This window comes from Leopardus geoffroyi, chromosome E2 (assembly GCF_018350155.1).
Source record: "Leopardus geoffroyi isolate Oge1 chromosome E2, O.geoffroyi_Oge1_pat1.0, whole genome shotgun sequence".
Taxonomy (NCBI): domain Eukaryota; kingdom Metazoa; phylum Chordata; class Mammalia; order Carnivora; family Felidae; genus Leopardus; species Leopardus geoffroyi.
This window is the reverse complement of record NC_059335.1, coordinates 3238803-3474162: the sequence shown is the minus strand read 5'-3', so window position 1 is coordinate 3474162 and position 235360 is coordinate 3238803. Positions and strand designations below refer to the sequence as shown.

General features: G+C 58.4%; 18 protein-coding genes and 5 long non-coding RNA genes across 71 annotated transcripts; 8 read left to right on the top strand and 15 right to left on the bottom strand.

Moving 5' to 3' along the window:
- Positions 1 to 430: 430 nt before the first annotated feature.
- On the top strand, positions 431 to 13604 carry EPS8L1 (EPS8 like 1). Of its 4 annotated transcripts, none has more exons than XM_045441502.1 (20): positions 431 to 538; positions 3858 to 3960; positions 5137 to 5177; positions 5582 to 5640; positions 6224 to 6385; positions 6671 to 6820; positions 7323 to 7405; positions 7785 to 8046; positions 8305 to 8431; positions 8600 to 8688; positions 8784 to 8858; positions 8963 to 9111; positions 9680 to 9821; positions 9928 to 9956; positions 11780 to 11906; positions 12001 to 12114; positions 12279 to 12378; positions 12558 to 12732; positions 13077 to 13209; positions 13291 to 13604. In XM_045441502.1, exons 2-20 carry the CDS (start codon positions 3944 to 3946, stop codon positions 13375 to 13377), a joined length of 2121 nt encoding a protein of 706 aa, XP_045297458.1. In that variant the 5' UTR covers positions 431 to 538; positions 3858 to 3943; the 3' UTR covers positions 13378 to 13604. The 4 variants fall into 4 exon arrangements, with proteins under 4 accessions (XP_045297458.1, XP_045297459.1, XP_045297457.1 ...); XM_045441503.1 differs by having other exon boundaries at positions 468 to 538; positions 3903 to 3960; XM_045441501.1 differs by lacking the exon at positions 431 to 538 and adding an exon at positions 571 to 672 and having other exon boundaries at positions 3903 to 3960.
- A 2233-nt stretch (positions 13605 to 15837) lies between these two features.
- On the bottom strand, positions 15838 to 37603 carry PPP1R12C (protein phosphatase 1 regulatory subunit 12C). Of its 7 annotated transcripts, none has more exons than XM_045441495.1 (22): positions 37219 to 37600; positions 33411 to 33541; positions 33201 to 33319; positions 27520 to 27679; positions 24359 to 24503; positions 24189 to 24263; positions 22920 to 22993; positions 22717 to 22844; positions 20209 to 20282; positions 19794 to 19952; positions 19644 to 19711; positions 18960 to 19094; positions 18639 to 18729; positions 17953 to 18027; positions 17814 to 17874; positions 17569 to 17654; positions 17427 to 17467; positions 17256 to 17343; positions 16991 to 17095; positions 16771 to 16821; positions 16568 to 16618; positions 15838 to 16478 (listed from the first exon to the last, which is right to left on the bottom strand). In XM_045441495.1, the coding sequence occupies exons 1-22, from the start codon at positions 37537 to 37539 to the stop codon at positions 16392 to 16394; spliced, it is 2325 nt and encodes a 774-aa protein (XP_045297451.1). In that variant the 5' UTR covers positions 37540 to 37600; the 3' UTR covers positions 15838 to 16391. The 7 variants fall into 7 exon arrangements, 6 of the variants coding, with proteins under 6 accessions (XP_045297451.1, XP_045297452.1, XP_045297448.1 ...); XM_045441496.1 differs by having other exon boundaries at positions 17569 to 17651; XM_045441492.1 differs by having other exon boundaries at positions 16991 to 17467; positions 17569 to 17651; positions 37219 to 37603.
- Positions 37604 to 44905: 7302 nt separating this feature from the next.
- On the bottom strand, positions 44906 to 58516 carry TNNT1 (troponin T1, slow skeletal type). 3 transcript variants are annotated; one of them, XM_045441489.1, is made up of 14 exons: positions 58437 to 58516; positions 56193 to 56234; positions 56072 to 56085; positions 55866 to 55895; positions 55592 to 55624; positions 54830 to 54851; positions 52387 to 52447; positions 51990 to 52106; positions 51710 to 51787; positions 49844 to 49957; positions 49145 to 49254; positions 46491 to 46581; positions 45747 to 45787; positions 44906 to 45030 (listed from the first exon to the last, which is right to left on the bottom strand). In XM_045441489.1, the coding sequence occupies exons 2-14, from the start codon at positions 56222 to 56224 to the stop codon at positions 44985 to 44987; spliced, it is 789 nt and encodes a 262-aa protein (XP_045297445.1). In that variant the 5' UTR covers positions 56225 to 56234; positions 58437 to 58516; the 3' UTR covers positions 44906 to 44984. The 3 variants fall into 3 exon arrangements, with proteins under 3 accessions (XP_045297445.1, XP_045297446.1, XP_045297447.1); XM_045441490.1 differs by lacking the exon at positions 55592 to 55624; XM_045441491.1 differs by lacking the exon at positions 55592 to 55624 and having other exon boundaries at positions 54830 to 54853; positions 55871 to 55895.
- A 1288-nt stretch (positions 58517 to 59804) lies between these two features.
- Positions 59805 to 70261, bottom strand: TNNI3 (troponin I3, cardiac type). Of its 3 annotated transcripts, none has more exons than XM_045441486.1 (20): positions 70163 to 70261; positions 69962 to 70050; positions 69465 to 69649; positions 69238 to 69331; positions 67104 to 67261; positions 66649 to 66831; positions 66241 to 66366; positions 66012 to 66134; positions 65681 to 65810; positions 64796 to 64907; positions 64558 to 64632; positions 64215 to 64473; positions 62998 to 63149; positions 62724 to 62733; positions 62492 to 62578; positions 62044 to 62085; positions 61636 to 61767; positions 61144 to 61233; positions 60417 to 60593; positions 59805 to 59960 (listed from the first exon to the last, which is right to left on the bottom strand). In XM_045441486.1, the coding sequence occupies exons 2-20, from the start codon at positions 70044 to 70046 to the stop codon at positions 59877 to 59879; spliced, it is 2304 nt and encodes a 767-aa protein (XP_045297442.1). In that variant the 5' UTR covers positions 70047 to 70050; positions 70163 to 70261; the 3' UTR covers positions 59805 to 59876. The 3 variants fall into 3 exon arrangements, with proteins under 3 accessions (XP_045297442.1, XP_045297443.1, XP_045297444.1); XM_045441487.1 differs by having other exon boundaries at positions 69507 to 69649; positions 70163 to 70246; XM_045441488.1 differs by lacking the exons at positions 64215 to 64473; positions 64558 to 64632; positions 64796 to 64907; ... (7 more) ...; positions 69962 to 70050; positions 70163 to 70261 and adding an exon at positions 65998 to 66003.
- Positions 62560 to 63966, top strand: LOC123578581. Its single transcript, XR_006702419.1, has 2 exons — positions 62560 to 62912; positions 63538 to 63966. It is a non-coding gene; the product is annotated as an uncharacterized LOC123578581 (long non-coding RNA).
- A 3907-nt stretch (positions 70262 to 74168) lies between the features above and the next one.
- On the bottom strand, positions 74169 to 80966 carry SYT5 (synaptotagmin 5). 2 transcript variants are annotated; one of them, XM_045441481.1, is made up of 9 exons: positions 80797 to 80966; positions 79633 to 79756; positions 78904 to 79076; positions 77188 to 77307; positions 76907 to 77074; positions 76371 to 76538; positions 75978 to 76092; positions 75575 to 75708; positions 74169 to 74771 (listed from the first exon to the last, which is right to left on the bottom strand). In XM_045441481.1, exons 2-9 carry the CDS (start codon positions 79709 to 79711, stop codon positions 74571 to 74573), a joined length of 1158 nt encoding a protein of 385 aa, XP_045297437.1. In that variant the 5' UTR covers positions 79712 to 79756; positions 80797 to 80966; the 3' UTR covers positions 74169 to 74570. The 2 variants fall into 2 exon arrangements, with proteins under 2 accessions (XP_045297437.1, XP_045297436.1); XM_045441480.1 differs by having other exon boundaries at positions 75978 to 76095; positions 80797 to 80965.
- Positions 80967 to 81531: 565 nt separating this feature from the next.
- PTPRH (protein tyrosine phosphatase receptor type H) lies at positions 81532 to 103406 on the bottom strand. Of its 4 annotated transcripts, XM_045441474.1 has the most exons (19): positions 100732 to 103406; positions 98747 to 98940; positions 98514 to 98622; positions 96915 to 96948; positions 96431 to 96697; positions 93522 to 93776; positions 92105 to 92374; positions 90858 to 91157; positions 90244 to 90510; positions 88350 to 88428; positions 88176 to 88223; positions 85467 to 85557; positions 85004 to 85094; positions 84644 to 84720; positions 84416 to 84550; positions 84076 to 84198; positions 83699 to 83859; positions 82216 to 82351; positions 81532 to 82108 (listed from the first exon to the last, which is right to left on the bottom strand). In XM_045441474.1, the coding sequence occupies exons 3-19, from the start codon at positions 98562 to 98564 to the stop codon at positions 81998 to 82000; spliced, it is 2496 nt and encodes an 831-aa protein (XP_045297430.1). In that variant the 5' UTR covers positions 98565 to 98622; positions 98747 to 98940; positions 100732 to 103406; the 3' UTR covers positions 81532 to 81997. The 4 variants fall into 4 exon arrangements, with proteins under 4 accessions (XP_045297430.1, XP_045297431.1, XP_045297429.1 ...); XM_045441475.1 differs by lacking the exon at positions 100732 to 103406 and having other exon boundaries at positions 98747 to 99098; XM_045441473.1 differs by lacking the exons at positions 96915 to 96948; positions 98747 to 98940; positions 100732 to 103406 and having other exon boundaries at positions 98514 to 98704.
- A 4508-nt stretch (positions 103407 to 107914) lies between these two features.
- TMEM86B (transmembrane protein 86B) lies at positions 107915 to 110112 on the bottom strand. 2 transcript variants are annotated; one of them, XM_045441482.1, is made up of 3 exons: positions 109828 to 110112; positions 109335 to 109581; positions 107915 to 108789 (listed from the first exon to the last, which is right to left on the bottom strand). In XM_045441482.1, exons 1-3 carry the CDS (start codon positions 109876 to 109878, stop codon positions 108407 to 108409), a joined length of 681 nt encoding a protein of 226 aa, XP_045297438.1. In that variant the 5' UTR covers positions 109879 to 110112; the 3' UTR covers positions 107915 to 108406. The 2 variants fall into 2 exon arrangements, with proteins under 2 accessions (XP_045297438.1, XP_045297439.1); XM_045441483.1 differs by having other exon boundaries at positions 109335 to 109578.
- A 942-nt stretch (positions 110113 to 111054) lies between these two features.
- On the bottom strand, positions 111055 to 132262 carry PPP6R1 (protein phosphatase 6 regulatory subunit 1). Of its 4 annotated transcripts, none has more exons than XM_045441472.1 (24): positions 131725 to 132262; positions 123018 to 123250; positions 122561 to 122747; positions 122309 to 122446; positions 122151 to 122216; positions 120745 to 120857; positions 120546 to 120659; positions 120006 to 120168; positions 119769 to 119921; positions 119513 to 119647; positions 119118 to 119182; positions 118911 to 119026; positions 118739 to 118824; positions 118493 to 118582; positions 118311 to 118408; positions 116252 to 116309; positions 115976 to 116157; positions 113247 to 113371; positions 113003 to 113150; positions 112834 to 112904; positions 112650 to 112731; positions 112165 to 112275; positions 112012 to 112083; positions 111055 to 111901 (listed from the first exon to the last, which is right to left on the bottom strand). In XM_045441472.1, exons 2-24 carry the CDS (start codon positions 123242 to 123244, stop codon positions 111898 to 111900), a joined length of 2604 nt encoding a protein of 867 aa, XP_045297428.1. In that variant the 5' UTR covers positions 123245 to 123250; positions 131725 to 132262; the 3' UTR covers positions 111055 to 111897. The 4 variants fall into 4 exon arrangements, with proteins under 4 accessions (XP_045297428.1, XP_045297427.1, XP_045297425.1 ...); XM_045441471.1 differs by lacking the exon at positions 131725 to 132262 and adding an exon at positions 129862 to 130667; XM_045441469.1 differs by lacking the exon at positions 131725 to 132262 and having other exon boundaries at positions 112005 to 112083.
- A 537-nt stretch (positions 132263 to 132799) lies between these two features.
- LOC123578578 lies at positions 132800 to 144132 on the top strand. Its single transcript, XR_006702418.1, has 3 exons — positions 132800 to 132811; positions 143813 to 143829; positions 144040 to 144132. It is a non-coding gene; the product is annotated as an uncharacterized LOC123578578 (long non-coding RNA).
- HSPBP1 (HSPA (Hsp70) binding protein 1) lies at positions 135311 to 149414 on the bottom strand. Of its 3 annotated transcripts, none has more exons than XM_045441479.1 (8): positions 149199 to 149414; positions 148550 to 148847; positions 146608 to 146812; positions 143026 to 143250; positions 139805 to 139960; positions 139598 to 139694; positions 138943 to 139054; positions 135311 to 135618 (listed from the first exon to the last, which is right to left on the bottom strand). In XM_045441479.1, exons 2-8 carry the CDS (start codon positions 148751 to 148753, stop codon positions 135544 to 135546), a joined length of 1074 nt encoding a protein of 357 aa, XP_045297435.1. In that variant the 5' UTR covers positions 148754 to 148847; positions 149199 to 149414; the 3' UTR covers positions 135311 to 135543. The 3 variants fall into 3 exon arrangements, with proteins under 3 accessions (XP_045297435.1, XP_045297434.1, XP_045297433.1); XM_045441478.1 differs by having other exon boundaries at positions 148550 to 148844; positions 149199 to 149413; XM_045441477.1 differs by lacking the exon at positions 149199 to 149414 and having other exon boundaries at positions 148550 to 148903.
- On the top strand, positions 144670 to 145148 carry LOC123578577 (60S ribosomal protein L17-like). Its single transcript, XM_045441484.1, has one exon. It carries the CDS (start codon positions 144670 to 144672, stop codon positions 145108 to 145110), a length of 441 nt encoding a protein of 146 aa, XP_045297440.1. The 3' UTR covers positions 145111 to 145148.
- A 3724-nt stretch (positions 149415 to 153138) lies between the features above and the next one.
- On the top strand, positions 153139 to 172810 carry BRSK1 (BR serine/threonine kinase 1). Of its 2 annotated transcripts, XM_045441453.1 has the most exons (19): positions 153139 to 153630; positions 155852 to 155946; positions 156042 to 156127; positions 157990 to 158130; positions 162089 to 162205; positions 162286 to 162319; positions 162400 to 162468; positions 165795 to 165941; positions 166305 to 166336; positions 166535 to 166705; positions 167230 to 167327; positions 167538 to 167697; positions 167925 to 167985; positions 168438 to 168807; positions 169254 to 169302; positions 169394 to 169517; positions 170075 to 170273; positions 171391 to 171480; positions 172216 to 172810. In XM_045441453.1, the coding sequence occupies exons 1-19, from the start codon at positions 153495 to 153497 to the stop codon at positions 172371 to 172373; spliced, it is 2337 nt and encodes a 778-aa protein (XP_045297409.1). In that variant the 5' UTR covers positions 153139 to 153494; the 3' UTR covers positions 172374 to 172810. The 2 variants fall into 2 exon arrangements, with proteins under 2 accessions (XP_045297409.1, XP_045297410.1); XM_045441454.1 differs by lacking the exon at positions 153139 to 153630 and having other exon boundaries at positions 156042 to 156131.
- TMEM150B (transmembrane protein 150B) lies at positions 171101 to 182592 on the bottom strand. Of its 11 annotated transcripts, none has more exons than XM_045441466.1 (9): positions 181576 to 182592; positions 179634 to 179769; positions 179231 to 179373; positions 178380 to 178439; positions 178212 to 178254; positions 177862 to 178032; positions 175749 to 175932; positions 172946 to 173203; positions 171101 to 172830 (listed from the first exon to the last, which is right to left on the bottom strand). In XM_045441466.1, the coding sequence occupies exons 1-8, from the start codon at positions 181689 to 181691 to the stop codon at positions 173007 to 173009; spliced, it is 1050 nt and encodes a 349-aa protein (XP_045297422.1). In that variant the 5' UTR covers positions 181692 to 182592; the 3' UTR covers positions 171101 to 172830; positions 172946 to 173006. The 11 variants fall into 11 exon arrangements, with proteins under 11 accessions (XP_045297422.1, XP_045297423.1, XP_045297415.1 ...); XM_045441467.1 differs by having other exon boundaries at positions 179231 to 179378; positions 181576 to 181775; XM_045441459.1 differs by lacking the exon at positions 181576 to 182592 and adding an exon at positions 180323 to 180801 and having other exon boundaries at positions 178380 to 178425; positions 179231 to 179378.
- Positions 177810 to 205704, top strand: KMT5C (lysine methyltransferase 5C). Of its 4 annotated transcripts, XR_006702408.1 has the most exons (12): positions 177810 to 177924; positions 181606 to 181775; positions 198575 to 198813; positions 198968 to 199133; positions 199523 to 199632; positions 200458 to 200621; positions 200747 to 200766; positions 202622 to 202758; positions 203372 to 203547; positions 203713 to 204855; positions 204929 to 205306; positions 205484 to 205704. XR_006702408.1 is itself a non-coding variant. In XM_045441455.1 (10 exons), exons 2-10 carry the CDS (start codon positions 181698 to 181700, stop codon positions 204210 to 204212), a joined length of 1590 nt encoding a protein of 529 aa, XP_045297411.1. In that variant the 5' UTR covers positions 177810 to 177924; positions 181606 to 181697; the 3' UTR covers positions 204213 to 204916. The 4 variants fall into 4 exon arrangements, 3 of the variants coding, with proteins under 3 accessions (XP_045297411.1, XP_045297412.1, XP_045297413.1); XM_045441455.1 differs by lacking the exons at positions 204929 to 205306; positions 205484 to 205704 and having other exon boundaries at positions 203713 to 204916; XM_045441456.1 differs by lacking the exons at positions 177810 to 177924; positions 181606 to 181775; positions 204929 to 205306; positions 205484 to 205704 and adding an exon at positions 196877 to 196999 and having other exon boundaries at positions 203713 to 204916.
- On the top strand, positions 183269 to 184444 carry LOC123578569. The gene is made up of 2 exons (XR_006702416.1): positions 183269 to 183678; positions 183917 to 184444. It is a non-coding gene; the product is annotated as an uncharacterized LOC123578569 (long non-coding RNA).
- On the bottom strand, positions 204869 to 208681 carry LOC123578568. Of its 5 annotated transcripts, none has more exons than XR_006702413.1 (5): positions 208126 to 208681; positions 207194 to 207360; positions 205462 to 207103; positions 205305 to 205361; positions 204869 to 205227 (listed from the first exon to the last, which is right to left on the bottom strand). It is a non-coding gene; the product is annotated as an uncharacterized LOC123578568 (long non-coding RNA). The 5 variants fall into 5 exon arrangements; XR_006702414.1 differs by having other exon boundaries at positions 204869 to 205190; XR_006702412.1 differs by having other exon boundaries at positions 204869 to 205361; positions 205462 to 205676; positions 206319 to 207103.
- A 533-nt stretch (positions 208682 to 209214) lies between these two features.
- Positions 209215 to 210519, bottom strand: LOC123578562 (cytochrome c oxidase subunit 6B2). Of its 3 annotated transcripts, none has more exons than XM_045441450.1 (4): positions 210418 to 210519; positions 210171 to 210303; positions 209504 to 209652; positions 209215 to 209381 (listed from the first exon to the last, which is right to left on the bottom strand). In XM_045441450.1, exons 2-4 carry the CDS (start codon positions 210283 to 210285, stop codon positions 209328 to 209330), a joined length of 318 nt encoding a protein of 105 aa, XP_045297406.1. In that variant the 5' UTR covers positions 210286 to 210303; positions 210418 to 210519; the 3' UTR covers positions 209215 to 209327. The 3 variants fall into 3 exon arrangements, with proteins under 3 accessions (XP_045297406.1, XP_045297408.1, XP_045297407.1); XM_045441452.1 differs by having other exon boundaries at positions 209504 to 209604; XM_045441451.1 differs by having other exon boundaries at positions 210171 to 210330; positions 210418 to 210504.
- A 139-nt stretch (positions 210520 to 210658) lies between these two features.
- On the bottom strand, positions 210659 to 217833 carry GARIN5B (golgi associated RAB2 interactor family member 5B). 3 transcript variants are annotated; one of them, XM_045441446.1, is made up of 11 exons: positions 217623 to 217833; positions 217251 to 217405; positions 216850 to 217108; positions 216095 to 216119; positions 215869 to 215933; positions 215675 to 215778; positions 215530 to 215582; positions 215369 to 215445; positions 213411 to 215143; positions 210980 to 211067; positions 210659 to 210887 (listed from the first exon to the last, which is right to left on the bottom strand). In XM_045441446.1, the coding sequence occupies exons 1-10, from the start codon at positions 217770 to 217772 to the stop codon at positions 211040 to 211042; spliced, it is 2649 nt and encodes an 882-aa protein (XP_045297402.1). In that variant the 5' UTR covers positions 217773 to 217833; the 3' UTR covers positions 210659 to 210887; positions 210980 to 211039. The 3 variants fall into 3 exon arrangements, with proteins under 3 accessions (XP_045297402.1, XP_045297401.1, XP_045297403.1); XM_045441445.1 differs by lacking the exon at positions 210659 to 210887 and adding an exon at positions 212774 to 212894 and having other exon boundaries at positions 210979 to 211067; XM_045441447.1 differs by lacking the exon at positions 210659 to 210887 and adding an exon at positions 212774 to 212894 and having other exon boundaries at positions 210979 to 211067; positions 217645 to 217828.
- A 1363-nt stretch (positions 217834 to 219196) lies between these two features.
- IL11 (interleukin 11) lies at positions 219197 to 222789 on the bottom strand. Of its 2 annotated transcripts, XM_045441449.1 has the most exons (5): positions 222630 to 222789; positions 221311 to 221483; positions 221053 to 221139; positions 220761 to 220922; positions 219197 to 220000 (listed from the first exon to the last, which is right to left on the bottom strand). In XM_045441449.1, exons 1-5 carry the CDS (start codon positions 222634 to 222636, stop codon positions 219830 to 219832), a joined length of 600 nt encoding a protein of 199 aa, XP_045297405.1. In that variant the 5' UTR covers positions 222637 to 222789; the 3' UTR covers positions 219197 to 219829. The 2 variants fall into 2 exon arrangements, with proteins under 2 accessions (XP_045297405.1, XP_045297404.1); XM_045441448.1 differs by having other exon boundaries at positions 221053 to 221483.
- Positions 222790 to 225312: 2523 nt separating this feature from the next.
- LOC123578557 lies at positions 225313 to 227394 on the bottom strand. Of its 3 annotated transcripts, XR_006702405.1 has the most exons (4): positions 227286 to 227380; positions 226819 to 226950; positions 225848 to 225941; positions 225313 to 225575 (listed from the first exon to the last, which is right to left on the bottom strand). It is a non-coding gene; the product is annotated as an uncharacterized LOC123578557 (long non-coding RNA). The 3 variants fall into 3 exon arrangements; XR_006702403.1 differs by lacking the exon at positions 226819 to 226950 and having other exon boundaries at positions 227286 to 227394; XR_006702404.1 differs by lacking the exon at positions 227286 to 227380 and having other exon boundaries at positions 226819 to 227012.
- Positions 227395 to 227564: 170 nt separating this feature from the next.
- Positions 227565 to 229723, top strand: TMEM190 (transmembrane protein 190). The gene is made up of 5 exons (XM_045441441.1): positions 227565 to 227674; positions 227768 to 227803; positions 229054 to 229179; positions 229267 to 229351; positions 229439 to 229723. The coding sequence occupies exons 1-5, from the start codon at positions 227617 to 227619 to the stop codon at positions 229677 to 229679; spliced, it is 546 nt and encodes a 181-aa protein (XP_045297397.1). The 5' UTR covers positions 227565 to 227616; the 3' UTR covers positions 229680 to 229723.
- A 780-nt stretch (positions 229724 to 230503) lies between these two features.
- TMEM238 (transmembrane protein 238) lies at positions 230504 to 234311 on the bottom strand. The gene is made up of 2 exons (XM_045441442.1): positions 233608 to 234311; positions 230504 to 230634 (listed from the first exon to the last, which is right to left on the bottom strand). The coding sequence occupies exon 1, from the start codon at positions 234146 to 234148 to the stop codon at positions 233615 to 233617; it is 534 nt and encodes a 177-aa protein (XP_045297398.1). The 5' UTR covers positions 234149 to 234311; the 3' UTR covers positions 230504 to 230634; positions 233608 to 233614.
- Positions 234312 to 235360: the final 1049 nt, after the last annotated feature.

The window sequence follows — 235360 nt, the reverse complement described above, 5'->3', positions numbered from 1 at the left end:
AGGTATGGCTTGGGTAGCAAGGGGAAGTTCTCTAAAGGAGATTTCAAGCCTCAGGAGCTCGTTAACGTCAGTGAAGTATTTGGGGCTGGGCCGGGCGCCGAGTGGGTTTGAGTCTCACCAGAGGGGGTTACTGGGGGGAGTTTCTAGGGGAAGAGGCCAAGGGAGGGGTGGGGGCCCACGGCTCCGCGGAGGCAGGAACCCTGAACAGGAGGTGGGCCCAGGGCAGGCACAGACCCCAGCCCCGGGTTCGAATCCCAGCCCTTCCACACTGACCGCCCCTCTCTGAACCGCCAGCAGGTGAAATCCGAGCTCTGCCCTCCCACAGGCGGCAGGAGAATCGGAAAGGGTATTGGAGGCAGAGCCCTCGGTTCTGAGGTTCTGACGTGTGAACGGGTGTGACCTCAGATGACTGTTGTTGTCCCTGTTCTAGGGTTGTTATGACAGAGCCGGTCCCAGTTCCTGGCTCCCCGGAGGCCGGGCCTGTCCCCCCCCACCCCAGCCCGGGTCCCTCCGCCAGCCCCGCCCAGGTGTGTGCCAGGTGAGTGCTCAGGTATGCGGAGGCGGGGTGGCCGGCGGGAGCAGGAAGGACGGGGCCGTTGGGAACCCAGAGGAGAGCAGAGAGCCAGCTGGGCCCCTCGTGGCAGCCACTGCCTGGCAGAGCCTGCCCGGCAGGTGAGGAGGGGGCCTAGCCGGGAGGGGCTGGAGGTGGGGACTCCTGCGTCTGGGGGGGGGGGGCAGGAGCAGGGGGCCAGGACTCCAAAGCCCTTCGGTCCTGACAAGGTAAGGGACCGGCCCCGTAGCCCGAGGTCATAGTGGCTGAGGAAACGCATGAACGGGTCTGGCTCGAGGAGGAGACTTGGAATCAAAATCCTTTGGTCCTTACAGTCGAGAAGCTCTAAGCCTGAGCCCCTGGGCCCCTAAGGAGATCAGGCTGGGAGACAGGATCACTGGAGAGAGGAAGGAAAATGGGGTACACATAGATTAGGGAGCCGAACACATGCATCCCTGACAGATTTGGGGGGGGCAGGGTACTAGGTGTGAGGGAGGAGGGTCTGGGGGTCTGGACTCCAGGGTCTGAGGGAAGAGGGGCTGGGGGCCTGGGCTCCTGGGTCTGAGGGAGAAGGGGGCTGGGGGCCGAGACTCTGGGTCTGAGGGAGAAGGGGGCTGGGGGCCGAGACTCTGGGTCTGAGGGAGGAGGGACTGGGGTCAGGACTCCTGGGTCTGAGGGAGGAGGGGCTGGGGCCAGGACACCTGGGTCTGAGGGAGGAGGGGCTGGGGGCAGGACTCCTGGGTCTGAGGGAGGAGGGGGCTGGGGGCCCAGACTCTGGGTCTGAGGGAGGAGGGACTGGGGTCAGGACTCCTGGGTCTGAGGGAGGAGGGGCTGGGGCCAGGACACCTGGGTCTGAGGGAGGAGGGGGCTGGGGGCCCAGACTCTGGGTCTGAGGGAGGAGGGGCTGGGGTCAAGACTCCTGGGTCTGAGGGAGGAGGGGGCTGGGGGCCCAACTCTGGGTCTGAGGGAGGAGGGGGCTGGGGGTCTGGACTCCTGGGTCTGAGGGAGGAGGGGCTGGGAGCCAGGACTCCTGGGTTTGAGAGAGAAGGGGGCTGGGGGCCGAGACTCTGGGTCTGAGGGAGAAGGGGGCTGGGGGCCGAGACTCTGGGTCTGAGGGAGGAGGGGGCTGGGGGCCCAGACTCTGGGTCTGAGGGAGGAGGGGGCTGGGGGTCTGGACTCCTGGGTCTGAGGGAGGAGGGGCTGGGAGCCAGGACTCCTGGGTTTGAGGGAGAAGGGGGCTGGGGGCCGAGACTCTGGGTCTGAGGGAGGAGGGGCTGGGGGCAGGACTCCTGGGTCTGAGGGAGGAGGGGGCTGGGGGCCCAGACTCTGGGTCTGAGGGAGGAGGGACTGGGGTCAGGACTCCTGGGTCTGAGGGAGGAGGGGCTGGGGCCAGGACACCTGGGTCTGAGGGAGGAGGGGGCTGGGGGCCCAGACTCTGGGTCTGAGGGAGGAGGGGCTGGGGTCAAGACTCCTGGGTCTGAGGGAGGAGGGGGCTGGGGGCCCAACTCTGGGTCTGAGGGAGGAGGGGGCTGGGGGTCTGGACTCCTGGGTCTGAGGGAGGAGGGGCTGGGAGCCAGGACTCCTGGGTTTGAGGGAGAAGGGGGCTGGGGGCCGAGACTCTGGGTCTGAGGGAGAAGGGGGCTGGGGGCCGAGACTCTGGGTCTGAGGGAGGAGGGACTGGGGTCAGGACTCCTGGGTCTGAGGGAGGAGGGGGCTGGGGGTCTGGACTCCTGGGTCTGAGGGAGGAGGGGCTGGGAGCCAGGACTCCTGGGTTTGAGGGAGAAGGGGGCTGGGGGCCGAGACTCTGGGTCTGAGGGAGGAGGGACTGGGGTCAGGACTCCTGGGTCTGAGGGAGGAGGGGCTGGGGCCAGGACACCTGGGTCTGAGGGAGGAGGGGGCTGGGGGCCCAGACTCTGGGTCTGAGGGAGGAGGGGCTGGGGGCCAGGACTCCTGGGTCTGAGGGAGGAGGGGGCTGGGGGCCCAGACTCTGGGTCTGAGGGAGGAGGGGGCTGGGGGCCCAACTCTGGGTCTGAGGGAGGAGGGGGCTGGGGGTCTGGACTCCTGGGTCTGAGGGAGGAGGGGCTGGGAGCCAGGACTCCTGGGTTTGAGGGAGAAGGGGGCTGGGGGCCGAGACTCTGGGTCTGAGGGAGAAGGGGGCTGGGGGCCGAGACTCTGGGTCTGAGGGAGGAGGGACTGGGGTCAGGACTCCTGGGTCTGAGGGAGGAGGGGGCTGGGGGTCTGGACTCCTGGGTCTGAGGGAGGAGGGGCTGGGAGCCAGGACTCCTGGGTTTGAGGGAGAAGGGGGCTGGGGGCCGAGACTCTGGGTCTGAGGGAGGAGGGACTGGGGTCAGGACTCCTGGGTCTGAGGGAGGAGGGGCTGGGGCCAGGACACCTGGGTCTGAGGGAGGAGGGGGCTGGGGGCCCAGACTCTGGGTCTGAGGGAGGAGGGGCTGGGGGCCAGGACTCCTGGGTCTGAGGGAGGAGGGGGCTGGGGGCCCAGACTCTGGGTCTGAGGGAGGAGGGGGCTGGGGGCCCAACTCTGGGTCTGAGGGAGGAGGGGGCTGGGGGTCTGGACTCCTGGGTCTGAGGGAGGAGGGGCTGGGAGCCAGGACTCCTGGGTTTGAGGGAGAAGGGGGCTGGGGGCCGAGACTCTGGGTCTGAGGGAGGAGGGACTGGGGTCAGGACTCCTGGGTCTGAGGGAGGAGGGGCTGGGGCCAGGACACCTGGGTCTGAGGGAGGAGGGGGCTGGGGGCCCAGACTCTGGGTCTGAGGGAGGAGGGGCTGGGGGCAGGACTCCTGGGTCTGAGGGAGGAGGGGCTGGGGCCAGGACACCTGGGTCTGAGGGAGGAGGGGCTGGGAGCCAGGACTCCTGGGTTTGAGGGAGAAGGGGGCTGGGGGCCGAGACTCTGGGTCTGAGGGAGAAGGGGGCTGGGGGCCGAGACTCTGGGTCTGAGGGAGGAGGGACTGGGGTCAGGACTCCTGGGTCTGAGGGAGGAGGGACTGGGGTCAGGACTCCTGGGTCTGAGGGAGGAGGGGCTGGGGCCAGGACACCTGGGTCTGAGGGAGGAGGGGCTGGGGGCCCAGACTCTGGGTCTGAGGGAGGAGGGGCTGGGGGCAGGACTCCTGGGTCTGAGGGAGGAGGGGCTGGGAGCCAGGACTCCTGGGTTTGAGGGAGAAGGGGGCTGGGGGCCGAGACTCTGGGTCTGAGGGAGGAGGGACTGGGGTCAGGACTCCTGGGTCTGAGGGAGAAGGCCACTGGGAGCCTGGACCTCTGGGTCTGAAGGAGGTGGTTGGGCCAAAATCCTAGGTACTGCAGGCCAGGTCAGGCCCTCACTTCTTTGCTGGCTCCCAGGGCATCTCCAGGTGGCAGGAGCCCCCCCCATTCTCCACACCATGAGCACCGCCACAGGGTAAGTGTCCCCAGCCCCCTCCGGCCACCCTCTTACCCACGCCCCCATGTAGCGTGGACAGCAGCCCAGGCCTGGACAGCCCCCTTCCCTGCTCGGCCTATAGTTACAGCCCCTGGCCCAGAGCAGACCCGCCCGGGTTCAAACCCAGCTGCCAACACTCAGGAGGTGTGACCCCAGCCCAAGAACCTCACCTCTTGGAGGCTCCGTTCCTCCTCCGTGAAACAGGGACAATTTTGAGCGCTTGACAGGAAAATGAAGGTAACAGGACTTAGCAGATCATCTGACCAAGAGTAGGTTCTCAACTCATGGCAACTGCTGTTGCCGTTATCTTGTTATTAAATATTGACCTTTTGCCGAAAAAATCCGGGCTGCTTGTAACAAAGGCGCAAGTCTCCTGGAGTGAGCAGGGAAAACAACAAAGGGAGACCCATGGGACTAGCGGCATGGGAGATAGGCGGTAGTGAGCTCTCCAGCACAGAGGTAATCAAACTGTGGGGCGATCTGACCAACAGAACAGGACGAGGAGCAGAGCTTTGACTTGAAAGTGTTCCTCGTTCGTGCTGAGCTCTGAGCTTCCGTTACTTCTGTGCGCTTCTTGGAGAAGGTGACCTAGGAGGAGGAGGAGGTCAGGGGCAGGACAGAAGGATCAGGCTGGGAAGAGCCTGGCCCAGGGGGACGGAGAAGATAAGTCTGTCTACCGCAAATACTAATGCTGTTGTAAAAACGCCCATTTATTGAGCAACTACTGTGGGCTGCCCTTTGCATCGTGAAAAGTAACCGTCACTGAGGCCGTGAGGGCCCTCCACTCTGAGCGAATCCACCCACAGCTGTACCAGACGGAGGCTACAGACGGACTCACTCCTATCTCAGAAAGGGACACCGAGGCAGGAGAGATGAAGTCTCCCACCCAGGGTCCTGGGGCAAGGCGGTAGTTGACAGGGCGTTCAAAGCCAGGTCTGCGTGACCGCGAAGACCACACTCTCCACCACCTCCCGGCACCACTCCCGGCCTTACCCGCCTGAAACCGAGCTCTGGCCCTGCCCTCCCCTGCTCAGAACCCTCCTTGGTTCCCCATTGCTCTCACAATGAAGTCTTTCCCGCTCTGCTTGGCATTCAAAACCCCCATGATCTGTTCCCAATTCGCACGGCCCCTCTCACCCTTTTCTCCCAAACCAGCCCAGAAGCTGCCCCCAAACCAAGTGCCAAGTCTATCTATGGTGAGTTGGGGAGCCAGAAAACCCCAGGCTGAAACTGGGTCTGAGGGAGGAAGGGGTGGAGGGTCTGGACTCCTGGGTCTGAGGGAGGAGGGGCTGGGGCTCTGGCCTCCTGGGTCGGGGGGGGGGGGGGGGGGGGGGGGCTGGGGTCAGTACTGCGTGGTCTGAGGGAGGAGGTGGGTGCGGAATCAGGATCCCTTGGTCTGAGAGACGAGGGGCTGGAGGTCTGGAGTCCCAGGTCTGAGGGAGGAGGGGCTGGGGAGTCAGGATCCATGGGTCTGAGGGAGGAGGGGCTGTGGGGGGTCGGGATCCCTGCCTCCCGGGGAGGAGGGGCTGGGTCTTCTGGGTCTGAGGGAGGAGGGGCCAGGGGCTGGGGCTTCTGGGTTTATCCTCCTCCTCCCCCACAGAGCAGAGGAAGCGTTATTCCACTGTGGTTCTGGCAGACGTTTCCCAGTATCCAGTCAACGTGAGTCTGGGGTCTGCATTGCCGCGGGGAGCCTTAGGGGAGGAAAGGCAGGCAGGCCTGGGAAGATGGTGGTGTCGAAGGCGGTCGGGCCTCCACACAGAAAGAAGCTGCAAGCTCAGTTGGCCCATCTGCAAGGCGGGGCTGCTTGTGCCCGCCTGCCCTCAGCGGTGGGAATCGGCAGAGGCAGTCAGTTCCACTTGAATCTGCCAAGGTCCTCCTCCGGACCGGCTGTTAGGCCGGACAGGCAGGCCCCAGGGACAAATGCTACGTCAACCTGTGTGCGTAGGGGCCAAAGTGTGCCAAGGGCTCTCTTGGAGGCAGAGGTGCTCAGAAGGGACTAGATCCAATCCCTGCCTTCAAGAAGTCTCCAGTCTCGCTGGCAAGACACACGCAGGCGCCAGTCGCTCCGATGAAAACAAAACAAAGGGCTCCATAGGTGGAGCCGGTGACGGGGTGACGGGACGCTTTCTGGAGGAGGTGTGGTTACTGTCAGGCTGGAAGGCGGGGGCAGGGGATTCTGAGCCCACCTGGCGCCCTCCTGGGGCCCTCCTGGGACTCCCTGCTTTCTCCGCACCCCTGCCAGCACCTGGTGACGTTCTGCCTGGGCGAGGAGGATGGCGTGCACACCGTGGAGGATGCCTCGCGGAGGCTGGCGGTCATGGACAACCAGGGCCGTGTCTGGGCCCAAGAGATGCTGCTGCGCGTGTCTCCGGATCGGGTCACGCTGCTTGACCCCATGTCCAAGGTGTCAGGGGACACGTGGGTGGAAGGGGCAGAGGCATGGAGAGCTTGACTCTAGGGACGTCCGAGTGTGACTCTTGGCCCCCATGCGTCCTTCCTCTGGGAACTTGGGCAAGAGCTCTCTGTCCTTCGTTTTTGGAGCGTCACTGGCCTCCTCTGTTAAATCAGAGGTGTGATACTGCAGCCCCGCAGGGTCGCCTGGGCCGTGCTGGGGTCCCAGCTGGCACTGCTGTCACCATTTGGGATCCTCGGATCCGAGCCTCCGTTTACCCGCCGTCCCGCCCCGCAGGAGGAGCTGGAGTCGTACCCGCTGGGTGCCATCGTGCGCTGCGACGTGGTGACGCTGCCTGGCCGGAGTCGCTCGCTGCTGCTGCTGGTGTGCCAGGAGCCGGAGCGCACGCAGCCCGACGTGCACTTCTTCCAGGGCTTGCGTCTCGGGGTGAGCGGGCCCGGGTCCGGGGAGCCACCTCACGCAGGGCTGGGACCCTGCGGATGCCAGGGGGCGGAGCCGGAAGTAGGAGGAATCCAGAGCTGGGGCGGGGCCTCTGCGCGGGGCGGGCCTGGGCCAGTGGAGGGGGCGTGGCCCGGAGAGAGGAGCTGGAAGGGATGGGGGGTTTGAGGGCAGGTGGGACCGGGACCGAAGCTAAGGGCCGGGACAGAACCTGACAGCACCTGGGGGAGGGTGGATGGGAGCAGCCAGAACTCGGGGCGAGTATGGCCTAGGGGCGGGAAACCCCAGCACCCCGGCTCCGGGATTGGGGACGTGGCTTAGGGCAGGGGAAGAAGCAGGGTGGGTTCAGAGCGCGGGCGGGCGTGGGCACCGCGTGTGGGCGCCGACGTGGAGGGACTCCGGCACCCAGCCAAGGAATCGACTGAACCGGACCGCGGTTGGGACGAGGGGTAGGTGGGGTGGAGGCCTGGCCTGACAGCATGATTGGCAGGCGGAGCTGATCCGAGAGGACATCCAGGGGGCTCTACACGACTACCGGTCCGGCCGCGGGGAGCGCAGGCCCGCGGCGCTCAGGTAAGAAAGAGGGCTGGGCGGGGAGCGAGGGGAGAAGCGAGGACGGGTGGGGTCTCAGTCTCCGCATCCGACAAATGGGCTGCCACCGCTCGCCCACGAGAGAACGAGTTTGGAAGCCTGTCGAACAGAGCGTGGTTCGGGGCTTGCCAACCCCCCGCAGACACGTGTACCCCCTCTCCAAGAGTACTTTTCCTAGTGCTGGTCCTCCGTTTCTCCTCCCTCAGGCCTCAGTTTCCCTCCGCACAGGTGCTCGCCCCTCCCCTTGTCTCCAATTTCTCCGCGCCACCCGCAGCCTGGGTTTGACTCGGTTCTGGGCCCCGCTGTCTCCCCCGCCCTGGCCCCGGGTGGACCCAGGCTCTTTCCCCTCGTCCCTCCGCAGGGCTACGCAAGAGGAGCTGCAGCGCCGCCCGTCGCCGGCCGCCGAGACCCCTCCCCCGCAGCGCCGCCCGTCAATCCGCGCGGTCATCGGCACGGTGGAGGCGGGCCGGGGGCAACCCCAGGCGGAGCCCATCCCGGAGGCGGAGGAGTCGCTGAGGCCGCGGCCTGGCCTGGCGGGGACCTCAGGCAGCGCTGCCCCGGCCTCCCCTGACCTGGGGCCCCGCGGCCTGGACCTGGCCAGTCTGCAGGCGGAGCGGGAAGTGGTGCGTGGGGCGGGGCTAGGGCGTGGGGGCGGACCGGCTGTGGATGTGTCCCGCCTCCCGGGAGGGGGGGTGGTGTCAGACTTCTGGGGGTGTGGCCGGCGGTGACCGATCTAGGGGGACAGGGACAGGCATCCGAGGGCTCGGCCTGGCCTGGGAGGATGTCAGGGTGCTCGGCCTAAGTAAGGGCTTTGCCTGGGGTGATGAGGGGCCTGGACTCCGCATCCCCGAGTCCCACGCGTCCCCTGTTCTGTCCCCCAGGACATCCTGAACCACGTGTTCGACGACGTGGAGAGTTTCGTATCGAAGCTGCAGAAGTCTGCGGAGGCGGCCCGGGTGCTGGAGCACAGGGAGCGCGGCCGCAGGACCCGGCGCCGGGCGCCTGGGGGTGAGGGGCGCCCCCCGCCCCCCAGTGGGATCCGGAGCATCCAGTCCATCCGAAATACCTTCCCTCTCCCTATGGCCTCCCCCTGCCCCCTGTCCCTACCCCCCGCCCAGGTTTGATGCCCCATCACCGGGGATCCCACTGGGCCCCTGCCTCCCCCTCCCCCTGCAGAGGGTCTCCTGACGCTGCGGGCCAAGCCGCCCTCCGAGGCCGAGTACACGGACGTGCTTCAGAAAATCAAGTACGCCTTCAGCCTGCTGGTGAGAACGGGTCCAGCCTGGGCCAGCGGGGGGTCAGGGGCACGGCGAGCCTGCCGCGTCCGAGCTCTGAACCCGGCACCTGCCCCGTCCCTCAGGCCCGGCTGCGTGGCAACATCGCCAACCCCTCGTCCCCCGAGCTGCTGCACTTCCTGTTCGGACCCCTGCAGTTGGTGAGGCACCCCATCCTTAGGTACCCCCTGCGGCAGGAGGAATCGGGGTTCCACTTCCGGAGGGGGGGGAGGTGATGGCGTGCTCACTCCTGCGCCCCCGGCAGATTGTGGACACATCGGGAGGCCCCCAATTCGCAAGTGGAGTGCGGCGGCCGCACCTGACGTCCGAGGCGGTGGCGCTGCTGCGGGACAACCTCACCCCACGGGAAAATGCGCTCTGGACCTCTCTGGGGGACGCGTGGACCCGCCCGGGGTGAGGGGCGCCGTGACGGAGGGGCGGGGCCGGCAGGGAAGGGTAGTTGCTGGGCTTAGCTAGAGGTTGACCAAAGCAATCGAATGAACCCAGGACCTATGCCGGGACCCGGCTGGAGGAAAGGCCAGAAACTCCTGTGAAGGAGAGGCCTAAGACTGACCAAAAGACCGGGCTTGGAGGAGTGGGGTGGGCTGTACCGGAGGGCTACGGCTTCGGGAAGGACTAGCCTGTAGGTTGGGGAAGGGGGTAAGAGCAGAGCCGGAGGAGACTTGGGGGAAAAGAGGCGGGATGTGCTTAGAATCAGAAGGAAGATTCAGAGGCTGGGCGCAGCGTTAGAGTGGAATCCGTGAGTTTGCAGATACAGTTGATGCCGGGGGCGGGGCTTGGGCAGGGCTTAGGTGCAGGGGAGGGACTTCGATGCCGGGGAGAGGCTTGGGGCGGGGGCGGGGCTGGGCAAAAGGGGGCCAGGTAGGATAGAGCCGAGCCGACAGGAGGGGGAAACCTTACTGAGGTTAATAGGGCTGGAGGCCACCCCAGGAGCCCTGAGCCCCGAGCCCCTCGGCCACAGGCTGGAGCTGCCCCCAGAGGAAGGATCCCCGTACAGCCCTGAGTTCTCCAGCGGCTGGGAGCCCCCGGCCACTGACCCGCAGGGCCGCGCCTGGGGGGACCCAGTCGAGAAACAGCAGCAGCACGAGCGGCGGCGCCGGCAGGTGAGCACCGGACACCCACCCCCGCCTCCCCTGCCCAGGTGACACAGCGGGGCCGGGACCGGGCAGTCTGGCCCTACCTGAGCTGCTGCTCTCCTCTCCCCCGCAGCAAAGTGCCCCCCAGGTCGCTGTCAATGGGTGAGTGCCGCCCCAAGGTGGGACAGGTGGGGTCGAGGAGGGGTGCGCCCTGGGGGCTCCTGGCACTGACTCCGTTCCTTTTTTCCCTCTTTCCTTCTGTCTTCCCGGCTCATCACAGGTGGGTGAGGTGGTGAGGAGGGAGAGGGGCCCGGGCGGGGAGGGAGGGGGCGCAGATCCCAGGGCCGGAGGGAGGAGGGGGTTGGAAGTGGGTAAAGTCTGAGAGGCTGGGAGAAGGCAGTAACTTTCCAGGGCCTGGGGAGCTCCCTGTCTGGGTCCTTAAGAGGATAGAGCCCAAGGTGTCGGAGGCAGAGACTGGGGAATTGGGCCTTTGGGGTTGGCAGAAGAGCCCGACTGTGGTGCTTGGGGCCTTGGAGACCCAGCCAAGCCCTGGGCCTTCAAGGGTCATGGGGCACGTTTCTGGGAAAGTTGGGAAGTGGTGGTATTTCCGGGCCCCTGAAAGAGGTGAAGACGGAGGCTGGACCCTCACTCTCCCAAGGCTCTAAAGCCCTTGTCTCATTTCCTGCTGGAAGTGTTATACTGAGAGCCTTTAAGGGTTAAAAAGTTGGGGAAATTGAAGTTTGAGACCTGGACTCCTGAGTCTCTGGGGGAGGAAATATCGGGGGGGGGGGGGCTGAGTTCATGATTCCAAAAAGCAATGGGGGCACAGACTCTAGGGTCCTGGGGAATAAGGGGCATAGATGACCCAGGACTCCAGGGTCCTCGCGCAAGTCGGGGGGCAGATGTGAGGAAGCTTCATGGGATAAGAAGAAGGCAAAGCTGCAGGAGCAGAAGGGGAGTCTGGGTGAGGGCCCCGGCAGAGGGTCTCAGCAGGGACAGCGTGCTGGGAGCTGCCAGCCCCACACAGGGGGCGCCGCGGCCCTGAAGACCCCCCCCCCTCCTTTGCACAGGTAGGCCTGATCCGGGCTGAGGTCCTTCTTCCTGGGGCATCGGAGCCCAAACCTTGCTCCCTGCCACCCCAGCTGCCTGGTCTTGCAGAACTCCCCCCTGCTTCTGACTCTTGGGCTTGATATCCCCAGCTTTCAACTTCCCTTCTCTGAGCCTCCCTTCTTTGCAGGGAGAATGAGAATAATCCCTTCCTGGAAGAGAGAGAAGTCTATGAGGTTATACAGGCTAGCAGTTAAGAGCTCAAGGCCCTGGTAGAGCTCAGGTTCACATCCAGCTGCGTGCCCAGGAGACCAGAATTACTCAGGGCATGGACTGCGGGGCCAGGGTGGCAACGCCTCTTTCTTGCTCTGTGACCTTTACCTCATCGTGCCACCTCGTGTCCCTGTTCTCCGACTTCCTCACCTGTAAAATAGCTGATGACAGGGTCTGCAGTGGGGGAGAGGGGTTCCAAATTCGTGGTTACACCAAGGGTTGTGTTAAAAATCAGATTAGCCAATCTATGTAAGAGACTGAGCAGAGTCTGGCACCTAGTCAGTGCTATATAACCACTGTTTGTATCCTAACTATGGGCTACCCAAAGCATGAGCCCGTTACGTATCGGTGCTTAGTAAACAGCTGGCTCTAGCTGTGTGATCTGGGGCAAGTGATTTTTCTCCCCCTGAGCCTTAGATGTCCTCATCTGTAAAAGGGAGGTGATGTCACTGCCCATAGTTTGTGCGGCAGTACGGTGGCCGGGCACATAAGGAGCGAACTGCATTCAAGTTGTTACTCCGATTTCAAATCTCTATTAACAGTATTAACCTGGCCCCCTGCGTTGACCTCTGCTTGGCTCTAACCCCAGCTCACACCAACTCCCTACTGCCCAGAGCAGGGAGACTGGCTGCCTCCTTATCCCCAACCTGTGTTGTTCTCCACAGTCACCAAGACCCTGAGCCAGAGGCTGAGTCCCAGCTGGAGCCTGAGGGAAAGTGGGTCCTATGTAACTATGACTTCCAGGCCCGCAACAGCAGTGAGCTCTCTGTCCAGCAGCGGGATGTGTTGGAGGTTAGAGGGGTGGGGGGTGGGGCCAAGGGACGGCAGGGGGCCCAGCTGTAGCTGCAGACACAGGCTGTGAACCGTCCTCTCCTACCCCCCTCAGGTCCTGGATGACCAGCGTAAGTGGTGGAAGGTTCGGGACCAGCGAGGGCAGGAGGGATATGTACCGTATAATATCCTGACACCCCACCCGGGGCCTCGGGCAAGCCGCAGCCTGGTGAGTCTGGGCAGATTCCTGGGGACGATCAGGTGTCAAGGGCACTGACAGAGGAAGTAGCTAGAGGTGGGGGTGGGGGGATGCAGAAATTTACCTCCAAAAGGTGGAGGAGCTGGGACTAGGTCCTCTCTTTCATCCAAGTGCTCCTCTGGCTCCCTCTCCAGGAGAATAGCACTCCTCCTCCCCCGCGGGCCCCGGCTCCTGCCTCCTCTCGCCCCACCTGGGACAGCTGTGATAGCCTCAACTTGGACCCCCTCGAGAAGGGTGAGTGGTGCAGGCACCTTCGGGAAGCCGTCCTTGTCCTCGCTTTCCAGTCAGGGGAACCAAGGTTCGGAAAGACCAAACGGACTCCGAGCCCATCACGAGGACGCTGGAGGTCTCCCTTCCGGCCCCAGGACCCTTCGTCCTGAGTCCGCCGTCTCTCCCGGTTTCCCCGCCTGCAGAGAAATTCTCCCAGATGCTGTGTGTCAACGAAGAGCTGCAGGCGCGCTTGGCCCAGGGCCGCACAGGCCCCAGCCGCGCAGCCCCGGGTCCCCGCGCCCCGGAGCCGCAGCTCAGCCCGCACTCGGACGCCTCGGAGGTCCGCGCCTGGCTGCAGGCCAAGGGATTTAGCGCTGGGTGAGTGACTGGGGTCGGCCGGGGCGCCAGAGGCGTGGTCGCAAGAGGGGGAGCCTTGGGAGTGGCCTAAAGCGAGGGTCGCTCTGGTGGCAGTGAACTGCAGTGTGACTGGCACGTTACTGCGGGCTTGGATTGGGGTCTCCGGGCGCGCCTGCCTCCGCGGGAAAGCTGGGCACACGCGCCCCGCCCCCTCCCACAGCGCACTGTGATTAGGCGGCGGGAGCCTTCAGCTCAGAGCAAGAATGCTGTTGCGATTGGACAAACGCCGGGACAGAAGTGACGTGATTGGCGGGGCTGAAAGGCTTGGCGCTGTGATTGGCTGACGGGCCTGACCGCTCCCCCAGGACCGTGGACGCGCTGGGCGTGCTGACCGGCGCGCAGCTTTTCTCACTGCAGAAGGAGGAGCTGCGAGCAGTGAGCCCGGAGGAAGGGGCGCGCGTGTACAGCCAGGTCACCGTGCAGCGTGCGCTGCTGGAGGTGAGCGGGCGCCCCCGGGCCGACCCGGGAGGGCACCCAGGGCTCGGAGACCAGGTGTCTGATTTCCACGCCGCCCTCCAGGACAAAGAGAAAGTGTCAGAGTTGGAGGCAGTGATGGAGAAGCAAAAGAAGAAGGTGGAAGGCGACATGGAAACGGAGGTTATCTGACCCTTCCCGGCTCCTCTGCTCAGTTTTTCGAGGAAGCCCCGTGGCAGAACGGACTCTGCAGACTGCTGCCACCCATGGAAGTAGACCCCTCCCGAAGGCCCCAGACCTGTTCCGGTGGAGCCTCCTGAGCGAGCGGACTGGCCGTGAGTGGGAGGGAAGGGCCAGACTCGGGGTCCCCGCGCATTGGGATATGCTGCCCAGTCTATAAACAGCCTCCTTGTAGCAGACATTTTCAAACTGCTGTCCCTTCTCTACCGGGCCACGAGGGGTCCAAGAGCCTCTCTCACCCCCACTACAGCCTCAGGAGGACAAGGAATCTGCAGGTCCCCACCTTTTCTGGTTTCTTTCTCTGAATCCCTCTCCTCCCTTCCCAACCCCCCCCCCCACGTCCCCACCCGACACGCTTTCTCACCTCTCAGCCACCAGTCTGTCCTCTAGTTCACTCCAGAGGGACCTTCTGAACGGCCAATATCCCAGGCTTCCCTTGCTCAAACTCCTTTCCTGACTCCCCACGGCCCTCTTAGCCCTAGAGCCGAGCATCTGAGGTTTGATCCCTACCCACTCTCCTCATCCCCCCATGCCCTCCTCCAAATGCTCCCAAGCTCCCTCAAACACCGGGGGTCCTGCGCTTGCTTTCTGCGGGCTGGAAGGGATCTTCCGCTTGGTGAACAGCTTTCCTGGCCCAGCTCCAATACCCACTTCAGGGAAGCCTGCCCCATCCCTGGCATCCATGTCACTTTGTCCCCCTCTAAGTGCCAGGGACCCAGCCACAAAGTGGCTGCCTCCTGAATATGCCACAGGCCTCCTGGTCACCCTTCTCCTGGGAGCGGACATCCTCAACGGAGGCTGTCCCCTTGTTCCCTCTGACCGGCAGTAACTTCCTCACGTCCAGACAGCAAGCAAGGCTGGTTCAAGACTGGTTTTCTCTCATCCCACCTTCATTCAGACGGGTTGTCCCCCGAGCTTTAAGAACAAGTCCCTTTCCTCCTCCTGTGGCCCCAGAATGCCCACCTCTACCCCTGGAGCTGAGTGTCTTCCTCAGCCACACTCTGCCTTCCAAAATCAGATGAGACCAGACACAGCGGGGGCAGGCAGGAGCTCCGACCCTGGCCCCACTTTGCCCGCCTCATGCCTCACGCCTCTCCTGCCTCCCCCAGATCCAGGCTCCAGCTCGGCAGCTGCGGGCCTGGGGCTGCTCACACTCCCAGCTCCCCTCTGCCTGCCTCCAGGCTTCTATGTGCTTCCCACCCTGACCCCCTCGGCCCCAGTGGGTGTGTAAATGTCCTCTAACCTCCTGCCTCCTCTCCCAGCCCTGGTTTCTGACAGAAACCGGGGACGCGAGTGGCATCCCCAGCCTGCGTGCCCCACATTCCCACGGCACCCACGGCCTGCCGGCCAGGGCCACACAACCCCTCATCAGGAGCGAGGCAGGCCTGAGCCCTATCCCAACACCAGCCAACCTGTCAGGACGTGCAGGCTGCCGTCGCCTCCTCCACTCCCACAGTCTCACCGTGGCTCACCAGCTCTAGCCACCCTCCCTTCCAGCACTTATGGCAGCAGCCCCATAAGCTGCTCTCCCTCCTTCTGTCCCTCACTGCCCTCCCCCGGACTGTTGTCAACGCAGCTGCCAAAGGGACCCGTGAAAACCTAGGTCCCACCTCAGTTCAAGTCCTTCCCAGGGCTGGCCGTTACGGTTCCACCCTCATGCCCTACTATCTCTGACCACACTGCACCCCACAGACCTTGTACCTGCTGCCCTCTTCATCCACAAAACTCTTCCTTTAAATGCCTACACGGCTCACTCCTTGACGCCTTCAGGTATCTTCCTGTGCCAGCTTTTCGATGGGGCCTGCACAGAAGACCCCCCGGGTATGTTCTCCTGTGCACACACCCCTGCCGCCCCGTACTCCTGGGTACACACACACCCCTGCCGCCCTGTGCCCTTCCCCTGCTTCTCCATAGCACCACCGCCTGGGATGCTTCTTCCATTGTTGCCTGCCTCTTGCCTCACCTCCTCCACTGTGCCCGGTCTTTCCCGTTTCATTCGCTACTGTATCACCAACAGCCAGGACGGGGCCCGGAAAGAACGACAATGCCCCGTCCTCCTACTCAGCACCAGCCAACTGTTACCATGCAGGGCTGAAAAGTTCATACTATCACATTCCTATTTCTCCAGAAAAGTCAAAACCGTAGGTTTTTCTTCTCATGAATTACCCCCAATTTTAAATGTCGGCAATTCAACTTTGTGTCAAAAACTCGGCTGGTTGAGACCCAAGCTCCCAGGCTCCCTTGTGACCGGGTCAGCCCTGGTGTGGGGCCACTGCCCCAGCCGGCCACTCCTGGAACCCCTTCCCAGCCAGTGAGCACTCACCGACCCATCGTTCATGATCCTGTGGTCTGGCCACTGACGAGGGAGGAACACAGAAGTGGTGCCCCACCTCGAGCCGGGGACACGGTCACTGAGTGGCAACTTCACGACTTTTATTTGTGGTGCCTGTGCTTTGTCTCGAAAATATCTTCTCCCCCTGCCCCTGACAGTGGGCGGGGCGGGGGCAGCAAAAAATAGAGATCCCTCCCTATTGCACACGGGCCCTATACAGAGGCCCACCTGGCCCAGGCTGGCGGGACTCTTGGCACATTCTCGGATCCCTGTTCAGGAGCGGGAGGGGTGACTGGGGTGGCATCACACGTGAGGGGGGGGACCTCCGGGTGGCCACTCCGGTCCTGGCACTTCCTGGTCCGCGGTTCCTCCGTGGTCCCAACCTCCGGTCCCGGGCCCCCCTCAACCACGTCCCCCTACCTGGCTCGGCCTCTGACCTCCATCCTGGCCTCGGGTGGCCCCCCTCGGCTCCTGGGGATTCTGCTCCCCTCCCAGTCTGGAGGCCCCGAAGGGAGGCTATGGCTTCTCAGAGACCCCCTGGGAGCCCTGTCACTCGTGCTCACACAGGGGAAGGGGTGCGTGTGGCAGAAGCAGCTGTATAAATACGGGTACGGGGAAAGGTCCTCCGCCAGAGTCACTTAGAAAGTTTGCTGATGACGCGGATCAGGGCTGCGTTCTCATCCTTGAGCCTCTGGTTGTCAGCCCGGAGGTCGGACAGGGCCTGGGGGATGGGATGGGGAGGTCAGCTGGGTGGCCCCGGGTCACCCGGGGTCTGCCTAGAACCCGTCCACGGCGCCCCCTTAGGCTCACCTTCAGCTCCTCCTCCAGCTCGGCCGCCTTCCTCTCCAGGGCCCTGCGCTCCTGGCATAAACAGGAGGGGTGAGGCCCAGGGCCTGGGGGCGGGGGAGGACTAGGGGTCAAGTAAGGCTGAGAAGGGTGGGGAGAGGGCAGAGGAACCTCTTCAGACCCACATGGGACACCTACACGGCCCCACCCCAGCTGCCCCTACTCACGAATCTCTCCAGCTCCAGGAGGGCAGGCCTCTCTGCAAAGCGCTCCTGCCTCTGGGGACAAGAGAGCCCAAGGCTCAGAGAAGTGGCCAAGCCACAAAGACCAGGACTGGGACCCCAGCCTGGGAAGGGGGCGGCAGTCCAGCCTCCCAGCCGGCCCCCCCTTCCCGGGGCAGGCCCGTCGGGGCCACTGCGACCCGGCTCCCAGGTCGGGGCATCTCACCTGCGTGGCGCGCTCCAACTCCACCTTGAGCTGCGCCAGGCGGAGCGTGGTCTCGGTCAGGGCCTCGCGAAGCCGCTCGTTCTCGCTGCGCAGCTCTGCGTACAGCTGGGGGGAACCGGACAGGGAGCGCAGGTCAGTCCTGCCGGCCCACGTGGGGAAGGGTGGAGAGCAGGGATACACAAGCAGAACCACAGATAGAGAGCTGCAGGGCAGGTGGATAAAGGCCGACCGCGGGGGCAGATTGAGGGTGGGTGGTGTCGCAAACCTTCCTGAAGCCTCCATCGGGCTCGTCCGATTCTGGCTGGGAGTCACGCTGCCGCTGACTGCGAGGTGAAGGGCCGCCCTCGGAAGTGCTGGGGTGGAGGCAGGCAGGGCGTCAGCGGGGCTCCCTGTGGCCCTACAGAAGAGCCCAGACCCTTCCCTGCCCACCCTGTACCTGGACTCTGGGCTGCGGTCGGCCGGCTCCGCCTCCTCCCCCTGCGGGCGGAGGTGGGGTTCAGCCTGATGCCGGGAAGGGAGTCTGGCCCACCACCCTGCCTCCAAGGCCCACCCGTAGCCCAGCTCGCCCCGCCCCTCACCTCCGCAGGCCCCCTCCACTCTTTGCCGACTTTGCGGTGCTCCCTGGTGGCCTGTGGTCCCTGACCCTGCCCGTCAGGCGCCTCTGCTGGGGGGGAGGGGCAGGAATCAGCCCAGAAACCTGGGGAGCGGCCCCTCTCTGCGGTGTCAGGGTCCCTAGGCCCGACCCCTTGGGAAAACAGACTGCAGCGGGAGAGAGGGGGAGGCCAGGGGGCAGGAGGTCGACCTCCCAGAAACCAGACCTCACCTCTCAAGGCAGGGCCATCAGAGTTCTCCACCCCCGGGACTCGGGGCCTCCGAGAGGGGTCCTGTCCAAGAAGGGCAGGGAGGTCAGAGGGCAAGGGCATCTTGGACCACCCACCACCTGGTCACCTGACCCCTCTCACCAGGCACGATTTCTCTGGCTCTGGGGTCTTCCCTGCTGCCTTCTCTGCTTCCTTCAGGTCGGTGAGAGTCACACCCTGGGAGAGCGAGCGCGGTCAGGGGTCCCAGAGGTCAGGGCCCAGGCCGCCCAGGATGCAAGTGTAGGCCCCCAGCCCCTCCTCTCTCAAACCCAGGAGTCCTGGCCCCCAGCCCTTCCTCCCTCAGACCCAGGAGTCCTGCCCCCAGCCCCCTCCTCCCTCAGACCCAGGAGTCCAGACCCCCAGCCCCCTCCTCCCTCAGACCCAGAAGTCCTGCCCCCAGCCCCTCCTCCCTCAGACCCAGGAGTCCTGGCCCCCAGGCCTTCCTCCCTCAGACCCAGGAGTTCTGGCCCCCAGCCCTTCCTCCCTCAGACCCAGGAGTCCAGACCCCCAACCCCCTCCTCCCTCAGACCCAGAAGTCCTGCCCCCAGCCCCTCCTCCCTCAGACCTGGAGGAGTCCACTCCCCCAGCCCCTCCTCCCTCAGACCCAGGAGTTCTGGCCCCCAGGACCTCCTCCCTCAGACCCAGGAGTTCTGGCCCCCAGGACCTCCTCCCTCAGACCCAGAAGTCCTGCCCCCAGCCCCTCCTCCCTCAGACCTGGAGGAGCCCAGGCCCCCAGCTTCTCCTCCCTCAGACCCGGAGGAGCCCAGCCCCCCCGCCCACCCCCACACCTGTGTGGACCTCCGAGACTGACGCATGAGCCGAGAGCGAGCCTTCCGCTGAGATTCAGACTCCTCATCCCGCACAGGCATCTGGTAGGACCTGAGTGAAAGGTTCCCAACCTCAGTAAGGGTTCCTTTGGGTCCTGTTCCCGTCCCACGGCTAACACTTTTCAGGGAAGGGAAGTTCTGCCAGAGAACATCAACTCCCAGCAGACCCTGGGACAACCTCCCCCTTGGGAGTGCTGCCCGAGGCCCTGGGGCCTCCTGGGCAACGCAGTGTCTCCCTGCTGGAGAGAAAAGAGGCTTCCCCCCCCCCCCCAGCCTCTTTACCTCCGCCGGTCCCGGGAGTCGGCTGGGGGCGCCGTGGGGGCCGCAGGGATATTTGGCTTCACTGGGGATTCGGGCCCCGGAATTCTGGAGGGAGGAGTGGGGTCATCCGAGGGAGGACGCCTGGAGATCTCAGACCTGGAAAGTCATTCATTCAGCAAATATCGTTGCTCAAGTTACGCGGCAGGTGCTGGATATGCCACACTGAGCAACAAAAAGAATGATCTCTGCCCCAGTGAGTCAAATGTGTGCGGCAGAGACGCAGAACCAACAAGCGCGAGAGGAGCCCATCACAGAACAGGCCAGAAGGCTAAAGTGCTTGGGAGGAAAGCGCGAGCCTGACAGCAGGTGGGAGGGTGTGCGTGTCCGGACACGGCGGCAGCATGGTCGCAAGGTCTGAGCGGGCCTCACAGACAAGGTGACACTCATACACAGACCCGGGGAAGGGAGGAAGCAAGCCGGGGTGGGGGTGGTGCAGAGCAAAGGCCCTGGGGCAGCAGTGTGACTGTGTCAAAAGGGACGGGGTGGGAGGTGGGGACAGAGGCAACAGGAGGCCACCGCGACCGTGGAAGCTTAGCTGTGAGCTTTTATTTGACGGCAAAAGCACTTGCTCGGGATCAAGCTGACAAGGTTGGGACCCGACCTGCCTCCCACCCGGAAAGACCCAGGCCCCTGGCTGGCACTCACAGGGCACAGGGCTCCGGCACCTTACGGGAGGGGGTAGGCGTAACTCTGGCGAGGCGGGGCTCCTCAGCCTGTGGGAAGAGAAGACCAGAGGAGGACATTCCCCTCACCGAGGCGGGCCTGGCCCCGGCCCCCGCCCCTCACCCCACTCACCTGCGGGGAGGTCCCTTCCAGCCGAGAGGACGAGGCTGAGCGCTGCAACCCAGCCCCAGGGGTGCCCTCGGCCCCCCGCCTGTCTGTGGGACCCAGGGCACCAGAGCTTCCTGTCTTCTGGAGGCCAAAGCGCCTGGAGAAGGGGGCCTCTTCTGGGGGCTGGAGAAGAGAACGGTCTCAGGGAGAAAGGATCCTTCTCGGCCACTTCAAGTGTTGCCCCCAGAAGGACCACAACAAACCACTATTCCCATCAGCCCCCTGGGCAGATGCAGCCAAAAAAAAAGCAATCAGTTGTTCTGGAAGATTCTGGAAACTGTCATCTTCACCTTACATACCCTGAAAAGAGGTCTACAGATTCATGACATCTCTCCCCTCCCTCCCCAAATAGTATGACCTCTAGAGCATCCAAACTCACCATGGGGCTCGGAGGGCTAGCGGGTGGTGGAGAAGACACTCCGTTGAGAGTTCTGGATTCTGTGGAGGGTGGCTCTACAATGCGGGAAAACGGAGATGCCAGGTACCTCTCAGAACCAGCCCCTCCTCCCTCAGGCCCAGGGATCCAGATCTCCCAGCCCCTCCTCCCTCAGACCCAGGAGTCCAGACCTCCCAGCCCCTCTTCCCTCAGACCCATGAGTCGTGGCCCCCAGCCCTTCCTCCCTCAGACCCAGGAGTCCAAGCCCCAGCCCCCTCCTCCCTCAGACCCAGGAGACCTGAACCCCAGCCCCCTCTTCCCTCAGACCCAGGAGTCCATACCCCCAGCCCCTCCTCCCTCAGACCCAGGAGTCCAGCCCCCAGCCCCCTCCTCCCTCAGACCCAGGAGACCTGAACCCCAGCCCCCTCTTCCCTCAGACCCAGGAGTCCATACCCCCAGCCCCTCCTCCCTCAGACCCAGGAGTCCAGACTCCCAGCCCCCTCCTCCCTCAGACCCAGGAGTCCAGCCCCCAGCCCCTCCTCCCTCAGACCCAGGAGTCCTGGCCCCCAGCCCCTCCTCCCTCAGACCCAGGAGTCCAAGCCCCAGCCCCCTCCTCCCTCAGGCCCAGGAGTCCAGGCCCCAGCCCCCTCCTCCCTCAGGCCCAGGAGTCCAGACCCCCAGCCCCTCCTCCCTCAGACCCAGGAGTCCAGACCTCCCAGCCCCTCTTCCCTCAGACCCAGGAGTCGTGGCCCCCAGCCCTTCCTCCCTCAGACCCAGGAGTCCAGACTCCCAGCTCCCTCCTCTCTCAGACCCAGGAGTCCAAGCCCCAGCCCCCTCCTCCCTCAGACCCAGGAGACCTGAACCCCAGCCCCCTCTTCCCTCAGACCCAGGAGTCCATACCCCCAGCCCCTCCTCCCTCAGACCCAGGAGTCCAGACTCCCAGCCCCCTCCTCCATCAGTCCCAGAAATCAGGCCCCCAGCCCCCTCCTCCTTCAGACCCAGGAGTCCTGGCCCTCAGCACCTCCTCCCTCAGACCCAGGAGTCCTGGCCCCCAGCCCCTCCTCCCTCAGACCCAGGAGTCCAGACCCCCAGCCTTTCCTCCCTCAGACCCAGGGGCCCTGCCCCCAGCCCCCTCCTCCCTCAGACCCAGGAGTCCTGCCCCCAGCCCCCTCCTCCCTCAGACCCAGGAGTCCTGCCCCCAGCCCCCTCCTCCCTCAGACCCAGGAGTCCAGACCCCCAGCCTTTCCTCCCTCAGACCCAGGGGCCCTGCCCCCCAGCCCCTACCTCCCTCAGACCCAGGAGTCCTGCCCCCAGCCCCCTCCTCCCTCAGACCCAGGAGCCCTGGCCCCCAGCCCCTCCTCCCTCAGACCCAGGAGTCCTGCCCCCAGCCCCCTCCTCCCTCAGACCCAGGAGTCCAGACCCCCAGCCTTTCCTCCCTCAGACCCAGGGGCCCTGGCCCTCAGCACCTCCTCCCTCAGACCCAGGATCCTGAACCCCAGCCCCCTCCTCCCTCAGACCCAGGAGTCCTGAACCCCAGCCCCCTCCTCCCTCAGACCCAGGAGTCCTGCCCCCCAGCCCCTACCTCCCTCAGACCCAGGAGTCCAAGCCCCAGCCCCCCCTCCCTCAGACCCAGGAGTCCAGACCCCCAGCCCCTCCTCCCTCAGACCCAGGAGTCCAAGCCCCAGCCCCCTCCTCCCTCAGACCCAGGAGTCCAGACTCCCAGCCCCCTCCTCCATCAGTCCCAGGAATCAGGCCCCCAGCCCCCTCCTCCTTCAGACCCAGGAGTCCTGGCCCTCAGCACCTCCTCCCTCAGACCCAGGAGTCCAGACCCCCAGCCTTTCCTCCCTCAGACCCAGGGGCCCTGCCCCCAGCCCCCTCCTCCCTCAGACCCAGGAGTCCTGCCCCCAGCCCCCTCCTCCCTCAGACCCAGGAGTCCAGACCCCCAGCCTTTCCTCCCTCAGACCCAGGAATCCAGACCCCCAGCCCCCTCCTCCCTCAGACCCAGGAGTCCAGACTCCCAGCCCCCTCCTCCTTCAGTCCCAGGAATCAGGCCCCCAGCCCCCTCCTCCTTCAGACCCAGGAGTCCTGGCCCTCAGCACCTCCTCCCTCAGACCCAGGAGTCCTGAACCCCAGCCCCCTCCTCCCTCAGACCCAGGAGTCCTGCCCCCAGCCCCCTCCTCCCTCAGACCCAGGAGTCCAGACCCCCAGCCTTTCCTCCCTCAGACCCAGGGGCCCTGGCCCTCAGCACCTCCTCCCTCAGACCCAGGATCCTGAACCCCAGCCCCCTCCTCCCTCAGACCCAGGAGTCCTGAACCCCAGCCCCCTCCTCCCTCAGACCCAGGAGTCCTGCCCCCCAGCCCCTACCTCCCTCAGACCCAGGAGTCCAAGCCCCAGCCCCCCCTCCCTCAGACCCAGGAGTCCAGACCCCCAGCCCCTCCTCCCTCAGACCCAGGAGTCCAGACCCCCCCAGCCCTCCTTCATAGATCCAGAAACCCAGACCCTGCCCCGTACCTGTGGGGCCTTCTTCTCCCTCATCCTCGTCATGTATGGGGGGCCCCCCTGCCCCCCCAGGCCGGCGTTCCTTGGACAGATCTTGGAGGGAAATCTTCTCTCGGCTGCTCAGACGACACACGGAGCTCCTGGTGGGAAGGGGAGGGCATGGGGTTCCAGTCCCTGGGACCCTCCACCTGCCCACCCGGGCGCCTGTCCACTACCTTCGGTGCTTGCCGCCGGAAGGCACCTGGGGCTCCTGGCTTCTGCTCTGAGAAGCTTCCTTTTGGTTCCGCAGCTGCAAGGGGACAAAGGAGGGGACGGAGGAGGCTGCTGGGAGGGCCCCACGCGGCCGGCGGCCCCCACGTCCAGGGCCGGCCCGCACGGCTGTGCAGGTCTGGGTGGAGGAGGCGCCACCTACGGGGAGGGCCGCTCCCGGCGGACACGGGGGATCTGCGGGCCCCTGCACACGGCTGTGTGGCGTCTGGGTCCTCCTCACGGCTGCCTCCCGGCCTCCCCGCTCCGGTGTCCTCCCCTCCCAGGGTGCACCGCTCACCGGGGACACCGTCATCCCTGCCACCTCCCTAGGGCGGCCCGCCCAGCCTTGGCACAGAGGTTCTTCCACCAGGCGAGCCCGTCATCCCCGCCCCTCCTGAGAGGTAGGGCCCCCTTCCCCCGCACCCATCCCTGTGCTGACCCTGCCCCACCCTCCACGAAGCCCACGGCGGCCCCACTACCCTCACCCTCACACTGCTCCTCAGCCTAGCGTTCAAGGCCCTTCGGGTGGGCCCCCCCCCGGCCCAAGGCCTCCCTGCCTCACACTCCCCTCCGGGCCCCACCCGTTTTCCCACCCCCTAGCCTTTGCACGTGCTGTGCCCTCAAACCCGAGCGCGTGCCCTGGGTCTGAGAAGCTGTCCGCCAAGCCAGAACCATGACCTTTCCTCTCAACGTCACCACGACCGACCTTGAAACAGAGGGATCTGTGTCCATCTACCCCCCCACTCACTGGAAGCTCCAGGCAGAGCGCCTGGCCCCCAGGAGGCCTCAGGAGAGGCTTCATGCTCCCAGTCGGCTTACAGTCCGCCAAGCAGGGTTCCAAAGTTCTCGTGCAGTAACACGTATACTCCTAGCATAGCAGATACTCCGCGTGACTCCTCATAAAGGTGCACACACCGTTAGCCCCACATTACAGGTGAGGAAACTGAGGCCCAGAGAGGTTAAGCGACCAGCCCGAGCTCACAGAGCAAACGCATGCCAGAGCCGGGATTCAGAGCCCAGAGCCCATGCCGTCCAGCCCTTCACCCTGCCTTTTTCCAGCAACAAGGCCTGGCCCGGCGCTGGCTGGGCGGCATTCCGGGGCTGATGAGGCCCAGCCTCCTCCTGACTCCTCTTCCTGACTCTGACTGTCGCCAGCTGGGCGGGAGCAGGTCCCCTGCCAGGGGGCACTGGGGTAGCAGGGAGCCAACGGGCAGGAGGGAGCCCCCGAGACTCACATCCTCCTGCTTCCGGGCCAGTTCCTCCAACAGACTCAGCACCTCCTCGTCAGCCAGGTCACAGGGACGTTGGCCCTGGCGGCGGAGGAAGAGAAGGGGCAGAGGATGATGGAGGGGAGGGGGCCTCCCGCCCCTCAGCCCCACCGGCCCGCGAGCAGCCCGGCCCTCACCGCGTGGGTCAGCGAGTCCATGCCTCCACCGTGCTCGGCCAGCAGGCGGCAGGCGTCCTCCACACCCCAGTGGGCCGCGGCGTGCAGGGGGGTCCAGCCGTCCCCGTCCCGGAGCTCTGGGTCGTAGCCGGCCTGAAGGAGCAGCCTGGGTGCAGGGAGGCTCGGAGTCAAGGACCGAGATGCGGGTTCTGCCCAAGGCTGCCGTCGTCGGCTGGCCGCGCTGGGGCCCGGCCGGGACAGGCAGGTGGCGAGGGCCTCTTCGTGGAGCCCCTCCCCCGGCCCAGTGGGTGGCTTCAGGAACCCTGCCCCTTGTACCGGGCAACTCTCTTGACTATCACCCCCGGGTATGGGACACACAGCCCCAGAGCCTGTGAAAGGGCTGAGGCCCCAGAAGAGGCAGCCCTGGGGCAGTGATGTTCTAGGAACCCGCCAGCTCAGGGAGGTGGCCCTCAGCCGAGGCGATGCTGCCCGCCAGGCGACATCTGGCAGTGTCTGGAGACGGTCCGGGTGGTCACAGCTGAGGGGTGGGTGCCAGGGATGTTCTTAACACCCTACGGCGCGGAGAACGGCCCCACGGCAAAGACTGATGTGGTCCAAAACCCCGCTAGTGGTGAGGCCGAGGAGCCCCGGCTTGGAGGACGAGCACAGGATCTGGGGGGCAGGCAGGGTTAGAAGCCCAGGCGGGTCCCGCACGGTGCAGCTGGCGGCACACAGCCTGCCTCTGCAGGACTGGCATCGGGTTCCGTGCCCGTGGGAACAAGCGAATACGAGGTGGGAGGTGGACAGAGTTCATGAGACTTTTCAAATAGAAGGGCCTCTGTGGGGCCCTGCTGACCTCGTCACTCACTCCCCAGAGCTCACTCGCTGCAGCCACCTGGGCGCCTGCACACGGTCCCCAGGGGTCCCCAGGCCGGAGCTCATGCAGCCCCCCTCCCACTCCTCCCACCGCCCTCTTTACGCCTTTCTAGGCCCACGGTTCTCAACTAGGGGGGGCACCTGGCCATGTCTGCACATGTTTGGTCGTCCTGAGTTGGGGAGGGGGGGAGGGGGCGCTCCTGGCCTCCAGGCGAGAGCCCAGGGATACTGCTCAGCGCCTTACAACGAACGGGCACACCCCTCCCCGGTCACCAGTGTGCCCTCAGGCCCACGTCACGTGGTCTGCTGCCCTGGTCACTTGTCTGCCTCCCCGGCGAGGCCGGGGGCTGCACGTGGGCCCAGACACGTCTCGTGTGCCAGCCTCCCCGGACCTAAAAGACGGCCCGGCCTTCGGCAGGTGCTCGGTAAGTAAGTGCCGAGCGCCACTTCTCTGGGCCTCTACCCTGCCCTTCGTCGGTGATGAGGGGAACGTCGGTCACATCCTCCTACAAACGCAGCCGTCCTGACGGCGGTGATAAAATGGGAGTCGCTGAGCCTTCCCGCGGCCAAAGCACTTCGTTCCTGTGCCAGACAGCGAGCCGCCCCCAGACCCCGACTTTCCCCCCACTTAGTAACCATGCCCAACTCTCAGCTGGACACGCTGTCACCTGGCTCAAGAGGGATCTCCCGGGCTCCCTGGCGGGAGCCCCAGGCAGACAAGTAGCTGGGATGGTGGAAATGCCAAGAAAATGCCAGGTGGTCTGGCAAATGGGACATCAAGGTTCAGTGTGCGGGTCACTTCAGGATTGTTCTTTTAAAAGGAGTAAACGGGGGCGTCTGGGTGGCTCAGTTAAGCGTCCGACTCTTGATTTCAGCCCAGGTCAGGACCTCACAGTCCGTGAGCTCAACAGTGCAGAGCCTGCTTGGGATTCTCCCTCTTTCTCCCTCTCTCTCAAAATAATGAACTTTAAAAAATAATCAAGTAAAAATAAAGGGAATCAACATTTGCTCCTTTTGTCCTCTCCTCCTCCGGGCTGTGTGGGATGCAGATGCAACGGCAGGAGGCGAAGCAGCCATCTGAGACTCAGCGGTGGAAGCCACGGGCAGAAGAGGACAGGGCTGGGCACATGACTGGGCCTGACCATTTACATCCCAGGCCCCTTGCCACTGGGATTAGCTCTGGGATGGGCAGGTGCCCAAGGCGGCCCAGTGAGCATCAGGCCAGGACTTTTGCTACAAGAATGGGGGACGAGGCATTCTACTTTCACAGCAGGCAAGCAACTAGGCCATGAGCCTGGAGCCACTAGGGGCCGTCTCTAGCACCTCACTGGAAAACCTGCCTAAAAACCCAACACAGAGGTGAGCAGAGCTGAGGGATTCATCTCTACTCCACTTCCAACTGAAAATAAAGGATAAATCAAAGAGAGAAGACTCAGAGAGGAGAGAATCTGAGGATGAGAATGGGAACCAACCACCCCCACATAAGAGGGTGAGGCAGCCAAACATGGACGGCAGCAAGGGAACACATGCTGTAGCGATTTAAAATACATATGCACTAGATAACCTGGCCTTCAAATACAGAAATAAACACCGCGGGCACTACAAGGATAAACAGGCAAAATCCACAAGCATCGTAGGAAATTTCAGGGGCACCCGGCTGGCCCACTCAGTGGAGCATGTGACTCTTGAACTCAGGGGTTGCAAATTCAAGCCCTGCGTTGGGTGTAGAAATTACTTACACATAAAATCTTAACAACAAAAACAAAAAAAAAAAAGTACGTCTCTCGCAGTAACTGACAGAGTAGACAGAGAGAAAAAAACCCACTAAGAACACAGGAGGCGGAAAGAGCGTGACTACAAAGGTGATCTGATAACCTCCACGGAACGCTGCACTTCACAGCATGGTTCTTTTCCAGCTGACACATACCGGGGTATAAAGCAAACCTCAGAGAATTCCGAAAATCTGATGGAAGCATATGGATTCTCTGACCACAGTGCCATCAAGGCAGGAAATGGGCATCGAAACAATGACTGGAAAAATCCCACGCGTCTGAAATTAAGGACATCCTTCTAAATAATCCAGAGGCCAAAGAAGAGAGATTACAAGCCGGAAAATGTTTTCAACTTACGGACACGAAAAGCCTACACATCGGGACTCGTTGACACGGCAAAGGCTGTATTTAGAGACAAATACTCCGTCCACATACATAAATTAAAAAACCCACAGGAAGGTGGAAGACAGCGAGAAGGAACAGATCAGCCCAGCACAAAGAGCAGGGAAGAGTGGGGACACCAGCCCCGCTCACCTCATCACTTCGATGTAGCCCTTAGCGGCTGCCACGTGCAGGGCAGAGGCCCCCGTGCGGGGGTGCCGGGCCTCGGGCATCGCGCCCCCGTTCAGCCAGCATCTCGTGTCACGAAGAAGCAGTTCCTCCTCGGCCCGTTTGGCCGCCTCCACGTCCACACCTGGGAAGATGAGAAGGGGCAGTGGTAGGACTCACACCCGGAGCCCCAGGAGGCACGGGGTCCCCCTCGTTCCACATGCTCCTCCGGGACTCAGGGGACCCGGACTTCCCAACGGGGCCTCCGAGGCACTGCTGGGAGAACGGGGATTGCAGGCCCTTCTCCCATTTCAACCTAAGTATCACCTTTATCGTTACTCTTAAGTATAAACCCAGCACCTGATTACGTCAAACCCTCCCTAGCACCACCAGTAAAATCCTGAGCCCACGTCTTCACGCACTCTGTTGGGACCCTTTCTATCACCCTGAGTAGGATAAACCAGGCAAAGGGCCACCAGACCAAGGGGCCGCATTACTGGGGCAACAGCCTCTCTCGTAGCCAGGTGCGGATCCCTGTTCACAGCTGTGCCGTCACCTAGAGCAATCAGAAGAGAGCCAAGCACACGGCCTCGTCGGTCAGTTTCTGTACATCTTTCAGTTTCCTGCAAAGCTGTTCTGCATTTGGGATGCAAAGGGCAAGTTAGGACTTCACGTGTAAGTGGATTCTGGATCAGAACAGGCAACCTTGGGGGCGCCTGGGTGGCGCAGTCGGTTAAGCGTCCGACTTCAGCCAGGTCACGATCTCGCGGTCCGGGAGTTCGAGCCCCGCGTCAGGCTCTGGGCTGATGGCTCAGAGCCTGGAGCCTGTTTCCGATTCTGTGTCTCCCTCTCTCTCTGCCCCTCCCCCGTTCATGTTCTGTCTCTCTCTGTCCCCAAAAAAAAAAATAAACGTTGAAAAAAAAAAAATTTAAAAAAAAAAAAAAAAGAACAGGCAACCTTGCTGAGGCTGTATTAGTATCTGGTGACCATCACCGAGAATCTGTATGTTGCCTGCGCCCTATTGAGACAGGAGTCAGAAAGGGCCTCTTCCAGCCAACGTTCGATCTCTCTCCTGGAAAGCTTATTGGGGTCTGTTGCTGTTCCAACTCTGAGATTTCTCACACCAAAGCGCTGGCTTGGAGCTGAGCTGTCCTGCCCCATAGCTGTCGGCCACGTGCAGCTACTGAGCGCCTGAACTGTAGCTGCTCCAAACCGAAACGTGTCATGAACACAAATACACGCTGGATTTCGATGTGTGGGCAGGAAAAAGTGGGCGGCACGGGGTGCCTGGGTGGCTCAGTCGGCTGAGCGCCCAACTCTTGATGTCAGCTCAGGTCATGATCTCACGGTTCGTGAATCCGAGCCCCAGCTGGGGCTCTGTGCTGACAGAGTGGAGCCTGCCTGGATTCTCTCTCCCCCTCTCTCTCTCTGCCCCTCCCCCACGTGAGTGCACTCTCTCTCCCTCAAAATTAATAAACTTAAAATACAAAAAGCGCACAGCAACCCATGAATGGTTTTCTCTATGTTGATTAACGTTGACACGATAATGTCTTGGGCACACTCAGTTAAGTAAAATACGTGACTAAGTTAATTTCACCTGCTTCTTCTTACTGTTTTAAGCGCACCCACTTAAAAATTTTCCATTACGCTGTGGCTTACACTGGCTTTCTGCTGGGCAGCACGGGCAACGGACCCCCATGGAGCCACCACTTGGGCTTAAAAACTTAAAACACGACAGAGGCCGCAAAAACCCCCTGTGTGCCCCCCACCAATCTCATCTTGCTTTCGTGACGCTGCGTCCTGGTGCACCCTCACCACACACACACACACACACACACACACACACACACACACACACACACGGGAAAGTCTGCCCTGAGCCTGCCCCGGGGGTCCCAGAGGGCAAGCCGCCCGGAACCGGCTGCGCATCTGCGCCACCGGCTGGCACCGGGGGAACGCGCGACTAAACTCCAACGGGATCACCTCTGGCTGTCGTCTGGCAGCTGTCCAAGGAATGTTTGGCTGGTCGGAGCCCACCTGGTGGGCCCGGCTTGGGGCGGAGAGGCCGGGACAGTGCTGGGGACTCAGGGACACCCTCCCCCCCACCCCCGCACACAACTTCCTTAAAGGGAATCACCTTCAATCCTACTACAGATGCCTGTGCCTTCCTTAGGCAGCGAAGGGTGGGGTTTGCTGACCTTTTTCCAACCACTGCTGGTGTCCTCTGGCATGGTCACACACATCCTTCTGCACTCTGCTTTTTGCCGAGATTTGCGTTTGTTGATGGAGCTCTCCATCAGGGTTGGCAAACCTGTCTGGTTTTTGCCTTTTGTTCTACTGATGGTAAAACACAATACCTCATACCCATTAAGCAGGCATTCCCTGTACCTCCCTCCCCAGCCCCTGGCAACCATCAGTCTACTTCCTGTCATTAAGCTTTGCCTGTTCCGGAAGGCCCCCTGTGTTTGTGAATAAAGCTTTATTGGAACGCGGCCACGCCCACCACGGACACAGGGCCCCTGGCTGTGCTGGGGAGGGCGGTCGGTCGCAGGGGCCCCGACCCCCGGCCGGCTGCAGCGTGACAGCACCTCCCACAAAGTCTCGTCCTTCACAGAAGCTGCCACCCCACTTACAGATTAGTGATTTACCCAACCTCCTCTGCTGGAGGCCCCAGCCTCTCCCGCTGCCAACAACCGCCCCCGCCCCCATGAAGATTCCTGTCCAAGGGCGGGAGGGCCTCCGTCCGGTGGCCTAGCAGCAGAACCGCTAGATGCCCCCTTCCCGCCCAGTTCTGTGTCCCTGCGGCCCGTCCTGCAGCTGGGCTGACGGCAGCTCTACAGCGCGGATGGGTGGCCACATCGCCTGGCCTAACCACCCATCCTTCTCGCCCCAGCTAGGGCTGGCTCAGGCGGAGGGTAGCGCTCAGGTGGCTGAGGAAATCTAGTCCTAGATCAGCCGAAGAATCAGCCAGCACTGTTAGCAGCGGCACTTCATACCCGGTTGAGAGAATCTGCCTGAGAATGAAGTCCGTGCAGGGGCGCCTGGGGGGCTCAGGTCATGACCTCATAGCTCAAGGGGTTCGAACCCCACGTAGGGCTCTGTACTGACATCTGAGAGTCTGAAGCCTGCTTTGGATTCTGTCTCCCTCGCTGCTCCTCCCCCACTCATGCTCTGTCTCTCAAAAATAAATACAAATTAAAAAAAAAAAAGAAAGAAAAGAATGAAGTCAATGCAAAGTTCAGTACAGTGATATTTTCGAGTTGGTGCCCCTGGATCAAACCATGCCTGAAGTCTGTGCAATTCCTGGACTTCGGTTACATGGCCCATAAATTGCCTTTTCGTTTTAAACTGTGGTAAAAATACACATCAAATTTACCATCTTAACCCCTTTTAACTGCAGTTCTGTGGCATTAAGTATATTCACGTTGCCATGCGGCCTCCACCACCATCCGTCTCCAGAACACTCTTCATCTTGCACAACTGAAACCCCGTCCCCGTCAAACAGCATCGCCCCGCTTCCCCCTCCCCAGCCCCTGCGCCCACCACTCTACCTCCTGCCTCTATGAATTTGACCATTTTAGTCCCGTTCCTCATAGAGTTAGAATCACACAGCGTTTGTACACTTTGTGCCAGACTCTCTCACTGAGCGTACTGTCCTCAGGGTTCGCTCACACTGAAGCACGTGTCCGAACCTCTTGCCTTTTTAAGGCTGAATAGTAGTATTCCATCGTAGCACATGCCGCACGCTGTTCATCCATTTCTCGGCTGGTGGACACTTGGGCTGCTTCCACCTTTGTGCCACTGTGAGAAACGGCCGCTTCAAGCACGCTGCACAAACCGCCTCTCGGGCTGGGCCCTGAGCCCGGCTGCAACAGGTTCCCACAGAAGCGGCCCGCCAAGCCTCACCCGACAGCCGACTTTTTAATCACGAAGGGAGGCGGACTCCACGGTAGAGCCACCTGGCCAGTGCCCCTCCGCGAAGTTCAAGGCTAACAGCAACAGGGCAGGCAGACAGACAGCACCTGTCTCCCGAACAACGCACTAAGAAGTTCCTGCCACGAACGCAGACCTGAATCTCCTGGAGAAGCGGCAGGCGGGTCCAGGCCAAGGGACACGCTGTGTACAGAAGGCAGGGTGAGGAGGGCAAGGGGAGACCAAGGGCAGGGCAGGGCCACAGGAGGCGCAGAGGGGAGGCTACAATGGGCCACAGGTAACAGCGCAGCACCAAGGCCAAGGTCCCGATGCCCACAGAGGAGTAACAACGTGACATCCTGTGTCCTTGTTCTAGGAGACACAGGCTCCCACGTCAGGGCAGGGTTACAGAGTCTGCTTCGTGTTCTTGAGATGGCTGGGAACAGAGAGGGAGGCAGCTGGGGAGGGAGAAAGAAGAGGAAGGGAGGGGGTGGGGGAAGAGTGCTATTTATGTATAGTGGGGGGAGGGGGGAGGCAGGACGAATGCAGATGGGCCAAAATGTTCAAAACTGACGAATCTATATCGTATGACCCCATTTATACAAAGCGTTCCAAAATGTGTAGGGACAGGAAGCGGATGAAAGGTGTCTCAGGGCTGAGTGGGAGTGGGGTGCCAGTTGAGGGCTCCCGGTTTCTTTGGTACGACCGAAGCCCTCTGAGGCCATGTGGTGAGGCAGGCACAACACTGTGAAACGCTAAGAAACCAGCGGACCACACGCTTTCGAAGAGAACCGAACGGGCTACGAATCGCATCTCCACAAAGCTGCTAAAACCACCGGCCAAGCTCAGGGAGGGTCACGTGGCCGCCCCCCTAAGGCTGTCCCAACCTCTGTCCACGTCTGAAGTTTTTCAGGGTGAGAAGTCAGAGAGGAGAGAAGCAGCTCAGCTCTGCCTTAGTGCCCGCCCCCCACGTTGGCCGTGACCCCAGACGTCCACCCGCACGCGGCTCTCTGACCTTACCAGCAGTCAGCCTGCCCAAGCCAAGCCTGGGGATCCGGGCGTCACCTTCCACACCCCAGGGCCTGCTCTTCAGCAGCCTCGCTGAACGAGCCACGGGGCCTCCAGACCCCCAGGCCCTGTGCCCACACCTTTTCGGCGGCTCCCTCGCTGAACCCGGACCAGCACCCCACGGCCCGTGCCCTCCAGGTCAGTCAGGCCACAGCCTTCCTCGCACACCCCACGCATCAGCTGGTTCTAGGTGGCTGCTTTGGGGAGTACGTTTGGACACGAGCTCCTCTGAGAACTTGCTAGAAGCAATACACGTTCTCCCTAGAAATACGAACATGGCCACACACAGAGTTTCGGGGGTCCTGGGCCCCATGTTGAGGACCCTGCGGTTCAGTGACCGTGCACGCGGGGAGAACAGTCCCCCTCAGGGAACACTTCTGAGAGAACAATCTCACCTGAGAGACCCCTGGACAAGCCCCCGCATCTCATTTCCTCACTCACTCCTGGGGTAAAATGACAATTTGGGTCAACGTCAGGTTGGGCTCTTATCCGTGCCCAGCGGTGGCACATGCACTTTACACGATCGCTCAATGTTCCAAGCGACCCGAGGACGGGGACCCGCGTGCCCACCTCACAGGTAAGGAACCCGAAGCAGACAGGGTCAGAGAACCCTGGGAAAAGCAGGGCTGGCCTCCGAGCCCCAGCAGTCTGTTCCCCGTGCCCGCAGGAAGCACCCAGGCACCCACCTCGGTAGGCAATCTCCGCCTTCAGCAGCCCCTCCATGGCGTCCGACTCGGCCAAGTCCAGGGGCAAGTCCCCATCGCTGTTGACGGCGGCAATGTCAGCCCCGTGGCTCAGGAGGTACCTGGGGGTGGCGGTGGAGGGGTGGGGAGGTCAGGGCTGCGGGGTCTGAGCTCCGGTCCCCCTGCGATCCCCCTTACCCTCCCCCGCCTCACCTGGCGATGTCCAGGTAACCACAGGAGGCGGCCACATGCAGGGGCGTCCAGCCCTCGTTGTCTGCCTGGTTCACCGTGGCGCCCTGCTCCACCAGGAAGCGCACCACCTCCAGGTTCTCGTCAATGCAGGCCTGGGGCGCAGGGGACACGGCCGTCAGCCCTCACCTCACCCAGGCACCGCACGCCCAGCAAGGCAGGACTCCCGAGGGGCCGTGAGACAGACCCCGGGAGCACGGAGTCAGACGTTCAAGAGAAAAAACCAGATGACCCTGGGACAGACCCCAGAAGGCAGCAGCCCTGCTCCTGGAGGCCCATTCAGCTACCCAGCTATTTAAGACCTCTTGGCTTCCCAAAGGTTAGGTCAGCCGGGCATCTGCAGCTCAGTGGAGCCCATGAGAAGGGGACACCCAGATCCTTGCAAGTACGAATTGGATAAAGGGAGGGGGCTTTCCTCCAGCGTGGGAAGTCCTGGATGTTAGATACGATGTACCCCAGTCATCACCAACAGGACGAGGCTTCCAGTGACGAAGACCTCCTCCCTCAGACCATGGAGTTCTGAGCCCCCTGCCTTCTTCCCTTAGACCCTAGAGGCCAGGCCCCCAGCCCCCTCCTCCCTCAGACCCAGGGATCCAGGCTCCCAGCCCCTCCTCCCTCAGGCCCAGGAACCAGATCCCCAGCCCCCTCCAACCTCAGGCCAAGCAGATGCTCCCCAGGATGCTGACCATGGCCCTGACTCCCACCCTGAGGGGACTGGCCTGGCCCCTGGGGCCCAAAGCTGTGCACGGGGTACTGTGCCAAGGGATCTCCACCTGGGAAGACCTTCCCTAATCCTCCTGCTGTCAAGGCTCTGTACTGCAGAGGAAGAAATCCATCTCAAGGAGACAGCAGCCCTTGCCTGAATAGGGACAGCAAGGGGACAGAGAAGGGATTTAGCCCAGGGCACATGAAAACCCGGGTGGGCACTGGGACCTGAGCAGGGTCCAGGCAAGGGGTGGGCCTGGCTTCCTGGGTCCCTGGGCTAAATTAACTCCCCAATTCCCTCACCTCTCCAAAACCCAGCCATCTGGAGAAGGGGGGAGGCAGTGAGGGCCAAGAGCATGAAGTCATGGAAACTCAGGCTGCGGGGGGGGGGGGGGGGCACACGTGCCCTGGGAACGGGATGAACTGGGCTTGGTTTATTTCCACCCAGTTGTCATGGTGATGGGGGGGGGTCGAGGAGGGAGATGGGCCTTTCCCTTTCAAGGACCTGGCCGGGCACAGGAATCCATGTGAAAGATGCCCGAGGCCTGGGCACCAGGGATCCAGGAATCCAGACAACAGCAACCTCCCCCACCAGGAGTCCAAGCCGCTCCCTCCACCCAGACTTAGTCCCCGCTTCCACCCTCCCTATTCAGATCTAAGAACTGTGGCTCCTAGTCCCTCCTATGCCAGACCCCAGACCTAGCTGCTAATTCACAAGGCAATTTTGACAAGCGGGGGCAATATACCAGCTTTATCATGGGGTTAACAAGCCCACCTGAGGTAGGTGCCGGGGTGTGAGAACTCCTGGGCACACACAAGGGCAGGGGGCTGTCGCCTGGGGACCCACTCCAGGGAGGACTCAGAAAGGAAACCACAGCCCCAGGACGCACCCAGACAAGGTGACCAACTGTCCCAGTTTGTTTGGGACGGGGGCTGCCTGAGACCTGGGACTTTCACTGCTAAAACCAGGCCAGTCTAGAGCAAACCACCCTGCGTTGGTCACCCCACAACAGACCTGACCCAAACCCCAGGTCGCCCGCCTGCTGGCCATGTGACCTGAGGCAGGAACTTCCCCTCTCTGAACCTCCAAAGCCCTAATCCTTCAGGCTTCCTGCAAAGCCCCAGAAAGTGGGTTTACCAAGGGCTTGCCTGAGTGGGAAAGGGATTTCGCCTGAAAAGGCAGCCTGATAGGCAAGGCCTAAGGGGATGCCAAAGAAGGGGGCTCAGCCTGGAGAGCAGGGCCAAGAGCCCCTGAGGAAAAGTCCAGGAGAGCCCAGGCCTGGACGGTGGCAGAGGAAGGGCAACAGAAGCCTGAGGCCCCTCTCCCCTGGGCTTGCCCAGTACTCTGACACCTTACAAGGCTCAGGGAAGCAGGCCCCTCCTCTGCGTGGTAGAAAGCAACCTCGCTAGCACCAGGGACGCTGTAGGGGACAGGCCTGGGGGTCAGAGAAGAGAAAAAGAGGACAGGTAGCAGTTAGACCAGGCAGCAGCCCTCCAGCTGAATGCCTGTGCTGCATCCTGAAGGGTTTTCCACATATCTGACCTCCCTCCTTCATCAGAGCCCTGCCACGGAGGGACCGACTACTAGCCCTGTTGTACAGATGAGGAAACTGAGGCACAGAGAGAAAGGACGCTAACTTGAGGCAACAATGCTAAGGAACTGCGATTTGAACCCAGGACCATACTGACTTTCCTGAACTGCTCCTCTCCTCTTCCTGGGAGACCTGAGAAGTGGGCCTCTTCAAACATCCCTGCCTCCCCAGTCAAGCTTTCCACAGGGTCTTTTCTGGTTCCATCAATGACCAAACTCTATGGGTTCTGGCGGGAGGAGAGGGCTGAGGACTGGATCAGTATCAGGAGACAAGGAGGGAGATGGTCTCAGGGATGAAACAGAGGGTGATGGTCCTATCCCTGGTGGTCCCACTGTGGGAGGATAGATAAATGCATCCAGAACCAAAGAGGGTCCTGTGGCATAAGGTGGTCCTGGTTCTGGGACACACAAACACTGGAGGAGACAATCAGGGAGTCCTGGAAAGGCATGGGGGCCAGGTTATGGACGGAGACCAGCAGGGCCGTAGCACCCTTGGGAAGCTGACATACTTAGAGCCAGACAGATCACACAGTCTCTAGGAGAGAAGCTGCCAGATGCCCAGGAGAAGGCATCCGGGCAGAGAGAGCAAGATGACCAAGGATAGAGAGGCAGGTGCGTTGAGGCCCCCCAGGAAAAGGGCAAGGTTACAGGCACAGCCCAGGGAAGGGGCGGGAGGCAGAGAAGGTGCCTGGAGAAGGAGAAACGTCCCTGACACGAGGCCTACGGTGGAGAAAAGAGGAGGCACAGCCTCCAGAAAGAGAATGAAGACGGTCTGCGGGTGGAGACAGCAGGAGGTGCCCCAGACAAGGAAACGAGGTGGTACAAAGCCTAGAAAAACCTGAGCCAAGAAAGAGCATCCTTATACAGCAACAGATGGTACTGCCTAAGGGCGAGAAGGACTAATCGGAAAGCAGCAGCACGGAAGATATGCCCCTAGCCAAACAGGTAGTCCGGGCCAGGGGCCAGGGGAGGAAGCCCCACAGGCGCAGGCGCGTGCCTGCACAGGACGAGGCTTGCTGCTCAGCGAAAGCGACACCTGCCTGGAAAGGGGAAACAGTGGGCTGGAGGACGTAGAAGTATTGCTAGAAGTGCACAGCCTCGGGAAAGGTGGCAGCATTAGATGGCACAGGAGAGGAGACACAGAGACTACTGAAGGGTGCTCAGGGTCGGGAGAAGGCAGCGCGAAGTGACAACGACCGGGACCAGTGGCATGGACCAGACCGAGGCCGTCAGCAGCGGCTCGGGTCCAGACTGAGGGCGGCGCAGGGCGGCAGAGACCAGGGCCGGTTGAAGAAGCTCAAGACTGGAAACAGGGAGTTGCAGGTGGGTGGCAAGGGCCAGGGGGTCGGAGAGGGCAGCAGCACAGAACGGCGCGCACCGAGACTGACGACCGTGAGTGACTCAGGGCCCGGAGGACGCTGGAGGAGGCTCGGACCCTGGGCGGACCAGGTCCGGGGAGGGGCCGGGGGCGCTGACCTGGTGCAGGGCGCTGATGCCGTCGGCGTTGGTGGAATCGAGCACCGCGCGGGCGGGCGGCGGGGCGGCGGGGTCGAGCTCGGCGCCGGGGCCGGGGTCCGCGGCGCGCAACATCAGGCGCGCCTCGTCCAGGTCGCCGCCCGCGCAGGCCGCCAGGAACTCGGCGGCGCGCTCGAAGCGCACGGTGCGGGCGCGCCGCTCCCCGGGGCCCGGCTCGGCGCCCGCCCGCGCCCCCCACTGCCGCAGCTGCTCCCGCCGCCGCTCGCGGGCCGCGGCCGCCGCTGCCCCGGGGCCCGCCCCCGGGCCGTCCTCGCCCGACATCGCGCCGCCCGCCCGCCGGTAAGCGAGCGAGCGACCGCCGAGCGCCTAGCCCCGAGCCGCCGCCGCCACCGCCGCCACCGCCGCCACCGCCGCCCGCCCGCCGGGGGCCGCCGGGAACTGCCGCTGGCCCCGAGCCGCCCAAGGATCTGCCTGCCCCCGCCCGGCGCGTCGACGTCACACGCCGCCCCGGGGCGCGCTGGGAAATGGAGTCCGTGAGCCGAAGTTGCTAATGGCAACCTTAGGGCCTCGCTCAGCCCCGAGGCACGCTGGGAAGTCCGCAGCTCCCGGGCCGCTGATGTAGGGGAGGGTCCCCGGAGCGCCGGGAAGCGGGGTCTCCGGGCTGGAGGCGCGCCCCGGGGTGTGCTGGGAAACGCAGGGACCAGTGGCACGGGGCCCGGGAGTCGGAAAAGATATAACGCTCATTTTCCCAGCTAATTCTTTGTGGGCTCTTTGGTCTGCTTGCTTCAACTAGAAATAGGAAGACAAGGACGTTTGTCTTCTGTCCGCAGTCCTTACGCCCAGCGCCCAGAATGGAGCCTAATAGAACGCGACCGGAGATAGTTTCTGCATGAATGAATTACCATTAATTCATTAATTCCCGACCAGCACGCCCCGCAACCCAGAACTCCCGCGGGACAATTCTGCCTCCCTGGGTAACCGCCCAGGTCATGCAGGGAGATAAAATCTGTAGCCAGAGGTCACGGCCTTCGGTCCACAGCCCTAGCGCACGCCGCAGCCCTAGCGTAGTCCTCAGGGCCAGGCCTCTAGTGACACGGTGGGTCCTAGGCAGAGCCCCAAACATCGCCAATGACCAGGCTCCAGGGGAAGAGAAGCCCAAAGTCCCTTACAGTAACCCCTGGATTACATCCGGGAAAGGAGCCCAAGGGGCGGGGTCCACAAGGACGCCCGTCCTTCTCGCGCTCGCACGGTGGGAAATGTAGTCCAGGCTCTACATCCTCGCATGTCATGCTGGGATTTGTAGTCCTGGGTGAGGCGTTCCACGTAGCACTTTCAAAGCAAGAAATAATCTTCACCTTAAGTGTCCTGTACCTAAATCCTGGATGGGAAAGATGCAGACACTTCGAGATCGGAAGAAAGACCCGCACAAATCGTACAGAAAGGTGCTGAAATCTGGATAGATTTTTTCCCAAGGGATGTTGGAGTTGCCCACCCACTCCAAAGTCCTCGGCCCTGTAGGAAGACATAAACTACAAATCCCATGAGGTCTGCGGAACGCTGGCGGTAGAAATAAAGGGAATAGGTGTCCCGGTGGTTCTTGGGATGTGTAGTCCCTCAACTCGCACGCTTCCCACAGTTGTACACACCCATCCTCCTTCTGCAGGGGGCTTAAAAGACAAGCAGTAAATCAGCCCTGCAGTTGTTACGTGTGGGTGTGTATGTGTGTGTCTCAGTGCCTGTGCACAACTGTGACACATTATAGCCTTGTGTTTTTGCGATCCTGTGTGTGCCAAGGGACATGCTGTTTATAAGGACTCGTGTGTATTATGTCTGTAAGTGTTCATATAAATATGCCTGTAAAGTTTTGTGACTGCGATTGTTTCTCTGGGGTATCTGCTCAACCCACACAACGAGGTGTGAGACGTGTTCCCACCATCAGCTCAATTAGCAATCTTTACACTGTCTGTTGTATTTAGGCTCCAGCCTCTATTTTAAAATTCTCTTCTGCTGCAATGGTGAAGAATTCCAGCTCTGATCTAGGCAATCATGGGTTTGACACTTGTTTCTGCCCACTTCCCAGCTGCGGGGTCTGGGGCTAATCTCTGCCTCCTGGGGTTGTTGAGTGTGTACACGTGATATCTGGTAGGTATCAGACGTTGGCTGTGTCTACCTTCATAGGCACTCGTTGAAGTTCTCTTCTTCCCTTTGCTTTTCGGTGGTGAAGGTTTTTTCACTCCCCAGGCCTGCTGTTGGCTCTCAAGGCTAACACTGGAATTGAAATGCTTAACCTTAGAAGTACAGGCCCCCCTCCCTGCCGGTGAAAATAACATCAGCAAAATAAGAAGAAGATGTTCCCTGCAATGGCAGAAAAAACAGACGCTGGTCTGCGTCATAAAGATGGTCCAGATAAAGGAATAAACTAAAGTATCAGGTTTACTCTGCTGTCCAGTGTGAAAACAGGGCTAAGCATTTATGATATTTTAAAACTGTCCTTGGCAGAGTTATTTGCACAGAGGAAACTTTTAAATTTAAGGGAGAAATGTGTGTGAAAGATACTGCGTAGCTGACCTTCTTGTGACTATCAGCACATCTCCTGGGCCCTCAAACTCACACCAACAGGAAGGAGGCTTTGTATTTGTTAACCATGCCAAGAATGGTGTTCTCCCAAATATCATCCTCAGATGTGGGCACGGGGAGAAGCCCTTCCCTTGCAGGGAGTGTCGGGGGCCAAAATGAGTACAGAGGAGGGATTTTGCCCCAATGTGTAGAACCATGTTTTCCGGATCTGGTAACATATGATCTCTTTTCCTACCCGATGACTTCCATGTGCTTGATTCTCTTTCTCCTCTTTTCCTCATGGGAATGTTTGTCTCTATTGTTATTATTACAATTCCCTGCGCCTTCCCCATTGCGGATTTGTTAGGGAGGGAGGAACTGTGTATGCGGTTTACGGGATGTCAAACCAGTGGGAGGCACACCCAAGCCTGACTGAAGGGGCTGGTCTGACCCCAAGAACCCGACCTGACCACCAAGACCCTGGGCTTTGGTCCTTGGGGAGTGGCTCAGTGTGTTCCATGTCCAGGATCTGTATGTGGGGGTTGGGTAGTCAGAGGAGTACAGCATGTCAGAGACAGCTAATTGCCTGCCCATAACTCTGTCTCCTCCTCAAAAATAGAGCACTGGTTGGGGCGCCTGGGTGGCTCAGTTAAGCGTCCAAGTTTGGCTCAGGTCATGATCTCACGATTCGTGGGTTCAAGCCCCACATTGGGCTCTGTGCTGAGAGCTCAGAGCCTGGAGCCTGCTTCGGATTCTGTCTCCCTCTCTCTCTCTCTCTCTGCCCCTCCCCTGCTCACGCATTGGCTGTCTCTTTCTCAAAACTAAATAAACATTAAAAAAAAAAAAAAAAAAAACAGAACACTGGTTTTATTTGAAGTAGCAAAACACCCAGCTAGCTAAAGGGCAAGCCAGAGACCCAACCTTCTTTGCAATTAGGAGAGGCCAATAAGATGGGATTGAACATTGCTGGGTGGGGCTTCCAGAAAGGCTCTAGAAAGGGTTTTGGTTAGCTGAGAGGTGCACCTTTCTGGCCCTCAGCTTTCTGCTGTCTTCCCTTCCTGGAAGCGGATGTAACAGCTAGAGCTCCAGAAATCATGCTGTGACCACAGTGTGACCTCGTGGACGGAAGCAGAGCAGAAAAGCAGAAGGAGTCTCAATTCTTGATGGCACTTTGGACCTGCCTTTCCTGCCCAGGACTGCCTACCTCCTTCCCTTAGACCGTGTGTGAGGAAAGCAAACCCCCAATTCACCAGAACCAGTGTTATTTTGTGTCTCCCTTACCAGCAGCCAAACATAACTCCTAAATGACATTGTTGGCGTAGTGCTGGCATTATGATGGGAAGGGATCTGAGTCAAGTGCAGAAATGTGAAGAGGCATTCACAGGATGACCATGAAATAAACAAAATTCTGGGAGCACGAGATTAGGCTGAAACGCATGAAAAAAAACCACATATGTCCCTCCTTAGAGACCTCCAGGGGCGCCTGGGTGGCTCAGTCGGTTAAGTATCCGACCAGCTTAGGTCATGATCTCATGGTTCGTGGGTTCGAGCTCCACGTCAGGCTCTGTGCTGACAGCTCAGAGCCTGGAGCCTGCTTTGGATTCTGTGTGTGTGTGTGTCTCAAAAATAAACATTAAAAAAAAGTATATAGAAAGACAATTATTTTAAAAAGAGAGAGAGAGACCTCCATAAGAGACCACATGGAGAGAGGTCCCAGCCACCCCAAACGGGGCCACCCTAAGCCAACCATTCCCCCTGAGCCAGCAGAAGACCGTGGATGCACAAGCAAAAATCCCAGACAAGAGGCGTGCCTCTGTGGCCCAGTTGGTTAAGCGTCCAGCTCTTGATTTTGACTCACGTCATGATCTCACGGTTTGTGAGTTCGAGCCTGTCAGGCTCTGTATTGACAGTGGGGAGCCTGCTTGGAATTCTCTCTCTCCCTCTCTCTCTCTGACCCTCCCCTGCTCACACACTCTCTCAATCTCAATATAGAGAAATAAACTTAAAAAATTAAAAAAAAAAAAAAAGCCCAGACAAGATCAGCCATGCCCAGAAGAACTGCCCAGCTGAGCCCAGCACAAACTGCCAACCTCATAAGCTAAATGAAAGGTTTCCAAGGAGCGCCAGTCAGATGTGAGGTGGTTATTCTGCACAAGCAAACGGATACAGGCAGGCAGCTTCCAAGAGGCCCTCGAGTCCGCTGATTGAAAGCTGCGTGCTGTGTGGATAAAGTGGTTTCACTAATGCACCATGTGGGGGAGGGTAGAGACTTAGATGTCCCGTATTATTCGTTTTCCCCTTCTTTCACATCGTAATAGAACTGCTGATTCAAAAAAAAAAAATTGGTAATGTCTATTTATTTTTGAAAGAAAGAGAGAGGGAGGGAGGGAGACAGAGTGCAAGTGGGGGAGGGGAAGAGAGAGGGAGACACAGAATCCGAAGCAGGCTCCAGGCTCTGGGCTGTCAGCACAGAGCCTGATGCGGGGCTCGAACTCACAAACTGTGAGATCATGACCTGAGTTGAAGTCAGACGCTTAACCAACTGAACCACCCAGGCGCCCCTAGAACTGCTGATTTGTTTTTAAGTTTATTTATTTTGAGAGAGAGAGTACAAGTGGAGGAGGGCCAGAGAGAGAGGGAGAGAGAATCCCAAGCAGGCTCTGCAGTGACAGCAGGGAGCCTGATGCAGGGCTCGAGCTCATGAACCTTGAGATCATGACCTGAGCCGAAACCAAGAGTCAGATGCCTAACCGACAGAGCCCCCCAGGCACCCCTGGAACTGCTGATTTTAAGTTGGGCTTAACATGGGGCGCCTGGGTGGCGCAGTCGGTTAAGCGTCCGACTTCAGCCAGGTCACGATCTCACGGTCCGTGAGTTCGAGCCCCGCGTCGGGCTCTGGGCTGATGGCTCAGAGCCTGGAGCCTGTTTCCGATTCTGTGTCTCCCTCTCTCTCTGCCCCTCCCCCGTTCATGCTCTGTCTCTCTCTGTCCCAAAAATAAATAAACGTTGAAAAAAAATTTTTTTTAAGTTGGGCTTAACAGTCCAGTGAGGACAAGCAAACAGCTACAGACGGCAACAGAGCTAAGTTCTGCCAGGAGGAAAGAATGGGCGGGGACATGTCTGTCTCCTGCTTTGCCCTCCATGGCTGTCTGGAACCAGAACTGGGGGAGCCATCACAAGGTCCCCGTCGACTCAAGCCCCCAGGACGAAAAGCCATAGGCCCTGGGGGGGGCTTAAACAGAAACCATTCACTTCTCACCGTTCTGGAGGCTGGAAGTCTGGGTCAGGGTGACTGTGCAGTCGAGTTCTGGTGACAGCTTGTCACCTTCGTGCTGTGTCCTCAGATGGTGGGGAGACAGTGCTCTGGTCTCTTCGAGTACTCACAAGGACACTAATCCCATGACAGGACCTCCACCCTCATGACCTCATGGAAACTTGGTTACCTAAAGACCCCACCTTCCACAAACCATCACACTGGGGATTAGGGCTTCAACCCACGGATTTTATGGGGACATATCAGCTATGTGTGCGGGATCAGCCATCTCCCCCAAGCCACTGATATTTGGGATTCGGGGGCCCAGAACCCAGGCCCCTCTGTGCTCAGGAATGTGTGCCCATCCTAAAGGTCACAAAGGTGGGCACTGCTTTGTCACTAAGAGCGGATCCCTCTCCAGTGAGCAACTTGAAAATTGTTTTGTTTGGGTTGGTTTTGCATTTCAAAATTCAGATATAGATCCGTTAAGCGTCCGACTCTTGATTTCAGCTCAGGTCATGATCTCATGGTTTGTGAGTTCGAGCCCCGTGTTGGGCTCTGCGCTGACAGTGTGGAGCCTGCTTGGGGTTCTTTCTCTCTGTCTCTCTGTCTCTCTGCCCCTCCCCTGTTCAGTCTCTCTCTCTCTCAAAATAAGGAAACTTAAGCAAACATAATGAATAAAGTAAATATAAGTAAATAAGGAAAATAAGGAAACTTAAAAAAAACTTTAAAAAAACATAAAAATAGGGGTGTCTGGGTGGCTCAGTTGGTTAAGCGACCAATTTCAGCTCAGGTCGTGATGTCGCAGTTCATGGGTTCAAGCCCCGCGTCTGGCTCCGTGCTGACAGCTCAGAGCCTGGGGCCTGCTTCGGATTCTGTGTCTCCCTCTCTCTCTGCCCCTCCCCTGCTCATGCTCTGTCTCTCAGCAATAAATAAATGTTAAAAAAAAAAAAAAAAAAAAGAAAGAAAATTAAAAAAATAAAATGTACAGTTCAGGAAGTGCCTGGCTGGCTCTGTCAGTGGAGGGTGTGACCCTTGACCTCAGGGTTGTGGGCTCAAGCCCCACGTCGGGCTCTCTGCAGGCGGCACAGAGCCTGCTTTGGATCCTCTGTCTCTCTCTTTCTGCCTCTCCCCTGCTCATGCTCTCAAAAATAAATAAATATTTTTAAAAATCATAAAAATAAAAAAATAGAAATAAATGTTTTTTTTTTTTTTAAATTGTATAGCTCAGGGGCTTTTTATATTCACAAGCTGGTGTGTGATACCATCACCACTAAGGCATTTCTACCCCCCCTCCCCCTCCCCCTCCCTCCCCGCCCCCGGAGAATCACGACTCCCCTCCCCCAGCCCCTGTAACCCACTCATCTACTTCCTGCCTCCGTGGATTTGCCCTCTGCACAAGTCATACAAATGAAATCACACAACCTGTGGCCTCTTGTGTCTGGCTTCCTTCACCCAGCGTCCCGTTTCTGAGACTGGTCCACACTGCAGCCGGTGTCAGGACCTCCTCCCGGTTTATGGCTGAATAAGACGCCTTAGCATGCATTCCTCGGTTGCTGGACGTTTGCATGTGTCTCCACCTTCTGGCTGTTGTAATGTTGCTGCCGACATTTGTGCACAGTGTGTGTGTGTGTGTGTGTGTGTGTGTGTGTACGGACATAGGTTTTCAGTTCCCTCGGGCAGACCCCTGGGAGTAGAATGACTGGGTCATCCGTTAACCATGTTTAGCCTCTCCGGGACCTGCCAGAGTGGTTCCCACACGCTGTGTGACATTCCCACCAGCAGGGGGGAGGCTCCACCTTGACACCTCGCCCTATGGAGTAAGTCAAGGGGACCGGACAGGCTGGCTGCGGGGTAATAATGATATAACTCGGTAAGTGTCTGTAAGCGGAGCATTTATTTCAAACCGCAGAGACGGGACAGGTCCTCCCAGGGCTCTGGCTCCAGCCCCAGGGCCTCACTTCCAGCGGCCTCCAACACGGCCCTTCCCTGCCCCCTTCCGGCTGTAGGAGAAGAGAGAGGGGGTGTCAGGCAGGACGGGCTCCCCCAGTGTCTGAGGTGGGCCCTGCCCCCAATTCAGGACGGCCCTCCCCCCCCCCCAAAAAAAAAAAATCCGGCTCTCCCTGCCCAGAGGAAGGGGCAGGCAAATGCGGCTTGATGGCATAAGGCCGGCTCCCCCCGACCTGAGGGAATTGATGTCCGTGGGTGCGCTCAGGGTGTCCCTGTGGAAGCTGATAAATGTTTAGCAGGACGGGCTGGGGGAAGGGAGGGACGGGTGAGTGAGCGTGGGTAGCACGCAAGATGGGTCAAGGCTGGCGGGAAGGACGCAGACGGTGGGAGGCATGGAGAGAGGAACCGAGAGCCGGAGAAAAGGAGGCTAGGGACGCGGAAATAGTCACGGCCGTTACAGCGGTTACAGGCACTCAGGGCGGGCCGCCCTGGGCACCGCAGGTTTTGATCGGCTTCCCCGCCTCCCCCCCACCACGGGCCGGGAGCACCGACCCCTGCCCCTGCGACAGCCCGGTGCGCTCCAGCCATCGTCCACCCTCCCTGGGGGCAAGATCGCCTGCCCCACTTGACAACCCGGAGAAGGACACACAGAGAGAAAGGGACAGATGACGAGAGGGGGTCGAGGGACTGGAGGGGAGCCACAGGGAAGGAAAGAGGAACCCCAGGGTCGGAGCAGGGGCGTGGGGCTCAGCGGCCCAGGCACACTTACAACTTCTGGGCGTGGCTGATGCGGTTGTACAGCACATTGATCTGCAAGGGGAGAGAGGGGGATGATGGGGCGGGGGGCACGCCCGCCCACCACGCCCGCCCACCCCTGCTCCGCGCCAGACACGCACGCACGCCCCTGCCCTGCATGGGACAGGCACCCATGCACGCTTGCACGCCCCTGCCCTGCACCAAACACGCCCACCCGCCCCTGACCTGCGCCAGACACGCACGCATGCACGCACGCACGCAAGCCCCTGCCCTACACCAGACTGCCCCTGCCGGGCGCCAGACACTCACGCACGCCCCTGCCCTACGCGGGACACGCCAGATACGCATGTACGCCTGCCCACCCCTGCCGTGCACCAGACACGCCCACTCACCCCTGCCCTGCGCCAGACACGCACTCATGCACGCACGCACGCCCCTGCCCTGCGCGCGACAGGCACGCATGCACGCATGCACGCCCCTGCCCTACACCAGACCGCCCCTGCCGTGCGCCAGACACGCACGCACGCCCCTGCCCTTCGCGGGACACGCATGCATGCACGCACACACGCCCCTGTCCTGCGTGGGACACGCCAGACACGCATGTACGCCTGCCCACCCCTGCCCTGCACCAGACACGCCCACCCGCCACTGCCCTGCGCCGGACACACACGCACACAGACCCCTGCCCTGCGTGGGACATGCACGCACGCATGCCCACCCCTGCCCTGCGCTGCCCTCCGTGGGACACGGGTCTCACCTCATACTTCTGCTGCTTCAGCTTCGCCATAAGGTCAAACTTCTCGGACTCCAGCTGGTGGATCCAGTCCGACAGCTCCTGGGCCTTCTCCCTGGCAGGGGCAGAAGGGCTGTCACGCACCGGGCCAGCCCACAGCCCAGAGAGAACGGTCCAAAGCCACACGGCCAGTCTCCTCTGAGTTGGGCATTATTGGTACCATTTTGTTAAGAGGTGTGGCCAAAATATTCAAAGTGAACAGAAGAAAGGGGTTTTTAAGTCTCTGCCCCGTCTCCACATCCAAAAGTCATTTCCGTAAGGGAGAATAATGTCATGGTCAGGAACTCGGGCTCTGGAATCAGGAAGCCCCGGTTCAAATCCCCTCTCTGCTATCTTCTGGCAAGAGTGATTCCCTAGGATCCTATTTCCCTCTCCATAAAATGTACACAAAAATCTGTGGCTGCCTGCTCTATATCTCTTCTCCCTTTCTTCCTTAGACACAACCTTTGGCAACAGGTCCAGTTAAAAAGCTACTCTCCCAAATCTCCCTGTGCGTGAGGGTGGGGGTGACCAGTGGGGTGAAGGCAGTCATTAGGCACGGCTTCCGAGCAAGCCTTTTGTGGCTCCTTCCTTGCGACTTCTTCCTGCTGCTTGGATGTGTTGGCTGGAGCTCCAGCAGCCACATTGGACTATGAGGTGATTTTGAGGATGGAAATATGGGGCTAAATGTGGCAGAGCAGAAAAACAGGAGTCTGGGTCTCCAGTGATTTTGTAGAGGTCCCATACCAGCTATGGACTACCCTAGTGTCAGATTGCTTCTCTGTGACAAAATCAGCCCCTGTATTTTAGGCTGCTATGGACAGATCTCTTTACTAGAGGCCAAACTTATCCTTTTTTTTTTTTTTAAGTTTATTTATTTACTTTGAGAGACAGAGCGCACACGAGAGAGAGAGAGAGAGAGAGAGAGAGAGAGAGAGAGAGAGGATCCCAAGCAGACTCTGCACTGTGAGCCCAGAGCCTGAGGTGCGGCTCAAACCCATGAACTGTGAGTTCATGACCTGAGCTGAAATCAAGAATTGAATGCTTCGGGGACTGTGCTGACAGCTCAGAGCCTGGAGCCTGCTTCGGATCATGTGTCTCCCTCCCTGCCCCTCCCCTGCTCGTGCTCTGTCTCTCTCTGTCTCTCTCTGCCTCTCTCTCTCTCTCTCTCTCTCTCTTAAACATAAATAAACATTAAAAAAAACAACAAAAAACAATTGAACATTCAACCGACTGAGCCACTCAGGCCCTGAGGCCAAGCATATTCTTAACTGACAAAAATCTGCAATAAAGCTAGTGTCACTATTCATTTGATCATTACTAGCCTTCCTGGTTTTCTCTCACTAGCTACTGCCCTCTGCTCTGGGGCATGTTTTTATCTAAAAAAATTGTATACACCCTCAAGACCTTTATTTGACGAATACAGTTGAGATAACAGGGCCTAAATATTAGTGGGCCCCAATGACGAGTGGCTGTGTGCTGGTGGACAGGGGAAGAAGAGGACAAGAGGGAAAAATGAACACCAACTACGTGTTATTTTATGCCCTGTGATAACGTGCTCAGAAGGCAGGGCACATGGTGAGCTGCGGGCCGGAGCCATTCAAACGCCTCCCAGAGCTGACCCCGCGAGCCGTGTCCTCATGCTGGTAGTCTGAAATCCGCACGGTGAGAGTAGTTACGTCGCAGAAATGGGCAAATGCTATAATCTGGAGTCTCTGCCCCCGGAGACCCAGCTGTTAACCAGCTACCATCACCCCATTTTATACCACAGCGAGCCCAGGGTTCAAATCCCAGCTCTCAAGCTTGTACGCTGTGCAGCCCTGGAAAGCTTACTTAACCTCTCTGTGCCTCAGGTCCCTCATCTTTAACTTGAGGGCAATGATAGGATCTACCTCACAGGGTCATGAGCCCTGCAGCCATCCCCTTCACTATCATCGCCTCACCGACCTTTCCCAGGCGGACCAGGTAGGCTGTGTCCTCCTATCCTCATTTCTACCAGTAAGGAAAGTGAGGCTCAGAGAAATTACCTAACGTGCCTAAGATCACTCAGCAGTGAGCGGTGGAGCGGGCACTGAGCGCCAGACCCCATCACTGTGCAGCCTCCGGGGTGGGGGGGTTCCTGGCGGTATGAGCCACGTCCCAGGCTAGAGTACATCAAAGGACAAATGACGCCCCAGGAGGAAAAGTCCTCCGCAGCCTTCCCTCTGACGGCTTATCATGAGGTGTGGGCTGTCCGTGAACGGGAGGTGAAGGGGGAGGTAGGGTCTGGTGGGGCAGAGACGTGGCTGGAAAGTTCTCACCGGCACATCTGGCTTCGATTCAGAGAAAAGATGGGGCCTTCCTAAGTTTCCACAGGACATCAATGAGTCAACATAATCTCCTAAATTTGGGGCAGTTATTTCGTCTGGCCTTATTACCTCCCAGGCTCCACAGGTCACGGTACCCACAAAAAGTGGGTCCTATACCAGTGACATGTTTCACAGGGAAGACAGCAAGGGGCCCAGAGAGGGGGAGACACTTGCCCGAAAGTCACACAGCACGAGGGCTCAGACCCGGGCTTCTGCCCTCCCAGAGCTGGTCCCCTTATCTGCCTGTCTTACAACAAGCCCATCCCACGCGGAGGCCCCCAGGACACCCACCGGAGTTGGTCTTCTCCCATGTGGTCGATGTTCAGAGGCTTTTTACGCTCAGACAGGATGCGGAGTTTCATCTCCCGGCCTGTCTGGCGCTTACCACGCTTTTGTTCTGCCTGAGGGTACAGAAGGGGAGGTACTCAACTGTGGGACAGATCAGAACACAGGGGGCTGAGCTCCTCGCCACCTGTCCCTACACCCAGGAATCCGGGCCCCTGGCCCCTCGTCCCTCAGACCCAGAAGTCCTGCCCCCAGCCCCTCCTCCCTCAGACCCAGAAGTCCAGACCTCCACCCCCCTCCTCCCTCAGACCCAGGAGCCCAGGCCCCCAGCCCCTCCTCCCTCACACCCAGGAGCCCAGGCCCCCAGCCCCTCCTCCCTCCTCCCTCAGACAAGGAGTCCAGGCCCCCAGCCCCTCCTCCCTCCTCCCTCACACCCAGGAGCCCAGACCCCCAGCCCCTCCTCCCTCAGACCAGGCCTCAGGTCCCCAGCCCCTCCTCCCTCAGACCCAGGAGTCCTGGCCCCCAGCCCCCTCCTCCCTCAGACCCAGGAGTCCAGGCCCCCAGCCCCCACATCCCTCGGACCCAAAAATCTGGGCCCCCAGCCTCCTCCTCCCTCAGACCTCCCCTATCAGGAACCAGAAGTCTAGGCCCCCAGCCCCTCCTCCCTGGGAATGTAGACTTTAGGTCCCAGGGGACTCAACTCACCTTGACCAGGTAACCCCCAAAATGGGCTCCCATGTTGGATAGAACCTTCTTCTTTTTGGCATCATCCTCCGCCCGCTTCTTGGCCTCTTCTTCCTCCTTCCGCATTTTCTCCTCCTAAGGGAAGAAAGGGGTTAACCCCAAGGCCACCCTCTGGGGGGAGGGGTCTGAGATTCTTCCGGTGGGGGAGGGGGGGGCTCAGGTGTGAGCTGCTGGAAGCAGCAATCAACCAGACCCAAGGCACAGGACAAAGTCAAGGTCAGGAAAGGCAAAAATGCAGGCATTCTGCTCCTGGCCCTTCCAGGCCGGCTGTGTGACCACCTGTGAGTCCCTTTCCTCTCTGGTCCTTAATATCCCTCAAGCGAGAATTAAAATGCAAGGGATGTGCCTGCTTGTTTTCTACATTCCTGAAGCCTGAAGGCCGATGGTGAGCGTTGCTGTGTGGCCTCAGTGCAGATACTCACCCTCTCTGGGCCCTCATCTCCCTTATTCTCAGGAGACAAGAATGTCTCAGAGGATGAAGGAGGGTAACTGGTGGCGGGGCGGGGGGGCTTGGGGCACTAGAAGGGGCTGAATGGCCTCAAGCCTGAGGAAGGGGTTCTGGCACGTCTAGTGACGGCATCCCCACGTTTCAGAAAGCCTGCGCCGCATGCCCCAGAAACGGTGGCTTGCAGACCAACCCCTCTGCCCCCTGGAAGTGCTGGTGACGTGGGCACGATGGGTTTTTGCAGGCCCCACCTGAGTCAGTTTCCTCCTGCTGCTGTCATTGGCAAACTGAGGGGCTTAAACCAGCAAAAGCTTATCATCTTACAGCTCTGCGGGTCAGAAGTCTGAAATGGGTCTCACGGGCTAAAACCAAGGAGTGAAGAGGGCCGGTTCCTTCTGGGGGCTCCCGGGGAGAATCTACTCCCTTGCCCTTGCTTCTAGGCACCGCATGCAACCCTTGGCTCCTGGCCCCTTCCTCCCTCTGCAAAGCTAGCAGGACGGTGTCTTCAAGTATCTCTGACTCTGACCCTACGGTCTCCCTGTTGTAAGGACCTTTGTGATAACACGAGGCCGATCTGGATAATCCAGAATCATCTCCCACCTCAGCGTCCTTAACTCGATCGCACCTGCAAAGTCCCTTTTGCCATGCCAGGTACCATATTCACAGACTCTGGGAATTGGGACGTGAACATCTTTGGGAGACCAGTATCTTGCCGACCATGTCAGTGTACTACCAATCTTTGCAAGTGGTTCAGGCGGGCCACTCCTTGATTCCAAGTCAGGTCGTGCCTCCAAGGCCCTACACCAACGGGAATATTCTAACCAGTGGCCTACAACTAGCCAGCAATTTGCTCCAAGATGGACAGGTGACCAGTCTGAACGCACCCCAGGATCATGCAGAAGACAGACTAAAGAGTTCGAGCCCAAGTAGCTGGTGGTCACTTGTCACCCCTGCCTGAGAACGGGGTGTCCAGTAGGGTGACCAACAACTCCGTTCGCCTTGGTCTGATGGGATACAGGATTTTCAGGGCGCCGACCAGGAACGTCCCAGGCAAACCCAGGATGAGCTCACCACCCGCAATGTCCATAGAAAGGTGAGCCCGGGGGATGGGAAGAGAAGAGCTGGGAGAGTTTGCTTAAGTTCCTTGAACCAGCCATACCTGAAGCAAGTCACACTCTACACTTGTTTAGTTACGTGAGCCAATAAAATTCTCTTTCTGCTGAACCCAGTTTGGACTGGGGTTTCTGCCCCTTCCAACCGACAGATCCTTGAATAACACAGCACAAGGGCTCTCTCAGGACCGCAGACAACATCATGACTGGGAAATGAAGCAACCAGCTGAGGAAGTACATTTGGTCTCCCAGGGGAGGGGAGGCACCCACCGCCAGCTTAGCCTGACGCTCGCGCTCCTTCTCGGTTCTGAAGCGCTGTTGTTCAGCTCTCTCTGCCCGGCGCCGCTCCTGGAGGAGAGAGAAAAATGAGGGGGTGTAGGAACCCCACCCCTCTCCCCCTGCAAAGGAGGTCAAGAGCAGAGATGAGCTAGTTCGCGTGCGACCACCGACTTAGGCAAGCGCCCAAAGATTCGGCCTCGGGCCTGCCCTGGACCCCAAGGAAGGCCCCGGGGGAGGGAGGGGTTCGCCGCACCCCAGTCGCCCCACTCACAATGCGCTCTTTCAGCGCTATGAGCTCCTCTTCCTCCTTCTTCCGCTGCTCAAAATGCACGTCGATGAGCGTCTGCAGCTCCAGCAGATCCTTCTCCATGCGCTTCCGGTGGATGTCCTACGGCACGGAGGGTGCGGGCCCCCCGTCATTCCCGGGCAGGGCAGGGCAGGAGGCACCCGCCCGCGGGCACCTCTGAGCGACGTCGGGGTTGGGGCCCCCTGCCGGCCGGGACGGGCTTGGACAGTCTAGAGAACCAGGGGCGCTTTCGCGATGTTTCCAGCAGGTGGCACTAGCGGCCCACTCGGTTCTTTAGGCGGCCTCCCAAAGGGAGCGGGACCCGGCGGCTCTTCCTAATTTGCACAAAAGCGCCCTGGGGACCGGATGTCCAGGTACTTACATCGAAGTCCACACGTTCTCCTTCTGGGATCTTCGGGGGAATCAGCGGAGGGACCACAGGCCTGTGGGGCGGAAAGTGGGGGAAAACTGGGGCTCCCGGGCTGCGCCGACCAGCAGGTGGCAGCCACCGGCCACAGGCGGTTCGGAGCACCAGGCAGGTGGCTGGCTCGTCCGAATCCAGATTCCGTGGGCTTGCCAGTGAAATTTCCAAAACTTGCCTCCAGCAAACGCATGTAAAATAGTTCACTAATAATGTTTCCTACCGATTACATGTTCAAATGATGAAATTTCAGATATAATGGGTTGAATTAAGAAAATGCTGTTAAGGGGCGCCTGGGTGGCGCAGTCGGTTAAGCGTCCGACTTCAGCCAGGTCACGATCTCGCGGTCCGTGAGTTCGAGCCCCGCGTCGGGCTCTGGGCTGATGGCTCAGAGCCTGGAGCCTGTTTCCGATTCTGTGTCTCCCTCTCTCTCTGCCCCTCCCCTGTTCATGCTCTGTCTCTCTCTGTCCCAAAAATAAATAAAAACGTGGAAGAAAAAAAAAAATTAAAAAAAAGAAATGCTGTTAAGATGAATTTTACCCGTTTTGTGTTACTTTTTAAAACGTGGCTTGTAAAAAATATATAGTTACAGACGCGGCTTGCGTTGTATTCGTACAGGGCGGTGCATTGGGGGCGGAGCGTGGTCAGCCCTCCATCCGGCTTTAATCGGAATTCTCTCCTCTGTTTTATTTTTTTTTTTAATGTTTTTATTTATTTTTGAGACAGAGAGACAGAGCATGAGCAGGGGAGGGGCAGAGAGGGAGGGGGGCACAGAATCCGAAGCAGGCTCCAGGCTGTCAGCACAGAGCCCGACGCGGGGCTCGAACTCAGGAGTGTTCTATCATGACCTGAGCTGAAGTCGGACGCTTAACCGACTGAGCCACCCAGGCGCCCCTCTCCTCTGGTTTTTAAGACAGCACGTTCACCTGATTTCTTCCCGCTCCTCTGAAGGGAGCTCTTCTGAGAGCTTTGCCCTTTTATTCATCCATGGGACACTCTCATGACCCGTGTCCCTCACTCCCGTGGCTTTGATTATCATTAATTATGGGGGATTCACCGACTCCGTCTCCAGCCTGGACTCACTTCTAAGTCCCAGACTCAGGTTAACAGGAGCCTCCTGAACATTTCCCGCTTTCTCACATGTCACGCCCTTGCTGAACTCATCGACTTCCCCAAGACTGAGTGGGGTTCCCAGCCCAGACCCCAGACCGTGGTCCTTTCCTCCTCCCTCCCTTCGCCCCAATGGCAAGTCCTGACCCCTTTGCCTGGCAATCTCCCCAGTCTGTTCCCTCCTTTCCACCCCTGGCCCCCTGCCCCAGCTCAGGCCTCAGTCCCTCTCACCAGAACCTTCCTGCCAGCCTCCTCCTGGCCTCCCAGTCTCCAGCTGTCCACCTTCGGTTCCTCGTCTTTCGTGACTTTAGAGGGGCATTTCTAACACCCAGATCTCATCCTTAAGACAAAGTCCAAGCAACTCAGCATTCAAAGCCCTTCTCCATCCGGCCCCAGTCAACTCCTCCAGCAACTTCTCTCCTCCCTCACAGACACACTTCATGCTTCCCTGGCTACACCATGTGCCTTTGTACCCCTGGGCCTTTCATATGCTGTTCCCTCTGCCTGCAATGCCCTTGCCCTGAGGCCTTCCCTCCTCCTGAAGCACACCTACGATCTCTTGCTCCCCCTTACTCTCTCACTCAGGTCTGTCTCCTCTACTCAAAACCCCTCCAGGACTCCCCAGGGCCCCCCCGGCCTTCAGGGCCCCGCCCCTTCTTGCCCTCCACACTCCAGCCACAATGGAATTGGTGTCACTGCCCAAACCAACCCAGAGAACTCTGCTTCTAAGTTATTTCTTATGCTTGCGTTGCTGCCTCCTTGTGTCTCCAAGCTTGGGCCCCGATGTCACTTCCTCCAGGACCCTCTGCCCCATGAGCTCTCATGGCCTCCACAGATCTGCCTCGTTGGGAACCTCATCATCAGAATGAACTGTGTCTGCGTCGGTTCCCTGAAAGCCGGGCCTAGATCCAGCCGCCACACCCTGCAGGCTTTCTCACCTACAATACCCCTCCGGCCTCCTTCAGCTAGTGAACTCTTCATCCCTCAGGACTGAGGCATCACCTCCCCTGGGAAGCCTTCCCTGACTACCTAGGGCAAACATAGGGCCCTCTTCTGTGCTACCATCACTGTAATGGGGTCTGTTTCCCCAACAGAGCAGACAGGGTCTGACTTGCCCAACACCACGGGAAGGTCTCTGGAACGTGTGCTGAAAGAAGGAAGCCCTGTCCTTTCCCGTTTCAATTGCCCCAGCTCCTTTCCTGCTTCCCCCCCCCCCCACCCTATCTCTGGTGGGGCACACGTTAAGGAGGATAAGATTGGGACGCCCCCCACCTCCACCCTCCTAGGATCTCACCTTGGTTTGGGCCGCTCCTCTTCTAATGGGGAAACACAAAGAGATAATTAACAAGAGTTCATAGGGGCGGGCCTGACACGCCCAGAGAGGGAACACCCCCCTCCAAGCTATGGCCCCCAGGAGCAGCTCTAGGGGAGAGGCATGAGTGGGGGGCAAGAGGGGGGAAGGAAATCAGGGTGGCCGTAAAGGAGGAAGAGGGTCACACGCATCAGATATACATTCAGAACTGGTGTGGGGATCCCCCCCCCCCACAGGGGTCCAAACCCCCAGACCTTCCTCCTATCACCTCCTATCACCTGCTCAGCTCCCTCCCCCGCACCCCCTCCCCCGCATTAAGACCTAGCACTGCAGGGTGTCCCCAGCCCCTCCCCCTTGGGGACACAGGAATCCCGGACTCCCAGTAATAGCCCTTTCTGCAACTCGGGCCCCAACCTTTGAATGTATATGGAGGAAAAAAAATAACAGACAGGGTCGGGGGCGAAGATGGGCGGGAGGGGGAGGGTGCCTGTCCGCAAACATCCAACCCTTCTACAAGTATTCCTCCAGGTTGGGGAAGAAGGCTTGGGTGTCGGTCCCTTTAAGAAGGAAGGGAAAGGGTTAAAGCCTCAGCGAGGCCATTTCCCTTCGTGGACACCAGAGGGCGCGCGAGCTCTCCGGGGCTTAAAGGACCGGGCCTGGGCGGGTTATGGGGGGCGCAGGGGTTCCTCGCGGGGGTCAGGGCCCGAGGAAATCGGTCTCGGCAAGCGAAGCAGCCGCGGTTACCTCGCTCTGCCACCGGCTCCGGCTCCTCGGCGGCTGGGAGGAGGCAGGGGGGAGGGGGAGAGGGGAGAAGCGAGGATGGGGGAGCGAGGGGGAGCGGCCACGCCGGGGAGTGGGGGGCAGAGAGGAAAGAGAGGGGAGAGGCTGTTAAAGGACCTGAAGCCGGGGCGGTCGGGAGCCCCGTCCCCGCCGGCCTCTGCCCTGCCCAGCGCCCCCTCCCCACCCGGCCCCGCGGGGCAGCCCTCGAGGCTGCAGCCCCGCGGAGTCCAGGCCTCACCTTCCTCCTCCTCCTCCTCCGCAGCCTCCTCTGCAGGTAGGGGTGGGGGCAGAGAAAGCAGGGTTAGGAGCCCTCGGGGCCCGCGCAAGGCCCCGGAACCCCGGAAGGTGGGCGTGGGGGCGGTGGGTGACCCCGCCTGTCCTCTCGCCTCCCACCTCCCGCCTGCGTGTCCCCAGGCCACCAAGGCCGGCCCACTCCCCACTCACCTTCGGGCTGCTCCCTGAGGGCAGGGATGGGAGGAAAGAGCGAGAGGGACGGTTAGACGTCTTGCAAGTGGGAGAATGTTCCCACATCTCCACGCCCCCAGCCCTCCCGCCTGCCACTCACTCCTCATATTCCTGCTCCTCGGTGTCAGACATCCTGTGTGACCTGAGGACCAGAAAACGTGGCAGTGAGCTGGGGCCCCGATGGAGGAGGGGCTGAGGGACTGGACTCCTGGTCTGAGGGAGGAGGGTCTGGGGTTCAGGACTCCCGGGTCTGAGGGAGGAGGGGGCTGGGGGCCTGGACTTTCGGTTCTGAGGGAGGAGGGTCTGGGGGCCTGGACTCCTGGGTCTGAGGGAGGAGGGGTTTGGGGCCTGGGGCCTGGTCTGAGGGTGGAGGGGCTGGGGCTCAGGACTCCTGGGTCTGAGGGAGGAGGGGCTGGGGGCCTGGACTCCTGGGTCTGAGGGAGGAGGGGTTTGGGGCCTGGGGCCTGGTCTGAGGGAGGAGGGACTGGGGGTCAGGACTCCTAGGTCTGAGGGAGGAGGGGCTGGGGTTCAGGACTCCTGGGTCTGAGGGAGGAGGGGGCTGGGGGCCTGGACTTTCGGTTCTGAGGGAGGAGGGTCTGGGGGCCTGGACTCCTGGGTCTGAGGGAGGAGGGGTTTGGGGCCTGGGGCCTGGTCTGAGGGAGGAGGGACTGGGGGTCAGGACTCCTAGGTCTGAGGGAGGAGGGGGCTGGGGCCCTGGACTCCTGGGTCTGAGGGAGTAGGGGCTGGGGGTCTGGACTCCTGGGTCTGAGGGAGGAGGAGCTAAGGGGTCTGGATTCCTGGGTCTGAGGGTGGAGGGGCTGGGGCTCAGGACTCCTGGGTCTGAGGGAGGAGGGGCTGGGGGCCTGGACTCCTGGGTCTTAGGGAGGAAAGGCTGGGATCTGGACTCCTGGGTCTGAGGGAGGAGGGGCTTGGGGCCTGGGGCCTGGTCTGAGGGAGGAGGTCCTGGGGGTCCGGACTCCTAGGTCTGAGGGAGGAGGGAGGAGGAGGACTTCCAGGTTGAGGGAAGAGATCCTGGGGGTCAGGACTCCTAGGTCTGAGGGAAGAGGGGCTGGGGGGCAGTACTCCTGTGGGGGCCTGGACTCCTGGGTCTGAAGGAGGTGGGGCTGGGGGCCTGGACTATTGGGTCTGAGGGAGGAGGGGACTGGGGGCCTGGGTCTGAGGGAGGAGGGGCTGGGTGTAGCTGGGCTCTTAGGTCTGATGGAAGAGGGGCAGAGGGGTGGCAGGGGGCCTGGACTCTTGGGTCTGAGGGAAGAGAAGCTGGGGGCCAGGACCCCTGGGTCTGAGGAAGGAGGGGCCGGGGGCCCTGACGGGGAAATGGCTTTGGGCGGTGTGGTCAGGCACAGCCCCAAAGCCACCACTCCTGCCCCTCCACCACCACAGCTGTCCTCTTTTGTCTTATGACATGTCCATGGGAACCCGATCTGAGCTGGGATTAGGAGAAGGTATTTGGGAAGGGACTGTGGCCTGAAGACAATAGCTGTCCCACCTCCAAAGGCTATTTCGGGGGGATGTCGTAGATGGTGAAATAGAGGACATTTCCTAAGAAGGGATTCAAGGGGGGAGGCTCCTGGGAGACTTAGTCACACCCGCTCCCTCCCACCCCTCCCCCTCCCCTCTGGCTGGTTCCCTTCCCACCTGTCCCCTCCTTTCCCCACTGCCCACAGCCTAGGAGGAGGCAGGACGGGACAAGAGCAGCCCCGTCCACAGACCTCATCCTGACCCCTACAGGGACACCACCCCAACTTTGAGGTCCTCCAGGCTCCACAGTACCCAGGTTAAGAGCATCCCTAAATCCTGATACCCGCAGATCCTGAGACCCCAATTTACGACGTCCCTGGTTTCTGGGGACACGCGAGTCCTCATGTCTCCAGATTCCGAGACCCCAATACTTGAGACCCCAGACTGTGGGCTCAGACTTCCTCAGATCCTGACGCCTGAGGTCTTAACACCTAAGTTCTGAAGCCTCAGCATCCTGAGACCCCCGATTCCTGAATCCCCAGGGTCTGAGGCCCCCAGTCCTGACATTCAGATTGTCTAATATCCAAGCCCAGATACCCCCCAATTTCTGAGATTCCCTCAGACTCAGACCTCCCAGGTCTGAAGGTGTGCTCCTCTGGGACGCCCCAATCTCGGCACCCCCGGACTCTGTAATGCCCAAATCCTAATACCTCCATTCTAGGTCCCCATAAGGGCTGAGCTTCCCAAATTCTCAAGCCTTTATTTGGTGCCCCCTCCACCTCCGTGGCTCCTCTCCACACCCCTCCCGTTTCCCTCCCGTCCCCTCCTCCAAGTACAAAGTCCCTGGAGACAGCAGGACCGTTACCTAAGGCTGAGTCTGCAGGAGCGGAGAACGGCGGGGCAGAGCCTGGCTGACCGAGCCGAAGCACCCCTGGGTTTATAGCTGAGGCTCAGCCCCGCCTCCCAGGGGACAGGGAGGGGGAGGAATTCCTTTCTCCAACTGGGAGTCCCAGCTCTGGGGCGGCCCTGCCCCCACTCCGGCTCCACATTTAGGATCCTGGCTCCTCCCGGCTGCTTGGGGACCCCTCCACCCCATCAGCACCGCCCTGATCCCAGGCTGGGTCAGGTGACCCCGACCTCTGGGCTCCCCACCTCCCGTACAGCACGCTGCATTCTCTGCTTTGGAGTCCCTGGGCTCAGCACACAGTAGGTCCTTGGAGAATAGTTATTGACAAAAGGGGGACCGTGGGGCGCTTTCTCCCTTGTGGTTTCTGTCTCTGGGCCTCCACCTCTCTGACACTGTCTGCCTCTCCTTTGTCCCTGTGACTCTCCGCCTGTGGGTCTGTCTTTCCCTCTGTCTCTGTCCATCTCTCGGTCTCCCCCTCCCCACCCCCACCCCTTTGTCTGCCACCAGGATTCCACCCCGGTGACAACAGGCGCTAAAGCGGGGAAGCAGGTGTGGGTGGGGGGAGGGGAGAGGGTGTGGTGTCGGGCCCCCACCACCTCACACTCCCCCACCTCCATCTGACACTGATCTGTTTTGGTGTTCCTCCCCCCCTCCTTTCCCTGCCAAGCCGTGACCTTGAACTCTAGGGGAGCCAGCCCCGAGGGCGGGATTCCTCACCCCTCCTGCCTCCCGGAGTCTCTGTCTCTCACTGTCTGCCATCTCTGTTTCTATTTCTGTGACTTTCTCGGAGGGGTGGGGAGGGTCTCTTTGGGTCTGTTCCAGGCTCTCCCTGGAGCTCTCTGCGTCTCTGTGGTTTTCACTCGGCACGTCTCCCCATGCATTTCTGCGGGTGTCTCGGCCACTCTGCGCCTCTCGGTATCTGTCTGTTGGTGTCTGTCTGTGACCCCGTTTCTGTCTCTGTCTGGCTCTGGATCCATGTCTGTGTCTTTCTAGCTCTTCCCGGGGGGTCTGTGTCTCTGCCCTTCCCCCTACTTGGGTCCCTCTTTTTGTCTCTTTCCATGGCCTCTGTGTTTCGTTGTGTACATCTGCCTCTCCATTTCCCCTTTCTTTGCAGATCTCTCTAGGAATGGCTGTCTTGTCTCCCTCTCTTTGGGTCTCTGGCTCTCTCTGGGCCTTGGTCGGGGCATCTCCGTGCACCCCCATTCTCACTCCCAGAGGAGCTGCGAATGCCCGCACGGCCCCTGGCCCTGCTCCTGCTGTGTGGTGTGGCTTCTCCGTCTCCCTCACACCAAAGCCCCCGCCCCGGTAGCAGACGCGCAGCCACTCTTAGCTCAGAGAGAAGCTTTATTCCTCAGGGACGCCTTCTGCCTTCAGGGCCAGGGCGGCGGGGCAGCCAGCTCAGCCCTCAAACTTTTTCTTGCGGCCCTCCATGCCGCTCAGCGCGTCGATGTTTTTCCGCCAGTCTCCCACCTCCCGGTTTTCCTGGAGGAGTGGGTTCAGAGGTGAGGGGCTCCCAAGTATCCTCCGCCCACCCTCCAGCCTCTCCTTGGGATGTCCAGCCCGGGATCTGGCTCTGGAACACTCCTTGTCCCCTCAGGCAGTCCGTTCAAACCCCCCCCCCCCCATCCTGTCTCCCTCAGGCACTTCTGGCCTCCTGGCTTGCTTGTTACTTCCTATTATACCCTATGGCTTCCCTTCTTGTCTCCCGCATGCTCTATTCTTCTCTCTATTCCTCTCTAGTGGGGACTTCCTGTTGTAGACCTCAGGCGCATTTTGACTCCTTGCCACTTCCTTTCTCCACAGTGCCTGTTGAGGCTCCCTGGCCAGATTCTTCTCCCCATAACCCAAGTACCACCTGTCCTGAGCTTAGGCCCCAGGAGTGCTCCCCCGACACCCTCTCCTCTGAGCACCCCCTTTCCTGGCCCTAGCCGCACTCACCTTCTCTGTGTCCTCCTTCTTCACCTGCTTGAGGTGGGCCCGCAGGTCTAAGGACTCCTTAGCCCTAGTGCCCAGCAGTGCCTGCATCATGGCATCTGCAGAGATCCTCACTCTCCGCAGGGTGGGCCGCTTAAACTTGCCCCGAAGGTCAAAGATCTTCTGGGTCAGATCTGCGATCTGGGGGCAGCCATAAGGGGAGTGGAGACTTGCCCTCCTCCGGTCCCCCCTCCCCCAGCCCCACTCCTGCACCCTACACCTCCCTCCTATCTCCCTCCAGGCCTCATCCAGGCTCTCCCTCCCTCAGCTCCCACTGCCTTCAGGAAAACATCCAAGCTCCTCATCCAGGAACCGTCAGCCCTCTCGGATCTGCCCAGCCTCATCTCTGAATAACACTGACACTTCCTGGCCCAGCTGCACGCATCCCACAAAATTCCCTGTGCCATGCGTGAGCTCGCTCATCAACCCTCCGCGCTCCGGCGACACATTTCCGAGAACACGTCTTCTGTTTTCCCACCTCCTGGCTGCTGTAGGCTGTTCCCTCTGCCTGGAACAGCCTTCCCTAACCGCTTTATACTCATTCTTCTGCTCCTGTCTGCCAGGCCCACAGAGCTGACCCGGGTCTCTCGGTGTCTGCCACCACAAGCAGCTGCAAGAGATCAGGCTGAGACCACAGCCCCAGGCACCACACCCTACCCTGGAAGGAAGGAGACTGCCCAATGCCTCCCACCTCTGTGATGTTCTTGGTGACTTTTGCCTCCACGTCGTATCTCTCTTCATCCACTTTGTCCACGCGGGCGTGGAGTTGTCGGCACAAGTCCTGGTCAAGGAATGTGGTGTATGTGGTGGTGCTGGTGGGGGCGGGGGGGGGTGTCCCGATTCCTGCATCTGAGGGAGGAGGGGCAGGGGGCCTGGACATCTGATCCTGCAGGAGTAGTTTGAAGTCCGACTCTGGAGCGGTTGGAACAAAGGGTGCTAGGAGCCAGGGGTCCCGAGAATCTGACGGAATCAGGGCTGGAGAAATCAACCTCTGGCTTTTGGGACTTGTAGGCAGCTGCGGGCCGTATTTCTGAACTCCTGAGGGGAAGGATTGGGAGACTGGACCCCAAGGTCCCGAGCAGAAGTGGGGGATAGTGACTAGACCTGTGAGTCGTCGCAAGGATGCAGGACGGGACACTAGGAACCTCGGATCCCGGGCCGGGCCGGAGTCCCCGAGGAGTACCTGCAGCTCCGCGAAGCCCAGCCCGGCCAACTCCAGAGGCTGGCACCGCGTGCTCAGAGCGCGCCCCTTCTCTCCGCGCCGCTCCTCCGCCTCCCGCTCAAGCTCCTGCTTCGCGATCTGCAGCATCAGGGTCTGCGGAGGGGAGGCCGGGGACCGCAGCCCGTCCGGGGCAGCTCATGAGGGCCGTGCGGTGCCGGAAAAGCTGCGCCGGCCAAGTTGGCCCACCGGTCCCCAGCTAGGACGGTCTTCTGGAGACACGCCCCTCCGGGGCCTGTCCATCATTCCAAGGCCCCGCCCCCTCGTGGGGCTACCCACCACACGGCCACGCCCACCCATACAAGCACGACTCTCCAGCCCTGCCCGCCCCCCGTGAAGACACCGAGGCGCCCTCTCCAGGCCTATCCTCACCTTCAGCTGCAGTTTCCTCGAGGCGGAAATCTTGGACTTTTTCTGCCGGGGTGAGACGGAGCAAGGAGCAATCAAGGCGGGGAGGCGAAGACGGGCGGTGAGAGGGGCCTCACGGCCGCTCCCTCAAGCCCCGCCCAGATTCGGCCCGCCTCCAACGCCTGCCCTGAATCTACCGGAGGCCACGCCCCTTAGTCCCCTCCACCAATCCGGACTTCTGACTGATTAGGCACCGCCCCCCACGCCCTAAGCAATCGCAGTTCCCATGGGCAACGGAACTCCGCCCGTACGCAGCTTTCACCAATCCGAGCCAGGCCCTCGGCAAAACTCCGCCCCCGAGGTGCCCCATCAGTCTTGGCTCCGCCCACTACCGGAGCCCCGCCCGTCCTTCCCCAAGTTCAGACAGCCTCCGCGGACTCTTGAGCCCAGACTCGTGGAGCTCGGTGCTCACCTTGGCGTGCGGCTCCGTGGCGTACGCACGGTAGTTAGCGGAGGACCGGCGTCGGACCGGGGCCGGCGCGGGAGGCGGGCAGCCCGCCTGCGGTTGGGGGAACGGAGCCGCGTCACCGCCGGATTCCCCAGCCCCCCTGCACAAGGTCTCCTGGGGCTGCAGCCTCCCGCCCCAGGTCCCGCCCTGCTGCGCCCTCCCTTGCCGGGCGCCTCCCGCCCGCGTCTGCTCTCACCGCATCGTCGCTGCAGGAGGAAGAGAGACCGGGAGCGAGGGGTTAACATGGGCCTGTGTCCTGTCCTGCCAGCCCAACAGCTCCCCCGTCCTCGGGTCCTAGGAGGTCTGATTCCCAAACTTCCGTCGTGCAGACACCCGGGAGTCCTGTCTCCACCTCCCCTCTCAGGCCGTGTGCCCAGCCTCGCAGGTCTCAACCTCTCAGGACCCCGGGAGATCGCCCCACCTCTCGCCGCCTCGGACCTTGGGATTCCGGGTTACCAGGCTACACTCACTTGTCCGCCATGCTGAGACTCAGGCCAGGGCTTGCAGGAGGCAGAGAAGGGGCAAGAGGCGCTTGGAGGGTCAGTAAGGGGGCGTCCGGGGTGACCTTGAAGGCCCCCGGGACTTTGGTCTTCTCCGGCCTGCCCAAGCTTCCCGGAGGACACTGAGATAAAGGGCGAGAACTGAGACTAAATATACTGCTGCCGCCTCCTCCCCCTGCCCAGGATGCGAGATAACTGGGGCGCGTGAGGGGTGGGGTGGGCCATGCTCCAGCTGGATCACCCTTCCACCTTGGCGGCCTGGGGATCCAGCCCCCTCCTCCTTCCGACCTAGGAGTCCAGGCCCCCAGCCCCTCCTCCCTCAGACCCAGGAGTCCAGGCCCCCAGCCCCTCCTCCCTCAGACCCAGGAGTCCAGGCCCCCAGCCCCTTCCTTCCTCAGACCCAGGAGTCTGGGCTCCACCTCCACGCTAAAGTGCAGTCTCCATGAGAGCTATGGTCAGTTTCACTGCCCCAAACCTCTTAGCCACTCAATAAATTTTGATTTATTTCAGGATCCAGGTGTGGCCCAGACTCTCGCAGGCAACAGCACAGAGAAACCCACTTCTAGTTTACTTGGAACTAGGTCTCCTCTCTTGACCACCCTAGGCCCTCCCCTTCCCCAGCCCTGGAGACAAGACTGAGGACAGGAAAGCTACACGGGCACACGGAGAAGAGGACCCCGCTCTCTTTACTTGGACCATGTGGGTGCTGACTAGCCCTGGAGAGCAGACCACCCCAAACCCCAGTTAAAACAGGACCTCTGGCGACAAGGGGACCACACGGAGGGCCTGAGCCTCAGGGCCAGATCGCCAGGCTGTGTGTAGAGGCTCAGGAATGGGATGGAGAACTCTGAGAGAACCATCTAGAATTCTAAGAACAGACTATAGCATCCCAGGAATGTAATCTGAAATTCTAGCAACACCTCTGAAGCTGATTGAGAATGTTGAGAGTGTAACTGAGTATTCTACAGGCGGGCTCTACTTCCGGGACCTGACTAGAGGTCAGAGATGGGGGGCTGGGTATCTGGCAGTCGGGGCAGACTCTCTGGTTTTGGGGTCTGACTCCCTGTGGGCGGAGCCTGAACCTCTGAGAGTGAAGCCCGAGACTCTGAGGGGAGTTTGAGGCGCTCAGAGGGTGGGGTCTTGCCTTCCGAAGGCTGGGTCAGGCCCTCCGGGGGCGGGTTCCTTGCCTCAAGGGGCGGGACCAGGGCGTCAGGGGGCCGAGTCGCGGATTGTACGGAGGGCGGGACCAGGGCGCCAGGGGGCGGAGTCGTGGATTGCACAGCGGCGTGGCTGCGGAGGCAAGCAGAGTCCCCGGACTTGTAGAAGCGTGCGAAGGTCTCGGAGGGCCTGTCCTGGTTCTGCGGGGTGAATCCAGCCGCCTGAGCTAGCTCCCCGACCCGGGCGGAAAACCCCTGCAGCTGCTCTTGCCGCAGGTCTACCAGGTACCTGCAACCAGGAAGTGGTGTGTTAGGGGTCCTGGCTGACGGCCGTCAGCCTGGACGTTCCCCGCCCTGTCCTCTGCTGACTCACCGGGCTAATTCCACGATCAGGTGTCCTCCGGGAGCCACGCAAGCCCCGAGGTCAGGGCTGAGAAGATGCACCATCCTGGGCAGAGAAAAGGGGAGGACTGAGGCTCAGACTTGCAGGTCCCGAGGGAAAAGTGGGGCTGGGGGATCCGCCCACTGATTGAGGACGGTCTGGGGGCCAAGATTCCTGGGCCTAAGGGAGGAGATGCTGGGGGAGAGAAGTCCGGGAACCTCCCTCTTACCCACAGGCCACGTAGAGAAGCTGGAACCGTCCCTCGTAGCAGCTCTTGTGGTGAAGGGTTTGGGCAGAGCCGAGAGGCAGGAAGTGAACGGTGAATTCCGGGGAAGGGGCAGCTGGGGAAGACTCGCAGAGTTAGACAACAGACAAAGCTTGGAGATAACACTCTTTGCTTGTCTTGAAGCCCTTCCTCACAAGTGGGTTCCTGGAAAATTCTGGGAAAGTCAGCCCGGCAGGTAGAGAGACCCATCTTACAGACTAGGCAAGTGAGACTCAAAAGAGGGCAAGAGTGGGTGGCCCTTCCTGGTGCCACAGGACATCCAGGAAGAACCAGGTTGGGGGATGGTTACAAGGAGGCAGACCGGAATTGAGGTGTGGGGGGGGTGCTGGGACACAGCACCTTGTTAGAATGTTCTCGTCTCTTAGTCTTCTGCAGGTAGGATTAGAATTCTATCAGAATGGGCAAACCATAAGAGACTCTTAAATGCAGAGAACAAACTGAGGGTTGATGGGGGGAGGGGGAGAGGGGAAAGTGGGTGATGGGCATTGAGGAGGGCACTTGTTGGGATGAGCACTGGGTATTGTATGGAAGTCAAATCGACAATAAATTATATTTAAAGAAAATAATTCTATCTGAATGACAATAATGGTGTTAGGATTTAGGAAAGGGAGAGAAATACAAAGAGAGAAGAGAAAAATCGACAACCACAGGTACAAGAGACCATTTGTCCAGGCATTGGAGGCCATATCAGTACACACTCTGGGCTCGAAATCCCTGGAACCCGAAGCCCAGGATGGGGGTCCGGGTCCCACTCCTCCCCGGAGGATGATGTGCCCACTGTGTCACCCAACTCGCATTTCAAGAGGGTGAGCTGACTGGCACGCTTACCGCGCTCTGGGCTTCCAGGGCCCTCGCCATGCACCTGCTCAGGGCTTCCGTGGTTGGCTGTCGGGCGCCCCCAGGCGGCCACCTCTCGGAACAGCTCCGTCACGTTGTGCTGGGTGATCTCACTCGCGGTCTGGGGAGAGAAGGGGCGCGGCCAGGGTGACCCGGCAGGGCCTAGAGTACAGCACCCCTCCCCCAACGCCCAGCGCGAGCATGCGGTGACGGATGGGATGCGGGTTAGTTTGGATTTCCAGACTGGGCTGAGAAAGTATGGGGGGGGGGGGGCGGGGCCTCGAAAACCCTCTCCCAGAACCCAGCACCTCCAGGCGCCCACCTTGACTGGCTGTCCGTTGCTGGTCCGCAGGAGGTTCTCATCGTCCGCTTCGATGCCAAAGGCCACGAATGGTCCCGTGGCAATGTCCCCCCAGTACCCGCGCGCTGCGACACGCTCCCCGTGCTTGAGAAAGCAAGGAGCGAAGAGGCAGGTAGGGTCAACGTCCAAGACCCCGGTTCCTATGTCCCCCAAAAGAAGGATCGGCCAGGGCAGGGAGGTAGACACTCACATGGCTCAGGAGGCGGCCAGACGCAAGGGTCCGGTTGGGCACGTGGTAGGCGCTGGAGTCTCTGAGTTCAAAGGCGACGCCTGTGTCCCTCCAACGCCGGAACTCGCGAGTGTGGATGACTCGGGCCTGGGTAGAGAGAGGAATGAACAGAAGCCTAAATAAATCTGGCATATGGCTCCCCAGCGTCCTCCCTCGGACCCAGGAGTCCAGGCCCCCAGACCCTCTTCCCTCAGAGACCAGACTGCCAGTCCCTCCTCCCTCGGACCCAGGAGTCCGGCCTCTCAGCCCCTCCTCCCTCAGACCCAGGAATCAGGCCCCCAGCCCTTCCTCCCCCGGACCCGGGAATCAGCCCCTCCTCCCTCAGACCCAGAAGTCCAGGCCCCCAGCCCCTCCTCCCAGGCCCCTCACCCCGCGGTCGTGCAGCTTCATGTGCAAATCCCAGTCGCTGACACCGCGCCGGGCGTCGTAACGGGAGCCCAGGTAGTGACGCAGCCTGGAGTCCCAGAGGCGGCTCATGGGGAAGACCTCAGGACCCTTCTCCCCGCCGGCCCAGAAGCGGAACACAGCCTCCAGCGCGTCGCGCTCGCGGAACTGCACGGCCAGCACGCGTGGGGAGAGAGCGATGGAGAGGCGGCTGCAGCGAGAGCGCTTCCTCCCGCTTTACCCTCCCTGCCATCCCGGGGCGTGGGAATGAGTCTCCCATTTCTCAGACGAAGAAACCGAAGTTCTGAGAGTACCCCCCTAGCGCACATCCCGCAGTGGGCGCCGGGGAGCTGGGGTTCGACCTCCATTTACGAAAACCCCTTTGGATCGCCCAAGTGCATTGTTCCCGTGGCCGTCCGGATCCTGGGCGGTGACGCCACCTTGAGGGCGCTCAGGCTGAGCCAGGGCAGCTGCTCCGCCAGGCGGTGGGGCTCCGGGACCAGGCGCGCCAGGCGGTCGGCCTGCGCGCGCACGAAGGCGGCCACCTGGGGGCGCAGCAACGCGTTCCCCCACACCTCCAGGAAGGTCTCGCTCCTCTCTGGGGAAAGGTGGGGCTGGATTAGCGGGGACAGCAGAGGAGTGAACCCAGAAATGAGACCCGTGTGGGTGACGCATACCTTCTGTAGGGCAATCTCATTATTTTATAGTCACACGTGCCTAAGGGACACTGGCAGACCCCCCCCTCCCCCATCCATCCCTCAAACGGGAAGAATTACTTAGACCTAATCTGGGTCTCCTAGTCTTCCCCGCCCTCCAGGTGAGCCCAGTCCTGAATTTCATATTTAAATTTTCCTCCCCTTAAAGAAGAAAAGGTTATATATAGAGATGGAAGTGGAGATTTATGCATGTGAAAATACCATAGCGTCAAATTGTTCCATTTTAGTAGGAATCTTTTTCTTTTAAGGTTTTTATTTGTTTATTTTTTTTTAATTTTTTTTTCAACGTTTATTTATTTTTTTTTGGGACAGAGAGAGACAGAGCATGAACGGGGGAGGGGCAGAGAGACAGGGAGACACAGAATCGGAAACAGGCTCCAGGCTCTGAGCCATCAGCCCAGAGCCCGACGCGGGGCTCGAACTCACGGACCGCGAGATCGTGACCTGGCTGAAGTCGGACGCTTAACCGACTGCGCCACCCAGGCGCCCCTTTTATTTGTTTATTTTTGAGAGAGCGAGCGTGGGAGGGGCAGAGGAAGAGAGAATCTTAAGCAGGATTCACAGCCGGCGCAGAGCCCGACACAGGGTTCCATCTCACGACCAGGAGGTCATGACCTGAGCCAAAATCAAGAGTCAGAGGCTTAACCGACTCAGCCACCCAGGCGCCCCTAGTGAGGAATCTTATAAGAGAACTGTATGCTACTTTAGTTGGACACACATATACATCCATATCAATGCATCTGTATCAATATATGAATTGTTTAAGAATCTTATAATAGAGAACTATATACCTTAAGTTAGATTAGATTGGTTCTAGTTCCAGAACCTTCTACAAGGTGCATTGTGAAATGTGTGCACTGTATTCTGAAGGCTCTGGGCTGTTAGCGACACATCCAGAAGTATGACAACAAAGTCTATATGACAAGCCAGGAGATATACATTTTTTTTTTAAATCCTCACAAGAATTCTATGGGGAAAGAATTTCTAGGATCCTCATTGCATCAGTGTAGAAACTGAGGCCCAGAAAGGGGCAGACTAGCCCCAGGCCACTCAGGAAATAGAGCTGGGATTTTTTTTTTAATAATTTTTTTCTATGTTTATTTTTTAGAGGGAGAGACAGCGTGTGAGCAGGGGAGGGGCAGAGAGAGAGGGAGACACAGAATCCAAAGCAGGCTCCAGGCTCTGAGGTGTCAGTACAGAGCCAGATGTGGGGCTTGAACCCACGGACTGTGAGATCATGATCTGAGCCGAAGTTGGACACTTAACCGACTGAGCCACCCAGGTGCCCCTGGAGCTGGGATTTGAACAGACTGTCTCAGTCCAGACTTTGCTCTAGGCACTAAGTCGAAGTCGTTGTTACTGAGAAATTATCCTTTCTGCCTCCCCACCCAAATCCTCCTCTCCCCTTCAATCTCACTTCCAAGGCTCCCTCCTCCAGGCAGACTCTCTGGGATTCATGTCTCTAACTGAGAAGACTCAGGCCCATGGGAGGCTCTGGCTGAGCTCAGCCAAACCTTCCCCACATCTGGGAGACTCACTACCTGTTAAGAAGTCCTTTGATCTCTTTTGGACTTCTCCTGTGGTAGGAGGGTTTCAATGGTTATCCTGTGTCATGCACCATACAGAGAGTTTATGCGGATTTTCTCCCGGAATTCTTTCAATGGCTCTAGGAGGTTGTATATTTAGCCCCATTGTACAGGTGGGTAAAGCTGAGGCTCTGAGACTATCAAATGAATGAGTGAGTAATGGAACAGGCAGCTGTGACCCAAAGGTGTAATTGCACCATTGAAATGCCAGAATCCCTGCGGGGTGGGGGAGAGCTGCTGGGGGCCAGAATGTCTGGGTCCTTGTAACTGACCTTGCAGCCCCATCTTCTCAGGTTCCTCCAAGGCTAGGCTGAAGATCAGCATGTGTCGGGCTACAGCTTCCAGATTATTCTCAAGCACATAGAACTGGAAAGACAGGGTGAAATGATTCCCTGGCTCCTAGGATACCCAGGAGTGGGAGCCGCCATCCTCGTCCCTCCACAGGACCCAGACATCCTGTACACTGGCTTCCTTCAAACACAGGAGTCTGGGCACTCACCTTCATTCTCCTGTCGCCACCCACCCCACAATCCCGGCTCACATGTAACCTCCTGCGAGGCCAGAGAGCTGCCCGGGCCAGAGTCCGAAGCAGGTGCCGCCCATCCACGGATCCCACCAGCAGTACATCTAGCTCGGGGGTCGTGTGCTCTGTATCCTCCCGCAAATCTGGGTCCACAGGAGGACCTAGTAAGATGACACAGGCTCGGGTTGGAGGCCTGGAGAGCCTCCCCCTGCAGCCGCCCCAGAACGATGGACTACAACTCCCAGCAGGACTCGCACGCCTGGCCTAGGTTCCCGAGGGAGCTGTGCCTCTAAGCATTCTGGGAACCGTAGTCCGCAAAGGCCGTTTGGGACGCCCAGTGAAAGGCGGCGCCGCCGTTGGAGCCTCAGAGAACGTTTGCGCGCCGCCTGCCGGGCTGGGAAGGCAGCCGCCGGGTCAGATGTGGTCCTTGGGGGGGTGGGGGTGGGGGTGGGGGGTGGGGGGGAGGGACTCACTCTCAGCCTGCAGGTCCAGCGCTGGGGACAAGCCCCACCAGGACACGGAGCCGAAGCCTGTGCCAGAGCCTGCCGGTGTGGTCATCGCCCTGCAGGACAGACATCCTGGGAGTCCTCAAACATCGTCCCTGCCTCACCCACCCATTCCCCTGTCACCGCCCCTCATTTCTCGTCCCTCTCCTCCATGTGACATCCCCTCACCTCTATCCTTTCAAAGACTCCGGGTCACCCCCTCCCTCCCTGCTCGGTGCTGCGCTGCTGCAGTTCTGCACCCACTACACACAACTACCTCTCGCCCCCTTCCTTTTCGACCAATCACCCAATGAGAGTACGCGGGTTGGTACCGGCGCGATCAACTGACCAATGAGAGTGAGCGGGACCGGCCCGCTGCGAACTTTTGGCCAATGGGAGCGCTTGCGGGAGCGGAAGGCGTATGGACGCGGTTGTCATGACGACGGCGCTGGAGGAGAAGGGGCGGGGCAAGAGAGGCTGGGGCGGGGCCAGGAGAGGCTGGGGCGGGGCCTGGGGCGATCCACACATCTGGGATGGGGGAGGTCTAGGCAGATTCGAATTGACACAGAACAGGAATGGAATCTTGATTAATTCGAATTAAAGTGAGGCGGCCTAGACCTCTGTGTCCCCTGTCCCTTTCTCCTCGTGGTTCTACCATCCAGGGCTTCTCAACAGGCGGGACACAGCAAAGTGCTTGGTCTAGCTAGTGCTGGCCCCTGGTTGTTCAAGTTTCAGGATATGTGTTACATACAATCATTACTAATTACTAAAACTAAATTCCAGTTAAATGCATTACATTACAATAAAGGTAATACAGGGGCCCCTGGATGGATCAGTGGGTTAAGCATCTGACTTCAGCTCAGGTCGTGATATCACCGTTTGTGAATTCAAGCCCCACATCTGGCTATTGGCACAGAGACTGCTTCAGATCCTCTGTCTGTCCCCTTCTCTCTCTCCCCTCCCTGGCTCATGCTCTCTCTCTCTCTCTCTCTCTCTCTCTCTCTCTCTCAAAAATAAATACACATTAAAAACCTTCTAAAAACAAATAAGAATTTTATATTTTATCCATCGTGGATTTCTTTTTTTGGATTAATTTTAATCTTTCAAAAATATTGTATTAAAATGCTATTTATCTTGATTGCTGATGGTTTTGTTTTGTCAGCTTCGTCTTAGATTTGGGAACCTTCATCCTGATCCTGGGAAATACTATATTACTGCATGATGGCATGCTAATAGGCCTCTCTTCTCGGCTTCGTATTCAGTGACTTCACATCGGTAGCTTGAAATCAGCCGTGGTGGGAGTATTTACACCATGGAAATAGGCAGACTACACAGCAGGGCTTCATAAAGTTGGTAACAGCACACCATGGGAGGCACACCAAGTCTTCTCTGGCCTCCACGTCTGAATCCTTTGCGTATTTCCCTCTGCTACACCAATTCCCTCCTCCCTGACCCCCAAAATGTCCAACTCCAGCACGGGATCTTTCTCTGAGTTCTCTCTTGCCTTCCCTTCCCAGCAGAATGGCCACAGCAGTCTATACCCTGTGACTCCCAGTACTTTATATTCAGGGAACCCAATGGCAGGATGCTGGAGAATATGGCTTTGGGTGTCAGACATGCCTGTCTTTACATCTTGCCATCACCTGCTGGCTGAGAGACCTCGACCAGGTGACTTAACCTGCCTTTGAGTTCCACAAGGGCAGGACATGAGTGAGGCAGGTCTCCAGACCAGCCCCAGCACCCAGCACGGTGTGCAACACCCAAGGAGCCTGGCTCTCCAGCTCCATGACCTGAGGTAAGTCGGTCATCCTTTCTGTGCCTCAGTTTTCTGCTCTGTAAATTGGGAATGGTAACATGCAGCTGGCTGTGGTGTCAGGGATTGAAGGGGGTCCACCTGCCATCCAAGGACAGTTCTGGGCACTAGGGAGTGAAGCTGGGTCTCAGCAGTCCCTGCGGGACTCACTGGCCTCCTGGCTCTTTTGAGAACATACCAAGCCTGCTCTTGCCCCAGGGCCTTTGCAACTTAGGATTCCTTCTGCCTGGGATTCTCTTCCCCTTCATCTTTATTTTATTGTGGTAAAGTACACCCAACATAAAGTTGAATGACACTTAGGATATTCACAATACTGTGCAACCATCACCACTCTCCAGCTCCAGAACTTTCTCATCACCCTGTGCTCATTAACCAGTCTCTCCCCATTTCTCCATCTCCCTAGTCCCTGCAAACCACGAATCTACTCCCCCCCCCCACCTTTGGATTTGCCTCTTCTGGATATTTTACACAGATGGAATCATACACCAAGTGGCCCTTTGTGTCTGACTTCTTTCACTTACAATCACGCTCTCAAGGTGCATTAAGCTGTAGCGTGAATCAGCATAAAAACTCCTTATGACTGAATAGTATTCCATTATACGTCCCCCTCATCTTTGCGAGCCTCATTCCTTCTTGTCGTTCACAACACAGCCCAAACATTACCTCTTCAGGAAAGCTGTCCCTGACTGCCCTTTCTAAATCATCTCGGCCCTCACTAGCTTACTGCCCACACGGATCACCATTTGTAATGATTTTGTTCTTCTCATTTGTCGGCTTTCTTGTTGAGACGTGGAACCAGGGACTCTAACTCAGAGCAGATTCGATCCCAGGACTTAGAGACAGACTTTCTGGCTGTATGATCCTCAGAGGTCATGCTACTTCTCTGAAGCCCAGTTTCCTTATTTGTCGACTGGGAATAATCATCACGTCCATTTCATGTGATGGCTGTGAGGATTATTGTTAGCAGCAGTAGCAGTAATAGTGATAATAGTAATGCATAATGTTGTTTTCATTAAGATGTCCCCTAACTCACTCACACATACGAAATTATTGCATTTTTTAAAGAAATTTGTTAAATCGCTTAACGGGGCATCTGGGTGGCTCAGTCAGTTAGGCGTCTGACTTTGGCTCAGTTCATGATCTCACAGCTTGTGAGTTCGAGCCCCATGTCGGGCTCTGTACTGACAGCTCAGAGCCTGGAGCCTGCTTTGGATTCTGTGTCTCCCTCTCTCTCTGCCTCTCCCCCACTCGTGTTCTCTCTCTCTCTCAAAAATAAATAAAAACATTTAAAAAGAGAAAAAAGGAGAAATTTGTTAAATCGCATGGACATCACAACCTGTGTAACATCAGATTTCCCTTTTCCCATTGGCTATCAGGAAGCTCAGTGCAAGTTAGTACTCTGCCTTTTCTTTAGTATATGGGGGAATCTTTTGCCTCATTCTCCACTTAACCTGCTGGTCAGAGAGCTTTCTTACCAGGACACCTGGGTGGCTCAGTTGGTTGAACATCCAACTTTGGCTCAGGTCATGATCTTGGGGTTCGTGGGTTCGAGCCCCACGTCAGCCTCTGTGCTGACAGTTCAGAGCCTGGAGCCTGCTTTGGATTCTGTGTCTCCCTCTCCGTCTGCCTCCCCCCACCCCAACTGCTCGAACTCTGTCTCTGCGTCTCTCAAACATAAATAAACATTAAAGAGAGAGAGAAAGAGAGAGAGAGCTTTCTTACCAAATTGCATGGACCTCTGTCTGCCACCTGAAATCCTGTCCAGGATAAGAGGAGGGAGAAGCCAATGTAACGATCATCTTTCCTAGACACAGATCAGGAGGCAGACTTTGTTGAAGGAAGACGGGTGTAGTTGGAGGCATTGGCTTTCCCTGTGTAACTCTGTCCTTTCTGCCCGTCGCTGGGAACTTCATTCCCAGACTCTGCATCTCTACTTTGTTTCCTTGATGAGAGTAAGTCGTTTGGAGGTAAAGTCTGGATTTGCATCAACTCGGGGTTCCCAGCGTCCAACAGAAGCTGCCACACTGAAGACATCATGAAAAATAGAATGGATAAACAATGGAAGAAGAAAAGGAAGGGAGGGAAATATGGGCATGGAAATCTATCTAAGTCATGGGTGAGGGAGCGGATTAAATTCATGAGCAAGTAAGTGATTCATGGACTCCTCACAACGAGCATAAAGTAGGTGTTGTCATTACCACAATTTTTTCAGGTGAGGAAATTGAGGCTTGGAGGGCTAAGTGGTGGATGGTGGGTGGGTGGGCCCGTTTCCCTCAGTGTGTTTCCAGGATGGGCAGCCCTATCCTTGCCCTTGTGCGATCCCACCCTCTTGCCAGCCCTGCCCCTGCCCAGCCCCCATCGGCGAGCATCAGGTCAAGCCACCAAAGTTGCTGAGTATTTATTTGGTCCTGGAGCAGTGCAGGAATCCGACTAGGGACAGGAGCGGGTGATCCTGTGCAGGAAGAGGGGCACTTGGGAGCGAAGGGGGTAGGAGGCTGGGTCACTGATTGTCAAAGCAGAGCGTGGGACCCTGGGGGTGGGGGAGACCAGATGGCTCCCCTCCCCCAGGGGTCCCTGGGGCTTCTGGGTATGTGCTTGGTGGGAGAGTTGGCAATTACCACGACTGGTATGATGGGGGATGGGACGGCAGGACTGTGTCAGGTTGGGCGGAGTGGGGGTGGTGAGCGGTCAGAGAAGGCTTAAAGGCAGACCCGGGCCTGGCTTTGGCCAGGAGTCTGAGGTCAGGGGCCGAGTCCGGGCTTGGCAAGGGGCTGGCGTTGGGGATCAGGGTGCAGGCAGCGGCCTCGCTCGGTCGGGGGGCCGCAGGGAGTGCCACTGGGCAATGGGCCGCCGGGGGCTGGCCAGCATGTCTGCCCAGTGCCGCAGGCCGGCTCCCCCTGCCGCCGCCCCTACCGCCACCCTCCCGATGGCCTCGTTCTTGCCCAGCTTGTCATAGTCCAGCACGGTCAGCTCCACCTGGACCTTCTGCACACAGGAAGGGCAAGGGGAAGAGAGAGGAGAGTTCAGGAAGGAGGCTTGGCGGGGCGGACCTGGGGTACCATTGCTCAGGAGACCCTCTCCCTAGCAACCAGAGTTCCGGGGGGACTTGTTAGCGCCCTGGGCTAAGACTTCTCAGGGGACTCAGACGGGAGATGTGGTGGGAGGTGAGGGGGTGGACAGCCTCTGTTCGAGTGATGGTCTGGGTGCTTTCTTCCTCTGGAATCAGCTTTCAAAGGAGATAAACCCTAAGTACCTCCTCAGGAAACAGCCTCCTAAGGGGGACAGACCTGGAGGGCTCTTAAATGCGTGCAGTGGCCAGGCCTGGGTCCCGCTAAAGAGTGCTGTGGGGATATCTCTTTTTCTTAGTACCCATTCCTCCTGAGGGGGCGGGGCATCCTGGTCTTGCTTGGGGGCGGGGCATCCTGGTCTTGCTTGGGGGTGGAGCATCCTGGTCCTCCTTGGGGGCGGGGCATCCTGTTGCTTGGGGGCGGGGCATCCTGGACTTAGTTGGGGGCGGGGCATCCTGGTCTTGCTTGGGGGTGGAGCATCCTGGTCCTCCTTGGGGGCGGGGCATCCTGTTGCTTGGGGGCGGGGCATCCTGGTCTTGTTTGGGGTTGGGGCACCCTGACCCTCATAGGAGGAAACTGAGACTGGGAACACAACCTCAGGCCCCCAGGACCTGGAAGTTGCTAAGGAGTCTCCCTTCCCCTAGCAATAGGGGTTTCTAATGGCCCGGGACCCTGGGGGAAGGGCTGTTCTGACAGAGGCTTTGGGCAGTCTGAGCTCACCTGCACCTGGTCACAGGGCACCTCAAAACTGAAGGCCTCATTGTAATAGGGGTTCAGAGTGTTCTTCTTGATGGTCGTTTTCTTCTTCCGCACCTTTTTGCCGCCTTGAAGCAGGTGGACCTTGACATATGGATCTGGGGAGAGCAAGGAGTCTTACAGCCCCACTGTCAAGTCCAGGGGATCGTGTTAAGGGGGCATGAGAGTCCGGAACAGCACACCCTCTGCGCACCTCTCACGCCTCTCTGTCTCTCTCTCTTTCTCTGACCAAAGCAAATTTATATCCTCCAATGCAGTCTTGGCCTCCCCCTCCCCCAAGGGACCCTCAGGACCCAGAAAACAGCCAGATCCTGTGCTACTGAGACTCCGCGCCACCACCGAGATCATTTCCTTGCTTCCCACACACCGGAGAGCCCCCCTACGTCCATCTTCTTCAGGTTCTTAGCCTCCAGGACGATGACGGTGAGTTTCCCGGCCGTAGGGACATAGCGGAGGGAGAAGCAGATGTCACCTAGTTTCTCCTGCTAAAAGACAGAGGAGGACCCATCGCCGGAGCCCCTGCTTCCCATCCGTCCCCTCTCGGACCTTTCTTCCCTCCCCCTCCCCTTAGAGTGGAGTTAAGACCACAGAGGCACAACCCAAGGAGTGGAGAGGTTGTACCAGGAGAGCCCCCCCGGGTCTAGCCCTTTGCGGCAGGTGCAATGGCTAGAGCCCCGAAGGTCCAAGAAGCCTGTGATCTGATTGGCCCGGGCTCGCAGTGGGCGGGCCCAGCCGTGGGGGCGTGGCCACGCCTGCTCACCTCCTCCCGAGGAGCTGCCTGCAGCTCTCGCCAGGCCAGCACCGGCCGCCCCAAGTCGACGGAACTCATGGGGATCCGCACCTCCCCAATGGCATCGTTGCGGGAGAAGCGGTCGAAGTCGTACACCGCCATGACCAGTACCCTGCCCCCCAGCTCCACGTAGGGGACCTAGGTGAGGAGGCCACAGAGAAAAGAGCACAGGGTGGAGAGTAGAAAGTCAGACAGACAGGAAGTGGGGCGCAACACATCCAGGTAGAACACGGCGGGGGGTGGGGGGGGGGGCGGGCAGCAAGGGTTCAAGGGGACCGGTGTGGGGAAGTCTGTGGAACCCAAATGGGACAGCCCAAGGACCCAAGGCACAGCCCAGGGGTCAGCAGTGCCCCACAAGGGCAACCCAGGGTCCAGTGTCACAGTCTCCAGAGCTGGTGGCTGCCAACAGGAAGAGCTGAAGCGGTCGGTCCCCAGGATTCCAGGTACGGGGGTGGGGTGGGGGGGCGCAGGTTGCCAAGCCGGGGGCACGGAGGCCAGGAGCTCACCTTGAACGCAAAGTTCTCCCCAAAGTGTGGGTTGAGCGTCTGCCGATGCACCTTGGTCTCATGCCGCCGCCGCTTGTCTGGCAGCAGGTAGACCCGCACATAGGGGTCGGAGGAGCCGCCCAGGTCCAAGGCCGCCAGGCCCTCGGCTTGCAGGATGCCCACCAGCAGCTGAAAAGTGACGAGGAGGCTCTAGTCTTAGCCTCCTTTTTGGCGCCTCCTCTGAGAAGGCGCTAGAACCCTCGGACCCTCCCCTCCACGCCATGCCCCTCCCCCACACCCACCTGTCCACTCTGGAAATCGTAATCGAGTGAGTACTGCAGTCGTCCTAGCTCGTGCTTCTCTGCCACCTGCGACCCTGGCCCAGACGGTGCTGGCTCCAGCTCCTCCACTTCCGGCTGCACCTTAGGGAGCCGGGGGCAAGGGCAGGTGAACTCTTCCCCCTGACAGTGGGATCCTCCACGCCCAGAAGCCAAGGGAGACTCACAGAACCCTCAGGCTACACCTGAGCACTTGCAGGGCAAGCGGAATCGGTGTTTGATTAGTGATGTCTGGCAGAGGCAGGGAACCGTAAAGGCGTGATTCATGATGTCTGCTATGGGGCAGAACAGACATGGGGACACGTGCAGTGCGTCGTGTCTAGACTAGAAGAACAAGCACTCCTAGTGCCTCACTGCCTCCAAGAAGGACGCAGAAGGTTCTACTTCACACGCTAAAGGAATATTGGGGTTGCTGTCCAACTTGACGTGTTGACTAGTGATGTTGCCACAGAAAAACATGGAGGAGAAATAGTATATTTAGCCTGTCCTGGCCATTCTGAACTGGAACAAGACTTCTTAGCCTAAGCCATCAATTTTCAAAATTCAGTGTGAATCAGAACTCTCCTGAGAAATCCCACTTCAGAGGTTCTGATTCAGCAAGTCCGGTGCAAGATCCAGAACTTGTGTTTCCACAAGTACCTGAGGTGATTCTGATGTAGATGGTCTTTGGGCGTCATTGGCTTAAGGGATAGGGACGGAGGGGTGGAGGCTGGCTCCCAGGACTCTAAAGGTCATGCTTCATGGGTGATAATTATAACAGATAACAGCCATTTGTTGACAAGGGAGGAGGGGAAACACGAGTTACAGACCACAAACTTGAGGCTCACAGAAGGACGGTGAATTTCCCTAGGTCACAGAGCTGGGGAATGGTTCCTCTCGGTTGGAAACCTAGGACAGCCTGGCTCCCAGGTGAGCATCATTTCACTGTGCACTCAGAGGCCTAATGCTCAGACCCTCACACCTGTTACCTTTCATTTTCGCTCCAAGGGCCTCTTTCAACTCATGTTTCTTTCATTCTCTCGAGACAGCCACACCAGCCTCCTCCCTGGCCTCCTTGCCTCAACTGTGTCCTCCACATGGGTTCCGGAGGAGTCATTCCAACACCCACGTGACCCTGTTCCTCGCCTGCTCACAAATCTTCCGTGGCTCCCAATTGCCCTCGTGACATGGATACTACTGAGCTCTTCAGACACTCACTCTGGAGTGCAGTATATTTACACTCTATGCTCCAGCACAGAGTGAAAAATGACTCGTGGTTCCTCAAAAATGCCTCGGAATCTGGATTCCAGGACTCAGCACCCGCTGTTCCTTCTCTCTGTTCTTGGCTAACTCTGTGTGTTCCTTGGGTCTCAGCGCAGAAGATGCCTCTACTGGGAAGCTTCCTTGGACTCTCTGGGTTATCAGGTGGTTTTTCTGCACTCCGGTATGCTCTGTGCTGCCCCTGATATGGCACATAACACCCTGAATTGTGAATGTCTGTGTGAGTGTCTGACTTCCCCACCAGGCTGGTTCTCATGAACAGTGACCGGCCCCGGCCCATCTCCAGGTCCCCAGCGTCCCGGTTAGGGCTAAACACACAGGGTACATGAGTGAATAAGATGGGCACAGGAGGGGGGAGAGCACAGACTGAGGCTGGGGGTGCAGGGAGAGGCAGGGCTGAGGGGCTGGGCCAGGCCACACCTTGTCTATGTAACTCCGTCCCAGCTCCTTCACTTCCTGAAGGTGGACCTGGGCTTGGGCCTGAATCTTCTTGCCAGACCGCCTCCGACAACGCTTGCGGTAGAGGCAGAAACAGCAGCTGAAGACGAGCAGGGCTGAGACCAGAACGATTGTGGCCAGGGCCCAGGGGGGTACTGCAGAGGGCATGGAGACAACACTCAGTGAGGCCCTAGGAAGCAAGCTGGCTGATTCAGTCCGGGTTACATGTACAAGCCTTGATCCTGGCCAGGTTTTCCCTCCAGCCATTTCCATTCCATTTTATTCCCGTGTTTTCCTTCCAACTGATCTCACCTATAAAGCGATTTGATGCCCTTATTCTAGGCTGACACCGTCCAGATTTTCTTGCCTGTTAACTGCACCTTCTCTTCCACCCCCTTTCTAATTTCTGCTCGACCCACTGACGCATTTAGAAGCCATTCCCCTCCCTGGCTTCAGTTTCCCTATCTTTGAAAGAAGGGAGAGGTGGGCCTTCCAATCCACAATCCAAGATCCCATTCCATTCCACACTTTCTGATCTGGTTCTCGATTTTCTTGCAAACCTGTCCCTCTTCCGTTTCACTCGAAGTCCAGAATTCCAACTACAATACCACCCGGATTTTCCAGTCCGCCAACCGAGGACACCCGTCCGAATCCCGCCCCTGAGAATCCTAGCCGGGCTTTCCCTCCACTCTGGCCCCGAGTCTCGCTCACCAGGGCCCAGGCCGATGCGACTCGAGTCCGGAGGCGTGTCGGGCGCTGGAGGCCCTGGGGTTGGGGGCTCCGGGAACATGGCGGCGGGGTCTCACGGTCCTTTCTGTGGAGGTACCCAAGAGCCCTAGCCCCCCACGCCCACCCCGTGCATTCATTGACGCTTCCGAACAACGAAGAACTCCAACTCCCATCGGCACCCTGGGCGACCAGCGGCATAGGAATCGGCCAGCAGCCGCGAGGCATGCTGGGGTTGTAGTGTCGGCCTCTCAGCGATGGAGGGCGGGCGCTGGCGTGGGCTCGAGGACCTAGTTCCATCCCAAAGGGATGCCCCCGCCCTCCAAGGCCCCCGAGGAATCCCGCCGACTTCTACCCCTTCGGTGCCAGACTCCACCGGCGTGAACCGGAAGTGGGCGAAGGCGGGCGTGGGAACCGGAGACCTGGGTTGTCCCGAGCACCGGGTGGCTCGGCTCGGGCGGGGCGGGAGCAATGCTGGTTGCCCCTGGCAACGAGCTGTTGCCGAGACAACAGGCGGGGCTGACGTACAGATGCGGAATCCAGGCGCGGCCAGCTCGCTCTTCGCGCGGTCAGGACCCCAGCCCCGGACCCCCAGCCCCGGACCCCAGGCGGAGCGAGCTTGGGGAGACGGCAGCCTCGGCCGTCGCTCCCCGCGCCCACGGCTGGCTCCTCCCTCCACATCTGGCCCTGCGAGCCTCTCTCGCTCCTGCCGGGGGCTACCTGCTGCCACCGCCGGGGGTGGGGTGGGCTGGGGGCGCACATCTTCTCGGCCTGTGTCTCCCGCGCATCCCGAGCTCTGTCTTCACACCTGTCCTCATGACCGTCTCTGCCTCCACACCTCTCCCTCCACTCCCGATTTCTGTCCATTCCCCCACCGGCCCCTCGCTGCCCCCCTATCTGCGTCTCTCTTGCCCTCGGCCTGTGGTCTGGTCTGTGTCCCGGGCTCTCCCACCCTCCCCCCTGCCTGCTTCTCCCTCCCCTCTGCTCTTTGTTTCCACACCTGTCTCTAAATCGCAGTCTCCCCGTTTCAGCCTCCAGCCCTCCCACTCCTGTCGGGCCCTCCCTAGTGTCCCCCCACGCCACATGCCCTGTCTCTCTAGGGATGAGGATGAGCAGGGGCCTTAAGGAGGGGGTCCCAGAGGCTCCTACCTGCTCAGCGGCTGGACCGGACCCTCCCGGGAGACGCCCAGGCGCTGGCCCCGCCCGGACCCCGCCCCCGCACGCGGGCGGGTGGCGCTGTCCTGGGTGCTGATCACTGAGCCCGGTGGGGCGGGGGCGCGGCAGAGCTGTGTGTGTGTGTGTGTGTGTGTGTGTGTGTGTGCACGCGCGTGCGTATTAGGTCTCGGGTAGATGGAGAGCCCGTCCCTCCCCTTGTCCCGCCCCCAGCCAGGAGCCACCAGGGTGCCCAGGGATATTCACCCTGGTCCCAGTGGATTTTCTGCTTTCTTGTCCAACTGTCTGGCATCTAGGCCCCCTCTGTCCACCCCCACCCCCACCAGGATACCCTGTCCTAGGACCCCAGAGACTGTCTCGGGAGACCCAAGTACCCAAGTAGTCAGGTATCCAGACACAAGACTCAGCGTGAAAGTCTCCAGTGAATCCGCCCCAGACATCACCCCACCCTCTAGGATCTCCTAGCACCAGGCCCAGGAAGCAAGCCCCTATGCTCCTGGCTTCAGGAACCGGACAGACGCTGGAACACAGTGTGGACCTCCAGCCCTCTCTAAGAGACTCAACCATCCAAGCACATTTTTTTTTGGGTGCAAAATTATGGGTCTCGCTTCTTCCCTAGGACATTTACCTCAGTGCTTAAACATCAGGAATCCAGCCCCACTCCCACCCCAATATTATTTCCAGACCCAGAAATCCACTATAGCAAGCATCTCTGGGGGAGAATAATGATTTAATAAATTATGGGATAGAAGAAAAAGATATGTACACGCAGTGGGGTGCAGGGAAATCTCAGATCCTAGAAGACAGATTTGGTTTCTGGAATAAAAAATGGGATGGATCCTGTCTGCCTTTGCACCAGGGGTAGCTAGAGTTCCAGACGCGAACTTCTTCCTTCCCCAGAATCCAGCAGCCTAGGCCTCCAGCCTCCTCCTCCCTCGAAGAACTAGGAAAGCCTAGCTCCCATCCCTCCTCCTCCAAGGGACCAGGAATCCAGGATACCCACTCCCACCTCCCTCTGTCCTCCAGGGAAACAGTTTAGACACCCAGGCCTCCCCTCCTCCTGCAAGACTCAGGTGTCTGGGACCCCAGCCCTCTGCTCTCCCAGGGCTCCAGGAATCTGGGCTCAAGTGGAGATCCAGAGTCTGAGTCTCCACTGGGGTCTCAACTCTCTTGTGGCTTAGACATTCTCATACAGCGGGTTCTCATACGAAGCCCCTTTCTCTGCTGGGGCTAGGAGTGACTGCTGGAGACCCCGCAGGATGCACTGGTGCAGGAACACGTACTGGGCCTGGGGAGGAGCACGGGGTAGGGGGTGAGGGGTGCCCTTCTGAGCCTGGGCCTGCTTTCCCCCCAGGCTCCACCCCCACCCCCCTGTGCCCTCGGGAACCCCATCACCTCAGTCTGTAGCATGAGAGGCCTGCTCTCCCTCATCTTCCGCACGTAGCTGAAGGCTCCCACAAAACGCTCACGCTCCAGCTGCCGCAGCAGGACGTCCAGGGCAATGAAGGTGCCTGTGCGGCCCACGCCAGCACTAGGCAGGAACAAGAAGGGGTCAGGCCACAGGAAGGGGGAGTCTTGGCTGATTGGAGGGATATATTTTTGGAGCATCCGGGATCAGAGTTTTTTATTCGGCAAGATAGCATTCTGGGGGGATACCGTGTAAGCGGTAAAAGCCACTGTGTGTGACTCTGCCTGGAGCTCCTGTCTGCCTGGCCCTGCCTCCAATGCCCTATGCGCCCTTGTCACTTTTCCCAAGCCTGAGAAGTAGGAGCTAACAGCACACCCATTTTACAGATGGAGAAATGGAGGCTGAGAGCAGTGAGGTCGCTTGTCTGTCCCAGGTCACTCTGGAGCTCACACACGAGAAAAAGGAACTCCCAAGCTGACCATTCCAAAACATTTTTTAGACATAAACCCATTTTAAAGTAAACAGTTCAGTGCCATTTAGTACATTCGCGACGTTGTGTGACCACCACATCTAATTAGTTCCCAGACACTTTCGTCCTCCCAGAAGGAGACCCTGTACCCGCTAAGCAGTCGCTCCCCACTCTCCGCTCTCCCCAGCCCCTGGTGACCATCAATCTGGCTCTGTGGGCTTACCTATTCTGGACATCTCCCATAAACGGGATCCCACTACATGTGACCTGTCGTGTCTGTCTCATTTCCCTCAGCACCGTGTTATCAAGGTTCTTCCACGTGGTGGAATGAACCAGTGCTTCAATCCTTTTTCCAGTTCAAATCAACCGTCTTAACCATTCCGCAGGAGTCTCTTCTGTGCTTGGGGGAGGGGATGCCCCCCTGCTGGGGACACCTCCAGGGGGTGCTATCCTGGGACGGGGCGGCAGCAGAGAATGTAAGAGTGCCACCACAGGCATCAGCTTGACCCCTTACGCCTTGAGCCCAAGACGTACGCTTTCTGACTGGGTTTCCCCAGCTCTGTAATGGGGAGGAAACCCTTTTGGTCATGAGGTGGCCCTGGGGACCAGCAAGACCGTGACTGCGGAGTTCCCATCACGTCGCGGGTGGTACGTGCTCCCTGAATGCAACGGTCACTGTAACCAGAGCCCCCATTTCAGAGGCTGTCGGCCACTCTGGAGCAAGCCCCTTGTCGTCCCCCGCCTCCCCCCCGCCCATAACCTCCTCTACAGTCTTCAGTATGGACGACAGGGGAGTGATGGGCGGGATGAGGTTCCCGGCGTGCACTGGAGGTGTTTCAAATGTTTCTCAAAACCTTTGACTGTTTCTCTCTCCTGCCCCTCACCCCTTCCTCCCTTCTCTCCACCGACGCATTCCCCTCCTCCTCTCTTCCATCTCCTGTAGAAGGTTCTGGTTCCTGAAACCGGCAGGGGCCGTTCTCTTAGAGCCAGCGGGTCCTCACCTGCAGTGCACAATGGGGAGGCCTCCCTCCACGGTCTGGTCCAGCCACTGCCGGACCATCTTCCGGAAGGCCAGCAAGGGGTCTGGGGAGTGGGGGACGCCGTGGTCTGGCCAGGTCATGTAGTGGAACTGACGTACACGTAGTGTCTTCTGCTCTTGGATCTAGAGAGAGGGAGGGGAGGCTGGGGAGGGAGCGCTCAGCACCCCAGGGTGGGCTGGTTTCTGACTGGTGGGGGGCATCCCTGGACACACTGTGGTCCCCTGAGACAGTGACGGAAGTTTAGGCTTCCGGAGGGGTTCTGAGGAGTCAACTGCCCAGATAGTTCTGGGGGAGGGAGCGAGGGTCGGGGTGGGGCTGGCAGGGTGGAGCAGACTTACGTGCCGGACCCTCAGGTCTCGTACTGTCCAGTTCTCCAGCACCTTCTCACCCTCCAGGGCCACTTGTAGGTGCCCATATGTGCATGGCTGGGCGTCTAGAGGCCAGTAGTACTCACACTTCACCTGGGGAACGACTGAGAGGTCAGAGAACCTGTCCTGATGCCCGTCTACACCGGGGCTCTTGTACTCAGTGCTGGTGTAGATTCATCCCAGCCAGGAGGACCCCTCCTTCTCAAGGCCACTGGGTTATACGGACCAATGGATGGGCTGAGGGTACTGGAGGAGGTTGGGGTCACATGGGAGGCCAAGGCTCAACACCTAGACCCTGCGGATCCCTCACCCGGCCGGACTCCACACAGTTGGTCAGCATGACCAGGGTGCGGCTCTGCTGCTCCCACACCAGGCGCCAGAAGTCAGCCACCGTCTGGGGCAGGGGGCCCTGGGCTGCAATGAACTCGCGGGGGCCCCAGAGACCCTGATGGGAGAAAACAGGCAAGTCACAACCCCCTCCGGTCCTTCTCTGCTCAGCTTTGCTCAACGGCCTCCCGGTTCGCAGCCACAACCTTACAGGTATGAAGCTGGCGTTGATGTAGTCGGAGCCTGGCTCCTCCTGGTGGGGCTTCAGGGACACCCGGGACCAGTCGTCTAGAGGAAGAGGCCAGCATTAGTGAAGCAGAGACAGGCATGGGAGACCCAGGAAGGTATGGAGACAAGACTGAGACCCAGGGACAGAGGTCACGCTGAGGGCACACAGGCTCTGGGAGCCCTAAGAAGGGTGGATTGACCTCAGCAGGGAGGAATGGGCCGGGTGCCCCCCTCACAGGGGGTAAGAGCTTTGTGTCCCATAGGGAATAAGGGAAGGGGCCAGGGATGGGGTATTGACAAAGTCACGGCCAGGGGTAAAGTCAGCAGAGGCCTTAAGACTCACAGGGCAGCACATTTCGGTAACGGTTCTTGGCACTGTTTTCGAGAGCTGAGGCCACCATTTGAGACTGCTTGGTGCCCTCCAGAGCCAATCGCTGCGGGCAGAGGCGGGGGGGGGGGAGCATGGACACTGGAGTCTCTCCATCTTCCCCGGAGGACACCCCCGTTCAGCACCGCCCCACTCACCCCCGCGCCCTGGAATTCTGTAGCACCCACAGAAACGTGTACCATCACCCCGCAGGGCATTGGGGAGGCTTGGGGGACAGTGGGGACCAGAGAGGTAGGCGACAGAAGACACAACACGGGGAAACCAACGTGTTTCTTTAGGGCTGACCCGAGGGCCCGTAACGGTGTCACAGGCAAAAACATAATTGTGCCTGAATTTTTTTTGCATAAGCAAAGAAAGGTGTGGCGAGGCCTGGGGTGGACACGTGGGGCTCAGCTCAGCCCCTCGCTTGTCACCACACCTGGTACTCCATTGTGAAGCCGCCATTGGCATCCTTCTCGTTCTTCCTCACGTGGGCAGCAAAGTCTTGTGCCGGGATGTTCTCCAGGAGGCTGTGGGAAAAGGGCAGAGTTTAACTTCCCTTGGCCCTGTGATCTTGGGATAAAAGAAAGGGCTTTTTTTTTTTAAGTTTATTTTTATCTATTTTGAGAGGCAGAGAGCAAGCGGGGGAGGGGCAGAGAGAGAGACAGAAGCCCAAGCAGGCTCTGAGCTGTCAGCAGAGTCCGCCGTGGGGCTTGAACTCACAAACCGTGAGATCATGACCTGAGCTGAAGTCACTGAGCCACCCAGACACCCCTGGGCCTTTTTTTTTTGGGGGGGGGTCGCTCTTTATTTCTTTTGACCCCCTTCTCCCGACTCAACTACCCTCCACCCTCTGCCTCGGGCAACCAATATCTGTTCTCAGGTTCTATCAATTCAGTGTTTTAAATTTTTTTCAAATATGGGGCACTTGGGTAGCTCAGTCAGTTAAGCATCAGACTTAACTTCGTCAGACTTGATTTCGGCTCAGGTCACGATCTCCCAGTTCAGGAGATCGAGCCCCGCTGACAGTACAGAGCCTGCTTGGGATTCTCTCTCTCACCCCTCCCTCTCTGCCCCTGCCCTGCTCACTCTGTGTGTCTCTTTCAAAATAAATAAATAAAAATTTTTTTTCAACGTTTATTTATTTTTGGGACAGAGAGAGACACAGCATGAACGGGGGAGGGGCAGAGAGAGAGGGAGACACAGAATCGGAAACAGGCTCCAGGCACTGAGCCATCAGCCCAGAGCCCGACGCGGGGCTCGAACTCACGGACCGCGAGATCGTGACCTGGCTGACGTCGGACGCTTAACCGACTGCGCCACCCAGGCGCCCCTAAAAAATTTTTTTTAAAAAGTCTTTGACCTCACACAGCTCCAGCTCCTTCTTGCTCGTCCTCTTGTAAGACAGCTTTATAAACACTGTCTTGACCCAGTTCGGAGGCCGGGGGCTAGAGGCCAGTCCGGCGCCCTTCTTGAGCAGTGGTCAAGCCCACACACCCACCACCTCGTGCATGTGGCTCTCACACGCTGAGTCACTATGCACCTGCCCTCAGCCCTCAGGGCCGGGTGCCTGACAACCAGAGGCAGCCCTTACACCCCGGAGCTCGCCCAAATCATTGCACTGGCCTCGAGCTACCCATTCCTTCCCACGGAAACCATAACTAAGGCTCTTGCCCACCATTGTCCCCACCTCCCTTGCCTCCCGACTGAGCCTGTGTGACTTACTGAGGACTCTTGGGATCTGTTGCCTTTATCACACCTAAGCAACAACAAAGCCTGTTAACACAGCCCGTTCACGTTTAAACTGCTCACACACACCAGTTTTCTCTGCTTCTTTTCTCCACATCACCAATGCCTGGTGTCTGCAGCACCACTCCACAGGGGAGTGACCCCTTTCCCCAAAGTCCCCCTATCCTATTTGCCTCCTTATCTCCAATTCTTTTTTTTTTTTTAATTTTTTTCATGTTTATTTATTTTTGAGAGAAAGAGACAGAGCATGAGTGGGGGAGGAGCAGAGTGAGAGGGAGACACAGAATCGGAAGCAGGCTCCAGGCTCCGAGCTGTCAGCACAGAGTCCGACGCGGGGCTCGAACCCTCGAACTGGGAGATCATGACCTGAGCCGAAGTCGGACGGACGCTCAACCCACTGAGGCAACCAGGTGCCCCTCCTTATCTCCAATTCTAAGGGCCGCCTCTCAGTCCATCCTTGGAGGGATGGCTCAGCAGCATTTAGTTCTGCTCCTGTCTTCTTCCTGGACCCCCTTCCCCCACGTGACACTCTGGTGCCACTCTGCTCAGTCGCCGAGATACCCAACATTCTCTAAATGCTCCAAGCATGCTCCTGCCCCAGGGCCTTTGCACCTGCTGGTCCCTCGTCCTGGAACGCCATTTCCCAAGATGTGCCCATGAGTCTGTGCACAAATGACTTCCTCTTAGTCATCTTCTTGGTGTGGCTTTACCTGGACAATTTTCTACAATTTTCTCTAATTTTAACACCCTATCTAAAATATTCTTCTACCTTTTCTGGGGCGCCTGGGTGGCTCAGGAGGTTAAGTGTCCAACTCTTGCTTTCAGCTCAGGTCACGATCTCACGGTTGGGAGATGGAACCCCACGTTGGGCTCTGTGCTGGGCACGAAACCTGCTTAGGATTCTCTCTCTCACTCTCGCTCTCTCGCTCTCTCTGCCCCTCCCCCGCTTGCACTCTCTCTCAAAAACAAAAGGAAAAAAATAAGAAAATAAAATAGGCTTCTACCTTTTCTATCACCCCTTCTTGCCCTACTGCCTCTAATACAACCTCTATTATCTTGTTTATTAATGGTTTTTTGTGCTCGAATGTAAGCTTCACGAAGGCAGGAATCTTTATTTCTCTCACGGTGTCCTCTGTGCCTAGAACAGTGCCTGACACATGATGCACGTGCTGAGTGAATCTTTTGTTGGATGCACATAATCCCAGAGCTGGAGTTGGTTCCAGAGCCCCTGGCCCAGGCTGGAGGGGGGTGATGAAAGGCTTGCGATCCTTGGGGCAGAGAGCATTGCGTGTCGGGGTTCGCTGAGCCCACCCATTAACCTATCCGGTGACCAGCAAGCACCCCTCGATTTGACCTGACAGTGTTTCTTCCAGACACTTCTCCAACACTTTCTGCTTACCTGGAGCCCAGAACCTTGGGTGCCGGTTTCCTCTGGCTCTTCTTGTGCCTGGGAAAGAGACATTGGAACAGAAGGCTTGGGGGGGGGGGTCAGGCCGGAACAGGGATCCTCACCCTCTCCCTGCCACCCCGTCCCCACCCGAAGATGGTCAGTCAGCCCTGTGACGAGTCCCACCTCTTCTTCAGGAAGAAAATCAGCAGGCCCACCAGGATGAGAAACAGGACCACACCGACGATGGCTCCGGCGATGACCCCTGGGTTAGGAAGTACGGGGACTGTTGGAGTCAGCCTCTTCCACTGGCAACCTATCTCTCCTACCTCTGTCCTCACCCAGACTGTGACCGGAGGGCCGACAGGGCAGATGCGAGGGCAGAGAAAGGAGAGGAGAAGGCCTCTGGATAGAGCCCCACCTCCCACCCAACTTTCCCGAGGAGCCTGGTCCAAAGATATCATTTGCTCAGGTAACCTGGCTGCCAGAGTGCCTCTTCCCCTCCTTGGCCCAGATTAATGATTCTCGGCGTGGGCGATTCTGTCACCGATGTCTGGGGACATTCTGGGTTGGCACCATGGGAGTGGTGTTGCACTGGCATCCAGCAGGCGGGGGTCAGGGGCACTGCTCAACATCCTACAATGTACAGGACGGCCCCCACAGCAAAGAACGATCCATCCCCAAATGTCAGTAGGGTCAAGATTGAGAAACCACATTGACGGCATTGATGCCTCCCGCCAGAACAGAGGCTCGTGTTTTCAGAGGTTCTGTTTGCTAGCAGAAGGGCACCCCTGCAGTGGTGGTGCCTACGGTCTTGGCCCCAGGCTCTAATGGGCACAGATCCCTCAGGGTCTGTCCTTAGACACCTGGTCTTGGAGCAGACTCCAGCCCACAGCCTGCCTCCATCAGCTGTCTTGGCCCCAGGATGCAGCTTCCCAACAGCCTTGGTTACGAGGACCTGTCAACAGGCTCTAGAAGGGTCTCACACAGCCCATTCCCCTAATGGACCTGGTCCCCATGAATTAGACACGGGCATCTTTCCTCTCCCTTCCAGAGACCCTCTTTGCTGCTAAGCAAGAGACGTTCCTGGGCAGCAGGAACCAGAGAAGCCCAGTTGGGCATCTATCTATCATTGCCCCAACCTGCCATCTCTCTCCAGATAAGAGACGCAATCTTATAAGAGGTCCTGATTCATAGAAGGTGACAGATGGGGCCCAGTGAAGCTTATGGCCACCATCAAAGGTATATGATCAGAGTTTTACTAAGTATGAGGTCCAAACCTCTCCCAAATATGCCACCGATGAGTGGAAAATGGTGCAGTCGTGTTGGGGAAAAAAAGTTTGGCACTTCTCCAGAAGATAAACACAGAGTTAAGTACTTGATCCCACAACTCCATTCCTGGGGATATACCCAAGAGAAAGAAAGTTCCTTTCTGCACAGGAATGGGTACATGAATGTCCATAGCACCATTACTCGTAATAGCCAAAGAGTGGAGACCACCCAACGGACCCATCCACAGACGAACGGATAAACGAAATGTGGTCTCTGCATACAGTGGAATATTATTTAACAATAAAAGGCAATGAAGCACCGATACATGCTACAACATTGATGGACCTTAGAAATGGCACAGCAGGTGAGAGAAGCTGGCCACCAAAGACTGATGACATACATCACAGAAGGATGATGATATTTTTAGGAGACGTCCAAAACAAGCAAATCTATAGAGACAGAAGATAAATTTGAGATTACCGAGGCCAGGTTGGTGGGGAAGTGAGGGAATTAGGGGCTGATGGTGTAAGGAGGTGATTTTTCTTTAGTGAGTAATGAAAATAGTGTAAGAGTGATGGGTTGGCCAAGTCCTGTGGGTGTAGCGAAGCCATTAGCTGTACACTGTCAGTGGGTGAATTGTATGGTATGTGAATTATATCTCAAGAAAGCGGTTTTGAAGAATGCAGCAAAGAAAGCAAACAGGGAAACACAAAGGACCCCTTGTGTAGGTAAGGCTCCTTCACAACAGAGCCCGATGGGATCTAGAGAGCCTTTCACCGTAGCTCTGTCCCCGTGGGGATCTGCTCACCTGCATTCTCCGTGTGGCAGGTCACAGGGGCAGACGGGGCCCTCATTCCATCCCAGATGGTGGTGACGGTGGCTGGGTAAGACTGAGCTGGCTGGAGATCCCACACAGACACGCCCCTCCCACAGGACGATCCATTCTGGCAGTCCCGCTGTCCACCCACCTGCAACTCAAAGGCCTCGTAGCCTCCCACGGGGCAGGACCAGGTCAAGATGACCCCGTGCCCCCCAGAGGTGCTGATGCAGGAGGTGATGGTGACTGGGCTCGGGGCTGGGTGGAGGGGACAGGAGGAGTCAGTAGGAGCCATACAGGGTGCCTTTCCATCTCCCCACCCTACCCCCACTTCCCGCCGCTGGTGCCAATTCTCCGAGAACTAGCACATCCTTTCCCTCCCAAAACCAAAACACCTCTCTTCCAGCTCTCATTTTCTGTCCTCCCCCAATGGACACGCAACAGATCCCTTCGGACTACCACTCCCATGAGCCCTTGGGCTCTCTGTATCACTGCAGCTTAGCAAGGCATGACCCCATGGCCTGATGGGATTTGGAGTCCACTCCCCTCCCATCGCCCCAAGGTCCAACCTCAGCTCCCACAAGGTAGAAGGGGGCCCATCTCACCTGTGGATGCAAGGAGGCTCTGCCCATAACCGGTCACGTTGTTCCTGTCTGCCCACACGCTGAAGGTGTACAGAGTCCCGGGTTCCAGGGTCTGCACCTCATACCAACTGTCATTGGTCCTGCCTGTGTGGTTGGTCTGATGTCCCTGGGGGTCTTGCTGTCCCTGGGGATGTCCCTTAGGGGTCCACTGGACCCAGTACGTGTAGAGCTGAGAGTGAGGGTCTGTGGGGACCTTCCACCGCAGCATGATTGAGTTGCTCGTCTGGTTTTCCTTGTGTAGATCCATGACTGTGTTGGGAGCTGAGGAGGGAGGACAGGAGGTCAAGGGGGCGGGTGTATCCTCAAGGACCCTCCCGCCTGAGCCTGCCCACCTCCCCTGACCCCTCAGTCACCAGACGAGTCCACTTCCTAAGAAGAGTGAACCGCAGAAAAGAGGCCAGGTGGGGACCAGGATCACCGGGGCCCTCTCTGTCCTGAGTCTATCTCCCTGGGTCCTACGCATCACCTTTCTCAGGTGAGCAGACCGAGGCAGGGTCCTTCCTTACTTCTGGGCCCTTCTTTCTTTCTTTTTTTTTTTTTTCTTTTTTTTTTTTAACGTTTTATTTATTTTTGAGACAGAGAGAGACAGAGCATGAACGGGGCAGGGGCAGAGAGAGAGGGAGACACAGAATCAGAAGCAGGCTCCAGGCTCTGAGCCATCAGGCCAGAGCCCGACGCGGGGCTCGAACTCACGGACCGCGAGATCGTGACCTGAGCTGAAGTCGGACGCTTAACGGACTGAGCCACCCAGGCGCCCCCGGGCCCTTCTTTCTTGACAGAGCTGTTGTCTTTAGTCTTCTTAGCCCAAATAGCCGAAGACTAAACAGTTCCAGGACCCATGCACACACAGTGAACCTAGTTCCTGGGGGTAATTTTGGTTCCTGTCACACTTGGAACCCTTCACATATAGGCTGAGAGCTGGATTGCTTGGGGTTCAGCTAGTATACTGGGATGAGCTATGCCCTTCTGTCTTCTGGCTTTGTTGGTTCCTGAGGGGTGGTGCTGGATGGTCAGGGGCTCTCTTCATCCCCAAAGACAGACCTCGCAATTAGAAAGTTCTGACTGCAGAGGACGGACTCTTCCTAGAAGGCAGACTTACAAGCTCAAGGTTCTATGAGGCTACATGGGGTCACCAAAGTCTCCCCAACCCTCTCTCTCTCTCCCATCCCAATAGTACTGGCTCTGTCTAGAACCAGCGCGAGTCTCACCAGTGGCTCCAGTGAGTGTCAGGTTGTCACTGCTGACCTCATTCCTCTCTGCCCAGACGGTGATGATGTACAAGCTCCCAGCTTCCAGTTCTGTTAGTATGATCCCGGTATCTGTGGTGTTCCGGATGCTAATGGCGCTGGTGCTCTCCTTGACCCATGAGACCCCGTAGGTGTAGAGAGGATGATCTGGGTCCGGGGGAGCTGTCCAGCTCAAGGTGATGGAGCTGTTGGTCTGCTTCTGCACACTGAGGCTCGTCACTGCGTTGGGGACTGGCAGAAGGAACAGAGGGTCAGAATATCCTCTCCCTGGTCCACGAGAATCCAAAACACACGGACGGACCTCCTCCTGGGGCAGCCAGCCTTGTTAAAGAGCATTTCTAGACAGGGAACCTGGGGGTAGGGACGGGACACCTGCAGCCTTATGCTCAGCCGCAGACTCCCAGACAGGCCCGTCCCCAGAAAAGGCCACCTCTCTCCTGTGGACTCAGGATTGGGGCATGGCTCGGCGAGGCTGTAAAGACGGTGGCTGCATCCCAGAACCCAAAGGTGGTGCCATCTTTGCTGGTTCTTCAGCTCTCACCAAAAGAGAGAGTGGGCATTGGTGTTTGTCATCGGGCGACTTACTGGGGTTCTTGTCTGGAACCAGCACAGAATTCATTCTTTTCTGCCCACACAGAGAGGATTTATACAAGGTCCCAGTTTTGAGTCCCTCTACCTTGAAACTGAAGGTTTGGATAAGTGTTGGGTCTCAATTCTGTCTCCCTCTCCAGTTCGCTGGACCCAATAAATGTAGTCCCAAAGGCCAGGGCCCAGGGGGCACCTCCCAATCTGAGTCATGGAGTTGGTGGCCTGAGCTTCCATTCTCAAGACCGTGATACAGTTGGGAACCAGGAGAAGAAGAGTCAGAGGGTCAGAGTGTCCACATTCCATGGTACCTAATGTCCCCACAGTTGAGGCAACGTGCCTGTGCTCCCTACACAGTCCTGGTGGCTAAGGAGAGACACCCCCTAGTCTTAATGTCTGTATTCTAGAGGGTCCCAGACCCTGACTGATCCCAGCTCAGAACCTGTGATGTTCTTTCTTCAACTCCTGGTCAATGTGACCCAAAGAGATGCTCAAAAATAAATAAATGTTTTTTATTTTTTTTTTAATTTTTGTAACGTTTATTTATTTTTGAGACAGAGAGAGACAGAGTATGAATGGGGGAGGGTCAGAGAGAGAGAGGGAGACACAGAATCTGAAACAGGCTCCAGGCTCTGAGCTGTCAGCACAGAGCCCGACGCGGGGCTCGAACTCACAGACCGCGAGATCATGACCTGAGCGAAGTCGGCCGCTCAACCGACTGAGCCACCCAGGCGCCCCTAAATAAACGTTTTTTAAAGGGGAGAGAGAGAGAAATGCAGCAGGTGGCACTCACCTGTGGTGGCGTTGCAAATTCTCGTGGGGCTGGGGACTCCATTTTTCTCTGCCCACACGGCAAACCCATACAAGGACCCGGCTTGCAGTCCGCCCGCCACGAAGCTGGTGTTGGTTGTGTTCTGCGTCTCACTCCCAGTCCACTGGATGCAGTAGACATAGTTCTGAAAGTCAGGGTCACCTGGCTCCTCCCAGATCAGGGTGACGGAGCTGGTCGTCTGAGCCTCTACCTTCAAGTTCCTGACGGGATAGGGGTCTGAAAAATTAGGGAAAGGGGTCCGGTGTCAGCAAGGAAGCAGATCAGGGGTACAGGCAGTGGACATTTTTAGCCCTCAGAGTCTCCAGTCCTGCCTCGACTACTGGGCCCGGGAGAGGTAAGGCGTGTGGTCTAGACCAGCGCTTCTCCAACTTCAGTGTGCGTACATAACACTGGGGATCTCGTTAAGATTCGGGTTCTCGTTCGGTGGGTCTGAGATGAGACCCAGACTCTGCATCTCCAGCCGGTTCTCGGCACACGCCGGCACTGCCCACCCGAGGACCAGAGTTTGAGTAGCAAGGGTCTAGACCAGCAGTTTCCAACAGAATTGCTGCAAAGATGGAAATGCTCTCCCAAGGCCCAGTATAAGAGACACTATCCCAGGGGGATACGGAGGGGGACTGGGACCCCCTCATCTGAGCTCTTGAGCACATAAAACATGAAACTGGAGGGGCGCCTGGGTGGCGCAGTCGGTTAAGCGTCCGACTTCAGCCAGGTCACGATCTCGCGGTCCGTGAGTTCGAGCCCCGCGTCGGGCTCTGGGCTGACGGCTCAGAGCCTGGAGCCTGTTTCCGATTCTGTGTCTCCCTCTCTCTCTCTGACCCTCCCCCGTTCATGCTCTGTCTCTCTCTGTCTCAAAAATAAATAAACGTTAAAAAAAAAATTAAGGGGCGCCTGGGTGGCGCAGTCGGTTAAGCGTCCGACTTCAGCCAGGTCACGATCTCGCGGTCCGTGAGTTCGAGCCCCGCGTCGGGCTCTGGGCTGACGGCTCAGAGCCTGGAGCCTGTTTCCGATTCTGTGTCTCCCTCTCTCTCTCTGACCCTCCCCCGTTCATGCTCTGTCTCTCTCTGTCTCAAAAATAAATAAACGTTAAAAAAAAATTAAGGGGCGCCTGGGTGGCGCAGTCGGTTAAGCGTCCGACTTTAGCCAGGTCACGATCTCGCGGTCCGTGAGTTCGAGCCCCGCGTCGGGCTCTGGGCTGATGGCTCAGAGCCTGGAGCCTGTTTCCGATTCTGTGTCTCCCTCTCTCTCTGCCCCTCCCCCGTTCGTGCTCTGTCTCTCTCTGTCCCAAAAATAAACGTTGAAAAAAAAAATTAAAAAAAAAAAATTAAATAGCCCCACGGAGGTGACGGGGGGAGGGGCTGCCATATTGGCCAGAGCGGCTCTAGAGCGAGGAAACTGTCCACGTCAGGATGATGGAGCTGACGATCGGAGTTTGCATTGTCAAGACCAGACACGGTTGAGAACCAGAAGAAGAGTCAGAGGGTCAGGGTGTCCACGTTCCATGGTGCACACAGGGAGGCCAGATGTGTCGGCGATCCTGTGGGTTCTCAACCATCTCCTACCACCCTCCTCAAGCAGAAGGGAACGAAACAGGGGGCGGGACCTGAGGAACCTTCGAGGGTCTTCCTGGAGCCAGGAACCTTGTTCTTCTCTGCCCAAACAGAAAATTCACATGAGGACAGTGACTGAAGTCCTGCCCCACTCCCCACTTTGTAACTGGTGACGGTCCCGTTTTGGGTCTCACTTTTGTCACTGTCTCCATGCCACTGGACCCAGTCAGTAGGTGCATCTCTGAGGCTCTGGGTCCTTGGGGACCTCCCGGTGCAGGGTGATAGAGCTGTTGGTCCAAGTCTCCCCCCTCAGGTTTCTCACAGGGCTGGGGGGCTGAAAGCTGGGACTGCGCGGGGTCGGGAGGGGTCCAAAGCTCTGTGTGACCGCTGAGCCCTTGCAATGCACCTGCTCCTGATCCAACAATGTGCTATCGGTGCAAAATACGCACTGTGCTTTGAGGAGCGGGTATGAAGTTAAGAAAATATCTTGGGGCGCCTGGGGGGCTCAGTCGGTTGAGCGTCCGACTTCGGCTCAGGTCATGATCTCACGGTTCTGGAGTTCAAGCCCTGCATCAGGCTCTGTGCTGACAGCTCAGAGCCTGGAGCCTGCTTCCGATTCTGTATCTCCCTCTCTCTCTGCCCCTCCTCAACTCGTTCTGTCTCTCTCTCTCTCTCTCTCTCTCTCTCAAGAAATAAACATTTAAAAAATGTAAACTATCTTCTGGTTCTTTTATATGTCGATTACATTTCAAAATGATAATATTGATAACATTTGGGGGCACGTGGCTGACTCAGTCAGCAGAGCACACGACTCTTGATCTCAGGGGTGTGGGTTCGAGTCCCAGGTTGCTCGTGGAGCCTGCTTTTGAAAATGGATAAGCCTGGGTGACTCAGTCAGTTAAGCATCTGACTCTTGATTTTGGCTCAGGTCATGATCTCATGGTTCGTGGGCTCGAGCCCCATGTCGATCTCTGTACTGACAGGAGGCTTCTTGGGATTCTCTTTCTCTCTCTCTCTCTCTGCCCCTCCCCCACTTGAGTTCGAGCTCCATGTCAGGCTCTGTGCTGACAGCTCAGAGCCTGGAGCTGCTTCGGATTCTGTGTCTCCTTCTCTCTCTGCCCCTCTATTGCTCATGCTCTGTCTCTCTCTCTCTCTTTCAATAAACAAACAAACATTAAAGTGGTTGATCAAAAACTTAAATTTACACATTTGGCTTCCGTTCAATTTCTCTTGGGCGACAGAACCTGCCATGTCCTTGTCGCTGCCGGCCACCTTTTGGGAAAAGCAGAAGTCGAGAACATGGCCATGACTGCCTCTCACCTGTGCTGGTTTGCAGAGTCAGCTTGGAGCTGTTGGTCTCATCCTGCTGCACCCACACAGAAGACTCATGCGGAGACCTGGGCCCAAGTCCGTCCACCGTGAAACTGGTGTCGGTCATGCGTGGGGCCTCAGTTCCGCCATCCCGTCCGGTCCACAGGCCCCAGGGGATGTGGTGCCTCCGGTCCAGGCCACGGGGCGTCCGCCACTGCAGGGTGATGGAGCTGGGGGTCCGGGCCTCCGCAGTCAGGTTCCTGCCCGGGCTGGGGGCTGAGGATCAGGAAGGAGGGCCCGGTGTGAGCACAGGAGGTCAGTACTGGGCCTTCCACGATGCCCAGCGCTTGCCTGAGTCCAGAAAGGACCGTTTCCTTGAGTGCCGGCCATGGATCACCGTGCCCTCCGTGAGACCACCTCCCCACACCAGAGCTCACACGGGTTTGGGTGCAACCTCTCCGTGTGGGCGGTAGACTCAGCAGGGGTCACTCACCAGCCGCCCTGGCCCCTGTCCAGCTGCACAGGCCCTGGGAGAACACAGAGGGGAGAGTCAGACTCTGAGCCTCGTCTCCCTTGACCCAGGGGAGACTGCAGGGCTGGTGGCAGGGGGGAGGGGGGAGGAGGGATCTGGCCAGCCACCCTCCTGTCCTCTGCCCTAACCCAAGTCACTGGGGCCTGAGGGAGAGGAGGGACACAGCCAGCTGTCTCCTCCCCCGAGGCTCTGCTCTAACAAAGGTCACTGCAACATCCATCTGTCTTTTCTTGGTGTGTGTGTGTGCTGCAGCCGGGAGTGTGGCAGGGGCGGGGCTCCAGGGACCCAGGAGCTAGGGTTGGCTCCACTGATAAGGCCAGGGGATAATGGTTACACATTCAGAAAAATATGGCTCTGGAAGACGAGGGGCAGGAAGTTAATCAGCAAAGTGGTAATGGGGGAAGATACTGAGGTTGGGGACCAGGAGCCAGACACCTGGTCTGAGGGAGGAGGGGCCGGGGGCCTGGACTCCTGGGTCTGAGGGAGGAGGGGCTAGGGGTCTGGACTCCTGGGTCTGAAGGAGGAGGCCTGGGGCCGGGACTCCTGGGTCTGAGGGAGGAGGGGCTGGGGGTCTGGACTCCTGGGTCTGAGGGAGGAGGCCTGGGGCCGGGACTCCTGGGTCTGAGGGAGGAGGCCTGGGGCTGGGACTCCTGGGTCTGAGGGAGGAGGGGGCCGGGGGCCTGCACTCCTGGGTCTGAGGGAGGAGGGGCTGGAGCCTGGACCTATGGGTCTGAGGGAGGAGGGGCTGGGGGCCAGGACTCCTGGGTCTGAGGGAGGAGGGGGCTGGGAGCAGGACTCCTGGGTCTGAGGGAGGAGGGGCTGGGGGCCTGGACTCCTGGGTCTGAGGGAGGAGGGCCTGGGGCTGGGACCCCTGGGTCTGAGGGAGGAGGCCTGGGGCTGGGACCCCTGGGTCTGAGGGAGGAGGGGGCCGGGGGCCTGCACTCCTGGGTCTGAGGGAGGAGGGGCTGGGGGTCTGGACTCCTGGGTCTGAGGGAGGAGGGGCTGGGGGCCAGGACTCCTGGGTCTGAGGGAGGAGGCCTGGGGTTGGGACTCCTGGGTCTGAGGGAGGAGGGGCTGGGGGTCTGGACTCCAGGATCTGAGGGAGGAGGGGGCTGGGAGCAGGACTCCTGGGTCTGAGGGAGGAGGGGCTGGGGGTCTGGACTCCTGGGTCTGAGGGAGGAGGGCCTGGGGCTGGGACCCCTGGGTCTGAGGGAGGAGGCGCTGGAGGTCTGGACTCCTGGGTCTGAGGGAGGAGGCCTGGGGCCGGGACTCCTGGGTCTGAGGGAGGAGGGTCTGGGGGTCTGGACCCCTGGGTCTGAGGGAGGAGGGCCTGGGGCTGGGACCCCTGGGTCTGAGGGAGGAGGGTCTGGGGCCCAGACTCCTGGGTCTTTGAGGGCACGCCTGAGTCTTGCCAGAAAGCACAGTTCACTCTCACAGTGGACGGCAGTATCTGAGAGCCCAGGTGTGAGCTCACTGACAAGCCGGAAGCCTGCTTCCTTCTCCGGGAAGCTCCTACCCCCTCTGGACCCCAGCTCCCCACCCCTGTCTGGGAGCACTCACCAGCAGCACCAGGCTCCCCCAGGCCCTGAGGCTCCCTCCGGTCCCCATCATGTCTCCAGACACTGCCGAGGGACCCAGGTGTCCCAGCCCTGACCTTCCACCTGCTGGACTTTAAACGCGAGAATTTCCCCTTTCTGAGTCTCATGGTGGTGAAGCCACGGGCCAGGGTGGGAAGGGAGGAGGAGGAAGTGGAGGCTCCCGGCCCCGCCCCACCCCTCAGCTCTGGTCCTCACCTCTGCGCACTCCTGCGCTCAGGCCCCGCCTCTCGGGGGCCCGGGGTCTCCCCTCCCGCGTCCCCTCACACTGCCCCACCCAAATCGCCTGGGTCAGGGGCCGCTTCCCCGCCGCCGCCGCCATGAATGCACAGAGCAGGTCCTGAATGGTCAGGCCGGAGTCAGGCCTGGGAAAGAGACAGCTCCAGCTCCATCTGTCAAGGGGCAGAGGAGGCTGGGTCCAAAGCCCTGTCCTGCGGTGGGCTCTGTGCATTGACTCAGGCCCCGTCACCTCTCCCTGCCTCCACAGCACAGCGGCCCTCACGGTGTGAGCCCTGTTCATTATCACTCCTGTCTGCCTATCACATATGACATGGCATATGGGCCCCCCGCCCCCCCCCACCCCCCGCCAGGTGCACCCTCCTCCTGTCCTCCAACCATCTCCCTCCTCCCCTTCCCTGGGGATGCAGTCAGAGATGGACCACACTGGGTTGGACAGGGTCAGGACCCTGTGCTATTTCCGTCACAGGCCAAACTGTTAGTGTTTGCTTATTTGCCTCGCCCGCCCCGTTTGACCTTGACCAAGTGGCTTAGACTCGCAGTGACTCAGATTCCCCAGCTGTAAAAACGTGAATACAACTGCTTATCGATATACTGTGGGTAAGAAATGACTGCGTACATATAAAATCTTAGAATGATGGCCGGCCCTTTTAAAACGCTTGATAAATCATAGCCACATTTATTTATTTGTAATGGTTGTTCGTTTATTTATTTTGAGGGAGTGCAAGTGAGCAGGGGAGGGGCAGAGACGAAAATCCCAAGTAGGCTCCACACTGTCAGTGCAGAGCCCGACACAGGGCCTGAACCCACAACCGTGAGATTGTGACCTGAGCCAAGATGGAGTTGGATGCTTAACCAACTGAGCCCCCCAGGCGCCCCGATTTTTGGGTCATCCCTAAGACCTCCAGAGTCCAGAAGGGCTTTTCAGGGCATTTTGGTTGACTTACTGATTCTGTTCATTCCTACCACCAACCACCTGTGTGACCTTACCAGCCTCCTCCAGAGCGAAGGACCCGAGAGCAAGAACAATACAGAAGTCACACTATCCTTGATGACCTTGCCTCAGAAGGCACACACCATCATTTTCAGCACATCCTCCTCAGGATGCCGGTCAGCCCCTTTCATGTGGGAGAGGACCGCACAAGAATGTGGAAGCCAGAAGCATGGACCCCTGGGGCCATCTTGGATGCAGGCAGCGCCCCCATCATGTGCACACGTAGTAATGCGTTGGCCGTTTTTACCACTTTCTGTAACATGAATCCCCGTTTGTCAAGCACATGGGATAAAGTGGGAAGCAGGGAGAGGCACTTACCACTTTACTGCTGGCTCTGGGAGCATCTCGGTGCTTCGACACCATCCCTGCCCCAGAGGAGGAAGAGGGGGCTCAATTCTGTGCCCCAGGCATTTCATCAGCCTGTTTCTTTTAGGATGAGTCTTCTGTCCAAGGTGTCCCCAGGGTACCCAGGGCATTTGCACCTACCCTATTTCTAAAGACAATGATCTTGACAGTGGGGTTCAGCTACCCATTCATTCCAGGTCCCTGTCTCCGTGGGGCTCTGCTCACCTGCGTTCTCCCTGTGGCAGGTCAGAGGCAGACGGGGCCCTTATTCCATCCCAGACGGTCATGACCATTGCCCGGTAAGACTGAGCTGGCCAGAGATCCCACATGGACAGGCCCCTCCCACAGGAAGATCTGTCCTGGGGGGTCTAGCCAATGTTATTCTTCCCAAAACCAAAATACCTCTTTAGCCTTCATTTTCTGGCCTCCCCCAATGGACACGCAACAGATCCCTTCGGACTACCACTCCCATGAGCCCTTGGGCTCTCTGTATCACTGCAGCTTAGCAAGGCATGACCCCATGGCCTGATGGGATTTGGAGTCCACTCTTCCCATTGCCCCCGGACCCCACCTCAGCTCCCACCAGGTAGAAGGGGGCCCATCTCACCTGTGGATGCAAGGAGGCTCTGCCCATAACCGGTCACGTTGTTCCTGTCTGCCCACACGCTGAAGGTGTACAGAGTCCCGGGTTCCAGGGTCTGCACCTCATACCAACTGTCACTGGTCCTGCCTGTGTGGCTGACGTGATGTCCCTGGGGATCTTGCTGTCCCTGGAGATGTCCTCCAGGGTTTCACTGGACCCAGTACATGTAGAGCGGAGAGTGGGGGACTGTGGGGACCTTTCACCGCAGTTCCCTTGTGCAAATTCGTGACCGTGTTGGGGGCAGGCAAGCGGGAGTGCGGTTCCTGGAAACATCTCCCTCACCTGCTCTCTGCCCCAGAGCACCTGTAGGTATCCTTACTCGGTGAAGGGGTACGTGTCTCAGCCTCCCAGGCCCCCTTCCTCCAGTGGAGCGTCCGTGATGTTGGGTCTCCCACCTGTCACATCCTCCTAGCCCAGGGGACCCAGTAGGTGGAGGGTGAATGGAGTCTTTGGGGTGAGGCCAAAGTCCGAAGCTGGCTGAGTCTGGAGACCAGAAACTTGGACGTGGATACTTTAGGGTATGTCTTGTCTTCTAAAGCTCTCTCAGAGGTAGATTGGGAATGTGTGGTGATTGCCCAGCCCTGTTGCTAAGGAGGGACACTCCCTAGCAACAGGGCTCCATCCCTTGAGCTCAAATGAACTGTCCAGATCCTCGAAAAGAGGCCCAGAGCAGCCCCTTCCTACCAGCCCAGAAGTGCCAAATCCCGAACGGTTGTGTGTCTCACCTGTGGGCAGGTCAAAGACTTGGGTATCACTACAGACTCCACGCCTTCTCTCCTGGACGGTGAAGGTGTACCAGGCCCTCCTTTCCAGTCCCCCCACCATGACCCATGTCCCTGAGATGTTCAGGATCTCACTGGCGAAACCTGGCTCACAGCACTGGACCCCGTAGGTGTAGGGTGGATGGTCAGGGCCCAGAGGAGCTGTCCACATCAGGATGACAGAGCTCATGGTGTGGTCCTGTATCCCCCGGTCTGTCACCAGATTGGGCACTAAGAGATGGAACACGGTCCGCATTTCCAAATCCCTGAGTACCTGCACCACACCGGGACAGACCTGGGTGCTGAGGACGTTGTTCTCTAGAACGAGGGCCCAGAAGCTAGAAGCCTAGGATGGGATGTCAGTCTGGGGCCCTCCGCCCCTGATCTGTGAGTCAGGAGGCCCCACGGACATCATTTCCTGTTCTCCTCGTTAGAGCCGGATGACCACATCTCACCCGTGGACACGCTGCCTACGTGTCTCAACAAGGTCATGGGAGTGTCGGCTCCCACAGTACTCTGCTAGAGCACTGTCTTCACTAACTACCTCCTACTGTTGCCTCAAAGCTGGAAGTGGTCTTTGCTAATCCTCAACTCGGTGACTGTTGTGGGTCGAATTGTGTTGTGTCCCTCAAAAAGATATGTCCACATCCTAACCCCTGGTGCCTGTGAATGGGACCTTATTTGGAAGCAGGGTTTTTGCAGATGTAACCAAGGTAAGATGAGTTTGCACGGATTACGACGAGCCCTGAATGCAATGACTGGTGTCCTTAGAAGGAGAGAGAAATTTGGACACAAACAGCAAGAATATACCCTGGGAGGCTGGAGGCGGAGATCGACGTGATGTGTCTTCAGACCAAGGCAAGCCGAAGGTCACCAGCTGGAAGAGGCAAGAAAAGATTCTTGAGGCTCCAAACAGAGTGTGACCAACACCTCGATTTCAGAATTCCAGCTTCCAGAACTGTTGCTTTAAGCTCTCCCCTGGTGGCACTTTCTTATGCCAGCCCCAGGCAACAAATGCAACGACCTTACTTTTACTCTTTGGTAGCGTCATCCCTAGGGAGGGTCATTTGTCCCCTGTAGACGTGCAGAGGGTCTCCCTGGAGCTGCTCACTCTGTCCTGTTCACACGAAGAATTCCTACAAAGTTGGGGTTCACGTGCATCCACAACAAGCCAGGGTCTCTGAGGTGCTGTGAGGACCACCTGGGATGCTCTCCTTAGACAGCTGGATCCCATAGAAGTATATCTGAGGGCCTGGACCCTCAGAGACCTCCCTTCTCGGGGTGATGGAGCTGGAGTCTGAGCCTCCACCCTTAGGCTTCTGACTGGGATGGAGCCTGCAAAGGGGAAGATAGGCCTGTTAGGAGAAGGCATCAGACGGTCCCCTGCCCCTTCATCCACCCCAAGCTCATCCACAAATCCCAGAAAGCACAGTTCCCATCAGTTCTGCAAGGACCCTCCCTGAGTCATCCGGAAGGAACCCCCAGGGGGCTCAAGGGCGTGGTAGTCCAAGCTCTTCTGTCAAGAGTGTGTGTGGAGGGGTGAGGGGTCATCAGTGAGGTTTGGGGACAACTCCCCACCAACCACATGGACGTACACAGAATAATCCACATTTTGCTTATTCATTCATGCGCTGACGGATACGTGGGCGGCTCTCGCCTCTCAGATATTGTGAACAACACCGCTTTGAACCTGGGTGTGCAAATATCCCTTCGAGACCCCGCTTTCAATTATTTCGGGCATAGATCCAGAAGCGGGATTGCTCGATCGTATGGTAACTCTATGTTAAATTATTTTAGGAACTGCCATGCTGTCTCCCACGGTGGCTGAAGCATTCTACATTCGCACCCATGGTGCCCGGGGTGTCTCCTATGCTCACCAACACTTCTTTTTTTTTTTTTTTTTTAATTTTTTTTTCAACGTTTATTTATTTTTGGGACAGAGAGAGACAGAGCATGAACGGGGGAGGGGCAGAGAGAGAGGGAGACACAGAATCGGAAACAGGCTCCAGGCTCCGAGCCATCAGCCCAGAGCCCGACGCGGGGCTCGAACTCACGGACCGCGAGATCGTGACCTGGCTGAAGTCGGACGCCCAACCGACTGCGCCACCCAGGCGCCCCAACACTTCTGCGTTTCTTCTTTGGTGGTTGCCATCCTAACGGGCGTGAGGTGGTCTTGATTTGCATTTCCTTAGCGACCAGTGATATGAAGCATCTTTTCACGTGTGGCTCATTCACTTTTTCTCTCTGTTATTATTAACACATTTCTCTGCCAGCGTAGGTCTAGCTTCTGTATACTTAACATGAGCAAGCCTCCTGCATGTGATCTGTTCCCCTTTCTGCTACCACCTCCTCACCCCTGCGAAGACCCGTGTGGCCTGCTCAATCTCTCTGACTCTGCACAGGAAGCTGCCCGCCGTGAGAACGCCCTCCTCGCCCTGCCTGAACTCTGACCCTCACGATGAACCGCCGCCGGGGATGCCTGCACTGCTCAGTCCCGCCAAATGGCTTCGGGACTGAAATGTCTCAAGAGGGAAGGAAGAGGGACAGGAAGAAGAAGAAGGAAGAAAAATATCTTTGGTGGGGTGTTTTGTTGATGAACAAAGGTCTAAATTTTTTTTTAAACATTTTAGTTTGAAATTATTAGAGACTCCCAGGAAGTTGCAAAAAATAGTACAAAAGGTCCTGTGTGAACTTTGTCCCACTTTCCCCAGTGGTAACATCTTACACACACATAATTCAATATCGAAAGCAGGAAACTGGGGGGCCTGGGTGGTTCAGTTGCTTCAGCGTCCGACTCTTGATTTCGGCTCGGGGTGATGATCTCACGGTTTGTGATTTCCAGCCCTGCGTCGGGCTCTGTGCTGACAACTTGGGACTCTCTCTCTCTCAAAATAAATAAATAAAACATGGGGAAAAAAGTAATTTCTAAAAAATAAACAGCAGCCTGCCAGGCCGGCGAACACCTGGAGGTGTGGAGAGAAGGCACGGAACCCCCACGTCCTTTCCGCGTACCTGGCATCTCTCCCGTGAGCCATATCCCTTTGGCCCCAAATCTGTGATCTGGTAAGTGAAACGCTTTCCTGAGTTCTGGGAGCTGCTCTGTTGAGCACGCTAATCAAACCCAGGGAGGTGGTCTCAGGAACCTCTGATCTATATAGCAGATGGTCAGAAGCCCAGGTGACCGCCTGGGTCCGAATCGGCCTCCGGGAGGGGCGGGGCTTTCCCGTGGGGCCTGGCCCTCCACTCTGGGCTGAGACTGTCTCCAGGTAGCCAGCGTCGGAATGGACTTGAACTGTGGGACTCCAGTGGGTGTCAGGGACTTTTGCTTGGTGGTGTGGGGGGACCCTCACACTGGAATTGCATAGAATCCTAATTACTTGTCCTTGTGGAACCCTGGAAAGGACCCAAGTCCCAAAGGATCGGTAACACGTTTAAAGATGAATTATGCTGGTGGTTGCCTTGGGCCGGAGGGGGTAAGTGGTCGGGGAGGTGACTGCTGGAAGGCACAGGTCTCTTTTTGGGGTGATGAAGGCTCCCAAATGGATTGTGGTGATGGTTGCACAACTCTGTGAATGTATCATGAACCATTCATGTGCGCACTTTTTTTTTCTTTTCTTCCAATGCCCAACGTGAGGCTTGAACTCATGACCCCAAGATCAAGAGTCACACACTCTACTGACTGAGCCAGCCAGGCGCCCATAACCTGCACACTCTAAATGGGCAGTTGGATGGTAAATGACGGGCGTCTCAATAAAGCCATGACCGGGGCGCCTGGGTGGCGCAGTCGGTTAAACGTCCGACTTCAGCCAGGTCACGATCTCACGGTCCGTGAGTTCGAGCCCCGCGTCAGGCTCTGGGCTGATGGCTCAGAGCCTGGAGCCTGCTTACGATTCTGTGTCTCCCTCTCTCTCTGACCCTCCCCCGTTCATGCTCTGTCTCTCTCTGTCCCAAAAATAAATAAACGTTGAAAAAAAAAAATTAAAAAAAAAAAATAAAAAAAATAAAAAAAAATAAAGCCATGACCACATTTTTTGCTGGAATTGAATAGAAACGACTTCAAACAGGACATGGTCACAGCACAGTGATGACAATCAACGATACTGTATCCTAAAAGTTCACAGTTGTTAGGAAACCAGATCTACTTGTCCCCACCGCACGCACCCATGGACATACACACTGTTGCACAGACACGATGTTGTCTGTAGGCACATTTCAATAAAAAAAAATTTTGAAGGGGTGTCTGGGTGGCTCGGTCCTTTGGGAGCCTTTTTTTTTTTTTTTTTTAAACGTTTATTTATTTTTGCAAGAGAGAACGCTAGTTGGGGAGGGGCAGAGAGAGAGAGGGAGACACGAATCTGAAGCAGGCTCCAGGCTCCGAGCTGTCAGCACAGAGCCTGATGCGGGGCTCGAGCTCACCAACCGCGAGATCATGACCTGAGCTGAAGTCGGACACTTAACCGACTGAGCCACCCGGGTGCCCCGGAAGCCCAACTCTTGATCTCGGCTCAGGTCGTGATCTCACGCAGTTTGTGAGTTCGAGCCCTGAGTTGGACTCTGTCCTGACAGCACGGAGTCGGCTTGGGATTCTCTCTCTCTGCCTCGCCCCTGCTCATGCTCTCTCTCTCAAACATTTAAAACATTTTTGAAGATACTCTTTAGACAGATAGAGGCGGGAAATTTCCCTCCTCAGCACTTTCCACAGGGGCGGGAGATTGTTCTGGGGATGCTGTAATGGGGGGAGCAGAGAGAGGGTCTTCACTTTACCTCCGTGCTCTGATGGCTGACAGAGCACCCAGGACCTGGGCAGCGTGACCGTGACCCGCAAGTAGGCCTGAGGCAGGGGCTTAAGGGAGGTACCACAGGCCCACAGGCCTCTGAGGTTGGGAAGGGCCAGTCACAGCCCCCAGATCACTCGCCCCTGACCGGGTTGCCCCCCAGCATGCATGACTTATCTGGCAGGGGGTGAGTGGGGACCCTGGCCTGAAGGTGGGGCAGATTGGAAAAATAGGGCTGGGCCCAGAGAACACAAAAATGCTGTTTCGAAGGGACACGTGCACCCCCATGTTTATAGCAGCACTATCGACAACAGCCAAAGTATGGAAAGAGCCCCAATGTCCATCGATGGATGAATGGATAAAGAAGGTGTGGTGTCTATATACAATGGATTATTACCCGGCGATCAAAAAGAATGAAGTCTTGCCATTTGCAACTACGTGGATGGAACCGGAGGGTATGATGCTTCGCGAAATACGTCAGAGAAAGACAAAAACCATAGGACTTCACTCATATGAGGACTTTTAAGATACGAGCAAAGGGGGGAGAAAAGAGACAAATGACGAAGCAGACTCCTAACTCCATTAAGAGAACACACTGGTGGTCACCAGGGGTGGGGGGATGGGGCAAACAGGTGACGGGGATTAACGCGTGCACCTGTGAGGAGCACCAGGTGCTGTGTGGGAGTGCGGAACGACTATATCGCACACTGGAAACCAATACCGCACTGTAGGTAACTAACTGGAATTTAAATAGAAACTTCAGGGGTGCCTGGGTGGCTCAGTCAGTTGAGCGTCTGACTTCGGTTCAGGTCATGATCTCACGGTCTGTGAGTTCGAGCCCCACGTCGGGCTCTGTGCTGACAGCTCAGAGCCTGGAGCCTGCTTCGGATTCTGTGTTCCCCCCTCTCTCTGACCCTCCCCCACTCATGCTCTGTCTCTGTCTCAAAAATAAATAAATATTAAAAAAAATAATAAAAACTTAAAATAGGGAGGGGCCCTGGGGGTCCCCCAAAGCACAGCGTGGATGTAGAAGTCTCCCCACTGCTGTTAAGAGTCCCTCAACACGCAATGGAGAGCACACACTTCATTGACATAACACGCGTCGCACGCGTCGCACGTGCTGGTGTTGGAGGTCACTCCCTGGGGTCTCCTTCTTTGACCTCCTGAGGCCCCTCCCCCAGGCGTCACCTGGGTCTGGAACTCCCCGAGGGGCGGACCGGACGCACTTTGACCCTGGCGCACTGGGGGGGATTCCACGTCTCATAAGCCCAGCCACCAGGCCCGCGTGAGGTTAGCGTCACTACATCGGACCCCTAAAAATGTGTCACGCGGGCTCCACCTCACGGTGAGAGTTTTTACCCCAAGAATGATAATTAAAAAGAAAGATTCAGGGGCGCCTGGGTGGCGCAGTCGGTTAAGCGTCTAACTTCAGCCAGGTCACGATCTCGCGGTCCGTGAGTTCGAGCCCCGCGTCGGGCTCTGGGCTGATGGCTCGGAGCCTGGAGCCTGTTTCCGATTCTGTGTCTCCCTCTCTCTCTGCCCCTCCCCCGTTCATGCTCTGTCTCTCTCTGTCCCAAAAATAAATAAAAAAAAAAAAAAAAAAAAGAAAGATTCAGCGCACAACACTGTGAATGTATTTAATGTCACTGAATCGTACATTCAAAAACGGTTAAGACGGTATGTTTGTTAACGAAAGAAAAAGAGAAAGGACCGTTTGTTGTCGTTGTGGGCAGCCCTCCCCCGGTGCCCCTCCCCAAAGACTAGAGATGGCGCCATCCCAGCGGGCACTTCACTTCTGGACACAAACTAGGGCCAGAGGGAAGGGGGCAGGTGGACATGGGAGGCAGGTGGCAGGCAGGCGGGCCCCCCCAACGCGGGTGTGGTTGAGGGGTCTGGCATCCAGAATCAGGCCAGAGGGAAGGCGGCAGGAACTTGGTGGTACGGGGGATTCTCACGTGTCTCTGGGTGGACCGGCCCCTGCAGACAGGAGTCCAGGAGCCTGGCTGCTGTCCCCCAGGGGTTTCTCTGGCCAGGCCGGTCAGTCTGGAGGCCCAGGGCCTCGAGGGAGGGGAGGGGGCCGATACCTGCTCGTGCGAGCCGTGGTCAGCGGGACTTGAGCCTGGGGCTCTGGAAGGCGGACAGGGCAATGAGGAGCTGGGCGGCGTAGTAGGTGGTCATGACCACCAGGCGGGCGTGGGGCAGGGAATGCACGAAGGCGTCCCAGGCCAGCACCGAATCCGAGAGTGTGAAGAGCAGGGCCCCCCAGCGGGCGCTCCCGCCCTTGGCCAGGCCGCGCCACAGCATGCACGTCAGGACCAGGGAGTAGGTCGCCAACATGGGGACCATGCCAGGGGGGAGGTGCAGCAGCACGAGGCCGTTGTACAGGAAGAAGGCCGGGACGATGGGCAGCAGGAGGCCCGGCCGCAGGGGAGTGAGGCCGAGGGCCCAGAGGTAGAGCAGGTGAGCCACGGTGAAGGCCGTCACGCCTGGAGGAGACAGGGGGGGTGGTGCCTGGTGGGCCCGCTTCCCCACGTGGCCACCTTGAACTGCAGAGCCTGAGGGAAGGCCCGCCCCAGGTGCCAGCATCCACCCTGGCCCCAGCACCCGTCTGCCGGGGTTCCGGTGCCCGCCTCCTCGGTGCAGGCCTCCCTTCTCCCCGAGCACCAGAGTGACCTTAAAACACGCTGCATTCCATCCTCACTCCGCTTAGAACTGTCCGCTGACTCCCCACCTTGCTCTGCTCCCCACTTGGCCCCGCCTGCCCACCCACCCGTTTTGACTCGCCAGCAGCTTTCCACCCCAGGGCCTTTGCACTTGCTGGTCCCTCCGGCCCATCCTTCCTCAGATGGCTCCGGCACCCTCTTCAAGACGTTACCTTCTTGGTGAGGCCGTCCTGGACCAGCTAAGGCTGCAACACGTGCAGCCCCTTTGTTTCCCTCCACACAACGCACACCTCCTCAGGGAACGCTGCCCGGCCCCCTCAGGGGAACGAGAGCTCCGCGAGGGCAGGGGCCTGTGCCCGTGGGCTCACCATAGAGGAAGGCCTCAGGCCAGATGAGGCAGGCGTCCCCCACGGCAGAGCACAGGAGGGCCCCCTGCAGGAGCGCCCTGTAGCCCCGGTCCGAGTGCGCCGCCCGCAGGAACACCACCAGGCACAGGACGGGCAGGCACTTGACAAGGGCGCTGATCCAGGACGGCTGGTCTTCAGGGATCCAGAGGAGGAAGTAGATGGCACAGGTGAGAAGGAACGGGCTCAGCCCCCTGCACAGGTGCAGCTGCTTTGGGGGACAAGGGAGTCACTGAGCCCAACCCGGGCCGGGGCTCGGGTGTGGGGGCTTTCCACTCTGCCCCCCCCTCCCCGCCCCGAACCCAGCCACACCGTTGTGGGGGCTGCTCAGGGACCGGGACGTCCCACCTCACAGATCCCAGCCTCCCCGAGAGGGCCAGGACCCCCCAGTTCCTCCACGCTGCTCAGGTCCCCTGGTGCCCAGGCCAGACCCCCTCCCACACCCGCCATCTCTCACTTGGACTGAGAAGCAAGGCTTTTGGGACAGACCCTCTTCCCAGGCGTCCATGTCGGCCTATGACCCCCCAGACTGGTGCGTATGTGGGCACAGGCGGCTTTGGGGGTGGAGGGGACAGCGTGTGGTTACACGTTAACCCGAGGAGCGTCCTGTGGACTCTGGGACTGATAACAGGGCTCAGGGAGATGCTTCCCCCGCCCTGGGGATGGCCCCACCTGGCACCGCCGATAAGGTGCCGGTCAGGACCCAGGGGTCCCTCCTCCCCCACAGCACCCTGTCCTCACCCGCTAGACCTGCCTTCTGCGCAACCCCCTACCTGCCTCCTCCCCACCCCCGGCCCGAGTGTGGTCGTTAAGTGCCCTTCACATCCTCCCCATGCCCAACCAGTCAGGAAGCACAGGGCAGGATTCCGACACCCTCCCCTATGCCCAGGACTCCCTGCGCCTCAGCAGGGGAGCGGAGCCCCATCACCCCATCTCGGGAGGCAGGACCACGTTGGATGGAAACTCCCTCTGCACCTGCCCACCCAGTGTCCCCCAAAAGACTGCCTGGGGGTCCCCCCTGTACTCCGGCCTCCCTGCCACACGCGGTCCTCGGCTCCCGCTCAGGACCCCGAAGCCCTCCCCGTGCCCTGGACGGCCCCCCACGCCAGCCTCCTTGCACCCTCCTGAAGGAGCGAACACCAGTGTCGGGTTGGGTAAGGTCATCACTGCCGAGCTGGTCTGCGGCTTTGGAAGTCATCGGAACAAAGGCTCCTGTGCACGTCAGCAAGTGCACCTGGCCCGTCCCTCACTTCTAGTTCAGAAGGCATGAACTACTAGGCCCACCTATCTTGGCTGGCTGGCCACCTCGGACGCCCTCTGCGCCACTGCAGGAGCTGAGGCTCAGGGGCTTCTGCAAGGCCACCCAGCCGTGTCGCTCCCCCGCCCACCGCTGCCAAGGCCAGGGATAGACCTGCCACCTGCGTGTGGAGCCAGGAGCTGGGACACACAGAGACCCCAGGACAGGGGACCTTGTGGGGACCGGGTCCCAGACAGGGCTGGGCAGGGCTCTGCCCCTCTGCCCCAGGCATTCCTCCTGCGCTGAGCCCGAGTGACCCCACCCTCTGCAGAGCAAGGAGGTCCAGGAGCCTAACTGCGCTCTGCGGGCCACACCTGGGGTCGCGAGGCCACAGTGCAAGGACAGCTCGGGCTGCCCCTCCCCGAGTCCCAGAACTCAAGGTCTCAGTGGGAATCTTAAACTGTATTTATTTATTTATATTTGCAATATGAAATAGAAGCTGGGCACGAACACACGCACACTCACGCCAGCCTGGGGAGGGGGAGCTGGGACAAGGTCACTTGGCAGCTGGGCTGGACCCCAGACCCTCGGGCATGGGAAGGGGACCCCAGCCAGACCCCTGCCGACCCCCCGCCCCGGGGTCCATGGGAGGTGTGGAAGTCTCAGTGAGTGCATCAGGGCCCCACAGGAATGTCCCCGAAGAGACCCCCTCAGATGGGGACTGCCAGCTCCTACAGAGGCAGCAGGGCCGGGCAGGGGTCCTCTAGCCCCCAGCCCGGGTCAAAGTGCAGGGTCCAGGGCAAGGGTCTGGGCAAAGGCACGGCCCCCACTCGGGCCCTCCCCCGAGGCGGACCTGAGCCGAGTGTGGGTGTGGGCATCTGCACCGGAGGCTGGGGGCGTGGTGGTGGGGGGGGCAATGTCCTCGGGATGGGATGAAGGTCCAACCCGCTGTCCCGCCCGCCTGGCCTCCTCCTGGCTCTCCACCCACCCACTCTCTCTATATAATATATAATATAGGTCTCTCTCTCTCTCCTTTCTCTCTACTCGACTCTGTATCTTTATTCTAGGAGACAAAACTCCATAATTTCTTTTCTCAGTGCAAATGGGGGTGGGTAGGGGCCTGTCTCCCTGGCACCAGGCTCCTGGGAGTCCAGAGGAGAGAACGTGGGGGCAGATGGGGGGGAGGGGGTGATGGGGCAACAGGGCCATCGTGGGACCCGCCCTGCCCCCACTTGGGCGGGGTCCACGTGGAGTACGGAGAATTCAGCCGCCACCACCAGGACCAGGCAGTTACCTGGGAACCAAGAGGGAGACCCAGGTGAGCAGCCCGCTGCCCCCACCCCCACAGCCCCCCGCCTGCCCAGCCCCAGCCCAGCTGCTCCCCAGCCAGCCCTCACCACTCACTGGGAGCCCAGGGATGCTGGCCCTCCCGGGGCAGAGCCGCTGGACATCGGAGGTGGTGTAAGGGCCTGGGCACTGTCAGAGGACACAGATGTAGGAAGGTCAGTGCCTCCCCCACGTGACCCCGGCTGCCCTGGGAGGCCGCACCACACTCACCTCTGGCTTTGGGGGAGCCCTGAGGGCTCTGGGCTCTTCTCCCCCTCTGTGGTCTGGGGGTGCTGGCAGGCCGCGGGGGCTGGGACGGAGGTAGCAGGGTCTCTGGTTGCACTGTGTGTAGAGGGTGGATCATCAGTGGGGCTCCCATCACCAATACCCTGTGGACCCTCCCACCCCTAAGAGGTGCACAGCCCAGGGTGGACCCTCCCATCAGAGACCCCTGGGAGCCACCAGGCAGGAGGAGATCCAGATAGCTCTGCACACCGCCTGCCTGCTTCTGGGAGCCTTCCCAGCCCTGGGGCCCTGGGCTCCAGGGTCCTCTGTGGCATCCACACGTGGGCGCAGGCACAGCAGCGGACCCTCAGTCGCCACGAGGCCCCGAGGCAGCAGTGCAGACCTGGGGGGTCCTCTGAGGGCCATTTGGAGCAACTCCAGGGCAGGACCAACCTAGGGGCCAGGCTCCACCTGTCTCCCGAGCCGCTCACCTGTTCAAGGAGCTGGGAGTGGAGCGTGTCCCTCTGAGGGTGGCCTGGAGGTCCCCGAAGCTGACCAAGGCCTGGCAGGGGGCTGTGCGGAGAGAGGCCAGGAGACCTGAGCTCAGCGAGGTCGGGCATGAGCAAGGCCAGGGGACAATGGGGTGGGCGGTGGGGCTGGGCAGGCGACGCTCACCCGAGGGCTCCGCTACTGTGCTGCCGTCTGTGGCTTCCTGAGGTGCTGAGGGGGACGCGGGGTCCTGAGACCTGGGGGGAGGGCAAGGTGGGGGGAGCAGCTCAAGGGCCAGCTGGAGTCAGCGCTCCAGCCCAGGGGCCCAGGGACTGGGTACCCGCTGCGGCCTTACCTGAGCTGCAAGGCGGAGAGGTCCCGGGGAGCGCCGAGGGGCCCCTGTGGGGCAAGGAGACCAGAGCTCGGCTCCTTCTCCCCAGAGTCTCGGGAGCCGGTCGGGGTGTCTGTAGGCACTGGGTCAAAGGTGGCTGGCCAGCTGGGGCCTGGGCAGGGGGAGGGAGGAGGGAGGGGTGAGCATGGCAGGCGGACACCCCACGTGCGCCCCGGCATGCCCCACCCTGCGTGTCGTGTTCACCCACCTGGAGGCTGGGGGCCAGGGCCGGGGTGACAGGGGGGCCCGGTCCTCCCACCGGCCACTCGGCTGTCACCATCATCCTCGTCCTCCTCGTCGTCCTCATCCTCGCTGTCTGTGCTGCCTCCACTCCTGCCCGGAAACCACTGGTCAGTGGCTATGCTGAGACATAGCCAGGTGTCCTGACTACTCAGGGACGACAGAAGGGATGGACGAGTGGGGGCAGCAGGGAAGCCACAGCACAGGCAGGTCAGGGCCTTCCGGGGCCCACGGGGTGAGAAGATGCCAAAGCCCATCCTTAACGTGAACAGCTTCCCGGCCCCCACCCCTGACCTGACACTCTCCCTCCAACCACACACTCGGGGCGGCTGCTCCAAAACTGTGCTCTAAGTATCGACTGACACACGACCCCAGCCCGGGGGACAGCCCGACTGGCCTATGTGTCGCCAACTGGGGAATGGTTAAGAAATGACATGGCTCCTAAGATGCCGAATGCACCATGGTGTGAATGGTTACCGACTGGAAAGGGACCCATCTGCACGCAGCTGAGAGTAAACGCAGACATTCAGCAAAGAGAGAGCAGAAGGGAGCTTCCAGAGTTGGGGGCGGCGGTGGGGGGGGGGGGGGGGGGGGCGGCAGCGCATCTCCTAAACCCACAAGGACCATCACACAAGGTGGAGGAAGCCCAGATGCTCCCCAAGGCCAGGAGCAAGACCGGGGCTGCTCTCCACTTCTGCTCAGGACCATACTGGAGGCCAAGGAGGCAAAACAACGAATTAAGAGGCATCCGGATCAGAAAAGGAGGAGTAAAGCTCTAACTGCAGATGACGTGACTGTGTTCAGACGACCCCAAGGAATCCGCTAAGACTGTTAGAGCGAGTGCCGCAGAACACAACGTCGACGTACAAAAATCCACTCTATTTCTGTACACTTGTGACAATCTCAAAATTCCACTTATGTAACATATGTAGGGATAAATTTAACACAGGAAGCATGAAACTTATACCCTACAAAAGACCCAAATAGAAAAAAGACGTTCCGTGTTCACGGACTGGAGGATGGGATGGGGCTCGCAGGGCACAACCTGAGCTGACCTACAGGTTCCAGGCTGGCTTCAGTTGTTGAAATTAACAAGCTGATGCTAAAATTCACACCGAATCCCAAGGGACCCTGAATAGGCCACAGAGTCTTGAAATACAACCACAAACTTGCAGTCCTCACGCTTCTTGATTTCAAAATACGACACGACAGTAATCAAAACAGGGACGGGGCGCCTGGGTGACTCAGTCAGTTGAGGGTCTGACTCTTGATTTCAGCTCAGGTCATGATCTCACCGTTATGGGACTGAGCCCCACATCAGGCTCTGAGATGAGCATAAAGCCTGCTTAAGATTCTCTGTCCCCCTCTATCCCTCTCCTCTGCTCATATGTTCTCTCTTTCTCTCACTAAAATAACAAAAGAAATTAGGGGGTGGTGCCTGGGTGGCTCAGTCAGTTAAGCGTTCAACTTCAGCTCAGGTCATGATCTCACGGTTCGTAGGTTCAAGCCCTGCATCCGGCTCTGTGCTGACACCTCAGAGCCTGGAGCCTACTTGGGATTCTGTGTCTCCCTCTCTCTCTGCCCCTCCCCTCCTCACACTCTGACTCTCTCTCTCAAAAATAAACAAGCCTTAAAAAATTTTTTTTAATGAAAACAAAAAAAAGTTTAAAGACAAGGAGGTCTTGGCATAAGGACCAATGGACCAAAGAGGCCAGTAATAAACCCACACATACAGTCAAATGATGTGTGACAAGGGCACCGGGTCCATTCAGTGGGGACAGGGCAGTCTCTTCGACAAGAGGTGCTGGGAAGACATTCACACAGAGAGAAGAGGAAGCTGGACCCCCACTTCACACCATACACACACAGCTCGCCACGGGATCAAAAACCTAACTGTAAGACTCTTGGAAGAGAACATGGGGTGAGTCATGACTGGGGTGTTCAAGGACACACACAAGTACACACCAGCCCGGCCAGTAACACAACAGCACACCCAGCAGATGAAAAGTGAAACACAACCACAGCCATGGTGGGGAGGGGGGATGTGTGTGTGTGTGTGTGTGTGTGTGTGAAGACCTCACAAGTAGGAGGAGGAGGCAAAATCTATAGGGCAGGAAGTCAGGACAGTGCCACCTTCAGGGGGCACAGTGGCACGGGGATGGCTCCACTCCCTCATCCGGGTGCTGGCAAAGGGGTGTCTGTGGGGCCGTGCACGAAAAAGTTAAAACTACACAGTGTAATCCTCAAACCAGAAACCACAGGGACAAAGGCCCTGAGCACCTGTTCACAAGGCACGAATCTGGGGTGTGCAGAGAGCTGGTCACAGCCTGTACGGGAGACACCATCACCGCCTCTCCTGTACTGGAGCGAAGGCATACCAATGCCACGTCGGTGGCTCTGTGGGGACACCCGAACGAGAGCGACCATGGGGAGAACAGAGCGGAGAGACAGATTCGCCTGCATCAAAACATTCCTCAAGGACCCACCTCTCTCCGGCCACACACGAGCCACTGCCCTATTCCCTCTGTAGCCGACCTCAGCTTAGCTGGGTTTCTGGCATTCAAAACCGAAGTGCCCCACCTAACACACACCACGTTCTCACGCTTCTCATCCACATTAGCGGGCGAAAACCACATCTCGGGGGCCCGACCGCCCCGCGTGCCGGGCTCCCGGCTGCAGGAGGCGGAGAGGACTCACCGCACACCCGGGGGCTGGCCCAGACGGGCTCCCCTGGCCAGCTGGCGGCCCTGCCAGGCACCATCCTCCTCATCAGATTCCCCGGAGCCCTGGCCCTCCTCCTCGTCCTCGTCCTCGTCCTCCTCGTCATCAAACTGCTGGATTCGGTCCTTGTAGCAGATCTCCAGCAGGCTGGCATTGGGCTGCGGGGTGCAGGGCGGGAGGCTGGGGTGGGCGGCACTGTCTGCAGGACCCCCCACCCCCACCCCCGCACGGCCAGGGACGGGGGGTACTCACGTTCTCGTCGTCGGCGTTGAGGGAGAAGGTGATGTTGGCGGTCTTGTCGAATGGCGCGCTAGGAGGGAAGTACCACAGCAGTGAGGCAGTGGCCGCGTCAGGGCATCTCGAGGTGGAGCACAGAACGCCTCCATCTCCTGTCTCAGCCCTCACACAGGGACGCCCGTTAAGGCGTAAAGATTACCGTTGAGCTCCTTACGCAGGCACATGCTTCCCTGGGGAGACAGTCTAGTGCCCACGGTGACTGGACCCAACACGGCACGGTCAGAAATGGAGACGCAACCGTGTGCCGACTCTGACGGACGGCACCTACTCTGTCTGTTCCCTATTCTGTCCCCGTGCTGCCCTGGGCCTCTGGTAGCTGGAGCAGCCGCACGCAATTTAAGCAGAGACCAAAGAAACAAAACCGAATGAGACCGTGGCCACGGGCCACAAGTGGGGGCTGTCGTCATCCCTCCTGTCTCTGAGGAGTGAGAGCCGGAGGTTCCCAGCGCCAGGCCACAGCACACACGGCCCGCATATCCAGCCCCAGCCAGAGCGGGGCGAGTCTGGGGCTGGGACTCGCCTCACCCCACCCGCCTCTCACGCCTCTCACCCCGCTCACCCCGCTCACGGGGCCGACACCCAGCTCCCTCTGCTCAACTCCCTTTCTGAAAGCCCCACGAAACACTTCCAGCTCCAGGGAAGTGAGCGCACGCACTTTCGATGCCAACAAAAAGTGCTGCCGGGGGCGTCACTTAGTCTCCTCCCGCCAGTCTCCGCCTCATGTCCTTCACCCACTTCTCTGGCGGCGTCGGACATCTGTCCGTCCCCCGCGTTACGGATACTTCCCACATTACCACGTGCCCCCCTCCCCCCAGGAAACACTGCCACGAAGATCTGTGGACAAATGGAGGTCAGTGATCGGAGCGCTGTCCCGGCTCCTGACACCGAGCAGACACGCCCACGCGGTGTCCTCGCGACCTCTCCACCCAGACACGCAGAGCTGGTCCCGGTTGGGCAGTCCACTCTGGCAGCCTGAGCCCTGCCAGGCAACGTCTTCAGCTCCAACATCCTAAAAATATTCATCTACCTTCCACTCTAGGACGCTTCATGGCTTTCAAGGTTTTTTAAAGGAGTCTGTAGCCCCACTGGAAATGATGTGACGGTGGAGGCAACAGTTTCCATCAAGAGGACAGCTGGTAGTCCCCACACCGTCCTCCACCAGGGCGGGGTCTTCTCTCTAGGGTCCAGGGCTCGGAGACACAGCCAGAACCGCCAGGCCATCCATGCACCGGGCACTGAGCTGGGCAGGGTAGCAGCGGACACAGAGCTCACGTCCACATAGGCGAGGCAGCCCAGTCGCCAGCCAGTGCCCGTCACGCAGCAGTGATCCTGCTCCCACACCAGCCAACACGCACCTCAGTTTCCCCAGCTCTAACGGGGCTCCTGAGCCCTAAGCAGAGGAGGATGGTGGGCACATGACAGGACACCACCCAAGAAGCACCCAACACACTGCTAGCGATGAAGCAAACGCAGACAGGGACCTCAGCTCAGCTGCCCCCGACCCAGGGACATCCGTGGCCCCCCAGCCCCCACAAGTGACACTCAGCCACTGGTCCTCTGCTACCTTCCAACTGCTGCCACCAGATTGCTCATGCAATTTACGTGATGTTAGAAAATCCTAATTTTCTTCTGTCGACTATAAAAGCAACAAATACCTGTGCTGGAAAGCTCGGAAAATAAAGAAGAAAGTTGGTGACGGCTACACCAAGTTAAAATATTATTAGACCACAATTACAAAGAAGCACACGTAGTCACTGAAAGAATTTCTCCCGTCAGCCTGGGGCCTGTCAGCCTGGGGCCTGTGCAGGCGAGAGGATGTGGGGGCCACTCCGGCTTCGAGGACCCATCCCAGGAGCTCCACACGGCCCAGCTCAGGCCCAGCTCGGCACGAGGCCTGTCCCCACCCACACCAGGGAAGATGGGAAAGATGGCAGGAGGAGCCACAGGGCAGGTGAGTGCTCACTTTCCGACCCACGGCCCCGTGCCCCCACCCTGTCAGGGAGGGCGCACTTACTTCACACTCTCTTCCTGCTCCCCAAACTCCTCGTCGTTGAAGCCAAAGTGGTCGATGAAGGCAGAGGTCATGCGCTGCATCTGGAAGTCCATGAAGGCCTGAGGAGGAGGGGCGGGCGGTGGTCAGGGGCTGGGTGGGGCCCGGAGGAGCAGGGCAGCCCCCGTCCCCGCCCTGCAGCCCACCTGCTGCAGCACCGCCTCCTCCGGGAAGCTGAACTCCTTGAGCCGGTCGTCCTCATCGTCGCTGGAGGAGTGCAGGTGGTGGGTGCTCACCTGGGACGGGTGAGCAGGCAGGAGTGAGGACCAAGGTGGGCAGGGTGTGGGCGGACAGGGGTGAGGACCAGGGCGGGGAGGTATGGGCGAGTAGGGGCGAGGACCGGAGGGGTGTGCGCAGGGGAGAACCCCGACGGAGGGGAGAATCAGCCTCACCAGGTCCACTGTGTTCTTCCTGTTAGTTTCTGCCAGGGGTCCGGACACGAAGGCCTCCCACTGCTCCTGCTGCTCACTGGGCAGGTCTGCTCCGAGGGAAGGGGACAGGTCATGAGGGGCCCCACGGCGTCCTCCCCTGCCCTCCAGAGCTGGGGTGTGCCCAGGCCCTCACCCTTCAGCAGCTGCCCCAGCTGCTCAGCGTTGGGCCCCTTCTCCGCGTTCTGCACCAGGGCATTGGCCAGTCTCGTCAAGTGGCCCATGTAGCCCTTGCGAGGGCCCCCTGCAGACCTGGACAAGATCAGAGGCCGAAGCTGGACACTGGCCACACCTGCCCCTGCCCCGCCCTCCCCTGGGGGCAGGGGGCCCGGGGGATGCTCACTGCACGAGGTCGTTCTCCTCCCAGGAGGTCAGGATGCGCTCTACCAGGCGGCACTGCTGCAGCAGCTGGGACAGCAGGGTGGGTGTGGGGGCGGGGCCAGACTCCGCCCCTCCTCCCCTGCGTCCCTCCAGCCCCACCCCCATGGAGGTGCTGCTGGACAGCTCCTCCCTGAGGCCCTGGGCTAGATCCAGGGGCGCCATCCCTCTGTCTCCCAGGACACCGGCTGCCCTGAGGGCACCACATCCTGCACCTACCTGCACCATCACCCCCCATTTCTCGAAGACAGACCTAAGACAAGGCCGAGCCCCACCCCCAGCACGCACAGGCGCCCAGCAGGCAGACCCGGGGCAGAGCCCACCTGAGGGGAGAGAAGGGGACCTGGGAGCCCAGCTCACATGTTTCACGACGGGGTTTGGAGCAGGTGTCTCGAGGCCACTGTCGGAAGGAGGCCCAGCGCTCAGCATGGCGCTCACACACGACTCCACTTGGGCATGCAGGAAGTTGTTGAACACGTAGTGGAAGAAGAGGTCCTGGGTGGGGGAAGCACAGGCTGGCACCGAGGCCCCCCACCTGCCCTGTGCCCCCAGCCCTGCCCAGGGGCCCCCGCCCAGTCCTGACCCCCTCGGCCCCCCACCCCCCTACCCTCCGCACCAGCATGGTGTTGGGCACATCCAGTGCCAGGAGCTCCTGGGTCAGGGCTGCATCGTTGGCGCTCAGGGCGCTGGCCAGCAGCTTGACCACGTGCAGCCGGGTGTTGCCCAGTGGTGGGGCCAGGCTGCCCCACGTAGTACGCAGCGGCTCCAGCTACAGGCAGAGGGGTGGCTCAGCGCTGCCCAGGATGTGAGGCCACCCTCCCTGCCACCCTCCCTCCCCGGCATCCCAGCCCACCTCGGGGGGCTCAAGCAGGAGCTGGTGGAAACGGCCAAGGCGTGGGCGCAGGGCGTGCAGGGCGCCTACACTGGACGTGGTGCTGTCCAGGGTCGCCTGGGCCAGGAGCTCCAGCTGCCCGTCCACACTGCTAAAGAAGTTGTTCACGGTCACAGACTCAGACCTGTGGTAGGGGACAGGACAGAGGACCTGTGTGCATAGATATGCACACATGTGGCACTTCTGGGAGTGAAAACCTGCTTCCCTGGGAAGGGTAGGGCAAGGACCAGGGGCGGGTGCTCAGGGACTGTGCAGGACAGGCCCCACTGTCTCAGGCAACCACCTGCCTGAAGGGCCCTGGATTCAGACAGCTACCTCCAAGCCACAGGCGGTTTATTTGGCCTCAGATATGAGCAGAGGACTCTCTTCCCGGGACCCCAAGTGACCACCAAGAAGGAGCCAGCCCTTGTAGAGGCCATGTCCCCATGAGTTTCGCCTCTAGATGCAAAGGCAGGGCTCTGAGGGATGGCTCAGCCACCTGGGGGGGCTGGCCCCCCTCACCTTGGCCTTCTGGGCTCCAGCAGGGTCAGCAGCACCTGGATCCCGCTCACGATGACAGACTGGCTCTGCTCTCCCTCCAGCATGTTGCTTAGGAGCTGCTCGATCGTCTCCTGCCTGGGCCAGGGGACAGGGCGGGGTCAGGGTGCAGGGCTCTGGACGGTTTCCCTCCCTGGGCCTGGGAACTGCCCCGCAAACCCACTTCTCCAGGGTGGCCAACAGCTGATCAGGCTCTGGGCTGTCCTGGACCTGGATCATCTGCTCCCGGCTCAGGCGGATGATGTCGCACAGGGACTGGGACGCATTGGAATGTTGCTGGGGAGGCAAACAGAGAGCTGAGGACACCAGCCCAGCTGCTGGGCCCCTCGTGAGCTGACCAGCTGGCCTGCAGGAACACAGACATGGGGAAACAAATGCCGAGGGAAGAAAACGAAGACACCAAATGCTCGGAGAGGACAGACGACGAAGAAATGGGAAACCCAGGAAAGCTTCCTGGAGAAGGTGACACCCCATCTGCTATAGCCAAAGGAGGGAACGACCAGATAGATGTCCAGAGTTTGGTGAGTGGATAAATACCAGTGATGTGTCTGCATGCCAGAACATTCCTCAGCCTCAGGAAGGGACGGAGCACCGACATGCCACAACACAGGTGAGCAAAGAGGCCAGTCATGAAAACCATGTATTTCGTGATTCCATTCGTACAGTGAGTCCAGGAAAAGGAAACCCAGAGACAGAAAGCAGACTGGTGGCTGCTGGGGGCTGGAGGACCGCAAGGCAATGGGGTGACAGCTAATGGGCACAGCATTTCCTTTCTGGGGTAATGAAAAAGTATTCTAAAACAATGTGGTGATAATCACACAATTTTGTGAACACACTAGAAACCACTGAATTGTGTTCTAAATAGGTGATCCACATGGCACGTAATCTATATCTCAACAAAGCTGTTACAAAGAAAAGCCAAGAAAGAAACATGAACACAACTCTTGAGTGTAACCTACTGAGCAGCTGCCAGGGCCCACCTGTGCAGACCCCAGACCCACCCGGGCCACGGGCCGCTCACTCTTCAGAGCCCCTGTGCCACAAGGCCTGCACAGCCCTCACCCTACAGGGATGGATACTGGCTAGATGCCCAGGGCTAACTCCCCACGCCTGTGGGCCTCGGCTCTGTAAGCCAGCAGCTCCGGAAGATACGGCGAGGCCCCGTGAGCTGCAGTGAGGATGCGGAACCTCTGTATGGATTCTCTGAAGCACAAGTAGGGTCTACCTGCCAGGTCACAGTCAGCAGGGGAGGGGGCGGGGAAGGGACCCCGGGGGGGGGGGGGGGGGAGGCTGGCAGTGAGGGGGCCTAGAGCCCGAGGCCCCTCGCCAGGCTGCGACCCATCATATGCTAGGCAAGGTCCTGGTTCACCAGACCCCGTCCGTGTAGGTCCGGCCCCTCTTACTCTCAGCAAGAGACTCAGGGCATGCACACACCAGGTTCTAAAGCTTCCCTTCTTCACCAGTTCACCTCTTAGGAAGGGAGGAGGGGGCAAAGCCTGTGTGAAGAGCAGATCTGAGGGAAGTGGCCGGGCCACAGGTAGGAACAGCAGGCGAGTAGGGGACACTCACATTGTCATCCTTTGACGGGTGGATCTGATCAATGAGCCGCTGCACGATCTTCTCCTCATTGAGCCACTGGGGGTGAGAAGCAGGAGCGCTCGGCTCACCGGCCCGCCCACCTCCGGCAGGCCCCACCCCCTCCCGGCAGGCCCCGCCCCCACACTCACGTTGACCACGTCCTGCCTCAGCTGCGGCCGCTCCACGCAGGTGAGGAGACGCAGCAGGAGGTCCATGATGGCCGAGGTGCCGATGTGCTGCAGCAGCAGGTCCACGAAGTCGTCCTTCTTCCGCAGGAAGGACACGAGCTGGGGGCCAGAGGGGCAGCGCTCGTCAGGCTCGTCAGGCTCGTCACTCAGCCGACCCAGCAGGGCCCGCGCACCTGCCCGCCTGCCCACCACCCTGGCCCTGGTGCGGCGTACCTGGTCTGTCTTGCGGTTGATAAGGATGCCCATGACCTTGCTGAAGAAGCTGGCGAGCAGTGGGTTGAGGCTGCCGCTGCTTTGCAGGAAGCCATAGAGCCGGTTCAGGAGGGACTCGTCGGCACCCAGCGCGTCGTTGATCTGGGGCACGTCTGAGGTCAGGATCTCGCAGGCCACGCTCGGGTACCTGGGGGTTCACATCCAAAAAGGGTGGCAAATGTCAGGGAAGCTGGCGGGGCCACCCTTGCCTGCCCATGCCCTCCTGTCAGAACCCACTCGTGGCTCCCCACTGCCCCCAAGGCTACAGTCAACCTGAGCTTGGACCCGACCCCCACCGCCCTTCTCCCAGGCCCACCCCCAGGTGACCTCTGACATCCGCCTTCACCCCTGCTTCCCGGCCCCCCGCCTGCACGGGGCCCAAGTAGGGCAGTGGCCGGGACGACGGGGTGGGGCTCACTTGTAGCGTAGCCGCTCCTCCCCGCTGGCGGGCGGCTCCTGGGTGACCCAGGCCACCATGGCCTGCAGGTGCGGCGGCTGCAGCAAGAAGTCCAGCAGCTTGCGGTTGACGACCTTGCACTCCTGCAGCACGTCCTCTTCATCCAGTAGCTCGGGCAGGCTTAGGTCCTCCCGCTCCAGCAGCGCGTCGAGGTGTGAGCTCGTGTGCAGGTCAAACTTCCAAAACATGGCGCCCTGGGGGCGAGGCCTGTCACACTCCCGCCTCTGCCGGCTCTGCCCCGCCACGCCCCACTCCCTCCACCTCAGCCACCTATTGCTGGATGACCATGGCAGCCTGACAGGGCCACCCTCTAGTCCAGAGGGTAGTGCACACCTGAGGCCAATGGCCCTGACCAGCCCTCCGCCCCCAGTCGCGGGTGAAGTCCGGGGGCGGGGGGGGGGGGGGGGGGGGAGGAGGGGGGCTGGGGGTGCACACACGTGGCCTGCAAAGAAGAGCCCTGAGGCTGTGCAGAGCCCCTGCGATCCTGTCCCCGTCCAGGGCCTGTGTCCACGGTCCCAAATCTGGGCAGGGACCCTGAGAGTACGGGTGGGAGCAGTGCTCATCCTGGAGCCTCTGGCATCAGACTCGCTTCAATCTGTATTTGAACAAATTCAAATGCCCCATGGTTGCCAGCATGGGGCTGCTGGCCAGCCCAGCAAATCACCATGCCACGTGCAGGGCGTGGGGCGGCGGCAGAGGGAAGTCTGAGATGTCTCCAGGCTGTGGCTGTTGCCTGGATTCTACATACACACACACAAACACACCCAATCCCCCCCTCCCCCCCCAGGGCCCGGGACAAGGAAGAGGAAAAGCGGGGGAGGGGGCCCTCCCAGAAGAGCCGCTGACTGGGGCCCAAAGGAACCAGGACAGGGTAACTGACTCAGTGGGGAGGAGGACAAGGCTGCGTCCCACTCCCCGACCAGGAGCACTTCACCGGGAGCACTCCCTGGGTGCCTGGGGGTCTGAGCCCACTATGCACGTGGACTCAACCAGGCCTCTACAAAGGCCTACGGCTCCCAGTCCAGACCTCCTGCTAGGCCTGCCCTGCACTTGCCACCAAGCTCCCAGGCCACTAGTCCCCCACGCAGAGCACCCGTGGCCCCCTCTGAGGACACGTCGCCACCCCGCTGCAAGACAGGCAACTCATGCCCAGGAAAGTTGGGGGCTCCCCAGCACCACACAGGTGCTGACCAGAGCTCACATTCGTCACCTGCCTGTGAAGACCACCTAAAGCAGAGGCCACCGAGGATGGACTGCGAGGCCCTCCCTCACCTTCTCTGCCCCACACCACCCACCATGGAATGGAGCCCAGGCCCAGAGCACAAAGTGGCTCTGACTCCCTCGGGAAGCAGCCAGGACTCAAAGCCAGGGCAGAGCGGCACACGCATGGCTTCGGTCCCTTCGAGACACCGCCCCCCCCCCCCCCCCCCGCACCCAGCCCTCCCTCCCAGCCTCTGTGGGAGACTACTCACCTCCAAGCGTCCTCCCCACCCGCCGTGCCCTCCCGCCGTGCCCAGGAACAAGTGGCTCTAAATTTGCAATGATCCCAGATCTGGGGCCCTGGCGATTCCTCGGCCCTGGCTCAGGATGGCGGCAGGTGGAGTGGAGTAGACACCACCGTACGAGACGGCAGCAGGCACCAGGTCCCTGCCAGGGTGGCGGGGGGCCCTCCCACAGGCCCAGAGGTCCCGTCCCACAGCACACAGGGACTCTCCCCTTAGCCCTCCACCCTCCACTCCACGCTGGCCACTTTTCTCAAACACAAACTTGAGTGCCTGGTGTTCGCTCGCGGCCAGAAGCCCAAAAGGGCTCCCTGGGTCTCGCCATTTGAGGCCCCAGGGGCCCCTGCCAGCCTTCCAGCCCGCTCGGGCCAAGCCCAGCCTCCCCTTGGACCTCCACTCCCACAGCACTGGCACACACTGGCTCTCTCACACCTACACGGCGCCTCCCCAAGGAAGCTACAGCCTGGCTCCTCACAGGTCATCCTGCAGCTGCCATTTAGGGGTGTGCCTCCCCCAGCCTGCGGCCGGCCCTCCTGAAGAGGTCCCTGCAGGACATCACTGCCCCATGCTGGACATCTAGGCCTCCTGGCATCACAGAAATGGAGGGGGCCCCTTCCCTAACATGCCAGGCTGATGTCCCACATCAGCTGTGTACTGACAGCCTTCAGGACCGTCTGGCCTTTATCTCTCCCTACTCTCATGACTGCCCCCCAAGAAGGTATGGATGGCCCCATTTTACAGGCGAGGATGCTGAGGTGCACAAAGGCGACTGTCCACCCAAGCTCCCGGAAGGTAAAGTCTCCGGGCGGGGGGCCTTGTCCTGTTCACTTACAGAGGAACGGGCAGGCTCAGGCCCAAGTTTGGGCAGGGCCAGCTCGGCCTGGCTCTGCCATCCTCGCCCAGACTCTGACGGCTGGCCCCTTCCCGGTCCTCGGGGGCCTGGCGGGACACTCAGCTTCAAGTCTAGCGCTTACTCAGGAGACACGTCTGAATTCAGGGAGGCACAGCCTGCACACCTGCCCATCACTCAGCCACTGGGGGCGCTTCTCTAACCTGCAGAACCCTCACCCCGACCAGGCCCCGCCACCTCTCTCCATTCTGTTCCACAGGCATCCAGGACCGTCTTGCTAAGACAGAACCTGACCACGTCCTGTCTGCTCAGGAGCCTGAGAGCTTCCCTCCGCTCTCAGATACATCTAAATTTTGCCCCGGCTGCAGGCCTGTGTGAGCTGGCTCCTCCAGCCACCCGCACACCGCGTTCCTCACCTGCACTGGACACACCGGCTTTTCTGTGTGCAGAGCACACTTGGCCTCGGATCTTCTTAGCAACTCTGCTCTTGCTGCCTCGCCGGCCTGGGATGTCCCAGTAACCGGCTCCTTCTCATCCTTGGGGTCTCCTGCCAAGCCTCTACCCCCCGAGAGGGTGGAAGCAGTGCTCTGGCACCCCCTCCATCCACCAGCTCTGGAATGTGCACCCCGGTCCGCACGACAGTGTGCTGTCACACAGTGCACGTGCCCTGGTGCCCTGACCAGATGACGGGCAGCACAGGCAGAGCCTTCCTCGTTAGGCTGCTGTGAGCGCCCAGGGGCAGCACCCTGCACAGCACCTGGTACGCGATTCGATTATGTTCAAAATAGCAGCAGAAAGATACCCCCGTCTGCAACCCCCTACGTGTCATAAGGCCCCTGCCCCCTCTGAGGCAGCAGGTGACATATCTGCCAGGGCATCGCTCCTCCCATGTCCTCCCCCCCTCCCCCCCCCTTTAAACCACAGTCACAGGTGGGGGTGGGGAGGGGAGGAGGGCTGAGCCGGTGCTGAGTGTGCACCCCCGGGCCGTGTGACAGGGAAAACATTGAACATCACACCCCACACTTTAAAGTACTCAGCGACTCTCCTTTGCATGCAGGCAATTCCCTCCATTTGCTGAGATCCTAGACCTTCTCAAGAAACCCTTCTACGCTTGATGGACGTCCTCTCTCTTTGGGTAACAAATCTGTGACAGGCCTTGTGCTACAGGCCAGAAAACTAAGGGCTGGCACAGGTGACTCACCAGCCCCAAGGCACTGAGCTGGGCAAACCTGGGGCCAGGACCCCCTTGAGGGGCAGCCACCACCCAGGCTGTGAGAGGCAAGGAGCTCAATGTGGCAAGCACACCACCTCCTTCTCCACTGGAGACTCACGTGAGGGGGAGACCAGAGAGTTCAAAAGACCCCCTAAGCCCAGGCAATGAAGCCAGTCACCAAGGACTGCGTGTTGTAGGATGCCACTTAACGTGAAACATCCACAAGAAGCAAACCCATAGACAGAAAGCAGATTAGTGGCTTTCAGGAGCTGGGGGAGACTGGGCGTGGGGGTGGGAGCACCTGCTAATGGATATGAGATTTCCTTTTGGGAAAAGCATATCTAAAAAAAAACCCCCAAAAGTTCTAAAATTGAACGTACACAATTTTGTCCGTTACACCTCAATGAAAAAAACCTACTACGGTGATGTCTGCACAACTCTGAATATACTAGAAACCACTGACTTGTGCACTTTAAATAAATGAACCACATGACGTATAAATTGTATCTCAACGAAAACCACTACCAAAAACAAAACCAAAGTTGCTCAAGCCTGTGGTGACAGGGCCGGGGCCAGGCCTCACTCTGTGTCCAAGTCACCCAGAGCTAACCAGACGCCAGCTGCCAGAAAAGCTGAAGCACAGAAAGCATGCACAGGTTCCCCCTTCCACACCCCCAACATCCCTGAGCTAAGCAGGACCCCCCACAGCTGAGGGGCAGGGCGGGGATGGGGCCCAGACAACATCCCCTGAAAACCTACACACCAGCATGGGCACCTGGGCTCCACATCAAGACAAGAGAGTGAATATTCCCATTTGACAGACATGGGGACAGGGGCCCACAGGGACAGAGCCGTGGCCACCAAGAGGCAGAACCAGGACTCAGACAGCCCCCCTCTCCTGTCTACTGGCGGAAATTGTCAAAGCTGAGACCCGCCCACTTCCAAAGCACCTAGTTAGAGGGCACGGGATCAGGGCATCATCCCCAACCTCTCCCACGGGTTGGTTGTGGACAGCAGCTAGGGTTTCCTTCCCCAAGCTGCTTTCCAGAGAGCCGGTGTAAGGTGGGGAGGGGCGGGCGGGGGAAGGGGGGAGAGGTGGGGAGGGGTGGGCAGGGGAGAGCCCGCCCACCGTAAGACAAGACAGGAGAGTGCCTGGTGGTATGGGGAATGAACTCCAGGGGCCTCAGAACCCAGGTGGCCCCTTAAACTCTCAGAACCTAAGGTCGTTCCTCCAAAAATCAGAGAGGCTGCAAGGATCACACGCAAGTGAGTGGCGGCTGGTGCCTACAAGCATCATGTCTCAAGCTCCACACAGAACAGAGATGGAGATACAGGAGAACAGGAGAACAGGAACACACACACACACACACACACTCTCAATTCACTCCAACCTCAAGTCCTGATGCCCAACCCCATCTTCCCACTTAACAGAACTTGCTGGAAGCCCTGGGAATTGGATGGGCCGGGGGGGAGGGGGGGTCCATTCTCACTCTAATGGGGTGAGCCTGGGCCAGGCACCTGGTATCCTGGAGCCTCATCTCCTCATCTGTGAAATGTGTTCACAGCCCTCAGGAAGAGTCCTGTGAGAACGGCCAGCTCAGGCAGGTGGTCCTGACACGGCAGTGCTTGGCAGCTAGTGGCCCCTTCCTGTAGGTCCCTGACCCCGCCGAAGCCCAGACACTCCCAGCGGGACGGAAGGAGCTGGACAGTAACCCAGGGGTGATAGCTTCAAAACCAGAAAACCCAGAGACAGACTCTCCGCACACCTGCTTGAGCGACCCAGGTCATTCAAATACTCTGGCAGGCGCCTCGCACCCCACCACCCCCACCCTATGCAACTCTTAGCAAACTTCAAGAAAACGGAAGTGACTACCACTGGTTTTTAGCAACCGTTTGAAAACCATGACTGGCTGCAAACGGAAGAAGGGGAAACTGTAAATGAGAAAGGAAGCCATTAAAAAAGAAAACCACCTCTCTCTCTGCCAGCTTGGCACCATCGCCGCGGGTCTCTTGCTCTGCTGTGTGGTTCTTAGGCCTGTGACAGCAGCTGCCCTCCCAGGAGCCTGCCCACCCCGCCCCTGCCCTGCCCAGGCTCAGACAGGGCCTGACTGCAGGGCCCAGAGTGCCGGCCCCACTGCACCGCCGATCTGCCTCCACCATCTCTGGCGGTGCCAGGGAGCCCGGGGCCCGATCCTCTACCTTCCACCCCTTCCTCGCCTGCCCTGGCCACGAAGCCCCTGCAAGCAAGCGCGTCTGGGGTGGCCACCTGAGTGGCCCAGGGGCTCAGGGGAGGGTCTAGCGCTGGCAGAGGCCGTCTCTGGCCTGCAGGCGCCGCCACCCTCAGCCATCACAGGGCCACAGGCTGCTGAGATGAGACACAAGCCCTAGCAGGGGAGAGAACCCGTGACTAAAAGGCCGGCCTCAGCTCCTTGAGCGCTCAGCAGGTCCAAGGGCTATGAGACCACCTCCCTCAAGTCTCCCCAACTGTCAGCTCTCTGCCAAGTCTGGAAAGGGGGTAGGGGACTTCGATTCCGAGGATAGGACAACAGTAACGGCGACCCCACGACCTGTGAGTAGGATGCAGAACCCAGCACAGACCTAGCAAGGTAGGCAGCAGGATGCCCATTTGGGACAAGGGGCCACTGAAGCCAGGGAAGGAGGGACCTGGCCACAGCCACAGAGGACAATAAGCTGGGACTTGTCCGTGGCTTGGGAAAGCCTGGGAGGGGTCCCCAGTTAGGGGGACACCCCAGACCACATTCTCCCAGGGGAGGTGGCCACTTGGGTCCAACCCCGGGAGATGGAATAATTAGGAATTAGAAGATTGCAGACCCCTGGCCAACGACTAAGGAGGGACCTGAAAGCTCACATTCGGGACTGTCACTTGGATCAGTTATGGGTTCAAAGGAAAAAAGGAAAACGGCTATCAGATTTTGAAATAGCCCTTGGAACACGAAGAGGAGCAGAGTCAGTGTTCCAGGGAGATCCAAAGTCAGAACAGCCTGGGTTCCAATCCTGCCTCTCCAAATATAATCCCTGTGGCCTTGGACTCCATCTCCTCCCTCAGGAGACACCTCACGGTTACCATAAGATCACACCTCCCACGGGAAGATCTATAAAGCGGGTGTTCAAAGAGAAAACCATGCTTGGCCTGGAAAGGAGGGCGTGTCCCCACCCCCCACGTGCTGAGCCTGCCCTAGAGAGCTGGTGAGCCAGGGGCGCCCGGAAGGCCTCTCTCACCTCATCTCTTGCTGCAACCCGCATGGTGCTCAACACTCCCGCCACACCTGGCTGCTCGTGGGCACCCTTGCCTCTGCCCTGGCTGGCTGCTCCCTCTGCCTTCCCTCCAGCTCTTTGGGCCTGACTAGCTCCTCCTGGGTCCTTCAGGCTTCAGCACAGACACCACTTCCTCCAAGAAGCCTCCCCTGACTTCGTTAGGGGCCTGCTCCACACTTCCACAGCTTCCGTGGTCACCCTGTGACAGCATCCGAGCGCTCTGTGACAGGATCTGCCTGTTCGGTCACCTGCCTCCCTCTGCAAGATGCCAACTTACCGGGACTTAGCATAAGGCCGGGCCCACAGCTAGAGATACTTATTAAAAAAAAAAAACACCTCAAGTCCAGAGGGGGAGCGTGACCTGTTGAAGGCACTTCCCATAGACCCTGAAAAAGTGCTGGTGATCGGGGTAGGCGGGAACCAGAGGGCTCTCCTCTGATGCAGAGAAACTGTAGACGAACCAACAAAAATCCCTGAAAATACTAAAATAAATCAAAATACACAAGTCAGAACACACAGCCAATCACGAGTACCAACGGGGCAGATAAGGCAAAACTGTACACGACACCCAAGCTAGACAGCAGGGTTTCTGTGCCGCAGCACTGCTGGTATCTGGGGCTGGAAAATAGTCTGTGGCGGGGGCTGTCCCATGCACTGTACAACGTCCAGCAGCATCCCTGGCCTCCACCCACCAGTAGCACCTTCCTCATAACAATCGGCACCTCCTGCCATTGCCAAATGTCCCCTGGAGGACACAACCGCCCCAAGTTGAGAGCCACTGCAACACGTAATCCCGAACCTAGTAATAATACTCCTAAAAGCTACTGATCCTGGAGCACTTCCTGTGCCTTGCGTGAGGGTCCAGGCTTCCCGAAACGGCCCACTGAATCCCCACTGAATCCCCAGAGCCGCCGAGTGAGAAGAACACTGACATCAGCACCATTTTACACACCACTGAAGTTTCTTTACCACTCCGAACCCGGTACCACACCTAACGCATCTTCCTTTCCAGAAACATCTTGCCTCTGGGGCCGGAGTGAACGGTAACGTCTGTGGCCTCAGCCCAGGCTCAGGTGTGTAAAAGAGCGAGCAAGAAAGACCTTAACCAGGAGATCACATTCAAGGGGCCGGACAGGCAGCGGCACCAAGGCCCTCCACCCGCCCGCTCCCGACACTTCTGCAGACCACTCCCCGGTTCCCACCTTCACAGGCTTGCACGTGCTGCTCCTTCCACCCGGAAGGCCCTTCTTCCCACTCTCCATCTGTCAACCCCCTACTCGTCCCTCCCAGACAGAGAACGCCACAGCCACCGAGCCAGTCTCCCGAGCCCCTCCTCTGCGGCCCGCAGGCCCTGAGCCACCTCCATCACAACACCCCTAATTGTGACTGTCCGGCAGGGCCTTTGTCTCCCCAGGGCAGGGCCTGGGGCTGGTCCCTGCCTCTGCCGCCTGCCTTCAGCAGGCCTGGCTGGCTCCGCAGGCTGCTTCCAGAGCCCTCCTCACACGCTAAGCCGGGCAGGGAGCAGGGAGAGCCTTGCTGCTCTAGTGGGCCTGAGCCCCGGGCAGGGGTACGGGCAGGGTCAGAGGCGGGGAGTCTAAGGACAGGAAGGGGGTGTTCCAGGAAAAGGGGCTGAGGAGGAAAAAATGGAGATGTCCCAGGAGAGTGGGGCTGAGTCCGAGGAGGGGAAGTTGGAAGCGAGTGGGGGAATCGGAGGGAGACCGAGGAGGTGAGCTGGCCGGCGGGAGGCCGAGAGGAGAGACTAGGGAACTTGGCCGGGGGGGAGGGGGGGGTCCGAGAGACCCTCGGGGAACCCGGGGGCCCGCTCACCTGCGCGGGGGGGCGGCGGTTCCTCGCACTCGGGGCTCATCGGGGCGCCCCCCCCGCCCCGCCGCCGACGGCTCCGGCCCCGCCTCAGGGGCCCGGTATGAGGGGGCGGGGGGCGGCGGCGGCGGGGGCTCGCGCTAGCGCGTTCGGGCCTAGGGGGCTCCCCGCGCGCCAAGCTCCAGAGTCCGGGGGTCAGCGCCGGCCGGGAGCGGACGGAGGCGGGCGTCCGGGGCTCGCCGGCGACCGGGGCCGCGGGGAGGTCGGTGCGGCCGCGAGGCCGGCGAAGGCCCTCAGCGGGGAAGTGGTCCCGGCTGGCCCGGCCCGGCGGCGCGCGGGAAAGCAAAGGCCGGTCAGAGAAGACGTTGTCCTCCGCAGTCCGAACAGGCCGCAGGGCTGAGCAGCGGCCGACGGAAGCCGAAGCCCACTTCCTTCGGCGCCCCCTTCCTCAAACGGACCGCGTCTTCGGACTCTGCAGTCGGCTCGGGGCCTCCGACGCCCGGCTCCGTCCGCCACTATCCCACAATCCCCTAGCGCAGGGGCACGCAGGAAGCCCCGCCCACCCGCCGCCGTCCGGGTGCGCGGAGGCCGCGCGCCCGGGCCCGGGCAGTGCGTTTGCGCGCGGGGCACAACCACGCCCCTCCGGCCCAGCCAGAACATGGCTGCGGATGCGCTTGCGATGGTTTGGGCCAACGGTTTCTCCCTGAATAAACCCAGACAACCCAACGCGCAGGCGCCACCGCACGCGGGTAGCGCTTGTCTACGACTCCGTTCCAAAGTCCAGAGCAAATCCTGCTCCAGGATTTCTCTTCCCACTCGCTCCTTTTGGAAATCCATTCCGTCTCCTCCAATTATTTCCTGCTTTCGCTCCAGCGTCCAGGTCCTGGGTAATCCGCACCCGGTTTTCTCTCCAACCAGGGCCCCGCGCGCGTCTGCCTCGCGCGGTTCTCGACGCCTTCTCTGTGCGAAAAGCTGACTTAGGTCTCGCCTTAGGTTTTTGCCCAGGCCTTGTCTTTACTGTTGCCTCCGTTTCCCCAATTTGTTACAGGCCCTTGCTCATGTTACAGGCCCACTGTAAGGATCAGACGAGTGCGTGCGTGTACGGACTCCTTTCATTTTTTTAACCTGCAGATTTACTTTTTTTTTATTTCAGAGACATTTTATTGAATCATATGTTTAGTACATTTTCCTGTTCTTGTTGTTTGTTCCCCATTTCAAGGATGCCAGTTATGCATTTGCCTTTCACATTTGTTAGCTCCTCTGTACTTGCTTTAATCTTTCTCATTTCCACCTGTATTTGCTTATTATCATAGGTCTCTTCTTCTGGTCCTTGCTATTTCCAGTGGATTTGCTGCATGAGCTAATTTTTGGCCCTTGTATCAGTTATCTGCTGCTGTGTAACAATCACAACCTCAGCAGCATGTATCTATCATTTTCACGGCTTGGAGCTGGCCAATGTGAAGTTTGGCAAAGTTGGTTCTGTTTCCCATGTCTCTCATATTCTGGCACCATGGGCCACCCAGGGCACCATCTCACAAGGAAAGGGAGAAGCAGCCCAGGTAGAGCCCATCTGTTAGTGCATTTCAAGTCTCAGGTTGCCTCATATCTGCCACCATCCGTTGGTCAAAGCAAGTCACACAATCAAGCCCAAAGTTATGGGGAGCAGGCACATAAATTCCACACACCAACAGAGTGGATAAGTGTACTTCTCTTACGGAGGTGGAATGGGAGGGAGTAAATATTTCCTGAACAATCCACCATAGTCCTCTATTTGTTTCCTTAGTTTTGCCAATCTTAACCTTTTCATCATTGGGGATTTGTTTTTTGTTATTTGTTTCTTCAATTTTTTGAAACATTTATTTTTGAGAGAGCGAAAGAATGGAGGATGGGCAGAGAGGTGGGGGAGACAGAATCTGAAGCAGGCTCCAGGTTCTGAGCTGTCAGCACAGAGCCTGACATGGGGCTTGAACCAACCAGCTGTGAGATCATGATCTGAGCCAAAGTCTGAGCCACCCAGGTGCCTGGGGATTTGTTTTTGTTTTTGTTTGGTGGGGGGGGGTGTTGTTTTAAAATGGGCCCAGGTTCCTATTGTAACTCAGCTTGAAGCAGTTGTGATGCATTTCCTTCTGTTCCTCAGTCATCTTTTCTTCGGTCACATTCTTTTGTCTTTTACTCAGCATTTTGCTTGCTTTGCTACATGTTTGCACAGTTGCCATATTATTTTAACACATAAGCTCAGGAACTGAGAGACGAGGGGTAGCCCTTTTCGACCAGCAAAAGAAACCTGAGAAGTTGACATGGTCAGTCTGGAAGAACCTGGGAAGCTGCAGCAGCTTTAAAGACCAAAATCTGCGTCTCCCCCCTATCAGGACTCACAGGTTGGCGATGCTGTTATGCGTAAAAAATTGGAAGGCGCTTAAAGTGTCTGGTGACAACGCCCATTCCCCATTGTTCACATTTCCACACGGAGGTACTTCTATTGCTTAGTGTGTCTCCCCTGGCCTCTCCAACCCCTTTAGGGGCTGAGGAACAATTTGCCAGATTGGACGGGCATCGTGGCTCACGCCAGCCCTCCCTGTCTTAGAGCCAGCTTGCCCAGTGCGGCCTGCGGCACCCAAGGGGAGGCCTCTGCTTGTCCAGTGCTGCCTGTGACCAGACAGGCAAGCATGTCTCACGCTGGGTGGGGTAGCAGCAAGACTAAAGCTACTTTCTCTGATTGGCCATAATGGTAATAAACGTGATACTTGAGCTCCAATTCTTGGATTCTGTAGCTACCTTTCAATTTATCCTGAACTTGGGAAGAAGGGTGGAATAATTGGGCCATCCCAAATCCCAAGAGTACAAGTAAATGCCACACGAGAGGAATTAGCGTGTACGAAATGGAGCTAGGAGACCAGGGTACAGGAGGAGCACGGCTTTGAAGCCAGCCCGGGTCTGAAACCTAGCTGTGTGAATTTGCCCACGCATCAACACCCTGGGCTCACATTCCTCGTCTGAAAAATGGCACTGGTCACGAGCCTTGGTTGCACACGACCAGACTTGGTTGAGCTGACAAGGAATTTATGAAAGGGGATGAGACCTGTCTCCGGCCCCAATATCTGATAAGGCTGGGGATCACTCAGTGCTTTGCAGCCGGGAGCAAGGCCCATGCCCAAGCCCTGGGCAAGTAGAGCGCTTCGGGCTCGCCGCGGTGCACCTGCTCCCGCCTTCCCGCCGTCTCCCGCGCCCAGAAGCCGCGCGGTGGGCTCTAACTGGTGGGGCTGACGTCACGTGACATGCCTCTGCACGGGATGCTGGGAAGTAACATGGCTCCCGCATCCGGGCAGGCCCTTTGGACATCAAACGTGGGGGGTTCTTCTGATGGAGAAACCGGCGACGCTGGATGGTCAAAAGGGAGGGCGGGTGTCCACCACACTCCCTCTCAAGAGGGCCTGAGAAGATGAGAGACGATGGCTCTGCATTTTAGGGAGCAGCACTTTTCTTTCCAGGTTCCTCCCGCTGCCCTCTCCTCCTCCGTGGCTCCCTCGGTCCCGTAAGATCGTGCCCCACCCCCCAACTATCCTCTAGGGGAGGTGACAAAGGCTGCAGTGAATGAGCTGGAGGAAGAGAAACACCTTTATTAGAACAGTGTGGACACAAGAAGGAGGAAGGGCGTGAGAGCACAAGAGGTGAGATCCAGGGAGCCAGAGCCTTCCCCGGTGCCCCTGCAGGGGGCTGAGCAGAGACCGGCTGGCACGCCCTGGCCATGCACCAGTAAGGCCCTGCTCTCCCTTGGGAGGCAGGAAGCCTGGGGCTCCACGGAGACAGGCGATAAGCCACCAGGTTTCACCGATCCATGCTGTCATCCGTCGGGCTGGAGAAACAGGTCTGTAGCAGCTTTTCACAGAACTCCAGCTCCTCCTGGATGGGGGTGGGGGTGGGGGTGGGGGGACAAGAGGCGGAGTCCTGAGTGCAGAGGCCCACCCCTGCTTCGGGGTCTCTGCCCTCCGCACTGCCTGCCCCAGAAGTCTCCCAGGGTCCTCAGATCTCAGCGGGATCCATCATTCTCCCGTGTGCCCGGACTACTGACCTAGAACCAGGGGCCGCGCAGCCTCCATCAAACCCCACTGGTGAGTCCTCCCCTCAGCTCCTTGTGCCCTAACTCCCAGGTACCACCGACCCCTACTAATCACCACTTAAAACTAAAACCCCTTCCACAGGTACAAACACCACTGAAAGACTGGACTATATGAACCTGAAAGGGTTCTGCTTGGCAAAAAGATGCCAGAAACAAAAAGGAAAGAAAAACAACAGTTTGGGGTGAAAAATATTTGCAACTCGTCTGAAAAGGCTAACATATTTAATGCTTCAAGAGCTTTAAAATAAATCGATTATAAAAACCACCACCCTGTAGACGAATGGGCACAGGATACGAATGAGCAGTTCACGAGAAAGGAAAGCTGTCCGACGTTACTCACTGCAGAAACGCAAATGTAAACCGGTCTGGAATACTACTTTTCACCAATCGGCTTGGAAAAAGACCAAATGGCTTAAGGGACCCTTGGGCACCCTCATCAGCTGGTTCCCCCCTTATAGAGAGCAACTTGGCAATAGCTAACAAAACGGCCCCTAACTCTGTACCTTCACTTTTTTTTTTTTTAATTTTTTTTTTTTTTTTCAACGTTTATTTATTTTTGGGACAGAGAGAGACAGAGCATGAACGGGGGAGGGGCAGAGAGAGAGGGAGACACAGAATCGGAAACAGGCTCCAGGCTCTGAGCCATCAGCCCAGAGCCTGACGTGGGGCTCGAACTCACGGACCGCGAGATCGTGACCTGGCTGAAGTCGGACACTTAACCGACTGCGCCACCCAGGCGCCCCTGTACCTTCACTTTAACCTACCTTAACCTGGCCGCTTTTCCCTCTCTGGAAATTGTCCTATAGCCATATTCATGCATATTAAGTAACAGGTAAAAAGGTTATTCCTTTAGCAGAGTGGTAGCAACAACCAGCATGTCCGTTAACAGGGGTCATGATGCGGAAGAAGCGACCTACCTTGCAGCTCTCAAAGGAAACAGGAAAAAGCCAGGGCCGCCAACACACAACATACTCCTCCTGCACCCCTCCCTGAGACGTTATGAAAGGGAATGAGGCAGGGAACAGAAGAGTGGTCAGGACAGGTCGGTTGTGCACAAAAGGGGCACAGGAAGAGGAGAATTTACACACACATTTGCTTGTGTGCATAGACCATGTGAGGAAGGGCACACACAGAACTGGGGGAGGCACTGGGTGGTTAAAGACAAGGGCAGCAGGGAGACTTTTCACTGCTTACCCTCCTATGCAGCTTCACTTTTGAACCACATGACTACAGGACCTTTTTGCAAGAAAGCATTCATGAAATTTAACTCTTAAATTTACCTACAAAAGAGGACTAAGTCATGACAGAATCACCTTACGGGATATCATGCCAACTGCGTCATTCAATTATGCTGAAATTAAAGCAGACCTCTAAGTATCTGGAAAGATTTCCAAGACAGACACACAGACACAGAAGAAGGCCCATGTGAAAATGGAGGCAGAAACCGGACCGGCACATCCACAAGCCAAAGATTGCCAGCAACTACTAGCAGCTGGAAGCGGAAGGATTATTCCCCTAGAACCTTCAGGGGGAGCACGGCCCTGCCGACACCTTGCCTTCAGACTTCTAGTCCCCAGAGCTGTGAAAGCATACCTCCCTGCGTTAAGCCACCCAGTCTGTGGTACTGTTACAGCAGCCGTAGGAAACTGATATGGCACCAGATCTAACGCATCACTGCCCCGTCTTCTCTGCCCCCTCACGTTTTTTCCGTCAATGTACTTGTAACCTCCCGATGTCATGCTATCCGTGTTAAATTACACATATACAAACACTGCATGTATTATGCATGCACATATACACGCACACACAAGGTATACGTGTACTTGTAAATATGCATTTCTGCGTGTCTGCATGTTTATCACCCCTGAGCCCCCGTGAGAGCAAAGGCTGTACCCTTTTGCTCCTCCCCAAACCCCCAGCGCCCAGATCAGGGCCTGGCACATGGCTGAGCTGCCCCCGACAAAGGGAGGCAAGGAAGAATGAAGGTTTCCACAGGTGTATCCATATGTCTAAGCTTCTCACGTCGCACACTTCAAGTAAGTGGTTTATTACATGACACTTATACCTCAATAGAACTGTTAAGCGGGGCGCCTGGGTGGCTCAGTCGGTTGAGGGTCCGACTTCAGCTCAGCTCGTGACCTCACGGCTCATGAGTTCGAGACCCTCATCGAACTCTGTGCTGACAGGTCAGAGCCTGGAGCCTGCTTCTGAGTCTGTGTCTCCCTCTCTCCCTCTGCCCCTCCCCTGCTTGTGCTCTGTCTCCTCTCAAAAAATAAATAAATGTTAAAAGAAAAATGAAAACCAAATAGAGCTAACAGACTTTTTTTTTGGAACAACAACAACAACAAAAAAAGGCAAAAGGAGTGCTGGTCAGTTCACAGGAGACCTGTCTCACCAGGAGGGTCCTCACCAGTGGGCCGTGGTATCACCTGCCACGCAGGCGGCTCAGGGATTGAATGCAACAACTAAAGCACTCCCCAGCTGGAAGTGAGCCCAGGCCGGGTTGGGGCTCCGTGGACCCCACGATCCGTGGGCACATGTTTCCACATGTCCCTGTGATGAGGTCGGGGCAAGCCCCTAGGAGTGGACACTGTGCCTCTCCTGGTCATCCCTGCTCCTCACTCCCAGCACCTCTGTGAACTCTCGACAGTGTCACAGAGGAACGGACTCAGTCGAACAGTTGTTCCTGGAGTGTGACACGTTTAATTATCAGCTAAATCACTTAAATAATTAAACAACTGTACGAATATTTAATTAGTTGCTCTTTATCACTTATTTGTTCCTGATTAATTATCTGAGTTATCACTTGTTACTTATTACCTAATTAAATACACGAGTTACTTATCTCGTTTCTTATTCAATTATCTCATTGGTTGCTACTTATCAGACTTGTTATTTAGCAATCTAATAAAGATTAATTGTTAAAACTCTGACAGGATGTAAATAACTATACGATTTGGCTATAAATAAATGACTGCTAACTAACCCCTTACGGCACCCCGGGCTCCCATTCGCCCGTGCAGCAGCGCTAGCTCAGAGCACGAGGCACACGGCAAGAGACACAGGAAGGACGCAGCAGGTGCCGCAGCCACGCCCGCAGGCCATACCTGGTACTCCTCGTGCTGCTGTAGCAGCTGGACGCGGTGACGGAGCAGCTCCTCCAGGCCCAGCTCGGGCTCCCGGCACTCCCGCACGCCCTGGGGGAAGTCTGTCACCAGGCTGCGGGGACAGGAGAGCAATCCTTGGGACCCCGCTCTACACAGGCCCGCCCCGCGCTGCTCCCACAGGAGCCCGGGCAAGACAGTTCCCCACGCTGGGCCTCAGTTTCCCCATCCGGATGCAGACCTCACGCCGTCCCCACGCCACCCCAGGGACTACGATGAGACTGGTACAAAACAAGGCACCTGGCACAGAGCCTGGCCTGGAGCCCGCTCGGCACGCGGGAGCCGCCACCTGCGTGATGGGCTGCTCCCCGTGTCCCCTCGTGCAGACACTAATCTGCCGGTACCGTGTGTGGGGGGAGCGGGGTAAGCCTCTGCCCCTCCTCCCAGGCTGCCGTGTCAGCCCCTACAAGTGAGGCCCTACTTGCTCAGGGAGGGCCAGCACAATGATGCCTGCCCCCTCTGTGGGAAAGGCCCAAGCTCCCGAATCCCATCAGGGAGGAGGCTGGTGGGCGGGAGCCCAGCGGTGCCAGCCCGGGAGGTGGGGGGTGGGGGTGGGGCGCCTGGCGCAGGCCTCGCCCTCTCGGAGGCCCCAGCATACCTGCACAGGGCTCCAAGCACATGCTCATGGAAGGGGCTGTGTTCTGTCCGGATCAGGGCCACCAGCTGCTGGACCATCCCCATGGAGCACAGGGTCCCTGGGGGAAGGGTCTTGGGGGTCAGAGGGGCAGTCCACACCCCTCCCCCCCACACACCGCCCACCCTCCCTTTGGGACCGTCCCTGGGCCCCCTGCCCTGGCTGCCCCACCTTTGTGTTCGGGGTGGCCCACCAGCAGGTTCTGCAGCAGGAACGCCGACTTGACCTTGAGCTTCTGCACCTGCTGCTGCATGGCCCGCATCAACACGGAGAAGCCGTCCAGGCGCAGGAACTGCAGCAGCCCAGCCTCCTGCTCCCGGACCAGGCCTGGGGGGAGACAAACGGGGGGAGGAACCTCGAGGTCTCGGTCACCACCATCACCAGAATCCTCACCACCGTCACCACCATCAACATCAACTTCTAGGGGCCCGCGCTTCATAAGCATTATTTTTTTTTTTTAGGTATTTCTTTTTACTGAGAGATGATTAACGCAAGCTATTAGAAGACAACACTGGGGGCGCCTGGGTGGCTCAGTCGGTTGGGCGTCTGACTTCAGCCCGGGTCACGATCTCAAGGTCCGTGGGTTCGAGCCCCGCGTCGGGCTCTGGGCTGATGGCTCGGAGCCTGGAGCCTGCTTCCGATTCTGTGTCTCCCTCTCTCTCTGCCCCTCCCCCGTTCATGCTCTATCTCTCTCTGTCTCAAAAAAATAAATAAACGTTAAAAAAAAAAAAAAAAGAAACTTTAAAAAAAAAAAAAGAAGAAGACAACACTGACCCACCTCTTCCCCATCCTGCTCTGGCTCTCAGGACCTCTGGGGAACTGAGTCTCTCTGTCCACCCTTTGTGGCCAAGCCACCCAAGGTCTGCCTGTCCATCTGTCTCCCCAGTTTTGCAGGTGACTTTCCAGATGCCACCTCCTCCAGGACTCTTTCCCGCACCCTTGCCACAATCCCTTTCTTCCTAGCCTCCCTGTTCTTCTCCCGGGGCCACTGTGACATACTAAATACATACTTGGTCTCTGCCCCCTTTCCTGACACCAACGTCTCAAAACCCTTGGAAGTTTCTGGGTGATAGGAGCATCTTTTGTTCTAATGAGGTGACTCTGGGTGGACTACTGGATGGGGTTTACTTATCAGAAAGACCAACCCATGATTAGGAACTTGGAACTTCCAGCCCCACCTCCCATCCTCCAGAAAGGAGAGAGAGACTGGAAGTGAAATCAATGATCCATCACGCCTACGTGAGAAAGCCTCCATAAAAATCCCTCGGGGCGCCTGGGTGGCTCAGTCGGTTAAGTGTCTGACTCCTGATTACGGCTCAGGTCATGATCTCACAATTCATGAGTTTTAGCCCCAAGTCAGGCTCTGTGCTGACAGTGTGGAGGCTGCTTGGGATTCTCTCTCTCTCTCTCTCTCTCTCTCTCTCTGCCCCTCCCCCTGCTTGTGCTTTTTAAGTTTGTGCGGGGGTTTCTACAACTTAAAAAAATCCCTAAACTGTGGGGTTCGGAGAGCCTCTGGGTTAGTGAATCCAGGAGGATGGAACACCCCAACTCCTTAGGGGCAGAAGCTCCTGTCCTCAGGACCCTTCTAGACCTCGTCCCATGTCCCTCTTCATCTGGATGTTCATCTGTATCCTTTATCACATCCTTTATAATAAGTCATTAAACATAGGTATTTCTTTGAGCTCTGTGAGCTATTCTGGCAAATTATCGAGGCCGAGGAGGGGCGTCGTGGGAACCACCAATACGTAGCCAGTAACGAAGAAGTAAGGGACGCCCAAACTCTCCACTGGTGTCTGAAGCAGGGCAGTCTCGTAGAGCTGAGCCCTTAACCTGTGGGAGATGTGCCATCTGTGGGTAGCTAGTGTCCGAATGGAACTGTCCAACACCCCGCTGGTGTCCAGCAAGTTGGAAACCTGGTTGTTGTAGAAACCCCCGCACACACGTTTGGTATCACGAGTGTTGTGAGGGGAGGGAACAGGTTCTCCTCCAACTTCCAAGAGTTAAATGCAGAGTGGCCACAGGACCCCGCGCGCCCGCGCCCAGGCGTGCGCACCCGAGAGCAATGAAGACACGCGTCCGCTCAAAACCTTGCCCACATGGTCCACGGTGGGACCGTTCACACAGCCAAAGGTAGAAACCACCTGCCATGCAAGTGATGAAGGAATAAACAGAACGCAGTCCATTCACGAATGACGTGCTATTCAGCCACACAAGCGAACAAGGCGGTGGTACGTGCTATAAACGCAGACGCGCCTGGAGAACGACGCTCAGTGAAAGAAGCCAGATGCAAGAGGCCGTGCGGTGTATGACTTCTGCCACATGTCCGGGGCAGGCAAATCTATGCGTGCAGTAAGCAGGCTGCTGGGTGGCTGCCAGGGGCCGGAGGAAAGGGGGCACGGAGGGGCCACTAACAGGCATGGGGCTTCTCTTGGGAGCGATGGAAATGTTCTGGAGTTCGACAGCGGTGACGGTTGCACAGCCTTGAGAATACACTAAACTGTGCACTTCAAAGGGATGATGGGGTGTCTGGGTGGCTCAGTCGGTTAAGCATCTGACTTCGGCTCAGGTCATGATCTCACAGTTCACAGGTTCGAGCCCCAAGTCAGGCTCTGCGCTTGACAGCGCAGAGCCTGCTTCTCATCCTCTGCCTCCCTCTCTCTTTCTGTCTCTCAAAAATAAATAAACATTAAAACTGTTTTAAAAATAAACAAAAGGATGAATCGTATAGCCTATGAATTTCATCCCAACAAAGCTTATTCAAAAAAAAAAAAAAGACAGAAAGAAACCGTCAAATGGGGGCCCCCAGCATGGCGCACACATAGACGGGGGCCCAGCGCATGGCGGAGAGCACTGCCTGGGCTCCCACCGCGCACCTGCACGTCCTTGCAGGGCGCCCGGGTTGTCACTTAGGCTACCTGACCTGGTCTGTCCTTGACGCAGATTCAGTCTCCCTACCTCCGACGGTGTGTGTGCGGGCTAAGCAAGCTAATGCTCACCCAGGCTTGGCATGGGGCCTGGCACACAGAGAGTGCCCCACAGGTGTCGGCATCAGCCCCATCCAGGCACCTGTTCCCCAGGAGGCAGCGTGAGTGAGAGCCACTGGTATCTCTAACGGGTGGAGGCCACCCTCTCAGGCAAGGACGGCCCCCTCCTCACGACAAGGAAGGGCAACAGAGACTGACGACTCTGACGTGTTGAGCAGCATTCCCGTGGCACTAGGGTCTGGCTCTCTGAGTGACAGGGGGTTGGCAAGCTCACCACCCAGTCCTGGCACCCAGCACAGAGTCTCAACGGGTAATGGGCATAACTGAACGTCCAGGTCCCCCTCCACCTGCCCCCAGGCAGATCCCAGCAGGATCTGTGCACCTCCCCGCAGCCCCCCCGACACTCACAGGAGATGGCGAACAGGGCCTTCACGCGCACCAAGTCGGAGGAGTCCCGGTCGAGAAGCCGCAGCAACTTGCGCAGGGCGCCCAGGCCCAGCACCTGTTCCTGGATGGCCGCCACATTCTGGCTGCAGGTGCCGATGAGCTGTGCCGCCCGCCACCGCAGCCCCGCGGGCCCCGCCTCCAGGTACCGGCCTACCAGCAGGTGCATGCCTGACAGCTGGCAGAAGTCTGTGCCAGAGAGAGGGGAGACGAGAGTTCAGGTGCTAGGGGCTGAGCTGTGCCCTCCCCCCCAACATTCGTATGCTGAAGCCCCGAGTGTCTAAGGATGTAACGTATGGGGAAACAGGGCCTTTTAAGAAATCACCCAGGTCGAGTGAGGTCATCAGGGTGGGTGCTAATCTGGTACGACCGGTGTCCTTATAAGAGATCAGGACAGGGGCGCCTGGGTGGCGCAGTCGGTTAAGCGTCCGACTTCAGCCAGGTCACGATCTCGCGGTCCGTGAGTTCGAGCCCCGCGTCGGGCTCTGGGCTGACGGCTCAGAGCCTGGAGCCTGTTTCCGATTCTGTGTCTCCCTCTCTCTCTGCCCCTCCCCCCGTTCATGCTCTGTCTCTCTCTGTCCCAAAAATAAATAGACGTTGAAAAAAAAAATAATAATAATAATAAAAGAGATCAGGACACAGACATGCACGCAAGGAAGACCATGTGTGGACACGGGGAGAAGGCGGCCACCTGCAAACCAAGGAGACCCGAGCCCAGGAGAAACTGACCCTGCCCACACCTGGATCTCAGACTTCCAGTCTCCAGAGGTGTGAGGCGACACAAGTCTGTTCAAGCCTCCCATTCTGTGGTGCTTTGTTACTGCCACCCTCACAAGTTAATATGCCAGGTGAGACTGGAGGGTGAGGCTGCCTCCCAGGGGAGCCTGCCTCAAGTGCGGGCTTCCTCCCGGCACCCAACCAGGCATCCCTCTGAGGTCTCAAAAATGTCAGCGTTTCTCTTCCCGTAAGCGGCCTGAGGTGATCTCTGAAAATGGCTCGCTATTCACTTGACCCGGAAAACCCGACAAAATCATGCAAATCAAGAGGTTCAAATCTTCGTGTTCACTCTTAAGAACACACGGGAAACTGCCCAGGCCATCAAGAATGCATATCCGAGGGGCGCCTGGGTGGCGCAGTCGGTTAAGCGTCCGACTTCAGCCAGGTCACGATCTCGCGGTCCGTGAGTTCGAGCCCCGCGTCGGGCTCTGGGCTGATGGCTCAGAGCCTGGAGCCTGTTTCCAATTCTGTGTCTCCCTCTCTCTCTGCCCCTCCCCCGTTCATGCTCTGTCTCTCTCTGTCCCAAAAATAAATAATAAACGTTGAAAAAAAAAAAAAAAAAAGAATGCATATCCGAGGGGCGCCTGGGTGGCGCAGTCGGTTAAGCGTCCGACTTCAGCTCAGGTCACGATCTTGCGGTCCGCGAGTTCGAGCCCCGCGTCGGGCTCTGGGCTGATGGCTCAGAGCCTGGAGCCTGTTTCCGATTCTGTGTCTCCCTCTCTCTCTGCCCCTCCCCCGTTCATGCTCTGTCTCTCTCTGTCCCAAAAATAAATAAACGTTGAAAAAAAAAAAAAAAAAGAATGCATATCCGAAAGGCCACCAAGTATCGGTATGCATATCCGAAAGGCCACCAAGTATCTGAAAGATGTCACTTTGCAGAAGCAATGGGTGCCATTCCGACGCTACAATGGTGGAGTTGGTAGGTGGGCCCAGGCCAAACAGTGGGGCTGGACACAGGGTCGGTGGCCCCAAAAGAGTGCCGAATTTTTACTGCACATGCTTAAAAATGCAGAGAGCAATGCTGAACGTAAGGGTTTAGATGTAGATTCTCTGGTCATTGAGCACATCCAGGTGAACAAAGCCCCCAAAATGCGGCGTAGCACTTACAGGGCTCATGGTCGGATTAACCCATACATGAGCTTTCCCTGCCACATTGAGATGATCCTTACTGAAAAAGAGCAGATTGTTCCTAAACCAGAAGAGGAGGTTGCACAGAAGAAAAAGATATCCCAGAAGAAAGTGAAGAAACAAAAACTTATGGCCCGGGAGTGAATTCTGCATGAAATACATGCAAATAAAAGTAAAAACAGGAAAAAAAAAAAAAAAAAAAAATGTCAGCGTTTGGGGGCTTAGGGTCCCAGGCTGCAGCCCACTGAATTCCGGTACTGACCCCCAATCTCCCTGTGGGAGTACCTCATACTAGACCAGGGCTCGGCAAACTACGGCCCAGCACCCGTTCTTTTTTTTTTTTTTTTTTTTTTTTAAATTTTTTTTCAACGTTTATTTATTTTTTGGGACAGAGAGAGACAGAGCATGAACGGGGGAGGGTCAGAGAGAGGGAGACACAGAATCGGAAACAGGCTCCAGGCTCTGAGCCATCAGCCCAGAGCCCGACGCGGGGCTCGAACTCACGGACCGCGAGATCGTGACCTGGCTGAAGTCGGACGCTTAACCGACTGCGCCACCCAGGCGCCCCACCGTTCTTATAAATAAAGTGGTATCGGCGAGCTTGGTGGTTCCTCGAGAAGTCAAACGCAGCGCTGTCATATGGCCACTCCTACATAAAGACCCAAAACCACGGAAAGCACAGACTCAAACAGACACTTGCACCAATGTTCACGAGGGCAATATTCTCAATAAGCAATAGGGGAAATGACCCCAATGTCCATTAACTGATGAATGGATAAGCAAACCCATGACCTGTCCACACAATAGGTTGTTCCAGAGAGGAATAAAGTTCCAGTTACAGGCTCCCACATGGAAAACCCTTGAAAACGTCCACTCGGAGGCCACATATTCTATGATTCCATTGACGTGAAACGGCCAGAAGAGACAAGTCCACACCCTCAATGACTATATTATGCCCCTGCGACTGAAAGTAGAATGTCCTCCTCCTACCAGCTCCTTGGCATTTAGAACAAAACCCCAGCACCGACTCTGGCCTACAAGGCCCTCCACGCCCAGCGTCCCCTTCCACCTCCCGCCCTTTGCTCACTCCATTCTGGCCTGTTGGCCCTACTGCTGTTCCTGCACGTCCCAGGTATGTTCCCACCTCAGGGCCTTTGCACTGGCCATACCCCATTAGCTTTTTCCAGAGCTAATCTCATAACTCACTCCACCGCTTCGGGTCTCTGACCAAATGGCACCCCTCGGGGAGACCCTCTCTGACCGTCCTGCCCCGAACCACCTCCTCACTCATGTTCCGGGGAGTGACAGTGCACACGCAAGAGACTAGGGAGAAATGACCAGTTTGGGAGGATATCGGGGAGGCAGATGTGCCGCCGGGCTGGTGGGGTGAGAGAAGGTCCCCTCCTGATGACAAGGGGACCAGGCAGGAAGAGACAGGGCAGTCACATCTGGGACCAGACTAGAGAGGGAGAGGCTGGAGGCCGGGAGGGTAGGGGAGAGGCCGACAGTGTGATCCCCGAAAGGAAGGACAGGGGCTAAGACACAGAGGGACCCGGGGCTGCAGAGGAGGGAAGAGACAGAGGGGAGACCAGGGAGAAGGGGCAGGACCCTGGAGGCGGGGGTGGGCAGCCCGGGGCGTACCTGCAGCATTGTCCATGTTCTCACACAGGTCGGCCAGCAGCTCCAGGGCCCCCTCACGCTCCTGCTGGTCAGCGGCCAGTTCGGCCTCCCCAGCCAAGGAGGGTGTAGGCTGGGACAGCACTCGGAGGCAGTTCTTCATCTGCTCCACCTCCTCCCGCTGGCCCCGGAAGGCGGCGGACATGGCCTCCTGCAGCCACTGACGCCTCTGGGGCGCGAGACCGGGCAGGAGGGTGGGGAAAGAAGCAACCCTCTGTCAGTAATTCGTTCACGCCTAACAGTTGTTACTAATAACGGCCAACATTCGGGAGCTGACTGCTCCTTCAATCGACAGGTTTCCGTTGAGCGGCTTTTCTATGCACAACTTTCTAGACACGAGATTTACGGAGAGAGTGGCAACGGGGTGGGAAAGAAGGCACTCCTAGGTCTCTGTCCTGAGCAACTAGAAGGAGATGGGGAAAACGGGAGGGGAAGCAGGTATGGAACATGAGGAGTGGAGATTAGAGCTCATTTTTCAACACGTTCAGCTTGAGAGATCTATTACACACCCAAGGCGAAATGCTGGAGCTCAGAGAGGAGGTCCAGCCTAGACCTGGCTTTCCCAACCTGGCTCTACTGACACTCTGAGCTGGATGGTTCTGTTGGGGGTGGGTACACTGGACGATGTTGAGCGGCAAGCAGCTGCCCTGGTCTCTACCTACTAGATGCCAGCAGCCCACCCCCTGCCCCGAGTTGAACAACTAAACATGTCTCCGCTGGTTGTCAAATGTCCGCAGAGAGATAATATCAGAACCACTGGTCTAGAGATATAAATTTGAGAGTGGTCAGGGGGAAGTCTCAACACAACACGCGTTCACAAAGGAAGTGAGCACAGGTAGGTAAGAGGAGAGCCCTGGGGTACGCATTCATTCAGAGGCTGGAGAATGAGGAAGAACCAGCAGAGGAGAGGGAAGGAGAGCCAGTGAGTAAGGATAAAACCAGGACACTGTTGTTCTAGAAAACAAATGAAGAAAGAGATCAAGGAGATGGGTAGGAATCAAATGCTGCCTATTAGGTCAAGTGAGATGACAGCTGAGAGCTGGCCACTGATTTCTTGTTTTTTTTTTTTTTTTTTTTCCCCACCAGGTCTGTTAGTGCTCATATGCGGGCTCTGTAGTCACAAGTCCTGGATGAATTTGGGCAAGATGTTAATCCTTCTGTTAATCCTTCTGAGGTAGGCCTATTCCTACCTCATTGTCCTAAACGTTCAATGACATCACTGGATTAGCACAATATTTTGTATGCTATAATCACCGTCGGCCACTAAACATCACATCTAACCAGTATTGCTAACTAATCTCCAAGACAACCCTCCCAGGTGAGTATCGCTATCCCCACTTCACAGATGAGAAAACCGAGGCCCAGAAAGGCTGTGACTTGCCCAAGGTCACAGTGTCGGCCACCCACAAAGCCTAACGTCAAACCTAAGTGCCTGTCCCCAGAGTCTGCACTCTTGATGAGAACAGCCTGCTGTCTTCAGGACCACTGCCCTGCGCTGTGTGGACCCCTACTTAAACGGAAACCTCCGAAATACCCTATGAAGTGCTGTTATTCTTAGCGTCATCATCAACTTGCAAATAAAGAACCTGCTGCTCAGAGAGGTGAAGTGCCATACCCAAGGTCACACAGCTGGATACTGCCGAAACCAGGTCTGCCCGGCTCCCTTTCCCTTCTCACCACAAAGCTACTGTGCAACTCTGCACCTCGACGGGATGCTGGGATCCAGGGATCGGCCCTCGCAGGCACTTCTGAGATCTGACCTCCAGTCTACCATAACCCCACCTGGCACAAACACAGCCCGCTATGCCCTCACACCTGGACTCCCGCCCCTGCCCAGGACGCACTTCCCGAGAGATTTCTGTCCCACCTACCCCCTCTCCCCACCTCCGGGATCCCCACCCTTTACCTCTTCACTCATGGGCTCTGGAGGGGGCTCTGGTTCCTGAGAGCCCGCCGTGATAGCCATCTGCAGCAGGCCTTGGAGGTTTCGCGGGGGCGGAGGATGGCTCGAGTTCCCGGCCGAGGAGCCGCCGCCCCCTGAGGAGCAACCCTGGGAGGCCGGGGGCAGCGCCAGGGGGAGGCGGCTGCCCCCAGAGCCTTGGTCCGCCATGGGCTGTTTGTGAAGGGAAGAATGTGTCTGGGAGAGCGGGTGGTCACCGCTGAGGTAGCTCTGGCGTCCCGTCGGGTCGACTCCTGGGGGTCTGCTGAGAAGGCGGCGTTTTAGGGGAGCTGGGCGCCCGCCCATGACCCCAAACCACTCTGCCCGCACCCACCATAGCCACAGCCCTCTTTCCTTCCTGCAGACCCACAGGACCCTTCCCCAAAGTCACACGCCCCTCCTCCCTCCCTCGCAACAGGCCCCACCCACTCCAACTAGCAACCTAGCAACCCCCTCCCCCATCGCCCCTAAGTGCGTTCCCGTCTCTTAGCAACCCCACTGCCCTGCCTCCTTGGCAACAAGCCCCACCTTTGGACGCCTTAGCAACAAATCCCCTCTCCTTCCTCTCCAAAGAGAGGAGCCAGAGCGAGACGGACCTCCCTAACCCAAGCCTCACCTCCCCGAGGTGTGAGTCGCCGCCGCTACTAAAGACAGAGTCGCCCGCACCTGACTCTGCTGGGCGCCGCCATCTTGACCGGAAATGCGCCAAACTCGCCCGGAAGTTCCCGGCGCACCCTCCCAACCTTGATCCAGGAGGCTTTCCCGGCTCTTAAGCCCTTCCCACCTGGCCGGATAAGGCGGCCGGCCCCGCCCCCCGCTCCATTCTCAGCCTAAGCTCCGCCCCGACCCAGATCTCGCCCCTTAGGAGCCGCGTCCCCTAGTCCTCCTTGCAAGCTCCACCCCTGCCGTGGCTTCGCCCCGCCCACAGTGTAGCTCCGCCCACACCAATGTTCCCGCCCCGCCCTGCCACCTCACGCTCCGCCCCTGTTCTGGGCCTTTCGGCCTCTCCCAGCTTGACTCCACCCCTCCCCTGAGCCCCGCCGCGTGCCGGTGAGCGGGCCGCTCCCCGTTAGGCCCCACCCCCTACTTGCAGGTTGTGCAGGTCCCTCACCCTAGGGCCTTTTCCCCAGCACCTGGACACCTGCTGCATCTTTTACTGGAGCCCTAGGTTCTCACCCCTAATATTTGCTGTAAGCAGCCTTTGGCCCATTCCACCCCGCTCCTGGCCTCAGTTTCCCCAGTCGTCAAAGGGGGCTCCCTTGTTCCCGCTGCAGCGCCTGCGGACACCTATTATCACCCAGCCTCTCCCTCTTGGAATCTTCCCTGGGTCCTGCCAGGTGCACAGGACGAGGGGATTCCCGAAGGCCGCAGCCAAAGCAAAATGCTCGGACTAGGTGGTTCGGGAGGCTTGCCGGTTCTGTGCGCCATGTGTGGGGCCCGGGTCTGGGAATATGCCTGGTCTGTAGAGCTATTTGCCTCGAGCTGGGCTTAACCCCTGGTTCTAGTCTTCCATTAGGGGCCCCGCCCTGCCCCGCTAGGAGAAGGCTGTACTCAGCTCAGGTGGCGGCCACAGTCGCACACAGATTGCACATCCTGCTGCGCCAGGAGTGTGCGAGGTTGTTTGTATTGGGGACAGAATTGGAGAGACAACGTAAAAGCCCTGGGCACCCGCGGTTGGTGTTTGTAGCACTGAGCAAACTAGCTATCAGGGGTCTGGGCTCCTACCCCTACCCTCACGCCCTGTACCCTATTGTATGTCTTTCTACTGCTGCCTTTAACAAATTATGAAAGAAGCGCCTGGGTGCCTCCGTCGGTTAAGCATGGACTCTTCAATTCGTGTGATGGAGCCCTTCGGGGATCCCTGCGTCAAGCCCTGCATAGGGCTCTGCGCTGACAGTGATGGAGTCTGCTTGGGATTCTCTCTCCCTTTCTTTCTGCCCCTCCCCCACTCACGCTCTTTCTCTCTCTCAAAAAAATAAACAAATAAACATTTAAAAAATAAATTACGAAAAATTTGGTGGCTTAAAACCACACAGATTTATTATCTTACAGTTCTGGTGGTCTGAAGTCCAAAATGGTTCTTACTCAGTTAGAATCAAGGTAGCAGCAGGACTGTGTTCCTTCTCGAAGGTCTAGGAGAAAATCTGCTGCCTGCCTTTTCTGTCTTCCAGAGACCACCCACATTCCTTGGATTGTGGCTACATCACATTGGCTTCTGCTGTCTTGGTCCCATCTCCTCTGACTCTGACCGTCCCCTGCCACCCTTTCATAAGGATCCTTGCGATCACCTACAGGGCCCACCCAGATAACCAGGATCATCTGCCCATCTCCAGATCTTCAACTCAGTCACATCTGCAAAGTCTCTTTTGCTACAGAAGGTGACATAGGCCCAGGTTCTGGGAAATTAGGATGTGGGCATCTCTGGGGGCTGTTATTCAGCCTACCATCCTTAGATACACCCATGTACAAGTCGATTTATATTATTTACAATACGTTATTATGCATGGTACCATACAACCTATGTAAATACAACGTGTAATTATACATAACACTGTGTATGTTAATATACGTATAATATAATGCTGGCCTACAGGAAAACTCCCCAGGTACCCTACAAAGGCCATAGGTCCTTATGATGACCTTATGAGTAGGGTGATCATACAATTTTCAATGCATAGCGAGACTTCAGAGTGCAAACAGACCTCATTAATAATTACAGAATACCAAATAATGATGGTGATGACGATAATTACAGAATACCAGGCGTATGGTCACCCTGCTTCTAATAGGGTCCTATATGATCTGCCTCCTCACCTCATTTTCTGTCTCTCCCCCTCTCTTGCTCCTCCAGCCACACTGACCCTTCGAGTTTCCCACCATGCACCGTAGGGCCTTTGCACTTGCTGTCCCCTGCGTGGAAGGTACTTTGTCCACACAGCTCTGACCTTCATTTTCCTTCAGTGTTCCCTCACTGGAGAAGTCTTTCTTGGCACCGCTTAAAAAATCCTACTCCACCCAACACACACTTCCTGCACCCCTCATCTGCTCCTCGGCACTTGTCTCCAGAGACTTGACTGTCAAAACATACACTTCGCTTATCTTGTTGATCACGTGCTGTGTCCACTGCCGTGGAAGCTCCACGGGGCAAAGATCTTTGGTGGTGTGGTTCCCCGGTGTCCCCTCACCATGTGGACAGGGCCAGCATTCAGATTTGGTGTTAAATAAAGGTCTACAGAATGAAGGCAGTTGTCTAGGAGACTAGAAGCGCTTGGGTCCACTTTATAGGGGACTTGGGGACTAAACGGGTGTCTAACACCTTTGGGTACCTGATACAGGAGTCCTGGATTATGTGGCGATCTCCCTGAGCACAGATCCGTGGATGTGCTATAGAGGGCATGCAGAATTGTATGGAGGCCCACATGAAGATTGAGGGGACCCTATGGTGGGCACAAAGAATATCCAGGGGTCTCAAAACATACACAGGGACCTGAGGGGGTTCTGGAAGTTTCTTTGGGGAGTACTAAGGATCCTAAAAGGGGGAACGGAACCAAGAAAATCTGAGAAGGTGCACCTGGGCTGTGGGTGGCTATGGGGCCCTGATACTAGAGGGAGAAGGAGGCCTGGGTGGGCAGGCTTGGGGGCCTGGTCCGGCAACCCCCAAATTCTTTCCCTCTCTCTGCTTGTCTCCCTCTTTCTGTGCCCCCCCCCCGTCTTCCCCAGCACGTAGCCCTCCTCCTGTAGGGACCCCATGGTTCTTTTCCGGTCCCCAGCTCTCTCCTTCTTTGTCCCTCTCCATAGCCCTGTCTTTCTTCGTCTGGGTCTCTGTCCCTCCACCTGTCTGTTCTTTTACCTGCCGCCTCATCCCCGTCCACCTGTCTCTCCCACTTCCCTCCTGCGCTCTGACCCTTCATCTTTCTGGCTGCCCTTCTTCTCCCTGGGCCTCGCCTCTACATCCTCCCCTCCCTCTGTCTCTGTCTCTCCGTTCCTCCCTATCTCTCCCCCTCACCTCCCTGTCTCTTCCCCTCACCTGTGCCTCTCCCTGGTTCTGTGTCGCTGTCTCTCCCCCTCATCCCCTCTCCCCTTCTCCATCACATCTGCGTTTCTGCACATCTGTCTCCGTCTCCCCGGCCAACTCTCTCCCTCTTTTACCCACCCCCCCGTCTCTGCCTCTCCGCGTCGGACTCCCCCGGCTCTGCCCCTGTCCCTGCCTCGCGCCAGCCGGTCTGCTGGTCCGCATCTCTCTCGCCGTCTGCCTCTGTGCCCGACTTCATCTCCTTTTGTGTAGCCCCGTCTCGGCCCCGGTCTCTGCTCCGCACGTCTCTCCCTCGCCTGGCCTCCACCCTCTCCCCTCCTGCATCCCCGCATCCCTCCTCTCTGTCCCTCCGGCTCCCAGGCCCGCCCCCTGCCCCCGCTCCCCCTCCCCCCTCCGAAAGGGTTAACTTTGGGGAAGGGCCCGGAGTCCCCGGATGGTGATGTCAGCGTGCCGGAGAGAAAGGACGAGGTGGCGGGGGGAGGCGGAGAGGAGGAGGAGGCGGAGGAGAGAGGGCGCGTGGGGGGGCGGGGGGGACCTCGGCCTGCAGCATCCGCCGGCCCGCACCTCAGACCCCCCCGGCGGGGGGAGGCGCAGGAAGGGGGGGGCCGGCCAGGGACGGGCTGGGGAGGGGGGGCCGCTCAGCCCCCCCCGGGCCATGCTGACTCCCGGGGCCTGACCCCCCCGGGCCAGCCCCCCCTCCCCCAGCTCCGCGGCCCGCCGATTGGGGGGGCCCAGCCCAGCCCCCTGGGGACCCCCGGAGAGGTGGGGAGCAGCCGGGGGGGCCGGGACGGAGCTGTCGCCGGCCCCCACCGGAGGGACGGGGCGACCTGCCGCCGGGGGGGCGGCCGGGGGGCCGGTCGGGCCGGGACCAAGGGCACCATGTCGTCCGGGGCCAAGGAGGGGGGCGGGGGCTCCCCCGCCTACCACCTCCCGCACCCACACCCACACCCACCCCAGCACGCCCAATATGTGGGCCCCTATCGGCTGGAGAAGACGCTGGGCAAAGGACAGACAGGTGAGCCAGGGGAGGGGACACCTAGGGCGGGGGCAGAAGAGCTGGGGGGCAGAGGGCGGGACTCCTGGGTATTCAAAGGGCAGGGGCTGATCGCCCTCTGTGAGGGTCCCTCACAGAGAGGGCATTTGGGCTCCAGTCTGCTGGGTCCCCAGGATGGAGGGGGCTGGGGGCTTGGACTCCGGGGGGGGGGGGGGTGGTGAGGTGCGGGGCCCAAAGGCTCCCACCTCATGGTGGGCAGAGGTTGGAGGGGCTCCAGGCGGGGAAGGGAGGCCGGCCTGCAGCAGCGGACCAGCCGGCAACGGGAGCCGAGGTCCTTGCTGCAGTCCGGCCGCGGGATGGGGGTGCGCCCTGGACAGCCGCTTCCCTCTGCACCGCTCTGGATCCGGAGGGCCTCACGCTCTCCTGGCAGGCTGTCTGGGTGACCAGCGGTGAGGCTAGGGTGATGGGGCCTGCAGCCTTCTCCCCCTTCTCTGGCATGCCGGCTCAGTGTGGGCAACAGGATGGAGAGGTAGAAAGGTGGATCCAAGAGCATAGCTCCCAGGAGAGGTTGTGGAATGGGGGGGGGGGGGGGGAGGGCATCCTTTGCTGTTGCTAAACACTGGCCCCAGCTGTAGCCTCTTTCTTGCCAGGTGGAGGGTAGGGGGTTGTGAGGCAGGAGCTGCACACCTGTGTCCTAGGCAGCGGTGGGCCCAGGGTCTCTGTGAAGCTGAGGGCCGGGGCATGAGGGAAGTAGAGGCTCAGACCCCAAGAGCCTAGTGGTAAGAGTGTGAAGGTGTCACTGACCTGAATTCCTGAGTTATGGGGGAGGAAGGGGACATGGTCTTGGACTGCTGGGTCTGAGGGAGGAGGGCTGGGGGTCTGGACTCCTGGGTCTGAGGGAGGAGGGGGCTGGGGGTCTGGACTCCTGGGTCTGAGGGAGGAGGGGCTGGGGACCAGGACTCCTGGGTCTGAGGGAGGAGGGGCCTGGGGCCTGGACTCCTGGGTCTGAGGGAGGAGGGGCTAGGGGTCTGGACTCCTGGATCTGAGGTAGGAGGGGGCTGGGGCAGGACTCCTGGGTCTGAGGGAGGAGGGGCTGGGGGCAGGACTCCTGGGTCTGAGGGAGGAGGGGCTAGGGGTCTGGACTCCTGGATCTGAGGTAGGAGGGGGCTGGGGCAGGACTCCTGGGTCTGAGGGAAGAGGAGCTGGGTGGGTCTGAGGGAGGAGGGGCTGGGGGCCTGGACTCCTGGGTCTGAGGGAGGAGGAGCTGGGTGGGTCTGAGGGAGGAGGGGCTGGGGGCCTGGACTCCTGGGTCTGAGGGAGGAGGGGCTAGGGGTCTGGACTCCTGGATCTGAGGTAGGAGGGGGCTGGGGCAGGACTCCTGGGTCTGAGGGAAGAGGAGCTGGGTGGGTCTGAGGGAGGAGGGGCTGGGGGCCTGGACTCCTGGGTCTGAGGGAGGAGGAGCTGGGTGGGTCTGAGGGAGGAGGGGCTGGGGACCCAGACTCCAGGGTCTGTGGCTTTGGGGCTTACCCCTGGGGAGTGGGCATACTCTTCCATGCTCCCAGCTACAGCTGCTATTAAAAGGAGATCCAAAAAGAGGATTAAAAAAAGGTCAGGGTTTGGAAGGAGGTGGAGGAGAATGGTCTGGGAAGGGGGCAAACGTGAAAGTATATTCCCTGGGAGACCTGGAGTCTCCAGATGATTGAAGGGCAGAGAATTCAAGGAAAAGATGGGTTTCGAGGGAGAGAGAGGTTGAAGGAGGCAGCAGGGGAGACAAAGCTATGGAGACACAGTGAGGAGAGATTCTGTGGACAGACGGACTTCAGGGGGCACATCAGAAGGACAGAGAAGGGGGTGAGAACCAGGGTCGGCTGTGGAGGTGGTGGACAACCAAAAGGGACAAAACAGGGGCACCTGGCTGGCTCAGTCAGTGGGCCGTGAGACTCTTGATCTCGGGATTGTGAGTTCGAGCCCCACGTTGGGTGTAGAGATGACTTAAGGGGGAGAAAAAAAAGAAGAAGAATGGACAGAACAGAATGTCAATGTCTATGGGCAGCAGGAAGAAGAGTGCGTTTTGTGGGAATGACAGCTGTCAGAGCCCTCAGGGACTCAGGTCAGGGTGATTCAGGCCACTGCAGCCAGCAGGAAAAGGAGGAGGAAAGGGGGTGGCAAGGAGGACTGCGGAGCCAGAGGCCGTGAGAGTGCTCTCTGAACACACTCCACATTTTCAATCCTGCTTCCCCAGGGCTGGTTAAACTCGGGGTCCACTGCATCACGGGCCAGAAGGTTGCCATCAAGATCGTGAACCGAGAGAAGCTGTCCGAGTCGGTGCTGATGAAGGTGTGTGTGTGCTGAGGGAGGGCGTCCCTTTGGGGCTGAGGGGAGGGAGGGAGGCCACGCTGACCTCCATTTCTGTGCGCCCTGCCGTCCCCCAGGTGGAGAGGGAGATCGCCATCCTGAAGCTCATTGAACACCCACACGTCCTCAAGCTGCATGATGTCTACGAGAACAAGAAATATTTGTAGGTATTTATAGACACCCAGCCCCCCTATGCACCCCCCACTCCAAATTCCTAGGGTGGGACCTTTCTGGAAAGAAGGCCTGAAGAGGCCTGTGGAAACTTAAGCTCTCCTGGCTGGGCCTCTGAAGGCCCAGTCAGTCCCTTCCCTACCGCACAGAACACACACACACACACACACACACACACACACACACACACACGCATGCTCACACATAATCCTCCTGTTCCCAGGCTGACTGGCCTGACCTGGCCTGACGCTAAGGACCAAATGTGCCTCAGCAACAGGACAGCTAAGCGTGAGCCATCCTGAGTGGGGGGACAGAGGCCCATCCTGCCCCTTCTTCCCCAGCCCCGGTACCCCCCCACCCTGCACTACAGGGAACACTCTCTACTAGATAACCTGGATGTCCTCAAGGAGATCCACCTTGTTAACAGCAGCTCCCCACCCCAGTTCCATCTGCTGAGGCAACAGGGCTTAACAAAGCCTAAGGCTCAGTGAATCCTGCCTCTTCCTAAACCCCCACTCTGGAGCATTGGAACCCCCCCTTCCCCGCACATAACTCTGGGTGCTACGATGGACACCCCAACAACGGCTGTCTTACGATTTTCTAGTCTGTATCTCAAAGTTGATTACCCCCCAGGAACATGGGAGTGGAGTCCAGCTGTCCAGGGTACAGACAATAGGCCTTTGTCTGGACTCTGGTGACCCAAGGGACAGCTGGGCTGGGCAGCGGGAGAGGGGACAGACCCCCGCCCCCACCATGCAGTCCTCAGGATGAACTGTCTCCAATACCCATCAGATGCTGGGGCTGGTTTCCCCAGGCAGTACGCTGCTGGGCCCCACGTGCTCATGGGAATTGTAATCTTCAGGCTTCCCCAGGTGTGGCAGCAGGGAGGGGCTTTGTCACCAGGTGGTGGAGATGTCACTCCCACCCCACCACCTAGGTAGGGAGAGGTGGGGGCCCATGGGAGTTTGGGCTTCACAGAGGATTATCAGCCTTCCAAGAAATTGAGCCTTTGTTTCCAGTGGTTGATGGGAATCAGAGTTTTAACCTCCTGGAGCCTGATGGGATTTGGAGTCTTAAGGATCCAGTGGCTGATGGGAATTAGGAGTCTTATGTCTCAGAGGCTTATGGGAGTTGGGAGTTTTAAACCCCTTTAGAGCTTCTGGGAGTTGTAGTCTTTTACCTCACAGACTTTGACTTAGATTGGTGCACACTACAATCATTTATTGCCAGGCATTATTGAGAATTCGAGTTTCTTCATCCCAGAGGCTTATAAGAATGAGAGGCTTGGCTTTCCAGAAGCTAGGGAGGGAGGTGTCTTTATTTCCCAGGGTCTTGTGAGAATTGGGGTGTTTCTGTCCTCCAGGTGCTAACAGGGTTGCCTTATCTCCTGAAATAACTAGGAGTCAAAGTACTATACTCCTCAAGTTGGCATAGGATTCTGGAATTGAGTTTTGGATTCCCAAAGGCTGAGGGGTATTGGAGTCTCTTTTGCCCAGGGGCTCACTGAAACTGGAGTCTCCTCCTCCCCCCGGGGACTCATGGGAATTGGAGTCTCCTCCTCCCAGGGACTCATGGGAATTAGAGTCTCTCCCCCTCCCAGCAACTCATGGGAATTGCAATCTCTCCCCCCCTCCTGGGGACTTATGGGAATTGGAGTCCCACCCCCTCCCGGAGACTCATGGGAATTGGAGTCTCTCCCCTCCCAGGGACTCATGGGAATTGGGGTTCTCTGCCGTCAGGGGCCAGTGGGATTGAAGTCTTGTGCTGGGGTCCAAGGCTTTTGAAAGAGGAAGACCAGGCTCTTTGGTCCTCCACATGCCCCTTCCAGCCCTCTGCCCCCTCCACGTCCCCCAGGTACCTGGTTCTAGAGCACGTCTCTGGAGGTGAGCTGTTTGACTACCTGGTAAAGAAGGGGAGACTGACACCCAAGGAGGCCCGGAAGTTCTTCCGCCAGATAGTATCGGCGCTGGACTTCTGCCATAGCTACTCCATCTGGTGAGGGGGCAGCGTGAGGGGAGGCCGGGAGGAGCACTGCCCACGAGGCAGGCCCTGGAGGCACATGGCAGCTGAGGGGAAGCCAGTGTGGGGCGGCCCCGACACAAATCTTTATCCCTTTAAAAAAAACTGAGCTATAACTCACGTATCATAAAATTCGCCCCTTTAAAGTACACAATTCTGTGGTTTGTAGTATAGTCAGTGCGGTGCGTTGCTGCTATGTAATTTTGGAACATTTTCATCACCCCCAACATCATCACCTCGTACCCATTAAGCCATCACCCATCCCCCGCCCCTGCCCGCAGCCTCTGACAACCACCAGTCTGCTTTGTGTCTCCACGGATTGGCGCATTCTGGACATTTCGTACAGACGCACTCATACCGCATGTGGTCCTCTGTGTCTGGTTTCTTTCACGGAGCAAAAGGTTTTCAGGGTTCGTCCATGTTGTAGCTTGTCAGTACTTCGTTCCTTTTTGTGGCTGATAAATATTCCATCACGTGGATATGCCTTATCTTGTTTATCCATTTGACAGTTGATGGACACTTTAGTTGTGTCTCCATTTTTAAATGTTGATTATTTTCGAGAGAGAGAGGGAGACAGGGCGTGAGCAGGGGAGGGGCAGAGAGAGAGGGGGAGACACAGTAAAAGGAAGCAGGAGCCAGGCTCTGAGCTGTCAGCGCAGAGCCCGACGCAGGACTCGAACCCACAAACCATGAGATCATGATCTGAGCCGAAGTCGGACACTAAACCGACTGAGCCACCCAGGCGCCCCTGTTTCTCCTTTTTGGCCATTATAAATAATAGGGACATGTGACTATTCACGTGCTAGTTTTGTGTGTACCCGGTGTTTTCGGTTCTCAGGTACGTACCCGGGGGTTGAACTGTCTGGTCATATGGGAACTCTGCTTGGCCTTTTGAGGAAGTACCAGATGATTTTCCAAAGCGGCGGCGCCCTTTAACACACCCTCCGCCCCACCAGCAGCCCATGATGGTTCCAATCTCTGTACCTCCTTGCCAACATTTGCTACTATTTGACTTTTTTTTTAAGCTTATTTATTTAGAGAGAGAGAGAGAGGACAAGTAGGGGAGGGGCAGAGAGGGAGAGAGAGAGAGAGAGAGAGAGAATCGCAAGCAAGCTCCACACTGTCAGTGCAGACCCCAACCCAGGACTCGATCCCACAAACCGTGAGACCGAACCATGAGACTGAAACCCAGAGCTGGACGCTTAACCGACTGAGCCACCCAGGCGGCCCATTACTGTTTGACTTTTTGGTTATAGCCGTACGCTAGTGGATATGGAGTGGTATCTCATTGTGGTTTTGATCTGCAGCGCCCTCATGACTAATGATGTAGCACATCTGTTCATGTGCTTATTGGCCATTTGTTTATGTTCCTTGGGAAAAATGTCTGTTCAGACACTTTGCCCATTTCTTTTGAGTTATCTTTTGATTATTGAGTTGTAAGACTCCGTTATTCTAGGAACGAGAGGTAGCTCTAGGAATAACTCTTAAGAATTATTTATTCTGAGGACAGATCTTTTTTTGTAAACGTTTATTTATGCATTTATTTTGAGAGAGAAGGTGCTTGAGTATGAGAGGGGGAGGGGCAGAGAGGGGAGAGAGAGAAAGAGAGAGAAGGAGAGAAAGAGAATATCCCAAGTAGGCTCCACACTGTCAGCACAGAGCCCGACTCGAGCCTTGATCTCACCAACCATGAGATCGTGACACCCCTGAGCTGAGACACCCCTAAGGACAAATCTGTTATCAACTGTATATTTTTTGAGTATTATTTTCTCAGTCTGCGACATGATTTGGCATTATTAATATATTTTTTAAGGTTTTTTTTTTTTTTATTTAACGAAGGAATCTCTGCACCCAGCTTGGGGCTCGAACTCATGACCCTGAGATCAAGAGCCACGTGTTCGCTCTTCCGACTGAGTCAGCCAGGTTCCCCTCTTTTGTGTGTGTTTTTTTTTTTTTTAACGTTTATTTTTTTGGGGACAGAGAGAGACAGCATGAACGGGGGAGGGGCAGAGAGAGAGGGAGACACAGAATCGGAAACAGGCTCCAGGCTCTGAGCCATCAGCCCAGAGCCTGACGCGGGGCTCGAACTCATGGACCGCGAGATCGTGACCTGGCTGAAGTCGGACGCTCAACCGACTGCGCCCCCCAGGCCCCCCTCTTTAGTGTTTTTATAGCAATGTCTTGTGAAAAGCAAAAGCTTTAAATTCTGGTAAATCCAATTTTGTCTTTTTTTTTTTTTTTTTTTTTACAGTTTATGCTTGTTCTGTCCTATCTATAAATCTTTGCCCAGCTCAAGGTCCCTAAGGCTTCCTCCTACATTTTCTTCGAGAAGTTATATAGTTTTAGCTCTTGCATTGAGTCCTGGGATCCATGTCAAATTAATTTTTGTCTATGACTTGAAGTAAGGGGTGAGGTTCGTGCTTTGGCTTGTGAATGTCCATGTGAAAAGATCGTCCTGTCCTCTCTTCCGCTCTCGAAACAGGATATTAAATATGCAACGTTTTAATGATTCATTGAGGTGCAAATGGTTGCCTTCCGTTGTCTTTCAGCCTCTTTTGTTTGCACACCTCCCTCTCTGGGGTGGGGATTGGAGTTGGGGTGGGTATCAGGGTAGAGCTTGGAAATGAAAAGGCCGCCTGTTTAAATTGTCAACACCTCCCTATCTATCGACGGGACCCTGTCGAAACCCTGACATTAAAAACACTGGCCTTGGGGCGCCTGGGTGGCGCAGTCGGTTAAGCGTCCGACTTCAGCCAGGTCACGATCTCGCGGTCCGTGAGTTCGAGCCCCGCGTCGGGCTCTGGGCTGACGGCTCAGAGCCTGGAGCCTGTTTCCGATTCTGTGTCTCCCTCTCTCTCTGCCCCTCCCCCGTTCATGCTCTGTCTCTCTCTGTCCCCAAAATTAATAAACGTTGAAAAAAAAAATTAAAAAAAAAAAAAAAAAGGGGCGCCTGGGTGGCGCAGTCGGTTGAGCGTCCGACTTCAGCCAGGTCACGATCTTGCGGCCCGTGAGTTCGAGCCCCGCGTCGGGCTCTGGGCTGATGGCTCGGAGCCTGGAGCCTGTTTCCGATTCTGTGTCTCCCTCTCTCTGCCCCTCCCCCGTTCATGCTCTGTCTCTCTCTGTCCCAAAAATAAATAAACGTTAAAAACACTGGCCTCTAGGGGGCAATAGTCAACATACTGAACAAGTATGACCCAGTTACTGAGCTGACCGCTTCCGACCGAAACTCTAGAGTCCTCAGGCCCCATCTCCTCCCAGACGTTAGCTCTTAAAACTTGAAGGATTTTGCTCCAGGGGAGAGGGCAGGTGTCTCACGAGGGACCAGTGACTGGCTTGGGGTGGCAATGTTTTTATTGTGCAGCACGGAAGTATTTCAATAGCTCAACGTTAACTCGTCTTACCTCCAAATATCTCACTTCGTACATAGTCAAGCATTTGCGGATAAAATGATATGCTGTCTGGCGTCTCCAGTGAAGGGGCGCCTGGGTGGCTCAGCTGGACGAGCGTCCGACTCTTAATGTCGGCTCAGGTCATGATCTCACGGTTGATGAGATCAAGCCCCATGTCGGGCTCTGCACTGATAGCAGGGGGCCTCTTGGGATTCTCTCTCTCTCTTTTCCTCTCTCTCTGCCCCTCCCCCCCTCAAAAATAAACAAAATAAACTAAAAAAAAAAAAAAAATCCAGAGGAGGAAGGAAACAGTACGTAGGGGTATAGGCGAGAGAAGATTTGCCCTGAGTTGATAACGGGGGGGGGGGGGGGGGGGACGGCGGGCAGGTGCATGGGGCTTCCTTGTATCTTCTCACTATTTTGGAGCGTGTTTGAAATTGTCCATAAGACTTTGCAGGAGTGTCCCCCTCTGAGAGATAGCGAACTGGGCCTCGGCCCCCAGGAGGCGGGCAGAGATCTGAGCGCCACCTGCCTGCCTGTCTCAGCCACAGAGACCTGAAGCCCGAGAACCTGCTTTTGGATGAGAAAAACAACATCCGCATCGCGGACTTTGGCATGGCGTCCCTGCAGGTGGGGGACAGCCTCCTGGAGACCAGCTGTGGGTGAGTGGGGGCCCGGCCCCTGGAGTCCCAGGGAGGGGGTGAGAAGCCGGCCAGAGGCTCACACTGCCTCTCTCCCTCAGGTCCCCCCACTATGCGTGTCCGGAGGTGATTAAGGTGAGTGAGCGGGTGGAGAGGCGGGAGGAGTGGAAGGAGCGTGGTGGAGAGACGATGTCACAGCTGGTCCTCCTTTGCAGGGGGAGAAGTATGACGGCCGCCGAGCGGATATGTGGAGCTGTGGAGTCATTCTCTTTGCCCTGCTTGTGGTAAGGTGCCCCTCGCCTCTCCTGCCCCATTTCTAGGACAACGGAGAGCGCAGAACATCAAGTTCCGTCCTCCCCTCAGGGGTACCAACGATTTCACGGAGATCGGGAAGGTGGGAGGTATTAGCCAGCAGACCGAGATCCTGGAGCACCCCCCTCTGTGCCCAGAGCTGACCATTCAGTCACACGATGGTGAGCTAACCCAGGTGTCCCAGAAAAGGACGGGGCAGCCGGGAGCCCTCGGACGGCTCGGGACGGTGGCTGTGCTAGGGCACTGCAATATGACAGTCACTCGTACAGTCAGCCCGGCTCTTCCCGCCTCGCCTCCACACCTGAGCTTCTCTGCCCAGAACGTTCTCCCATCCCTACCAGTCCCGTTGCTCAGCTAGGTTACACCTAGACTTTTTTGGTGGTGCTGTTTATTTATTTTGAGAGAGAGAGAGGGAGAGAGAGAGAATCCCAAGCAGGCTCCACACCTCCAGTCCGGCGTCCAACACGGGACTCAAACTCACGAACCTCTTGATCGTGACCTGAGCCGAAGTCGGCTGCTTAACCGACCGAGCCACCCAGGCGCCCCCTTAGACTTTCTTTTTGCTTCAATTCAACTGCCACTTCTCCAGCAAGCCTCCCCTGTCCCCCACGCCCCACGAGGTCGGATTCTCCAGGGTAGGCTCTGGCCTTCCCGGCGACTCGGTTGCCATCGTGCGTTTAGTCGTTCGGTTCCTTGAGGGGGCGTCTCCCTTCCCTTCTAGATCATCAGCTCCCAGAAGTCAGGGCTTTTGTCTTTGTGTGTCTTATTTCGTGGGCTCGCGAGTGGGACCCGAGTTGGGTCGGCCCTCAGGAACACGTGTGGTGTGGACGAATTAGTGGTGCGCTCCATGCGAGGCGCTGTTACAGGCACGTTATCCTCCGGACCTCTCCCAACAGCCCCGGAGAGAAGTGACCGGCCCACACGGCTGAGAAAGTGGCAGGTCTGGGATCAGTGTTTGGCGTCATAAGCACTAGCCTACGTGACCAGGGAGGCTCCGTGACACTGAGGAGAACGAGGCCGAGTGGGCGCGCCGGGGCCCAGGGCCCCCCCGGGGAAGCTGGAGAGGCGCCCGGGAGGCAGGCTCCAACACTACAGGCCTCAGCCCCTCTGCAGCTGGCAGTGCGGGAGCCCATCCAGCTGAGTTCAAACCCCCGCTCCGTCACCTTGAGCAAGCAAATCACCGTCCCTCTCCAGGCCCCTTGCCTCACCCGCCCAGTGGCGACGGTTAGGGTACCTGGAATTGCGAGGGTTTCCGTAGCGTGTCGTATGCTCAGCGTTCTAGGCGGTGCTCGACAGTTACTGGCACTCATACTTCATTACTATTATTATTACAGATGATTCTCACGACTTACGGATTCTGTATTGCAAAGTTGCCCACTGACCGCAGTTTATCCATGACCTCAAAATCAACACTCTGGGTGCTTTTGAGGTCATTCTCAGATGTGCACAGAGCAGAGAAAAATTGGAGTCCCCACCACACGCGAGGCAGCCCACCCTCTGCTTTTTATGTATTTATTTATTTCCTTACTTCAGCTCATCTCGTAAGCAACTGTGCTTTTTGTGGTTTATTGAGTGCAATATATTTGCTTTTTCGTGCTTTTTATTGGTGATTTTATTTTATGTTATTATTTTTTTAAGTTTGTTTATTGTGAGAGAGAGACAAGAGACAGAGAATCCCAAGCAGGCTCTGTGCTGTCAGCACAGAGCCCAACTCAGGGCTTGAACTCACGAACCGTGAGATCATGACCTGAGCCAAAATCAAGAGTGAGACGACCGAGCCGCTCAGGCGCCCCTATGTTATATTTTTTTTTAAATAATCTCCACACCCAATGTGGGACTCGAACCCACAACCCGAGATCGAGGGCCACATACTCCACTGACTGCGCCACCCAGGCGCCCCTCTTGGGGATTTTAAATGGTCCTCGGGGTAGTGTTAAAGTGCCATCTTGCGTTCCTAAGGGCAAGAAGGCTGTTTTGTCCCTCGTCGAGGAAAATGTATGCGTTAGATACGCTTCATTCAAGTGTGAGTTACAATGCTGTTGCCCATGAGTTCTATCTATATGCCATATATATATATATATATATATATATATATATATATATAAACAAAGCCTGATGTGGGGCTTGGACCCACAAACCCGTGAGATCGTGACCTGAGCTGAAGTTGGATATTCAGCTGACTGAGCCGCCCAGGCGCCCCTATATATTTATATATTATACCCATGTATTTATATATATTTTTTTTTATATAAATATATATTAATATAGACATATATATATATATATATATATATATATATATATATATATAAAACAAGAGGTCTGTCTTCGCTTGGGCTGCTCTAACAAAAGTAGACCGTGCAGCTTAAACAACAAACATGCACTTCTCACTGTTCTGGAGGCTGGGAAGTTGAGGGTCCAGGTACCAGGCAAACAAGACACACAGGGACACATCGAACAAGACCGACAAGCAGAGTCACATCCAGGCTTCCTGGCCCTAGACCAGCATTCAGGGGCGCCCTCTCCCAGTCTCCCCAACCCCAACACCCGGCATTCTCTGTCCAGAGGCCTCTGACACCAGGGACAGCACTGTCACCCCCTGTGAGTCTCGGTCCAGCGTCACCTCCCCCACGACCCCTTCCTCGACTCCCCGGCTACAGCCGGCTCCCGTCCCGCGCTGCCTGCTTGTTCTGTGTCCTCATCACCCACGTTCCCGTCCATGTGTTGTTTGCCTCGCCCACCACGCATTCAACAACCGTTGCCTGTTAATTACTGTTCTACACAAAGCTCTGTGAGGACAGGAATCTGGTTTTGTCCTGCTCCAGCCCTGGGGGCCAGATTGGAACCCGGGCGGCAGCAGGGGCACCGTCAGGTGCTGAATCCATCACGAATGACATCACAGCTAATGCGCGTCCACTCACCGGCATCTCATGGTCCCAGAGAGCGAGGGCTCATTTTGTCGGTGACTAGATCCCTGACCCATAATGGATGCTCACCTTTTGTTGAGTGAACGAATGAGTGTGACCGCATCTGAAACTGGTCTGGGGAGAAACCTGTTCTTAAGATGCAACCCCAGCCTCTTAAGCACTGGGGCCTGACTCCATTACCAGCTCAGAGGCCCCGGGCGAGTTGCTGGACCACTCCGTGCCTCAGTCTCCCCACCTGTAAAGTGGGGTGCTAACAGTTCCCTACTTCTGGAGGCCTGTGGTAAGGACTAAATGTGTCCGTGTGTGGAGCACTTAGGCTCTTACCTGGTACGTGGTAAGCTCCGTAAGGGGTCCTGTCATTTCTCACTCAGGGGGCTCTGCCCTTTGATGACGACAATCTCCGCCAGCTGCTGGAGAAGGTGAAAAGGGGCGTTTTCCACATGCCCCACTTCATTCCTCCAGACTGCCAGAGCCTCCTGAGAGGGATGATCGAAGTGGAGCCTGAGAAAAGGCTCAGTGTGAGTTGGGGGGGCAGGGGGGATGGTGGGTCATGAGGACAGAATCCCTAGGGGGCTCATAAAGATGGCTTTCCAGGACCTGCCTGTCAGCTTGGCCGGGGGAGGGGGGAGGGAGGTTGGGTTGTGTCGTGGAATGAGCCAGGGTCCGCCCAACCTGCCGCTCCAAGCTGGGAAGGTCCCCCACCGCGGGAAGGATGCATGCCCCAGGCAGTAGTTGTGGGTCAAGGCACTCAGTTGCCACTAGGGGAGACCAAAGTCATCCTGACCCCGGTGGAGAGGAGGGGGCATCGTCAGGGACCCCCAATGCCACGTCATCAACTTTCGACCTCACTGGTGCTTCTCTACGACCCACCCTCTTCACAGCTGGAGCAAATTCAGAAACATCCCTGGTACCTGTGAGTACGGGGAACTGGGTGCCTGGTTCCGGGAGGACGTGGGGAGGGGGGCAAATGTCAAGCACCAGCTAGGGGGTGGGATGCCAAGGTTCCTCAAGGAGGAGGGGCCGGAGACTCGGATTTCTGGGTTCCCAGGAGAGGGTGGAGTGGGCTCGATCACGGATGCCCGGCCCCCTGTAACGTTTCTCCGTCTCCCAGGGGCGGGAAACACGAGCCGGACCCCTGTCTGGAGCCAGCCCCAGGGCGCCGGGTGGCCATGCGGAGCCTGCCATCAAACGGAGAGCTGGACCCCGACGTCCTGGAGAGCATGGCTTCGCTGGGCTGCTTCAGGGACCGCGAGCGGCTGCACCGCGAACTGCGCAGCGAGGAGTAAGGCCCCCTCGCCCTCGGACACCCGCGCCACCTGCCCGCCTCCGGCGAGCTGCTGCAGCGCCCCGGACGGCCAGCAGGGGGCGCAGCTGTGCCTCGCACCCGCGCAGACTCCCTGGGGCGGGCGTCAGGGCCGCTAGACAGGGCAGGGCTTCAAGGTCCCACGTGGAGCTATTCCCCGAGGAACCAGGAGGGGGCAGTAGGGCCAGCGGAAAAAAAGATGAGACGCTGAAAAGCATCAACAGGTGCTGACGCAGACTTAGCGCCTCACGTGGGTAGTGCTTGCAAATAGTAAGTGCTTCGATATTATTATTATTACTACTACTGTTATCATTGCTGACTAAGGTGAGGGTAGGATGTACACCGACACAGAGGAACTAACCGTGCCGCTACCTAGGAAGATGGAAGCATGGGCAGAGGTGTTGGGTGTACCGAGCCCCGGCTGCGGGGAGGGGGTGAGACCTTGGAGACCCGACCTCTGATCCCAATTCTCCTCCTACCCCCTCACGCCCCTTGCGTGCCAGGGAGAACCAAGAAAAGATGATCTATTATCTGCTTTTGGATCGGAAGGAGCGCTATCCCAGCTGTGAGGACCAGGACCTGCCTCCCAGGAATGATGTTGGTGAGCAGGCAGGGCTGGGAATCCAGACCCCGGATTCCGGTGGGAGGAAGGGGCTGCAAGCCCTTAGCTTCTGGGTTTAGACCCCCTGACTTGCCCTGTGACCTTGTCACAACTCTCCACTCTGGGCCTCCGTTTCCCCATCTGCATGAGTGCCATGTGCAGCTGGGCGAACATGTCTTTTGATCAGGTTGAAACTCTCTCCGCCCTCAGACCCACCTCGGAAACGTGTGGATTCCCCTATGCTGAGCCGTCACGGGAAGCGGCGGCCAGAGCGGAAGTCCATGGAAGTACTGAGCATCACGGATGCTGGGGGCGGTGGCTCCCCAGTGCCTACCCGGCGGGCCCTGGAGATGGCCCAGCACAGTCAGAGGTGGGAGCCCCCGCCCCTCCAGCGGATCACAGCCCTGGCGGGTGAGGGGGGGTGGGAGTTCAGGGTTCTAGCCCAGCTGCCCCTCGACCGTGCTGTGTCGTTGGGACAAGTCATCTCCCCTCTCTGGGCCTCGTGTCCTCATCTGAAAGGAGTGTGGAAGGGAGAGGACATCTGAGCCTTATGAAACCCACACAACTGATTTAAAAAAAAATGTCTCCTGGAAACAGGTCTCGTAGTGTCAGTGGAGCCTCCACCGGTCTGTCCTCCAGCCCTCTGAGCAGCCCAAGGGTAAGGCCAGGTCCCCGATTACTCAAGGGATAAGGGGGTGAAAACACTGGAGCAAAGATTGGCAGAACTACAATTCCCATGAAGTCTTGGGGCATTGCCTTTTTGTCCCTAAAAGGACCAAAACCTAAGGCTGCATTAAGTATTTTATTTTAGTACATGGGGCATTTCACCTCCAATAGGATTGGGTTTTTAGTGTGTCAGAGGTTCATTTATTCATCTAACAAAAGCTAAGTGAGTCCCTACCGTGACCAGTCACTGTGCTGGGTCTTAGAGCAGTGAGCATGATAGAAAAAGTCCCTGTCCCCTTAACAATGTGGTTTGGGAGGCGGAAATAATGGACTACAAGTTCCAGCGTGCATCGGTGTCCACCTCTGTGAGCATGTGAGACTGAGGCTCCAAGAGCCTCCTGGGAGTTGTAGTCGGCCATCTCACCCATCTCCACTCTTTCGCAGAGTCCTGTCTTTTCCTTCTCGCCTGAGCCCGGGGCTGGAGATGAGGCTCGGGGCGGGGGCTCCCCGACTTCCAAAACGCAGACGCTGCCTTCTCGAGGCCCCAGGGGTGGGGGCGCCGGGGAGCAGCCCCCGCCCCCGAGTGCCCGCTCCACACCCCTGCCTGGCCCCCCAGGCTCCCCGCGCTCCTCTGGGGGAACCCCCTTGCATTCGCCCCTGCACACACCCCGGGCCAGCCCCACCGGGACGCCGGGAACAACGCCACCCCCAAGCCCCGGTGGTGGTGTCGGGGGAGCCGCCTGGAGGAGTCGTCTCAACTCCATCCGCAACAGCTTCCTGGGCTCCCCTCGCTTTCACCGGCGCAAGATGCAGGGTACGGGGTCCCTGGCGGTGCAGGGGCTGGGGGCACGTATTCCTGAGTTCTAATATGAGGAGAGAGGTAGGGGGCCTGGATTCCCACGTCCTAGGAGAAGAGAAGATGGGTTTGGGAGGAAAGATTCAGGTGTTGGGAAGAGGGGGTGTGGCATCCATCTCTGGAGGAGGGGCCTCCCTGAAGGACACGCCCCTTCCTTGCTCTGGCTCATCTTCCCATTGGCTCATGGCAAGCAAGTACCACCCTCGGGGGGCGTGGTCTAACGGGTGGGACAGCATCCCTGGAAGGACCATCAGTCAGCATGCTATTTGGGGTTTAGCTACTGGGAGGTGAGTGGGCGGGCACTGGGGTCTGGAACCTCTGGTTGGAGGTGGTTGCTAGCCTGCGTGCTGGACACCAGGATGACGGACAAGTGCTGACCATACTCTCCCCTTCCTATCCCCCAGTCCCCACTGCTGAGGAGATGTCCAGTTTGACTCCAGAGTCTTCTCCAGAGTGAGTCTGACGGGGAAGGGAGAGGAAGGAGGGAGGGATTTAATCCCTTAGCCCCCTCCTGGCCCGCCTCCAACCATCCCCTTTCACTCAGGTTGGCAAAACGCTCCTGGTTTGGGAATTTCATCTCCTTGGACAAAGAAGAACAAATATTCCTTGTGCTAAAGGACAAACCTCTCAGCAGCATCAAAGCGGACATTGTTCACGCCTTCCTGTCGGTGAGGGCCCTGGGTCTTCGTGTGTCCTGGGCAGCATAGGACTACAAATCCCAGAAGCCCTTGGGGGATCCCCCCCCCCCCCCCCAGCTCTAGCCTGGCTTCCTCCTAAGGCTCATGGGATCTGTAGCTTTCCATTCAGAGTTGGGTTTGGTCACTGTAGGGGCAGGGAGGTGGAAGGGGTTTACTGTGTCCTGGGGTGCTTTGCTCTAGGAGCTAGTGGGACTTAAAGGTTTTGAGACAGATGTGGCAGTGCTTGTGGAGGAGATGTTTGTGTCATGTGGTTCTGGAGCCTGGGGCTGACACCTAGATATGAGGGTCCTGTTATGTGGGGATCCAGTTGCTCAGCCATTCCCCTTATACCCTGCCTATAGTTGGACAAGAAAACTACAAGTCCCAGCAGGCAGTGGGGGCTCCCAGTGGCTTTTCTGTTATTCTTTGCCCCAGTGGCTGATGGAACTTGTAGTTCCTTGGGCAGAAGTAGTTGTAGGGTTGGCTCTCCATTCCCTGGAATCAGGTCACTGGAATCACCCCCTCTTTTTGTCCCCCTCCTGCCTCAGATCCCCAGCCTGAGTCACAGTGTGCTGTCACAGACCAGCTTCAGGGCCGAGTACAAGGCCAGTGGCGGCCCATCCGTCTTCCAGAAGCCCGTCCGATTCCAGGTAGACATCAGCTCCTCAGAGGGCCCGGAGCCTTCCCCACGAAGGGATGGCAGCGGTGGTGGTGGCATCTACTCTGTCACCTTTACTCTCATCTCCGGTAAGTTTCCCTCAGCTACACTGCCTCCAGCCTGGTGTTGGGATCCTCAAGACAGCTGAGATAGGATAGTGGCCCACGAGGGCAGCAAGAGCGAGGAGGAGGAGGTGGGGCTCAGCTAGTGCTGACTGACTGTGTGAGCCCCCTGCTCGTTCCGACCCCTACCTCCTCTCCTTCCCCCTTTCCCCGTTGACATTTAGTGGATATTTATGATGTTCCAAATGCTTTCCTCGCACTATTTCATTGAAGCTTCCCAGCAGCCTTTGTGGTGTTAGTAATCACCCATCTTACAGAGGAGAAAACTGAGTCCTCTAGAGGTAAACAGACTTGACAGAGTCACACTACAGACCATGACAGAGCTGGGCTCAACCGAGCCCTTGACCTTGAAGTGCAGAGCCCCCTTCCTACTTCCTTAAGACAGTACAGCAGAAGGGCAAAGACATGGCCCGCCCGGTGTCAGATGTGACTGCTGCACCCAGAGCAGACATCAGCAATCGACCACTGCACTACTTCCCGCTGAGCTCAGGTGCAGCCTGAGAAACTTCAGGCCACCATCACCAATCGGGAGTTGGCACAGGAGACGAAAACCACAGAGGTGCCTTGCTTCCGGTTCAGCTTGGTTCCTGAGTCCTGCTAACCAAGAGTTTGAATGACCAGGGCTGCTCCTGTTTCCCAGCCTTGTGAGCTGTCTTAGTGTGTCACAGCTGGGAGATGAGCTTGCTCTCGGGGTTTCTAAACCAGGCTTCCCCAGAGCACTGCGGTCTCATCTCCGAAATGAATGACGGCGCGTTGTTTTTCCTTTCCCTTAAAGACTAATACGCAGGACTTCCTCGATTTTAAGATTTTATTTTACTTCCCGTTTCTTTTCTTGCATTTCTGGCTCTACATGACCTCACCTTGAAACTAACAAGGAACAGGACCTATTTAAGTGGAAAACGGCACCCATCATTATTTCAACTCAGACCTTTCTTAGTCCCCTTTGCAGACCGTAGTTTTAGGCCCAACACAGGGCGGGCAAGTTGAGACCGAGAGAAGAGTCCTTTGCTGGGTTTCACAGGGTGGGAGGGCCTTCCTTGTCCCGGTCGGTCCCCAAGTCAGTCTGTCTCCATACCCCTTCCAGGTCCCAGCCGTCGGTTTAAGCGAGTTGTGGAGACCATCCAGGCACAGCTGCTGAGTACTCACGACCAGCCCTCCGTGCAGGCCCTGGCAGGTGTGGGGGGGTGGGGGCTGCAATGTCTCCCTCTTTGATCCTGTGGGCTGGAGGGGAGACCCCCTGCTGAACGAGTGCCCCCCCCCCCCAGGGCTCCGGTTTGTGGGCGGGGCCTCCGAGAGGCTGGGGCCTGAGCTCCATCCAGGGAACCTGGCCATCCTGACCGAGAAGGCCTCGTTGCTAGGGAGGGCACCTCCAGGGGTCCCCAAGAGGATGAGTAGTCTCATTGTCGGGCGTAGTGGAACTTTCTGCTGCCAGAAGTTCTGGAAGTGTGTTCTGGAGAAGGGGAATCTACCATCCGGGTTTGTTCAGGCCCCCAAATGGCCCACGTAGGCTCCCCCGGGCCCTATTGCCAAGGAGCGTCCTCCCTAACAACCAGGGTTGGGAGGAAGGAAAGGGGACCTCTGGCTATCATCCCCAAATCTGAGCTGCTGCTGCTGCTGCGACAGGCTGTCCCTTAGCGAATAGCGTCCTAGCCAGAGTCTGTGAGGACGCCTCCTGAGGGTGGGCCGCCGGCTCTCACCGGGATTCATTTGGCCCAGTTCCCACAGTCACACAGCTTGGAGGGGCCCAGGATGTGTGACCTGCCGTCCTGAGATCGCCAGGTCCGGCTGCAGATGTGTCCTCCCGGCAACCGTCTCCCCAGGCTTCCAGCCCCGTGCGGCTGCCGGAACATGTTCCTTGGGGGTTGGCAGCCGTGAGGGTACTGAGGCCAGACTGCTTCCTCCTCCACAGACGAGAAGAACGGGGCCCAGACTCGGCCTGCTGGTACCTCACCCAGAAGCCTGCAGCCCCCGCCTGGCCGCCCAGACCCAGAGCTGAGCGGCTCTCCCCGCCGAGGCCCCGCTAAGGACAAGAAGCTCCTGGCCACCAACGGGACTCCTCTGCCCTGACCCCAGGGGGCCGGGGAAGGAGGGGAGCCCCCTCCACCCCCCTTCCCTGCCCCCCAACTGTGAATCTGTAAATAGGGCCCAAGGAGTATGTAGGGAGGGGAGAGATACAACAAACCCGGCCTTGCCCCGCAGGGATGGGGCTCAGGGGGCCGTGCCCAATGGGGGGTGGTTCTAGGGGGGACTGAGGGGGGGGGAGCTGTTTCTATTTTATTTATTGATTAATTTATTATTTTATTTATTGATCAATCTCTCTGCGGGGCGGGTGGGGGAGGGACGGGGGCTGGTTGGGGTGGCTTAGCAGATCCGGACGGAGAGGGCCATCTGTCCCTGTGTTCCCCAACTCCTCCTTCCCGGGCCCCCCCTTCCCCGGTTCTCCCCTTCCCTCAACAACCTTCTGTACGGATTTGCTCTCCGGAAGGAATTCTGGTTTCGCGTGACCCTGCCTGCGTCCGTGTCTCTGATTCCGCCGGCGGCAAAAACAAAAAAAAACAAAAAAAACAAAAAAAACAAATTAATAATAATAATAATAAATAGCCTTGAGCAGGGATGGCTGGCTGGCCTTGGCCTCTCACTTCCCGGGTAGCCGCGATCGATCGCAGCGCCGGGGTCAGACCACACCGAGCGGACTGCCGTTCACAGGGGGATCTGCAGGGAGATGGGGGAGGCGGGTGGAGAGCTGAGGCTGGGGCCCGGCCGGAGAGTCAGGGTGCAGCCGTCCAGGCCGGAGAAGTCCACAGCAAACAGGCCAAAGAGCGTGAACAGCAGCATGGCCACGGCCCACTCGCAGGCAGCAGAGGCCGAGCGCAGCAGCCAGGAGTGGAGGATGACCACTTCACGCCGGGGTCAAGGGCCACGCCAAGCAGAGAGGACCCCGCACCCTCCCGCGACAGACTCGCGGTGAATGCCGCCGACCTCTGTGTCTATCTCAGGCTGTGGCCCATAGGTTCCTCCCGCTCCTGTCGCGTTTCCGACATCGCAGAACAAAGTTTCTCTTATCCTTGGCCTTTCCTGGCGCCATTAAGGCTCCACCCTCACCATCTCCCCACTTGCCCAGCCAGACAAGCAGCTCCCAGTTGCTTCTCCCTTCAAATAGGCAGCGAGGGGCGCCTGGGTGGCGCAGTCGGTTAAGCGTCCGACTTCAGCCAGGTCACGATCTCGCGGTCCGTGAGTTCGAGCCCCACGTCAGGCTCTGGGCTGATGGCTCAGAGCCTGGAGCCTGTTTCTGATCCTGTGTCTCCCTCTCTCTCTGCCCCTCCCCCGTTCATGCTCTGTCTCTCTCTGTCTCAAAAATAAATAAAAACAGGGGCGCCTGGGTGGCGCAGTCGGTTAAGCGTCCGACTTCAGCCAGGTCACGATCTCGCGGTCCGTGAGTTCGAGCCCCACGTCAGGCTCTGGGCTGATGGCTCAGAGCCTGGAGCCTGTTTCGGATTCTGTGTCTCCCTCTCTCTCTGCCCCTCCCCCATTCATGCTCTGTCTCTCTCTGTCCCAAAAATAAATAAACGTTGAAAAAAAAAATTAAAAAAAACAAAAAACAAATAGGCAGCGATTCCTAAAGATCCCCCCAACCCCGGGTGCCAGCATCAGGCTACGTTGGCGACTTTCTTCCCCAACCACCCACAGCCCTAGGGCCCCTCCCAGTCACCCCCTGAAATATCTTCTTCCTCCTCCTGGTGTCCCCATCTGGTGACAGCCCTGCCACCCACTCACATGCCTAGCGGACCCTGGGGAATCACCCTCACCCCTGCCCCTCCCCTCCCCCTCCTCAGGGCCAGCTGGTCACCCCAAGGCTTGTGCTGTTGGTCTTGCCCACCTCTGTCCTGGGCTGTCCTGTCCTGTCCAGCTTCTTAGTCCCCTGCTCCTAAAAACCTTTTTTTCTTCTTCCCTCCCTCCCTCCCTCCCTCCCTTCTTCCCTTCTTTCCTTCCAAGTAAGCTCTACACCCAGTGTGGGGCTCGAACTCACAACCCTAGGAGCAAGAGGCACTTGCTCCACTGACTGAGCCAGCCAGGCGCCCCCTGAAAACCTTCTTCTGCCAGCCCAAGCACACTCCGAGCTCAGCCTAGCAGAGAGGCATCTCGCTTTCTGGGACACCCCCTCGCCCGACTCCCTGCAACAACTTTCTTGCTTCTCACATAAGCTAGCGCTCTCTCACTGCCCCTAGATCGGTTTAGACATTATTCCGTTCGCTGAAGGATTTTTAGACCGTGAACAAGGCTGACGTCACCCCTGACCCCATGAATCTTACAGCAAAGAACAGGTGGGAGCACCCGAACACAGGGGGGTTACCCCCAGAACTCACCTTGTTTCTCCCCTGCTCATCAGCTCCCCATGGCTCCCTATTGCCCCTGGGCAGAAACCCAAGCCTTTCAAGCCTCACAGTAGCACTGGAGATCCTCATCTCCGCCCTGCCAGCAGCCTCATCTGTGAGCTGGTGTCTCTCCACCCTCTGCACGCACCTGCAGTGTTGCCCAAAGTAGCTCCTTCTGCAAGACCAGTTCAGAATCTGTCAGTTCTCGGACCTATCCTTGCAGACACCCAGCCCTTATCACACCTCGCTGGCCATCTTTATGGTCCATCTCCCAGCCCCACAGAAAAAGGACCCTGCAGCCAAACTGATTAGCAGCCCAATTGTCCCTAAGGCAGACCACACAGGATGTCAGCTGGTTTTCCCTCCAGCCTCTTCCAACCAACGTCAGCAGTCTTCTGGCCTCCATTCCACCCTCCCCAAGGAGATCAGTCCCTAAGGGTGAATTTGCAGCCTCCCCTCTCTCAGAGCAGTTTGCCTATCAGCAGCCGTGCTGGCGGAAGGCATCTGGGCTCAGGTGACTCAGCAAGGGGCTGGGTAGAGTCTTCACCGGGTGCCAGGTATGTTGGTAAATGGTTAACAACCGGCCACGATTTACAGCATTGGCCAATTTCTGTGTGGTAAATACTCCCACCAAGGCCAGTTGGAGCTGCTAATATGACATCACCGGATGTGGAGCTGGGAAGAGACCCGGGCTGCTCTTGAGAGCCTGCTGGAGCTCTGCCATTGAACTTCATGACCGGTCTTGGCCAAGACACTCCCCCTCTCTGAACCTCAGTTTCCACTCTTAGCCAACATGATGCACGGCACAGGGCAGGCTCCCCTAACAGATCCCTGCTCACTCCGTGCTGTTAGCGGGGAGCCTGCTTCGGACCCTCTGTTACCCCCTCCTCCCTGCCCCTCCCCTGCTTGTGCTCTGTCTCCCTTTCTCTCTCTCAAAAATAAAGAAACATTAAATAAAAACTCCTGAGGAGACGGAGGCCCAGACAGGACAGGGCACTGTGCACCACACGTCGCACACCCAGCCCGATGGACAAACCCCAAGCCCTGCCACCGGCCCCAGTAAGGATACTGGTCACCATAAGGATGGTGCAGAGGCTGCAGAGGCCCAGGCGGAGTGGCCCGATCCAGGGAGGCCCAGGCTGGGGCAGGCTCTTCATCCACCAGAAGAGTAAATGCTGCATCCAGAAGTACAGGTTGCCCACGAAGAAGGCGAAGAAGGCCCCTGTCAGGTGCGTGGGCAGCTGGTTCTTTTGCTGGGAGAAAAGGGACGAGAGGGGAGAGGAAGCTACATACGTGGGGGGAGGGGTCCTCGATCCACCCAGTAGACTGTGTTGGAAAACTGCCACACCCAGGGCGCCTGGGTGGCTCCCTCGGCTAAGCATCCAACTTTGGCTCAGGGCATGATCTCACAGTTCACGAGTTCGAGCCCCGAGTCTGGCTCTGTGCTGATAGCTCAGAGCCTGGAGCCTGCTTTGGATTCTGTGTCTCCCTCTCTCTGCTCCTCCCCTGCTCTCTCTCTCTGTCTCTCTGTCTCTCAAATATAAATAAACATTAAAGAAAAGGATAAAAGAGTGTTGGCCATGGTCAGCTAGAGGAGGACAGGCACTTATATTTGTTGCCCACTGCTGTGGCCTTGGTCCCTAAAACAGTGCCTGACACATCGCAGGCACTCAGTAAATATAAGTGAAGTATATCTTTCATTTTTAACCAGGGTCAGGGAGCCTAATATGGCCACTCAGGGGGTAAGAATTTGCTTCTGGAGGATGAAAAAATTCTCAACTATTACAATGGTTTGTGGCTTGCAGATATATGGTATGTTATTTAATATATTCTAAATACTAAAAGCTTAATAAGAGAAAGCATTGGCCAAGGGGAAATGTCTTTAAAAGGTCCCTTAGGGGAGGTGCGCCTGGGTGGCTCAGTCAGTTAAATGTCTGACTTCAGCTCAGGTCATGTGCTCCTGGTTCATGAGTTCAAGCCCCACGTCTGACTTCAGGCTCTGGCCATGATCTCATGGTTCATGAGTTCAAGCCCCAGGTCAGGCTCTGCACTGACAGTGAGGAAGCCTGCTTGGGATTCTGTCTCTCTCTCCCTCTCTCTGCCCCTCCCCACTTGCTGTCACCCGCCCTCAAAATAAATAAGCTTTAAAAAAGTCTTCTTAGGAGAGCAATATAGTATTTCTAAAAAGTTAAAGTTGAGGAACCCAGGAATAAATGAATGAGTGAATGAATGCTATGCAGAGGTGATTGGGAATTTTTATTAAGAAGCCCAAGGAGGCAACCTCTTATCCGAACACCCTGTGGTTTCTTTAGGTTGGAGAGGTTTGGAATCCAAGACAAAACAGTAAAATTAAATAACAATGTAAAATAAATCAATAGGCTTTCTCCAACCCATTGTCCATTTATTTGTTCTACAATTATCTACTGAACTTCACAGTGAAGAATGCGGGTTCTAGAGTCTGAATCTGGGTTCATTTCTTTTCTTTTATGTTTTTATTTTTGAGAGAGAGAGAGAGAGAGAGAGAGAAAGAGAGAACGAGTGGGGGAGGGGCAGAGAAAGAGAGAGACACAGAAACAGAAGCAGGCTCCAGGCTCTGAGCTGTCAGCACAGAGCCCAGGGCAGGGGCTCCAACTTGTGAACCGGGGGATCATGACCTGAGCTAAAGTCAGAGGCTTAACCAACGGAGCCACCCAGGCGCCCCTGGGTTCATTTCCGACCTCCAGGGACCAGCTGATTAAAACAACAACAACAAAAACCAACTCTGTCGGATTTGACCAAAAAAAGGTGTACGTAGGGCTCTTGTGGAGATGGATGAAGACACACACAATAAAAGCCTAGCGCCCCGCACCGAGCCAACACTCCAACTCTGTGGCAACCCTAAGAATGAGTGGTTCCGAGTAATTATATCATTAAAAGGGGACAGGGCAGGGGATGGCAATCAATTACCCCAGCCTTCTAGAGTTCAGTGAAATAACGAAGCCAAGAGCCTCCCACGCGGAGCTCTATTCTGAGAGCCTAGGAGCTCACCCCTCCCTCCACCCCGACCCGATGGCCACAAGAGAAATACAAGTCCCAGAAGGCCATGCGCGGACGAGCCCCCGCAACGAGAAGCCAACGGCCCCGAGGGATGCTGGGAGCTGTAGTCCCAGACTTGGACTGTCAGAACCTCCTGCCGGTCTCACCTGGAAATTGCCCACCACGGAGGTGCCCAGGGCACACAGGAGTCCGGTCCACAGGATCAGCAGGTTAAACCACTTTCCGACCCCCAAGTCCCGGAGCTGGTGGTAACGGATAATGCAGATCCAGGCGGCTGGGAGGAGAGGGAAGTGGGCGGGAGCCCCGGACCCGGACTCCTAGGGCAGGGGGTGCGGAGAGACCGGCTATCTAGGGGTGGGGGGGGGGGCTAACCCCCATATCTGGGGGAGCGCGTGTGGGCTTGAACTACTGGGTTGAAGCTGGGGCTGGGGCCGGGCCCCCCCCCCCCCCTTGGCTGGGAGGAGCTCGCCCGAACAGAAAGGGCTAGAATATTTACCCATAGCAGCTCCCATGTTGAGCAGCTGGCTGAAGATGCAGCTCTGAGGGGGGTAAGATCCACAGAGGCTGGGGAAAATGAAGGATCATCCTGGGGCTCCTGAGACGCGGGCCCCCTCCTCTTCTCCCGCGGAGCCCCCCACCCCCACCCCGCCAGCGCCATAAGTACCTGATATAGGGGAAACCCTCGGTGAGGTTCACAGCCCTGTTGGCCACTGCAAGGGCAAAACTGAAGTACAGGGACACATCAAGGTGGTTTTAACGACACCTTTTCTTTCTGTTACCCACAGAAACAGGGACTTCTGGCTCCCTCCCCTCGGACCCAGGAGTCCAGACCCCAGCGCCCTCCTCCCTCACACCCCTGGGATCCTGCTCCCAGCCCCTCCTCCCTCAGACCCAGGCGTCCTGTCCCCAGCCCCTCCTCCCTCAGACCCAGGCGTCCTGTCCCCAGCCCCTCCTCCCTCAGACCTAGGAGTCCTGACCCCCAGAACCTCCTCCCTCAGACCTAGGAGTCCTGACCCCCAGGACCTCCTCCCTCAGACCCAGGAGTCCAGACGCCCTCCCCCGCCCCTCCTCCTTCAGACCAGGAGTCCAGCCCCCTCCTCCCTCGGACCCAGGAGTCCAGACCCCCCCAGCCCCCTCCTCCCTCGGACCCAGGAGTCCAGACCCCCCCAGCGCCCTCCTCCCTCAGACCCAGGAGTCCAGACCCCCAGCCCCTCCTCCCTCAGACCCAGGAGTCCAGACCCCCCAGCCCCTCCTCCCTCAGACCCAGGAGTCCAGACCCCCCAGCCCCTCCTCCCTCAGACCCAGGAGTCCAGGCCCCCAGGCCCCCCTCCCTAAGACCCGGGCGTCCTGCCCCCAGGACCTCCTCCCTCAGACCCAGTAGTCCAGACGCCCCCCCCCCCGCCCCTCCTCCCTCAGACCAGGAGTCCAACCCCCTCCTCCCTCAGACCCAGGAGTCCAGACCCCCCAGCCCCCTCCTCCCGCAGACCCAGGGGTCATCCTGCCTCTAACACTCACACAGTCCAGACTCCAGTGATAGCCCAGACGGCCAGGAAAGCAGGCAGCAGGGACAGGTAGCCCCACATGCCGGGCTCTGCAGGGCAAGTAGAGAGCCACGAACCTCTCTCTTTCTCTCTCTTTCTCTTTCTCCGGTGAGGAACCTGCCCTAAGGGTCCAGATGCATCAGAAGGTGGCCTCCTGGCTCTGAGGCCCCCATTGGCTCCCAGGCGGAAACAGTCGGTGAGGGTCCGGGCTGCTGAGGCCAGCTCTCAGCCTGAGGCGTTTTCCCTCTTTTAACAACTGTCTTTCCATCCGGACCTCCTAGTTTTTCCAGGCTGGCCTCCCCCAGCCCAGCTTCCCAGCCTCTCCCAGCCAGCCCTCCACCGCGGGCCTGGCCTCATGGCTTCCCCGGAACGCTCACCTGTCCTGAACCTGCTCCCTCTGGCACTCCTGGGCCAGTCCTGGGCCTGGGGGCTGTGGGAGAGGTTGAAAAGGGAGCAGGGGACGGGCGTGGAGCTGGGTGGTGCTGTGGCAGAGCCAAAGTCCAGCCCGGGAGGCTGCAGGACAGTGTCAGGTCAGGAGTCTGACGGTCTCACCACCACTTTCTCCGGGACCTCACCCCCAAACTGCCACTTCCCCACGCAGAACCTAGCAGGCACCACCTTAGTTAGCTTCGAGAGGCCCCCAACTTCCTTCCTTCAGCTTTCAGCAGTTCACCGTCCAAGAGCCCAGCCCTTGTCCTTCCCAGGACCCACAATCTGAGCCTGCAGCGCTCCCCACCCTTCCTCCCTCAAAGACCCAGTCATGCAGGCCCCCAGTCCCTTCTAGAATACATGCACTTGCAGGGGCACTCGGGCGGCTCAGTAGGTTAAGAGTTGGACTTCGGCTCAGGTCATGAGCTCACAGTTTGTGAGTTCGAGCCCCACATCGGGCTCTGTGCCCACAGCTCAGAGGCCACTTCAGGTCCTCGGTCTGTCTCTTTCTCTCTCTCTCCCTCTGCCCCTCCCCTGCTCGTGTTCTCTCTCAAAAAATAAACATTAAAAAAAAAAAAAAAGATTTAGAACACATCCACTTGTTTCTAGCCTCTGGGGTCCCACCTTTAGCTCTTACCTCCTCTGGGACCTCAGAATCCAGGCCCAGGGGTCAGACTCTGTGCTGGGAGTAGTTTCCGTCCTTATGCTGCTGGATGTAGGGCCTTGCTGACCCGGCCTCCTCGCCCTCACTTGCCTTCCCCTCTCCCTTCCTCTGGACAGCTGCTGGAATTCCCCGGTGGGCAGGCTCAGGGTGGGTGGGAAGGGAGACCTTGGTGTTGACATCTCATCCGATGAGCCTTCCCCGAAAGCAATTGCTTCCTCTGCCCAGACCATTCTGTTGTGTCTCCCACATGGCAACCCTCAGATTTCTGGTTTCCTTCCCTCTTGGTGATCAGACTTTTGGGCCCTGGCCTCATCCTGCTTCCTGTGGACCCAGGAATCTAGGTCTCCAGGCCCTCCTCCCTTAGACCCGGGAGTCCAGACCCCCAGCCCCTCCTCCCTCAGACCCAGGAGTCCAGACCCCCCAGCCCCCTCCTCCCTCAGACCCAGGAGTCCAGACACCCCCCCAGTACCTCCTCCCTCAGACCCAGGAGTCCTGCCCCCAGCCCCCCCTCCCTCAGACCCAGGAATCTAGGCCCCCAGCCCCTCCTCCCTCAGACCCAGGAGTCCAGGCCTCCAGCCCCCTCCTCCCTCAGACCCAGGAGCCCAGGCCCCAGCCCCTCCTCCCTCAGACCCTGGAGTCCTGACCCCCAGCCCCCTCCTCTCTCAGACCCAGGAGTCTAGGCCCCCAGCCCTTCATCCCTAAGACCCGGGAGTCCAGGCCCCCAGCCCCCTCCTCCCTCAGACCCAGGAGCCCAGGCCCCAGCCCCTCCTCCCTCAGACCCAGGACTCCAGATCCCCGACCCCTCCTCCCTCAGACCCAGAAGTTCCAGCTCTCTTCTCCCTCAGCACCCCACCTCTTTTTGTTCAATTTGAGGTAAAATTCACAAAACATAAAATTAACCATCTTACAGTGAACCATTCAGTCGCATTTGGTACATTCCCAAGGTTGTGCAACCCCCACTTCTATCTAGTTCCAGAACTTTTTCACCGCCCCGGAAGAAAACTCTCCACGCATCAAGCATAGGCCCTCGCCATCACCTCCTGTCCTCAGCCCCTGGCCACAAGCCGATGGCTTTCTGTCCCTATGGATTTGTCAATTCTGGACATTTCCTATGTTTTTTGAGTTTTGTCCACGTTGTAGCACACGTCAACGCCGCCTCCCTTTCTGTGGCCAAATAGTATTCCACTGACCCTGCGTCTTTGTGGACTTAAGAGTCTGAGACCCACCTTTTCTTGCTGGTACTGTTGTGTTTCCAGGGCCCCAGCCACTGGAACTTCAGGCTGTCGGCTTCCTCCAGAGCACAGATGAGACAGACAGAACATTCCTCGAGGCCAGAAGCCATCAACCCATGGAGAGTGCGCGCCTGGCCACGGTGGCTTTTCCGGCTGGAGGGCAGGCACACTGGGACCCGAAAAGGAGGGTACAGGTACGATAATGAAGGTGACACAGGGTACGGTGGCCCCCGGAGGAGGGGGTGCTGACTAGAAATGGTGTCCAGAGTGTTCTGGCTATGAGGGAAGGTCAGGAGATTCTCACAAGCTATACGTAGAAGGAGGCTGTGTGCAAGTTTTCAAGCTTCAGGAAGGCTTTCTCAGTAGAGTCCAGGTGGCCCCTGAGACCCAGCCCATGAGGGTCGAGTGCCTTTGTCTGCTGGGTTGTACAGTGTAGACCCACTAGGAGACATGAGCCAGGCCCCAAAGTTCTCCATTGCCATAAAGGGCCTGGACATTATCCTGAGGGTAATGGGGAGCCATGGAAGGTTCTTGAGCAGAGCAGATGGAGGAACGGACACTGTGCAGACAGGAAGGAGGTGCAATAATAAAAACGATTGACACATCTGAGTGCCAGGCACTGCCCCGTGACCCTGAGGGGGGAAAAATCTGGAATAGTTCCAAGCTTCGCACTTCCAAGAGACAGCCCGGAGCGTTCAACTCGGCCAGGCTTGAGTTCGAATCCCATCTCTGCCCCCTGAAGAGCTGACTGCCTATATGAGCTTCCAATGTCTGCTGTCACAAAGCGCCACAAATTTAGGGGCTCAGGACAACACAAATTTGGTAGCTCACAGGTCTGGAGGTCAGAAGGCATCAGTGCTGCTGGTTCCTCCGGAGGCTCCAGGGGAGAGCCCATTTTCCTGCCTTTTCCAGCCTCCATAGGCAGCTACACCCCTTGGCTTGTGGCCCCTTTCTCCATCTGCAGAGCACCTCGTTCCAACGTCTGCTCTGTCATCGTGTCCCCTTCTCCGACTCTGATGACCCCATGACTGCATTGGGCTCATCCACATAATCCAGGATAAGCTCACCTCAAAGCCCTTAACTGAATCATGTGCGCAAAGTCCTTTTTGCGTGTAAGGTACCGTAGTCACGTGTCCTAGAGATTAAGATATAGACATGTTAAGGGCGCCTGGGTGGCTCAGTCGGTTGAGCGTCCGACTTCGGCTCAGGTCATGATCTCGTGGTCCGTGAGTTCAAGCCCCGCGTCGGGCTCTGTGCTGAGGGCTCGGAGCCTGGAGCCTGCTTATGATTCTGTGTCTGCCTCTCTCTGCCCCTCCCCTGCTCATGTTCTTTCTCTGTCTCTCAAAAATAAATAAAAATTTAAAGATGTAGACATTTTAGGGATCATTGTTCTGTCTCCCACAGTGAGGAAGCTTTGGTTTCTTCAATCTGTAAAATAGAGGCCATAATATTGCTCTGGAGACAGACTTCCTGGTGGTAGTAAGAAAACCACAGCCCCAAGGGGCGCCTGGGTGGCTCAGTCGGTCGGGCGTCCGACTTCGGCTCAGGTCATGATCTCATGGTTCTTGGGTTCGAGCCCTGCGTCGGGCCGTGGGCTGACAGCGCAGAGCCTGGTTCCGATTCTGTGTCTCCCTCTCTCTCTGCCCCTCCCCCGCTCATGCTCACTCTCTCTCTCTCTCTTAAAAATAAATAAACATTAAAACATCAAACAAACAAACAAACAAAAACGCAGGCCCAAAATGGAGTCACTTATGCAAAGGGCCGAAGTCAACAAACCAAGGCTCAATACCCAACCCAGGAGCAGGCTTAGCCTCCCTGCCCCCCGACCCCAGGTGGTAACATTTAACTAGTCAACCTGGAATTTCCTGGTTAGCACTAGGAAATTTACTGATAGACTCTTTGATCCCCCTTAGGAGGACAACCTTGCCTAAAACCATGCATTCTTTGCTAATAATTTTTGTTTCCACTCCCTAGCTACCTTTAAAAACCTTTCCTTTCCCGTAGCGGGAGCCGGAGCTCCCCTCTACTTGCTAGATGGGACGCTGCCCCGTTCATCAGCCACCCGACAAAGCCAACCAGGTCTTTAAAACGTATTAGGTTAGGGGCGCCTGGGTGGCGCAGTCGGTTAGGCGTCCGACTTCAGCCAGGTCACGATCTCGCGGTCCGGGAGTTCGAGCCCCGCGTCGGGCTCTGAGCTGATGGCTCAGAGCCTGGAGCCTGTTTCCGATTCTGTGTCTCCCTCTCTCTCTGCCCCTCCCCCGTTCATGCTCTGTCTCTCTCTGTCCCAAAAATAAATAAACGTTGAAAAAAAAAAAAAAAATTTAAAACGTATTAGGTTAAATGTTTGTTGTTTACCACTGAGTTTGTATCCCCGCCTCCGCCTCCTTGCTGTCAGCGTGACCTGGGCAAATGGCCTGTCTCTCCGCCCCTCGGGCCTCCTCATCTGTGAAATGGGGATCATGAAAGTGCCGACTTCAGAGTCCCGGGGAGCGGGATCTGCGTGTCAGTCCGCTTAAGGTGCTCAGAACAGCATCTGACAGGTTTGTGTTTCTAAGAGGCAGCTGCGGTCAGCATTGCCTTTATCTGAGAGTTTGTGTGCGGATCAAAGAGAGGAAAAAAGAGGCGTGGTCAGCCTTTGCTCTGCTTATTGCTGGGGGCGGGGCTGCTTCTCCTGGGGGTGTAGCATAGCTGCCTGTGGCAGGAGGGGGATCAGAGTTCCTGGGCGGGGGCGGGGGGGGGGGCGGTTGGTGGTTGCTGGTTTTGTGTGTGTGTGTGTGTTTGCCATTGAGGAAATATTGATCGAGGACCCACTGTGTGCCAGCCGCTGTTCCGGACGCTAGAGAGACCGCAGTGCACAAGCAGACAAAAACTGGTGGCATGAAACTAACAAGGTCCCACCCTGCCCCACGCCCCAAGTGCCTCTCCTGCTGGTCCCCTCCTCTGGGGGGGAGTGGTGGCTGTTCCAACCACTGACTCAGTATCTTCCTCCTGAATCCTTTGTTGACTCACTCATTCACTCAGTGAACATTCCCCTGAAGTCCCTGGGCTCTCAGGAATGAATCCGATCCAGCCCCTGCCCTCAAGGGGCTCCCTGTGTGCAGGTGACGTGCGCCCTAGTGGACGCTATGCTGAAGGAGCACAGGGGAGGGAGGACCGAATGCTACCTGGTGTCCGCTCTGCTGGTAACTCTCTGTCCCCACTCCATGCCCCAGCCCTGCCTGTGCCTGATTCCCACTCGCCTCTCCAAGATGCTAACCTCCAGGTGACCCAAGGCAACACTTTTCCCCACTCTGGGCCCCAGTACCCACCTCTCTGCACCTCCCTGGACTGGCACAGAAGCCGGGCTTACTGGTGTCCCCATGGTGGCTGTGTGACACCTTCAGGACATCTGCTGAGTGGACAGGAGTGGGGCACCTCAAGCCCGGTGGGCTACGTTCAACTTGCAAATAGGCCCCTCCCACTGTCCACTTGCAGGCTGGGGGTCCTGGACTATTCTGGATCCTTCCGGAAACGAGTGCTAGCCAGGCTTGGCTGAGGGGAAAGGCTGCACGTGGCCTTCCTCTGGGTGAGAATGACATTGCACTTTCGAGTTTAGGAAACTGCTTCTAGTTGGTGCTGAGGATTGTTTTTTCCTAGACCGGGGAAGCTGCCAGAGCAAGAGACCTCATCTGTCAAAGCAAGGATCATAATGGTGCCCCGGTCACATGCTTGTGAGGGTTCAGGAGTGAGTCTGTGAGAGTCCCCTTCTGCCACAGTGCTGTCTACAATTAGGTGCTAATGTTGTCGGGTCCTCCAAGTTGCGTTCAGTATTTCTTTTTTCTTTTTTTAATTTTTTAAATGTTTATTTATTTTTGAGAGAGACCGAGACAGAGCGTGAGCAGGGGAGGGACAGAGAGAGAGGGAGACACAGAATCCGAAGCAGGCTCCAGGCTCCGAGAGCTGTCAGCCCAGAGCCCGACATGGGGCTCGAACTCACAAACGATGAGATCATGACCTGAGCCAAAGTCAGACGCTTAACCGACTGAGCCACCCAGGCGCCCCACGTTCAGGATTTCTGAGAAGTTGCACTGCTTCACAGAGTACATGCCTGGAGCTCAGAACATCTTGCTGTGTGATGGGTCCTTCGAGAAGCGAGTGTTGTGATGGTGCTGGCAATACAAGGGATTTATTGGGGACAATGCCAGCAAAAGATAAAGGGGGCAGGGAACAGAGCTGGGAAGTTGGTAGGGCCCCTGTGGAAGATGAGGGGGAAGGAAGGTGAGGGTAGAAAGAGCTTCAGGCCGTTCAGCTCTGAGAAATCTCAGCCAGCCAACGGGGAGGGGAGGGGCAAGGATTTCTCCTCCCAGATCCCTAGAAACAGAAAGTAGGTTGGTGTTTACCAGGGGCTGGAGGGAGGGGCAAATGGGGAGTGATTGCTTAATCACTTCTTTTTGGGGTGATAAACATGTGAAACCGCATAGAGAAGGCACGGTTGCAAAATAGTGTGTACGAAATGCCACTGAATTATACTCTTTACAATGATGGTCGAAGCGGTGAATGTCGTGGTGTGTGACTTTTAGCTCAATTAAAAAAGAAAAAGATCACATTAGAGGCGGCCACATTGGGTGGGAGTGGCCAGGCCCTAGTACCCTCCTTCCCCCCATCCCAACCCCACCCCTGATGATTAGTCGTGGTTGGGGGCTGCCAGAAGAGAACACGACCCGGATCCAAACAAAATAGTGACTTAGGGCAGCTGGGGGCTGTCCTCCCAAGGCCCTCTTCACAGTTGATCAAGATCTTTCTTCGAGGGAGGTCCACCTTGGCTACCATACTTACCCGACGTCGCTGAGCAACAGACTGAAGGAGCTGGGGCCAGACCATAGGTCTGTCTGACTCTAAAATGTTGTTCTTGGGGCGCCTGGGTGGCGCAGTCGGTTAAGCGTCCGACTTCAGCCAGGTCACGATCTCGCGGTCCGGGAGTTCGAGCCCCGCGTCGGGCTCTGGGCTGATGGCTCGGAGCCTGGAGCCTGTTTCCGATTCTGTGTCTCCCTCTCTCTCTGCCCCTCCCCCGTTCATGCTCTGTCTCTCTCTGTCCCAAAAATAAATAAACGTTGAAAAAAAAAATTTTTTTAAATGTTGTTCTTTCCCACATGCCAGGCTCCCTCCTCAGATACCTATCCAAACTTCCACCTGCCCCGTCTGTTCATCTGTGCATACGTTCTTGCCTTTATGCATTTATCCAACTAGGTATTCACCCTCCCACCCACCCACCTGCCTATCTGTCCAAATATCATTTGTTTAGATATTCTTCCAGCTCCCCAAGCTCCATGCATCCATTCGGCTCTCCATTCATCCGACTCTGTGTTCTTTTTTTTTCTTTTCAAAGTTTATTTATTTATGTTGAGGGGGGAGGAGGAGGGCCAGAGAGAGAGGGAGAGAGAACCCCAAGCAGGCTCCACACCATCACCACAGAGCCCGAGCTTCTGTGAGGCCAAGCTTCAAACCCATGAACTGTGAGATCATGACCTGAGCCGCAACCAACAGTCAGACGCTTGACCGACTGAGCCACCCAGGCATAACCCCCCAACTATGTGTTCTTTCATTCTTTGAGCCATTCTGTCAATTCCCTCTTCCCGTTTATTCTACAACCCGTCCATCAGTTTAACCACCCACTTTCCCACTGATCCAATCCACTTAATCAGCTGTCTATAGTAGCTTTCTGTGGCTGCTGCAAAATATTCCCACAAACCTAGGATAATCCAGGATGAGGTCCTCCTTTCAAAACCCTTACCTTAACCCTATCTCTTACCATAAAAAGGAATACCCACGTTCTGGGAACTGCAGATGTCTTTGGGGGCGTCACTGTTTTACCACATCATCGATTCAACCCCCTGCGCGCACACACACCTCTCTCTCTCAGTCTCTCTTCCTCTCTCTCTCTCTCCCCATCCATCCACCCACCCATGCATCCATTCATCCACAGGTTTTTATCTCTGTAGGAAACAAAGCTATAAGGAGATAGTTACAATCACTGACATGGTTGAGATCGGTGCTATTGAGCAAATATGCAGATCTGTTGAGTTGACTGTCACTTCTGCCCACCTCTTCGTTCCCACCGCCACCACCTCCACATTGGGAGAGGAAAGGAAGGTGGAAAAAGAATGACCCAAACATCCAAACATTTTTCTTAAGTTTACTGATTTATTTAATGTTTTAAATGTTTCCTTATTTAAAAAAAATTTTTTTTAACGTTTATTTATTATTGAGAGACAGAGAGACACAGAGTGTGAGCAGGGGAGGGGTAGAGAGACGGGGAGACGTAGAATCTGAATTAGGCTCCAGGCTCTGAGCTGTCAGCACAGAGCCCGACACGGGGCTGGAACTCACCAACTGCAAGATCATGACCTGAGCCGAAGTCGGTCGCTTAACCAACTGAGCCACCCAGGCGCCCCAATGTTTACTTATTTTTGAGAGAGAGACGGAGAACAGAGACAGAGCATAAGTGGGGGAGGGGCAGAGAGAGAGGGAGATACAGAACCGAAGCAGGCTCCAGGCTCTGAGCTGTCAGCGCAGAACCCAATACGGGGCTCAAACCCACAGGCCGTGTGATCATGACCTGAGGCGAAGTTGGACACTCAACTGACTGAGCCACCCAGGTGCCCCACCCAAACATTCTTCATTCTCCTTAAATCTTCCATCCCACTCATTCCCAGTCCATGAACATGGTATATATCTCCCTGTTTTAGATTTTCTTTCAGGTCTCTAAAGAAGGTTTTACAGGTTTTCTGGAAGAAGAGATTTTGCACTTATTTTGTTAGATTTATTTCCCCTTGCTGGATATTTATAAATATTGTGAGTCATATTTACTTAAATTTTTATTTTAAAATTTTGTTAGTTGTACAGAAAATGGTTAACAAAGCAGATCCATCCAAATCAGCTATCCTGCTTGCAAGTTTGCCTTGGGCTGGTGTCTGGGGACTTGGTTGCTGAAATATTCTGAGGGGCTCACTGTGCCTGGCTTGTGCAAACCATGTGGTTAATGCTGAATTCCCGCTTTCTTTCTGGGAGTCTGGAATTTTGGTATGTGCTAGGCAGAAGGTGCCTACATGATCGGTCGTTAATAAAACCTTGGGTGCTGAGTCTCTGATGGGCTTCCTTGGGCAAAAACAGCATGCACGTTGTGCTGCACTTTTGTTTGGGGAAAGAGTGAGTTCTGTATGATCCTCACGAGAGGAAGAGAGAATGAGGAAACCTGCATGTGATTTCCTCCAGTCTCGGCCTGTGACTTTTCCCCCTCATGATCCTACGTTGTTGTAATAAAGTTTAGCCATGAATACAACTCTGTGCTGAGCTCCATGAGTCCTAGTGAATTTCTAAACTTTGGGTGGTCTTGGGCACCTCCAACCCACAGGTAAAAAAATGTACAGTTGATATTTGTATATTGGTTTTGTATCCAGCAACCTTTCTAGATTCCGTCATTAATTCTGACATTTTCTCAGGAGCTTCTTTTGGATCTTCTAGATACATAATCATATCTGTGATTAATGGCAGTTTTATTTCTTTCTCTTCGATTCTTACACTTTTTTTTTTCTTTTACTTGCCTTACTCAGAACAGCACAGAATGCAGTGGTAAGGGGACATCCCTGTCTTGTTCTCGACTTCAAATAAAGAGCTTTAGATGTTTCACCATTAAACATGGATTTTCTCTAGATTTTTTATTGTGGTTAAATATACATAACATAAATTTTGCCCTTTTACAATTTTAAGTGTGCAATTCAGGGGTATTAAGTACATTCACAGTGTTGTGCAACCATCACAACCATCTGTCTCCAGGACTTTTTCATCATCTCAAACAGAAACTTTATACCCATTAACCAGTAACTCCCCACTTCCCCTCCCTTAGCCCCTGGCAGCCAAAATTCTACTTCCTGTTTCTACAGCTTTGACTATTTCAGATACCTCATATTAGTGGAATCATATAATATTTGTTTGTGTGTGTGTGTCTGGCTTATTTCATTTAGGAAACTGTTTTCAAGGTTCATCCATGTTGTAAAGTGTGTCAGAATTTCCTTTCACATTTTGTTTATTCATTTATGAGTTGACAGGTATTATCAAGTTGGTTCTAGATATTATCTAGTTAGTTCCACCTTTTGGCTATTATGGATAATGCTGTAATAAACATCCATGTACAAGTTTTTCTTGTTTCCCTCTTTTTTTTTTTTTAAGTTTTTGCTTGTAAGTAATCTCTACACCCACAGGGGGCTCGAACTCACAACCCCAAGATCAAGAGTTCCATGCTTCACTGACTGAGCCAGCCAGGCACCCTGAGTTCTAAGTATTATTTTTTTCTTTTTCTTTCTTTCTTTCTTTCTTTCTTTCTTTCTTTCTTTCTTTCTTTCTTTCTTTCTTTTTTTTTTCAGTAGGCTCCACACCCAACGTGGAGCTTGAACTCGCGACCCGGAGATTAAGAGTCATATGCTGCACCAACTGAGCCAGACAGGCGTGCCAAATATTCTATATATATTCTAGGTTACAAACCTTTTATCAGATATACGATTTGGAAAAATGTTCTCCCATTCCATGGGTCCTCTTCTGAGGTACTCTCTCTCCTTCAGGGACAGGCTTCTTTCATTGTTTTTATTTGTTTATTCGTTAAATCTGTATCGAATGCCAGTGATGTGCCAGGCAATGCCCTTGACGTTGGAAACTGAGCTGTGAACAAAACAAGGGTCCCTGCCCTCCTAGAGCTCATGTTCTAGCTGGGAAGAAAGAAAGACAACGAACAAATAAACAAAGAGATGTATAATGTCAGGCAGGGCCAGGTGCTAGGCAATGCTCGTTTTGTAGGCGTGTGAGTTGTATAGTGGCTCAGGGCCTCACGTGGATTGAGTGCTTCATTGTGACTGTCCTGAAACGCTTAGCAGTTTTTGAACAAGGGGTCTGCATTTTCATTTTGCTCTGGGACCCAAAAATTATCATATAGCTGGTCCTGGGGCTATAAAGCAACAGAGCAGAGTCAGGGAATGACTGGGGTAGTTGGGCTCTTCCAGCCAGAACCATTAGGGACGGTGACCTCGAGGAGGTGACATTTGAGCAAACACCTGAAGCAGGCGAGAGAGTGAGTCCTGCAGACAGTTGTGGGGGGTAGGTCTCCTAGCAGACAGGACAGCAAGGAAAGGCCTTGCTTCCATCAAGGAGGCCAATGGGATTATAACAGAGTGAGCGATTCAGAGAATAGTTGATAATGAAGATGAGAGGAATAATGGGGGGCCATTGTGAGACTGTTGGATGTTAGCAGCGCCTGGGTGGCTCAGTCAGTTGAGCATCCAACTTCAGCTCCGGTCACGATCTCATGGTTTATGGGTTCCAGCCCCGCATCGGGCTCTGTGCTGACAGCTCAGAGCCTGCAGCCTGCTTCGGATTCTGTGTCTCCCTCTTTCCCTCTCTCTCTGCCCCTCCCCTGCTCGCGCTCTGTCTCCCTCTGTCTCTCAAAAATAAATAAATGTAAAAAAAAAATTTTTTTTTTTTTAAAAAGAATGTTGGATTTAAATCTAGGTGTGTATCAATATACTATAGTGGCATAACACAGTAATAAGGATTTGTCATCTCGCAGTTTCTGTGGGTCCAGAATCCAGGAGCAGCTCAGCTGGTTGGCTCTTCAGGTTGTAATCAAGACGTAGACAGGGCACCGTCTGGAGATAGGAGGATTGTTTCCAGGCTGGCTCACTCACATGACCGTCAAACTGTTGGCAGGAAGCCTCGGTTCTTCCCTGGCTATTGACACAAGGCTTCAGTTCCTTGCCACATTGTCTTCTCCACAAGGTGACCTTGATACCCTCTCTGGGTTCTCCCCAAGGAGCAATCTCAGAGATAGCGGGGATGGAAGCCAGAATGTCTGTGATGACCTAGCCTTGGACACATCATCATTTTCACACAATACCCTTTCCATTACACCAGCTCAGCCCTGTTCACTGTGGAAGCAGGAGCTCAAGGCTGTGAATTCCAGTGGGGGAGATTGGGTCCCCGGGGGTCACCTTGGAGGCTGACTGCCAAGGCGTGAATTCACTGCAGAATTTTGAGGAGGAGGAGGAGGATGATATTAGATAGATATCGATGTGTGTGTGCGTATACATATACATATGTATATATGTAGATAGAGGTATTCATGAAGTAACATACAGTATATAATACTTATATTTATTCTATCATTTTATACATTTTGTTCTTACACAAGTAATACTTGAAAACTGAGAGACAGCTTCCCCCCCATCATTTACGTTTCTCCAGCTTTATTGAAGTATGATTAACAAACAAAAAGCATATACAGTCAAGGTGTACAATATGATTATTTGACATACGAACACACTGCAAAGTGATCCCCACAATCAAGCTAATTAACACGTCCGTCACCTCACAGTTACCCTTTGTGCGTGTGGTGAGAAGGCTAATGATCTATGACCTACTGTCTTCGCAAGCTTCAAGTACACAATATGGTATTGTGAACTTGAGTCACCTATTCAGCTCATGTGCACTTTGTCCAACCTCTCCCCTTTTCTCCACCCTCCCCCCCCCCACTGCCTCCGGTGACCACCCTTCCACTCTCTCTGCGTCTAGGAGTCCGACTTTTTTTAGATTCCACATACATATGAGATCGTGCAGTATTTGTTTTTTCGTGCCTACGTTATCTTATTCAGGATAATGCCTTCCAGTGTCGTCCGTGTTAGGATTTCCTCCTTCCTCACAGCTGAATAATATTCCATTATATATATATGCCCTACATTTTCTTTTGTCGTTGATCCCTTGACGGACACTTAGGTGGTTTCCACGTCTTGGCCGTGGTGAATAATGCCGCAGTAAACATGGGAGTGCAGATATCTCTTTGCAACAGTGACCATTGTCTTTGGATATATATCCAGAAATGGATTGAGGGACAACGTGGTAATTCTATTTCTAATTTTTTTTTTAATTTTTTAATGTTTATTCTTTTTTTTTTTTTTTTAATTTTTTTTTTCAACGTTTATTTATTTTTGGAACAGAGAGAGACAGAGCATGAACGGGGGAGGGGCAGAGAGAGAGGGAGACACAGAATCGGAAACAGGCTCCAGGCTCTGAGCCATCAGCCCAGAGCCCGACGCGGGGCTCGAACTCATGGACGGCGAGATCGTGACCTGGCTGAAGTCGGACGCTTAACCGACTGCGCCACCCAGGCGCCCCAGTTTATTCATTTTTTTGAGGAACAGAGAGACAGAGCGCAAGCAGGAGAGAGGCAGAGAGAGGGGGGACACAGAATGTAAAGCAGGCTCCAGGCTCTGAGCTGTCAGCACAGAGCCGGACGGACACAGGCCTCCCAAACCACGAACTTCGAGATCATGACCTGAGCTGAAGTCAGACATTCAACCGACTGAGCCACCCAGGCGCCCCTCTATTTTTAATTTCTTAAGGAACCACCATATTCTTTTCGATAGTGGCTGCACCAACTTACATTCCCATCAACGGGCATAAGGGTTGCCTTTTCTCCACATTCTCACCCCAATCATTTATTTTATATATACATATAAATAGATATCCCTTGCCCCTCAAAATATGATCTTCCTGAATTTACTGCTTTTTCCTGTTTTTGTTTTTGTTTTTTAGAGACAGAGATAGCATGCTAGCATGGGAGAGGACAGAGGGAGAGAGAGAGAGAGAGAGAGGGAGGGAGAGACAGAATCCCAAGCAGGCTCTGCACTGTCAGCACGGAGCCCAATGCGGGGCTCGAACTCACCACTCTGAGATCATGACCTGAGCCAAAATCAAGAGTCAGATGTTCAACCAACTGAGCCACCCAGGTGCCCCTGCAAAGGTGTGTTCTAAAGCATGCTTCTCAAACATTCCAGAGCATTCCAGTCACTGGTCTGGGTGGTTCTGCTTTAGGAGTTGGGATACGGCCCGAGATTCTTCATTCCCACCAAGCACCCACGTGGTCTTGCTTGATGACGCTGGTACATAGGCCACACTTTGGGCAGCGGGCATTTGGGCACCTTGACTAAATACTCAACCGGGCCTTCCGGAGGCTGAGACTTCGAATGTACGTTTTCACAATATTCCCCAGATGATTATTTCTCTCCCTCTCTCTGTCTCTCTCTGTCTCTGCCTCTCTGTCTCTTTCTCTGTTTCTGTCTCTCTTTCGGTAGTAAAATACACTTAACATCAAATTTACCATTTCCACCATTTTGAAGTGTGCAAGTCAATGGCTTTCTGTCCATGCACGGTGTTCTGCAACCAGCACCATTCTCTGGATCCAGAACCTCTTCATCCAAAAAGGAAGACCCACCGCTATTATTAGTCCCTCCCCCATTCTTCCCCCCCCCCCCCCCAGCCCCTGGAAGTCATCATGAATCTGCTTTCTGTGTCTATGGATTTACGTCTTCTGGATATTTCCTAGAAATGGAATTCTTCCATATGTGAATTTTTGTGTCTGGCTCCTTTTACCTAGTGAGTTTTCTTTTTTCTTTTTTTTTTAAGTTTATTTATTTACTTTGAGAGAGAGAGAGAGCACGAGCAGGGGAGGGGCACAGAGAGAGGGAGAGAATCCCAAGCAGACAGCGCACAGCCAGACGTGGGGCTCGAACTCAGACGCTTAACCAACTAAGCCACCCAGGCGCCCCTAGCCTGTTTTCAGGGTCCATCTATGTAGTAGCATGTATCTGTGCTTCATTCATTCATTCTAAACGTTGAGAATCGGCTGGATCCTATCTGGGCAATGTAGCCCAGAGGTTGAGAAATAAAGCCCTGGTGTCTGATGGCCAGTTAAATCCCTTCTGTAAGCCTCAGTTTGCTCATCTGTAAAATGGGGGTGGTAACAGCCCCTCCCTGGCAGGGCTATTTACAAAGTTACTGGCATGTGCCAACAGCCCAGTAACTGTTGCTTATTCCACTGGCAGATATGCTGTAAGTGGTCCAATCTTCTATTGTTAAACAGTAAGGCTTTTCCTATCTTTCTGCGTTTAATTTTTTTAATCTAAAAAAATTTTTTTTAATGTTTTTATTTATTTTTGAGACAGAGAGAGACAGAGCAGGAGCAGGGGAGGAGCAGAGAGAGAGGGGGAGACACAGACTGGGAAGCAGGCTCCAGGCTCTGAGCTGTCAGCACAGAGCCCGACGCAGGACGCAGGGCTCGAACTCACGCACCTTGAGATCGTGACCTGAGCCGAAGTCGGACGCTTAACCGACTGAGCCACCCAGGCGCCCCTCTTTCTGCGTTTTAAACAACACCGAGGCGAAACAAACATATTTGTATATAAATATCTTAATGCTTGTCAGTTATTTCCTTAGACTAAAACCCTGGAATGGAATTGGCGAGTCAAAATTTTATTTGTATTATGAAATATTTTTCACACACAGAAGAACAGATAGTGATAGAGTGCACTCATGGTTTCACCTCTGGGCTTTAAAATGGTTTTTTTTTTTTTTTTTTTTCCAACGTTTTTATTTATTTTTGGGACAGAGAGAGACAGAGCATGAACGGGGTAGGGGCAGAGAGAGAGGGAGACACAGAATCGGAAACAGGCTCCAGGCTCCGAGCCATCAGCCCAGAGCCCGACGCGGGGCTCGAACTCAAGGACCGCGAGATCGTGACCTGGCTGAAGTCGGACGCTTAACCGACTGCGCCACCCAGGCGCCCCACACCTCTGGGCTTTAAAAAAAAAAAAAAAAAAAAAAAAAAAAAAAGTGCAAATATCAATGTCCCCTGTAGCTTTCCTGATTGCAGTCCATCGGCCCCACCTGCAGGGGTCACCAATAGGGCTTTCCCCTCCTTTTCTCATGCCCGTGCACGTTTATATACATTTAAAACACGTCTCCACACACAGTCCCTGTTTTATGGGTTTTAAAACTTCCTACATTCGACTCTACAGACTTCTGCAACTAGCAGAAGGGGTTGGGGTTGTCAGGCTGAGCTACAGAGCGCTCATTCCCTTCCACTGCTGCATGGCGTTCTCCTGAATGAAAATGCCACGATCCCGTTATCCATTCTTCATCGGATGGACATTTAAGCCGTTTCCAGTACCCCCTCCCCCCAGCGCAACTGTTGGGAGCTTATCTTTTCGTTCACATTTGCCAGCGTTTCTCTGGGGTGGACACCCGCGAAAAGAAGAGCTGTACTTCTAAGATTCAGACATACTGATAGGACTTTTCCGGAGAGCTGAGTTTTTAGAGTCCTTTCTGCGTGCCTGCTGTTTCTCTCCTCTGAAACTTGGGCCATCCTTAGGGGTAGGGGTGTGCCTGTGTCGGGGGGGGGCGTGCCTCAGGACTGGGGCATAAACAGAGAGGGCAGGCCACCTCCCCAACATCACATAGCGACGCGGAAACCGTCAGCGTCATCCTCACTGGCCGGTCATGCCTGCATTCATTCATTCAGTACCTACTGAAGCACCTACTCCGTGCCAGGCATTGTTCTAAGCGCACAAGATACACAGCAGTGAGCAAAAAGAACAAAGCCCGCCTGCTCCAAGTGCGGAGCTTGTTATTCTGGGCGTAATTACGATAAATTGCTAATTATGTATGCCTCCAGGATTGGAGCCAGGGGGGTGATCCCAACGGGGGGAGGGGGTTGCCTCATAGGAGACTTCTCCAAAGCCCCTACTTGTCAGGCTCCTCCTTTCCGACCCGTTCACTCCCACAGAGCTCTCGTGGGTGCTCACGGAACTAGACGGGGTATTCGGGGCCAGGAAGGTTGTCCCGCAGGGAGGGACAGAGAGGCGCCCTTTGTAGCCCGGCCGGGCTGTCAATAAAGTTTTGTTGCCTCGGCAACCGCAGGCCGGGCGGGGTCAACGGAAGAACCCGCGCGCCCGCCCCAGCTTTCTTCCCGCTGTTCCCGAAGGGTTCGCGGGAGAAAGAATAGGCCAGGCTCGACTCTACGGTGATGGGCGGGCGCCTTCGCCTATTGAAGGACGAGCTATTCCAAGGCCAGCCAGTCACACGCGGGCTATGCACGGGCAGAGCCCGCCCCCTCCCCACTTGGACCTGAATAACCTGACCTAAACCCGAGTTTTGCCGGGAGCCACGACGCTTTCGGCCAATGGGGACGCCGACTCCGGGCCGTGGGCGGGGCCGGTCACCATGGCAGCGGCGGAAGGACAGCTACGGGAGCCATTAGGGGCAGTTGGCGGCGCTTGGCAGCGGCGCGGGCGGAGCAGGGTTTCGTGGGGGCGCCGATGGTGGGGGCAGGCGGGGAGGGGCCGAGTTGGACTCCGCCAATGGGAGCGGCGCGAGCGCCACAGCCCCTCAGGAGTGGCGGTGGCTTCGGCCAATGGGAGCTCCCCCTGGCCGTGGCGGGGCGGACCCAGCGGGGCAGACGGGAGGCGCGGCGACCGTGTCTGACGAGAGCCGGAGCAGGCAGTGGGAGGTGGTGGCGGCGGCGGCGCGGGTGCCTCAGGAGGAGGAGGAGGAGGAGAAGCGGGTGAGGGGTGGCGCGGGGCCCGACCTCTGAGCCCCCTCTCGGCCCCCACCCCGCGCCGCCTTGGCTCCCGGTCGCCCCCAGCCCCGACCGTCCCCCGCCCTGCCCGGCCCCTCCTCGTGTCCAGGCGCCCACGTCTCCTGGCCCTTTGGCGGGCCCCCGGCTGCTCTCGGCGCCCAGCCCCTTCCCTGTGCTTGCTCACCCAGGCCCCTCCCTGCACTCCCGGGCCTAACCGGACCCCTGGGGTAGCCCGCGGGCTCTGCACTCCCCTCCCTGGATCTCACTGCGTGCCCAGGCCCCTGTCCCAGGACCACCACCGCGGACCTCAGCCCCTGCTTCTGGACCCCTCACTGCCTACCCAGGTCCCTCCCTGGACCCAGGCTCGCTGCTCCCTGGATGCCTACCTGCCCCTTCTCTGCTTCTCCAAGCCCCGTTCTGGACCCTTCGGCCCCCCTTCACCTTCTCGGGACCTGCCCTCGACTCTAGGTCTCCACCCTGGCTTTCCTGGGGTCATCCCTGGATCCCCAGGCCTTCCCGCCGCCCCGTGTCTCCAGCAGGCACCCCCGGCCCTGCTTTGCCCCAGCTCCCCTCCGTGCAATCTGCATTTTGTCTTTACCCACATACCTCCCTGCAGCTTCCGCCCTGTCCCAGCGCCCTCTCGCAGCGCCCCCTCTTTATGTATCCCCAGCCTTCCTGTCTTTTCTAGACCCCCTTTCCCGCAGCTCTAGCTCCTGATCTCCCTTCAGCTCCCCCTTCCTTGCGGTCCCCCATGGACTCTCCCTGACACACTGTGGTGCGGATGCCCAGCAGGCCATCCGTAGGCCGGGTTAGGGGTCTTGTTTTCTTTCCTTTTGCTGATTCCCTTCTTTCTCCCCTTTTTATGGACCTGTTCTGCCTCTCCGTGTCATTCCTTTCCTCTCCCCCCTTCCCTGCTTTGTCCTTGGAGCCCCCCCTCCCCCGGAATCCTTGGAGAGGGAGCAGGTGCTGGGATCCTTCCTCCGCTCTCCCTCCCCTCACCCCCCTCCAGGCTGCCTGGGGCTTCACCGAGAGCTTCCTGATGATTCCCAAAGGCTGCTGGGGGAGTGGGGATGGGGGGTGGGTGGGAGGGAGGTGGAGGCTGAAGCCAGGAAGAGTGAGGGTGGGTGGAGGAACAGTCTGTCCCAGTGGGGTGGGAAGTCTTGGATTTTTCCTTGGTGAGGGCTGGAGGTGGGGATGGGTTCCCCCTGACTCCCGCCTCCGCAGGGCTAAGCCTTTAGGGTTATCCCTGACTGCCAATTAATCAGCCTTCCCCGGGCCAGTAGGGACATGCGTGCATGCGTGTGTGTGTGTGTGTGTGTGTGTGTGTGTGTGTGTGTGTGTGGTGTATGGGGGCATGAGGGGATCTGCGCGTGAGTGTGTGGGTGTGCACAGAGGGTGGTCATGTGTGGCTGGGGGATTTGTGTCTGCTCCAGAGCGTGATACCGACTGACAGTGACTGATATTTCTTTGGGGGCTTCTCCACTGTCACAAGTACTTGTTGCATTCTGTCTGCACCGAGAGCCCTGTGAAGTCAGCACTGCTTTCCTCCCCGATTTGTAGATGAGACTGGAGACCGAAACGCTTGCCAAATCCTGCGCAGCTCACAAACGGCCCTTCCCGGGGCGCCGCCCCTGCCCCTGCGTTGTGCCCCCGACTCTTGGCCAGAGGCAGCATGGTCCGCGGGGCACCATGGGACCTGACAGAGTGACAGCCAGAGAGCTGTGTGAGAATGACGACCTTGCCACCAGCCTTGTCCTGGACCCCTACCTCGGCTTCCGCACCCATAAGATGAACGTCAGGTGAGCGGCCTGGGACAGGGTGGCCCCAGGGCTCCGGGACCCCTCCCCTGCCTCCACGGCCCCTGCAGCCCCAAGTGGGGGTGGGGGCAGGGCCCGGGAAGGCCCGGATGGATTAGGCCAAGGCCCTGGGACCCAGGCATGCCCTCTCCCCCAGCCCCGTGCCCCCCCTGCGGCGACAGCACCACCTGCGCTCAGCGCTGGAGGCCTTCCTGAAGCAGCGGGACCTGGAGGCTGCGTACCGGGCCCTGACGCTGGGAGGCTGGATGGCCCACTACTTCCAGAGCCGGGGCCCGCGGCAGGAGGCTGCCCTCAAGACCCACGTGAGGGCACCCCTCCCTTCCCCCGCCCTCAGCCCACACGTCCTCCCTGTCACCTCGGCCTGTCCTGGATCCTTCGCTGTGGCAGGCAGACCTCTGGAACCCCGGTCCCTCTGCAAAGCCCACCCCCCCACCAGACTCCCTAACTTCCTAGCTGTTGGGGCCATCTGAGACGAGGCTCAGAGAATCCTAGGAGAGTTGGGGGGCCCTCTGAGATGGAGTACAACCTCTTCATTTGACAGATGAAGAAACTGAGGTCCCGAGAGGGGAAGTGAGTTCCCCAAGGCCACACAGCGGGTCAGTGGCAGAGCAGGACTAGAACCCAGGAGAGAGAGGGCTGAGGACGAGGCTGCCCCACCTCCTCACCCCGCCCACCCCGTCACCTCCCCCAGATCTATCGCTACCTCCGAGCCTTCCTGCCTGAAAGCGGCTTTACCATCCTGCCCTGTACACGCTATTCTATGGAGACTAATGGAGCCAAGATTGTGTCTACCAGAGCTTGGTAAGAGGGCCAAACTCACAGCCACGGGCTCCAGAGGCTGCTGGGAGAGGAGACCCCTGGAGATCAGGGGGGATACCTCTGGCGGTGAGGCCAGGAAGATGTCTTTGTTCAGGGGTGGGAAGAGACAGTTTCCTGCTGAGACGAAGAAGGCCAGGCCTAGTCCCAGAGACATTCTTCCCCCACAGCAGAGCCGATGGGGGTAAGAACCCCCATGCGACCCCAGGCTTCCGGGGGCTGCTAGGAAATCACTGACCTTGTGCGCAGGACTGTGGCAGCCCTCGTGCCGATGGGTCCCTGCTGCGTAGCCAGCACCGCCGGGTAAGGGACAGGCCAGTGAGCAAGATGGACCCTGCCCACTGATCTCAGTGCAGAGAGAAGGCAGGCGGTAGCCGAGTAAACCCGCAGGTGCTGACCACAGTTGCTTGGTGCTTTGGGAGCCACCAGGGAACTTTGAGTGTTCTTGGGAACCAGGCCTAAGCACAGACCCACTGGAGGGTCTGGTGAAGTGTGGGGGAGGGGGGTGGCAGCTTGTGGTGAGTTCACAGGAGTCCAGGCAGAAGGACTACTGTGCAGGGCCCAAGGGGAGTTGGTCATGAGAGGAGAGCCTGAGTGACGCCTGGGTCCACGTGGGACTGGGCCATCCTGTTCCAAGGACCCGGAGCCAGGAGACCCCCCAGGCAGGTGTGGAGGCGGTGGGGGGGGTGGGGTGGACTTGAGAAATCTGGGAGGCGGACCACGGTGGCACAGGCAGGAGGCCCCCTGGTGGCCCAGCTGGGGCTTGGGGAGGCGCTGCTCAGACCGCGGCCTGGCCTGGCCTTTCTGCAGGAAGAAGAACGAGAAGCTAGAACTGCTGGTGGGCTGCATCGCGGAGCTGCGGGAGGCTGACGAGGGGCTGCTGAGGGCCGGCGAGAACGACTTCAGCATCATGTACTCCACCCGCAAGCGCAGCGCACAGCTGTGGCTGGGCCCCGCCGCCTTCATAAACCACGGTGGGGCCGCGGCCGGGGCTGGGGCCGGCCCGGGACAGGGCGGGGCCGGGGCTGGTGGTGCCCACTCACCTCCCTGCTCACTTGAGTCTCTTCTTCTCTCCCCCGCCCTCCCCTCAATGTTCCAGACTGCAAACCCAACTGCAAGGTGAGACTTGGGGAACCCCCACTGAGGAGTGGGCTTGGGGGGAAATAAGGGGGCCCCGGGGAGGGGCATTTGGGTCAGTGACTAGCCAGAAACTGCCCGGAGTCTCCCCACCTGGTACAGCTGCCTCCTGCCCCTGGCCGGAACCTTGTGTGCATCTGCAGAGATCAGGGATCAGGGATCAGGGAGGAAGGGGCCCTGGCGAGTCTCCCTGGATCTCAGGTTGCCACCTGCTGGCAGCCTTCTTCCCTCGCTGAACCTGAGTTCACTTGGAGGGGGGAGGGTGGTGGACAGGGACACAGAAGGTGCCCCCGCGCCTGGAGCCCACTGGCCACAGCTGTGCACCTGTCATAGCAGGACACAGGGGAGCTGAGCCCCAGAAGCCTGGGGTAAGGCCAGAGCGAGCCCCAGAGGATGAGACTCTGGGAGGCAAGACTTCCAGGCAGAGGGAGCAGGATGGAGAAGCAGCTTTGCAGGGAGAGCCACTGCGTGTTCTCTGTGGTGGAGCACGGAGTGCCTGAAAGCAGAGGAGTCTCGTGAGGCCTCGGGTGTGCATCCTGCTGGGTGTGGGCCTCATTGCGCTGTCTGTCGGAGCCCCAAGGTGCGACCAGGGCTCTGGAGTTAGAACTGGGTTTGAGTGCTGGCTCCCCCAGCCCCCAGCCTGAGTTACCCTTCTCGGGTGGGAGACGGTGAGAATGTGTCTCCGGGGATGGTGGCGAGGGTCCGGTGTGAAGCGGTTCTTGTGTTCTGTGACTCTGTAGGCCATTACATGGACGGTGGAAAATGTGCTGGGTAGGACAGAAAACGGGGCAAGGCTTCATGACCGAGGCTCTGTGGTGAGGCAGGTGCCAGCCACCTCAGGGCCCGGGCACCAGGCACCGGTCTTTTACCTAGCGGTGCAGAACCAGGAGGCCGCACAGATGTTTAGAGCCAGGCGCTTGAGGAGGAATAGGACTTTCCAAGGTGTTGAGGAGAAGCTGAGGCGTGCTAGGCCATCCCAGACAGGCACGTCTCAGTGGAGGGCCAGGAGGCATGGTCGCCATGGTGACTCTGGCCTCGCGTGCCACAGAGGAGCTCAGGTCTGCCCCACGGGTGCTCCCACCGGGTGAATAATGGGGTTTGGTTTTTAGATGGCCCTGGCAGCTCAAGAGCTGGAGGCTTGTCAGGACAGGGAGGGGCCAGAGGCTGGCGTGTGACCCGGTGTGTCACTGAGTGAGAGGTTGGCTCCAGGTGAAGTCTGGGGGATACAGAGGGCAAGGACGCGAGGCCCTGTGCACGGAGGCTCCGGCCAGTTGGCCTGGGATGAAGTAGGCAGGTGGCCGGAGCCACCCCCAGGTGTGTGTCAGGCTAGAGTGGGGGGAGAGATGGGAGCCCACTCCTCCCAGAGGGGGAGCACGAGGCAGGAACAGGCACAGGCAAGAGTGGCCTCAGGGGGCAGCAATCCCGGGCTGGGGCCGCAGGGCGGACAGGCACCTGGCGGGGGGGGGGGGGGGGGGGGGGGGGGGGGGGGGGGGGGAGACGGCGAGACCGGCAGAGCTGGGACCTCGCTGCCAAGGTGCAGGCTGCCAGGGAGTCGGGAGCGGGTGGGGGCCTGTGGGAGGGGTGGAGGAAGGGTGCAGGAGGGAGCAGGCGGTGCTGTCTGCCAACACTGCCAGGGTCAGGTTAGATCATCATCCTGCGGGGAGGGCGGAGGCTAGCACGCGGGCAGGAAGTTGGGGAGCGTGTTCAGAGGGCAGGCCCTGGAAGCTCCTGGGGGCTCCTGGCTCTTGGCCCCTGCCCGTCCTGGGATCACACTCGTCCTGGGTGGGGTGGAGCCAGGCAGCCCCCAGGACCGGTCACTGAGCAGCCCAGCCCCCAGTTTGTGCCCGCAGATGGGAACGCAGCCTGTGTGAAGGTACTCCGGGACATTGAGCCGGGGGACGAGGTAACCTGCTTCTATGGCGAAGGCTTCTTTGGTGAAAAGAATGAGCACTGTGAATGCTATACCTGTGAGAGGTGAGGGGTGAGGTGGGGAGGGACCCAGGAGGGGTGAGGTGGGGAGGGCACCCGAGAGGGGTGAGGTGGGCGGGCCCCCACCAAGGGAAAGCGGGGAGGGACCCAGGAGGGGTGAGGTGGGGAGGGCACCCGAGAGGGGTGAGGTGGGCGGGCCCCCACCAAGGGAAAGGGGGGAGGGACCCAGGAGGGGTGAGGTGGGGAGGGCACCCAAGAGAGGTGAGGTGGGAGGGCACCCGAGAGGGGTGAGGTGGGCGGGCCCCCACCAAGGGAAAGGGGGGAGGGACCCAGGAGGGGTGAGGTGGGGAGGGCACCCGAGAGGGGTGAGGTGGGAGGGCCCCCACCAAGGATGAGGTGGGGAGGGCACCCGAGAGGGGTGAGGTGGACGGGCCCCCACCAAGGGAAAGGGGGGAGGGACCCAGGAGGGGTGAGGTGGGCGGGCCCCCACCAAGGGGAAGGGGGGAGGGACGCAGGAGGGGTGAGGTGGGGAGGGACCAGGAGGGGTGAGGTGGGAGGACACGGAGGGAGGTGGGGAGGCCCCACAGGAGCACACTGCAGTGCCTCCGAAGAGCCTCCTCAGGACCCGCTTCCCTCCTCTCCTTCCGCCCGCCCACAGGAGAGGCGAAGGGGCCTTCCGACTGCGGCCCAGGGAACCCGCGCCCCCGCGGCTGCTGGACAAGTACGAGCTCCGGGAGACCAAGCGGAGGCTGCAGCAGGGCCTGGAGGGTGGTGGCCGGCTGGGCCCCAGGGCCTGCGCCCACCTGTCCCCACTGCTCCGGGACCCGTTCTGTGGTGAGCTCGGGGCGGGGACCCTGTCCTGCCAGCCTGTGTCCATCCCACCGACCACCGTGTCCCTCCGTCGCCCTCCCTCCCCTCCCCCCATACCCCCCCCCCCCCCGCCCCGTGCCAGTCGCCCTGCTCACATCCACCCCTTTCTCTCCCCTCCCCCCTCCACAGCTGCCTGCCAGCCCCTACGCCCCCTGCCCTGCGGCGCCCGCCCTGACGCCTCGCCCCTCTGGCTCCAGTGGCTGCCTCAGCCCCAGCCCCGGGTGCGCCCCCGGAGACGCCGACGCCCCCAGCCCCGGAGGGCCCCAGCTCCCCCCCTTCTCCGTGCTGCCCGCGTCTCCTTGCACCAGTGGGGAGGCTGTGGCCCCCGATGCTGCCTGCAGGCGGAGGCCCTGGTGGCCCTGGGCCCGGCCCCCCGCGCCCACTGGGCCCCTCAGCAGGACTGGCATTGGGCCCGGCGCTATGGGCTGCCTTCCGTGGTGCGCGTGGACCTGAGCCGGGTGGCCCGGCCCCCACCTGCTGCCCCCGCCCCCGCCCCTGCCGGGACCCCAGGCCCCACCCCCATCCCCAAGCAGGCCCTCGCCTTTGCCCCCTTCTCCCCACCCAAGCGCCTGCGGCTGGTGGTCAGCCATGGCTCCATTGACCTGGATGTCAACGGTGACGGGCCGTGATGGGCCGGAGGGGAGGCCCCAGGCCAGGAGAGGAAGGGATCCTGCCTAGTCCCCCCTCCCCCACGGCCCCATGTTCTCGGGGACTCACTGACCTCTAGAAGGAGCTCTTGGACCTCTGGGAGGGAGCTGGCCCTGGACCCCAGCACAGTTCTTACCGGGCTGGGGGCTGGGTCGGTTTGGAGACACCCAGGGATCTAACCCCTGACCCTTTGTGACTGCTGACCCCTGAGCCGCCCCCGCCCCATTGGGTGCCCTGGCCGCTGCTGCCCCACCCCCATCCCCAACTCCAACCTCAGGACTACAGGAGCCGTTCCCTTCCCTACCCCTCTCCTGCCCAGGGAGCAAAGCCATAAGGGGTGGGGGCCGCCCCTTGGTGTCTCCCCGGAAGCCCAGGCCTCAGGAGGTGGTGGAACTGATCTGGGGGCGGCCCCCCCCCTAGAGACTGCCCTGCGGAGGGGAGTGGGTTTGGGCTCAGCTCTGCGACTGTCTGAGGTGGGGGGGGCAAGGTGGGGGGATGTCTGGGACACGTCCTCACCACCCCGTGGGTCTCAGGGAGGCCGGACGCGACCTCATCTTTCTCATGGTGCTGTCCCTGGTGCTACTGGGGTGTGGGGGTCCCTCCCCTCCCCCACACCAGAACGGGGTATGTTGGGGGATTGAAAGCACTTGAACTTTTTATTTTATTAAAACCTTGTTATAAGCAGCGTCCTTTGTAGCTTTTCATTTTGATTTATGTGTCGAGGGGATGTTTGTGGAGCTTTGGAGGGGCGAAGGGTCGATAGGATGGCCCCGAGGATGGCGGAGGACAGAGGCGAGAACCCCATCCCCGCTGGAAGGGTGCTGGTGAAGAGTGCGAGGACTCCCCTCTCCTTCAGATGAGGTAACAGGTCCGGCAAGTAGAGTGACTCGATCACGGTCACGTGGGGCCCAGCTGCCCCCATAGCCTCGTCCGTCCGTGTCTTCTCGGTAGGCCCAGCTCTGTGGGACCAGGGCGATGATGCTCCAGATCTGGGGCCTTAGGGAACACCACCGTCACCTTCGTGGTCACCTCCTCCCTGCCACTGTGCCTGAGACATGGGGACAGCTACCCACCGGTGAGCGCATCCTGCTTGCGAGGGCTGGCGCTGTTCGAGAGCTGAGGCCTCACACCTGAGGGGCAGAAGCAGCCAGGGGCTGAAGGGAGGGCGAGAGGGGCAGGGAGAGGCCGCTGGGGGGGAGGGAGGGCGCAGGGCAGAGCGGACGTGTTCACCTCGGATCCCTCTCTTTCACAGAGCACCTGTCTGTCTCACTCCCCCTGAGCCTGTTGGTTTGAAAGGAGGAAGGCGAGGAGGGCGCGGAGGGCAGACTCCAGTGCGGGTGCCTCACTGTGGCGTCTAGACCAGCAGCACAGCAGAGCCGGAATCTCCTCCGGGATGGATGGACGGACAACCACGGGGCGGGGGGTTACAAGCGCTTCCAGAGATCCTGTTGTAAAGTGTCGTAACTGCACGTGCGCATGTGCACTCTTCTCGGGGGAGAGGGCTTGGAGCCTTGGTCCGCTTCCCCAGAGTGTCTGGAACCCAAGTGGTCGGAGGCCCACGCAGAGCCCGCTCATTCTGGGTTGTAGGATGAGGCGTTGCCCCGCCAGCCTCCGCCCACCCGATGCCAGTAGCACCCCCTCGGTTGTGACAGAAATGTCTCCAGACGCTGCCAGACGTCCCCCTGGGGGCCAGCGCCACCCCCACTGAGAAGCACTGGGCTGGGGCGGCAGGGTGATGGGGAGGGAGTCCCGCGGCTTGTGTGGCCTGGCGACCGTCTTCACGGCCGCGCCCCCAGGACCACCCCATCTCCTTTACAAACAGCCTGCGGAGGACAGTGACCACCTTGCTGCCAGGTTCTGCCCCGAACTTCTCCCCCCCCCCCACCCCCCCACCCCCCCCGCCCCGCTGAGTGGATGGCTCCTACCACGACAGGACAGCACAGGCCCCGGGGAGGGAAGAATGAGAGTCGGCAGGTCAAGGCAGGGGCTCAAACCCCATCGCGCAGCCTGAGCGAGGGTGTAGGGAAGTTGGCCGGGAGATGAAGGGAAGAAGGAACTGAAAGAAGCAGGAAATAATCACAGCTCACGTGCTCAAGGTCCGTCCATGCTCTGCCTTCTCCTTCGCCTCTGGTGGCTGGGCCGGAAGCAGAGCCAAGAGTGCCATCCAGGCTGGGCACCCCAATCCTGGACCCACTCCTCTCCTGACCCTTTTACATGCACCCGGCATTGGCCGGTTGTCTCCAGGAGCCCCGGGACCCTGTTGATGGGTTGGCCATCCTGGAGGGCGATCAGTCACTCCCACCGTGCGATGTGTCAGCCACCAGTATGAACCAACACGCTTCCTCGGATTGCTTACACAGGCAGAGACCCCCCACACACACCCGGAGAGACCTGGGCCCGACAACTAGCCTGTGGTTCACAGCATGGTCCTCCCCAGCAGCCCTACGAAGTGTAGGTGTGGTTATCAACAGACTTTGGATGAAAAGACCACGGTGCAGACGGCTTGGGGAATTGGGGGCCACGTGGCTGGTAATCTGTGCAACTGGGACTTGAGGCGTTTCAGAGTTCATCAGGCTGCAGGATCTTCAGGATGAGAAGGAGGCTGGCTCCAGAGACAGGAGGCTGGAGCCGTGCCCACTGGGGACCAAGGGACAGTGAGCTGGGTCGCGGTGGCTTCCATGGGGAGGAGAGGGAGAGCGGGTTCCTTGAGAGTTTGGGTTCCCGGAGCAAAGGGTGAAGGGCAGCTGAGCGTTTCTGATGGGGAAGTGCCTGGAAGCCTGAGCCTGTCCCCGGATGGGGAGGAAGGAACCGGCCGAGGGGCTCAGAGGCAGGGGAAGAGGGCAAGAGGTGGCCTGAGATGGAGGGGATGGCGCTGGGGGAAGAAAGGGGGAGGGGGAAGGAGGTGGTGAGGAGAGCAGGGGTGCGAGTTGGGGAGAGGGGCTGGAACGGGACCTCCTCTGACCTGGGAAGCTGCTGCAGGTCCCTGCGGCTGGCACTGGGGCTTCAGGGAGCAGTGGAGGCGCTGTTCAGAGTTCAAGGCCTGGGGGTGTGCTGTGCTGTTGACCCAGACAGCCATAGTGCACGAGGCCGGACCCCGCCTCCAGCTCCGGCATCCTTAGGGTTGGTGGCCTGGAATATAAACAATGCTCCAAAGTGGTTGAGGGATGGGGGCGCCTTGGTGGCGGTTGAGCATCTGACTCGATTTCAGCTCAGGTCATGATCTCGCCATTCATGAGTTTGAGCCCCGCATCGGGCTCTGCACTGTGTGGAGCCGGCTTGGGATTCTCTCTGTCCCTCCCCTGCTTGTTCTCTCTCTCTCTGTCTCTCTCCCTCCCTCCCTCCCTCCCTCTCTCCCTCTCCCTCCCCGCCCTCACCAAAATAAATAAACTTTAAAAAAAGTGGTGGAGGGCTGATGGTGGGGACAGAAAATGGAGAGTTGAGAGTGGCTGCCGGGCAACGGAGAGAAAGTGCCCTCCATGCAGGGGTGGCCTGCTGAGGTCCAGAGGCCGGCTGAGGCTGTACGGGTGGCAGGCTCTGTGCTCAGATGCTACCTAGGTGACCTCACTGAGTGTCAGACAGCCGGCAGCCCTATTTGGTGACTCGGAGAGGTGCCTTGCCTGTGTGTCACCGTCGGCTTCCCTGCCACAGGGGCAGCGCTCCCGGCACGCCCTGCGCACTCACCTGCCCCCCTGCCTCTCAGGCTGTGATTGAAGTGGGGGGCGGGGCAGGGTATCTGGGTGAAGCCATCCCAGGAGATGAGACGGCTGGGGTGCGCCCTGGGTGGCTTGATGAGGCCAGCGTGGAGGGTGTGCCTGGGGACAGTCATCCAGGAGGCTGGGTGGAGTCCGCTCAGCCCCTCCCATCATCCCACCTGTCCTGGTAACGGGACTGTACCATCTCTGTTTCCTGGGGAAGCTGAGGTGCACGCAGGTCAAGAAGCTTGTTCAGGGTCACCGACAAGTTGTTCTGATCAGTAACAGGGACCTTCGAGCCCCGGATTAAACTGGCCTCTTGACATGACTTGAGAGAGCCTGGCTCCAGGCTGTCGCGGGAGTCCTACAGCTTCAGGGAGACGCAGTGGAATCCAGTCCTCCCTGTGCCCAGAACTCGGTCCGGGCTAGAAGCCCAGGGCTCTGCGCTCTCTTAAGGGTCACGCCTCAGCCTCCGGGCGGGGGGGAGGGGGCAGGTGGTTGGAGAGGTGACCTTTCGGGGGGCATTTGGAATGAGGATGGATTTTGGCATTGCCGCCTCTGAGCCTGGGCAGGCCCGGTGCCCGGATGCGGCAGGAGCAAATTATTCAGACAGGAGCTTGGAGTATCCTGGGGAAATGGAGAAGTCTGGGGGGGGGGGGGGCCGCCGCCCCTGTTCTTTGGGGGAACAAGGAAGAGGCTGCTCTGGCGGGGCCGGTGCTGACAGGGCCAGGCGTGCAAAAGACTGTTGGGAGGGGCTCACGGGATGAGGACAGGATGGCAAATGGAGTCAAACAGGGGCACGGAAGTGACGGAGAGTCGTGAAGAAAGGGTCCAGAGCAGGGGAGGGAGGGTTGGGGTCAGCGCTGGCGGGGGTGGGGGGGGTGGGGGGGGAGGCTGTGCACAGTAGACTCCCCCCACCCCAGAACTTGGGAATGGAAGTCCCAAAGGAGGTGGGGGAGGCGTTCAGGTCAGAGAGGAAGAGGCTCCTGAGGGAGGAGACGGAGGGCGACTAAGTGTGGGGATGGACAGTCAGGGGCACTCGGGTGGGCGCGCGTGGTCATCCAGAGATCCAGAGAGGACCCCGGGCTGGTGGCGGCTGCTGCTGGAGGCAGTGGGGCAAGGGCGGACGGGGCTTGGTTGCTGCCGCCCTAGACACCTGCCTACCCTCCCTCCATGGCAGCCCGACGGAGCAGAATCCTCCCCTGCCCCCTCCTCCATCAGAACCGGTAGTGTTAGCTGCAGGCCACAGACAAAGGTCTTCTCCAGCCCCCACGCCAGATAATAAGAAACGTCAGCAGCAACATAGCTTTATGTGTGGCTTAGAGAGTCTCGGGGAGACTCGAGGACGGTGGGGGGTGGAGGGTGTCAGCGCGCTGATCCTTCGGGGCGTCCGCCCTCAGGCCGTCAGATTTTGCCTGCGAAGGTCCCTCTCTGGATCTGCTCGGTCCAGCGCTGCACCTGGGGAGAGGCGGGCGGGAGGGGAGGCGGCGGGCGCTTGTTCAGCTCCGCGGGACCCTCCACCCTCGCCCGGTCCGGTCTCGCCCGGCCGGCTGTCGACGCCCCCTCGGCCCCCTGCTCACCCAGCTCTTGGGGCACAGCGAGTGGAACACGCGGAAGTAATACTCGCAGGGCTGCGTGCTTTTCCCACGGCGGTTCATTCTCTTGACGCAGCGGTGGTAGTCTGAGGGGTGGGGCGGAGCGGGCCGCGGGGTTGCCTCGGTCCCAGTCCCAGCAGACCAGGCCCCGCCCCTGCTGGGTAGGCCCCTCCTATCCCTCCCTTGCCTCGGCCCTCCCAAGCCTCGGTCCCGCCCCCCACCGGATAGGCCCCGCCTATCTCTCTCCCGCCCCTCCCCTCCAAGACTCGATCCCACCCTCCAGGACAGGGTCTCCTCCCCTCCAGACAAAGCCCCGCCCACGCTGGATAGGCCCCGCCCATTCCTCCCTCGCCCCGCCCCTGCAGGACTTGGTACCCGCCCCTCCAGAGCAGGTTCCACCCTCTCCAGGCCAGGCCCCGCCCATCGCACCCTCGCCCCACCCCTCGGCCCAGGCCCCTCCAGATAGGCCCCGCCCACTCCCGGCGAGGCCCCGCCCCTTCCGACCATGGCCCCCCCCCCCCCCCCTCCCCTCCCACCCCAACGGTCACCGCCACCAAGGCCGGTCCGGGACCCTCTCCCTGTCTTCAGGTGGGGCGGACCCCTTCCCGCCTCTTCTGTCTCCCTCCCCCTAACCTGGCCCGCAAGGTCTCACCCAGGAAGTTCTGGTAGCAGTTGCGGGTCTGGTTCTGGTTGGGGAAGCGCGGGTCGAAGGGTGGTGTTCTTGTCCATTTCCCCTTGGGGGACTTCTGGAACTCAATATCCAACATCCAGGGAGGCGGCAGCTACTGCAGGGGCAGGGGGCTCCGTGGGGCCTGAAGGCGCCTCTCGCTCAGACCCGCACCCAGTTCCTGGCCCCCACCCCAAAGCCCAGTCCCTGATGCCACCCGCCCTGCCCTCACCAGACTGATGTCAACGTGTCACTGGGTCAGCTGTGCTTGTGGCTCCATCCGGCGGTGCCCCTCGCTTCTGAGTGTCGGGGGTCCCAGCCCAGGAAAACCACGACTCCTGGCAGGATTGGCTGGGGCCCCTGGAACCCCAGCCAATGGGAGCCGCTGCGCTGCGGGGGTCGCTCTGGGCCGCCAGGCAGGGTCTGCGTGGACCAGCCCCCCCACCCCCGCCGCCTCCCACCTCCAGCCCGACGCCACCCCGCGCGCACACACTGGCACCCAGTCACGATTTTTGCCGAGTCTCAGACTCAGGCTTTTAATCTCTGCGAAGCTGGGCCGCTCCGCGGGCTCTCCCCCGCCCCCCGCCCCCCAATATATAAACGTATAGATAGCTCTGGTCTCTACCCTAGAGGGAGCATCCCCCCGCCCGGGCTTTTCAGCACCCTGCTTCTTACGGTACAGGTGCACAGCACCCTGGGGGCCTGTGGGGAAGAGGAGGAAAGAGTAAGGGTGGTGTCCGAGCCGCCGGACTTCAGTACCAGGACTAAGGCGGGTCCGCAGGGTCTCTGGCTACCTGGTCACGCTGGGCTCCTTTGGACACTTTGGCGATTGAGATCGACTCCCCGGAATCCCGCTAATGAAGGCTCTGGGAACTCTGTATGCTGCGGAGAGAGAAAAAGCCAGAGGGGGTCTTGGAGGTCACAGGAAGAGCATAGTGAGGGCTCAGTAAATCCCTGCTAAAATGAAGCGTGAGCTGGAAGAAGCGTCCCCACCAGTGTCTTCCTGTCCCTGCTGTCCCTCCCAAGTTTCTCTCCCTCCTGCCTAGTTGCGGGGGAGCCCGCCGGTGGATCCTTCACACCAACACGCAAATGCTAATCTCTCTCTCCTCTTCAGCACTCTCGTGCTCACTTCCTACACCAGCTATTTCTTGCCATGTCCCTCGTCCCCTTCCAGCAAACTACTTGGGAAAAAGCTGCTGGACCCCTCCTCTCTGCGTCCCCTCTTTGCATACGCACGTTCATAGGAAAGTACGTGTACGTGGGTGGGTGGGTAGGTAGGTATATAGCGGGGAAATACACATCACATAAAATTTACCGTTGCAGCCGTTTGAAAGTGCACAGTTCGGCGACACTAATTACATCCACAGGGCGGTACAACCACCACCTGCACTTAGCTCCAGAACATTTCATCACCCCAAAAGGAGACCCCTGTTCCCAATAAGTCATCCCCCCCCCATTCCTCCCATTCCTCCCAGCTCCTAGCAACCACCATTCCGCTTGGATTTATTTGCCTGGTCTGCAAGTTTCCCACAAATGGAATCACACGCGATGAGGCCTTCTGCATCTGGTTCCTTTCACTGAGCACCATGTTTTCAAGGGTTGCGGCAAGTGATCCCCTGCTTTCTGTGCTCCCGTCGGCCTGCCCCATTCGGGTCTTTGTTCCCACCATGCAACAAATAATAAAATCCTTGCTGGTAAGCCCAGGGCTCCTGCCTCAGTCCCGTCTTCCTTCACCTAACTGCAGCATTACACGCAGCTGCCCCTGACACCCAGGCGGTCGCCATTCTGCCAACTCTCACTATGGTTTCCCCTTTTCTTTTAAAAACAAAATTTTTTTTTACATTTATTTATTTTTGAGAGACAGGGAGAAACAGAGCGCTAGTCGGGGAGGGACAGAGAGAGAGGGAGACACAGAATCCGAAGCAGGCCCCAGGCTCTGAGCCATCAGCACAGAGCCCGATGCGGGGCTCGAACTCGCGAACCATGAGATCACGACCTGAGCCAAAGTCAGACGCTTAACTGACTGAGCCACCCAGGCGCCCCTGATTTCCCCTTTTCTAAACACTTGGCACCCTCTTTGTCGACACTCACTGGCTGGTGACCTCCTCCAGTCTCTTGGCTTGTGGTAACTATCCATCTGCCAATGATTTCCCGTCACTCCCAATTCCTATATCCAGCTACCTGCCCCGCTTCTTCACCAGGGATCTTAGACGATCCTGATCCCCTCCCTGCCACCTGCTGCATTCACAGCCTCTCCGTCTCCCCAGTGTCTCAGACCCCAGACCCTACATTTGCCCTTGACACCACATGGCCATGTCCAATCCATGAGCCAATCTGTCGGCTCAACCATCCTGCCCCTTTCTCACACTTCCAACACCTCCCTTCTTGTCTCATGCCTGGATCATTGCAACTGCCTCCTCCCTATCCTCCCAGATCCCATCCTTGCCCCCCTTACCTTCTCTATGCTTTGGCCAGAGACAGCCTTTCCAAATATACACCAGTTCCAGCCATTCTGCCCCAAATCCCCCAGCTCAGTCGGCATCAAAGCCAAAGCCCTTGAAATGGCCCGCAAGGTCCCACGTGATTACCACCACTTGCGTGACTTTTTCTGACTTCATTTCCTACTCTTGGGGTCCCTTGGAACTCACTCTTGGTCCAACGTCTCACACACACACTCATGCCTCAGGGCCTTTGCAGTGGCTGTTTCTTCTGCAGGGAACGTACTTTCACCAGATGTGTGCATGGCTTCCTTCTTCCCCTCCTTCGGGCCTTTACACAAATGACATCAACTCACTGAAGCCCTCCTGGACCAACCAGTCCAATACAGGAGGCTGCCTATCTTCATCCCTTGTCCCCCCTCTCCTGCTCTTTTCCCATGGAGCTATCACCTTATAGCGTGCAATATAATTGACTTAGCTTTTAATCGTCAGGACTCCTAACTTCAGCACTACTGATATTTTCTCTGGATCATTCTCTGCTGTGGTGGGCCATCCTGTGCATTGTAGGACATTGAACAGCATCCCTGGGCTCTACACGCAAGATGACAGGAGCATATCCTCCCCAAATTGCTCAATGCCGTATCTCTAGTGCTTAGAACAATGCCTAGCACAAGTCAACACTCTCTATACATTGAGTCCGTGAATAAAAGTGAAAAAAGGGAATGATCCTCGTTTTATCTTGCAGCTAATGGAGTTGACAGGACGTGTCAGCTGTCACCCCAAATACCTGGCTGAGGGACTGTAAGCACCCGGTTCCTCCATGTCCTCCACCTGGGGGGCCATGTCCATCATATTCTCATTTTCTACGAGCGTTGGTAAGATAACATCAGAGGACAACTTTGTTACGGCCAGGGGACTCTGGTCTGGCATCCCCTCGAGCTGGTCTGCCCTCCCCTCGAGCTGGTCTGACTGCCCCTCGGGCTCAAGAGATGCTCTCTTTGGCTGCTGGAACACACTGGCCTTCATCTCTGAGATGGGGGTCAGCGAGATGGGCCACGGGGGTACCTCCTCCCACCTCGATGCCGGCAGACTGATGGGATCTGGGGAGACATTGTCCATCATCAGGCTGCGGGCCTCATGCCTGGGGAGGCCAGGCACTTCGGAAGCCTCTTTTGGAACCTGGGGCTGTGCCTCTACCCGGTCATACATGCTCCCTTCAGCCCACGGATGCATTCTCTCCTTCACCCAGGTGCCAAACGGGGACTGCTCTCCAACCACCTCTGGTGTCCCCTGCAGCAAGGGCACCTCACTGGGGCTGACTGTTGACATGTCAGGCATCAGGGGGTTCGAGAGCCAGGAGGACGGATTGACTGTTGCTGGCCTCAGGGGCGGTTCCTTGGAGTCGGCCATGATCATCAGCTTGGCAAGGGTGAGCCCCTCCACCGAGAACGGCCTGCTTTGCTCCTCCGGGGGTCCCTGGATGACCACCTCCTGGGTCTTGAGCCACTTCTGCTGTTGCCCCACCATCTGGGAGGTTAAGCCAGGCTTGTCCAGGGATATCTCCTCCTTCTCTCTGTGGACCTTGTCCTCCACCTTGCCCCTGGCCTTCAAGCCATCCAGGGTGATCTTCAGGGCTTTAGTGAGCACGACCTCCTCCGACTCCTTCTTGGTGGTGGTAAAAGGCAGGTCCTGGGATGTTTTCTGGGTCCTTGTCTCTATCAGGTCCATCTCCTGGGTGCCCACAAACATCAGTGGTCCTGGCGTCCCCTCACGCTGGCTTCTCTCGAGCACACGCCCTCTAGGACCTCCCGTGGGCAACGTGCCCAAAGTGGCAGCGTCCGGTGTCATCTGCTGTTGAGTAGGTGACGTCAGAGCCTTCTGGGATGGGGCAGGTAGGAACACGGGTTTCCTTCCTGGGACAGAGGAAGATACAGCCTTCCGGGAAGTCGGCGATACAGGTGGGGCCTTCCGGGTCGGGCCAGGACTGGCTGCGGCCTTCCGGGAAGTAACGGATACAGGTGGGGCCTTCCAAGGGGGGCCATGTACTGTTGGGGTCTTCTGGGTAACAGCGGGTCCCACTGGGGCCCCCCGGGGTGGGCCGGGTGCAGTCGACATCTTCCGGGATGGATCATGCATTGCTGAGACCCTCTTGGACCGGTCACGGGGGAATGGAACCTTCCAAGCGGCGACGCGGGCAGCTGCGGGCTTCTGAGAGGGTGGAGGCCGCTGCCTCTGCCCGGATCCCAGAGCCTGGGCCTTTTCCTTGTGCCTGTGGGAGGAGGAGTAAGCGGCTGGGAGGGAGAAGCGGGGAGGGTAAGTGGCTGGGGAGAAGGAGGACGAGGACAAGGTGCTGGTATCGGGGTCCATCAGGTTTTCAATGTCCTGCTGCCACAGGTACGTGTTGAAGGGATCGTAGGATTCCAGCAAGGATATATCAGGGGTGTCTGCGGAGGCACAGCGGATGGGGGTCTCGATTAAACCGCCCAGGACTGTGGCCGTGTCTGAGTCAGAAGAGCAACACTGTAGGTGGACAGAGAAGAGGGGAAGAATGGTCAGGGCCAGGGGAGGCTCCCAGAGCCCAGGACACAGGGCCCTCCTCCCTCAGACCCGGGAGTCCAGACGCCCGGCCCCTCCTCCGTCAGACCCAGGAGTCCAGACCCCCAGCCCCTCCTGCGTCAGACCCAGGAGCCCAGGCCCCCAGCCCCTCCTCCCTGAGACCAGGAGTGGCCCCCAGGAAATAGCTGCCTTGGAAGAGGACCGTGTGTGGTTGATGGTGTTGGAGACGATGCTGAAGATGGTACGGATGGTGACGCTGGGCTTCTCTGGGTGGGAAGAAGGCAGTGTGAGCTCTCGGGGGCAGGGCCAGAACGTTGGGGGTCCACACAGGGAGGGTGAGGTGTGCTCACCGGTAAGCTGCATTTGGGTCTGAGATGTGTCAGGGTGGAGGTTTCGTTGGGACCTGTAGGGGGCAATGTGGGGGTGACTCTGGTGGCCTCCACACGGGGGTCCTCGCCCTTCGGCCTCCCGCGGGCAGCAAGACCCCAAGCCTACTTCTTTTCTGCAGATTTCTTTCTAGGCTCAGCGTGCTCCTGCTGTGACCAGATGAGAGGCACAGAGTCACCCACGGCCTGAGACTTGAATTTGCGCTTGAGGGTCTGGCGGTGGGAGGAGGGACGGCGGGCAGTCAGGAGGCGCGGGGCCTCCAGCCCGGCCCCTTCCCAGCCCGGCCTGCCCGACCCGCTCACCCTGGCCTTCCTCTGTTTCTGAAGTGTCAGCATCTTGTAAGGAACGTTGGGCTCCACAGTCATGACTGCAGAGGAGGGGAGGACCTCCAGTCAGGGTCCCCGACATGGAGGACGTGAGGCTCGGGCAGGGGAGCGGGGAGAGCTCAAGGGCTGGTAGGTGTGGCCACGCCTGGGGCAGGAGAGGCTGACGAGTAGGGAAGGGTCTGAGGACACGGAGGCTGCTCACCCGAACGTCCGGACTGGGGCTGGTCCTGTGGACGGGGAGGGGGTCAGTCAGGACGGGTTCCTCCTCCTGGTTTCCACGTCCCCATTACCTACCCAGCCCAGGACTCCAGGACCCCAACCCGTCCCCATGCCAGGACCCAGGGGTCCCGCCCTCTGCTCCTGCAAACCCTGGAATCTAGGCCACCAGCCACCTCCTCCCTCAGATCCTGGAATGCGGGCCTCCTCCCTCAGACCCAGGAGTCCTGACCCCCAGCCCCTCCTCCCTCAGACCCGGGAGTCCTGACCCCCAGCCCCTCCTCCCTCAGACCCGGGAGTCCAGACCCCCAGCCCCTCCTCCCTCAGACCCAGGAGTCCAGACCCCCAGCCCCTCCTCCCTCAGACCCGGGAGTCCAGACCCCCAGCCCCTCCTCCCTCAGACCCAGGAGTCCAGACCCCCAGCCCCTCCTTCCTCAGACCCAGGAGTCCAGACCCCCAGCCCCTCCTCCCTCAGACCCGGGAGTCCAGACCCCTCAGCCCCTCTTCCCTCAGACCCAGGAGTCCTGACCCCCAGCCCCTCCTCCCTCAGACCCAGGAGTCCAGGCCCTCAGCCCCTCCTCCCTCAGACCCAGGAGTCCTGACCTCCAGCCCCTCCTCCCTCAGACCCAGGAGTCCTGACCCCCAGCCTCATTTCTTGGGATTCTGGATTTCAGCTGTTGGTCCCGGCTCTGAAATCCAAAACCACAGCTGCTCCCAGGGTCTGTGGGGGCCACTGCCCACCTGGAGGCGCCAGGTGGAGGCAGGAGGTTTGCCGCTGGCCGGGTCCCTGGCGGGCCCATGCGGGGTCCTGGGGAGCCAGGTGGTGGCGGGCTCCTGGAGCAGATTGATGAGCCGGATCCAGCGGTCAAACAGGAAGCCGGCCTCGTTGCCGGGGACATCCAGCTCCAGGTAGTAGCAGCGGCCCGTGGCCAGGCGCAGTTTCAGGCGCCAGGAGGACAGGTTATGCACGTAGAGGCGGATCAGGTCCAGCGGGAGCATCCTGGGGGAGGCAGGAGCAGACAGGAGCAGAGGATGGGGCAGGGCAGGGGGGGTGGGGGACGGGGGGGGGGCGGAGAGGCAGGAGAGGGACATGGTCGAGTGGGGGATGGGGCAGGCCCGGGGAGCGGGGGGAATGGAGGCACCTGGTGAGGACGAGGCTGGCACACTCCCTGCCCTCCGGGGGCTGAGCGATCAGCAGGATGTCTGGCAACACCAGGCCAGGCTGGGAGGCGGCCACACCCATGGTCACACGGTTGGTTCTGTGGTGCACGTACACGGGGGCCCCTCGATTGGTCACCTGGGGGGCCAGGGAGAGGGGCTGGGACCACTCCTTTCTCCAATGCTCCTCTGGCACCCCCAGCCCAAGCCCCCTACCACCTGAGCCTCCCCACCCCCGCGGCTGCCTGGTCAGTGCCTGCCTGGGTTCGAACCCCCCAGTCCGGGGCAGGGGTGGGGGGTGGTGTCTCGATCCTTTCCTGCCCCTCTCCGCCCCCAGGGTGCAGGAAGCTGGGGACCTGGGCAAAGTTACTCTCGAACATGGGCAGCGGGCGGAGGGGCAGGTACTCTCCCCTCTGGAGGGTCTTCTGCAGCTCGCCTAGTGTGGGGACCCATTTTGAGGGTCCCTGGAATGGCTCCATGCGCCTGATGTTCTGACGCCGGTTCATGGCGGCTGCAGAAAAGGTGGGTCACCCCAGACACAGAGTCAGGGACCCGGCACCTGAGCGCCCACCCGCCCTGGCCCTTTAGGCTTGGCAGGTGCCACAGCTCAGGGGTCCCAGAGGGTGGGGCTTCCCCAGGGCTTGGCCATGGCCCTGCGGTGGAGGGTGGTCAGCCCTGGCTTGGGGGAGGAGCCTTGGGGGGGGGGCCTTTGTGACCTCATCAGACACTTGTAGGACTCTTTCTGGGAACTCTCTGGGGGGCGGGGCGTGGACTCCCTTCTCCTCTTGGGATGTGGCCTAGAGTCTCGAGGGCTGGAGTCTGTGAATCAGAAGCCCCGACTGCAGACCCAAAGCTACTGAAAACTCAGGGCCCCCGGCAGGATCTGTCTTGGACGTTATAAATGGATAATTAACCAAAGAGTTTCCCACTTAAGAAGGGAGGCCCGAGCATGGCCCCAACTCACCACTGACCCCTTTCAGGGACCTTGAGGAAGACTCATACCCCCCCACTGAGCCTCAGTTTCCCCATATATAACCGATTTGTGTCTGTGGCAGTGATTGCTGAACATTGGTTATAAAGAAAGGGGCACGGGCTTTGGAAGGAGCTGGACCTCTGGCAGAAACACAGTGGTCCCTTTCAAGGTGTGACCTTGAACACCATGTCCCCTCCCCCGCCAGCCTCACTTTCTCTCATCTGGAAAGTGGGGCATGATGGAGCATTCAGGGGATCATGTAAGTAAAACCCCACACTTAAGACGCGGCCCAGAGCACACACTCAGTGAGCAGTCATTCCTGACTCCTTCTGAGGTCTTATTTTGGGGGAAGGGGTTGGCTGGCATTCCGTCCTTCTAAAAAGTGTGTATCATTTTTTTTTTTAATGGGTCATGCAAAACACATGTAGAAACTCACTGTAGAAACTCTTGAGTAATTCGGACAAGCACAAATAATGAAAGCACCCATAATCCCACCCTGCCTTCCACCCTGAGGGGACCATGGTCAACATTTTGGTGTATTTTCTTCTAGGAGTTTTTTTTTTTTTTTTAATTATTATTTTAAAGTAAGCTCTATGCCCAACGCGGCACTTGAACTCACAGCCCAGAGATTAAGAGTCACGTGCTCTACTGACTGAGCCAGCCAGGTGCCCTGTGTTCTAGGACTTAAAAAATCTATATATCCATCCATCCAGAGAAGCAAAGTGGGAATCATGCAGTGGTTAGTAGCCTGCTTTCTCTATGTCTTAAAGCCGCCTCTGTATCATCCCCCCTTTATGGCTAATAGTATTCCATCACACAGATGGGTGTCATTTATTAAACCATCCCTCACTGTTGAACATCTAGGTTGCTTCCAATTTGCTGTTGTGAACTGCCATAATGAATGACCTCGAACTTGCAGCCTTGTCACGTACAAGCACTGTAGGGCACTGGATGACCTTCTGGAACCTTCTATTAAATATTTATTGAGAGTCTATGAAGTGCGGTGCACCAGATGAGGCTCAGACCCTGCCCTGGAGGACCAACCATCTCCCCTCTGCTGTCCTGCCCACTGAGGGTCCCTGCCTCCCTCTACTCCAGGGACCCCAGCCCCCAGCCCTCAGAGAAATCACCTCTAAGTGGACGTGTATGACAAATTTAATTCCCTCTTCTGTATCGTACAAAAGTTTCTTGCATTTTGTACAAAAACCCAGGCCTCTTTTCCCTTCCCTCCCCACCCCAACACAAAAAGTAATTGTTTAATAAATAATATATGCTCCTGCCTAGGCCCAGAGGCGTGGGGAACAGGGAAACACTGTGGCCAGACGTCTTAGAGATTCAAGAATCCAGGACTCCAGTTCCCTCACCCTTTGGTCCCCAAGCCCACCCACCTCCCACCCACGCCCTTAAATAAATAAGTATAAATAAGGCACAGATGCCCCCCCCTCTTCTGCCCAGGTCTCCTGGAGGGACCATCTCTAATTAGGGGGAGAAGAAGAGGGGCGTATCTCCTGACCTCCATGCCCCTAGTCCCCAAATAAATAAATAAATAAGATGTGGCATCGAAGGACGTTGGCGGTTCTGTGTAGCTGGTCACAACCGAGTCTTCAGCAGCAGCAAGCCCCGCACGGCCCAGTCAAGGGTCAGGTGCAACCCCCCAAGAATGGCGTGGGCTGCCCTGATGCCTCCCCAGGCGGAGGCTGGGGGGGCCAGTGGGGGAGCTGGTGGGTCTGGGGGTGCTTGGGGTAAGGCCAGGCGGGACATCTGTTGGGAGAAGACGGAAGGTTAGCAATGGGTGGGGGTGCAGTGGGGGTCTGAGGAAGGGGCATTTGGAACCTGGGAGTCCAGGCTGCATGTTTCCAGAGGGTCTTTAACCTGCAGGGCAGGGTTTCTGGGTGGGGAGTTCTCAACATGTTGGGTTCAGAAAGTGGAGGCTGGGGCCAAAAGGTGGAGGTCTCAAAGCTGGAGAGGGCCAAGCTCAGGGGATTGAGGGGTGAAGTCTGTAGAGTCAGGGCTGGGATCCTGATGCTAGGTGAGCGCTGGGGGCTGTAGGCTCAAGTCTGGGGTCAGGTCCAAGATCTTGGGGCCGGTGTCTTACATGTGGGGTCTCTAGGATCCAAGCTCAGGGACTCGTGGGTGAGGGCTGGGGTCTCAGAACTGGGAGCTGGAATTTGAGGTCCAGGGTCTTTGTGGTCAGGCCCAGGAACGGGCAACTAAAGTTTTCTGATCTCAGGTTCTTGGGTCTCAGGTTTTGGCGGTCAGGGTTTGGGGGTCTTAAGGGCTCACAACCAGCATCCGAGGTCTTAGAGACTCAGAGCTCAGGATCTGGGGTCGTCTCATCCGAGATCTCAGGATCTAGGCTCTTGAGGTCTGGAGTTTGCAGAGTCAGGGTCTCCAGGCTGGCTTTGGGTCAGGGTCTGGGGCCTCGAGGGGGCTGGGGGTCTCCGAGCAGGCCTGGAGTCTGGGGTCCCAGGGTCTCAGGTTTCAAGTCTAGGTATGGGGCCTGGGAGCTGTGAGGTCGTACCAGGAGCTGCAGCCGGCGCAGCAGTCTGTCCAGCCGGGCCTGCAGGGCGCCCAGCTCCGGCTCCAGGGTCCGCAAGGAAGGGCCGCCCGCCCGCCGCAGCCACTGCACGTGCCGCAGGTAGGAGAACAGGTCTGCCCGCAGCCGCGTCAGCACACCTGGGAGCTAGGAGGCAGGGCATGGGGGGCATCATGGAACACCTGCCACACGCCTGCTCTGGCCCCCAGCCCCCCTTGCACCCTGGCCACCGCCCAGCTCTCACCTCTGCCCCCTCTTCCCCTTCCCCTCCCCTTACCTGTAGGGCTCCCAGCGCCCCTGCACTCATGGCCAAGGTGGGAAGAGAGTCCAGGTTGTGGTCTCCGTCGGCCGGAAATTTGTCTCTCTGTGGGGAAAAAGAAGCCTTGAGGGGGACCCTGCCCAGCTCCAAGGGTCCCCCCCCCATCCTGCAGACAGGCCCCAGACTCCCCCCTCCCGCTGTTTCCGTGCGAGCCCAGAAGCCCTCCACACTCCGGGTCCCTGTCCCAGCCCAGCCCCCCCCGGCAGGCTCTCCCACCAGCTGCGCAGCAAGCTGTCGAGTGTCCGCCAGGAGAGAGCGGGTCAGGAGGACGGCGCTGTCCAGCTCGGCCCGAGGGTCTGGGGAGGCCCGTGGGGGGCCCGGCGGTGGCCCCGGGGCAGCAGCTCTATCCGGCCACAGGCTCAGAGCGACCAGGACCAGGCAGCAAACACCTGGGGGCGGGAGAAGGCGGAGAGAGCTCAGACCGGACTGGTGGGTCCGGGGGAGGAGGGACTGGGGGTCCCGAGTCCCGGGGTGGCGCGCCCAGGGCAGGTCGCAGGCCCGGGGCGGGCTGCCCTCTCCCTCTCCCGCTCTGGCTGCCCCGCCCGTCGGAGCAGACGCGGCCCGGGGCGGGTAGACGGGCCGGGCGTCTCCCGTCCGCCCCCGGACGCCGGAATCTGGGCCCCGGGGCGGGGCATGAGGGGGGAGGCACAGGCCAGAACCTGCCCCCTCCCCGGGCCTCGGGAGCCCGAGCCGGACTGAGAGCGGGGCAAGGAGACCGGGACAGGAACCCGGAGGCCCAGACCCCTGCCCAGGGGGACCGCCGAAGGCCGGGCCGTGGTGCCAGGGATGCCCCCGGGGCACACCTGGGCGGAGGGACGCAGAGACGCGGGCGCAGCGGGGACGCGGGAGGCGGACAGGGACCCGGCGGCGGCGCGCTCCCCGGGGGCTCCGGCCCGCTGGTTCCCCGGCAGCCCATCCCCCAGCCGCCCCGCCCACCCCCGCGCCCGCCAGCCAATCAGCGCCCCCCGGGCCGCCCCGCTCCCGCATCACACCCCCAGCCCGCCCCCCGGGCCCTCCCCGGCTGCTGTCTGTCCGTCGGTCCGCATCTGTCTGGCTCTCCCGTTCCTGTCTGCACCACTGTCTCTCTTTCTCTCCTCCCCCTGCCTGGGTGGTCGGCGTTCGGGACTTGCGCTCACCTCCTCGGGCTCCCTGCCTCAGTTTCCCTCCCGGAGCCTTTCTGTCGGGATGCCCGGGTGTCTGCCGACTCCCAGGGCGTCCCGCGCTCTTGGGGGTCACCTCCCGGCATTTGTCTGTCTCTGTCTGTATGTCTTCATGTCTCTCGCGCTGCCCTGTCTCCGCGTCTCAAATCCGTCCCCCTGTCTCTGCCCGTCTCTGCTCCCGGCCTCCTGCTGCTTTCTCTGAATGTCCTTTCCTGTCCTCCGTCTCTGCCTCCCCACGGCTCCCTCGCTCTCCTCTGTCTCTCTCTGTCCGATTCCGCTGTGTCTGTCTGCTCCCCACCCTCCTCGCCGCGGTCCCTCCCTCCTCCCTTCCTGTCCCCCCCCCCCACCCCACCCTATGAACTTGAACCAACTTACTGTTCATGTCCCCACAGGGCAGGGATTCCCCAGGGCAGGGGGCAGGGAGCTGGGGGCCTTTAACCCTTCCCTGTCCGCTGCCGGGGGGAGCCCTGGGGGTCAGCTGGGCCTCGGCCTGGGGAGGGGAGGCATGTGCGTGTGAGCAGCGAGGGCCGTGGCAGTGAGGGAGTGTGGACGCCTGGGGGGTTATATAGGGGGCCAGGGCGGGCGGGCGGGGGGCAGGCGGCAGGGGAGGGCGGCCTGACACATCCTGACTCACCCTCCCTGCCTGCCTTTTCCATTCAGACGGAGCCGGCTGCCTCGCAGGGCTCACGCTGCCTTGCTCAGAGGAGGGCACGGAAGGAAAAGTTGGAAAAGTTGAAAAGAGAAAGGGGGGGGGTGGTCGGAGAGGGGCTGGTGAGGTCATTGGCGTCCCCTCCCTCCACCTCCTCGGCCGGCCGCCGCAGGGGCAGACACACACGGCGCACAGGGCTGGGGCCCGGCTGCGGGCAGCGGGCGGGGGTCCACAGGACCAGGACTGGCAGTGAGGGACACGGAGAGCTGGGGATGGGGCCACAAGACGCAGGATGGGGAGGCAGAGCGACCCCGTGGGACGAGGAATGGAGAAAGAGAAGGGGACGGAGCTTGGAGACCCAAGCAAGGAGACAGAGACACTTGGAGAGATGGGGACATTGGGGCAGAGATAGATCCTCTGAAAGGCAGAGATAGAGAGACGGAGACACTAAGGAGATACACTGCAGTCGCAGAGAGACCCCAGGAGGAAGAGGGACAAAGTTGCAGTCACGGAGGGGAGGCAGGTTGCAGAAGAGATACAGAGAAAACAGAGAAGCAGGTGACAGAGCTGAAAGGCCCCAAGAGACAGACAGGCAGGGGGACAGACGCGCTCAGAGAGACAGAGGTGCTGAACACTGAGGACAGAGAGGGGCAGAGCCTTTCCCCAGGAGACAGGTAGGGATGTGAAGGTGGGGAGAGAAGCAGAGATGGAAAGGAGGTGCGGTACCCCTCTGTGCCTCAGTTTCCTCACCTGTGAAATGGGGGTGACCGAGTACCCATCCTACCCCCCAAACGCCGGGGTAAGAATGACTTCACCCATGCAAAGCACGCAGTCAGCTCTCAGGAAATATGAACCATGGTTATTCTCTTTCTTGATTTTTATTAACACATGCGGGGAGGCCCAGAGAAAGAAGGGTGGAGGTGTTGCGTGAGCAGAGGAGGCAGGGAGGGTTACAGAACTGCAGAGAGAGTGGCTCAGCCAGGGAGAGGAGCTGGGGACAGGGCACGGGGGACATCTGCAGAGAGATCGCGGTGCAGAGAGGCATTGGCGCCAGAGGGGGAGATGCACACAGACGGGGGAACGGCAGCGTGGACATGGTACCCGGAGGAGGGCCAGGCACTTGGGCAGAGCCCGTGAGGGAAAAGGTCCAGAGCTCCATTCCCAGGAGCATCCGCCCCCCCCCCCCCCCGCCACCACCCAGGACAGAAGCGACAGTGAAAGACAAAGTGACGAGACTTTCCAAAGGTCCCCCAGCAGACTCCCTCTAGGCCCTGTGCTGAGCTGGCAGGGGGGGCTCTGGGGATGAATGGAGGCTAGAGTTCTCCCCCTCCCATCCCCCACCATGGGAGGGGGGGGCGACGGCTCTCCTCCCCAGGGAGGTGAGGTCACAGCCCCCCCATGGTGGCACATGACCTCATTGCTCAGGTAAGAGCTCTCTCCCCCTTGGTCTGTCATGGCCACCCCTTCCAGGGCCCCCCAGGGGCCCTTCCCAGCCCCCGTTCCCGCAGGGACCCAGGCCTCTGACCACTGGGTCTCCGCCCCTCAGGGGGCCTGTTTCCGGCTGAGTCAGCGTGGGGGGCCCAAGGCTGCGTCAGTGAGGGGAGAACTGACGTAGCCCCCCCCCCCAGACCGGCGGGGCCAGCCAAGGTGACTCAGGCCACCAGCCTGGGGGATGGACTGGCCTGAGGGGATAGGGACTGGGCCTGGGGCCAGTCTGGGAGCAACAAAAGGGATCTCGAAATGGCAGCCCCTTCCACCTACAGGGAAGCAGACCCCCTTCTTCAACCCAGGGGTCTGGACCCCCAGCCCCTCCTCCCTCAGACCCAGGAGTCCTTCCCCCAGCCCCTCCTCCCTCAGACCCAGGAGTCCAGGCCCCCAGCCCCTCCTCCTTCAGACCCAGGAGTCTAGACCTCCATCTCCTCCTCCCTCAGACCCAGGAGTCCTGGCCCCCAGCCCCTCCTCCCTCAGACCCCATGCCCAGTGTCCAGGCCCCAAACCCTGGCTTCCAGGTAGAGAAAAAGGTGTTGCCTTTTGTAATTTGGAGAATACGCTACGGAAAAGGTCAGGAGTCTGGGGCCAGGTCAGTGGTGCGTGGCTGGGGCCAGTTCCCCCGCCCCACCCCCAGTGTCGTCTTGGCCATCACCCAGGACTCTGGGGTCATGTTTGCCCATCTTTCATCCTTCCCGGCTGCAGGAGGCTGAGGGAGATGGGGTGGGCGCAGGACAGGAGGGCGAGGGCAGGGGGAACTCTCCAGACTCCTGGGTCTTCCCCAGGGTGAGGGGTGCTCCAGCTACTTCCACTACAAGGACAGTAAGAAGGAAGGGGTGGGGTGCAGACACTGAGAGGCAGGCCTTGGGGAGGTGACAAGACGACAGGACAAGCAGGAACAGAGACTGTAGCACAAACCCCCAGAGTGACAAACAATGATGTAAAACAATGGGATCTAGGGACACAGGAAGAAACAAACTCAGAGATCAGGGGAGACCCAGTGTGTGAGGCTCTGGTGGGGGGGTCACAATCTTGGGGGAAGGTACCACTGGGATACTAGCGGGGAGCCGGGGGTCCTTGCGTGTGCCGACCCCCTGGGCGAGGTGGGGCCGGCTGGTGTGAGGTCAGCAGGTCCGAGGCTGTGTGTGTCCGTCTGTCTGTCCCTGGGGGGTCCTGTCTGGCCTCTGGGGGGTGACGGGGCAGGCGGGCCGCAGAAGCAGCCCAAACCTGTCATTAGCGGTGAGGGCCGTGACGGCGGGGGCCCCCCCAGTCCCAAGCCGCGGTCCAGGGCCCTGGCAGCCCCGCCCCCCACCCCCTCCTTGATCCCTGAGGAATCCCGGGAATTGCGAAGTGGGTCCAGATGATGTTGACACAGGAAATGGTCATCAGCTGCTGGCCTCAGCTCCACAACCCCTATGACCCCCCACCCCCGGCCCCCTGCTGAGCCCCCTCTAACCTGTGTCATCTCTGACGGAGGCAGCCCAGGGCCACTCAGCTCCCACCAGGATGTTTACAGGAGATGTGCAGGGCAGGGGGTCAGCCTCACAGGGCTTCCAGAGAAATGGGATCTGGGCTTCTGGACAGTTGCCCTCAGAGGAGCCCTGGCCTCCTCCTCCCCCCTGAGACCCAGGAGTCCAGACTCCCAGCCCCTCCTCCCTCAGATCCAGGAGTCCAGGCCCCCAGCCCCCTCCTCCCTCAGACCCAGGAGCCCAGGCCCCCAGCCCCCTCCTCCCTCAGACCCAGGAGTCCAGACCCCCAGCCCCCTCCTCTCTCAGACCCTGGAGTCCAGACCCCCAGCCCCCTCCTCCCTCAGACCCTGGAGTCCAGACCCCCAGCCCCCTCCTCTCTCAGACCCAGGAGTCCAGGCCCCCAGCCTCTCCTCCCTAAGACCTAGGATCAGGCCCTCAACCCCTCCTCCCTCAGACCCAGGAGTCCAGACCCCCAGCCCCTCCTCCCCCGGAGACTAGGCTCCCAGCCCCTCCTCCCTCAGACCCAGGAGCCCAGGCTCCCAGCCCCCTCCTCCCTCAGACCCTGGAGTCCAGACCCCAGACCCCTGCTCCCTCAGACCCTGGAGTCCAGACCCCCAGCCCCTTCTCCCTCAGACCCAGGAATCCTGACCCCCCAGCCCCCTCCACCCTCAGACCCAGGAATCAGGCCCCCAGCCCCTCCTCCTTCAGACCCAGGCCCCCAGCCCTTCCTCCCTCAGACCCAGGAATCCTGACCCCCCAGCCCCCTCCACCCTCAGACCCAGGAATCAGGCCCCCAGCCCCTCCTCCTTCAGACCCAGGCCCCCAGCCCTTCCTCCCTCAGACCCAGGAGTCCTGCCCCCCAGCCCCTCCTCTCTCAGACTCAGAAATCCAGGCCCCAAAGCTATCCTGCCCCAGGAGGCCCCTCCTCACTGCCCTGCAAAGCTGACTGGAAGTTCACCTGAGAGAACTAAGGATCGCAGTCCCAACCCAGCTCCCCAGTTGGGCTCCTCCTCCTTACTGAGGGGAACCAAATGGGAAGCTTGACGACGTCCACATAGACTCCTTTCCCCATTTGTAGGTGGACGGAGGCCTGGGGAGAAGCCACCCTCAGGGCCCTCATATCCCTAAGGCCCCCTACACATGCCCCATACTTTCTCCATGGGGAGGCCCGGAGTGCCTTTGGGACAAGGGGACTCCTGAGCAAGTGCTCTGCCCACCCCACCCCCCCGACCAACCCCCGTTTTCCCCTTGTCCTCCTAGGCCATCTCGTTGTTGGGGGGGGGGCCTCCCTAACAATGGGGCTCAGGGAGCCTCAGGCCCCTGCCCCTGGTTGCTAGGGGGAAGACCCCAGGCTGCGAGCTGCCCGGCAGGTATCGGGTTACTAAGTGGAGGGATTCCCTGGCAGGAAGGTCCCCCAGGCCCTACCCCGTGGAGTCCCCTGGTTCACAGGGAGCAGACGTCTTACACCGCCACCGCCTCCTCTTTCTGCCACGGAGGCTCATTTTCACGCCCAGGCCCCCACCCCCACCCCACGGCCCTTCCCACCTGGTTGCTAAGGAAGCAGCTTCTTAACAAGCAGGCGCGACCAGGCCGGTGTGACCCCCTCTCCCTTCTTCCCCATGTCAAGGGGGCTCCTTGGCAACAGAACTTAGAACCTTGAAAGCCGGGTGGGCAGTGGGCGGGGCCCCGCTGGTTGCTGGGGTGATGGCCTTCAAGGTCTGTCCCCACAGAGGCCCCAGGGGTCTGGGGAGGCGACATGGTGGGCTCTGGGATCCCAGCTTTGAGCCTCTTCCTGCTGATGCAGGGCTCAGTAGGTGAGGGGGCCGAAGACAGGGTCAGAGTGCTGAGCGGGGAGCCTCCTCAGCCTTCATACCGCGGCCCCCAACACCGACCACTTTCCTTCACAGATGGGAATGGAATCCAAGGATTCTTCTACCCATGGAGTGAGCAGTGGATGAAACCCGGGTCCTCCAAGGACAGGGAGCCAGACTTGGCTCCTGGGTCTAAAGGGAGTAGGGACTGGGGGACTGATCCCCAGTCTGAGGGAGGAGGGGCTGGGGGAAGGACTCCAGGGTCTGAGGGAGGAGGGGCTGGGGGAAGGACTCTTGGGTCTGAGGGAGGAGGGCTGGGGGAAGGACTCTTGGGTCTGAGGGAGGAGGGGGTGGGGGTCTGGACTCCAGGGTCTGAGGGAGGAGGGGCTGGGGGAAGGACTCTTGGGTCTGAGGGAGGAGGGCTGGGGGTCTGGACTCCTGGGTCTGAGGGAGGAGGGGCTGGGGGAAGCACTCTTGGGTCTGAGGGAGGAGGGCTGGGGGAAGCACTCTTGGGTCTGAGGGAGGAGGGCTGGGGGTCTGGACTCCTGGGTCTGAGGGAGGAGGGGCTGGGGGAAGCACTCTTGGGTCTGAGGGAGGAGGGGCTGGGGTCTGGACTCCAGGGTCTGAGGGAGGAGGGGGCTGGGGGAAGCACTCTTGGGTCTGAGGGAGGAGGGCTGGGGTCTGGACTCCTGGGTCTGAGGGAGGAGGGGCTGGGGGAAGCACTCTTGGGTCTGAGGGAGGAGGGCTGGGGTCTGGACTCCTGGGTCTGAGGGAGGAGGGGCTGGGGGAAGGACTCTTGGGTCTGAGGGAGGAGGGCTGGGGGTCTGGACTCCTGGGTCTGAGGGAGGAGGGGCTGGGGGAAGCACTCTTGGGTCTGAGGGAGGAGGGCTGGGGGTCTGGACTCCTGGGTCTGAGGGAGGAGGGGCTGGGGTCTGGACTCCTGGGTCTGAGGGAGGAGGGGCTGGGGTCTGGACTCCAGGGTCTGAGGGAGGAGGGGCTGAGGGTCTGGACTCCTGGGTCTGAGGGAGGAGGGGCTGAGGGTCTGGACTCCTGGGTCTGAGGGAGGAGGGGCTGAGGGTCTGGACTCCTGGGTGTGAGGGAGGAGGGGCTGGGGTCTGGACTCCTGGGTCTGAGGGAGGAGGGGCTGAGGGTCTGGACTCCTGGGTCTGAGGGTCTGGACTCCTGGGTCTGAGGGAGGAGGGCTTGGGGGGGGGGGTGGTCAGGACTCCTGGGTCTGAGGGAGGCGGCGCTGGGGGCAGGACTCCTGTGTCCCGCAGAGTAAGCAAGGGGCAGACAATCCCAGAGCCTGCCTTTGGGACTGCGGTGTTCTGAGGCTCTGGGCGGACTCTGTGGCATAGCTGACACGTGTGGTTGGTCCCAAGGCTGTGAGGGAGATGTGTGGGAACGGGAGAGCTGTGGGGGCCAGGCGGCCATCGAAAACCCCAATCTCTGTCTGCGTCTCCGATGCTGCTACCGGGACGGGGTCTGCTATCACCAGCGCCCAGACGGTGAGTGCCTGGCAGCAGGGTCCCTGGGGCTGTGGCGGAGACCCCCCCTTCCCCCGCCCCAGTTTCAAAGCTGCCTCCTCTGCGCAGAGATGATGCGGAGGAAGCACATGTGGGCGCTGGGCTGGACATGTGGGGGCCTCCTCTTCCTGATCTGCAGCATCTGCCTGTTCTGGCAAGTGGGGCTGGGACTCGGGGTGGGACCCGCATCCCCAGAGGGGCAGGCGGAAGGTCGAGGCTGAGTGTCCGTCCTCCCCGCCAGGTGGGCCAAGCGCCGGGATATGCTGAACCTTCCAGGCTTCTTAAAGGGCAAATGTGACCTGTCGAAGACCGAGTCTCTGTTGTCCAAGGACCGGAGGAATCTGAGCGACAAGAAGCGGTCCGCGGGCAGCATGCTGGCCTCCCTTCCCCTGGAGGGGAACCTCGACACATCAGGGGCCACCGAAGGGGAAGGGACGACAGAAGGGGGTGAAGAGACGGAAGGGGGAGAGGATGATGATTAGGGGCACTCCTGGCGGGACCCCTCAATACAGATCTAGCATATGGACCTGTGGTGCCTTTTCTAAGTATCATGGGAGCAGGAGATGGTCGAGCTCCGGGGCAGGGAGTGAGCGTGTGTGTGTGTGCTCGAGTGTGTGTGTGATCGTGTGTGTGCGTGATCGTGGGAGGTCTGGGCTGAGGCGGGGGGCAGTGGGTAAGCAGGGGGTGGCCTGGGCTGAGGCCGCAGGGCTGAGGGGTGCCCGAACTGGGCTGGGGTGGCATCCTGCCGCCATGAAAATGTGGTCCTCAGCTCTCCTGCGGGAGGGAGCATCACGGACTGTCGGCCTCTGCCTGCTGCCTACCCTTGGGATCCTGTCCCCAAGCATGTGCCTGGCTTCCCATCAATGCCTGAGCATGGGAGGGGCCCCTGCTGGACCCGGGCTGTCTCCAGTGGACAACTTTACTCTCAGACTCTCCACAGGCCAGACAGACATTTTCGAGGAAGTGTAGACAGTTGAAGACTCATCCTGACCAGCCCTCCCCCCAGTCTCAGGTGTCACCAACTACCCTCCATACATGCTTCCTCCCAATAAATATTTTGCAAGTCTAATTTGTCCCTCTGCGTGCTTCTCGGAGGACCTCCCAAACCACCAGAGGGGCCTGGGCTGAGGGAGGTGTGGACTGAGGGAGGGGGCGTCTGTGCTCAAGATCCTGGCCCCACTCTCCCACCGCCCTCTGTGGGGGGTCGGTGTGAAGCTGGCTACAAGGTCCCCAAGGGCATGGGCAGCTCCTCTGGGGGTGTGGCCCGGCCCCAGGGCTGTCCCTCTCCCAGACAGACACACAGTGCTAGGAGGCAGAGCCATTTATGGGGGGGGGGGGGCCAATGGGGGAGAACAGATAGGCATCCCGGTGGCCAAATGATTTTGGGCACAGCTGCACATCCTGGTCCAGTGCCAACAGGTGGGGCCATGGGTTCGTCTGCAGGAGGAAGGGAAGGGTTAGTGGCTATTCTGGACCCCTCTCAGTATCCATGCGTCTGCTGGGCCCCCCACCCAGCGGCCTGAGGGTGCAGGGGAAGGGAGCCCCTTCTTGCTGCTTTAGCCCCAGGGAGCTCACACACCTTCTCCTTTGTTCCTTCATCTCCCTCCAGGCCCCCCTTTGAGGCAGCACCTGTGGGCCTTTAACTCACCAGAGCCCAGTGGTGCCAGGTAGAGAATGAGTGACAGGAAAGTGAGAGAGGAGAGACAGAGACGTGTAGAGGGAAAGATGGGCACAGAGACCGAGACAAAGAGGCACAGGAGACAGGGACAGAGACAGGGACACAGGGACAGAGAAAAAGAGAGATTGACAGAGAAAGAAAACAACAAGAGGGGATAAATAACAAAGAATGGTGGTGGCTCTGTCTGTCCACTCAACGGATTTTGGCTCCAGAGGGAGAAGGGAGTGACCCAGAGCCAGAATCTTCAGGTCCCTGTGTTACAGTTCAAGTTCTCTGTCCTTCATGCACTGGAAACACTTCACCCTGCCCACTAAGGAGTCCTGTGTTTGAACAGGCCTGTCTTCCTTCTAACAGGGGCCTTCGCTCCAGTCAGCTTGGCCCATGTTTCTGGCAGGCAGGTGGCTCCAGCCAGAGATCCATCCAGATGTATTAGACTTTGGGGCAAGGTAAAGGATTTTCAGGGGTAATTTTAACCACTGGTGAGTATTTCTGCATTATATGCCGAATTTTGTGTTAGCTGATGCTTCAGCTATGCAAACATCTTCTATTTTTCTTTCTTTCTTTCCTTCCTTCCTTCCTTCCTTCCTTCCTTCCTTCCTTCCTTCTTTCTTTCTTTCTTTCTTTCTTTCTTTCTTTCTTTCTTTCTTTCTTTCTTTCCTTCCTCCCTTCCTCCCTCCCTCCTTTCTTTCTTTCTTTCTTTCTTTCTTTCTTTCTTTCTTTCTTTCTTTCTCTCTCTCTCTCTTTCTTTCTTTCTTTCTTTCTTTCTTTCTTTCTTTCCTTCCTCCCTTCCTCCCTCCCTCCTTTCTTTCTTTCTTTCTTTCTTTCTTTCTTTCTTTCTTTCTCTCTCTCCCTCTCTCTCTCTTTCTTTCTTTCTTTCTTTCTTTCTTTCTTTCTTTCTTTCCTTCCTCCCTTCCTCCCTCCCTCCTTTCTTTCTTTCTTTCTTTCTTTCTTTCTTTCTTTCTTTCTCTCTCTCCCTCTCTCTCTCTTTCTTTCTTTCTTTCTTTCTTTCTTTCTTTCTTTCTTTCTTTCTTTCTTTCTTTCAGTAGGCTTCAAGCCCAACATGGAGCCCAGAGCAGGGCTTGAACTCATAACCCTGAGATCAAGATCTGAGCAGAGATCAAGAGTCAGACGCTTAAACAACTGAGCCACCCAGGCGCCTCGCATACATCTTTTCTTAAACCAGTCTCCTCCTCTGAACCACAGAACACAGCAGATGATTGGAGTGACTATTTTCTGAATTCTCACAAAGAAGGGTATATAACTAGTATCATTCTGAATACATAGGAGAAAAATTAATTCCTCACATACAAAGAAGGTCTTAGGACATCAGGATTTCACTCTTTTATGGAAACCCATTTGAGAAAGTGATTCAGTCACTCATCCATTCATTGTTCTACCTAGCCGTCCACTCATCGATCCAACCATCCATTCTCTCATCTATCTACCTACCTATCTGCCCAAACTATCCACCCAACAACCCATCCATCCACCCATCCATCCACCCATCCATCCATCCATCCATCCACCCATCCAACAACCCATCCAACCATCCACCTACCCACTCATCAACCTCTGATTTCCCGAGTTTACTTTTTGCTAGGCCATGCTAAGAATGAAGACACTAGAGACCCAAGCCTTACCGTCAAGATGTTGCCTGCCCAGCGGGAGAGATAGTACCAGCACACAGATACAACAAGACAGATATAAGAGATAACAGGGGTAACTCAGACAATATGAAGACCCAAAGAACGGCAGCAAAATTGAGTTGGGCCATAATGAACACATGGGAAGTTTTCTGTGTGGAGTACAGACAGCAAGGGCACTCCTGCTATAAGGGAAAGCATGAACAGAGGTCAAATGACATGAGGGAGCCTGGTGTCCATGCACGGAGGGGTGCCATCATAACTGCAAAGAAGGCAGAGGATGCGGGGCTGAAACTTGGGCCCACATGCAGTGAGTGGCTAGGATTTTCTCAGAGGGCAACAGGGAGCCACAGCAGGTGTTTGAGCAAAGCTGGAGAGTGTGTGTTTAGGAAAGGAGATAAAAGGTAGAGGAGAGAGACAAGGGAAGGAAAGAGCAGTAGAGCCTTCCCTGCATCTCACACTCCTCCTGGTGTTCTTACTCTTTCCCTCTTTTTCAGAAGAATCCCAGCTGTGTGCCCTCGGGCAAGAGGCGGCACCTTTCTGGGCCTCAGTGTCCCCTACTGGGATGGGGATGATACTAGTAGTGATGGCAGAGACCCAGTTACACAGAGAGGATTAAATGGGACCTGGTGCTGCTGGGGGCTGGGGTGCAGAGCAGGGTCTCCAAGTGTGGGGGTGAGGTAACAGATATCCCTGGACCTCATCTGGGGGCAGGGTCTCCTTGTGCCTTCCAAGTCCACTGTCATGCCTTGCTGTCTGAGCCTCCACCCTCTAGGCCTTGCTACTCTCCTTTCTAACCTTGACCCCTGTGTTTCCTCCCCATTGTCTCCCTCCATCTCCATCCCCCCATCTTTCCCATTCTTTCCACTTCTATCCCCACCATCTCTCTCCAGCACTTCCCCCCCTCCCCCCCCCCGCCCTGTCTCTCCAGCTCTTCCCCCCCCCCCCCGCCCCGCCCGTCTCTCCAGCTCTCCCCCTGTCTCTCCACCTCCCCCTCCCCGCCTCCCCCGTCACTCTTGCTGTCTCTCCCCTGTCCCTCCAGCTCTCTCCAACTCTCCCTGCCGCCCCACTCGCCGCCCCGCCCCTCACCTCGGGCTCACTCGGTGCCGGCGCCCGCCGCCCCGGGCCCGGCCTCGAGCGTGGCGAGCTGCAGGCGCACGCGGCGGGAGCTGGCGGCGGGCGGCGGGGGCGCGCGGGCGGCACGGCGCGCTCCCCGGGAGCCGGGCGCGGCGCGCGGGCCGGAGGAGGAGGCCGGGGCGGACCAACGGCGGGAGAGCTTGCGCGCGAGGCGGGCGAGCGCCGAGGGCCGCAGGCCGTAGTCGCGCTCGAGCTCCTGGCGCGAGATCTCGATGTTGCCGGTGTACCAGAGGATCCAGCCGAGCAGGCTCAGGAAGACGAGCAGCGCTCCCGAGTAGATGAGCAGGTCGCCGAAGTCGCGGCCGCGCACCTGCAGCTGCGCGAACACGCCGGTCAGCAGCGCCGCCATGCCCGCCACGTCCAGCGCCACGGCCAGCAGCAGCGCCATCCGGCAGCGGCCCAGGCCGGACGCAGGCCCTGGCGCGGCGGCCGGCGGGGACGGTACACCCGGCGGGGGCCCCTGCGGGGCGCCCACCGCTGGCGCCGCGGCCATGGCCTTGCTCCGCCAAGCTGGCTCCCCCGGAGAGCGTTCCGGGGTGCGGCCGGGCCCGGGGCGGGGTCAGGGGACGGCGCCAGGTGTGCCCGGCGCCCTCCTGGTCACCTGAGCTGGCTGGGTGCAGACCGGCCCGGCTTGGGGGAACCCTGGCCGCGGTTTCTGAGCACGTCCCGGCCCTCAGAGGCCTGTGCTGGGCGACAGCCTGGCTCACAGATAAAGGTGGGAGGGGCCTTATTCACCCCCAAGGAGCATGAAGGATCAGGGTTGTCTGAAGAGGCAGCGTGGGGTGCTATGGGAGCCCCGACGTTGTTTCTGCTCAGTGCCTGTCACCAGGGCCCCCTGCGCACCAGCGCCCCACGGCTGGGCCAGGCGTGGAGGTGGTGGGGGGAGAGGAGGCGTCAAATACAAGAATCAGACAAGGCCCCTGGACCCCAATGAGTTCCGGGAGGCAAAGAATCAGCAGTCAGGGTGCCCTAATGGAAGAAACATGGGCCCTACGGAGCTTTCTCTCACTCATTGCCTGTCTCCTGGGGCCTCTCGTGCGCCTGGGAATGAACCTAGAGGCACGAAGGTGGATGGTTCTTGCAGCCCTGTGGACACCAACCATTAGATCCTGGGCGCTCTGGTGCAGCGCTGGTGGTTATAGCGGTGAGCACAGCTGCCTTCCAGACTCTGGGCGCTCTGATGGGGGCAGCAGGCTGATACCCTGGTTCCCGTCTGCTCAGGAGGTTTTCCCTAGTGCCTCTGGACTGCCAGGACTCATTCGGGGTGAAGCCCAAAAGCATAGAGAGGGACCAGACGAGGCTCCTGCCCTCAAGGAATTCCCAGAAATGATCACACATCAGGGTGCCATTAATAATGGGGTCGACCTAAGCCATTGCCATTCCTTTTAGTGAGCTGGGGTCCCCTGAGATCCTCACCACCCCCAGCAAGCGCCAAGCCCCGTGCTGGTGAGGCTGAAGCCACAGATCTACATCAGGCAAAAAATAAACCTCCAGAAAGTTTAACGGGTGTGACAGCGGGCACACTGGAGAGGGGAGAACGGGAGAACGGGAGCGGGAGGCAGCAAGGCACGGAGAAGAGGCTGGGCCAACAGGTATGGACCCCCTAAAGGAACCAAGAGCTTTCCCACGCAAATCTCTTTTCCTCCAAGGAACTCGACCTTTAGAGGGAATCTCTGCCCTCCTGGGGTGGCAGTTTGCGAGGAGA

Coding starts and splice junctions, on each gene's coding strand:
- LOC123578562 (XM_045441450.1), bottom strand. CDS start 210,285: ATGTTGGATATTGAGTTCCAGAAGTCCCCCAAGGGGAAATGGACAAGA. Junction 209,653..210,170: donor CTGCTACCAGAACTTCCTGG/GTGAGACCTTGC, acceptor CCTGGTCTGCTG/GGACTGGGACCGAGGCAACC. Junction 209,382..209,503: donor CGCTGTGCCCCAAGAGCTGG/GTGAGCAGGGGG, acceptor GCCTCTCCCCAG/GTGCAGCGCTGGACCGAGCA.
- SYT5 (XM_045441480.1), bottom strand. CDS start 79,711: ATGTTCCCGGAGCCCCCAACCCCAGGGCCTCCAGCGCCCGACACGCCT. Junction 76,539..76,906: donor GGGAGAACTTTGCGTTCAAG/GTGAGCTCCTGG, acceptor CTCCTCACCTAG/GTCCCCTACGTGGAGCTGGG. Junction 76,096..76,370: donor AGGCAGCTCCTCGGGAGGAG/GTGAGCAGGCGT, acceptor TCTGTCTTTTAG/CAGGAGAAACTAGGTGACAT.
- PPP6R1 (XM_045441471.1), bottom strand. CDS start 129,885: ATGCGGGTTGCAGCAAGAGATGAG. Junction 119,183..119,512: donor CAAACCCCGTCGTGAAACAT/GTGAGCTGGGCT, acceptor CTGCTGTCCCAG/CTGCTGCAGCAGTGCCGCCT. Junction 112,084..112,164: donor GGGCTCCCCCAAAGCCAGAG/GTGAGTGTGGTG, acceptor GTCCTCTGACAG/TGCCCAGGCCCTTACACCAC.
- EPS8L1 (XM_045441502.1), top strand. Junction 8,432..8,599: donor CCGGCGCCGGGCGCCTGGGG/GTGAGGGGCGCC, acceptor CTCCCCCTGCAG/AGGGTCTCCTGACGCTGCGG. Junction 13,210..13,290: donor TGCAGCGTGCGCTGCTGGAG/GTGAGCGGGCGC, acceptor GCCGCCCTCCAG/GACAAAGAGAAAGTGTCAGA.
- TNNT1 (XM_045441489.1), bottom strand. CDS start 56,224: ATGTCTGACACCGAGGAGCAGGAATATGAGGA. Junction 54,852..55,591: donor GGAGCCGGTGGCAGAGCGAG/GTAACCGCGGCT, acceptor TTTCCCCATTAG/AAGAGGAGCGGCCCAAACCA. Junction 46,582..49,144: donor ATGGGAGAAGACCAACTCCG/GTGGGTGTCCTG, acceptor TGCCCCTGCCAG/GGAGAAGGCCCAGGAGCTGT.
- PPP1R12C (XM_045441492.1), bottom strand. CDS start 37,539: ATGTCGGGCGAGGACGGCCCGGGGGCGGGCCCCGGGGCAGCGGCGGCC. Junction 22,845..22,919: donor TCCGGCGGCAAGCACCGAAG/GTAGTGGACAGG, acceptor CCTTCCCACCAG/GAGCTCCGTGTGTCGTCTGA. Junction 17,468..17,568: donor AGTGGAGGGGGCCTGCGGAG/GTGAGGGGCGGG, acceptor CTCCGCCCGCAG/GGGGAGGAGGCGGAGCCGGC.
- TMEM190 (XM_045441441.1), top strand. CDS start 227,617: ATGGTGGGCTCTGGGATCCCAGCTTTGAGCCTCTTCCTGCTGATGCAG. Junction 227,675..227,767: donor GCTGATGCAGGGCTCAGTAG/GTGAGGGGGCCG, acceptor TTTCCTTCACAG/ATGGGAATGGAATCCAAGGA. Junction 229,352..229,438: donor TGCAGCATCTGCCTGTTCTG/GCAAGTGGGGCT, acceptor CCTCCCCGCCAG/GTGGGCCAAGCGCCGGGATA.
- TMEM86B (XM_045441482.1), bottom strand. CDS start 109,878: ATGGACGCCTGGGAAGAGGGTCTGTCCCAAAAGCCTTGCTTCTCAGTC. Junction 109,582..109,827: donor AGCCTTGCTTCTCAGTCCAA/GTGAGAGATGGC, acceptor TGTCCCCCAAAG/CAGCTGCACCTGTGCAGGGG. Junction 108,790..109,334: donor GCCTGAGGCCTTCCTCTATG/GTGAGCCCACGG, acceptor TGTCTCCTCCAG/GCGTGACGGCCTTCACCGTG.
- TMEM150B (XM_045441458.1), bottom strand. CDS start 180,579: ATGGTCTGGGCAGAGGAAGCAATTGCTTTCGGGGAAGGCTCATCGGAT. Junction 178,255..178,379: donor GAGGGTTTCCCCTATATCAG/GTACTTATGGCG, acceptor TACCCCCCTCAG/AGCTGCATCTTCAGCCAGCT. Junction 178,033..178,211: donor CAACATGGGAGCTGCTATGG/GTAAATATTCTA, acceptor CCCCTGCCCTAG/GAGTCCGGGTCCGGGGCTCC.
- KMT5C (XM_045441455.1), top strand. CDS start 181,698: ATGGAGAGTGCGCGCCTGGCCACGGTGGCTTTTCCGGCTGGAGGGCAG. Junction 202,759..203,371: donor GAATGCTATACCTGTGAGAG/GTGAGGGGTGAG, acceptor GCCCGCCCACAG/GAGAGGCGAAGGGGCCTTCC. Junction 203,548..203,712: donor GCTCCGGGACCCGTTCTGTG/GTGAGCTCGGGG, acceptor CCCCCTCCACAG/CTGCCTGCCAGCCCCTACGC.
- LOC123578577 (XM_045441484.1), top strand. CDS start 144,670: ATGCATATCCGAAAGGCCACCAAGTATCTGAAAGATGTCACTTTGCAG.
- IL11 (XM_045441448.1), bottom strand. Junction 220,923..221,052: donor GGGCGCTGGGAGCCCTACAG/GTAAGGGGAGGG, acceptor CCTGCCTCCTAG/CTCCCAGGTGTGCTGACGCG. Junction 220,001..220,760: donor TGCGCCGGCTGCAGCTCCTG/GTACGACCTCAC, acceptor TTCTCCCAACAG/ATGTCCCGCCTGGCCTTACC.
- PTPRH (XM_045441473.1), bottom strand. CDS start 98,658: ATGAGACTCAGAAAGGGGAAATTCTCGCGTTTAAAGTCCAGCAGGTGG. Junction 85,095..85,466: donor GCTTCACAATGGAGTACCAG/GTGTGGTGACAA, acceptor CTCTGCCCGCAG/CGATTGGCTCTGGAGGGCAC. Junction 82,352..83,698: donor CTCCCCATTGTGCACTGCAG/GTGAGGACCCGC, acceptor GTTCCTGCCTAG/TGCTGGCGTGGGCCGCACAG.
- TNNI3 (XM_045441486.1), bottom strand. CDS start 70,046: ATGACCACACCGGCAGGCTCTGGCACAGGCTTCGGCTCCGTGTCCTGG. Junction 69,650..69,961: donor GCTGGACCTGCAGGCTGAGA/GTGAGTCCCTCC, acceptor TCATCTTACTAG/GTCCTCCTGTGGACCCAGAT. Junction 64,633..64,795: donor CTTCTCTACGTGGCCTGTGG/GTAAGAGGGAGG, acceptor TTCTCTGCCCAG/GATGGTGCATCTTCTCAGCC.
- GARIN5B (XM_045441445.1), bottom strand. CDS start 217,772: ATGAACCGGCGTCAGAACATCAGGCGCATGGAGCCATTCCAGGGACCC. Junction 217,109..217,250: donor GCCAGCCTCGTCCTCACCAG/GTGCCTCCATTC, acceptor TGCCTCCCCCAG/GATGCTCCCGCTGGACCTGA. Junction 215,446..215,529: donor GACCCAAATGCAGCTTACCG/GTGAGCACACCT, acceptor CTTCCCACCCAG/AGAAGCCCAGCGTCACCATC.
- BRSK1 (XM_045441453.1), top strand. CDS start 153,495: ATGTCGTCCGGGGCCAAGGAGGGGGGCGGGGGCTCCCCCGCCTACCAC. Junction 156,128..157,989: donor TACGAGAACAAGAAATATTT/GTAGGTATTTAT, acceptor CACGTCCCCCAG/GTACCTGGTTCTAGAGCACG. Junction 166,706..167,229: donor CGCGAACTGCGCAGCGAGGA/GTAAGGCCCCCT, acceptor CTTGCGTGCCAG/GGAGAACCAAGAAAAGATGA.
- TMEM238 (XM_045441442.1), bottom strand. CDS start 234,148: ATGGCCGCGGCGCCAGCGGTGGGCGCCCCGCAGGGGCCCCCGCCGGGT.
- HSPBP1 (XM_045441477.1), bottom strand. CDS start 148,888: ATGGGCGGGCGCCCAGCTCCCCTAAAACGCCGCCTTCTCAGCAGACCC. Junction 146,813..148,549: donor CAGAGCCCATGAGTGAAGAG/GTAAAGGGTGGG, acceptor CTCGCGCCCCAG/AGGCGTCAGTGGCTGCAGGA. Junction 139,695..139,804: donor GGGCCACCCCGAACACAAAG/GTGGGGCAGCCA, acceptor CCCTTCCCCCAG/GGACCCTGTGCTCCATGGGG.